Source organism: Topomyia yanbarensis, chromosome 1 (genome assembly GCF_030247195.1).
Source record: "Topomyia yanbarensis strain Yona2022 chromosome 1, ASM3024719v1, whole genome shotgun sequence".
NCBI lineage: Eukaryota > Metazoa > Arthropoda > Insecta > Diptera > Culicidae > Topomyia > Topomyia yanbarensis.
This window is the reverse complement of record NC_080670.1, coordinates 181,362,231-181,585,583: the sequence shown is the minus strand read 5'-3', so window position 1 is coordinate 181,585,583 and position 223,353 is coordinate 181,362,231. Positions and strand designations below refer to the sequence as shown.

The 223,353-nt window shown below is 40.3% G+C and overlaps 2 protein-coding genes across 2 annotated transcripts; one reads left to right on the top strand and one right to left on the bottom strand.

Moving 5' to 3' along the window:
* The first annotated feature begins 94,226 nt into the window (after window positions 1-94,226).
* On the top strand, window positions 94,227-219,242 carry LOC131683603 (odorant receptor 67d-like). Its single transcript, XM_058965720.1, has 3 exons — window positions 94,227-94,247; window positions 218,802-219,047; window positions 219,106-219,242. The coding sequence occupies exons 2-3, from the start codon at window positions 218,811-218,813 to the stop codon at window positions 219,157-219,159; spliced, it is 291 nt and encodes a 96-aa protein (XP_058821703.1). The 5' UTR covers window positions 94,227-94,247; window positions 218,802-218,810; the 3' UTR covers window positions 219,160-219,242.
* LOC131676114 (putative odorant receptor 83c) lies at window positions 192,710-194,152 on the bottom strand. The gene is made up of 2 exons (XM_058955239.1): window positions 193,292-194,152; window positions 192,710-192,976 (listed from the first exon to the last, which is right to left on the bottom strand). Exons 1-2 carry the CDS (start codon window positions 194,150-194,152, stop codon window positions 192,710-192,712), a joined length of 1,128 nt encoding a protein of 375 aa, XP_058811222.1.
* Window positions 219,243-223,353: the final 4,111 nt, after the last annotated feature.

Genomic DNA, 223,353 nt, shown 5'->3' with positions numbered 1-223,353 from the left:
TTGTTCGGTTGGTTCACCATATTGACGGCTCTGTGCGGGATGGGCTGAAAATTTTCACTTTTCAGAGTCGTTTTTGAAAGATTTTTCAAAACACAATTTTTTGTTATTAGTGCATGTTATACATACTTCAAATTTTAATACAGCATAGAGGAACACATTTTCAACAAATTGGCCTAAAAATCAAATCATTCTGTTAAGTATGATAAAAGTTATTAACGTTCAAAATCTGACGCGGCGCCGCAGCCGATATTTTGAAACGGGACCCCTATATTGAAAGCTTAAATGTATTCTACATTAAAAAAATCCTTCGAAACGTAAACGTGATCTTCGCACAGCTAAGCAACCATGTGAGCCGAAGTGCATAACTTCAATTCCACACTGTGGCGACGACGAGGACGCCGAAGAAGTCATTGGTAAGTACAAAACCAGACGCAACTGCTGATAAACCATGTTTTATCTGCATTTCCTTCCTATTTTACCGTGCATAAAATCATTATTGCCAAAACGTTGCCAGATGTATAACCATTACAACGAGCGCTTGATTGTCAAAATCAGTGTAAAAATACCATCGCACGAGCTCGCAAAAAAAATCTGAACTACTTGTCCCCACTCTACTCTAGTACTTATATTTATACATTTTTGCCCTAAACTTTTCTCTTTTATTCCAGATTCCATTTTCTGCTCGTTAGTTTTTATTTTTGCTATTTTATCCATTTTACTCATCTTCCATCTGTGGGCCTAGAGTTGACACTCGAAACCAAATGGTAGCTCAAGGATACATTCACTGCTCGAAAACTGTTAAAAACTGCTACTGATTCAGCACGTTTGTTTTATTTTGCTTGTGCACAAAGAACTACAAAAGAATCATATTATTGTCATTGATCCTTTTACTTGTAAGTAGGGGTTTGCCCACTACTCGGGTTCTTGTTTGCCCGGCGTACCCTTTTTTTCAGGGCGGCCTAGGTGCTTCTACAGAATTTCGGATTTTCGTTTCACAAAAAAAAAAGATAAACCAACAAAATAAACTAAATTTATCGTGTTTATTTCAATCCTACTCTCCACTGCAGCTGATGCGGGATCCCAATGCTGCTGGCGAAGGGAAGGCGGGCGGTTTCCTTCCGGCAGGCCGGGACAACATCGGCCGCGTACTTGCCCGGGTTTTGTTGGCTGCTCCGGCAACGGTCCTTGGCTTTTAGCTAGGGAGGTGAGCTTGGCTCCTTTTTTGGAACCTCCCTAGCAACGTTGGCGACGAATCGCCGGATCGTCTACTCGCCGTAAACGACCCCGGAAGTTACCGCAGTAAACTTCCCAGGGGGAACCTTTGTCCGCCCTGCTTCGTTCTCCTTGGCAATTAACTGTGGAGGAGAGCTTGGCTCATTTGACAGATCCTCCACAGTGAGAACAGATGATGCTTCGGATCTTTAACAATTAGCCGGGAACGCGAGTGGCTCCTTCACGATTAGCGTTCCACTACGGCGATCCTGCACCACACTTGTACGTGTGCCCGAACCACGGGCCGGCACTCTTCGACGGATTTAATGACCGTCACACGCGCGCACTTTACTTCACTGCAACAGTGGCGGTAAACTGTCCCGAAAAAGTAAACGGACGTCTGTCTATTACCGTGGTTCGTCACAAACTAACTATTTTACGATGGCCGCCTTCCTCACGACACGAAAAAACAAACACCAACACCAAAAGAACCGTACCACCGCATAGCTGTCATCGCTATGTGTAGCATATCCAGCACACTTATTGCAGCAAGATGAGAGCGGTGGCCTATCTAAGCCCTATGTTTCTTGTATACAAACATAAACAAAAATTACAAGACCGTTCACAAACGCGAAACTATATAAAAACTAAATGTGAACGGTATCGAACAGCGGTGAGCATAACTTTAACGTAAACAATACACTCTACGGAGTGTATACGCAAAAAAGGATATATTTCCACCCAGTGCTAAATTGTTACCCTGACGGGTTACATACTTTACTTATCTTACTTATGATTTTAATCGCACTATTTTTCACTGATTATGGTTTTTGCGACTTTTTAATACTCGTCGCACAAAGCACAAAAAGGTTACGCTGAGCTAAAATGTTATGAAATTCTTATGACGTCTTAACATATCTACAAACTTGTTATAATTTTTGGAGCTTGGTGCTTGGAGTATTTATGAGCTAGATTAAAAGATCGAGAGCGATTGCGAGGAAGAGGGAGAGAGATACAGAAAGCACAAGAGAAAGAGAGCTAGCAAGAGAGAGAGAGAAATATAGAGGGAAAAAGCAAATAAGGATCCTCTTTCTCTAGCTCTTTTTCTCTAATCTTCTATCTCATCCTCCTCTCTTTCTCTGCTTTTTTTTATTTGTTCTCTCTCGCTCTCTTTCACTTGCGTTTGCACTCAAAGTTTGTGTTCAAGTATGCGTTTCAAACTCGCGTACAAGTTTACTCGCAAGCACAGATAACAGACGTCCAACTACAGCGTTAAAGTAGTGCAAAAATCGACGTTTTCGAATCTAGTTGGGATATCATCAACCAGCTGTGTTACTATCGTCTTTTCGTTTGGTGGGTGAGTTCGAGTGAATTGATGGCGGCTCACATAGACATTTCAAAATGGCCGACATAATTATGTATATTATTACCCAGTGTTACCATTCCAGAACCGGTTCGGAATTCTTAGTGGGTTCAGCATGGCTTTCCGCTCAAATACATCAACCGATTGAGTTATAATCGGTTGTTTTATTTGAGCTGGAATCCTTACTGAATCCATTCAGGAACCGGTTCCGAAATGTGTTTGACGGGTAGTTGGAATAAACTGGTGTGGCGGCGCTAATGTTTTAACGTATATTAATTCAAATATTTACACAAGTTATATTGATATATTTGTTCGATCGATTTGAATGTCTGTTCTCTGTTGTATAAGATTACGTACATACTCAATTCGGCTCCGTAATTTCCCAACAGCTGTGTACTCAGCAAATTTAGAAACTGATACATCTCAGTAAAGTGAGATTAGTTTGCTTCGTTGAAATATTTTCCTAGTCACAGCACTCAATCGTCACTTTTAATGAAATCTTAGCAAAAAATAATGTTTACTGAAGCTGTTGACATTTCGGTAAAAGATGCAAAAAAAGCTGAGATTCGGCAGAAAAAATTAAGTGTGTAACAGTTTGCAAACAAGTTTACAAATAATTTTGCACAAAAGTTTTCGCGGTGTTTTATCTTTCAATCTTTCTAGTCCAGTCTACGTTGAAATTTATGTTCATTCAAGTTTACGCGTACAAGTTTGCAAGTTTGTGTTTCGTACAAGCCTTCGCTTTAATTTGCATACAAGTTTGTACACAAGTATGCATATAAGTTTAAGTACCAGTGTGCGTTCAAGTGTACGTACAAACTTACTTTATGTACAAGTTGCTGTACAAACGACAATGAAAACGACCAAGAAAACAATTTCGGTTTTGGAGCGGATTAGGATAAGGAGGCAAAAAGTAAACAATTTTGTGTTGAAATTGAAGGTACTTTTGAAAAATAATCTTACCAATAAGGGGCAGGCTGACTTCCTAGAATGAATCATTTCTCAGAAAGAAAATATTATGAACGTTGAAAATAGCGGTATGTATCATATTTTATAGTTAAGTAAACTTATTTTCCGTCTTACATTTAAATTTGAGCGATGTGTATAATTGAGATTTTACTTTCTTTTGAATATAAAAACCGGTAATGTTCAGGAATAGAGAGCATTTTGAATATGTTGTTTTGCATTACTATTATTTGATTTCTATTGGAATTAATGCATTTTATAAGCGATTTTACCTTCTTTTAAGCATGAGCTGTTAGTTGGGATGTTTTTTTTAAATCGTATATTGGTTGTTAACGACTGTAAATGTAGTGCAGTATTAGTATTGATGGCTCTAGCCATGGCTGCCACAGCTTGAATGAAGACGATAAAATCTACATTTTCGCTATTCTCGGCAATCTTCATCTCGGCAGTCGATACACCACCAATGTGTAATGTCGGCAATAATAAGGTAATGCTGCATTATTGGAGATAGCGAACAGTAACGTCGAAAAGCCGCTGAGGTTACCTAGGACGAGGGGACCTACGTCGAGTAAACCGGAGATTCACCAAGTTGCTCATTTATTTATTTATTTTCCATTTGACCTAGTTGGTACTAATAAATGTGGGAGGATGGGGAAAAGCCAACCCATGTTGCTTGATACGGACACCATATTACGGAGTTAGATTCCAATATCGACCGTACCAATGCGCAGTACAGGGAGCGCAGGCAGAGAGTGTCATTAAATTCATTAGAAACTTTAACCATGAATCCCATCTGGCGGTTTGCCTTGTTAATAATATAGTCTAAATGAAGTCGGAAAATGAAAGCAGAATCCAAAGTGACTCCAAGGTCACACACTTGTAGTACACACTCAAGATTCTGATACCCAAAACAGTAGACGTATGCGATTGGCTTGTGCTTGCTATGATACGATATTACACTGCATTTGTGAATACTAATTATAAGCGAGTTTAAGGAGCACCAGTCACTGAAAGTGTCCAAGAGCTGTTGTAAAGCTAAGCAATCCCTGATGCAGTTGACAATCATGTATAATTTATCGTCATCAGCGTAGAATATACGAAATCCCGGCGGTAATACTGTAGCTAGATCATTGATGAAGAGTGTGCATAAGAGTGGGCCCAATTACTTCCTTGAGGAACACCCGAGTTGTTCGAAAACGGGGCAGAGAACACACATCAAATTTTTAATACAAGCTCCGACCAAGTGTCTTTGGACAGAGTCTTATCGCTGTATGATTTGCTAACGCCAACTTTGAAGATGATGAAGCTTAGAGATGAGAGATCCTTGTCCTTAGGAATTAGACGAACTAGTCTCGGTTGCAGACTCTCTCCAAGACAATCTTTCACCAGGGTAGGAATTTCAACATCTGTCGTGCTGGGATCGAATGCAGACAGGTAAACCCATAACAGCTCCTCAGGTGGTGAAATTGTTTTAATTGTTTCAAACGCAGCTTTGGATCCACGAATATTAGGGATTTTTGTTTTGAGCGAATCATCTTCGCGTTTGCGCTTAGGCGTGTTTGAAACTGGATTATATTCAGCAATTCGTTTCAACACAACCAGATATAATAACAATATAAACAGATAAAACAAAAATAAAATGAATCGCGCTTGCAAGCACTAAAAATTTGAAAAGAAAACTTTCAGATCTATTCACGACAGGAATATAGCAAACAGTGACGCCAGAAAATGCTCATTCATAGAAGTTATCCTTTAGTTAACCAAATGACCCCAAAAACTCTTAATTCGTTCTATTTACGAATTTATTTTATCAGTGATCGTACTCTATCATTGCTCAGGATTATCGACGGCCAACTCTCCAACAGATTGAAAACTAAGGCCCGATTTCTCTATATCACCATAGTGATTGGGCATCGGAAACAGCGATTATATCAAGAACGCATTTTAGGCATCGCTAGACTATCGGAAACCTTAATGCTCAGATTGATCGGAATAACTCAGACCAACTTTTGGAAGATTCATTTCACACGAGAAAACCCATCAGGACCGTAGCGGAGAACTTCCGAGTGTTTGTGGGAGAAAGTCGACGAAATAATTGTTCCTCGACTTTAATTGACACCGTCGCTTTCCAATTTTTTATACAGTTTGCTTCCGACCAGATTTTTTTCAAATTTGCGACCACAGATTTAACAAAATCTGATAAAATGATAACTTGAGACACCTAACCTCGATGCGGAATCTCGGCGTTCGATTTCGAGCAATTGAAGTCAGACTCGAAAATTCGTTGATTCTTAAACTCCTGACCTGACACAGACCCGGAAAATTTTTAAATTTAAAGACTCTACAAGGGATCTGGTCAGGTTTAGTGTTTTGAAATCAAGTCTCGATCATCCGTACTGTACAGGATGGCTCCAAGAAACGATCCCGTAATGATCATTTAATTTTTATTTCTTTTTATAAAAAAAATCGGAAATTTGCGAAATATTTCTTGCATTATTCAGATTTATTTACTTTAAACTTATTCGAAATGGCCTAAGTATTTGCGATATTGTTCTAGGGACACTAGAATATCTGACTCGCACAATTTCTTCTGGAATATTTTTCCACGCTTCTTCAATTGCGGTCATTAGAACATCGTTATTACGTTTTGGTTTAGCGTTGGTGACTCTCTCAACAATACTCCACATTGTAACGTAGAGTGAGTTGATACCCGGAGATGAAGATGCTCAAAAATTATGGTGGTACCACTAGGGGCAGATCACTCTAGAAATGTATATCAATTTTTTTTTTTTCGAGAGTTGTCCTACTGGAGCTGTAGAGCTAGGTTCTCGGAAGGGCTCCCCGTCAGAATCACATACTACAATTTGCAGACGAGACAGGCAATGTCGCCCAATAAAACACTGCATTAGGCCAATTGTAGCGGGCCGTGATTCTGAATGTGATATTCATTGTACGGTTCAGGTATGTTCGGACGTAGGGACTCGCGATCGCATGTATCATCGCAAAGGGTTCGAGCATTTGTACGTTAACGTGTTCGATCGCGTGTGCGTTTGTATGTCGCGTGTGCGTTTGTATGTCGTGTGCGCGTTTGTATGTCGCGTGTGCTAACGTGTATGAACTTCGCGTGTATACATTCTATTTCATAACCGTGTGCCTTTCGCATATTCGCGTGTGTTCTAGAATGATCGCGCGCGGACCGTGAATCTGATACTTAATTTTTGATTTTTGGTGTACGGTTCAGATTTCAAAAGAAGGTGGGTTCTTACATATCATTAGAATTCCCATTCATGTCGCCGTAGAACGCGTGATCTAGTGGATATGAGCTTTTTTTGATTGGTCCAACTGAATGTATGGACCTAAATTGCTAGAATGAATGCTAAAGATTTCCGGACGTGACCGATTCATGATCGCGCGCGTTTGCGGGTTCGCGTTTGAGACCGCGTTTGTAACGTCGTAAGTACTAAAACGTTCACACAATTGCCGGAGTGTTATCAAGTTTACGCGATCTCGGGCATAGGTGTGCGTAGATGATCGCGAAGGGCTTAAGCGTTCGTATGTTGACGTGTTCGTCGCGTGTACTCGCGTGTATGTGACTTCGCGTGTATAAATTCGATTTTGAAACCCTGCGGCCATTCATATATTCGCGGACCGTCATTCTGATCTTTAGCTTTCGGTGTACGGATCACATTCTGACAGGGAGAGAGTTACCCCATATCATTAGAGTTTCCAGACATGTCGCCATGGAACGTTTTGTCTAGTGGATATGGGAGTTATTTTTCAATTTTTTTTTATTAATTAACAAGGACCTAGATTGTTTGTACCGAGGATAGATACTTCCGGACGATCCCGATTCATGATGGTGCGAGCGCGGGAGTTTGTAGGTTGACACTTGAGATCGTGTTGGTAAGTTTATGAGTGCTGAGATTTTCACCTTATCACCGGGGTGTAATCATGTTTGCGAGTTCGTAGGCTGCTTGGAAAATCGCGAGGGGCTCTAACGTTTGTGCGCTGACGTGATTTTGTAACGTGTGTTCTTGAATGGTCGCGCGAACCGTGAGTCTGATATTAAATTTTCAGTGCGCGGTTAGAATTCTGGCAGAGAGTGGGATCGTTTATATCGATAGGGTTCCCGGTCATGTCGCCATGAGACGTGTTGTCTAATAGGTATGGGCGTATTTTCTTAATTGGTCCAGCTGAAGGCATGGACCTAGTCTTCTAGGATCAAGGATAGACTTTCGGACGGGACCGATTCGTAATCTCGTGTACGATGGCATTTTTGTAGGTTCCCGCTGAGACCGCGTTTGAGAATGTGTGAGTGTTAAGACGTTCACTATCACCATCTTTGTTGACCCAGCTGAAGGCGGGTGTATAATGGCAGTATAGGACTCGAAAAGAAGAAATAAAAGACAATATATGAGAGACGTAATAGATTAGATAGGTACAAGATACAGCTGAAGTTATGATCATCACATGAGACATACATTAGTATTTCAAACACTACTAATACTTGAATAGCCAATCACCACACATAGCACATCCTTTCTCAATTATCTATTTGTTACTGGTTGATTGTTGGTTATGAGCTGGTGAATAGAGGAAAGGTATAGAACAGACAAAAGGCTCATATCAGCCCTCCCGGCCTCCTCGACACACCACTATCGAGGCGTATTGTAATCAACATCTTGAAGCGGGCTTCTTATGTAAATCAAATCCTCAGTAGTCATAATGTTTGGTGGATTATTAACATGAGAACTAATTAACCTCTAGTAGTAGAACTTGGTGCAAATAAAAACTAAAAAGAGCGAAGGTCCTTATATTTAGATAACTCTATTGAATCTATTGTGGCTTGATGATGTTTACAATACCGTCAATCCCATCAACCTGCGAGAGGGACTCTAGAAATGTATAACAAATTTGCATCAATTAGAAAAAATGCATTTAATTTCCATTTTTGCATCAACTTTGCACTCCCTCGCAGAAAAGTTTGTTTAACAAATGTCCTACGCCGATTTACTTTGTTCGACGTTTTGTTGAATGTAGGGCTAATTTTTTGTAGGGTTTAGACGTCTTACACGCAACGCAAAATACATTACGAATTTCTATTTTGATGGATGGAAAGAAAGGTATTTAATTTAGCTGATTTTTAAAAATGCATCACAAGTGATCTGCCCCTAGTGGGACCATCATAGATTCGAAAAGCAGAAGATTATTTGTTACGGAACAAATTATAACCGAATCCGATTTTTGGGTCTTAAATACACATTAATATAATTAAAAATTTTACTTCGAATTGGCGGCTTGCATCGAATAATTTCTCATCCGAATAGTTTTTGATAATGTCAGGATTTGTGAACAATTTTTTAGTAATTTGCTTTATTCCAGTCCCCTTACTTTTCGTTGCCTTAGAAAGAACTGGTGTTGTCGGAGTTTGTATGTAAACAAACCAAGGTCTTTTTTCACCACAGTTTGGATCGTCTTGCGTGACATTTGGTTCATAGATCTGGCCGGATTGCGACGTATTTTGTTGGCCTTAATTCCTTTGTCCTTACAGAACGAGGCCATCTTGCAATCGCTTCTTGCATCGCCAGACAAATTTTCGATTCACTCCGAGCAGCTTCGTTTCAAACCTTCACAGCGCTTGGATTTCCACTTCGTAGTTCTGAAATTTCACAAAATCACTAAACAAATATAACATTAATTTTATCCCATAGAAAAATGTTTTCGCATACACTCGACTTTGATTTGTTCCCAGCGGTTTGCAATTGAATTACAGGGTGGCCAGATAGAATTCCTTAATATCAATAGGGTCACTAAAAGTTTATCGGGTTGTTGTCCCACAAACGTAGTATTGACATAGAATTGTAAAATACTGACAACACAGATCTCTGACCAAATCCAACCCAAAAATGAATGTTGAGTAGGATGTGTCTAAAATCAATAAAAATGGATGGTTTTCGGTAGGAATAACAAAATATCGGTAGTTTTGCCCTGGTCGTTTGTGAATCGATAGGGAAGCCAAAATCGGTAGAACTACCGATAAATCGGTAGGTCTAGCCACCCTGATTATGACAGATCAAAACAATGGGCCCGTTTAAAAAAGCCACCCTGTACTGCTGACAACACCAATTGCATTCAATCAAATATATCACATCACCCCGCGACCCTTCGAAACCAGACCGCTCAAAAGGCAATGAAATCACAATAAAACTAACGACCACCTAAATACAAGTGTCTTTTAATTGGACCCACGCTTGATCCACTGCAGACTGTCCGGTTAGTTCCGCTGCTGCGCTGCTTCGATAAAGCAGGGTATCATCACCGACGATAGTGAACTACATAAGTGGTGGAAAGTGGCGGTGGATTGATGACTCCGTTTTCAACCCGAGCTAATTTACAGCCACGCACAGCGCGTCGTTTTGTAGCCGAATCACTTTGTAAACAAACAGCTGTCAAAAAGCGGGCAGCTCGCATCGCCAACTTGAGCTGAGTGGCTAATCAAAATAAACTCTCAAAGTAAACCTATGTAGCTGTAGCTGTAGGTATAATGTTTAACACGAGCAGCATTTGCAATTGAAGTCGGCTTTTGGTCCGCCGCCGCTGCTCTCACCGGGGGCGATTATTTTCATTTCATCAAATCACTTTGCGGTACATCCGCGAAACGCTGCTGCGCGTTGCGAATGATGGCACTCTTCCGCCCACACTCTTCTATCGACGCCTGCTGCTGCCTAACTAACTGCCTACAATAACATTAACAGAAGATCGGTCTGTCCGTCTGTCTGGGAGTGCCAAAAAGAAACACATTTGCTGGAATATTTACCCGGGGGAGAGATACTTACGGATTGTTGTTCTAGTTGGTCAGTTAGTGCACGTATGCAAGGGAGACCCGGTTGGGGGCGAGGAGGAGATCATATAAACGCCGCCGCCTTTGTTGGTTTTGGGGTCGAAATTAGATCGGAAATCGCATTTCAGGAGGTGATTCAGAGTTGGATTTCGGGTGTGGAATGTTATCGACTGGGAATGAATTGGGGCTTGGACATGTGAATGAGCTGTGTTGGATATATTGGATTTAATCCGGATTCTTGGGTTGATGAGTGGCTTTCTGATATAGGATTTCGATTCCATAGTTTGTTGGTTCCGTGGTAAGGTATCTGTTTTGCAGGACAGCCGAGCCCCGATTGTTTTGATTTTCAAAAAACTGTCAGAGACACATAAAGCGCTATCTGGTGACGAATAGGTGTGCAAATGCGTCCACAACAAAGCAGATAACAGTACTAAAGACGCTGAATCCCTCTGGATAAAGACTCGCCATCTCTATCTTATTCTTATTATTTATCTGTAAGTGTCATTCCAATCGAGCACGAGACTAGTCAAAAGCAATCAATCCGAAGAAAATCGTTTCGAATCCTTTTGGAACGAGGGCCATTGACTGGTCTCGTACTCGATTGGAATGACACTGACAGATGAATGGTAAACAAACGATAGACGTGTCGAGTCTTTATCCAGAGGGATTCAGCGTCGTTAAATAGTACCTGCTCTTTTCACCTGAGCATAGTATTGATAAATTCGTGCGGTTTGATGAATCTAGTATTCACCCAAGAGGGTGAATGTTTTGACATTGTTTTGCAAAATGAGTGATGTCAACATAAGCTGGCTTCTTGGCCAAAAATGACAGTGAATGTGCTTTAAGGGATATTGCCACAATCCTACTGACTCTGAGAATCTTTGCTGATCAAATATCGAGCATATACCTAGCTTTTAAATCTGCAGGTAAGCCTAATGCTACATTCAACTTACTTAGCCGCTTACCTAATCGAACTACAATTACCACCCGTTGCCACTGGGCGTCGCGTCATCTGAAAAGTCCTAAATTAGTCTGTAATACCGCATACACCTCTATCATAACGCGTGATAAAATAATTAAAGCCCAGCCAGCTCGTGTCCGTCTGTTCAAAGTGGTGCAAATTTGTAGCTCTCACCGCAGTAACCCCGCAAGATGCCAGATAACACTACCCCGTGGGCCACCGCCAACCATCCTCCCGCCGGTCCGGTTCAGTCACCATCTCACTACATGCACCGAGCTCCGGCTAGATGGCAAATGCTCAGGATCCCGATAAAGCCCACGCCAACACTACCGCGGCGTTCGGAGAAGGTGTCGACCGTCTGCAGCCTGCTTGATTCCTTTCAATAAATAACAACTCATTCTCGCAGCCAGGCGTCTCGCCTAAGCGTGCGCAATTTTTTTTCTATCGCTGAATTGCCATCTCGAAACAGGCCCACCCCCATAACTCCAGCGGGTGCGAATCACCCGCTTTCGGAAGCTTACAAAAGAGCCTTTTTGCTGTTTCGATGCTTCACACCACAGCGGCCGTGCCAGCAGCAGGGAACGACACGACATACCGACGGAGTGCTAGAGCTAGAGCTATGGAGCTAAAACATCGCGCTGCCCAAGCAAGCAGTCAGTGTGACAGGACAGAACGCGTCGATAAGAATCTTCTACCGAAACGCCAAAAGCAGCACGAAAGGGTCGCCGAATGTTTGAAATTTGTATAATTACAATGTCATTACTTATGAACACATTTTTAAGCTACTCGGGCTGCCGAGGGGTCCGCTTGCAGTTGAGTGTTTTGCACTTTTCACATTTAATGAAAAATGATTCTGAACTGCGGAGAACTGCCGAAAACTTCGTTCAATTCTAGATGTCGGATGACTTCACGACAATACTCTGTCTAATTTGTTTCCATTTTTTTATTAACGGCTAAGAGTGGGCTGGATGTTGTTGGCTGGAATCAAAACTTGTCGAAAGTAAACAAAGTTCATTCCATAGCGTTAAACTTGCTCCAAGGTGGCGAAATCGTTGGAGTTCAACAGGGTGCTGGAGCGCTGCCAGAAAATTTTTATTTCTAGATTCAATTTTAGGAAACTTCCCAGTTAAGCTAAGTCGGAATTCTGGCTGGATCTAATTAGTATTCCGGCTCCAGTGACAAAACCGATTCTAGTTAAAATCGCTTTTATCACTGCAGCCGGAATGTTAATTAGAACCAACCAGAATTCCGGCTCATTTCCGGTTGAACTTTACTGGTAACCATCCCCCTTCAGGAACATCTGTTAAAGGGGTACTATTTCGATGCGGCTTAGCCCCATCACCGACGCCTAGAAACCGAAGCGGCACAAAGCCGCTGAGAATCCGCCTGGCGAGGTTGTCGCCGACCGCTGCCGGAAGCAAGCGAACCTGTGATCCACTCGTTTGCCCGGCTTACTCAAACGTAGGGGTTATACCTAGTTTAAGTCCATGAACAGCACGCGCAAAAGCGGTGTGGCGTGCGGTGGTGGAAACAAACTTAAATTGGCAACGCTAGCAAATTGTAAACACAAATGAACACTCCGGATGAACCTATCGTCAATTGACATTTCGACGAGCTTTGATTCGAGCCAATAAAATGGGCCCCGCTCGTCCAGGATATGCCCCTGACTTAGGTGATTCGCATTTCAAATGTGAAAATTTGTTGACTCATGCGGTAGCAAACAAAAGGTTAGGTCGCCGGGAAATTCTAAGCTTGCTCATATGACCCTACTCCACGCTTTTCTAAACATTCATCCTTCAACTCCTTGCTCTCCCTTGAGTACTATGGCTTTTACTATTGAAAAATATTTCACACCTTCCAGCCACTTGCTAATTAAATGTCATTAAAACATAAAAAACAATGACAAATTGTAAGATACGGCAACACTGTTTTGTTGTGATTAAGTTTATTTTTGTGCTCGTAATTTTTAATCGATTTTAGATGTAAAATCGGTGTTTTTGGTCAGAATACAGTTTGTTTCGTCGACATTATTATTAGCGAATCTATATTGAATCATGTCTTGCAGATTTTCGGTCGAGCGGTGTTGTTCGGTAGCGAAATGTTTCGTTTTGACTAAAGACGCTGAATCCCTCTGGATAAATACTCGCCATCTATATCTTATTCTTCATTCAGTGTCATTCCAATCCAGGGATGCCAGGTATATTTTTCAAATGTCTTCACATTTCATAAAAAATTTCTTCATTTGTCTTCAACGGTCAACTGCTGAATCGGTTATTGATTTTGAGCCAGAATTCTGCCAGAAATCAGTCAAGCATCCGAAAAATATTGTCTTCAAAGAGAAAAACACGTTTTCACAACATTTCAAATGTCTTCAAAATGAAAACACATCTTCAAATCTGGCGTCTCTGTTCCAATCAAGCACGAGACTTGTCAATTTCAGGATTTCGAACCGGTTCCGGAATGGATTTGACGGATAGTTGGGATAGGTTGGTGTGGCGGCGCTAGTGTTTATCGTATATTAATTCAAATGTTTACACACGTTTTCTAAATATTTTTGTTCGATCATGGATGTCTGTTCTCTGTGCCCATATCGTTGTCGCTAGAATAGTCTGATTGCAGAGCTGGCGCATGGGCGTATGCCCAGCGCATGTGCATAGCGTCCTTTGAATGTGATACGTTGAGCAGATTTGCATTCGAACATCAAATATGAAGGAATAGGTTGATTCAGCTGCACGAATCCCGCTGACAAAAGTTTCTCCAGGTGTCATTCGTAACGGATTCCACTTCTCCGTACTACAACATGAAGCTTTTTAATATACTTGGAGCTGATGCGCGATACCAAATAATGTAGACTGATTTCAGTCATATCTTTATCCATATATACGGGGATCTTGGTTTGTAATGTTGTTGTATTCGACATCGAGTTGCATATTTCTTGTCCAATTCATTTATATGACACGGCTCACAGTGGTAGCTTAACGTAACCGTGATTCCCTAATATGTTTTTAATATATTAAAAAAAAACTATAAATAAATGTTATTGATTATCCGCTGGATCTCGTACACGCAACTTTCTATTGCGCGTGGAGACCTTCTTTCGCAGCGTTTGTCTGCACGTGTTTCTCGTGTTGTTCATATCAAGATCATCATCGTTATCAGATGTCCATACCCACTTCTTGCATTTACAGGTGACCAGTGAAAATCGTGTCGTCATTGTTAATAACTACCTTGCCAATGTCGCTTTTAGTCAATTTTGGGACTGCTTTTGCAGTTGATTTGACAAACTTGACCACCATTTGTGGTTCAGGTATTGGTATTGAAAGCTCTGTTTAAAATTGATTTACCGTAGATCAGGTAGTAATTGGTAAAGATGCAATCTCAATGATGATGATTTTTCGCGAACAAGCCCTAATCCATTATATCTTGTTCATCATAGTAAATGTTCTTATTGTATTGAATACTTTTATAGACGGCGCCGCTGGTTGAGTGGTAAGCGTGACCGCCACTCATTCCAGTTGGCCTGGGTTCAATTCCAGCCGAGATCGTTGAGATTTTTCTGAGGTGAAAAAATTTGTGGTCACATCTTCCTCCTGAAGGGAAGTAAAGACGTTGGTCCCCGGTCCATGAAATCGGCGGATCGTTATCTAGTCCAGGTAGTGAAATCACCTCTCTGACGTCGGTAAAGAAGAAGTAGATCCAACTTCTATACTCTTACTAACAAAAATATCCTCCTCCCATGATACTCGTGGAGTGCGCAGTAGTATATAAGGCCTCTAGCAAAAGCAAGTATCGGACTAACATTCCTTCACTTTCCTTCCGTGATCTACGTTCGGGTCTGGCCGGCGCCGATATTGATCAAAAACACTAGGATTACCAGGAGTTGCACATTGAAAGATGTTTCGCTACTCCCAAGCATAATTATCTACTGATTCCCTGTGCAACTTCAGCTAGTCCCGATCGATAACGGAGTAGCAGCCAGGGGTGGTCGCACAAGCTCAACCTCAAGATCATTCTACTGAGTACTTTTATATACATTTTAGTAGTATATACCATACACTACAATGAGTTGGTGAATATGTGATTCACTGGTTTCTTTGTGAAATCGTGATTTTTTCATGTCTTTATAAATTTATGTCCTAGGAAGAAATTGAAGAGATGTTACATACAAGTAAAGTTTGCAATATGTGTAAGAAATAAAACAGTCCTTTTGAAATGCCACTAGGAAGTAGCAACTTGCCATTAGCCGGCGCTACGATCGGCAAGCAAACGCTATACGGGCGTTGCGTGCAATCTTGGACACAATGGTGATCCATTCATGCGAACTTGTATGCGATGGTGATTTTCGACGTATTTTCATTTAAATATTTACACAAGTTTTTCAGAAAAAAATTGTTCTAGCTTATATGTCTGTTCTCTGTGATGAAATTTTTTTCTTTCTAATTAACTATTTGAAAAGACTACATGCGCCAGCTTCAGAGAGCCTTGAATCATTTCATTACAATGTCTGCTTGTCGCTGCATGTGATGATCTACTTTCTCGATGAAAAATCGTTTTCTAATTTACCCACTGCGGCTAGTTATTCGTGCTGTCTCGCTTCGCTCTTGTGTTCGACGTCCATGTTGTCTTTGCTGTACCCGTTTTGGTTTTAATCGGTGTATATTTTCCGTTGCTTTTCGTGTTTCTGAGTCACTATAATTTAGTTGTCATTTTTGTTTACTACTTCGCGAAACAGTAGATGCTGGTAGTTGGTTTGGAGATGCTTGATGTTATTATTGTTTGGACAGCTTGATAACGTCGATTGTAGTAGAAAGGTAGTATGCCGTCTACCTAAAGAACTGTCATGGGATGATGACTGGGATATGTGTACAGCGTTACTTGCTTTGAGGCAGTGCTCAGCTATATCACGGTACCAAAGATGCAAAATGCCTACCTTTTCTACGGCTGTAATATTGCTGGCTACATTCTCCTTTCTCATACGACGCTGCTGTCGTTCGCTAGCGCAGGATGCCCAGCGCTGTACGGCAATATGTGTGCAAAGCAGTAACATAACAAAAACATAATGCTCCCAGTACAGCCACCAGACGCGAGCGGTACCGCTTCTCTTTCTTTAGTTTACAGTTTTTAATATTTTTAATCTATTTAATATTTTTAACCACAAACGACGACAATGAATGCGGTTCATTTACGTCACGACCGGCATCAACGATTTCGTGTGCGGGCCTCTCCCTTTGACTATGCAGAGAAAAGTGTACAAAGCGATAGGGCAAACTTTACTACGCCACACTCTCACCGAGCAGTCGGAATACAGCAGCAAAACAAAAATGTATTTCATTATTGTACGGAAAAGTGTACTCGGTTTGACTACCGTTCTGGCAAGAGTAGTAGTAATTCGTCGCTGTAGCGGGGGCTGTACGGCTTGTGCAAATGTAAATGTACCGGTGAAAATGTAGTTTACCGGTACCGTTCGCATCCCTGCTCGGTACTGATGGCAAACATGCTAGACAAAAAGGGAATGAAACGGTTAGCAGTTAAAACAGTAAGCGATGCTTATTGAGTTACGGTTCTCACTCCAATGAATTGGAAACAGTACGACGGTTCTCCCACGAATCTCTCACTCATTGGAATCATCACTGAAATTTCCCACATAGAACAGAAAGGTGCAGAAAAGAAAAAAGATTTTGAATGTAAGATTTTTGAACGGTTTCCGGTTTCTCTTAAAGTGGATGTGGCTAACATTGAAGTGTTGTTCAGGTGCATCGGCGAGTCAGTGAATCTAGGAAGTTTCAGTGATGCAGAAGTTGCCAGTGTCCGCGGATTTCGAGAAGAATTGCCATGAATGAGAGTAGCGTTCGTCAGTCGACAGCTCTTCAGGTTCGCGGGAGTCCTGGTAGTAATTAGAGGAACTGTATTTTTTGGCCAATACTAGATAAGTATACGGATTGATGTGTCAACATCAATTAACATTTCAAGATATACTAAATACGCGTCAGTTCCATGCGCACTTATTCGTGGCAAGGAATCGAAAGTTTGATTACAATACTGGTATAAATTTGATACTCGTATTATAATTGAACGGGGCTTGCCGACGGGAAAATGACCTCGGAATGTCTCTATCATTCTGAAATGAAACAATGGAAAATCGGCAGAGCTAACACCTATTAAATCTCGAAATTAAGTTGTTTGCATGGTGTAACCAGACCTTCTGCAGAATTTTTTTTTCTTAATGCCGCTGTGGGATTTAGAAAGTTAACACACACACAGAACAAAAAATGCAGAAAAAACTACCAATTCGTAACGGATTTTACTGCTCTTCATTTCAAAAGGATATTTTCCATGAATTATTGCGCTGGGCTAAATCGTGTAAACGTACTTCGATTTCATCGTCATCCATATGCATGAACCTTACCACATTACGCGTTTGATGAAGTTGGATATGGAATATTTTCGTAAGCTTACAACCTAATTTTGTGCTGAACCTGAACTATTTTTGCATACCATGTTTTTGCTAAGATCTCAGTAAAAGTGACGTTTGATAGTTGAGTCACAGAAAATGGTTCACCGAAAACGAGTGATCACTAGCTTCGCTTAGTTATAAGTTTATAAATTTGCTGACTTCACCATTGTTTAAAATTTGCCGTGGTGAGTTCGAGTTTGCGTGAAGTGAATCGCCTTTGTATTTTCCACTTCTGTGGCTCACTAATTCTATCTTTAAAATAGGGGAGTAGTTGGACAGTGTCTAAGTAACAAAGCGGTGCGGGGCAATTTGTTCGTTTACTTTGCTATTAACAAGAGAAGCGTTTCTTTAGTTTCTGGTCTATAAGAGATGAGAAGAAGGTAGACGGAAATTAAAAAGTTTGATAAATTCCACTGGGCTTATTGCGCACAAAAATAGAAATAACCACGATGCTATATTTATCCTTAGTGGAGAATAATTTTGGTTAAAACTATTTTTCTGCATTAAGGGGAAAATTGTTTAAAATCAGCTTCATGCGTGAAGAGCACAACACGTATAACTAAATTAGTTAACTAAATTAAATACAATAACAACACGCGTAATGATGATGATGGTCCCACCTCATACCCCCACAAAGGTGTGAGCTGAACGATTTATCTAGAAGATAATTAATATTTTAAATCATGACAAGACCAGTTAACAAAAAAACGTAATCATAAGATCTACGGTTTTAGTGACCAACCGGTAGGTATCATTGGCTGCAATTATAAGGGACCATTCATAAATTACGTAACGCAAAAATTGCCAAAAATTTACTCCCCCCTTCCCCCATGTAACAAATTGTCACAAATTTCTCTATACCCCCCTCCCCTATTACGTTTCAAATTCCTCGAAAATTTTTTTTTGCTCAGTAAAAACATGTTACGTAACGTCTAGCTTACTCCCCCTCCCCCATATGTCACAACTTCTCGTACCCCCTCCCCTCCACTAAACGCGTTACGTAATTCATGAATGCTCCGAGTGGCGTAGCCAGGGGGGGGGGGGGGTTTGGGGGTTAAACCCCCCCCCCCCCCAAACCAAAATTAATTGGATTGAAAAAAAAGATACTGACGAATTTAATTTAATATTCCACAAAATATTTTTGGAAAAATATTCTCTGATCACTACATTGAGAACTGTGTTCAAAGCGTCATGAGAACATTTGGAAAATTGTGGGAAGGGGATCTTGTAACTTATCTCTTAGCCAAAATCCCATAGTCGTCAATTTGCTTCAAAGTAAAATAAAATAACTGTCTGAATTATTATGAGCTCATTTTTGGAAAGATGCTTCAAAATATGGATTAGAGACAATTTTTCGAATGGGAATCTAAATTTGAATAGGTTGATTGCATATAAAACATAAGCTTGTTTTAATGAAAACTTGCATACATTTCAACATTTGCTGAAAATGTATTTTTTAGATTGTGTAGAGTTTAGACAACAATTCAATATGGTTAACAACAAGAATAACATTTCAGAAACTAGTTGAAAGCTGGTGTAATTTTGTCTTTAGCAGGTCAGAATCGGTTTTATGAGCATTGGATTTTTGTTGTATTATCAACTATATGAATAGCCTCTTAGCAGGATGCAATGAATGGCGTACTAAAATTTTGTGTGCTACATACTTCAAGTTGTGAGGTTGACTAATGAAGAAAAGTAAAATTAATGCTCGATAAATTTTTAACGGTCACGATCACATTCATTCGAAACTGCCAAATTTCGATGTTAAGTAACATTGAAGAATTTCAAAACGTAAAACTGTTCATCTGCTGATAGAATAATTTTGACGGTTAATCCTCCTAGAAGTAATTATAGAGAAGAATTACTCTTCAAGCAAATTTAGGTCGAGACTTAATGTCTTCAGCAAAGTTTTCGAAAGTGCTATTTCAAACAACTTCGTCAAAGACATAAATATCCCACATATTCAGAGTATCGAAATATAGTAGTAGAAAACCTTTACAACAAGCTATTCTGAAATTACTGTATTTGATAAATCTCTTCTGCGGTAATTAAATAATAAATTCACATTGCGTTTAAGGTGCCTTTGAAGCTTACAAAAAAAATAAGGGAACTGGATTTAAAACAAATAATTCCCAGATATTAAAAGGACTCAAAAACACAAAGAGTGATTCCATTTTCAGAAGCTAGCATTAATTCGGCGCTAGCTTACTCCGCCCACCAAGTTAGTGTCGGATTCTGATGAGATGAAGTCGAAACGCAAGTTTCAGTTCCATCCATCCATAATTTAGTTATACGTTTTGTGTTCTCAACTCGCAATGATTGTTTTTAACAATTTTATCCGTAGCGCAGAAAAAAATAGTTTTCACCTAAATTTTTCTTCACTAAGGAGAAATATAGCATGCCCAGTCCATTTAAATCCCTATATGTTGAATTCATCTAACCTTCATATTTTCAACAAAATTATTTGAAATGACATAATCAAAAACTTTGCTGAAGGCACCATGTCTCTTAATATTTTTGAAAAATTAATTCACCATAATTACCTCTATGAGAATTAATCACTAAAATTTCTATATCAAAGCAGGCGCTGTTTTATGTTGATAACTTCCCGAAGTTGTCAAACCTTCAAAGTCAAGGATTATTATATTAGGTGATCTTGAACGTTGAAAATTTTTTAGATCATTTATCCCACTTTAAAAAATCGCAATTTTTGACATCATTGACATATTATACAAGAAAATAATCTATAGAGGTTTGAAAACTGTTCCATGTTGATCCTTCTTGTTTGTAGACTGGAATGACGTCTGTTAGACTACTTATGTTTTTGAGTTTTCAATAATTTATCAAACTCATATTAAATTATAAGATATTTTCAAAAAATTTGCGATTTTCATCAAAACCCCCTCCAAACCAAATTTCTGGCTACGCCACTGAATGGTCCCTAATATCCATACACAGTCTTCAACGTATTCTTCAGATCTTCAAATGGTTACCCAACCATTAATTATTGCTCTCGCACAGAAAATTGTATTTTCACTTTAACTAGATAAAAAACGCCAAAGAAGACGGAAGCACAATCGCAACCTGCAAAACTAAAGAGCTAACAAGAACATACTGTCTTGAGTACCAACACAACAACAGCAATAACACTGAACGATAGCTTGAGAAACGGCAACTTTCAAGCAGCTGTATGCTATGCAGTAAATGGTTCCCCGCGAAGAAAAAGGATCCACACGCGCAGTGGCAAACTGCGTGAACTGGATTCGGCGATTTCGTCGGTAGCTGGCGACAATATTAGTGTTCCTTCTCAACACAACGACCACAGTTTTCCCTGAAGTTTGACCGGAACCTGCATTCGTTATAGGACAAATTTTAATTATTAAAATTTAATTCCACGAAATCAAGTGATTTAGACATGAACGACAAAGTATCCCCTCGTTCGCCATTTTCGTTGGCCCAGCGCCAGCAGGGAATCTAAATTTCAACACAGAGCGACTGTCTGTCGGTCGGTCGTTACGGGAATGTCCACAATCGCGCATACCTACCGACAGAAGAGGGAGAAAAAAAAGCGGAGATCGTGTCCAGCGCGCTCAGCAATAACAATCAAATATGGAAACTGAATGAAATGAATCTCGCAAGGGCTAGGTCTTCACCACCCGCCGCTAGGAAGTGTGGGGGGGGGGGAGGAGGGGGCACACTACACTTCACTAGACACCGGCGGTTGCTGATAGAGCGCGCGAGATTGTGACCTAGAAAGGGCAGACAATGAGTTTTTGTGTGACATCGAAAGCATAATATGCACCGGCAGAGACGCCATATTTGGACTGATGCTCGATCGTGTTCCGTTGTTGCCGCCGCCGTCGCCGCCTCCTTTGGCACCATCACCCAGTTTGACTTCAATGGAATGTTAAACGATCGATCGAATTTAAATGCTGCTATCAAGACAGGCGAATTGGAGTTTTATCGTTTGGGTGACTTTTCGGTCGTGCCTTCGTTTCGGAACGGAAGAAAGTTGGCCTTCGGATTGCGCATCAGAAACAGGAATTGATAATAAGTATTTGCCAACAGTGCATGATGGCTTGGAAGACCGGCTATCTAAAAAGCAGACAAAATATGCTTTTTCTTTGTTTAAAAATAATGATAAAATTAGGTAGACTGTTTACCATGCTCTTTTGGCTGCAAAAAATGTAAGTTCTTTACTGACACAGTTTTTAACCTCACTTTTTTATAGTTCACTAGTTCTGTTTACATGGACGACTAGATTCGCTCAAAGGAAATCGTAAAGAATTTTTCTATTGAATACTTTACGGTGACGTCACAAATGAACTGGATGTTCATTTTTGACAGTTCGCTTGTACTGTTTACATGAACTTAGAAATTTTTTTTGCGATTTGCTTCGAGCGAATGTAGTCGTCCACAAATTTTTCTAAGTCCATGTAAACAGTACAAGCGAACTGTCAAGAAAAGTGAGGTTAACTGTGTCTGTAAAGAACCTAATGGAAACTGTTTACAAGCGAATTGTCAAAAATGAACACTCAAGTTCATTTGTGACGTCAACGCAAAGTATTCAATTGAATTGAATTAGGCAATTCATTAGACGTTTGTTTGACAATTCACCGGTGGGTTCTGTCAACAAGTCTACTCCTGCGAACAGAAAAACTCGTCCGACAAACAACTTTCGTTACTCCGATGCGTTTGATGTTGGATCGAATCAACGATATTGTCGGACGTCGTACCCCTCGGACAAACGTCAGAATAAGTAAACAAGAAATAATCAGCTGATCAGAAACGTCTCATGGATTGCCTAATACTTTACACTGACGTCACAAATTAACTCTATTGTTCATTTTTGACAGTTCGCCTGTACGGTTTACATGGATATAGCATTATTATTTGCGATTTGCTTCGAGCGAATCTAGTCGATCACAAAAATTTTCTAAGTCCCTGTAAACAGTACTAGTGAACTGTCAAGAAAAGTGAGGTTAACTGTGTCAGTAACGAGCCTAATAGCATAGCATGCGTTGTACAAAAAGCGTATTGCGAATAAATATTGCACAAACAGAAAAAAACCGGAGGCAATCGTAGCAATCCATCGATTATTAATTGTCAGCCATTTAACAATTTCTACTCGCGCGTAAACCACCAACGCCGGTTTCGCTCCCAGAGGTGAGTTATTATTGAAATGAACGAATTTAATTAATTACCCCTCCCTCTATTTTTCTTCTTAACCGCTCATTTCAAATGCACGCTCGTGTGTTTCTACATTCATGGAACCATGTATAGAGCTGTCGTATGTGTATAGGATCGGCGGCTGGTCAGGGCCTAATATTTCCGCCCGACCATCCCGGGGTAGAAGTGGGCAATAACTAATGGTGCCACACCCCGGGGCAACTTGGATTTAGACATTAATCAGAGCACAAACAAATAAGGTGGAATGAGTAAACATCAGAGCCCAGCAGAGCGGAGCAAAAAAAAAACAAATCCGACGTGTCGGTAAATTACCATTGCTATTGTAATTCTAATTCAACTTTAAACGCGTCCAATTGGCGCATTTGCAACTGGCTCTAGGGGTTGGCACAGAAAAAAACACCCTGAATCCGACTGACTGACTGACTGATATGCAAATGTGCAGGTGCAGTTGGGCATTTATCAATATTCTTGCGGTCATCCGTCGACGTGACAGCTAAAGACTGTCGAGGTGACAAAGTGATTGTTGCCTGGTCGAAGCAGACAGAATTTATAACCCTACCAGACAATACGGTTCCTGATTGGCTGGCATCGACTGGGTGGGGGCTGCATGGGTTTCATGGTGTTTCTCAGTTTATTGCGTTAGTAATCCGAATAAATTTTCTCAATTGGCTCATTAGGTGATGAGTAAGGTTTTTCTTTTAAAGCTCATCTATCACAATATGCAAAAAAAATGAAAATCCCAATTTTTTTCACCAAATCTTTATTCCGGCAGCACTGTTCTGCAGATCTCCAGATACAAAATTAGGTTTTACACCAATCGACATTAGGTTCTTTACAGACACATTTAACCTCACTTTTCTTGGCAGTTTACTAGTACTTTTTGCATGGACTCACGTATATGGCACCCCTATCCCATTTGTATTGAACTGACATAAGTCAACATCTCAGCGGGCACACAAATTATGGGCCCCACTGACAGTTCAAATTGTTCGGCTTGTTTTGCTCGAAGCTCGATTTTCACTAGACAGATACCGTACGGCATGACTCAATTTTTAGACATTTGTTAAACAGTGAAAATATTGGATAGCTAATTGAAGAAATGTGTTGCTTTGGGCATGTCGGTGAATAAAAAAAACTACACCATGGTGCACCAACAAATTAAACGAACTCGACTATCACAAAATTGTGTCGAATGAAATTGATTCTGTTTATTGTGGATCGACCCTAACGCGACGTTTTAGATGTTGGCATAGAAATCATGGCGGCGTAGCAGATACCTGCATGGACTTCTAAAAGTGTTAAGGACGACTTGATCACAAAGAATTTTCTTACTCCACGTGAACAGTACAAGCGAACTGTCAAAAATGAAAACTCGAGTTCATTTACGACGTCAGCGTAAACTATTCAATAACCCCACAAATTGAGGCGGGTGAACTTCGTTTGACAATTTTTGGTGATTTGGTTACATTAGAGTTACGTGACTTAGAATTGTCTTATTTGACGTCTAGGACACCAACACAGTTGCAATGTGTATAGACATATATGTATACGCGATGAACATCCGTTGCACCCGAAGTCACGCAACTGACGATCTAAACAAACTACCGAGAATTGTCAAACATGAACTTCATTCAGCATAAGTTCATTCGTGCCGTCATCTTGTAGAACTCAATACAAATGGTGAAACGAATCGCGATACTAGTGAATACTTTACGCTGACGTCACAAATGAACTCGTGTGTTCATTTTTGACAGTTCGCTTGAACTGTTTACGTGGACTTTGTAACTGGCCAGGGTAACAATTTAGCACTGGGTGGAAATATGTCTATTCATGCGTACTCTCTCCGTGGTGTGTATTGTTTACGTAAAATTATGCTTACCGCTGTTTAGTACCGTTCACGTTAAATTTGTTATTTTTTATATAGTTTCCCGTTTATGAACGGATTTGTTTGTACAAATAGGTGTAGTAATTTTTGTTTTACAATTGTAAATAATTAACATAGGGTTTAGATAGGTTACTATTCTCATCTTGCCGTCAAAAGTGTGCTAATTATGCAGCGCATCGGTGATGACAGCTATGCGGCGATGCAGTTGGTGGTTTGTTTTGAACGAGTTGGAAGGCGGCCATCGTGAGGAGAATATGACGAACCACGGTTGAAGACAGACGTCGTTTTTCGGAAAAGTTCACCGCCACAATAGCTTGTGAGTGAAGTGCGCGTGAGTGACGGAAGAGATTGCCGTCGAATGTGCCGGCTCGTGATTCGGTCAAAAGTTCCAGTGGTTCAGGATCGCCGTCTCGGGGGAAGCTAATTGTAAAAGAGTTTTCGCTTCCCCGGCTAATCGCAAAGCATCCTAAGCACCCGCTCCTCTCGCTGTAGAGGATAAGCCGAACGAGCATTGCTCTCCTCTACAGCTAAAAGCCAAAGAGAAGGAAGCAGGTAGAGCAACAGCTTCGCCTGGGAAGAACACTGCGGTGTCTTCCGGAATTCTTTGCGAGGAGTAAAAAATCCGGTGATTCGTCACCAACGTCACTAGGGATGTTTCGACAAAGGAGCAAAGCTCACCTCACTGGCTAATTGTTAAGGACCGCTGCCGGAGCAGCCAACGACCAAAGGAAAACGCGGCAGTTGTAGTCCCGGCCGATCGGAAGAAACTATCTGCCTTTCCGCCATAGCCAGCAGCAAGAGATTAACGCAGCGTAGTGTGCAGTGAAGGGGGAGTTGGTGAAAATAATAGTCGGTAATTTTTTTAATTTATTTTGTTTGTGTTGCGAAAATCCGAAATTTTGATAGAAGCACCTAGGCCGCCCTGAAAAGAAGGGTCAGCTGAGCAAACAAGAACCCTTACTTACAACTTACATTATTTGCAATGTGCTTCGAATCTAGTCGACCACAAAAAAAATTTAAGTTCATGTAAACAGTACTAGTGAACTGTCATAAAAAATGTGTCAGTTAAGAACCTAATAGTCATTTACAACTTAAGTTTGAGCTTGTGCGACCACCCCTGGCTGCTACTCCGTTATCAATCTGGACTAGCTGAAGTTGCACAGGGAATCAGTAGATAATTATGCTTGGGAACAACGGAACATCTTTCAATGTGCAACTCTTGGTAATCCTAAAGTTTGATCAATAACGGCCAGGCCCGAACGTAGATCGCGAAAGTAAAGCAAAGGAATGTTAGTCCGATACTTGCTTTTGCTAGAGGCTGTCTCTACTACTACGCACTCCACAAGTATCACGGAAAGAGAATATTTATTAGTGAGTATAGAAGTTGGATTTTTACATCTTCTTTACCGACGCCAGAGAGGTGACTCCACCATCTGGACTAGATATCGATCCATCAACTCATCGACCGGAGACCAACGACTTTACTGCCCTTTCGAAGGAAGACCTGATCACAGATTTTTTTCACCTCAGAAAATCTCAACGACCTCGGCTGGGATTGAACCCAGACCAACTGGAATGAGTGGAGTTTTGAAATCTCGCGTTGGAAAACTGCCAGATTTGTCATCGTTCGATTTTTTACCGCGTCTCATTTAATCGTACTAGTTTTGCACAATGATTTATCGCATGATTTTTGAATGGCACTATATTTTGTCGCGCGAATTGTATCGAATGATTTTATCGCACCGTTGTACCATATTGTATGATTTTTGTCGCGCGAATATTATATTTTACTTACGATATGAATCTTGCGATAAAATCATACAATGTAAATCATACGATTTAATGCGAAATAATGCGATTTAAAATCGCAAGATTTAGTCAGCGTTTTTCATTTTATTTTTGAGTTGGGACTTTTTTAAATAGCACGTTTAAATTCGATTTGAAACGTACGATTTGTGTCGCACAATTTCTGTCAAATTATATATATCGCACGATTTTAATCACTCGATCTATATCGTTCGATTTTAAACGCACGAATTTTATCGTACGATATTTATCGCACAATCTTTGTCTTTATTCTACTATTTTTTTTATCGATTTTAGATCAATTGCGGTAGGCCGCTCCATTTGTTTCATTCTATTTTTCGAACGTTTTTACCGTTTTTTTTTAATGATACGATTTTAATCGAATGATTTTCATCATCCGATTTTTATCGCGTGATTTTTATTGTACGATTTTTGTCATACAATTTTCATCGCACGATTTTTATTACACATTTTTTTCCGTATGACTTCTATCGCACGCACTTTTATCGCCCTTTTTTATCATCCGATTTTATAGGACGATTTTTATCAAGAGATTTTCATAGCACGACTATAATCGTGACATTTATATCGTACGAATTTCGTCGCACGATTTCTATCGAAAGATCCTTATCGCACGATTTTCATCGCATGATTTTTGTACTGTTCTTATTTTAACCTACGATTTTTATCGCACGTTTTATCGTACGACTTTTATCTTATGATTTCTGTCGCACAATTTTTACTGTACGATATTTATGGTGCGATTTTATCACACGATCTTTATTCTACTATTTTTATCGTCCGATTTGTATCGTTCTGTTTTTAACGTGCGATTTTTAGAGTACAATTTATGTCGTACGTTTCTACTGTTTTTGAATTGAACGATTTTCATTGTATGGTTTCTAAATGCAAGATTATTATTGTACAATTTTTATCGTTCGATTTTTATCGCGCGATTTCCATCCTACGATTTTTATCATCATTTTTGGAGCACGATTCCTATTGCATGTTTTATAGTACTAGTTTTTAGCAGACGGTTTTTATCGTACGATTTTTATCGCATGATTTTTATCGCACGAATTTTTTTCCTACGATTTATAATGAGCTATTTTTTTTATTTCGTGCGATAGTTGTCGCACGATTTTTATCGTACGTTTTTCATTGCGTGATTTTCATAGCACGATTTGTATTTTATGATTTTTATTACAAGATTTTTGCCGAATTATTTATATCGTTTTCTTATTAACGCATTTGCTTTTGCTCGCATGATTTTCAGCCTACGATTTTCATCGCGTGATTTTTAATGCACGACTTGATGGTACGATAATTATCGCAGATTTTCGTCGTCCGATTTTTATCGTACGTTTTATATCGTACGTAGGAGTGCCAACAATCCAGACATATCTCAATTCTTACAGATCTTGTGGCGTCGTCCAGACATAGGGATTTATTTTTACCAGATCTAGATTTCAGAGAATTTATCCAGATTAATCAAGAACAAATGAAAAATAAATTAGGTCACAAGAATGCTTCGCAGATTCTTAAGCCACTATTTCAGAATAGCAGAAGACGCCAACATATCAAAGTCAACCAAACTTGACGACTGTTCATCAGCTGGAAATTCCTTCAATCTAAAACGTTGAAAATCCAGAGATTCAAATATAATCGATTTGACAGATTCTCTATGCTAAAAATTAAGCATTGGTATTCTGAATTTGTTAATAGCCAAGCATATTCCATTAGTAGAATGTACAAATATAGCCAATAGATGCAGCTTTTTATAAAAATTAGGCAATCCTGACAAATCCAGACTGTTTAACGGGTGTTCAATGGAAAATGAGGTTTTTTCAGTCATGTAGTTAAAAAAGCAAAAAACAAATCAGTTTTTTTTTAAAAAATCATAACGTCAATGAATATTGGTAAAGAGGCCCTGGTCAGCCATACGACGCAACTTAGTCGCGATGCTCTCACAAGAGCGCTGGACAGTACTGACGTCCATCTTCTGGATACAATTCCGGATCCTGGTGGTCAACTGCTTCGTATCCTTGGCCCTCCAATCATTTTTGTACACTATGACACTGAGGAAGCCGAAAAAATCCTCAATGGAACGGCACTGTGGCAAGTTGTTCGGGTTCCTTTTTTTCGGCACGGGTCTTCGAGAGCGGAAAGTAACATTCGTTGTCCAGCACGAGTGACGTCGCGCGGTATTTCTACGTCATCCACAGGCACTGTAATTTCACGATCACTTTCTGCTCATTCGTGTACTCGGAGGACCGAGTCCTCTTCCGAAAGATGATGTCCTTTATCTTGACGGTTCGGTGAAACAAGGTATGGGAGCAGTGATATATTCGGCCGGCGTCACGCAAACTCGTTCCGTCCTTGTTGTCGAACAGCTTTTGCAATGCTTTCTTCTTCTTCTTCGTCAGTATCTTCGCCAGACGGCCGCTACTGGTTTTCGGCTCCACGCTTAGAGATGCCAGGATCCGGGTGTACCATAAACTTCTTTTCCAAAGTTGTCTACCGTAAACTTTTTTTCCACGATGACCATGCGTTTCGTAAAACCGTACAACACGCTCGCAGAATGCTTGCTGTTTTGACGCTATCTTCGATTGAACTGTCAGCACCCGAGCGAAAAGAAACATGCCACCCATTTCTAGGGAACCCAGAGAGCATTTATCTTGGAAAGAAAAAAAATTTACGCTCTTTACTTTAATTGCAGAAAGGTATTGAAATCATTCTCATTTTTTATTGAACACCCGTTAGAAAAATATTTCAGATTTAAAAAAAAACACTTGGAATCTCTGACCGTACGATATTTGAAGGAACAATTTTAATTGCACAATTTGTCTCGCGCGATTTTTATATCGTTCCAATGTTAACGTACAATTTTTATCGCCCGTCTTTTGCGTATTATTTTTAATGCACGAATTTTATTATTCGATTATTAGCGCACAATTTGTATCGAACGATTTTATTGCACGATTTTTTTCGCATGATTTTATTGCATGAATTTTATTATTTTTTCGCCCCTTTTTATAGCACAAATTTTATAGCGCAAATTTATCTTACGATTTTTATCTCACAATTTTTTTCAGGTGATTTTTATCACCCGATTTTTATTGTACAATTTTTATTGTACGGTTTTCATTGCACGATTTTTATCGTATGGTTTTTATCGCATGATTTTTGTCGCACATTTTTAATCGTTCGATTTTTATCGGACAATTTTTATCTCTCGTTTTTCTCGTATAAATTTTCTCGCACCATTTTTATTGTAGAATTTTTATCGCACGATTTAATTCACCACTCGTTTTTTCGTTCTACTTTTATTGCACAACTATTTTGTACGATTTTTATCGCGCGATTATTTTCTTCTTTTTCTAATTTGATCGTACGATTTTTATCGAAAGAATTTGATCGCGTAATTTTTATCGCACGATTTATGTCGTACAATTTTTATCACACGTTCTTTATCATTCTCTTTTTAACGCGCTATTTTTATCGTACGTTTTATATCGTACGTTATCTATCGCACAATTTTTATCACATGACTTTTACCGCGCATTTTTTTCTGTCCGATTTTTATCGTGCGATTTCCTCCGATAAAAATCGTACAATAAAAGTCGTGCGATAAAAATCGAATGGTATTAATCGTACGCTTTATATCGTAGGGGGACCCGTTGCTATTAAGACAGTGGGGGTAATTCGGACCCCCTCGATTTCTCAGAAAATAGCAAGACTTTCTGACTGTCGTACATATTCGTGAAAGCGCTATTCTGAAACATTAACTTTGAGAGCTGAATTTGATTTTTTGTTCTTTGTAGAAGGGAGCTGCAACGTGTTTCGTTTTTTTGCCATTCTCAAAACAAAAATAGTTATAATGGAAAACCCGTGATTAAATCAGTAAATTAAAGTAAAAAAAAATAAATAAACGGTAAATGTTTTGGAAAGCTGGAGGCTCCTATTTTGTAGAATGATTTTTGTTTGGGTGAAAACACAGATATTTTCGAGACACTCACCACTTTTGTGCGAAATACGGGGCTATTCGGACCCTCTACTCCGTCAACCACCGTTGAGCGGCTTGCGGCTGCACACACCATTGCGCACGCCACAGCAAAGAAAATACATGGGCCGCCAATCGACAGCTGTGACTTACCAGATTAAGTTTTTGTAAAGCAATTTTTTTTTGCTTTTTAACCCATTCATGCCCATGTTGTTTGTGGACAACAACGTTTTTAAACAGGTATAACTTTTAATTGAGGCAAAATTTTCTCACAAAGACAAGTAAGGCTAATACATGTGACTATTACCTTTCATTTGAGTATTAACAGTTACAAGGATCAGCTCTAGAACAGAAGTTATTGCATTAAGTCTGATTGGATTCTGATGGAGCAGTGCTGCTAGGGACAGTTTCCGTTGACGACGGAAAATGAATTTTTCATATATCTTCGTTATGTTGCAATATTATTGAAAACTGATGAAACTTATCAATTTAGACTGTCTTTGGCTACGTTTTCCACGCATTTGGACTATTGTAAATATTCTAAGGGAATTGTATTGAGCATTGGAAGGTAAAAATTGAGCAGCTTCTAGCACTGCAGAGGAAATACCGACCATTATGAGAAAAGGCTTTTTGTGTTTCTTGACCGCACCGTTTTCAAGGAAAAATATTTTTTAAACCCTCCATGCACTAGAAAAAAGGTGGGCATGATAGGGTTAAGGGGTGTCTCTTATAAATATTTCACAGGTTAGCATAATTCCATTGTTAAAAAAAATTAAAGACAAATGTCGGTCCGAATTACCCCTACATTGTAAAAGGTTGGAAAAACGTAGAGGTTTGCAAATCGTTGTCTAGCGCTGCCATTGAGTGGTGAAAATGAACCTTTTAGGGCACCAAAATGTGGCTGTGGTTTCAAACTAACAATTAGGACCTTTGACCGGTAATTTTTTTCACATCTATCCACCTAAAAGGGCGATTTGCTTAAGTAGGTCCGAATAGCCCCGGGATCCCCTATATATTTATATAGTTCTATCTTTAGCGCGATATTTTTATCGAACGACTTGTATGGCGCGTTTTTACCGCGCAATTTACTGTCAAATGACTTTTAAATTTCATTTCTGTATTTCGAATACATCTCATCAGTAACCGGCACCAACTTGGGACCATGTATGACGATGTGTCAAATGCCCATATTACGAATTTTCAATTATTGTTATGCTATACAAATCATCATTATTATGATAACTATGAGTTTGAAGACAAGTGCAGAAATTGAAAAATATCACTTGGTACCGCTGGCCATACGCCATGTTACCACAGACTAACAGACATAACACTATGAGGGAATTCCCACAAAAAACATCGATCCGGCAAATTTTCCCAGAACTCTAACTCCACCTTTCATTCACGGTCCTAAACACTCATTTGCTGATGGGTTACCCCTCATGTTTGGGGACAATTTTTTACTAGTGCTCTATCCCCCATATGCTTGTTCATATGTCAGTGGCGCCATAATTTCAAATGTGGCCACAGTCCCAACTACAAATATATTTAAAATGACCGTTAAAGCGGGCGAAGCATGGTTTTCGAGTGTTATGTCTGTTAGTCTGTGATGTTACACCCATTTGAGCATTAAGGATACGATGCCTGCACCGAATCGATACAGAATGGGGTTGTGGATCCGCACCGACCATTAATTAGAATCGTGGACAATAAATTAGCAACGCATCGAAACGTCACTGCTGATGCGGCGGCTACGACGCAAAAAAATAAACGACTTTAGCTAATTGCTTGTTGGGCACAGCTTTCCGCAACGCTGCCTGATTCAACCGAAGATGGTGTTTATTTCATTTATTGACTCGGAAAAAGATTCATAGCCTGTCGGTTGGCCGCGGACTCGCAGCAAAGCAGCTGCGAAAGGATTAGCAGATTATTTATTTTCCGAGTAAATAAGACTTTGAATTCTGCTCGTTTCGGAAATTTTATAAACAAATTCGCAAATTGAATCGAGAACTTCGAGTGTGTGTGTGTGTGTGTCTGTGAATCCAGCAAATCCGTTATTTAAACGACGTGATAAACATCTTCGACGTTGAGGTTGAAGTCGGACGCCGCCGATTAGTTGTTTATTTGGACGCTTTCATTGCGGAAAGAGTATTTATTGCCAAGAGCAGGTCCCTGACCGTGCGTCGGTACTCAACTTCGCAATGGGTATGCGGAGCGCGTCTTTCCCGTGGCCAAGTCGGTCCACCAGATACTGATGAGATTAAGTTGAAACGTAAATTCATGATTCATTAAAAATTACAGATAAGTCTGATTCGCAGCGCACTGACACGTCGTAGGCCATAACCCACCCACTTTTTCGCAACTAATACGCGATCTATTCAAATCGAGTATTCATTTTTTTTCACAATGACAACAGTTGTTCATAACCTATGCATAACTTAAGAACAGGTTTAAATGATATGTAGCTCTCCGGTCAATCCAATTAGGCCTAGACACCTTCAATCAATTAAACTAAATTAGTTTATGCTTTATTTATGTTGCATTGTCCGTTAGAAAGGCATTCACACCATACAATAATCAGACACGCAGACTCAACTGCCAATAAAAAACGGTTCGGTCTGAACGAAATAGCCCGGCATGGGTCTACACCGACACCGACGAACGGAAAGCTTTGATTAGACACAGGCTGATGCTGGCGTTGTCACACTCCGCCTCCTGTGAGACCGCAACCATATCTCGCCTCGCCTCCAAATTGTGTGGTATTAATTTCCTTTAAAATATAACCGAAATTAAAGTAGCACCAAATTGCTGCCGATAGCACCACCGCCACCACCACCGGGGAAACCGTTCGATTTCGTGGCCAGCCTCGGGGTTGCTTGCCCATTCCAAATCACCACCCCGGGGCACTGACTGACTGACTGACTTGACTGGTGCAATGTTTGTGGGAACGTGATCCTTCAAACCGGGCCGCCGCGACTGGCGGGATAGAGAAATCAACTGCAGCATGATTGACACCCCGCCGTCGGAATCCACACACAGGCGGTTCAGTTCTCCGTGTGTATGTTTCGGATCGGTCAGATAACACCGGAGTGCTAAAAGTTGGAACAATACGATAAGCGATCGGCAGCAGCAGCAGCAGCAGAAAACCGGCAGCAGCCTGCCAGCAGCGCTCTGATTGATATTAATTTGATAGAAAGGTGTAAAAGCGAACCGTGTGAGCTTTTTATCCGCATATCTATGGTTGCAGGCGGGCCGGTGAGTGTTCGGTCTCGTGGATATTTGAATTGCGGTTGGAGCGGATTGGTCGAGATAGATCCATTAATGGGATCACTTTAAGCTGAACGACTTTGACTGTTTTAAGGTTTTAAGATTTTGTATCAATGCGGTGAAATTTAATAGTGGTTTCCTTTTCGAAGGTTCACGTGTGCAGGAATGATAATTGAAGCTTGCAAGAGACACGGTCGAAAAACTCGACCCAAAATATTGAATGACAAAACATTTAGTTTGACTGTAGGGAATTTTTCGCCGGTGTAACTTTTGCTTCAGTAGTCTAGTGGTTAGGCACTACTTTCATATGCCAACTCGGCATGAGTTCGACCAGTAAGAATTCTTGTGAACATCCAAGAAATGCACGCACGCTCGCAGTCTCTTGACATAGAAGATCAAGTTCCACGCCGGAAGATAATACCAAGCTCTGTTTCCACTGGGGCTTATTTTATGTAAATTTAAGTAACCGTACACACAAATTGTTCCGCGAAAAAAAGACATTGCGATCGGTTTGACACACAATGGCCGCATACATTTATGAGCGAGCAACAAGCTATGTTGCAAAACGAAATGGAAAACAACAGTTCGAGTGAATAGCAGTCTCAGTCACATGTGCATGAATAAAACGTGAAATAGAATGAGTACAAATCGAAGGACAAAACTCGAAGCATAATTTCAGCATATTTTTGCATCGCGATTTCAATTGTTCAAACCGGGAATGGTTTTAACTGTCTCCAGGGTAAAGCGGAGTACAGAACATTTCAGTTTTAGCACAGAGCCGAAGCTTGTATATTAATTTGGTGTGGTTGAGAAAATTCCCAGTTTCAGATTCCCAGTTTCAGATAGTAGGGTAAAACAACAACGAAGTTAAACCACACAATAAAGTTCGCCCATTACGGGAGAACACAATAACAATTAACTTTTCGCAGACCCGTCTCAGTCCTTCAGTGCGCGAGGTGGAACAGTTGATCTAGGTAAAAATGGAACTTGTTCTTACAGAAATTTCACACATCCAGCTACACCATACGAGACAAGTAGCATTGATAACGTTCAACTCATTAGGCCGAGGCAGAACAATCTTCCAAGGCAAAGAACAACGTGCAACATCACGTCGAATATGAAAACGTCAAAATCAAGATCCCGTGTATAAAGATCTTGATCTAACGGAAAATACGTCTCTACGATCTGGCATCGCGTGCTACCACGGATTATATTACAAGATTTATGTCAAAGTATGAAGAAGTAGAATCCGTCACAAACAACACTTGGAGACTTTTTCCAGTTCGGGTGCTGCGAATGCGGCTGAACCAACCTATACCGCCTAGGGACCATTCATAAATTGCGGAACGCAAAAATTGCCCAAAATTGGCTTCCCCCTCCCCCCATGTAACAAATTGTCACAAAATGCTCCATCCCCCCCTCCCCTATTACGTAACAAATTCCTAGAAAATTTATTTTTTCTTCGGTGAAAACATGTTACGTAACGATCTAACTAACTCCCCTCCACCCCTTTCTTTTTTTACAATGGAGAAGACTGTTTACGTACTAACCCAGTACACGTGCTATTGGTAGGTGTCCAAGCTACCACACGGGGTGTACTGGGGGCGAGTCGGGCTCGAATGGTGACGCTGCCGTTAATACCGACTAAACTCCATTGGGCTCCGCTATCGTTCCTCCCAGGAACTACCTCTCGGTATTACTTCTGGGGGGATGGCTGTACTTAATGTACTCATTCAATCTCACTCACGCGTTCATACGTCCTGTATGAGGCTTACTTGGGTGCTCTCTCTATCGCACCTTGATTCACTCTCAAACACTCCACATGAGGCTGACTTTTGTGCTCACCTTACTCATTCCTTGTTAGGCTTACTTTTGTGCTAGCCTCTACCATACCATGTGAGGCTGACTTTTGTGCTCACCCTTAACATGCCGTGTGAGACTGACTTGGATGCTCACCCTTTCACTCCTCTGCCACGCTATGAGGCATCGATAGCGTAGTCCCAACATACTACGCTACGACCCCCCCGTCTTGGCATGAGGCAGTCCACTTATACGCCTATACACTCACTCTTCTGTCTTGCTTCGGGGTGGCTGGGTTTACCCCTTACGCGGTTGCCAGTCGCTGCGCCAAACCTGCCTCAGCATGAACAGACCATTCACTCACTTATCTACGGTCGGCCTTTTTCGCTCCAACTAACCAATCACTAGTTAACCGTGCCCGTCGTCTGTTGCTCTGTTCGCCAAATTAACTGTAGCCTACGGGCAATCTGGGTGGTAGCAGCCGAGACTGCGTTCCACTCCGATTGACACATCCGCTGAATAAGGGTATCAGGGGTTGTGTCCCAGCCACAGACGTCAAGCATTGCTCTTCTTTCGACGTCGATGCGAGGACATACGAACAGTATGCGCTCGGCAGTTTTGTCGACACCTGGGCAGTCAGGGCAGGCTGAGACCTCCGCGTGTTTGAACCTGTGGAGGTAGTGTCGGAAGCAGCCATGGTCTGACAGAAATTGTGTCAGATGGAAGTGAACTTCCCCATGGGGTCTTCCCACCCAGCTCGATATGCTAGGTATCAGCCGGTGGGTCCACCTACCTTTCGAGGAGTTATTCCACTCACGCTGCCATCTGGCGACCGAGACCACCCTGGTGCGCTCGCGAGCTCCTCTATTTCCACGTAGCTCGAAGCACTCCTCATCTTCCCGAATGACCAGCCCGACGGGCATCATGCTCGCTATCATGCAGGATGCATCGTGTGATACCGTGCAGTAGACAGATATCACTCTGAGGAACATCACGCGGTAGGTGCTCTCCAGTTTCTGTAGGTAACTGGTTACCCTCAGTGCTCTTGACCATGACGGGCCGCCGTACCTGAGGATAGATACGGCAACGCCCGCCAGTAAACTACGTCTGCTGGCGCACACCTTTGAGCTGTTGGACATCATCCTCGATAGTGCCGCAACAGCAGTCGACGCTCTCTTGCATGTATAGTCGACATGGCTGCCGAAGGTCGTCTATAATGACTCCGAGAGACTTCAGGCTCCGCTGTGAGGTGATCACGACTTCTCCCACATGGATAACTGCATGTTGTGCCGACTTGCGGTTGTTGACGATAACTACCTCCGTCTTTTGATGAACGAGCTCCAGGCCTCTCGCACTCATCCATTCCTTCACCGTGTTTATCGCGTGTTCTGTAGTTAGTTCTACCTCGAGGATTGACTCCCCGTAGACCTCCAAGGTTACGTCGTCGGCAAAGCTGACGATCTTAACCCCCGGAGGGAACTTCAGTCTCAGAACCCCGTCGTACATGAGGTTCCATAGCACCAGGCCTAGGATCGAGCCCTGCGGGACTCCGGCGGTGATCGGAACCCTTTTCTGACCGGCATCGGTCTCGTATAGCAGTACGCGGTTCTGGAAGTAACTTTCCAGGATCCGGTACAGACCCACCGGTAGGCTAAGCCGGTGTAACGATAGCGCGATGGCATCCCAGCTTGCGCTGTTGAATGCGTTCTTCGCGTCAAGTGTCACTAACGCACGGTATCGAATGCCTCGCCTTTTTCGTTGAATCGCTATCTCGGCAGTCTTTATCACTGAGTTGAGAGCGTCCACTGTGGACTTACCCTTCCGAAAGCCAAACTGGTTGCTTGACAGACCGTCCGTACTTTCTGCGTACGGGGTTAGCCTGTTGAGGATAATCCTCTCAAGCAATTTGCCAGTCGTGTCGATCAGACAGATTGGTCTGTACGCCGATGGGTCGCCTGGGGGCTTCCCGGGCTTCGGCAACAGCACCAGTTTCTGCCTTTTCCATCTATCGGGGAAACGGCACTCGTCAAGGCATCTCTGCATAGCTAGCCTGAACATGTTCGGGTTCGCTATGATCGCTGCCTTGAGAGCGCTGTTTGGAACTCCATCCGGCCCTGGAGCTTTGTTCATTGCTAGGGATTTAGCCACTGCGAGTAGTTCTTCATTCGTTACCGGAGCCACCGTTTTGGCCGTGCCCACACTATCTCGCAGTGCAGGTGGCCAGGGGCTTGTGGCTCGAGACGGGAAGAGTACTTTGATAATCGTCGCCAACCGGTCCGGAGACCGTTCTGGGGGTGAACAGCCCCCTTTCGGTCTTGGCCATCACGATCCTGTAGGCGTCACCCCACGGATTCGCGTTGGCACTCTCCCCCCTGTGACAACTGGTCATACCCCCTCTCTAAAAGCGTTACGTAATTTATTAATGGTCCCCTATATCTTCTTACTTGGCTTTTGGGGACAGATCATCGCAAGGTATTAACTTCATACAAAGAACGCTATGCACATACCCTGGGCAGCATACCACGTGCCAGTTCTTTGACCAGACGGCAAACTACGGTTAGTCAAACGGTCAAATGGTCAGCAAGCGGCAGAGAGTAAACCTGACCATTGCTCACCACGGAGAAATTATATTAATACAAGAAGCGGAAAGCAGTGCGCCCAGAACAGACTGCAGCACCAATACATGACTTCTTTCTACTATTTTTGATGAACTGGAATTTATTATTTCCTGATTTGTAAATTATTCCCAGACAAAGCGAATGACTCTTGGGGTTATAACGTTAATAAATAAACAAACAAGATCGTGGAGGTAGGATAACTAAGCAAGCCGAGCTGTCAAAGTCGGTGGCTGTGGTTTGAGACCTAGGGTGGACCATCATGGTGTTGTTCGTTACTCGTAGGAAGAATTCTTATCGCTCAGCATTGTGCACTAGAGAGCATTAGAGCAACCAAACACCAAAAATCGTTGGCACTCAATATAACCAATATGGTTGTAATACTGCCCTTGGGGAAATTTGCGGATTCGGGTTATATGGAAATTCCGTAATTGACCAGTTCATTATTCCGGAATAAGTCTGATGCGTATGAAATCCAACTGCAATCTATGGTGATGATATGGTACGATATGAGTTTAATTCTGCGATATGGCCATTTCCACCGTAACTTGTCGATATTCGATAGGTGTTCATTTTAATTGTTTTTTTTTGCCAATTAGTTATCATGATGACATTCGATTATATGACAAATGTCTATATGTGACTTCGTAATCAAAAATGAGTTCGGAATGGCACCTAATAGCAATTTTATGGTAATATTGTATCTTTTATTTGAAATCAAGTTTGGGAAAATCGGTCCTAAATTCCCTAAGCAATAAGTGCGACATTAACTCGAGTATTTGGACACAAATCCTTGGATTCACCTGGTTAGAAGTTCTTGAAAGTTTCTTATATTTTTTTCAGTGTACTGATTTTGGTTTTAAAATACACCTGTAATGTATTGTAGAAAGTATTCATAAAACATTTGAGTCGTGGTACCTAGTTTCCGAATAACGCGAGGAACGTGCACATTGAGCCAATTCAGTGGCGTAACCAGAAATTTGGTTGGAGGGGGTAATGGCGTAGCCAGAAATTTGGTACGACGTGTTTGATGAACATCGCAGATTTTTTGAAAATGCTGAAATTTATTATGAATTTGATTAATTATAAAAAAATCAGAAACATCAGTAGTCTAATAGATGCCATTCCAGTCTATAAACAAGCAGAATCAATATGGAACAATTGTAAACTTCTGCGGATTATTTTCTTGTAAAATATGTGACGTTTTAAAGGGGGATAAATGTTCGAAAACTTCAACGGTCAAGATCACATAATTTCGAAATCCTTAACATTGAAGGTTCAACAACTTCGAAGAAGTTTTCTACCATAAAACAGCGCATGATTTTGGGTGAATAATTCTCCTAGAAGTAAATATGGATAATTAATTCTTCAAAAATATAAATACTAGATACCATATCTTCAAAAACAATAAAAGACTTGATGCCTTCAGCAAAGTTGTTGATAATGTCGATTTGAACAATTTTGTTGAAAATATGAAGGTAACATAAATGCAGCATGTCGAAATATAAAACAATGCTTGGAAATTTAATTTTAAGTTTGTTCTCCTCAATATAAATATTTTTTGTAAGCTTCAGAGATTCGTACCTTAAATGCAATGCGGTATTATTTTTTTATAAACTGCAGAAGAAATTTATCAAATACAGTAATATCAGAATAACTTGCTTGGAAGGGTTTCTTTCATATATAGTCTACCATATTTTGCTCTGAATATATGGAGCTTTCATGTCTTCAACAAAATTATTTAAAATAGCATTTCCGAAAACTTTGCTGAAGACATTAAATCTCGAGCTAAATTTGCTTGAAGAGTAAATTCTCTCTAATTACTTCTAGGAGAATTAACCACCAAAATTATTTTATCAGAAGATGTGCTGTTTTACTTTGTAAAATTCTTCAATGATACTTTACATCGAAATTTGACAGTTTCGAATGAATGTGATCGTGACAGTAAAAAAAAAGTTATCAAGAATTTATTTTACTTTGCTTGACTATTCAAGCTCACAACTTGACGAGTCCTAGTACCTAGTACACGAAATGTTATTTCGTCATTCAATTCAGCACTCAAATATATACCGCTATTAACCACTAACATGAAATATATTGAATTTTTCATTAATTCCAATATTCATACAATTGCTCATAAAAACCGATCCTGACCTGCTAGAGACAAACTGGCATATTTGGCAGCATTTCCATCAACAAGCAACTTGCGGTTTGATTTTAGAGTGTCAAAACGGGTGGTGTTCCCATGGCCCGAGGGGTGCTTCAATTGGCACAAAAAATTGGATTTTGATATATTGGCTCTAGATGAATAATTTCTCCAAAATTGGTTCAAATCCGTGAAGGCCGATTACATGTGCTTTGCTCACTTCACGCGGAATGACCCATATCCAGACCAGTATACTGAGGAGACAATTTGTAAGAGCGGTGAACTACCCATGATCGCATAGTTGTCCCGTTTTATATGGGTTTCTATAACTATGATATGCGATGCGATATGTTGATTACGGTGCATTTTATTTGATTTTAATTAATAGGAATTAGTATCTAGTCATACATCGAGTAAAAATAAACGATCACATTTTTGATTTATGATTCCATGACCTATCTTTCCATTTCTTATATCTCCCGTATTTTCTGTCTCTCCATTCGTATTCTTCAAGTTTTCACTTGTGGCCGGGCTCTATGCCTGCTTAGAAATGAATTGTCATGAAAAAAGACCAAGCGGGTGCAATGGATATCTAACAACTCCGATTGCCATTCAAAATCAGACGCATTGAACTAGGTCGGACCATATCTGATCCACTTTCGGTTCAAAGATTTCGATGGAACTGAAGTACAAATATCAGTCGTTCCAGATATCACGAAAGTTCTCACAGATATGCTCAGAACTATGATCTCCTGTGTAATGCAAGTAAATGGCATTACTGGCGATGAGTCCTTTATACAGAACTACTGCGTCTACGTGTCCGTTCACATAGTTTAGATCGACGGGGTGGTTACTGATTTGATTTGATTTGGCGTGCGGTGAATGGGCTTGGCTGTTTCAAGGGTCCCTTTCTTCAGTGAGAAGGATTTGAAAGTATTCGCACAGAATGGAGCATATTCGTATCGCGTGTCATGTTTTATACTAGATACAAACAAATAGGTGCAGAGAATTATGAGGATGAAATCCTTTAACAGACGGTCTAATAACTCTTTTGTGTGTGTGTTAACCATCCTATCTCCCACTAGCTGGTAGTGATTTGCAGAAATCAAATCGAATCCTCTATTTCCGTCAGAACTCATATATGAGACGTTCAAGGGGTTGTACAAGCTCGAATGTCACCTACCTGAAGCAAAAATAATATATAATATAAATAATTTTATAAAAAATCCCTAAGACTGGCCGACGATTCTAATGCAGAAGCTAATGATGTGACCATCAAGAATACGCCAGACAACCTTAATTGACCCCCCTCGACACCAGTCTGACCTTACCAAGCCGTAACGTGGTTGGCGTTGTGAGAGCTGTCGAATAGGAGTTGAGAACAGTTTGAAACCACATCTGATGTGGTTTCTAAATGTATATGATCGAGACACTATGTGTTGGATCCGCCATCGAGCCTAGTTTGCATACCGTACATAACTAGACTCACTGTTCTCCGTTCACCCACAGACGCTCTAAGAACTCTTTTTTCAGGAAAACTAAACTTGTAAAGGCAACAATTTTTCTCATGAGAGGACACCAAATATGACAGTTTCAGGAAGCGCTGACACAAAGCCGAAGCAAACAGCTCTTGGTGTTGGAAATTTGAGATAAGACAAGAAGCTTTAAACATTTCCAGAAACAACAAAAATCTTAAGTGGCTCAACATTTCAACCAGAAATGTAACTTGCGGCACTCCTTCTGGCACCGAAGAGACTTCAAATCTACGGAAACGAGTTGTGTTTCTGACGGTATCCGATCACAGCTTCTCCTCGATCTTTGCTACAGATTTAAGGAGGTGAAATCCTCTATTGATATGAGCAAATTTTTGTGCAATTTTTTATTTCAATTCTTATTCATAGTGTCATTCATGCCGTGCCGTCATGCACCAGGTTGGGATTCGAACCCAGGTGAACTGAGTACAAGACAATCTACTTATCAACTACACTATGCTCGCCCCTTTTCTGTTCAGATAGGTATTTTCTATCATCAGTTTCTTTGCGTGTATTCCGAGTAGTAGCGGCAACAGCAGCGCGTCGTCATTTTGACACCGGATACCGTCGGGAATTTTCAGAAAAAATCCGGCTACGGCACAGAAAAACATCGTGCAAGGAGAGAAGAAGAAACGAAAATAACGCCTCAAATTGAGCATCTACATCAACAAAGTGTTGAAGCAAGTCCATCCGGACACCGGAATCTCTTCGAAGGCGATGAGCATCATGAACAGCTTCGTGAAGGACATCCTGGAGCGCTACACTAACATTGGCCCTGCCGAAAATCCATAGTAGATGTCAGTGACTCGCACACAGTTAATCCGTGTAAGACTTGCACCCGTTCCTTTGTTGTGTGCAAAGTTTACCGTGTGCTCTTCTTCACGCTGAATGCGATTTGAAACTTTCCATGTACACGAATGATTATACCGTCCGGTTGATATGGCCATGATGTTGCTCGTTTAATGTTCGAGCGACGAATGATTAAAACAAACATGCGGCACCTCAATTTGAAAACTACACATTTTTGCTTGTGGTGCGTGCGTGTGCATTAGAGTGGGACATGGTTATATGAAAAAAATAAAATTTGGCTCCGAGTAACTTTTTGGGCTCAAATTAGCTCCCAGAACAACTCTGCAAATTTTTAACTCGATCGGTGAACCTATATTTTCGCGCCCACGGTTTAAAGTTTACATGGGATTTCGTATGGGAAAATTGTCTTTTGCAAATTAATTCTTCCAAGAGTCGCCCGTTATCTCCTAAAAATAAGTAGATGGCTGATTTTTATAGGAAATTTGTCAAGGAAACACAGTCTAGAAAATTGCAAAACGATCTGATGATTTTGGAAAAAGTTATTAAGCAAAAACTGATTGATGCCCTGAAGATTGATGAAAATTTCATTTTTCTTAGCATCACTGCTTCTGACGGTCTAATTATATACAAAATTTTTAACATCCTCTTAATATGTACAAAAGAATCCTCAATTTATCCCTCAAAACCTTGAGAAGTGGCCAAATAGTATAGATAAACGATTTAGACACATTAAGAGAGGATTAAATCGAAATTGCGTATAATTGGATAACCAACAGCAGTGGTGCTAGAAAAAATGAATATTTTATGAATCATCAGAGCATCAATCGGTTTCTGCTTAATAACTTTTTTCTCAAGCGTCAGATCGTTTCGTGGTTTTCGAGACTTTGTTTATTTGTTAAATTTTCTATAAAAGCCAAATAATGATTTATTTTTAGGAAGTAATGGGCGACTCCTGGAGGAATTATTTTGTAAAAGTTAATTTTCCCATACAAAATCCCATGTAAACTTTAAACAGTGGGCGCAAAAATATAGTTTCACCGATCGGTGCTAAGAATTTGCACAGTTGTTCTAGGACCCAAATGGTACCTAAAAAGTTGCTCGGAGCTGGAATCTAATTTTTGTCCCACCCTAGTGTGCATATGCCAACATTGCCGCAAATAAATAACGTCTTCCGATTCTAGTACTGTCCGGACATTATAATCAACATGTTGCTCGTTTGGCAAGCGACTGATACCGACTGAGCACCTTCTCGTATGTTATGAACCGTTTAGATGCTCTCTTTTGATGGCTCTGCCTGAAGTAGGCTTACAAATTTTGCATCCTCCTCGTCGTTTTCGAAAGATTTTCTGAAAATTCGTTATCGCTTTATTTATAGTAGTCCTGCACTGTGCGAAACTGAATACAAAATACATTACAATTTCGTTATGTACAACGGAAGCTATTCGCATTTAAAAACTGGGAAACGTTAGAAGTATTCTTCAAAATAAGTTATTTGATGTCTTTGCTGTATAAATTGTTGTGTCTGTAAATCTAACACGTTAGATATTTATTACTCTATCCACTTTAGATTTGACACCAAGATTGTAAATAAATCTGAATGCCCGAAGCGTGCTCTTCTGACCCTGTTGGATGAGTTTCAGTTTTACACCCCTTCGGTACAACAACGACTTTTTTTTTCAGTTCGACTTGCGAACAATATTTTATTTTATGATTTATCTTCACTCGTTTTATAAAGCAGTTCAAAATTTCAGTGCCCTTGGCTGAGGCCAACCCCACGTTACGGGCCTGCAGTGAGCTGGTCACATAGTGCGAATTTCGGAAGCGAGACCAGCTAAAGTTATGCTCAGTAGAGAGCCTGATAAACTAACAAAAACTGAATCATTGCAGCTGAATAACGAACTACCTAGAAAACGTCAATACATTTGGTTGGGATACGAAACAACCGGCTTATACAGTCACGAACAGAATTTCGAATACTATTTTTTAAGTTTGAAGAATTTTTAAACGATTCGTCATTCGGACTAAATGTCTTCCTCTAGTAAAAAAAAATCTCTTTGGCGTGAACTACTTTCACTAAATCAGCTTGAAATGTTGTGACACCAACCGGCCCATAAAATACGTTATGGCTATTGGCTGTCATAATATTAGCCGTTTGTAGTTTGATTTCGGCTGCAGTTACCTACCTAGCTTCGATCTGTCGCCTACTACGATTTATCCGATTCAAGCTCAATCTATTTGGCGATAATAGTACGTCGTCCGGTGGAAAACGGGGGCTTCAAACAAGTATCAGTAATAGAATAATTCACTTATTACCTCCCACGGAATAGGTACCACACAGAAACCACCTAGAAGCAGTCTTTAACTGTCAATAATCACCACCGTCGGAATCTGTACAGGGCGGCCGACCGGCGAAAATTTATAACTGTCCCTAAACTGGATCATTATGCGGCGGTCTTCGCCACGGTCGGTCGCCCGCCTGGCTGACACCGAGAGGCATTTTTCGCGAGAAGCCCCAAACAACCGATCGACTCGGAACGGAAAGCCGCTGGCCTGGAATTATGTTAACATTCAAAATAGCGGCTCGCTGCGCATAAATAAATACATACATGCGTCGGACAAATGTAAATTGAGACATAAATCAGCGACTCGTATAATTTTGTTATTAGTGTGATCATGTGGCATTGCGTGTAGCCTGTAGGCTGGGCGTGTGTCGCGACACGGAGGAAATCAGCGGGAGATTTTCATCTGAGAGGGTCTCTTGCAGAACTAGTAGTGTTTTGAAATCCTAAACCGATTTAGCAATAGTTTTAAGTTTTCTTGCCACAAAAGTTTCTAGTATGAAATTAGTGTAGACGTCAGTCTAGTCAGTGCAGATCATTTGTCATTTTTAATGTGTTGGTTTTTATTCACGAAATTAAGCTGTATGCACACGAGGCGACAGGGCACACACAACAAAAAATATTCACTATGGATTTTGTTCTAGCTATTCCAACGCGGCAATAGCAACAGCGTTGCAATAGGTAGAACAAAATCCATGGTGAATATTTTTTGCGACGTGTGTCCTGTCGCCTCGTGTGCGAACAACTTAAGCAAAACAAACCAATGGGTTTGAAGCTATAGTACGCCGTGCAGGGAAAGGTCACCGAAACAAAAAGGTCCTTCTTTCCCTTCCTGGTGGTCACTCATAATTTAATTTCTTCGGATCCGCAAAATAATTACAATTACCCTTTTGTTTGTTTCCTCTCACGCCTCCCTGGGATGCACTGATGGGCGTTTGGAGTGCCGATCGAAAAAAAATAAACTACCAAAAGTCGACCACCCCGAGAGACCGACCCCGTTGCGGATCGCATTTGTGAAACATGTTACGGCTTATTGAAGATTGTAGTGCAATAACTGCGCATCGCTGTCCTGCAAGTCAGTTTGGCGATGTGCGCGATCCGGAACGAGAAAGATCATGAAACAATACCATCCATCGCTAAGGGTAAAGGTTTTATTTTCGCGCGGCAGCAAAACTGGTTTCAGGCGGGCTCTCGAGATGCAAACTTTTCCTTTTAGTCCCTCTTAATCGGGCTCTTCCAACCCGCAAACATTAAACCGGTTGCGACTGCCGTGTCGAATTAATATCTATATCGATACACATCGCTTAAATTTTGACATTAATAATTTCACGCGCAAAGCGAAGGCTCTGCTCCACGCTGGCTGCTGGCTGCTGGCGAACCGGTGATAGCGCGGCGATGGCGTTCGTGTTGAACTGCCGCGATAGACATACAGTTCAACAATGCCGCACTGCACTTGCGACTTGCGATTTGCGAGTGGGTAGACCGCAAGATCAACGTCACACTTCTCGTAAGCCGCCGTGGCAATGTAAAATTAGTATCGGTGCACTGAATGCGATTCGATATGTCGACCGCCGCCGAACAGATTGAAGCTGCCGATGAGCGAAAGTGTGAAATTCCTAGCAATTGTTGTCACCTATACGATACGAGACAGGTCAAACAGTGTCATGTTCGTTTCTTTTTCTGTATCGCTTGTCACTGGTAAGGTTTTATTGCACGATCTGGTGTATAGATAAGATAATACCGAGATTATTGGTAGGCGGCTAACAGCTGAAATACTTTCACTTATGTCAAGTTTTCATTATAAGTTAGATTTCTCGACAAACATATGATTACGGCCTAAAAGCCAACTGTCAAAATCCACTTTGAATGGAAATTCCGAACAAACCGTTACTAGCTGAACACAGTTCACAACAGTTTATGAAAGAGAAAACTTTTCTCTTTCGTTTACTACCAACATCTGTGATTGGCATGTAACGGTTTGTCCGGAATTTCCATTCAAAGTGGATTTTGACAGTTGGCTTTTAGGCCGTAATCATATGTTTGTCGAGATTTTTGGTATAGAGTTTTTCACTTAAAGTAATTATGCTTTGACTTCGAAATTTACGTTGTTTTATATATTTCCTAAATTTGAATTCGCAAAATATGATGTACAAATTCGTATACTCATAAAAAGGCGGAATTTTTCGGGATTTTTTTTAAATGAGTAAAAAACCCCTTAATTAAAAAAATACCTCAAAAACTCAACGTAGGGGTTAGGTATTTTTTACATAGAATGTGTATGCAAAGTTTGAAATTAATCGGTTAATTAGTTTTTGAATGGTAGCAACACCGCAAATCATGTTTTTCCCGAGATACATTATACAAAAAGCTTCGTCACCGAGTCGTTTGCCGATATTTTTGCATAGATAAATTACGGCATATTAAATGATACACTATAATGTATAAAAGTTTTGATCAATTCGCTTCACGCAAAGTTCCAAAAAAATCTTAAAAAAAAAATTTTTTTCCCACAATAAAACCCTTACCCCCCCCCCCCCCCCCCCCCTTAAGGGAAGTTCCCTTGGCATGATACTGTACCTTGACGTGGTCCGGGAGCTTTTCCGCCAAAGCACTATTACAGTGATTATCAGTGGCGTAGCCAGAAATTTTGTTTGGGGGGAATTTGATTAAAATCGGATTTTTTTTGGAATATGCTAAAATTTAATATGAGTTTGATAAATTATTGAAAATTCAGAAACATAAGCAGTCTAATAGATGTTGTTCGTGGTTACAAAAAAGGAGAATCAACATGGAACAGTCTTAAAACTTCTATAGATTGTTTTCTTGCATAATGTGTCAATGATGTCAAAGAATGCGATCTTTTAAAGTGGGATAAATGTTCGAAAAAAATTTCAACGTTCAAGATCACCTAATTTGAAAATCCTTAACAAAGTTTGACACGTGAGAGAAGGGTTCCAACATAAAATAACGCATACTTTGATGTAAACATTTTAGTGATTCATTCGCATAGAGGTAATTATGGAGAATAGGGCATTGCAAAAAAAATTTTTTTTTGTATTCTCAAAGGCCCCCCCTCTCATATTGTGACAAATGTCAAAGTAAGCTCAGATGCCAAATTTCACATCATTAGACAATTCTAGACCCCGCACACTTCGATTGAAATTTTTGAAATTGGTGCTATGGGAAAATGTGGAGGAAAAATATATTAAATGCTATAACTTTTGAACTAGCAATCAGAAAATTACAATTCATATTTTTTTTAAAGGAAATAACCTTAGTATTGGAATGAAGATATTCCTGTTTCAATAGAAATACGGGAAATTGGAGTTCTCGGTCATTTTAGCCCCAAAACCCCCTATTTTTTGAATTTTTCTGCTCCGTTATGCAAACCATACATATTTTGCAGTTTTTTCGAGAAGTTGGGGTTATAGGGCCTTTTGTCATTTATATTAAATTTTATCATTTTTTCGTGCATATATCTCTATTATTCTTTATTCAATTTTCATAAATTGTACCTTGTTCAGTGTGGAAAATCGTTAGGAACAAAATAAAAATAGATTCGTTATCGATAAAATTCAGAAACATCAAATTATCTGACATATAGTCTCGAATTCACATTTTTATCATAAAATCGCACATATTAACTCCATTTAACAACAGAATTCTTATTTAATTTACTATTTATAGTGAAAAATGCACTTAGGAATCACATGAGAAAAGTTTCATACCTGGAAAAATAGGTGAAGTTGAGGTATTAGGACATTTAATGAAAAAAATGTGGTTTGTACGGTTAATGCAAAAAAATGTGATGTTTTTGAACTTTAACGCATTTTGTTGCATTTCTAAGAATTTTCCACGTTCAACAAGGTACAATTTATGAAAATTGAATGAAGAATAATAGAGATATATGCACGAGAAAATGATAAAATTTGATAAAGATGACAAAAGGCCCTATAACCCCAACTTCTCGTATTCGGACAAAGGTATAAAAGGTTCCGTTCGATTTCTGAGATTTTTTCACATTAGAAAAACTGCAAAATATGTATGGTTTGCATAACGGAGCAGAAAAATTAAAAAAATATGGGATTTTGGGGCTAAAATGACCCAGAACCCCGATTTCCCGTATTTCTATTGAAACAGGAATATCTTCATTCCAATGCTAAGGTTATTTCCTTTAAAAAGAGATATAAATTGTAATTTTCTGATTGGTACTCCAAAAGTTATAGCATTCAATATATTTTTCCTCCACATTTTCCCATAGCACCGATTTCAAAAATTTCAAGCGAAGTGGAGGGGGGGGGGTCTAGAATTGTCCAAATGATGTGAAATTTGGCATCGGAGCTAACTTTGACATTTGTCACAATATGAGAGGGGGGGCCTTTGAGAATTATTTTTTTTTTTTGCAATGCCCTAATGGAGAAGTAACTCTTCAAAAATAGCACGAGACTTGGCGCCTTCAGTAAAGTTATTGATAATGTCATTTTAAACAATTTTGTTCAATATATGAAGGCTACATGAATACAGCATATCGAGATATAAAACAACATGCTATATTTCTACTTAGTTGAGAACAATTTAGGCAAAACTATTTTTTCTGAACTTAGAAGAAATTTGTTTAAAACCGTCATTGCGGGTTGAGAACTAAATTAGTTATGGAATTTGCGATTCGACACACTTCTCATCAAAATCCGATACTAACTTAGTGCTACGACCAAGCTAGCGCCGAATTGATGCTATCTCCAAAAAACGGAAATACTCTTTGTGTTTCTGGGCAAACTCAACTCCTAATCCTTTTAAAATAAGGGATTTCTTTAAAGCTATTTCTCTTAAATATATCATTTTTGTAAGCTTCAGAGACACATAAAACATTTTTCAAATACAGTAATATCAGAATAACTTGTTGTAAAGGTTTTCTACCAATATATTTCGATATTCTGAATGTATGGGATATTCATGTCTTCAACAACGTTGTTTGAAATAGCATTTTTGAAAACTTTACTGGTTGCATTAAAACTCGACCTAAATTTGCTTGAAGAATACATTCTCTTTAGTTACTTCTAGCAGGAAAGCCCGCCAAAATTATTTTATTAGAAAATGAGCAGTTTTACGGTTTGAAGTTCTTCAATGTAACTTAACATCGAAATTTGACAGTTTCGAATGAATGTGATCGTGACCATTAAAAATTTATCGAGCATTTTTTTTATTTTGATTATAGAGGTTTTAACCTTAAGGTCATTCGCCTCTTCAGGTTAGAAAAATCTCTTATGAAAAATTTCTAACCCTATGTGCGGGGTTGGGACTCGAACCCAGGTGCGCAGCGTACAAGGCAATCGATTTACCAACTACGCTACGCCTACCCCCTTATTTATCGAGCATTTATATTACTTTTCTTCATTATTCAAGCTCACAACTTGACAACGAGTCCCAGTACCTAATACACGAAATTTTTAGTACGCCATTCAATTCAGCACTCAAATATACACCACTAATACACCAAGCCTACTTAGAGGCTATTCATATAATTGGGAATACAACAAAAATCAAATGCTCATAAAAACCGAGCCTAACCTAGTAAAGACAAAAATATTTTGTAGAATATTTAATTAAATTAATCAGCATAAATAATTGGCCACTGGTGATTATATCACATAAACTTGGGATACGATTATTTTCTTTTTAGTTACATTGGGATCAATTTTAGTACTTAACTTTATTATCCACTGCCATGGTCAAATAATATACAATGTGGGTTTATGGCCCAATTCTCTCTGGAGGCACCCTTCTTTTATTGCTATATTTTAAATTAGATCCATGCTAACACTCACTAACACAAATTGCTTATTATCTCATATATACTCACAATCTTTTATTCCAAACGTACAAACGTGGCCTTCAAGATAACACAAACCTAGTCAAAACTGCGAACGCCCACGATCTCGCCAACACTCAAACACCCCGGTAATTAAGTCAACAAAAGATGATGCTCATATCCACTAAACTACACGTTCCATGGCGACATAAAAATCTAATTTATACACACGAAGTCACATACACGCGACAATCAAACACACAAATGCTTGAGCCGTTCGCGATCATCCACGCAGCCTACACGTCCGCGTTCTCGCAGACATGATAACATCCCGGTGATAATATAAACGTCTCAGCACTTATAAACATTCAAACGCGGTCTCAAGCGTGAACCTACAGTCCCCCGCGCTCGCGCGATCATTAATCGATCACGTCCGGAAGTCTCTATTATCGATTCCAAAAGTCTAGGTCCATGCCTTGAATTAAATCAATCAAAAAGAAAGCTCTCGTATCCACTGGACAACGCGTTCCATGACCACATGACCGGGAACTCTAGTGATACGGAGTAACTCACTCCCTGTCAGAATGTGATATGTACACCGAAAAATAAATATCAGAATGACGGTCCGTGTGGCCATCTAAGAACTCACGCGAATATGTGAATGGTCACAGGGTTACAAAATCGAATTTATTCACGTTCACGCGTAATCACATACACGCGAGCACATGCGACAAACACGTCAACATACGAAGTCTTAAGCTCTTCGCGATCATCTACGCACACCTTCGTTCGCGATCGCGAAAACTTGATAACACTCCGGTAAAATGTGAACATTTTAGTACCTACGAAGTTACAAACGCGGTCTCAAACGCGAACCTGCTAACGCGCGCGATCATGAGTCGGTCACGTCCGGAAATCTTCATTCTAGCAATTTAGGTCCATACATTCAGTTAGACCAATCAAAAAATAAAGCTCATATCCACTAGACCACACGTTCTACGGCGACATGACTGGGAACTCTAGTGATATGGAAGAACCCACTTTCTTCTAGAATCTGAACCGTACACGAAAAATTAAGTATCAAATTCACGGCCCGCGCGCGATTATTCCAGAACACACGCGAATCACTCACACATTCTCAAACGCGATCTCAAGCGGGAATCTACAAAAATTCCCTCGCGCACGCGATTAGCGTATCGGTCACGTCCGGAAGTCTATCCTTAATCCTAGAAGCCTAGGTCCACGCCTTCAGCTGGACCAATTAAGAAAATACACTCACATCTATTAGACAACACGTCTCATGGCGAAATGAGCGGGAACCAATATAAGGTATCCCACTCTCAGCCAGAATTCTAAAGGCAAACCGAAAATTTAATATCAGACTCACGGTTCGCGCGACCATTCAAGAACACGCAAATATATTACAAAATAACGTCAGCGTACAAACGTTAGAGCCCCTCGCGATTTTCCAAGCAACCTACGCCCACGAACTCGCAAAAATGATTATACCCCGGTGATAAGGTGAACGTCTCAGTACTCATAAACTTACCAACGCGATCTCAAGCGTCAATCTACAAACTCCCGCGCTCGCGCCGTCATGAATCGGGATCGTCCGGAAGTCTCTATCCTCGGTACCAACAGTCTAGGTCCATGTTAATTAATAAAATAAAACAAAATTGAGAAATTAAGAAAAAAACAACTCCCATATCCACTAGACAAAACGTTCCATGGCGACATGACCGGGAACTCTAGTGATATGGGGCAACTCACTCCCTGTCAGAATGTGATCCGTACACCGAAAACTAAATATCAGAATGACGGTCCGCGAATATATGAATGGCCGCAGGGTTTCAAAAGCGAATTTATACACGTGGAGTCACATATACGCGACAAACACGTCAACATACGAACGCTTAAGCCCTTCGCGATCATCTACGCACACCTATGCCAGCAATCGCGCAAACTTGATAACATTCCGGTAATTATGTGAACGCTTTAGTACTTACGAAGTTACAAACGCGGTCTCAAAACGCGAACCCGCAAACGCGCGCGATCATGAATCGGTCACGTCCGGAAATCTTTAGCCTTCATTCTAGCAATTTAGGTCCATCCATTCAGTTGGACCAATCAAAAAAATAAAGCTCATATCCACTAGACCAAACGCTCTAAATGACTGGGAACTCTAATGATATGGAAGAACCCACTTTCTTCTGGAATCTGAACCGTACACGAGAAATTATGTATCAGATTAACGGTCAGCGCGCGATCATTCTAGAACACACGCGAATATGCGAAAGGCACACGGTTATAAAATAGAATTTATTTATGTTTTGGATGATCGCCCATATTTTTTAAGCGGGAATTTCGGTGAACCGGAAGTAGCCATCTTGAATTTTAAAATGACATCAAACATCGTTATTTGTCTCCTACTCGTCAAAACCATTCCGAAAATACTCATATTGATTGAGTTGTAGAGAATCTCGCTAAGCCGAAAGTCACAATCTTGGATTCCAAAATGGCGCCAAAAATTAATTTTTCATGGACAACCTTGCGCGGAAGATGCAGATTTATTTAATCACCACAAAATTCGCTTATGAGTTCAATACATGGCAGCTGTCAAGTTGTCCCCGGGCTGATTGCAATCGAGAGTGTAGATATGAGGTTTAGCATTGGAAAAAGTTGCTGACTACAGTCGACTTGGTAAAACATCACAATGCAAAACATCACAATCTTTGGTGCACTATATGTGACATTTCGACTTAAGATTAAATTAACATGTAAAGAATCATTATTTTTTCCTACTATTTGTAGAGGATAAAGAGTGTATGCTTAGCTTATATTAGGCATAATAAACTCTGTTTACATTTGTTAGATATGCCGTTTTGAATAAATGGTATAGATTTCATGTCTTAGGGGCAGTGGATGGATTCGAGTGTGTGTCGTCGCGTGCGGTTGACTCTCGTAGAGTTCCCTTCGAGTCGGTTAATTTTCATCATTTTCGGCACAGTTTACTGCCTCCCGGTTATCGAAAGTGTGAATAACGGTGCAATTTAACGACTATACAAAGTGAAGTGGCATATAAAAGCATTTTTCGGCATATTTTCGACAGACGCGAGTGGTGACAGTTTGTGAAAATCGAATTCCGGCAAATGAAAAAATATCTTTTCCTCGCATTACGGGCCGTCGATTCCCGATGCAAGGACAATAAAAGTACACAGAAAATGTCTAGAAACACAGTGTACATTGTAAAAATAGTGAAAATGGTTTTTCAGAGAAAAAAAATTCGATCCGAAAAGTGAAAAAATATGGCTATAAGAAAAATTGACATTCAAATACTTGGCGTTTCACCAGCGTCTAGCGACTACCAGGTGTCGCCCCAAAATTCTTCGCCCGAAAAATAGGTGGCAAACCAGCCGGTCGGTGCTCAGCTAATTTCGTCCGCGTCCCTTGTCACCTATTTTTATTTAGTGATTCATCGGCGGTGCTATCTTTGAAAATGAGCCGCCTTGGATATTCAACTGTTTTTTTTACTTTCATATTTTATTGCAAATGAGTAGAGGTTTTGAATCTTTTATATTCGGGATTGCAGATATTTTGTCGCATGTAAATTTTGGGTGTCTGTTGATGTGATGGCGCTGTGACGGAACCAGAGTTACCACATATACAGATTATTCTGTATTTTACAGATTTTTCTCGATAATTTACGACCAAGATTCTGTATGTACAGATTACCGATTTTTGGCTAAAATACAGATTTTCAGTGTAGATGTGTAGTACCCAGCCTATCAGAAGTTCAGATAACACTTAAAGGCACCCTATATAGTTCAGATCTTAAGAAACTACACTCAAAAAAAAGTAAACGTTATGCCTATTGATTTTACACATAGATTTTTGCAATTAACGGAGGCATATAGACACTATTTGCTGGCATATAAACCTAATGTGTGTATTTGCAAGTAATATTAATCTTACATTCACATTCCATAACTATTAGGCACATAAAACCTCATTCTATAACAATATGCACATATAACTTATGTGTGTGCATACATAGTTTATACAGTTGACACATATAAAGTATGTGTGCGCGTGATAACAATAGCATTTCTTCTTCATATGAATTTTAAGCGGTTTGAAGCAAATAGAATTAACGTTTGGATTTTTTTCAGTGTACTAAGCCGTGCAACAAAAGTGCCAAATTTTGATATCATTTGTTCTTCAGACAAAGATTAACTAATTTTTCATTGTCAAAATATTATTTTTTGGGAAGCTGCTAGTTAATTTTCGAATACAGATTTTCGATACAGAATTTTTCTCCCGCGAAGCAGATTTCCAGATTTTTTCTCGAAAAAATACAGATTTCAATGTGACAACCCTCAACGGAACACGTATCTGCCGGTCGGCAAACTAATTTCTATGTTTGTTTAGGGTTTGTTTTACCAACGGGGGAACTGACCCACAGAGCATTCAATATACTTAAAGAAAACACATGACCTTATTTGAGTGGAATGATGACTTCAATCATGTATAAGGTTTGAGAATTGACAATTCGCGAGAGGGATCGGGGACCGGTTGGCAATTACCTTCAGTTATGTTAGCACGAAGAATAAGTGTTTTGCTGTCATTTTCATTGGTTAGCTTTCAATTCTATCTCATGCCTCCACGCGAATCTAAGTCTATTGATGACATTTGGTCCTTAGACCGGCGACGACTGGGAGGGGAGCTATTCGTCTTCTGTCGATAGTAGCAGAATGAGGGTGTGCGAACAGATCTAGCCGAGAAAGCAATACCGTAAAAGTTGTTCGGAAATCAGCTCCAATAAGACTTTAATTTGACTAGTATCAATGATCGCGGATCAATACGTACTGAAAATTCGCCGCGTCTGTTTTAATGAATCTAATTTCATGTTCCATTATTGGTAACAAGCACGTCCATCAGGTTAACGATCCTCTGTATTTCCCTTCAATGTTCCATATAATCGTTCGTATACGTGTTTTTCACAAACGATCCGATATTAGAAATAGGAAACACTTTCGTTGATTTATAACATCTAGAGCTATCATAACTCTTTGTCTGTATAACGTGTTATTACTCGGTAGTTTGCAACCCAAAAAATATATCGTAGAGAAGGAATAGCGAAGTTAGTCTAAATAATGTCGCAATAAATAGTGATCCGGCCCATTAAGCAGATAAGATTAGTTTTTCTGGGCAATACTCCCACGATCGGCTGTTTGGAGTTGAAATTGCTTTTGTTTAGAAAACAGGATACTCTCGGTAGCCGGCTACCCAGATTTTAAAAGAACAAAAAACTAAACAAGATCTTATTTTTCGAGCAATCGTGTTCTCGAAAACTAACTGAACTACAAACTAATAAACTATGCTTTACAGGTCGCATCGCTTGCTTGGAGCGAATCCTAGACCCTATTTCCTTCCAAACCACCAACTCCGCGACACCTATGGAAGAGTCTGATGAACCTTCTGTATAAGGTTCCTCATTTTATTCTAACGATCGCCGGGTAAAATCAGTACCGACACGATAGAAACCACGAAAAAATTCGTCACGCGATTGAATATTATTAAAAAATATAAGCCTCCTTATAGCCGGCTATCCGGAGTTCAAGTTGCTTATTTTGCTAATCGTATTAATACAACAAATGATAAATTTCCCAAATTCTCGGCAGCCGGCTGCCCAGAGCAATTATTACATGATAATGCTATTGGCACACTTACTAATAACTCTCCCCTTCCCGTGATACATGTGGAGATGCAGAGGATTCCTCGGTCTCTAGTAGCAACATGGATCGGACTAACATTTCTTCCTTTCCCAGAAGATCTGCATTCGGACGTGGCCGGCGTCGGTATTGATCAGCATGCAGGGCCAGTTTCTTCACCCTCGCTTAACTTTTAAACCAGGTTCACCAGTACGTTTAAATCTGGCTTAAGCGTTAAGCGAGGGTGAAGAAATCGGCCCTTCGACAAAGTCTGATTATTGTTCGGACGGCGCCGATGGTTGGGTGGAAAGCGTGACAGCCACTCACCCCAGTTGGTCTGGGTTCAATTCCAGTCGAGGTCGTTGAGATTTTTCTGAAGCGAGAAAAATCTGAGGTCACGCCTTCCTTCGGAAGTGAAGTAAAGCCGTTGGTCCTCAGTCTGTGAGTTGATGGGTCGATGTCTAGTGCAGATAGTGGAAGTCGTCACTTGTTTGGCGTCGGTGTTTGGTCTCGTAGCGGAAATAGGCCGACGGAAACTAACCAGAACTAAGAAGAAGATTATTGTTCGAGCACGAGATCAGCCAACAGCACTCAATCCGATGAAAATCTCTTCCAATCCTTCTTGAACGAAAGCCATTGACAGGTCTCGTGGTCGATTGAAATGTGACACTGACAGGTAGGTGCTAAACAAACGATAGAGATGGCGAGTTTTTATATCAGAAAGATTCACCGTCTTTAGTTGGGATAATATGAGCTCCTTCGCGAAACACGTGTTACAAACGACCGGACGGGTCCAGCAGAACAAGCTATTGTTTAAGCATAAATCGATCGCTGAGTTAGCGCCCATCAGCACCGATTATGAGTTATGATGAATAAGACGCATTCAAAATATATTTCTAATATATCATAAATTCTAATGTCATCTGCTCATTAGCTTCAGAAGGCCCAGTGCGAACCGACAAACGATGTTGGTATCAAATTTCCTCCCAACGCGAATTGGAGGTAAACATATGTGCTGTGGATTGGTGACATCATGTCATATCTACGAGAACGTTTTCCTTCAATGATATGGATGTTGATGAGCCGGATGTATCAAAAAGTGGTCGTTTCCAAAACCTGGCATGAATTATAATCTCCGAATAATAAGAGAATCTTGCAATAGCTACTGATAATATAATAAATAATAATCTACTGATAATTATTGTATTGTTTATTGGGGCTTTAACCTCGATGGGTCATTCGACCTAGGATCTACTGATAATGTAATCAATAATAAATCTTGCTCTAGTATGTTATGTATGGACGGAATGCCATATTCACAAGTTTGTGGGACAGCCATCATAAGAGCGGCCTCGCCAGGGGCGCGAAATTACTAATCAATAGGCTCTAAATTATCTTTCAAAATTCACACTTGCTTTTTTTTTGCTGCAAGCTCTGCCGTGACTAGTTTTATCGCCTACCCCGATTCGAAGTTTTATCGGAATTTTTGAGCCGTTAGCAAGGGTTTCTGCGTTTTACGGCGGAGGCCATCAGGTATGTGGTTTTTTTTCTTCGGCAGCGCGGCTTTGATTTTTAGCATGTTTGGACAATTTTATTGCCCCTCGTTTTGTTGCGCATTATATTTGGCTAAAGTGATTTCTGGGTGGTCATTAATGCGCTAAACGAGTTTCTGTTTATTTTTTTCTTTGTTTGGCAATTACTTCCAATTACCGACATCCGAATCGCCACTGGGCGTAAGTGTCGAGTTTAAGGGTGAGATGCTAACCTTTACAACAGGCGCTTTAGGGACAGGTGCCGCTGAGTAATTATTTGTGGGACCGCACCTAACTTATATATCCTGCAGAATAAATCTTCATGGACCTTGTATTAATCGACCATCGAAATTCAAGTCTGGGCAAACAGAAAAATATCAATTATGTCATAATTGTTATTATTTTAACTACCACACTGATGATTCGCTGGAAATGAACAATTACATACGAGTCAATCGTCGCACTCAATCGATCGCAGGGTACTGCCCTCTGATTATCCTCCAATTTCCCGACTGCAATCTCGTGTAAATGTCAATATTTGTTTGCAGGTTGTTGGTGCCAGGGATGCCCTCGCGGCATCGTCGACCGACGCGATGGTACGGCGCGCGGGCGTACCGGTAGACCAACCATAATAGCTATGCAACGATATTGGCGGTAATGGCCGTCATTACTGACAATTTATTGTAATTTCTTAGTGTGCTGTAATAAGGTGAACTCCGAGAGCAAGCTTGTATTATAGAGCTGACTGCACTGCAAGTCTCGGCCGGCACGGTACAGCGAGTTTAGTGAGAGCACGAGTCACCTTTCGCCTGTGGGGGTGGCTGGCTGGCTGACGGTGGACGTAGTTCTGATGCGGCTGTGGCTGCGGCGGCCCAGCCAGGAACTTGAAGTTTAGTGCAAAAGCAAACAAATAAACTGGTGGAAAAGTTCATGATAGCCGGAAGTTATAAAGTATCGTCGCGGGCACCGGCATTGAGGTGAAGGCAATGCCTATAACCGAGCGTAGGGTGTAACGATCGTTTCGAGGCTAAATAACTGGTGCGGCCTTCAAATTGATGTTCATTCGCTATTTGTATCTAGTATATGAGAAAGGTTATCAAGTGAAATGAGAATCTGAATGTGTAATTTTTATTGTAATCAGACGAATATTTAGACTCCAACTGCTTTTAAAATGATGTTTCACAAATAAATCAATTGATTTGATGTGCTCCTTAAGAATAGGGATCTTTAATTTGGAAAAATTGCCTCAGTTTTTCATATGTATTGATAGCAGGTGTCCTTACGAGTACACTCATATCATTCTCAAACCTTAATTATTCTTTTCTGATATTTAAATGTAAAAAAAAACCAAATTAAATTCAACCAACAAACTGACAGTTGTCCTACTAAATGACGTATCTGCAAATATCTCGTTCGCCTCATTGTTAACCGGGACATCACCCCACACAGCATGATCTGGTACTTTTGCAATCCGCTAGCAGCCTCCCAGTCAAAAAGGGCAAGTTACTGGCTAGCGGGGGGCTATTTGCCAACTCGGATGCGCTAATTGCCCTTCAATTTGCTAGCAATTTGCTGGCAATTAGGGGGCTATTTTATATGCAACATTTGGGCGATTTGCCGCCGTCATTTTTTGGCGCTCTACCCGCCCTTTAATCGCTCCTAAATAGCCCAGGGAACGCGCCATTTAATCGCCCTTAATTGCCTAATATGAAAATTAAAAATAATAATTTTCGGATTCATTATCTACTCACATAAATTTATCAGTACACTAGGTAATCACCACCACACTATAGGAAGAATCGATGGTGAAATTTGTATTGCACACCAAAACTTACCACAATCTGACTTTCATTTAGACTTTAGGTCAGAGATCTTGTTCCACTATACTTCCACACGATTTCACAATTTTCCACATTCGTTGGCTAAATTAAGTGCACTAAACAAACAAAATACAAAAAAAAAACAATTTTAAACTTAAGCCAAACATGAACCGCCATGTTTGAAAAACGCAAAAAACAACCAAGTCCATTTCAGCCGCCAGAAAATTTGTCTAAGTATTGAAATTGCCTTTAAATCGCATTCGCAAATTGCATTCGTTCCTAGGGGCAATTAGCACAGGCTCAACTCGTCAAACGTCAAACTTTTTAAATCGCCTGACCATGTTCGTCCGCTTTTTTTGACAGGGTTGCCATCCCAAGTTTCATCTGCAAACTATGGTAGATCTGATAAGGCAACCTATAGAGTCGTGCAAGTCGCATGGGTTTGGATGTGTTATTGTCCTAAAAGAAAACAAACTGAAAATGTTTTTTTTTCAATAGTTTCGGGCCTAAAAATTGAAAAAGGACTGAGATATTAACTCACGGTACTAATCTGCATCAGAATATGCCTTAACCCGCACACCCCTAAAGATCCCTATTGTACTAGTGTCGGTAAATCTATCAAATAAAACAAATAAATCTTAGATTTAAGCAAGACTAATACATTACATGCGAGTTTTGTATTTCTTTCGGGTCAGATGCGCCAAATTTATTTTTAAGAGTTAGATTATTTAAAAAAATAAATTTTTGTGAAACTAGTTGGCAATTTTAACAAATTATTTGAAGCTAACATTCGTAGTATTTTTTTACATTCAATACTCCAACGTGTTAAAATGGATAAAACTTTTTGTACATTGATAAACCACTGAAATAAAACAAATTTAGCTGTTCAATAAGTTTTCAGATTATTTTATTCTATTTGGACTCAAATTATACGAATTTGGGAATTTTACAGTATATTGAAAAACTTTGTGCAATATCAATTAACATCAATTTAATAATGAACTTTTCAGAATTAGTTCAAACAAACATTTGATTGAAAAACAATTGACATGTGGGTGAACATGCAACTTATTGAAGTCAGCCCAGAATACGGAAACGGATTTCAAATCGAAATAATTTTTGGAAAAAAATTGTAATTAGACAATTTCAGGTAAAACCATCCTCTCTTGTTTTTCATACAGCAGTACGTGGTTTAAAAAAAAATTAAACTTGAAAAATATGTTGTGTCTACAAATATGTAATGATTACCCCGAAAAGTGATCAATCTCATCCCGGTTTACGGTATTTATATTCATTTACCTCATTGAAAAAAATTTGTGACAGAAACGAATAAAATTGGAACTAATGTTGTGAATACCTTTAACTGAGAATCATTTCTGAACAAATAACGGCTAATTTATGGGAATTGTATCAACAGACCATGGTAATTGATTGATCAAATCGACATAGATCTTTCATTAGTGCCTAAATAGCAAATGTAAACAGACTGAGTTCTTGCTATTACGGCATTGTGGGACTAAAATACTACCAAGACATAGGTAAAAATTAGTTAAAATACATTTTAATGCGATTTATAATCAAAGAAAACAAAACGGCGAAATATTCATTTTTCTTCTAGAATTTTACTTAACTTCTTTTCAAATGAAATAATAAAGGCGAAACTAACAGTTTCGGACAGAGCCATTGTGAATAGTTATTATTCTCAAAATTATTCTGTAAACAGTTGTTAGGTTATATAAATGATAAATAATTAAATAATATCTGCTGTGATCCTGTGTACTCGGTGGTTTTTGCACACAAATACAGTGAAGACCCGTTTTTATCAGCACCTTGGTGAATTTTAGGCTGATAAAACGAGGACATTGACAAAATTAGGACATATTGAGAGATTCACTGTAACGTACACGCCGCACCAACTGATTCCTAAATGCCGCTGTAAGGTTGCCAGTAAATTTTTGGTGTAACTAGCACTTGTATTTGCTATTTGCGCTTGAAATTAAGTATGTAGCGGTAGTAATAAGCTTCCCATTTTGGTTTAAACGCAACAACAGTTTTTAAAATAGAATTTGATCGTTAAGTTTAACTCATTTAACCAATTTGATCAATTCTGTAATCTAAAAAGTATTTGAATTATACTAAGCGCGATGAATTTGGCACCACTTGCACCTGCTATAAACAACCTTCAAAAAAACGTTGCACAACGCAGGGCTCTTTTTGGAACAACATGTGTTATCATTCAGCCCTTCGTTATGCAATATCGCGATTTAGATCAGGAATTTTGGGGAAATGCGCTAATATATTTTCCTTTCTTTTTAAGAAACCGAAGCTACAATAAAAGTTACATTTAAAAAAGCATCGTCGAATGTTCAAACTAATTTTTCTCCATTGGAATACATTGCGAATCCAACCAGCGACAATCGTTTTTTTTCTTGTTTAGTGCTAATCCACAATGTCGGAAGTAGTGCGCTGTATAGTGCACCATTTTACAAATACAGCGCACTACTTCCGACGTGATTCCATTGTTTAGTACCAGAGAAAATACGATTATAGCTGGTTGGATTTTCCTGTTTTCAACTGCAACCAGAATATCAGAAAGGTCAGATCACACTATTCAGTTAACTATTTGAGTTTCTTTGTTTATGTAATTCAGAAAATCATCAGAAAAGTTCTTTCGAATATTTCAAATACTCTTTACTGTGAAATTTAGGGTTGAAATGTAGCTGTTATGTGTACATTTGCAGTGTTGACAGCAACAATAAATCATATTAGTATATAGTTATAGTATTAGTTATATAAAAAAGTCCTAGCTAATTACTGGCAAAGTTACTCTGGATTATATGTCCATTACAGAAAAGCACGTTCAGACACCGCTAAGAAAAACTCACTCAAGTCATAATGACCGCAAAAGCCGCATCCAGCATCTCAAAATCAACAGTACGCATCATAAACGAGAGATGTGAAACTCGACGGGCTCACACTCGTAACCTGTAAGGGTAAGAAACGATTAAGATCATCTGATCGCAAATATCAAGGCAGCAATAATGATGACGACATGAACGTGTATATGATACGGCGCAAGAAGATCTTCAATAGCAACGGGAAGTCACACGGTTTAAAGGACAGCATATAAAAATGGGTTTAGATTGATAGCTATTAAAATGAAACCAAAGTTTTAGAGTAGTTCAGTAGATATTTATTTCAGTTTCTATGCGTCGGAATGAGTAGAATGCTCGACATTTGTAATTCACGCCCTGCATCAGAGTCTGTACAGTCGTTTTCGGTACGCTCTTTTCAGTTTTTTCCCCTTTCCTTATCATTTCCTTTTCGTCTTTCGCCATTGTTTGGTCTTTCGAAGTTCGCGGCTAATCATGGCCAATAGGTTTCGATCGGACGGAGTTCAGGACAATTTGGTGGATGCATGGCTCAAAATCTACCGAATTATCCGAATACCACTCCTGTACGGTTTTGGTATAGTGGCATGCCGACAAATTAGGCCAACTGTTAATGATCGTGCTGCCTGTAAATATTTGTAAATATCGTATTTCATAGAACTCTTCGTCACGAAAAGTTCTTTACGTTTTCCGCAAGTGCATACGGCCTGCCAAATCAGCGCCTTTCAACTGCTTCTTCCGTTGGAAACGGTCTTCCACAGCAGTCCTTACCCGTGAAATATTCCTGTCACGGCAATTGCTTGATATCCGATTTGATGTTCGTCTCACCATTAATGACGCAGCACTAGAGTAGAATTTTTAGTCAGTTTTCTCAGAGATGGCTGAATCGATTTTGACAAATTTTAGTCTCAAATGAAAGGTATATCGATCCCATCGGCTGCTTATGAAGCCGATTTCCGGTTCCGGAATTACAGGGAGATGAGTACGATTACACAGCAATCATTTGGAAGGGGGTGGTCAGTAGACATCAGAAATTGATGATTAATGCCATTTGGAAATCCAAGATGGTGATTTCTGGTTAGTTCTGCACTCACCTGTATCCAGTTTTATCGTGTAATAAATATAATATTGATTTGATTAAGAACGTTGGATTACCGCAGAAATTCTTATTTGCAGAAAAAAGTTGAAACTGACCTAGAAGGCGTTCAAATCTATTCGATTTTACACTTTGGTGTGTCGATGCAGAGGGTAAGGCGCTGGTCTGTTTCGCCAGTCACCGTATGTTCGATCCCCACCCAGGTAGGATTCTCAGTGTAGTAATACTATCCCTACGATTGTCCAATACGTCCAGTGTGTAACCGCACTTTGCGGCAGAGCCTCCCGTATCTCGACCGTCCAACAAACAGATAAACGATCTTTAGAGCAAAAATAATCATAACAGTGCCATGTCTATCCTATCATATCAAGGCAATTTTTATTTGTCGATTGCTCTACTTGCTTATAGCATTGTTGTTTCCACTTCCAGGTTGCTGTTTGACCTGAAACACATATATCGATATGGTAACATGTGCAATGGAACGGAACAAATGAATGAAAACCATTTGACAATGATACGTATTTTGAGCTGATTTTCTATTACGATTCATCACAAAATTAATGTTGAACGGATTTACAACTATATAACGTTGGGTATAATTTTCATATGTTATTATTCTTTGGCAAAGACATAGAACCGATCATTAACAAGCACAAAGGTAAATCAAGTTAATAGAAGTATTTTTCTTATTCAATTCATTTCCATTCTGTGTTCGTCCTAATAAGCACGGTTTGCTGGTAGCTAGGTCTTGTGTTTCGGGTCGAGTGTCCCATGAAAGAATGGAACCTTGCCGGCGCGGCTCATACGCACGGTATAAATCAGCAATTCGACATCTCGCTATCTGTTGTGCAATCCACGCTTGAACCTAAGAACAGCGAAATACTACCAGAACGCATCAACGAACTTTCCCCTTTGGCACCGCATGTCAAATGAGCACGTTTGAAACACAGCAACCTCTTTTATCAACTTTGCGAAGCAGATGGAAGAACCTTCTTTTGTACAACCAACGAATATATTTCCTCATCCTTTTCGGAGTTGCTTTAATATTTTCGAGAATTACGTGTTTGTAGATTATAACTTTCAACAATATATGGGATGTTTGCTTTTCACATTATTAATCACTGCTAAAGGCGCAGAATTGAGCATTAACAAGCGCAAAAGTAAACCAAGTCAATGGAAGTATTTTTCTAATTCAACTCTTTTCCATTATGTATTCGTGGGACAGTTTGCTGGTGAATATGTCTTGTGCTTCTGGTCGGGTATCCCATGAAACCGCCAGTACGGCTCATACGCACGGTATGAGCTAGCTATTCATCATCTCGTTATCTGTTGTGTAATCATCACTTGGGCCTGCGAACGGCAACATCCGTCCAGGACACGTCGACGAATGTTGCCCTTCCACAGCTCACATTGCGTGAGAGATGAAACAATTGTAATTCAATATTTCTACGATTAGATGGAACGAATATAAACTTTTCAATGAAAAGAGACCTATTAAAAACACCTGCTTTCCAGTGCTACAATTCTTCCAAACAAATTATTCAGCTAAATTCAATTATTTGTTCACTAAAAAAATCATGGTATTCATCACCAGTCACTGTTAGGCTCCATGCAAAACTGGTTCTTGTTTTTACTTGCCCGGCTGACCTTTTTTGTCAGGGCAACCTAGGTACTGCTACCAAGAGTTTCAGATTTTTTGTAAACACAACAAACAAAGACGTTTCTCTTAGCTAGTGAGTTAGTTTCGTCCTAAATACGTGCATAAAATGGAAGCAAATGTAAGAAATTAAGAAGGGACTCCAGGTTTAGTCCACTTTCACGCCGATAATGAAGCTATAATATTTTTTTACTCATGCAGGAATGACACTTAACAATATAGTTCATGTTCTACTCAAAAGTATATGAAAGTAGGGGATCCCGGGGCTATTAAGACAGCGGGGGTAATTTGGACCCCCTCGATTTCTCAGAAAATAGCAAGAGTTTCTGACTATCGTACATATTCGTGGAACCGCTATTCTGAAACATTAATTTTGAGAGCTGAAGTTGATTCTTTGTTCTTTGTAGAAAGGAGATACAACGTGTTTCGTTGTTTTGACATTCTCAAAACAAAAATCATTATAATGGAAAAACAGTGATAAAAGCAACAAAAAAGGGGAAAAAATAACAGGTGAATGTTTTGGAAACATTGAGGCTTCTATTTTATGGAATGATTTTTGTTTGGGTTAAAAAAACACAGATATTTTCGAGACGCTCACCAGTTTTGTGCGATATGAGCGTACGGGGCTATTCGGACCCTCGATTCCGTCAACCACCGTTCAGTAGCTTGCGGCTGCGCACACCATTGCACACACACCACAGCAAAGAAAATAAATGGGCTGCCAATCGACAGCTGTGGCATGCCAGATTAATTTTTTGCAAGGTAATTTTTTTTGCTTCTTAAGGAATGTCTCTTATAAATATTTCATAGGTAAACATAATTCCATTGTAAAAAATTAAAGGAAAATGACGGTCTGAATTGCCCCTACATTGTAAAAGGATGAAAAAACGTAGAGGTTTGCAAATCATCGCCTAGCGCTGCCATTGAGTGGTGTGAATGAACATTTTATGGCACCAAAATGTAGCTGAGGTTTCAAACTAATAATTAGGACTTTTAACCGGTAACTTTTTTCACATCTATCCACCTAAAACGGCGATTTACTTAAGTAGGTCCGAATAGCCCCGGGTTCCCCTACTCAATACAATGCGAACAATTATTATAATTGATTGATGATTTAATGTACTAAAATAAACGATACATTTATTCATCATGCTGATATGATTGCCGCAAATTGGTAACTGGTTTTCGATTCTTCTCGCGAATTGTCAATTCACAATCCTCATATATGATTAAACAGACATTATTCCACTCAGACAAGACCATGCGTATCCCCCACGCACATTTAATGCCCAGTGGATTAGTTCTCTAGTTGGTCAAATAAACATTAAACAAACAAAGAAATTAGATTGCTCAGTCCAACGAAATGTCAGCTCGATTGCCATCAACCGGTGGATACGTGTTCCCTTGCAATGCCATAAAATCAATGAACATTTAAAATTACATATGACAAAATATGTACAATTTTGAAGATATGCATACTGTGAAAGAAATAGTTGCATAATCAAGGTGGTTCATTTTCAAAGATAGCACGGTTGATTAATCATCTAATAAAAATAGATGGTAAGGGACAAGGAGTTTTTATTCTCAGGTGATACAATCTTCAAAAACACCGATCAGTCATGTTGGTTTTAGAAACGACAGCTAATAACATTGTTTACTAGTTCTCTCCATATGTTTGCTTGGATTTCAGTGGGTAAACAAAGTTGTTCGCTGTCATTTTTCTTCCCCGCAGTCTGCTGCACGCTTACCTTCACTCCTCACCTAGTTACTGCCAAAGACGAATTACCTTAGAACTCTAAACACCTTGGTAAGGGACGTGGAAAAAAATAACTTATCATCGCCATAAAACAAACTTTAATAGCAATGAAACAAAAAAGTATCAAAGAATGAACTTTTGTTAAAGTGTTGTATTGAACGCCGGCAAACTTATTAGCTCAATTTCGAGCTGAATCTAATAAATTCTATTTATCCGGAGGACTATTATATGTGATAATGACTTGTAACACTGTAATTTTGAATTTTCGCAGTCAGAAATTTATCCGGATTCATATGAGTAAAAATGCAATGTCTGGGGGCGACATCTCCAGCATAATTTAAGCGACTCTGTAGCAACAACTACCAAGCAGATATAATTCAAATAAGTTTTTTTATTGGAAAGTTGTCACGTCTCAGCCTCGCATTAGGAATCAATTTGCGATTTGTAGTAATCCAATTTACAGCTACTACTGCAGTCAGTGAACGAGCGTGTTTCACAGCTTACACTCGACTCGCAGCAGTGATTGGCAGCCGGAGGCACCTTTCCGAACAGCACAAGCCTGTTGACAATGTTGGATCAGGCCAGCAGGGAGCCAAAATGACCGACCAAACAGCAGCCGATGAGTATTTATTTTATTATAGTAATGAGGTAACACCATGCCACATGCAGTGCATGCACATCGTAACACACAGTTTGCAGGAAGTCTGCAGCTCTGTCTGTCCGTCGGTCGGTCGGTATGATGGCAGGTTCCACAGCCAGTTCCAACAGCACAATTTGTACCCTCAGGCAGAGGCTCGTGGTAATCAACCCGCAAAACAGATAAGGATAATTACAATAATTAAAGTTCGATTAACGCCGGCGGCCAGGCAAATTGTCCTCACTCAACCGGACCTGTATGTAGTGCAGTAGCTGTCCTATGGAGATGCCTAACGCCGAGAACAGATGTGATACACCGATCAGATTTTGTCTGATGAAGTTGGTCTTCGTTGGAAGCTGTTCGGTTGAATAGACCGTACGTATTCTAGCTTCCTATGGAACATAACCAAATTTGTTACAGCACAATTCCCATCAAAGTAGGTTACGCGATTTCCCCCATCAGAAACCATAAATTTCAACTTGATTGAGTACTTCATTAGAATTCTGCGAAAGTTCCGACCGCCAAAGTCGCTTCCTTGGGCCAAACAATACAGCAGCGTCTCGTATCAAACGGTCGCAATCATTTTCAAACTAGGTTGTTTTATTTTCAGTTAACTAGAAAATATTGCGAACTTTCGGGGTTTTATCTGAGTCGTAAATCGCTTCGCTATTCAGTTGTGGCATTCGCGTTTCTTTCTTGTTGGTGCAAATTAGCGTGCGCGCGCGGTCACAAAGAACTAGGAGAATCCCATAATCGTTATTTTGAATATTTAATGGACCATTGGCCGCCGCCGGTCGCCATATGATCGAGCTCAATAGATAAAGATATTTGAAACCGGCTCGTTTCTTTTTTTTGCCTCTATATGTCTTACCGAGATCATATTATACTAATACGAATGGGCTGCAGGCTTAATTAACCACAGGCTAGTGAAACTGTTTCTATTTATGATTCTTTTTTTTGTATTTTATTGCCCATCATGCCTTGCTGTGCCAAGAGCGCAGATTAAGTGATAAAGATGTCTATCGGACTGCCCTGGAGGCCCACCGAAGGGTGCTTTATTAATTTGATAGCATATTCAAACCAGTCTGCGGTGGAAGCAGCCACGACGAAATGGTGTCATTATCACTTTTTGTCATGACTTTGAATGTGTTGTTATGTGCTGAAAGTTGCAAACACTGAGGACACTGTGACAATGGGATTGTCCAAATAAAACTATGACTAATGTTTAATCGACATAATTCAGGGGCGGCATAACCTCGTACATAGCCGAGCGGGGTTTGATTCTTATAACTGTTAGATTTTTTATCGAGCGGGAAGGAGTCACGATCAATTGAAAAGAAAAAAACAAAGAAAGCAGTTCTTTCGCTGTCGTGTGCTGACTCATTGGGAAAATTATTCGACAGTAATCTAAGAATGCTTTTGTAAGTAATTAGACTGTACACGCTAACGAAGTCGATATAAAATTGACTTTTACTGTGAGCCGTGTTTACAAACATTGCTTCACAGCTTCATGGCAATGTTGGTAAACACGGCTCACAGTAAAAGTCAATTTTATGTCGACTTCGTCAGCGTGCACAGGCTAATTTTATATTGATGTCTCTGTTAGGGAAGTTCATACTCGAGTAAGCAAATTTCCGGTACGGTGGAGAAAGATGTTTTTTGGGATACATTCTCTCGAAAACCAAAAGTTTTACATCCTCGTTTTCATCGTAATTGTTATTTGATCGCTGGTTATATCGATTACAAACAAGGAATATTAAATATTCATGCTCGCGAATGGTAAGGTAGTTCCTTGATGAATATATTTTTCCCATCACCAACAGGTCGCTACGTAGTTTACACTCGATACCATACAATTAGTTAATCTTAATTAAAATCTGCACAACATCACTCCTGCCCGGCTAATAACAGTAATTATTTAATTAAGTGTGGGAGTATCCGACAGCCAGTATATGGCGACCGGGTGTTAAGCGACCAATTTGATCCGGTCCCCGCCGCGATTTTGTAAACCAGCCACCGATTAGTGATAAAGCAATATTAAATTTATTACTTTCACCAGGCGAGCTCAGTTCCATAGGCCACCTCCTGGGAGGCCGCCCGTTTTATTTTCCATACAGAGGAAATCAGCAAACAAGGTATAAAATTAGCGAAAAATATCGCATGCATTTGTTGAGCCCCGGGTGGTTCGGATTGCGGCTTCGTGATATCTCTGTCTTCCGCGTGGTGGGACACCAGCCAGCCAGCAGATGGCGTCAACCAACGGTGTGTAAAACGAAACACACAGTAGTCGCCAAACAAGGTGCTTTCTACTCGACGAAAAAAAAAACTGAAGAAAAGATTTAACCGCCGCCGCAGATTACGATCGGACTATCACGACTACTGTTTGGTGGTGGTTGGCTGTCGAGTAGAAATATAAAAATTAACTTTCTCACCCATGCACACTGCATGTAGGATGGTTGGCTGGTGAACCTGGCCTGATGTGTACCTAACCTATGACCCTCGCGCGATGGCAGCTCTTTCAACGGTCGCCATTCAACAGATCTCGGCACCGCTCATCGATATGTTTGCAGAAGAATTATCGATTCCGTTCGAAGGAAAATTTTTTCCCATCAAGCGGAGTTATTCTTTTGAGCGATTCGGTGCGGTGGTGTAGCTGGTGATTGTGTTATGAGGATAGAGGTGAGATTAAGAAATAACCAAGTGGAACGACAAGTCTTTTTAAATATTGGTTCTAGGATATCAATTTTCCAAAATCCAAAGGGCTAAAAACTCTGCTAAAATTTGCGAATGCAACCTAAAATTTTCCCGCTCCCCCTGCTAAGCTCCCGGCTACGTCACGGTATGACCATAAATGCTATTGTGTCTCCTGTGTAAAATTGAAATTCTACCGCGACAAGTTCCCAGGAGACCTCAGAACATTCGTGTTGTTTTGTCCCCCTGCCTTTTGAACACGCGGGTCACAATTGAAAACAGATTGAATGACTGATTTATCTTCTTCAGTCTGTCTACGGCTCTCGGCTCGGCACAAACTATAGGGTCATGAGACCAAGTATGTAAAGACTGTGCCGGTAAGATTGAGAGAACTAGGTACAGTACACGGCCCCCCCCGACCGATGCGACCGAGGAGAAAAGCATTCCGGGACTGCATCAGATGCAAATCTGCTGATGGTCGTAGCGAAGAGAACAGAACACAAAGCTGACGTTCTGCAGCATTGCCAGCCCTGTTGAATATGGATTAGTCACTATTGTTTAACGTTTCGATAGATATTTGTTTTATTGTCATCATAGAATGATGGTTTTTGAATAGCTTGTCGATTCCAGGAAAGCTTGTGTTGAAATTACATACATATACACATAATAATCCAATCCGATGCACGCATCCGGCGATTCGATGCGATCCAACTTGTGAAATAATAATCGCGTCAGTCAGGACATTTACCAGCTGTCGGATTAATTTTACCCAATCGGCAGAAGTATTTCGCAACTGATTTCGAAGTTCTGCATAATAAATCTCTATTAGTTCGTTTGACGACCTCCGAATAATTCTTAATTAGTTGTGGAATTTGCGTTTCGACTTTGTTTCATCAGTATCTGACAATAACTTAGTGACAAGACTAAGCTAGCGCCTGCAACCTAGACCGATCTAGAATAATTACGTCATCAATTTATTTTGACACCTATTCACTAGAAGGGGATTTCAATAATGAATATGAAAAAAAAGATCATTGTCTTTCCAAAAGTGCAGAACAAACAAAAACAACAAACATCGGGAAAAAAAATCAACCCCGATACAAATATGTTAATCCATGTTGAAAACCGAACCGAGCCGTACCGCTGCTGCTGCTGCAGCAGTACTTAAGTGAAATTAATGATCATCACAAACCCAGTGCACATTTCTGCCGAATTAAATAATCCACTACATTACACACACGCACACTCACATATTTTCAATAAAGAACACTCAGCTGGCGTGGCAAGGTTGTATGTACGATGCATCGTCGGGAATATTTTAATCCCCAAACCGCACACTGCACCGGGTGGAAAAATCCCAGTGAAAAGAAGTAACTCGAAAATAATTACAATTTAATCCGACTTCCTGGCCATCAGCATGCTGTGTGAGCTGTTGGCGGGGATTTTCCAAAGGTTGCTTGTTTATATTTGTACGTTTGCTAGGAGGCTGTTGTTGGCAGCTTAATATTTCCCAATATTAATGGGACGAAAAAAAATAGTTTTTTTTTTAATAAATATGAAAATGTACTTGGTAGTGCGTGATTCGGTGGCAAGACATTGAATCTGTCGTATGCAAATGCAAGGGAGCTCTAAATGAGACCAGAGTCTCTACCGGAATGTTTGGATTAAAACAGGGTCATTGTCAGTCGTAATCTTCCGGTGCCAGTCGTATCCAATGTATAAACTTATTTTTCAAGAATTTTCTCGACTGTCGTTGATGCATATGCAACTAGCCTTGTTCGCTATAAAAGAATCATGAAGGCAGCAAGAATGTCACGGAGATGTTAGATCCAAAATCATTTTATATAGTATACAAGATTGTTCAAATAATCACGGATGGTTTAAATACTTTGCTATGTTCATCACCGCAAAAAAAAAACGAAAACACCCTTTGTTGGCAACCAACTTTTCACCTTCTTTATGAATCGCTTCCGTAGTAAGCCTAATGATGTGTCCAATTTCAAGCGACAATGTATAGTCCAACCGAAGTGAAGATGTTGGTTAAACGATCAAACGCCAAATCAAAAATCTGTTTTAATCCACCTAGCGGTGCAATTGTGCCTTTCTCATTACTCTAAACTATGGCTCGGAGGATGTTTATGTTCAACATAATTGTGGAAATGTCCATTACAATCTTAGTACACTTTGCACTTATATACAATGGCATGCCAGCCACGAACTTGATGAGCTACGTGTCGACGGTGAAACACTTGAATCAAAAAATATCATACTTAATTAGCCTAATCAGCATTAGATCAATGTTATTTGTTTGCTAACTCATTTTGTCATGCGGGGTGGGTGTGTGAGGAGGGTGAAAGTCTCATGAACGAACGACTCCCCAGCTTAATTTGGTATGCTTTGTGATATAGTGGTGATTTAAAGATGATGGGGTTGAGAGGGAGGGGTATGAGGGCTGCGGGGGGTGGTGGTCTGAGCGGTGATTTAGGAGGATTTTAAAGGGAGGGGAGTGAACAGTAGAGGGGCTGGGGTGGGAGGGGGGTGGTAACCCCTCTCCGTAAACCATCAACTACTCCCTGTTAAAATTCAGAAACCTTACGCCAGCCAAAAAACACCGGGATTACGCTGGCGTTATTCAGAGTGATTGCATAACCTTTCTATATGAGAAAGGCAAAAGTAACGAATCATAAACGATCCGATAGTGTACGACTATAACCTCATTATATTTTGGTTGGATAAACTTTTTTACTACAATGTTCAATTGTAATTACTCTAAATTGCGTCAACGTTCACATAACTGTAACGAGATTACCATCGGTCGTACGACTATAACGAGGAAGAAATAATCTACTTCCATCATAGAATCACAGAGAACAGACGTCCATCTTCTGCATTCAACTTGTGTAAAAATCTCTAACGTTTTTTTAAGGTAGTTGGGATATCTTCACCAGGTTTAGTGGCTGAGTTCGACTGAATTGACAGCACCTATACCTCTACCCAGTCAAACTATTCCGAAACCGGTTCGGAATTCTGAGTGAATTTAGTATCAACCGATTGAGTCTGAATCGGTTGTTTTCTTTGATCCAGATTCCATACTGAATCCATTCAAGATTTCGAACCGGTTCCGGCATGGATTGGACGGATAGTTGGGATAAGTCACAGTTTATAAAGAACAGTTGCGCAAAGACTGAAGCAAATCTACCTATCGAACACTCAAAATGTCTACCTATCGGACACGAAGAATAACAATGCTCGAATGCGTGGGGACCCACTGAGACGTCCAAAAAATTGTTTCAAAATCGTTCAACACGGGTCCAACGATGGGCGCTTGTTGAACGGTTATTTGGACGTTGCCCAAATTGGTCCAACGAATGTCCTTCATTGGACGATTTTAAAACCAACCGTTCTTAGAGGGGAGTATCGTTATTAAGTGATTATAATTATGAGAAAAAATTCAATGACATTATTTCAAATCAGGAATATTTTACTTAAAGATATAATTATAAAAAATATGTGTATTCAAATTTGGCACTATTTCAAACACCGGAACAGCTCTGAGTAGTGTTAATAATTTTCTATCGACAGTGGAAATATGAATGTGCAGCTAAAATTTTGACAAATTTGTGTATGCATTCCACTTATATATATATGTACTTATTTAAATTCATCTTACGCTGCAAATTTGACTGTTTTCTGTCACTCCCCAATCAGACGGCAAGTGGCAAAAATCAATCCATTTCGTTCTTAGTTGCGGATAAGTTGGGAACCGGAAAAAGCTTAAATTCTTTATACGATGTTATTTATCGCACTGATTTTTACAAAACAAAACAATGTTGCCATTCCTCTTTACGCAACTCTACCATTAAAAACTCTGGGATAAGTAAGTCCTAAGTCAAGACGTGACAATCAGCTTCTTATTTTTCCTTCGGAATTCTTCTTTTCGCGCATTTTCACCCTGCCGAAATCTTCCGAACAGTGTTGCTATATTTATTAATGAAAATGGAGTCTTGTTAATTTATTTTATGCCGGTAATATTTTGTATCTTGAATCCACTGTATTGATGAAGGGCACCGTTTTTACATGTTATGGGTGTTTAGTGAAGAAGCCATTTTCTGAAAAATTTAGATTAAAGTGTGGTTTCTGTCTTATTTATGTTAAAGTTGATTAACTTTAACATAAATAAGACAGAAACCACACTTTAATCCACGTATACGGTAAATACACAATAAATACTTATTTCACTTTACCGCTCAATTTCAGTTCAATTTAGTCATTTTTACTTTTTTTCCGATAGTAATTTTATTTGTCAAAGGAAATGACAATGTTTTCCTATAAATATAGCAACACTGCAAAACATCATTCTGATATCCCTGTAGTAACATTGCGTACGGTGCAAAAAGTCTGAATCAAGCAATCAGGAGCTGGACCATTCTGACGTAAAATTGGAACAAAAACGCCCCCCCCCCCCTATTGTCATGTCTTGTCTTAGAGTAAGAGTAAGTTGGCGGCACTAGTGTTTTATAGTATATTAATTCAAACGTTTTATTAATATATTTATTCGATCATGGATGTCTGTTCTCTGTGGTAGAATGTTTGATAGCCGGTAGTATGGTGAAATTTATAGTAGCTAGTATCACAGAGAACGGACATACAGGGTGTTTGGTTCATGGTTAAGAACCTCTCGGGGGGTGATAGACTGTGATATTTGGAGAAAAAAATTGTTCTACACATATCATCAAATCTCAACCGTTAGAGTTATTGAACTTTTTGTGTAAAAAAACTTATTTGTCTTAAAATACCTCTTGCTTTAAAAGTATACTTTGTATTTTAAATCTTTTAGTTCCATTCGAAAGGTGAGAAAATTTCCTATTGAATGGTGTTCTTATATCGTTTAGTTAATTAGTTTTAATTATCTTTTAGCTGTAAAGTAGTTAAAAGTTAGTGTTTTTGAGGAGGTTTTTGCTAATTTTCTCGAAATAATGAAGTATGATTATGGCAATATTCTTTATCCAAAAGTTGGGATTGAGAATGAATCATGATTTGTTCTTAGACGTCATATTCCTATCTCTTCTCATTTCTTTGTAATTTCATTACTATACTTTTCCTGTAACCGACTTGCAAGTGCTTAAAAGACTCTAATCTAAAAAAATTACTTTATATCGTTATTTACAAGATTTCATTGGAAAGCTGAAAAAATGTCCTATCAGTGTGTGTACAAATATCTTTTAGTTAAGTGTACTAAATGATTTTTTGCTAACGAAATAGCTCAAAATTTGTGTTTTTTGGAGATTTTTTTAATTATTCTAATTATTAATCAACAAAATTTATCGTTACTCTTGTTCATTTGATGCCCCTTAATGTTCTCTGTAACTTTTTATTTGACACTTTGTCTATATCTCTTTTCATTTTGCTGCTATTTAGTAGTTAACACAGCATGACCTCACCACAAATGTAGTGGGCTCGAAATCGTTATTTTTGCATATGAAACGATGTGATAAAAACGATTTTGCGTCGATTTTCTCAGTAAAATTTTCCTGGCTTTCGAGTAAAACGAAAAAAAGTACAATAAGTGCCATACTTTTTCAATTAGAGCTGGAATTAGTGAAAATGAGATAAAAATATCCAAGTTGAATAACCCAAATTCATGAAAATAAGAAAAGGTAAGTGTATCATGTCAAAGAATGAATTATGCAGCTCTTCAACACTAACAATCTGGATTATTAAAATGATGAGGTTAACTATTAGGATTTCCAAGAAATGAACGAAAAATCGATTAAAATTGTTTAATTTTTTATAGACTACTTTGAAAAGGCTACTTAAACTTTCGAGCTGAAGCATGTGAGGGCATCACTCAATTCGAAATTTTCTCATCTTCCCAGTGGACCTAAATACAAAGTATACTTTTTGAGTTAGAGATATTTTAAGACAAATAAGTTTTTAACACAAAACGTTCAATAACTTTGTAATGGTTGAGATTTGATGGTATGTGTAGAACGATTTTTTTCTTCAAATATGACAGTCAATCACCCGTCGAGAGGTTCTTAACCATGAACAAAACACCCTGTATAAGCTAGGACAAACGTTCTCGAAAAACCTGTGTAAACATTAAACATTTGTAAACATTTAAATATAAATACGTTGAAAGTCACCTTCGCATACAGGTTCGCATGCATGAATCACCATTGTATCCAAGTTTGAACGCACCCCTAGTAACAATTATGGATTTATGGCACTCTTGAAGCCCTCCTTAAAACCTAGATTTCACCTGTAGTATGCAATAAAACTAGAAATGCTACTTGGGAACGCCCATATAGCGTTTGCTGGTCGATCGTAGTACCAAATAGTGGAAAATTGCTACTTGCTGGTGGTATTTCAAAATGACGGTTTCATTTCTTACAAACATTGAAAGCTCTACTTGTAGGGAAACTGGGGGTAAGACGGACACATTAAGGAAATACTGAAATATAACGTAGTAAGCGCATTTTTTATTCAACATACTCTAGGTTGTAGCTACATATGTTGGCTTTCGAGTACCCAGAGAGATTAGGTTACAAAAATAAATAAGTATCATTTTTAAAGAATTAGAAAACGAAGAACTTTTCCAGACTGCGGGTCAAACGGGGTTTCAGAAAGGATGGTAACAACACAAAATATAAAAGTTTACTATTTCTAACGGATGTTTTAAATAGATTGTGGTTCTTTTTAATGTATATGTTAAATTCGAGGTGAAAAATAACGTTTTGGGGTTCGGTTTGGTCGGTGTTAAGTCAGACCGGACTAAGTGATAATGTATTGATTTCGAGAAAAACGAGCTTAAAGTTGGAATCGCAGCATCCTTTACGTTATAATTAGAAATTATTTTTTGCCATAATTCTTGTTTATTGTTACGCATTTCAAATCTGGCAAAAGTCGAATATAGCTGAAGAATTTCTTTATCGTTATCTCATTTTTTGATGTTTTGCGACTTAGTCCGGTCTGATTTAGCACCGACCATTTAGAGTCCTGCAGTCTACTGCATGTGAGACTTCAGCTGGTTCTTCTAAAATGACTGTTAGAATTTCGTTTCTATACACGAGACCAGTGATGGCATTTCACCCTAGTGATGCACTGGCGCGTAAGTGTGATGCCTACACAGAGGATACAATGATCACACAACACAGCAAAAAGCAGAACGCTCTTTCTTTCGGAGCTGTATAGACCGATTTCAAGTGTGCGCTGGTGTTGAGGTAGTTGGGTGCGAGATAACCGTGCTCTCTTGCTCTTTCAATTCTCTGTGGCGCGCTCAGATAAAGTCACCACCGCGCGCACCCCAGAGTCGCTGTGGTGTATTCACTGGCGTGGTTTCACTGGCGTGTGATCTTTGGTTTGTTTTCGTCTTACAAGCGGCATTGCGAGTGAGATTGATTTGATTTGCATTTGTTGTGTGGATGGTGGTAGCTTATTTCAAGCTTATATTATTTTCTACTGAACATTTCATACAAGTTGCTTGGTAAAGCGAACGAGTTTATAAAGTATTGTTACATTACCTGCAAAACTAAAAGTACTCGGTCCTCGGAGCAAATTGGGAAAACTTTTTACGTATCATCGTATAGAGAGTTTTATAATGACCAGAGGCACCTGATATGCAAACTCGTGTTATAAGTATTGATAGTTTTATTATAACTTAATCCTACAAGTTTAAAACGAAATCTTAGATTTCGTCGACAGGCTTGACATATTCAGTAAAATTAGGTATACGCTTGTGACGATAATTAATTTACATACAACATCACAATTGAGCGTACACCCGTTATTCATTTGTTTATTTGTCTATTATTTTGCGTGGAAATCGTTTAAACAGCAGGCGAAAGCGAATGTTTCAAGAGCATAGGAGCTAGGACCGGGAGTCTGCGCGTCAATGAGCGAAATAAATTGGCTCAGTTTCGGGGTCAAGAAAAAAGGCCACTAGTGTTCACGCTTATTTTAAATGAACAATGAATCTTGTGTTCCATAAAAGGATGTTATAAATGGGTCAGCAGCAACAATGTTTATTATACGTATTCTAGATTTTTGCGTCAGTTAGTATTTTAGACCGTAATTATAATGCACGGATTCATTGCACGTAATATCAACAGCAAAACAAAGTATTAGGTATCTGGTAGTATCTGTCGGAATCTCTGTCAATCTCTATGAAATTTTCGTATTTTCAAGTAACAAGTAAGGTGTTTCCTCAAGTTTAAACAAGCGATTTTTGTGTGATAAATTATTCCTCATTATAACTTTCTTGAATGAGATGTTTTATCAAAAAGGTAGTGTTGGGAAAATATCAAAATATCAATGTTCACAACAGAATCTTTTCCTCGCCGATTTTCTAATAAAAAGTTCACTGATATAAAATATCGCTACGGAAAAAATCGTCAGTGAACTTCAAGAGTGCCGATGTTTGGGAACATTATTCGGTTCAAGCAAATATCGGAAGAAGAAAAGATCGCTTGTGAACTTTTATATCAACGAAAATATAGAAAAAAGTTCGCCTTATGAAAACATCTTGCACGATCTTCGAACAGGGGATTTCCGAGATTCCAAAAACCTGTAGATTAACATGATATAAAAAACTACGTTCTACAATATTACGGCGATAGATAGGATAAAGCGTCAGGCTACTTCAGTGTCAACGAAACTTTCTTCAGAAGCCATCGTGTAAAAAAAATTCAGCAATCGACAGAATTAAAATGGAAAAGAATTAAAATGGTGCTTGAATGGTATGTTGTCAAAATATATATATGGATAAAAGCAAATTCTGGTATGGTGGTTGTTTGTATGACCGAGTATGAAAGTTATATATAGTTGAGCTAATGTATCTATAGTTGCATGTCGCATAGGACCCGTAATTAGCAATGGCTATATTAATGATACATGGTAGTGGTAATGGTACAAGAAGTTTCACATACATAAATTGGTTAATAAACAATCTTAACATTTGTTATCATTTTTGGGATTAAATGCTTTCGTTTAATATATTGACATCGCCCATAGAACTTTTCATCGATTTATTAGCAGAATTTTCACTCAAATATTCTAGTTCTTTGCACACATACCAAAGATACGTTGAATGATTTCCCATATTTGCAATTAAAATTCTAGGGCAGTTCATAAGACACGTAGAACAACTTTCAACATTCTGCTTTTATTGCACTATATTATTAGTCTAATTAATGCTATCGTTGTAATGCAGTACAAGTGTAGATTTTCAAAAAAATTATATTAGAATTAGAACGAAAATTTTTTTTGTATCGGTACGTCGCTCGAGAACAGGGTTATTAATACGATACATTTTTCACGATAATTTTTCGGCGTTACTCGTTAACGATAATGTATCGTCATCGGAAACTCCGTTAACGATAATGTATCGTCGCCTTCATCGTCATCGTCGATAATTGTATCGTCGTTTTCATCGTCATCGTCGGTTCATCGGTTATCGCGATACATTTTGCGTTACTTTCCCATTTATTGGAGTTGAAGTTGATCCGGATTTTCAATTGTTTAGAAATAAATACCTATTGAAGGACATGTTGTTGGAAGTTGAAAATCAATAGTTTTGGACATTTTCTATGCACAGGGGGGTCCAACGATGCGTCAAAATGAAATAATTTAAACTTTTCGGGAAAGTGTATTATATTGAAGGGAAAGTTGTTGTCAATTGAAAATCAATAATTTTGGACATTTCAATACACAGAAGGGTCCGACGATGTGTCAAAATTGAATTTTTCAACTTTTCGAGTAAGTTTGTGCACAGAAGAGTCCCAGGTGCACAGTGTTTTGACCATGAAGAAAACAAATTTTGAGCTATTGTGTAATTAGTAATTTATAGCACGCAAAATTGTAGTGTATTGAAAAAAACTTGTAAACCACTATTATTAGGCCATTCATAAATTACACTACACATTTTAGTGGTGTGGTGATTAACAGATTTTAATATAATTTTAATTTAAACTAGAAGATTCCGGATTTTAAAAAAGAGAATATACATACACATTTCCAATGTTTGATTACATTTTCTAGTTAGGAAGCTTTTAACCCCTTCCTCCGTTTCTCCTCTACACTATGTAACAAGATGCTTCATTCTTCCTTCTTTTACCCTTAAATATGTAGTGTAATTTATGAACGGCCTCATAGTAGAGTTTTAGTCGGTTTTTTGAATAGAGTGAAGACCCGTTTTTATCAGCACCTTGGCGAATTTTAGGCTGATAAAACGATGACATTGGCAAAATCGGCACATATTTTTCTGAAGAGATGAAGTCGAAACGCAAACACCTGGACTAACATATTTTTTCTTTCTTTTTAATAAATCGGAGCGGTTAAAATATTCTTCTTTAGTCCCTCGACAAAGCCTCATAACCCGCTCTGATCATTTAGTAAAAATTTCCCTTAAGGAGGTCTTACAGTACAGTATTATTATTTTTGTATATTTTGCATCTCTAAGATAAGAAAATATGCTAAAGAAGGAATTTTCTCGAATTTGACTTGAACGTAGGTTGGAGCCCACCAAACGATTTTGATAGTGTTTGTTTTGCTTTTTGGACACAACATTCGATAACTTCTAAGTTGAAAGGGATACAAATAAACTTATATTACAAAAATTCTGTATTTTCTTATGCTGAACAAAATCTTGGAACATTTTGAAATTCTACAAAATTACCAGGAAAAGTATTTTTAAAAAAGCAATTTTCAGGGATATATCAAAGAAATCTCCACAAATGTAATTTAAAATCGACAGATAGACACATAGTCTCTTCAGCGAAGTTAATACTTAAGATATTCTCAACAACTTTGCCAAAGAAAGTTTTTTTTTATTTTCATAAATGACCAAACAAAAGCTTGCTGCTCAGCTTTAGAGGGATTAATCACCCAACTAATACTTTTTAAATGCAAAAAAATATAAATAAACTTTGCTGAAGACACTATAGCTAAAAAATGTTTTTCGTGGTTCAAAGAATTTATTTCACCTTTTTGCCACTTTGGAAACACTGTGCACTGGTGGATCCTCCTGTGAATTGAAAATGTCCAAAACTATCGATTTTCAACTGCCAACAACCTGCCCTTCAATATAAAAAGTTCGCGAAAAGTTGAAAAAATTTCTATTTTGACGCACCGACGGTACATTGAAAATGCCCAAAACTATTGATTTTCACTTACCAATAATCTTCAATATAATAAACTTTCCCTAAAAGTTGAAAAAAATCCATTTTGACACATCGTCGAACCCCCTGTGTATTGAAAATGTCCAAAACTATTGATTGTCAACTGCCAATAACTTTCCTTTCAATATAAAACTCTCCCGAAAAGTTGACAAAAAATTCCATTTTGACTCATCGTCGCACCCCCCTGTGCATAGAAAATGTCCAAAACTATTGATTTTCAACTGCCAACAACATGTCTTCCAATAGTTATTTATTTCAAAACAATTGAAAGTTGACCGCATCAACATCAACTCCAATAAACGGGAAAGTAACGCAAAATGTATCGCGATAACCACCGATGAATTATCGACGATGACGATGAATCCGACGATAAATTATCGTTAACGGAGTTTCCGATGACGTTGACGGGTGGTTAACGTTATCGACGATGACGATTAATTATCGATTAACAACCCTGCTCGAGAATAGCCAAAAAAGCGTAAAATATTTGGCTTTTACTGACCCAAGCATGACTAAAATGCGACTCACACCTTAAGTGCGGAACTATTGAACTATTATGTATTTACTTTGTTAGCATTACTAGAGCATTCGAAATTGATAAATTTTGAGAAGAAAATGGAATATGTTGAGGATAATTAGTATTGTCTGATATAATATTACTAAATATCCATAAAAACTTATTTCATCAGGAATCAAATCATATATTTCTTTTTATCAGAAAATTTGAATCACCTAATTGGACTAAGAATAAAAATCACGGAAATGTACTCGATTCGAAGTGTATGCATGAATACTTACAGGTGAATTGATTAATATATGTATAGAATACGAAGTTTACGTTAATTTTTGGGATAAACGTAGATCGTATTCCTTTTTCGGATCGAAATGAAAACAAAAGCACATCCTCGCGTCACGAAATCAACTATAGGTTCAAGGTTTACACAAGAAGATTTTTATTCGGTGAGGTCATAAACATCCTCTGATACATAAACTTAATATTATAAGTTTTACAAATTATAAAAACACGGTAAACAGATAAACGTTCTTTGGAACAATTTAGTATGTACTGCAAAGACGGTGGATTTGCCATTTTGAACTTCTTTGCCCGAACATGTTAGGTTTTAATTTTAATTCTCTCTCTTATTATTCCATCGCATGGAAATTCGAGAGAAAACCAGCTAATTTATGTAAATGATGGCACAGAAGAAAAATGTCTTCAAAAGATTCCAGAACTAATTATTGAGGGGTTACACCACTATAGAGCACGAAAAATAGGCATATTTCGGGAATTTTTCTTGACGCAATAATGAGATGAATCGAGATCTTGTTTAACTTTCCGGCAGTGCTCTGAAAATCTCGCGAACCCGTCTTAGAGCATCAGCAGCTGCTCGTTCAGTGGGCCATAAGCGCGACTTCCAGAGGGTTAATGAGATATATAACATTACTTTATTGCAAAAAAATGATTTATTCGAGTAATTTCGTCACAAGATGGCGGCTGTGCAGCACTTTCCGGTCGGGGAATTCAGAGCCAAAAACCAAAGCTTTTTAAACTTCTTAGAACGACAGCAAGCAGCATACGTAAGATTTTTTCTATGTCTTGATTTTTCGCGAAAAGGCACATTTGTTAGTCGAAAAACGCTGAAAATGTCTTAAAAATCGACACAAAATTTGCTTATCAAAAAATTATGCAATGAAAAAATTATCCCACGTACATCGCTGGAGAAAGTAATCTTGAACATGCTGTAAAAATTTTAGGCTCATCAAAAATCATTTGTTCGAGTTACATTTCCGGCCAGATCAAAAAAAAATTATTTCGACAAAAACACGGTTAACGTTTTCAGTATACTCGAGGTATACATAAGAGGTGTTGCGAAAAATTTTGAATATTTATTTATTGTTTTCGCGATTCATTTTTTGGAATATCATTTTCAGCATCCTAAAGCACCAGTAAACAAAATTCAACCAATAAATAAAAATTAAATGTTTAAAAAAATCTACAGTGTTGTAACCCCTTGAAAGCACTGTACCGGCAAAAAGAAGCGCTTCTAAATTGGCACGTCATTATTTTTAATAACGCGCTACAGAAAAAAACAAGTAACAATGTGAATTCTCGTGAACGTTATCTTGTTTTATGTGGACTTTATCTCGGAAAAGTTGGACATCGGATAAGCCTCTTCTCGCGTGAGTGAGAGAGAATTACAATATGATAATAATCGAAAACGTGTGTAATACCAGGACATTACTTGTAATGGATCAATTTAATTTTTGGCGTCGTCAAATTCGCAATCAAATTAAGTTAAATTACCATTGAGTTATTCAGTCGAACAAAAAATAGGCCGTACCTAATGTGGATGTACAAATCCCGTCTTACATCTGTTATACGATTAATCTGCTACTGCAGATCATTATAAAAATTTGTTTATACCAGCCGATACCTCGATACGTAGAATGTTTTCCTTGTTTGCCCCTAGGCTCGAATACTTCAGGTTTCCCACGGTAGTGTAACAACACTCTATAAACTCGCAAGCTTTACCAAGCAACTATGAAATCTTCAGTAGAAAATATATAAGCTTGAAATAAGCCACCGCCATCCACACAACACAACGCAACAAACTGTGCAAATTAAATCAATCTCGCCCGCACTGCCGCTTCTAAGACGAAAACAAACCAAAGATCACACGCCAGTGAAACCACGCCAGTGAATACACCACAGCGACTCTGGGGCGCGCGCGGTGGCGAATTTATCTGAGCGCGCCACAGAGAATTTTAAGAGCTCTTCTCCACACTCTAGATCGTTCCAGTGTTGGGTGTATGAAAATTTACCTCTGCCATCAACGTGCGCTTACACATATCAAATACGGTGGTGTATATGAGCGAAAGAGAAGCGCTCTCGTTTTGCTTGCCAGAGTGTGGGGAGTAATTTCAATTTCTCTTTACTGCACAGAGGATAGGGACATCACTGCACGAGACATTCATTAAAGGATGAATCAATAGATTTAATCAAGACTGTCCGTCTTGCCCCGCCTGTACACATATTTTTTAAACGTTTACACTTATTCCCGCCTAAATCAACTTGCATGCTATTTTCCACGAAGATGTCATTTAAGAGTTACTTTATCGAAATAAAGGAAAAATCCAGGAAAAAATTGTTTTTTTTCTTCAATAAGCCTTAAATTTGGAAACTTGAAAATTACATCAGTACGAAGCTGCACTACTGATTATTTGCTTAAAATTCACACGTTTAACAGTATTCAAGGCCTGTTAAGTGTTTCATAATACATGGTTACCCAAAATGATAGGGTACACATACAATACAATTGAAGTTTTAATGTTGTATTCCTAAAATAACCATGTGTCCGCCTTACCCCGCCTGTCCATCTTACCCAAAGTTCCTCTATGTCAGTTCTCAGCGCAAATATTTAGTGCTTCCTCACTTAGCTTTAATCACAGCCTGCAAACATCGGCCATACTTTCGACGAGGTTTTGTAGGTACTACTCCAAGCTTCTTCAAGGGCTGTAAACAGTTTTGCTTTATTTGTGACATCTCCATTGTCAACTTGTTGATCCAAAATAGACCACAAGTTTTCAATAGGATTGAGGTCTGGACTCTGAGGTGGTCATTCTAGCAACTTAATTCTGTTGGCACGAAACAAAGCAGTAGTTTTTCGGGCGGTATGCTTGAGATCGTTATCTTGCGGGAAGAGAGATTAATTTTCCAGTCCAGTTTTCAACAAAGATTCCTCCAAATTTTCATTTAGAATGAAATACACGAATCTGCCGTCATTATCCAATCAATATTGAACAGATTTCCCACACCAGACCAAGCGAAGCAGCCTCACACCATAATGCTGCCTCCTCCGAGCTTAACAGGAGTTCATCGTATTGAAAATACCCACGCATTTGAAATATAATTAAAGTAAATAATGAAAGTATTTAAAAATACTTCTGTTGTACTTAATAATGTACTTAACGTAATTAAAGTCGATGTGTGAGTACTTAAAGTATTTAAAGTACATATTGGCGGTATTTAAAATATTTTGTATATTTAAAGTACAAAGGCGTTCTTAAAATCTTTATAATGATTTTGATACGTACTTTTTTAAATATTTGTGGTACTTAATGTACTTTATCGTACTTAATCCAAATTTAAAGTCACGTAAATAAAAAAGATAAAAAAGTACTTAATCGCACTTAAAGTAAATAATTAAGTACTACTTTTGGCACTGCGTTGTCTTGAAGATCTAATACTTGCCCCTCGATTTTCTTATCGAAGTTTACAGAAAATATATCCACTATGACAGAAAACGATGAAATCAGCAATACTTTACTTCCGGCACTATTTGAGAGTGTTTTCAACGTAGAATCACCAAATGATGTTCAATTGTATATGTTTTTAGTGTGTCAATTATTTTCAGTGTATGGATTTTCAGTAGTGGTGCCTAGCCCACTGAGACGCCCAAAAAATTGATTCAATATCGTTCAACACGGGTCCAACAATGGACGTTTGTTGAACGGTTATTTGGACGTTGTCCAAATTGGTCCAACGAACGTCCTTCATTGGACGATTTTGGAATCAATCGTTCTTAGAGGGATGTTATAAAGTCTTGCACAGAGCAGCAATGCCAGATGTGAAGACATGTCGACGTATTGAAGACATTTGAAAGGGTCTCAGTAAAGTTCAGCCGGAAATGAACTGGAATTCTGGCTGGTTCCAGATCGTCCACGGGCTCCAGTGACACAACCGATTCTAACTAGAATCGGTTGTGTCACTGGAGCCGGAATACGAACTGGAACCAGCCAGAATTCCGGTTCATTTCCGGCTGAGCTTAACTGGAGTGGGAAGACAGGTTTTTCATTTTTTTATGTCTGACTGATTTTTCCAGAAAGCGCGTACGAAGCCGAATTCACTCAAGTTAAGCCAACCCGCCAGGATGCGCAAAGAAACCCAGTTAAACCGATTCCGAAACCGGTTCGGAACACTTAATGGAGTCAGTATGGATTTCAACTCTAATGCAACAACCGATTCCGACTCAATCGGTTTTGGAACCGGTTGTTGCATTTGAGCTGGAATTCGAACCAAATTTCGAATGGTTTGAACAGGAAATCGATTTCGCACGCACTTTCTGACAAGACGCTTACAGAAACTGAACAAAGACACTGGCGACCCCGGCCTGGAACCAGCCAGATAGGGATGTCCGATTTTTTCAATTAATCGATTAGTAGCTAATCGATTATTTTTTACATCGCTAATAATCGTAATCGATTAATGCCAAGAAATAATCGATTAATTGAAGTAATCGATTAGTTGAAAAGTTTTTCTGAGAGTTGTTTTTAGTTAGGAAACATAAAACAAACGTTCATCTCGAGCGTTAAAGTTGTGTAAAAATTAACGGTTTATTTGAAAGTGATTGGAATATCACTGCCAGGTAGGCGAATCGCTGAATGTTGGCCTCATAATCTTCTACCAAGTTTAACTTCTTTTTTGCATTTTAGCGACATTCAATTAGCTAGAGACAACTGGGTAGGAAAAGTTTTGAAAATTTAGAGCCATAGTACGCAGGAGAGAGCAAGGATTTAAAGTATACAGAGCGGAAAAATAAAAGTAGCAGGGTCTTTGGAACAGGCTTAATACCTTACGGGCTTAACTTTTGTCTTCTGTTGATGGGGGTCGAGATTAGGCAGCATAACTACGAATCACTCAAGTCCACCAACATATCTCTTGGTAACCACCGTGAGAACCGACGGTGAAGAGGGACAAGTCTGTCTTTACCAAAAGACATGTTAGTGGCCTTGAGTGATTAGTAGTTATGCTGCCTAAGCTCGACCCCCATCAACAGAAGACACAAGTTAAGCCCGTATGGTATTAAGTCTGTTCTAATGACCCTGCCACTTCTAATTTTCCGATCTGTATACTTCACATCCTTGGTCTCCCTTGAGTACTATGGCTCTAAATTTTCATAACTTACCCTACCCAGTAATCTCTAGCTAATTGAATGTCGTTAAAAAGTAAAATAGAAAATATGACTGCTATTAATCGAAATAAAAAAAGAAAAACAAGTTTAATTTCACAAAGAATCACAAGTGGATAAATTTCTTTGATGTCTTCGGAATACAGGAACCAGAATTTACCAGAATTCATAGCACTTCCTCTGCTGGAGAGACACATATAGTGTACCTGAACCTCTGCTTCACTTCATGCCGTTTGCTGCCGGAACTGTTTTAAGCCTTTCCTCGCTTGAACTCAAGACATCGTAAAAGTATTTATATAGCGAATCCGGTGCGAATGACAACGTGCAATTCGTAATCCCGCGATTGATCTAAACTTTCTAACGGAAATGTTCAACATATTCAAAGATATGATCGTGAATGTAAGACTTAAGTTTATAGTGTTTCAAAACACTCTATAGAAGTGAATTTAAAAGCAATTTAGCAACACAATTTGGATATTTTGCAGGCTTTCAAAAAAAAAGTAATCGACCAATAATCGACGCTAACTAATCGATTATCAGATAATCGTCAAATGCGGTAATCGATTAAAAATTAATCGATTAGCTTCCATAATAATCGATTTGTTCGATTAATCGAGAACTAATCGGACATCCCTACAGCCAGATTTCCGGTTAATTTCCAGCTGAGCTCAACTGGGTGTTAGTTTCACCGTTTCCGGTATAATTTTCGTAAAATACGCATAGAATGCCGAGGGGCATCCATATATCACGTGGACAATTTAGGGGAGGGTAGGGGTCGCAAGAAAGTCCACGTTTGTCCATTGGGTGGAGAGTGGCGATATAAATAAATATAAACTTATAAAAAACGGAAACAAATTTGTATCGTCATTGGTGTGAGCGCTTACCTTCAATTTTTTTCAAGTTTTAAAAATAGTCAAAATTCTTATAACAGCATAGTATGTGAGTATGCATGAATGTGTGAAAATTGAAAACGTCGATGGCAACCATCTTAAAAATAGGAAGTCACACAAAAAAAATCTGCCAAAAAAATTTCTATCTAAATTACTTGATGCAATCTACTGTAACTTAGCTAAAGGGCGAACACGAAATTATTGCGACACATTCAACAGGGCATAACTTTTTTACCATTCGGTAAAAATCAACCAAATTCTGCACACTTTCTCATTGATGTGTATTGTTTACATGCTGTCAAACTCGAAGTCGTGTTTTTCGATTCAACGAAAATGGAGGTGAACCAACGCGAGGCGAGAGCACAAATTCTTTCCAAACACCTGGAATTTCCTGACCTGTCGCACCGGCAGTTGGGAAAAATGTTGAACATTCACCATTCAACCGTCTCCAGAGTGTTGAAGCGGTTCCAGGAGCGGTTGACGTTGGACCACGGCAAAGGAGCTGGAAGAAAACCGGGACCGGAGAACAAAAAGACGGAGGGAAAGGTGAAGTGGATGATTAAAGCAAATCCCAATGTCTCAAGCCGTAATCTGGCTAAAAAGATCGGCATGTCGCAGAGCTACGTCCAGAATGCAAAGAAGAGAGCTGGACTACATACATACAAGGTACAAAACTTCCCAAACCACGATGAGCGGCAACAATCGACGGCTAAAACTCGGACACGGAAGCTCTACGAGAAGATGCTGACAAAATATGGCTGCTGTGTGATGGACGACGAAACGTATATAAAAGCCGATTTTAAGCAAATTCCGGGGTTGGAGTCTTTCACCGGCAAGAGCAAGTTCTATGTGGACGACAAATTTAAGAAGAAAATGTCGAAGTTCGCCTCCAAATATTTCATTTGGCAGGCCATCTGCTCTTGCAGACTGAGGAATGAGCCTTTCGTGACAAAGGGCATAGTAAATGGCGAGATCTACAAATCTGTGTGCCTCGAGAAGCGCCTTTTGCCGTTCTTGCAGCAGCACGACGAAGCTCCGCTATTTTGGCCAGATTTGGCATCATGCCACTATTCTAAAAGTGTCCTGGAGTGGAATGATGCCATTTTGTTTTGTTTCTGTCCATTTTGTTCCAAAGGACATGAATCCGCCAAACTGTCCGGAGCTGCGCCCGGTGGAGCAGTACTGGGCAATGGTGAAGCGGGAACTTCGAAAGAGCAAGAAGACAGTCAAAGACGAGAAGGACATGTTAAGAAAATGGAAAAAAAAACTGAGAAACTGGTACCGGATGACACTGTAAAGACTTTGATTGAGGGCATCAAGCGAAAATGCGTTCAATTTTACACTCAAGGCTACATCGATTAACTTTTCTTTTGATTTTTGAAGTGAATATATGTATAAAACTACCCTAAAATTTTGGTTTGATTTTAAACATTATAAGAAAATTGGCATGACATTTTCAGTGACGCAATAATTTTGTGTTCGCCCTTTAGAAGGACGACATAAGTCTCCTAGAATCCATTTCGATTTGCTCAACTTCCACTGACGTTCGCCCTAGGCACGGTGATTGGAAACCATTCATAGATCGCTTCTGAATCCTGGAGTCCATTCATGATTCCGAATCAATTTACGAATCGTTTGACTGGAACCTATTCGGATTCCGATCCAAAATGCTGAATGATTTCTGTCTGAAGTGAAGATGAAATGAAACTACCAATTCCGACTCAGTTTCGGAATCAGTTGTTGCATTTGAGCTGCAACTCTGAAGGAAGTCCCGACTCAGATTTTCGAATCGAGTTCCGAATGGTTTGACTGGGAAATACGACAGTAGAAACAAAATCTCTGCAAACAATGAGATTGAGTTGACCTCTAACCTACAGAAAACAAATCATTCTCCACGTTAAACTCCGTACTCTGCCCAATCCGTTATCCACCCCGTTGGTTGACCAGCAGCCAGTGGCTTCACAACATGGTACGCGTTTAATGAGCCCGCATAAAAGTGCTCCATAAACACTTCCCACACGGCGGCGGCGGCGACGGCCGCTAATGCCCATACGACGATGATCTTCAGACGGAGCCGTTACACTTTGTCATCGGATCCAGAAGAGCGCAGCCCAGCGAGACGAGCGCGCTCGTAAATCTAATAGGGTAGGTACCATTTGGCTCGTGCATTATGGTCGTAAAATCAGATCCAGCACCACCCAGCGACCGCGACTGAACCGTAAAAGGACTGCGGGAATGTTATTTCGATCGACGCTGAGCCGTGCTGACGCGGTCGCACTTTGCGCCGGGTGAGATGAGATTTGTTCAAACACGGGGAATGATCGGAATCTGCAGCAAACAAAGCGTAACTGACACTTGTACTTTAATGGACGTGAAAATGGACTATCAATTACGTGCTTCCAAGCAGTGCAGCATCCAGAGTTCTGGTCGGGGCACGAAACTGCTTGTCAGTTGAAAGTTGAGCTAGTTCCGATTTATTCGTTATTTGAAATGAATTTCTCGTCTGCAATGCACAGAGGTCCAAATCCAGAATTGAGGGTGATAACAATATTTATCAACAAATCATTGGTTTCATGTCAACAGACCAAATATTGCGATGAATGAGTTTCATTTAATCTGTCAGCATTCAGGAAGGGCAAAATTACATCGAGTTACAGCTACACGCCAAAAGATAGGGCTAGTGTACAGTCGGAATTTTCCGCTGGATCGTTTTCGAAATCATCTTCGAAATTTTTCGAACTTGATTTCTGTTTGATTGTTCCGGCTGTCGGAAATGAACTGACTGGGATAGTTCTCTTGTGAACTAAAGATACTAAAACACCTTACCGCAACACGAATTCGAGAAGCAATTTGTTTCAAGTTAACAATCTATTGCAATACAAACGAAATATATCATACCAATGCCTTTATTAAATTTGCTTCACAGTCAACGTGGTCTCGACAATGGTATCTCCCATAGCCGATAGGTTGGGCTCGTTTCGAATCTGTGCTCCCTCCCGCAGGCTCCAAACCAATGAATCATTAGGTCGGCGTTGGAAAAGCAATAAATGGAAGCGATTAAGTGTTTGTTTACCTTTGCGTTTGAAGCTTATGGTGCTCACCAGTTGCCGGCAGCCTCCCACCATCTGCGGGTGATGTGATGCGGGAGGGGGAAAGAAATCTCATTGATCGGCTCAAACAGCAGTGACGGATGGCGCTGGCGGTCTCCTTTGTATGTTCTGCCCGGTCCAGCTGCTACCGTTCGTTCGCGTTATTAGCTGTGTTGGTTGAGGGGGGTGGGGGTCACTATCCATCAACCAAACGGGGATTACGTGGTGGTCTAATTTACTTAAATTGGCTCATGCCACCGCTGGCGGAGACAAAAGTGAAGAGAATGGACCACCGCCGAACCGTTATTAAGTAGGTACATATTAATAGTGAGTTTTGGAATACGATGTTGACGAAGTCGGGGGCTACATGAAAAGTCCATTCAGGTATTAATGAACAGTCAGGGCTACCGGACGGCGGAGAATTGGAACTAACAGCATTTGTAGAGTGCTGTCGCGGTAGTAGGACTCAGTTGTAGCCGTCAAAAAGTTCAAAGCTCATCAATTCGAGGTCCGCCGAACCGATATGGGCTTGTGTAGAGGCCTGTTCGCTGAGATGCCACTTGACCTACCAAACCATCAACAGCGGGGGTAAACAATCGTTCAATTGGAAGTGACGCTGTCAATGTTCGTGTGCGCATGTTGTGTACGAGATAACTGACAGTTTATGGGTACTATTTACCTTTAACAGTGTTAGCTTTGTTATTATGAAGGGAAAAAACCGTTAATAACCGTAAGGCTGCCAGAAACGGTTGTTGTATTGCTGCCGACGTTCTGACAGAATTGTGCCAGCCAGATTCCCAAAAATTCAGTTTTCTTTTGCAGCCTCTTAGTCACCGTGCCCTAGAAGAAAGTTATCACAAGTTGAGCAAAGCGAAATTGATTCTGTCAGAGTTTCTGCCAGCATTTTGCGCGATTTGTACGAGAATTCTGGCAGAGAATTTTCTAAAATGCAACAACCGTTTCAAACAGAAGCAGTTAAACTAACCGATGCTGCTCGCATTTAGCCATAATCCAGCCAGAAATGTACGGCCAGGATTTCTGTACACTTCCTGCCATGACTTTGTCAGATGTTTTGCTCGATTCGTGCTAAAACTCTACACGGTTAAATAAAACAACCTGCAGAATAAGTTCTTTTAACTTACTTTTGAGTTGTGCGTCGCTTTCGCACTTATTAGTGTTGTCAAAAACAAAACGAGAGATTCGACTCAGTCGAGGTCTTCCGTGGAGGAACGTACTTTTGAGTTGTTTGGGGTATACTCAAAATTAGGTAAATTCAACTTAAATTTGAGTATAAAAACCTATCAATGAGTTGTAATTTTTGCCGTGGTTAAATGGAAACTTCCTTCAACACGGTTTACCTAATTTTAAGTTCCCCCACGATACCACGAGATTGAGTCAAAGGAACTCAATTTTAGGTAGTTTTTCGTTTCCGTGTACCAGGTAGGAATTGCCCGAATCACGGTTTATTTCCGATTTGTGCCAGGGTTTTGCTCGCTTCCTGTTAGAATCTGCCAGAAAACGCAAGCGAAACCGAGCTCGCCCTAGTTCAGCTAACCCGACAGGATACGCGCAGAAATCTGACAAGGCTGACAGAAATCTGGCAGAACAGTATCTGCCTGAAAATTTTGGTCACTGGGCGAGATTTCAAAACATGATACACACCAAAATTTTGGGATGAAAACTCAGCAAATGAAAGTGCTGAAAACTCAGCAATTTAATTTCAACCATTTGACAGATACTTTTTGCTGAAAAATCTGCAATTTGATTGTCAAATAGACAGCACAATCACCGACTTTTCAATAATCCAGCCCAGATTACTGAAAATTCGGTCACTGTCACTGTCATTTTGAGAACCCAATTGCTGAATTTTCAGCAAAAAGAATCTGTCAAATGGTTGAAATAAAATTGCTGAGTTTTCATCCAAACATTTTGGGGTGTAAACAATTGTTCAACATAAGTTTGCCTCTCTAAAATGTTTATTTTAAAATCCTTCTAAGGCTATATAAAGTATGTGCAACAATGTTTCCTGCTTCTTCATTTCGTCTGCGGAACACCGTATAGAATCAATATCACGTTCCCTGCAAAACTTTTAACCAGAACATTCTCGTATTTTTTCTCCATTCCTTTAGTATCCCCTGAAGCAACTGCACACAGGAAAGTAGAATAACAACAAAAATACATAAATGAAAGACAAATGAAAACAACAACATAACATAGAGGAGTAGAGCAATACCAACCATTCAAGTGCTTCAGCCTCAAGTGGATGTTGGAAGCTTTGCGCTATGCGAGGGCGGAAGATCACGGCAAACTTTCTAGAGCACTCACTCGTGTGGTAAGTTTTGTACATGTTTCTAATTTTAACGTATAGCTCTTTCAGCACAAATTTGTTCTACGTATTTTAACTTTATGTTTCAAGTTATTCAAGTATGAAACGCTGACAGTTATTGACCAAATATGGACTCAAGTCCATTGAAGCAATAAACTTTTGCTGGATAGTCTAAAACTGTGATTTTATGCTTTAGGCTCCAAATAGGGTCATTTACTTTAACGACAGGGAACTTACTACTGCCTATGGCACAGGGTCGAACTGCAAGGCTCCATTAGGTAATGTTTACATTGCGCTCTCTCTGGAGCAGCGCACACCCGCTGCTGGAATGCAAGTCAGGAAAAGCATCTTCCAACGTGCCATAAGGTACAGGTAGTGTAGCTCAATTCAATATTCAAGCCCAGGTTACGTTCTGTCTAGGCTCTCTATCGTTTGTTTACCAGTTATCTGCGAGTATCAATCCAATCGAGCACAATAGCCCTCGTTCGTAGGATTCTAAAAGATTTTTTCGTAGAGTGCTTTTGATAAGTCTCGTGCTCGATTGGAATGGTACTGACAGATCAAACGATAATCAAATCATTAATCAAACGATAGATATAGCGAGTCTTTATACCGGGGATGATGTATATAAAGAGATGCGCAAAAACTAAAACCAAAAGATCCAATCGAACCCAGAAGAGCACTGCCAGTCGAGCAATGTAAACAAATATGGCGGCTCAGTAACGTAGGTTAAGGCATTTTCGAGTTTTATAATTGTATATTTTGCGAAATTAGGCAATCCATGAGACGTTTCTGATCAGCTGATTATTTCTTGTTTACTTATTCTGACGTTACTCCGAGGGGTGCGACGTCCGACAATACCGTTGACTCGATCCAACATCAAACGAATCGGACTAACAAAGTTGTCTGTCGGACGAGTTTTTCTGTTCGCAGGAGTAGACTTGTTGACAGAACCCACCGCTGAATTGTCAAACAAACGTCTTTTTTTCAATTTGTTTATTGGATAAGGCACGTATGCGTTAGCTGAAAGGTGCCATTTAAACAAACGTCTAATGGATTGCCTAATACTTCAAAAAAGGAATTTATCATGCATTCATTCAAACTGCAAGTCATTCGATGTTTACACAAAACTTCTGGTTGTTAAAACTAGTAAACAAAAAAACTTAGTAAACCGTGCAGCGGGCCTTGATTGCAGCCTGACTATCGGAGCAAAAGTGTATAACTCTGCTGGACAAACTCATTCGAGGGGCCGATTGCACCCCGCACATAATCGCAAAGATTTCTGCTTGGAATACAGTACAGTATCTACCTAGTGAGTGAGATTGTTCCAATCTCATTTCACGACAGTAGACACCAGGACCAGCACGTCCCTCCATCAGAGAACCGTCAGTGTAACAGACCACTTGCGATTGTTGTTGTCTTTCCATAAAGCCAGACAACCACTCCTCTCGAGAGGGAATCTTCACATGGAATGTCCTGTAAGGAAAACTACAAGTGAGTGTAATATCGCTGGGAGCAAGAATATCTTCACCCCATGTAACCATTTGTGACCACAATCGTGTTTGACTGGTAGCAAGATCAACATGATTACTGTTCCAAGTCCCAGTAACCTGCAGTCTGTATGCACATGATAGTGCTTCTTGTTTGAGGTGTATGTGTAATGGTTTGATATTTAGAAGTGCCTCAAGAGCAGCAGTCGGAATCGTGGTGAAAGCACCAGTCAACGCCATGAGCGCCATTCTTTGCAGATGGTTTAGTTTTGACTGGACTGTCACCACCTCTCCCCTCTGCCACCACACAAGCCATCCGTATGACAGTATTGGACGTACAATTGTCGTGTAAATCCAATAGATATATTTAGGTTTGAAACCCCAGGTCTTTCCAAAAGTTCATCTGCACTGCCCGAAGGCCATGCACGCTTTTTTGACTCTGAACTCAATGTGAGCAGACCAACTCAGTTTGGAATCCAATATGACTCCAACGTATTTGATTTGATCTGCACACAGTAGCTCAGAATCAAAGAACTGCAAGGGATGAACCCCGGTTGTTATTCGCTTCTTCGTGAAAAGAACCATTGAAGTTTTGCTTGGGTTAACTGATAGTTAAACTTATCGACACCACTGTTCGACAGCTCTTAATGCCTGTTGCATTAAGTCAAAGATTGTTCCGATGCAAAATCCAGTAATTAGTATTTGGTAATCGTCAGCAAACCCGTAGGTTGGAAATTCAAACTCATTGAGTTTCTTCAACAAGCCGTCAGCTACTAAGTTCCATAACTAAGGTGACAGAACGCCGCCCTGAGGACAACCGCAAATACTCAACTTCCGTATCTCAGCCTGTCGCAGTGACGAGCAAAGTATGCGGTTACTAAGCATTGCGTTTATCCAACCTGAGATACATGCAGGTATCCCACGACCGCGCGTCGCTTCCAGAATAGACTGGAAGGACACATTGTCAAAAGCACCCTCAATATCTAGGAATACACCCAAGCTTGCTTGAGTGAGAAGGCTTTCTCAATGTTGTAAACAACATCGTGAAGCAAAGTGATCGTGGATTTCCCACACTGATAAGCATGTTGCATTTTGTGCAGTGGATATTCAACTAAACTAAAAAGAACTTAGCTGATAGGCCTAAAACTCTGGGCTTCTTCATAGCTTGAGCGGCCCCCTTTGGGAATAAATCCAACAATTATTTCTCGCCATGCTTTCGAGATATACCCGGTAGCAAGACTGGAAAGCAAAATCTTTTTCAAGACATGTTTAAGAATACCAAATCCCTTGATTGAAGGTGACATCAAAATGATTGAAAAATATATATTTATGATCGGATAGAGACGGTTCAGTTTCATTTGGAACCTGCCAATTTCCCAGCTCATGCAAAATTCAATCAGAGCAAAGTGTTATGTCTAACACCTCCGCCATCCCAGATGGCTCGCAAAAGTTGGTCGGTTTCCCACATTCAGAATATGGAGATTTGTACTACTTATGTACTCCATCAGTTCAGAGCCTCTCGGATTGATGTCTGAGGTGCACCAAATGATGTGATGAGCATTCGCATCACTGCCGATAATGAGCGGAAGCCCATTTCTGCTACAATATGATACAACGCTTTTGAAATCATCAGAAGGAGATGACTCGTTATGCGGTGGGTATGCTGAACAATATATATTTTTTGTCTACGTCAGTGTAACTGTGACAACACAGATATCGCGAGTTGTGAGCTCCGATATGAGACACGCGTCAATAGCCTTATTTGCAAGAATGCAAGCACGAGGCATTTCACGTGGGTTAGTCATGCCTGTCTTGTTGTAAGCAATGAAGGCAGTGTTAAGTAACTTTCCAAAATGGAAGTTCGCTTTATGGAAATACGGTTCTTGAACCAATGCTATGGAAGCTTTACCTTCCTGCATGAGTCGAGATAAATTCATAGTTGCTGTACGTTTATGTTGGAGATAGACAGTAAAAAGACGCATAACTGAGACTTTACCAAAGGCGCCAGTATTTTTTAGTATTTTTTTCCGCCAAAATCGTGAGATCTATTAATTACGCATAAATCGTGTAACCCGTCAGGGTAACAATTTAGCACTGGGTGGAAATATACCCTTTTTGCCTTTCTCATATAGAAAGGTTATGCAATCACTCTGAAAAACGTCAACCTAATCCCGGCCCGGAGGGCCGAGTGTCATATCCCATTCGACTCAGTTCGTCGAGATCGGAAAAAGTCTGTATGTGTGTGTGTATGTATGTATGTGTGTGTGTATGTGTGTGTGTATGTGTGTGTGTATGTATGTGCGTATGTGTCAAATAATGTCACTCATTTTTCTCAGAGATGGCTGGACCGATTTGCCCAAACTTAGTCTCAAATGAAAGGTGCAACCTTCCCATCGGCTGCTATTGAATTTTGGATCGATCGGAATACTGGTTCCGGAATTACGGGTTTCAGAGTGCGGCCACACAGAAATTTCTCATATAAACTATAGGAAAAATTAAAAATAAAATTTTTATTTTTGATGTTAAATGTGTTCAAGGTGCATGAAACGTCGAGATTTGATGCAAACTCGAAAAAAAATTTGACGACGATTCACTTTTTTGGATTTTGGCACATTTTTGCCTTTCTCATATAGAAAGGTTATGCAATCACTCTGAAAAACGTCAACCTAATCCCTAATTTTTTTTCGACTCTCATAAGGTTTCTGGATTTTATCAGGGGCGTAGTTGATTGTTTACGGAGAGGGGTTACACCCCCCCCCTCTACTGTTCACTTCCCTCCTTTAAAAATCCTTTAAAAATCTCCTTAAATCACCCCTCAGACCACCACCCCATCCAGCCCTCATACCCCTCCCTTTCAACCCCATCATCTTTAAACCACCACTATATCACAAAGCATACCAATTTAAGCTGTCGTTCGTTCATGGGACTTTCGCCCTCCTCACATACCCACCCCCGCATGACAAAATGAGTTAGCAAGCAGATAACATTGATCTAATACTGATTAGGCTAATGGAGTATGATATTTTTTTGTTTCAAGTGTTTCACTGTCGACACGTAGCTCATCAAGTTCGTGGCTGGCATGCCATTGTGTATAAGTGCAAAGTGTACTAAGAATGTAATGGACATTTCCACAATTATGTTGAACATAAAAAGCCTCCGTGCCATAGTTTAGAGAAATGAGAAAGGCACATTTGCACCGCTAGGTGGATTAAAACAGGTTTTTGCGTATACACTCCGTAGAGTGTATTGTTTACGTAAAATTATGCTCACCGCTGTTCGGTACCGTTCACATTTAGTTGTAAATTTTTGTTCATTTTCGCGTTTGTGAACGGTTTTATTCGTACAGATAGGTTAGATAATTTTTGTTTTATGTTTCTGAATTAGTAACATAGGGCTTAGGTAGGCTACCGCTCTCCTCTTGCAAAAATTCGTGTGTACTGGTTATGCTGCTCATCGTTGACAGCTGTGCGACAAGGCGCTTGGCGGTTTGTGATAGTCGAGTGCTGAAGGCGGCCATCGTGTTAGAGTGGACAGATAGTGACGGACCACTGCATCGATCAGACGCCCGATCAGTTTTTGTTTTGTTTTCGGGACAGTTTCCCGCCACTAGGAGATTATCTCAGAGCGCGCGTGCGACGGCAAGCTAAAACCGTCAAAAGTGCCGGCCCGTCGTTCGGGCATTAGTGAAGTGTACGGTGTCGGTTCGCCAATAGGGGTAAGCTTAGTGTAAAGGAGTGCTTTCGCTTCCCCGGCTAAACAATAAGGAACCACGACATCGGCCGTTCTCGCTATAGAGGATAAGTCAAACGAGCCAAGCTCTCCTCTATAGCTAATTGTCAAGGAGAACGAAGCAGGGCGGACAAAGGTTACCCCTGGGAAGTTTACTGCGGTAACTTCCGGGATCGTTTACGGCGAGTAGACGATCCGGCGATTCGTCGCCAACGTCGCTAGGGAGGTTCCAACAAAGGAGCCAAGCTCACCTCCCTAGCTAAACGCCAAGGACCGCTGCCGGAGCAGCCAACGCAATTCCGGGAGAACTCGGCCGTTGTAGTCCCGGCCGGTCGGAAGAAACCGCCCGTCTTCCCGCCAACGGTAGCAGCAGATCGACGAGATCCAGCAGCGCACAGTATAGGAAGTGGAGGAATAAAAGTGGTAAACTTATTTATTTATTTTGTTTGTTTATTTTTTTTCTTGTGAAACGAAAATCCGAAATTCTGTAGAAGCACCTAGGCCGCCCTGAAAAGAAAGGTACGCCGGGCAAACAAGAACCCGAGTAGCGGGCAAACCCCTACTTACAATCGTTAAATTTGGATCAATGACATCTTCGGAGGAATTTGTCGACACTATAAGCCCTTTCATATGGTGTTGTTATTTTAATGATTATTCTCCCTACAAGTGGGATATATTTACCAACTTTCTTGCACGTGCCTATATCAAAACTATGTCTTCAGCAAAGTTATAGAGCAAGCTTTTGCTAACAACTTTACTGAAGACATTAAGTCTTTATCTTTAACATCTTCGACATTATTTCTGGTTGTTAGTAAATGATCCCTTTAAAGCCAATTCAATAATATAACTTTTAAATATTTGACAAGTTCGAGATGTTCAGTGAAAAGCTTTAAATTATCAAAATAAAAAACTATAATACAACAATGGCTTATCTTGTGTATTTTCAATGATTTTTGTAATTTTTTTGAATAATAAAGTGTTTCAAATGGTGATTGGTTATTAACGGGAAAACGGCTGAGTTTACGTCAATAGTGTTTTCCGTTCGCTCATCAAAAATAGCAAGGTTTTTCATTTGCTGCTTCGATTTTCGTGAATCCTCCTATAAGTGAGATTTTTCATTAATTTTTTGAAGTAGAATCCTTCTAACGTTTCAATATTGGGGCCCTGTTTCAAAATTTTCCGCCGGTTTTTTACCCGATTTTTGTAACGTGAATATCTGCCGTTGTACTGAATTAAAAATTAAGATTATTACGCTATCTGATTGGAAATATGCGCAACAATTTTGTATCCTATTCCGTAGGAATTACAATTACTAAAAAGAACGGATATAATGGATTTTATGAAAGCAGTAATTATCTGCTCGGTACAATTCGATCATGCAGCGAGCGTTGTTAGGACTGCCCATTTGTCATCGAGGGAACAGCGACACGTATAAAAAGGGAACATAAGAAAAAAATCGTTAATTTGTGTTCTGACGTTGTAAGCGTAGCAGGTGCTGCGTTTCATGTCAAATATATGTGGTGTCAGGTGCGTGTATAGATAAATTCACCACGGCGTCGCATTCCAGAGCAGCGATGCCAGATTCTCGCGACATTAAATCCGTAGATTTGCTCTGCACTCAACAAAGAAACAAAAGTATTCCAAATTAGGTTTTACACCAACCGGCATAACCCCACAAAATGATGAACTTCGTTTGACAACACTCGGTGGTTTGTTTACATAGGAGTTACGTGAGTTCGAATGTGACAGATGAGCACCCATTGCACTCGAACTCACGCAACTGACAAAGTAAACAAACCACCGAGAATTGTCAAACGTGAACTTCATTCAGCAAGAGTTCATTCGTGTCGTCATCTTACAGAACTCAATAGTGTTTTTCACCCCATTTAGGGAGTGTGTGCCCAAACTCAATTCCAAGTTAAAGTTATATTCATTAATGAATTGATATTTAGTACTCTACAAATGCTTCTTACTAGTAGGCAGCATTTTCAATACACAACAGCAGTAAAAAGCATTTTAAAATAGCAATCCAACCGACTTATTCAAGACGCACTGTTAAGGCCTATTTGTAACCTAAAAATTAGCAATGCTGAAAAATTTCTTAAAATTATATTACACAATGGATGAAAAGTATTTTTTTAGTCCACATTGTCCTTGTAAAGCTTCAAATTTTATATGACAATATCTATAGAATTGTTCAGTCTAGTCGAGGGTTCTAACGTCGCTCATGTTGTTCGTTCAGGAACCATTCTTGTTAGTTCTACAGTAAGAATACAAATTTTCGAAATATTTTTTATGCCAGTAATTGTGAGATATCGTGATATTAGTTCCGTTCCTTTGCACAACAAATTCGTATCGCACCTTCGAGCGTTATATGGAACAACAAATTTGAAATCCCATCGCTTGGTTTCAACCGATTTAACGTGAGATATCTCTCTGGTTATTCTTTTTTAACCATCGTTATCTGCCCTTTTCGTTTCGTTTCACTTAATCGTACGCTGCCTGGAAATTCACAATCGGATGGTGAGTCCGCTTGTAGTATTTTCGAAATTTGTCCAAAATATATCGCAGAGTAAACGTCTGGTCCGTCGTAAATCGTCTGTTTTGGTATTGACGGTCACCCGATTCAGCCAACGGGCGCAGTCTTTTAAGCAGAACAGGGTATTCATAGGCGATATTGAGGATTGTTATGCGATATTGAGGATCATACAGTGGATTGCTTCGTCCTGCTTGTCACTCCCGACTTTTAGATGTTCGAACGGGATTCTGTTATTGCCATCTGGCCACTTATTCTCAATACTTATTGGTGATTGTGCTATCCCAAATTTTTGTTATATTGTTCGTTTATATGACGCTATTCAATGCGGAGCCATAGCCTTTTATATATTTACAACAAATAAAGATAACGATTTTTTCAATAGGCTAGTAGTATTTCCCTCGCGCGCAATTAACTATTGCGCGCGGAGCTTTTTTGTGGGGGATATTTGTAGCAATGCCTGACGGTCATTCAGTCTGCTTTTTTGGTCGTCACTTCGTCCATGCTAACAACGCAGCAGTTGCCTTGAATTTAACGGTCGGTTGGCTTTGTATGCTTCTTCGATTTGCTGACTACGGTCGTGAAACCTTCCGAAATGTCCCACATCAAATTGCACCACGGAAAAAACGCTGTAAAAATTACCAAGTTTGTCCGATTCTTTTCAAACTATCAGACAATGCAATATAACCCATTAGTAAGTTTTTGGCATATTTATTTTATTCAACTACAACACCACAACCTTACGCTCGCACATTACTCTTAGCTCCCCTCATTAGTTTCTGTACAACATCTAGCTTCAGCTTCTCCTGTACGGAAACCCATTTTTTCTTCATGTCTTCCTCAGATTTGACCTCCTTGGGATGCTTCCGTAGGTCCTGCTGAATTTTTTGATGTGCCTTAGTTCCGGTTCATTTCCTTGGGTACGAAAGTAGCCCCGTTGGCTTCGTACCATTCCAGGACAACATTTGAATAGTGGCTAGAAGCTAGATCCGGCCAGAAGATCCTATTACCCTCGGGTTATTTCAACAGAGGAAACAGTGGCTTCTGAAGACACTCCTCGAGATAGATCTCCCCGTTTACAGTCTCGGTAGTCAGGAAAGGCTTACTCCGTTTGCCACTAGAGCAAATCGCTTGACAAATCATGTATTTATTGGCAAACTTTGAAAGTTTCTGCTTCCTTACTTCCTCCGGAACATCAAATTTGTGCTGGGTGGTGAAGAATAGTTGCCCCGGAAGCTACAGAATGTCCGCCTTGGCGCAAGTCTTATTATACATGATGAGATAATGAGGCTTCGTCAGCATCTGGGTGTACAGCTTTCACGTCCGTGACTTTCCCACCATATTTTTCCGTTCGTCACGATTTGGAGCCTTCTGCACTTTGTACTTTGTTCCTCCCGGCCTTTGTCTCTCTGAACCAAAGACTTGGACAGATTCAACTTTTTAGGCACACCCCTGACCGAAGCATTGGATTACGCTTAAACTCTTTTACTACACGCTTGTGATCCTGACCACTAATAGAACATCCATTCTGTCTGCATTTCTCCTTCTATTCGATGCTCACAGTATAGTAGTACCTTTTAATTATACGACTCACGGTTATATTGTTTTCCGATGTCGCGATAAGTGTCGCAAAATGAATTCGCGACGTTACTTTTTGTTCCAATTTTCGAAAAACTGACAGCTAAAGACGCTGAATTACTGAATAAAGCCTCGCCATCTTATCCCAACTAAATAAAATGGTTTTCTGCAAACTAGCACCATTGTCACAGCGTTAGCTTTAGTTGACTCATATACTACAGTTACCGCAAAGTTGCAACGTCGATAATTTAAAAATATTGGCTTTTTTTCACTTCCCGGTAAACTACAACCTTCATGCGGAATGGGTTCGGTTCTGTGGTTTACCAGAAAATTACAACATAACGGATAGCTGCAATAGTTAAAGCAGCTTTTAGTAGGCACCGTAATGATAAAAGTTATTTTATCTTGCCTTAGAGATTCGATTCAGAATTTTATTCCAAATACTTTAACTCACTATCACAATAGATTCCAAAATTCATTAATCAGATTGCAACATTTGACAAGTCTTCTGCTCGATTGGAATGACACTGACAGATTTCGTGCTCGATTGGAATGACACTGACAGATAAATGGTAAACAAACGTTTGACGTGACGAGTCTTTATCCAGAGGGATTCAGCGTCGTTCTGACAGCGATAAAAACACAATGTAATAAATACTTTCTAAACTACTTCTTCCCACATTTTCAAGAGAAAACATCCCGATGTGTTGTTTTGTGCAGCGTTTTTTTCATGATGCAATTTCAACGCTTTTTCTTGAAAAGGGCGATTTTAGCAGTGATACCATTCAAAGAAAATCAACAGTGAATATTTCCAGACTTGGTTTTATTTCCTATTTAAGAACTATTGTGTTTTTTACATCCTAGATTGCATGATTCAGTGATCGAAACCCAAAACTTCATAAAGTATTTGAAATTATTAATTTGAAATTTATTTTTGCTATTGAAATTGACAAAATGATAGTATCGCCCCTTTGGCGATTGTTTACTTTTTCGGTCCCACCTATCAGCATTGAAGTATCGCCCTTACGTTTTTTTACAATAACTGCCGTTCTACACCACCGATTTCGTCCGTGTTTTTTCAATAGCGATCATTGTTACTATTTACAGCTGCTATCAGCTTGATAATCCTAAAAAAATACGAAAATAACAGTTTCGCCTCTAAACTGCTAGCAAAAAAAGTATCGCCCTGTTTGTTTGCATGGAGCGTGGAGGGCGAAACTTTAAATAAACAAACAAAAATACAGTTTCGCCCGTTGTATTTTTTGCTGTAGTTTAAGAAAGCAATATCGTAGAATCCAAATTTTTAGGTTAATTTGTTGCGTTTCAAAGCCCTCATTCGCATGTATGAAAAAAAACCTTATGTTTACATTTGTAAGTATCGCCCTTTTCACAAAAAGCGTTGATTTGATGAATCTTTATCTACTATTTGCATCTTGTTTGGGGGTGCTATTTGTTGCTATAAAAGTACTGGATGTAATCGTTGATGATTCAATATAAGATTCTGGTTTAGCTGTCGTTGCTGGTTGGACCACTGCTTGCGTTTTAGCTTTCGGCGTTGAAGTCGAGATTTTTTTTGGTAATGGCAAAATTCAATGTATGCCAGCCGCGCTGGAGGGAATATTGCAGTTGTTTGCCTCGTCCTTAGTTGGTTTGAGGCAGCGCGTTCATTCAGTTATTTTCGCTTCTAATTCAACTTCATAGATTACACAATTCACTTTTTCTCGAAACAGATGCCACCTTCTGCTTTTAATTCCACAGAGCTCATATATAACATATGAATGTTTTGGTGGGTGAATGCATTAATATTGCCTCCGAGCTGAAGGCTTTAGACTCTGCTTTAAACTTCAGTCAAGATGCAGATTAAAGAATGAATAAGGCGTTGAAACTGAATCCTGGTTGCGGTTAATGCAGCAGAAATGGGCAACAAAAGAGAGATTTTATACCACTGTTTTCCATAGTTGTTCGTAGAATTGAAACGTAACAGTTTGTTGGTTATATGGTCGGTGTTAAGTCAGACCGGACTAAGTCGCAAAACATAAAAAAATGAGATAATGATGTCACTGGATAGGAAATTTCGTCAGTTGCATTCGACTTTTGCCAGATTTGGAATATGTAACAATAATCAAGAATTATGACAAAAATTAATTTTCAATTTTAATGTAAAGGATGCTACGATTCAAACTTTAAACTCGTTTTTCTCGAAATCAATATTTTGTCACTTAGTCCGGTCTGACTTAACACCGACCATATGTGCCAGTTGGTTACATTTTCCAGGGTCACGAAGAAAGGAATGGAGTGTTCTATCCGCATTCTCACAACCCAGACAACGTAGGAAATGGGGAACAAATTCCTGAACACGTCTTTATCGGCGACAACATCGTCGTCTTCCGACATGAATCTACGGATAACGCCATCAGGTTACCAGGAGACAAATCATGTAGTCTTCCGTCGATCGCACCACCCTCCTTGTAGACGGGGACCTTAATCTTAACTTAATCCTGCTCATAAAGATGTGTCATGCTGTTACTGTAGATAAATTGATCTAGTGAGGAACGAGCTATGCATACCAGAGCCAAATTTCGAACATGTTGAAGCTGAATGAGATTAATGTTATATCTGGCAATACACATATTCCCTTTTAACATGACGTTGGTTGCTGGACAGATTTAGATAACTCTAATTGTTTTAGTAATAAAAGTATTTCCTTCTCGTATTGTTGATCGCTTTTACGTGTCATTCATGGCAAAGTTTTCCTCATTTTTTTTGTACCCTCATTCGTACGATGTGGACGACCATATCGCTCCTTTTTGACATATAACCGCTGTAAGCATTCGCCTTCTAGTTTGGTCAAGTACAAATCCCACACACCACCAGAACATGGTCAGAGGCGACGTTCGTTTCTCAGAAGGTCCTGACATCAATGACATCGGAGAAATACCCAGCTGATTTTGGATCGCGTTTTGCCATTCGGGATTTCCAGTTGTGCTTCTGAATAGCATTTCGTCTTAAAAAGTGCTACAGATATTCATATTTATATCGGGCCGCGCCGAGGTTGGTCAACCAATATTTCCAACTATCAAAGACAACTGTCACGATACTCAGTGTCCTTTTCGCTTTTACCTGAACCAGCGCCAATCGATCGATAAATCAGCTGTCAGGCTACGTGCACGAATCAAATATACGAATTAAAACAGTTATAATAATTAAAACAGGATCCAAGATATCGATTCATCAACAGAGAGAAGAAAACATTGCTTGAATTCTATGAAATAAACAATTCATCATTTGCAGATGAGACAATAAATTAAATTCTATTCAATACGACTTTTACTGGATTTATTGATTTGAACTACATATAATTTCCTCGACTCATTATCGCCGAAATGCGGTATAACTTTTGGAAGGCGTTTTATAAAGCAGGGTCTATATTCTCGAGTTGAATTTTCGATCGCTGGTATTTATTATCGCACAACGTGGTTTTGCGGATTCTCCGGATTTGTTAAGATGATTTTCCAATATAAAAAATAACTGTCGATCATTGGCAACCTTCTTCAAAAGTACACTGAGATAAATCCGTAGATTTCCGTAGAAAAAATTGCATTTCCGTATATTTTACCTACGGATCCGTAGATCCGTAGAAAACCTCCAAATCCGTAGATCTACGGAGATTTCCGTAGATCTGACATCGCTGTCCAGAGTGCACTGCGGTTTATACTAATCCAGCTGCGTTGGTATTGTGCCGTTTTGACGTTTGAATTGGAAGGAAAACAAACCGCTTCTGGACTTAAGGGGAGAGTGATAGTATAAAAATGGGACATCTCAGCGCGTGTATTTTAAACGTCAGACATCTCAATATATTGAAGTGTGAACTGGCGTGTGCTGTTTGGTTGGTTTTCCACTGGCAAGCGGTAGGTGGGAGATGGTGTTGGCTTAATGGATGCTGATATTATGATTTTCAGTTGATGATTTCATACGAGTTAGGGGAACATGGGAAGACTTGACCAAGCGAAAGATTCTATTGTTGGCTATGACGTGTTCTATTAGGTTCGTAAAATTTGCTCAAAAATATTTTTATACTTGTTTCGACCCTTTAAGGTAATTTTAAAAGTTTGGAATGAAAAATCACTTCCTTATAGAAAATATGCCGCAATTAAAAATTTGCGTTAAATGAGTGTAATTTTTTATCAAACTTTGTAAGAACCTACTTGACTAAAAAATAATCATCTTATCCCGTTTGAAGTGGTGATATGATTTTACATCAATCGGAACATTGAAATGGTTATTTCTAAAATTTGCATCATATTGAACGCAATACCTAATGTTGGGGAGACTTCACCAAGTGGCAATAAGCTGAAGGAAAAAAAAAATTCTACTGGTAATGTAATTCTCGTCACAAATAAATCCTACCTCAATCATCAGTCTATATCTTTTAGTGCTAGTAAACAAAGTTAGCAGTAATTGGCTGATTGCGTGACGTGTGAAAATGCAATGTAAGCAGTGCAGTTAATACTTAAAAAGAAATGCATTAAACTTATGAAATGCAACCCTTTTATATTTTTTACTGCTACCTAATGACCTCGTCAATGAGGAAAAAAATGTTCCTATGAACTCAGAAACCGTCGTAAGTGGCCAATGTCAAAGCGACATTAGGGTATCATTAGTGACCTAGACAGGAAAATTCAAAAAATTTGGAAAAGTTTGTATCATTTTGGTGTCATAGTGGTATCAGAGTGTATGGGAAAATTTCGGTGTGGTCGCACTCTTAAACCCGTAACACCGGAACCGTAAATCGGATCAGAATGAAATTTAATAGCAGTTTACGGGGTAGTAAAAGCTTTCATTTAAGTTTGATCCAAACGGTCAGCCATCTCCTAGAAACCGATTTAATTGTTATTCTAAGTTTGGATACTTCCGTCTGGACCGCCGGATCCTGTGATGGTGGCCAATGTGGCCAAAGAGACTTTGAATGACTGTTAGTGACCTAGACTATAAATCCTAGCAGTTGTGGTCGCATTTTTGAAAAAAAAATCATCTTTATACATTCATCGCAGTATTCGTTGAAATCGCGATTTTCTACGTAATCTTACTCATCATCGTGTAATTCAGGAACTAGAAGTCTTTGTGTTGGGTTGACTTCTAGTTCCTGAATTACACGATGATGAGTAAGATTACGTAGAAATTCAATAGCAGCCGATTTCATTTGCGACTAAGTTTGTGAAAACCAGTTCAGCCATCTCCAAGAAACCGATGTGGACATTTTGTTAACACGTCTGCACATACACACACAGACATTTTCCGATCTCGACGAACTGAGTCGAATAGTATATGATACTCGGCTCTCTGGGCCTCGATTAGAAAGTCGGTTTTTGGAGCAATTGCATAACTTTTCTAGATGTGTTGGTGGCAACCCCACTGGGCAGTTCAGTACAGTTTGAGCAAAGCGATGCTTTTGGCAACACGACATCGAACTGGCGGAAGGAAAATGAAATGTCAAAAGTAGAAGCAGAGATAGAAGAACAAGTATTCACTTAGGAGGTGTTTTTATAAACTAGCAGAAAAGTAAGGTTGATTGAAATTGTTTAAAGGAGTTAAATTTGGAGAAAAGTAGGAGAATAGAGTTTTAGGTGGACGAGGAAGTGAAAATAGTACGGTTAAAGGGATGTGAGTATATAAAATGAATCAGGTTGAGAAAAATATTATAACTAAAACATAACCTATTATCACAGTTCGGTATCACAGATCTTAAGTCGCGTGGAATTAGACGAACGCGCTTTCCCTAAATTAAATAAAACAGCCAACAGTAAGTGAAATAAATATTAACATGACATTATTGATTATAACACGAAAATTATAACTAGGTACAGAACAGTCGGGAGTTGTGAGAATCTGCAGGAGGAAAAATTTATTGAACACCGTAAAATGTAAGCCATTCTTCACTTAATCTAACCTTAAATGCTAATAAATATAATTCTAGCCTTGATCTGCACATAACAGCTGATCCAAAGAGTGCTCTTTAACTGTACCGAACAATATGAGAAAGGCAAAAGGTGACAAGTTACAATTTTTTCTTTAATGTCAATAAAATTGGTCGTTTTTATCAAAATTTATTGAAATTAGGGATGAGTCTTAGGAAAATTTATCTATTTTAATAAATTATATCCATTACTCATGTCAGTTAGCTACGAGAGGCCCTGCACGTGACAAAGCAGGACGATGCTTCGCGCGCAGAAGCCGACGAGTTCCGCCATTTTGAATTTTCGAAAAAAGAAATAATTTTCTAATTATCGATAAATAACGAATATTTCGAAGTTCGATTTTTTAAGATGTCGACTTGACTCCATGAAAAGATTCATTTTACTCATAGTGCGTAATTTCTATTTTGCAGTTCTTAAAAACATTATAATGAAGCCAGTTACAAAGTAACTTCCTCAAAAATAAAATTCATATTTATGTGTTATCCTTTGGAAAACCCTTCCAAACAGACTCATTATGCCTGAAAAATTGCAGACATTACACAAAACATCACATATCTAATGCAATTGATGGATGATGGAACTTGGAACGACCAAATATTAAACAAATGTGTTAACAACTTTCCTAGCACGTGTAAGTGTTTCTATTTTCACTCCTCATTTCCTATTCGTTTTCATGCTCACTTCGCTCGAAGAAGCTTTAGTATTTATCGCATCTAAATGTGTGCAGATCAAACGAAGATAATAACCAAACCATGCATGATAATTTTCACATTTCCTCTCTGTATGTCCCCGCAGACGCAGATTAATTAGATCCTTTTTCCTCTCGTTGACACATCCTTTGGAATCTCGGGGAACACATACACACCCACCGGTTTTGCAATCTAATGCTTCAAGTTCACACGTAAACCGCAATCGTCATCGAGTCTTTGGAGCGGTGGGGGGAAGCTGAATCTCGAAGCAGGAAAGATCCGACGATGCATCCCCGACGTACCGATAGGAACCAAGGAACCAACCAGCCATGGGAGAGATAATAAATGTGCTCTAGATTGAGTTTCCGATTTCGCTTTCCCTTGTGCTGGAATTCATGCCGGATTCTGGATGCGGGGCTAAGAAGACGTGAAACAAAGTGGGAACCATTCCCGAGAATTCCATCTGTCTGTCTGTTTGTCTGTCTGTCGGTTTGACTGTACGTCTCTTTGGCAGCCAGTCTGTCTTCCACAGGTTGGTGAGTCGGAATCGGAACACTAAATCTTATCACAATCCGTTTGAATTCCCATTCATTTCTTCCAACTGCGCACATGAGTTGTCAGTTCGCCCAGGTTGTGTTCAGACCGTTCGGCTCGTCTGAAAGTTCCAACCTGAGCGGTTTGAATAGGAACGGCACACTTGCTGTGAAAGCTTTTATGGTGCCGTATGAGATGTGATTTGAATATGCACTTGGGTTGAACAACTATATCAAGGTTTGGGTGGTGCGGAACGGGTTTTCTCGAATTGTTACTTCCACCATTGACTAAAGGTGGAAGAGAAGGTATTTTGATATGCTAACGTTATCCACCCTCCGCTCTCTTGCTTTTGTACGGTCCAAAGGGCACGGAAGGTTAGCGCAAAATGTTGACTAACCCACTTCAGACAATCTGTCTCCACTGAACTCGTTCCGGGCCGGGTCGGGCACGCAGTCAGGATACATAAATCGTGCTCCAATTATTTATGCGTGCCACGGGTTTGTTGGTTTTTCGCGACCGTCCAATCGGAATGGTCGTACATTTTCATGCAGACGAGAACCAGTCGAGCAGCGAGGCTTTTGGAACATTATCTCCACAATTCACATATATACGAAGACATTTTCTGTCCATTACGATGAGCGCAGATATTTATGTCTTTTGGGAGGGATCGATTTATGGGCCGTTTGTCTGCGGATTTCTGACTAAATGGTCTCGAGTTCGTAAGGAGAGATTTCTGAAGCAAAATTTTCCATGTATGCTGTTGTGGGCAAATTATGGTTAAACTAATGAGAAAAATTTTAAGCAGTTGAGTTTTCGTTTCAATCAAAAATTTTGGTGCCCCCGAACAATACAGACACCTTACATCTAATCGGAAAAATTATTTTGTGGCATTAAATTAGAGATGATCGGGTTCGTGTTTTCAAATATCCTATTCTTTAAATTTGAAATTCTCGGGTTCGGATCGGATTCCGGTTTTTCAAATTTGAAATTGTCGGACTCGGGTTCGGGTTTTGGAAATTATAAATTTTCGTGTTCGGTTTTTGACGTAGGACTACGTCTTTGTTTTCGATATGGGGGTGCACTCTGCAAATTCTACAAAAATGGTATGTAACGAAAAGTGGTCCAATTTTAAACGCATATAATTCAGCCATCTCACGATAAATTTTCAAATTTTTTGCACAAATCGCTCCGAAATACTTCTAAGAATAGATTCCAATAGATAAACCCAAAGATTTTTGATATCAAAGCATTAAAAAATTAAATAATATACAACCTTGTCAAAATATCGCGCATTAACACACAGAAGATAGCGCTTCCCAAGCCCTGTACGACAGATTGATGTACCTAGCGCGCCACGCTTCTATGAATGACGTCATCATCGACTATTTAAAGAACGGACTTGGCCAGACACGCTCAGTGCCCTGTTGAACGGCTGGCGAAGCAGATCACTGCGCTGTTTTTTACAGCCAGTGTAGCTTCCTAAATGCCGCTGTAATGTTGCCAGTAAATTTTTAATTAGCACATGTATTTGCTATTTGCGCTTGAAATTAAGTAATGTAGTGGTAGTAATAAGCTTCCCATTTTGGTTTAAACGCGAGGACAGTTTGATAGGATTTGATTAATTAGTTTAGCTCATCTAAGCAATTTTATCAATTCTGTAATTTAAAAGGAATTTCACGGAACTTGATGAATTTGGCCCCACTTGCAACTGGTATAATCAACCTGCACAAAGTGTTGCATAACGCAGGGCTGTTTTTTGGAAAAAAAATGTGTTATCATTCAGCCCTTCGCTATGCAAAATCACGATTTTATGACAGATGGGCTAAGCGCGGCCGTTCCTTTCAATCGGGAAAGGCCGCGTGGAATTTTGGTGAAATGCGCTAATAGTGTCGTGGTGGTACTAGTTGTCTCTTTCGCTCTACCCATCATCATCAGCGTTGACTCATTTTGCATTATACGCTTGGCTTCAATGTTTTTTTTTTCAATTTGTTTATTTGATAAGGCACGTATGCGTTAGCTTAAAGGTGCCATTTTTTCATTGTTTTACATTTTGAATTTCTTAAAACTAGGGGGATACACATTTCAATATTATTTTGTTTTATATAATAAAACTAAAAAAAAACTACAGCTAACTTATACATATAAAAGAGGGTATAATATAATATTCGTAAGATTTGGGGGACGGGTCATTTGTGTGTTCTTTGTATAGTAATTCACTTTATGATTTTTAGAAGGGAGATTGTAGAAAAAATAATTATTAACTAAGCGGAACATTTTACAAGCTTATTAACAAGAGATAACTAGAAAGAGTGGTTCAAGATTAAGGGGAATTAATTAGGACTATTTTAAAGTAGTGGTACTGTTGCGCATTTCTTAACGAGATTAAATATTGTTCAACTAAAACTAGAAGATAGGGGGGCACATAAATTTTGGGAAGATATTCAAGGGGAGAAGGGGGTGAAGTCATACATCTGTGTATCAGAGATATGGGAGGGTGGGTGGACAAGGCTGAAGGGGGGGGGGGGGGGGGGTGAGATATAAATTTTCAGTTTCCGGCATCAGGAATTAACGGCCAGGATTACAGATTCGAATGGATTGATCAACTAACACTAGAAGAATGGGGGGCACATAAGTTTTGGGAAGATATTCAAGGGGAGAAGGGGGTGAAGACATACATCTGTGTATCAGAGACATGGGAAAGAGGGTGGACAAGACTGAACGGGGGGGGGGGGATATAAACTTCAGTTTCCGGCATCAGGAATCAACGGCCAGGATTACAGATTCGAACGGATGTATCAAGTATTGGGACGCCGGGCGGTTTTCCTCGAGCCGGCAGGGGTTCCTCCAGACGATTTCGTAGTACGGCTCAGATACGGATCGGGAACACACCGCGCTGCGCGTGTGATGTTGTACTGTAGATCTCGTGTTGTTGGTTCATTCGACAGATGTTTTGTCTCGTCTTGGAGTCGTATCAAACCATCGTTGGGGTACGGTAGGCGGAAGAGGGCACTTCTGGGAATGATAAGAGAAAAGATAGGGGCATTTAAATTTGGATATTGATGGTTTTGAGGAACGTGTATATAAGGGACATGTAGAGAATATCGCGGCTTGCTAGTACATCTCGAACCGGGACATTGGGTGATCTTCCTCGGGCCCGAAGGGAATCGAATAGTTGAGATCTGGCAGAACAGTACTCGGCACATGCCCAGACAACATGTTCGATTTCGTGATAACCGTTGCCACAAGCGCAGATACCGCTATCCACGAGCCCAATACGCCGGAGATGTGCGTCCAGCGTGTAGTGATTGGACATGAGCCGAGACATCACGCGAATGAAATCCCGACCCACATCCATCCCTCTGAACCAAGGTTTCGTCGATACCTTAGGGATTATCGAATGTAGCCACCTTCCCAGTTCACCATTGCTCCATGATGCTTGCCAACTTTCGAGGGTTCTCTGATGAGTAATACTGAAAAATTCGCTGAAGCTAATTGGTCTTTCATATATGTCACCTTGCAAAGCGCCCGCCTTAGCTAAAGAGTCCGCTTCTTCATTACCTGGAATGGAGCAATGCGAGGGAACCCAAACTAAGGTAATCTTGTACGATCTTGCAGACAAAGCACGCAGGCGCTCCCAGATTTTCCCCAGAAAATATGGAATGTGCTTTCTAGGTTTCATTGAACGGAGAGCCTCGATTGAGCTGAGGCTATCCGAAACAATAAAGTAATGATCGGTGGGCAAAGTATCAATGATCCCAAGGGTATACTGAATAGCAGCAAGTTCTGCGACGTAAACTGAAGCAGGATCATTGAGTTTGAATGAGGCGGTGAGGTTTTGATTGAATATACCGAAGCCAGTGGAGCCGTCGAGGCTTGACCCGTCGGTGTAAAACATCTTGTTGCAGTCGACTTCTCGAAATTTACTATGAAAGATGCTTGGGATCACTTGCGGGCGTATGTGATCCGGGATTCCACGAATCTCGTCTTTCATGGATGTGTCAAAGAAAACAGTTGAATCAGAAGCATGAAAGAGATTGACACGGTTGGGATAGTATGAAGAAGGATTGATATTTTGTGCCATGTAATCGAAGTACAAGGACATAAATCGGGTTTGAGAATTGAGCTCGATAAGCCTTTCGAAATTTGCAATTACTAACGGGTTCAAAATATCGCATCGGATGAGCAATCGATAGGAGAGTTCCCAAAATCGATTTTTCAGCGGAAGGACGCCCGCCAGCACTTCTAAACTCATCGTATGTGTCGAGTGCATACAACCCAAAGCAATACGCAAACAACAATATTGGATTCGCTCTAGTTTGATGAAATGTATGTTCGCAGCGGAACGGAAACAGAAACTCCCGTACTCCATCACCGACAATATTGTTGTTTGGTACAGCCTGATCAGGTCTCCTGGGTGGGCACCCCACCATGTTCCGGTTATTGTACGGAGAAAGTTGATCCTTTGCTGGCACTTCTGTTTCAGATACCTAATGTGACATCCCCAGGTTCCTTTAGAGTCGAACCAGACCCCGAGATATTTGAAAGTTGAAACCTGAGCAATAGTTTGACCCATTAATTGAAGCTGTAGTTGCGCTGGTTCACGCTTCCTTGAAAATACGACTAGCTCAGTTTTCTCCGTGGAGAACTCGATACCTAGCTGGAGGGCCTAGCTTCAATGTTTGGTAGGTATGTATGCGAATGTGTTGGTAGGTAGGGGAACTGGCGGTAAAATGAACTCGTTAAGCAAAGTCATTTTCTAATTAATAAGAGAATGAGATATTACAATCACCTTTTGTTTCTTGTTAGACATGTTTTGTACATATCTGGTAAAAATACTTCGTCATAAACACATTTTTTCAAACATGATTCTTGATTTCTAAACATGTCCAAAAATGAGACATGTTTATAGCGAGTGGGTAAAATGAACATGTGGTGGTGGTAAAACGAACAACTTCTGGTGACCTGCAAAATATCCTGTATGTATGCAATGCGCAGCGTTGGAAATCATTTTCCGATCAATGCTTATATCCCAAAAATCATGAGCTTTGCATACACACAGGGCATTTTGCAGGCAAAGAAAATTGTCACGGAAGAATTGAATTTTCATGACGTAATATTAACCATTTTACAATCCTGTGGCATCGAAACACATCTACAAACTTGGGGTTATCCATGGGTGTTTGAACTTTTAGGATCTGTTTGAGAGCAACTAGAAAGCTTGGTCTATACATGAGATGTGATTATATTGTCTAAAATTTGATTTTTCTTCACCGGTCCGGGTGTTTTTTCCCACACACTAAGTACTAAGAAAATAACTATTTTACATTAAGTAGTATAGTCCTACGTCTACAGTTCGTGCGACCCCATAGGGCTGCCCCTTGTAGTTTTTCAAATCTGGAATTCTCGAGTTCAGATTTGGTTCGGGTTTTGAGCAAATCAAATCCAACAGCCTTTTTGTAGAAGGGCGCATGAACGTTACTTCGTAATACGAATTGATGATATATCCAACCGCACTGATTTTTTCCACGCTTAAATTCGTGGTGCAAATATTTTTGCTTTCATGAATAAAGTTTTTTACGTTTAGATTCTGCTCAAGTTATTTTATTGTTGTAGCGAACGCTCATGAGAGGGTAGTCAGCAATAAGTTCTCTACAATTTCCGATTATTTAGGGCTAATCATTGTTGAAGTTTAATAAACTACGTCAAAAGAAATGCAATCTTCCTATTATTCTAGTACAGATCAGAAGCTTAAAAGCGCAACGCTTGCTTAACAGCAAACATACGAATAAATACATATACATTATAGAATCATCCAATTCCTGTCGCTGCTCTACTGTGAGTGAAATAAGGGAACGCGATTGACTTTCTACATATCCACCTTAAACCTAAAGTACGCGAGGTGAGACAGTTGATAAAGATGAAAAGGGAGTTAGAGCTTACGGAAGTGTCGCACATACAACTACATCATACACGTAATGTTGTACTAATAATGTTCAATAGATTGACCGAGGCAAAAGCATCGTGGTGAAGCACAACATGCAACACGACGTCGAATATGACAACAATAAAACGTAGATCTCCGTGGATACGAAATGACAGAAATTCTTATGTAGTCTTAATGGTGGTTTTAAAATCATCCTCAACATTTTCTCATTGATTTGTTCGAGCCGAACAAGATATACATAACAAATCGTCTGATTATTATCCTATTTATTTGTTGTATCTTCACCAACAGACCCCTTGGCCCCAATGATGGTAGCTTATACATTTCAGAATAGGCAATATTGTAGCTTTTATTCCTCAGGGCAGGTTGAAGCTAAAAACCGTCGCCAAACTGTTAAAAATACGCTAAAGTCCGGTAACAGTGCTCTGGCGACCATAGTTGGTTCTCCTGAACAGTACTCGCAGACGAGAGTAATTCTCGACAAACATGTCAAATGGTCCTAAGTGCAAATGAGAGCCTCTCTTTGTTTACTTTCTCTTTCGATTATTACGGCGTCATCTTAAAACTTTTCAATATTGTTTCAGGATATATCGAAAAACGCTGATTTCGACTAGCATATTCTGCTAAGAGTTGAATAACAATCGTATAAACTTCCGAGTTATTAGCGAAAGAGAAAGTAAACAAAGAGAAACTGTCATTTGCACTTAGGACCATTTGACATGTTTGGCTAGAATTGCACACAGCTCGAACGCTGGCTTGAAGATCCAGGTGTCCACCCTGGCAGACAGTAAGTCCGAGACGAACATGGTTCGAGAGCAGTCCCTCCGGGTGCCTAGACTGTCGTTCTGTATTAACGGACATCGGTTTTCGTAGCTCGACAGCTGAATTCTGTTTTGCCAGGGAAGATGTCGGAGCACAAACCGTATGAACTGGCGTTGGACACCCTTGATTATGTAAACGCTGTTCTGGTTGTAAGTATTCCATGCAACATAACAGTATTCTAGTGTTGCACGAACCAGCGCGCAATAGTGATTTTGAACATTATACGTTCCCATTTTCACTATTCCGAAGATGAACCCATGCTGTCTTGGTGCCGTATCAACGATATATGAAGTATGTGGTTTGAACGTTAGTATCGAATCCTTGGTGATTCCGAGATTCTTTAATGGTAGCTAAGCTGAATCGGATGGCGTTTCCGCGTGAACGTAACGATTGAGTATGTACTCGGATTTAAAACCGTTCTGTTTAGATCCGACCACATGCTAAAGCTCTGCAGTTCACTCTGAAGCAACTCGGCATCGGTTTTATCCCGTATTTGTTATTAAAGCAGAGAAAGAATATCACTGGACCGAGATGGCTTCCTTGGGGGATGCCGGACGTAGCGAAGAATGGTGCAGATAGATAGTCTTTAACACTGATTTGGAGTTACCTAGCATCGAGTTTGGAACGAAACCAGAGCAGAAGTTGTCCATGAATATCGAGATTGTCTAGCTTCGCTATTGCGAAATCATGGTTAATCCGTCAGCGAATCCATCGAGTATATATGTTGTGAACGAGAGCAGGTTGGTCGTTTTCGACCATTTAGGCATAAAACCATGTCGTCTACTTACATCGAAAGAAAATAGGGTCCAAAACAACCAGCTCGAATAATTTGAATACATTACTTTGTAAGTAGGGGTTATGCCCACTACTCGCGTTCTGTTTGCCCGGTGGACTCCTCTTATCAGGGCGGCCTAGGTGCCTCTACTGAATTTCGGATTTTCGAGACAACAAAAAAAAAGTAAACAAATAAACTAAATTTACCGACTTTTATTTCCTTCACTTCTCCAATTCACTACTGCTGCTGCTGGTGAGTCACTGTTGCGAGCGGAAAGGCGGGCGGTTTCTTCCGACCGGCCGGGACAACAACGGCCGAGTTCTCCCTATTTACGTTGGCTGCTCCGGCAGCGGTCCTTTTCGATTAGCTAGGGAGGTGAGCAAGGCTTTTTTGTTGGAACCTCCCTAGCGACAGGGCGAATAATCGCCCCGTGAATGGCCCAGGTTGAAACCGCAGTAAACTACCTCAGGTACCGTTGTCCTATCTTCTTCGCCTTCTTAACAGTGGAGGAGAGCTATGCTCGTTCGGCTGATCCTCCACAGTGAGGGCGGAGTGGTATCACTAGGTCCTTTGTGTTTAACCGGGGAAGCGAGTAGCTCCTTTACGTTTAGTTTCCCGTTTCGGCGACCCAATACCACAGCACACGAGTACCCGAACCACGACCGACACTTATCGACGGGAATACTTGCCGTCGCACGTGCGCACTTAACTCTCTGTCCAGTGGCGGGTAACTGTCCCGAAAAAAAAACACTATTTACGGACGTTTATTCCACGCTGTGATTCGTCACTTTCTACCGTTTTCACGATGGCCGCCTTCCGTACTCGACCATAACAAACTGCCTTGTCACATAGCCGTCGACGATTAAACCCTATGCTAATTATACACAAATGTTCTTCAAAAATTACTACACCTATCTGCCCAAAAATAACCGTTCACAAACGAGAAAATGAACAAAAAATTATAACTAAACTTAAACGATACAAAACAGCGGTATCATAATTTACGTAAACAAATACACTCTACGGAGTGTATAACCAAAAATAGGTATACATCCATCCAGTGCTAAATTGTCACCCTGGCGGGTTATAACTTAAGCATGAAATTACTCGATAATTATCGATGTTCAATAGACTGGTTCAATTTTTGACTTTAAGCTCCACCAGGTTCTACTGATTCGTTTTATGGCCTTTAGTAATCGTGCAAATTTTGGTACCGATAGCACAGACTAACAGACATAACACTATGAGGGAATTCCCTCAAAAAACATCGATCCGACAATTTTCCCAGAACACTAGCTCCACCTGTTATTCACGGTCCCAAACACTCATTTACTGGTGGGTTACCCCTCAGGTTTGGGGACAAATTTTTCACCAGTGATCTATCCCCAATATGCTGCTTCATATGACAGTGGCGCCATAATTTCAAATGTGGCCACAGTCCCAACTATAAATATATTTAAAATGACCGTTAAAGCATACGAAGCTTGGTTTTCAAGTGTTATGTCTGCTAGTTTGTGCCGATAGGTTGCGTCTACCGACCCTCCAAACATTTCAAAGTTTATATGGAAATTAGTATGCAAAATCGGTTAAAATTGAAAATAAATTCCTAAAAAATCACCTCATCAATCAATTCATGAGAACTCTATATACGTCTAAAGGTATCCACTGAACACATTCGTGGAACATTGTAAGTTTGTCAAAATTCGCTGAGAAAAGTTATTAACTAAAGAAGCAGCATGCCTTCAAAAATAGTATATTTTATTAGTAATCATAGCAACCTTGTTTGAATAGCTGCATGTGCCATACGGGAGCGGTGAGTGGTAAGCCTAGTTTACACTTGTATAACGATGGAGCTATTCAAACAGGGTTGCTCTAAATATCCCCCCTGGAAATTACGTAGCTTGACGGTAACTCTTCTCTCCTTCGCAACGCTATTTTTTTAAATAAAAACGATGTTAGTTATTACCCTTTAAAAAGCTACGTAGCATGACATGATCCCCTGTCGTCACACATCATCTCAAAATACAAAACTTCCCCCTCCCCCATATAATGCTACGTCATTTATGGATTGTCCCTATCAGGTGGAAAATACACGATACACAGAAACAGATATCAACGCTCGGGCTTTTACACCATGGCGAACGGTGATAAGCACACCACCACCTGATGTCTTGTGGCTGTTGAGGGCATTGCGGTCGCATCGAATGTTGTACCAAATACCATACTGAATCCATTCAGGATTTCGAACCGGTTCCGGAATGGATTTGACGGATAGTTGGGATAGGTTGGTGTGGCGGCGCTAGTGTTTATCGTATATTAATTCAAATGTTTACACACGTTTTTTAAATATTTTTGTTCGATCATGGATGTCTGTTCTCTGTGGCCTAGATGTGTTGAGAATTGTGATATTTTGTCTAAAGCAAACAAATGACGTTACTGGCATTAAAACTTTCATGAATAACTAACGCGTTTACATGCCCGCTCACAAAGTTAAGATCAATGGTGTAGTTATCGATTCTAACTTGACATGCGTGGACCTAGTGAAGAACGGGATTGTCTGTTCCAATGACCTCTTGCTTCAGTAAGCGAAGATTTTGAGTGACAATTGAGCACTGGACGGGACAAAATGGGGTGTCCCTTCAAACTAGTGTCGGGTGACCCTTTGCGAAACTGCTTTGCATCTTCTTCGACAAGGATCGTCTGCATGGCCGGTTGTTTATGACATTGTGTCATGCATGCAGTATTACACTAATTACATGCAAATGAGCCTTGGAAGAGTAAATTTTCTCTCTCTCTCTTGAAAGGTCGCTAAATATACCAGCAAGAAAAACCTCTGCCACAAATCCGAAGAAAACAGCACCTGGTCTTAGACAATTTACAAGAAACAAAGTGTTTCCAAAGCTTCCAGGAACATACAAAATCTCATGTGATATTTCAACCGGAGATTCTAATTAGTGCAGGATTGGTTGGACCTAGGTTGGGAACCGGCAACTTTGGCATATTGCGGAACTCCTCCCGGCATCGAGGAGTCTTCAATTTTCATGGTACGGCTTGGGGTTATCTTTTTGATGTTAATTGATCTGGCTTACGATCTACGATCTACATCTACAGCTTTATAAAGGCGGTGTGCTTTACTGTCCACGACCACATTTCCGTTCCCCTTGTTCCTATGAAACTGAAAAAAAACCGGCAGAAAAAGTTTGCAATAATTTTCACTATTTTTGTTGAAATTTTAAGTGTTTCTCTTGTTCGTTGTTTATTCTGGACTAACAGGACCCTAGCGTAGTCTTCTGGCGCCTTTGGTAGATTCTCGGTTATGCGCCTTTTTACTGTTTGCTTTGGCTTTCTTTTTCAGTTCGAATTTCAAACAATAATTTTGTGTGTACCTGGGAATGATACTCCTTTTCTGACTGATTTTATGACTTAACCTCACTTACTTTATAAAGCAGATTAAGATTATAGCGACCCCCCTCCCAGAGGTTAGCGCCCTTGGCGGAGGCCAAACGCACGCTACGGCCCTACATATGCGGCGTTATGTCTGGTATGTTTTGTCAACCTTGTGTTGATAGTTCTTGCAGTAGTAAGATTCTTGTGTGTAGAAGTAGTATTTGTTAAGCAGGGTTTTTTGAAGTCTTTGAATAGCATTGTCAAACTTTTTGCAGAATTAACTTCGCCTTGTCAAGAGCTCGTATTTGCATTCTAACCCGAATTGGATGTGTGGAAAGAATACTCCGTTTTTTTCTGCATTTGACAAGGAAAATCTTTTTGTTTATGATGTTTATTACTTGTAATATGTAATATGGAACTGTTTTCCTTTCCACAAAAAATTAGACCTTGAAGAAGATCCAACCCCGGGTCGAAACATCGGCGAAGATAAGTTAGAAACTACGTAATGTTTACGTGACTGCGCTGCCGAAATTATTTCGCATTCTTAAAACATCACCAATCTTGTTCCAAAATTAAAAAATAGCTAGACAAATTAATGTAAACAACTAATCGGTAAGAATACACTGAACCAAAAAAAAGGATATCGGACCATTTTAATAACTTGGCAAATAACGATCTGCAAAAAAGTTGATCTAAACCGTAACACATGTTTGCATGAGAAGCTATTGCATAAATTTATCGTTGTATTTTACGATAACTCCATCTTCGACACTTGCAAGCGTGTCAGGTTCCCTCGAATATATACAGCATGACTCTATCCTCCATAGCAAACCGCACCCGTTCATTTTTCTCCATTCATCACACACTCATCATCCTTCGAGGCACAAAAGATACATCATCCTTTCTGCTGGTGAAGGCGTTAGTTGCAACATCTTTGCTTCTATATTATTATTCCTCTCTTTGTACCGTTTCACTCCCGAGTTCTTCGGTCCAAACCAGCATGCATCATCAGCAGCATCATCAGCAGCAGCGCCAAGAGTTAGGTGTTATTTATCATACGTTCATTAATTTATCACATCACTATTTACGCTGAAGTAATTTCGCATATTAAGGAGATTTATCACGCCCCCGCCTCCGAAGAAGATGACGTTCATCCATGTGATCCAGCAAACCGGACCGGCGGTGCGCGAGATGACGATGCTGATGATCGCAAACCTCAAGCAGCAGCAGCAGTGGAAGCAGCAATGCACACATGTTGCACCGTTGCCCGTTTGCACTATTTCTTTGCGAGAAGGAAAAAAAACATGTGATGGTATAACACCCAAGGCTGCTACTGCCACTTGACCACACCGCGGTATGCATGGATATTCCGACTAGTTGGAGCAGAGCGAATAAACTGCTGTTTTCATTTAAAAATGCCAGGCCATTCGAAATGTTACTGAGTGAGGTATGTTGCAGCGGCGACGACATCAGGAGCTGGAGAATACTTTCTTGCGCTGAGGTTCCTTGAGGTACCGCCACAATCTGAGGGGTCGGCTATGGGCACACTGGGAAATAAGTTGTAAATTATTTTTGACGTAGGTTTATTATAAATTGATAGTATTTTTGCCATGGTGATTTTAATAAAGAACGCATTAGGCTTGCTCTGATTTGCAAGAAAAAATCATTACCATCTTTCAGCCAACATGGTTTCGCCTACTTAATGTTAATTTTCTAACATTCTGGGTTAACAGGTCTCCACTGACTATTTTGCACATTAGACCACACGATCACTAAAAACAAATGCTCCGTTTACTCACTGTGCTTATATCCTCTATTATATATGCAGATCGATTTTGCATTACACTACATACTACACCCAGAATTACTGGCCATGCACCGCCGGCCGGCCACGGAGGCGTCAAGTAACAGCAGTAACAACAAGCAAAACATGCACACACCATCGCTGATCGATTACCGGATTGGAGTCGGGGGGGTGGGGAAGCTTTGCAAGCTCATGCACCCAGCCTCATTTAAATTTTAATGAATGAAACATGTTTCGTATTAATTTAATGTGCTAAACTGTTACTTAAATGGGTTTAATTAAAAGGTCATCGGATGCCGTTGCTGCCTGTTGCCGTGTTGTTGTTGTTCTTGTTATCATTATTATTATTATTACTATTATTGTTAGCGTTACACACTATATTGTTGATTGACTAAGCAGAACAACGACGCTGAATTCATTTGCATGCCGAAAGAGGGTGCTTGAAAGGGGAAACCTGATTGCTGGTGAAAGAAAATTGATGCCGGAGCGTCAATCAGCGCGATTTTTCTTGTCTGGCTGACGGGTGCTTGTTAGGCTTGATGATAAGTGAGTTCGGTTTTGTTGGAGCTTAATTGCTTGTCGAACGCGCAACATTATGGCAACGAAGTGAGATAACGTTGTTCGATTTATTTTACACCTATAACTAACCTGGTAAAAACTAATTGATAATATCAAAGACATAACCGGAGTGAAGTAGAATATACTTTAACCAGTGATTCTTAACCTTTTTCGTATCTGGGAACCCTTCGAAATTTCCCATGGTTGTTGCGGACCCCCACGGGTTCACAGTGACTTTTATCTTATTTTTTGTTTTATTTAACACGATTCAATTCGTTAGCTTAACTGAGCCGTGGAGTTTTGATGATTTTACATTATGTAAAAATAAAAGAATAACACATAGTTACTGTTAACAGGATAGCCTTTTGGATGCGGCTTGCTGCAGCATGTTGAAAGCCTTTTACTTGACGGCAGACTTCCCATTAACAGCGACAAGTTTGAACCTGTGTACAAAATGTCGTGCACGCGTTTAACTTCAAACATGCTTCGTCTCGATGTACAGGTTCGCCTCGAACATCGAACCCAAGCGAACGATGTACAAACTCTAGTTCAAACATCCGTGTACGTACACCGATTCGCACAAGGCAAAAAGAGCCAACGCTAGTGATGATGAGAGTGAGTGTGTACGCACACCATGTAGGTACGTGGGGTTCGGTTGTGCAGGCGAACATGTGCACATGTTTTGGTACGAAATAGCGTGCTTGAGTTCGTACACGAAGTGTGGGTTTAATATGAGCACAGAACCAGAGCAAACATTGTGTACGATGTTCATTTTGGAAGACTGCTTGGCGGTGATGCATTAACTGTGCTGTCCGCCACAATTTGGGATTCAGCCTCTTCGTCTTCTCTCGCGTTATCGTGTACGTCCACGTCTTAATAGGTGGAGCTTTTATTTGAAAACTGGTTTTTTGGTATTGGTTGCAGTAGATCGATTTTCCTTAGTGACTTCAGAGCATTGTATTCCGTTATGTTCCATCTGGTTACCAAACTGGCACACAGGAATCTGACAAGGATATATGCACAGCGTTATTTGCCAACCGCATTTTAATAACACGAACGCCGTTGAAAATGCCACTGAAACTTTTTCTTCATGTATGGTTTATAATGGATACCACTTCTCCGTATTTTGATATGGATCGTTTAATGTGTTCTGGTCTAATCCGCTGCGTTAGGTCGTGTAGGCGCACTTCAATTTTATCGCCACACATATATTTAGGATTTTGGATTTAACATTGTCATGTTCGACGCCGTTTTACAAGTTGTTCATCACAATAAGGTTTTCTACCCGGGCTAAACATTCAAACGTTATCTATACACAGTTTCTCACGTGGTGTACCTGTATGTATGTCACTTTCTTGAGATTAAGAACCACTAATAACAGTTCAACGTCTACTATAGGTCGAACAGGGTTTTGTTTAAAGTCAATCGAATTAATATTTCACTGCGCAGCTGGAGACGACGATAAAATACTGTTTGTGAAGATCGATTTTCATTGCCAACAATATATTACTTACTGTCTGTCGCGAAAAAGCTTTAAATTTAAGAAACCAACCATAAAAAATATTCATCTTCGCTGACCCCCAGAAACCAATTCACGACCACCCCAAGGAGTCCACGGACCCCAGGTTGAGAATCACTGGTCTGGACAACACTGAAATCTTCCCTTTCTCCACATTTTATAATCCTTGATTTTAAAGCTGTATGCACACGAGGCGACAGGACACACGCTAGAAAAAATATTTACCCTGGGCCTCGTGTTCGAATAGCTTAACTGTACTGCTGAAGTAGCTTGCCATCCATTTTTATACACAAAATAAGACAGATTTGTCCAAAATTGTTGGTGGAGCTTTTAGTACATTATGTAAATGCTCTTAACGAATAAATTTTTCAAAGACTGACTACACGGAAAAAATCTTACCCAATTTCGTGAAAAAAGTGGCTTCAATTCTGAAATAATGTTTTTACGTAACGAAAACAGGACCATGAACAAAAAGCACGTGTTTTATAATTATATTCAATTTCCACTAAGTAACGCCTACATAACGCTTTTTTTAGTGCAAATATTTGCTTTTGTTTTCAATATTTCAGTCACAGTTTCCGCGGTTTACCAAATTGATTTTCTGTACGTGAACTAGTTCACGACTTAATGAAAGTTATTCATAAAATAAACACGGACGAAATCTGTTCATAAATTCATGAAAAACCACTATTTTAAAAATCGTGTCCAAGTTTCTGAAATTGAATAATAAAACTCGAATTTATTAAACTATTTTTGTTTCCAAAAAACTTGCTCGCATAAAAAACAAATCGTTACAATTGAATTGAATTACTGTGGTTGTTCCCTGGAAATGTTTAGTTTTTGTTAAGAATCCTGTTCATGATTTAGGGTTACACTGGTTTGTAAAAACTATGTCAACTAAAAGAGTCGACAATTAAACGATGTTCATGATTTCAGGAGCATAGTCGCGATTTTCATTACTCGTTACCGTGATATTTTATTCATCAGTTTACTATCGGATGGCAAAATAGCGCAATTTGTGTTCATGATTTCAGGACCTCAGCTACAATTTTCGTAAATCCTTTTCACGTTTTCATAATATTTTATTCAAGAGTTACATTTTAACGATATTCAATTAGCTAGAGATTACTGGGTAGGGAAAGTTATGAAAATTTGAGCCATAGTACTCAAGTGAGAGCAAGGATGTGATATTCAAGAGATTCGTATCAAATTTTTATTGCGGAGAAACGTAATTTATATTCATGATTTCAAGACATTAGTCCCAATATTAGCAATTTATAGGCATTTATCGTGATATTTTAGTTTTGAGTTTACCATCAAATATGACACATGAAGTAATGTGACTTATGTTTATGATATCAGCAGTTTTTCTATCAGATTTTGTACGCCGAATAACTTGACAATATAAGCTAAAAAATGTGACTGATTCAATGATTGCAAGGATTTAAGAATAGTATACCGAGGCTCGTGAAATAGTTCACCACAAAATATCCAGGCTACTTTAATTTTGTGAACTAAGGGCCGATTTCTTCATCTTCGCTTAGTTTTTAAACCAGGTTCACCAGTACGTTTAAACCTGGCTTAAGCGCTAAGCGAGGGTGAAGAAATCGGCCCTAAATCTATCCAAAAAAAAATTCTAATCATCGTTTGGTCTATGAAGAAAGTTCATAGAATTGTGAGTTAGTTCACAAACAGACAATCGATTTCGCAATGACATGGCAGAAACCATGACTGAAGGTCTCGAAACAAATACAAATATTTCCACTAATAAAAGTGTTATGTAGGCCTTACTTCATAATTCCTCATATTTATTGAAAAACGTTAACAGAAAATACTGGTAGGCATTACAAAAGCGTAACATTTTTTTCCAATAAATCAATCTTAAAAGCGCTTTGAGCAAATGTTGAATCATGTAAAAATAATCAACTGTAATTCTGTTTATTTTGCACTTACCTAGGATAACAGCTGGCAATCGAGTCGGCTCCATCAAATACCTGGCATAATTTATACAAGAAAAAACAACAGGGACCACGAGCTAAAAAATTACAGCTACAATAACAAAAACGCTTTCTCATATACCTATTCCTTATTCCAATAGAACTTATTCCGTGTTTGATAAAACAACACATTCAATTTTTTCTTTGACATTTTTCTAACACGAAATAGGAATTTGCTACAGTCAAACGCCACAGCCCACTGCGATGAAACCTATCGCCGATGATTCACTCGAGTACTGAATGGAATCTCGTCGCACTTTTCCCTTTCTTTTTGTTCCATGACTCGGTAAACCATCTGCTGCATTCACACCCTACACACATGATCGCTATGAAACACGTCGTACGTAAAAAATGGCTCTCGCAATATCAGCGTTAACTCTTTGCAAGTTACGCTTGCATTAAACCATTACACTTAACGCTTCTTTTTCATTTTTCGATTATTTTTTTTATCGGAGAACAAGGTTGATATTTTTCCAGCAATCGCACTTTTCCAACTTCACTACGACAAACAACTGTTACTGCCACTAGTAACACACACTAATCGAGCAGATCTCGTAATACAGCGAATACCTACCGCAATCCAATTCGCTATTTGACCGATGAAAACTTCATGAAAATAAAACACCTTAGTTTCAATATCTTATAACTTTCCAACTGTGATAAGTTTGCTACAGAACAATTTAGAAACCGGGCGGACGAGCACAAACTTCACCGTGACGTGATCGGATCGGCGATGAACTGATCTGAGCTGGGCGGAAAAGTGAGATTTTGCGGTGCTCTCTATGTGTGCGTGATGATGGTGATGATGATGATGCAAAATTGAGAACGGGCTAACGGAGTGAGAGCGAATTGAGTGACCGGCGAATGTGAAGCAATGTGGTATATACACAAGACGGATACAGGTGTGCACATTTTTTTCTATGTGTGAGTGCGGTTGTCATTTTTCTTTGATGAATCAAGAAAAAAACAAGAGGATATGAAGAAGAAAAGCACAAACAAATGACGTAGTGGGCCTTTCTGTTGCCATAAGTTTTCTTTCGGTTCGGTCATAGTTAATTTAATCGTCTTTTTTTTAGTAAAAAGTGTCCCTAAGTGTTCTAATAGGTAGATCCGAGGTGAAACTCGACCTTTTCTCACTTTTCATCGTGCGTCAAAGAATCAGGATGCTTGTTCGTTCACTTCAAGGTCCCCGCCCGCCATGCTTAATTTTGCAAGTATTAAACTAATACACTCAAAAGTGTCAAATGTTCCTTTCTCCATCTTGGTATATACAGATCTGGGACGGGACCTGCGGACTCGTGTTTTCTTATTCTTTCTTTTTGTTTGTTATATCTTACTTCTTCGATTCACACACACTAATACTTGGTGTAGTTCAAGAAATGACATGACTTTTTTAAATTACAAACAAGAATTGAACTTTCATTTTTTTTCGTGAATCCATTATCATGAAGTGCAAGGTAGAAAATTGCGGTCGTAGTAAAGCGAAAAATCCGGATATAACTTTGCACCATTTTCCGGTGAATCCCGATTTGAGAGAACAGTGGGAGAAGTTCACAAGAATTGACGATCTCGAAATTAATGAAAGCACTACCATCTCCACTATCATTACTGATCTAATGATTAATTTATAGATATTTGAAAAAAAAGTTAGCATTTTCTCAATTTCAAATAAAATACTCCCCATATTAATCACTCTGAGGACAGCCGGTTCAATCTGACATTTGCGTGCTGGATCAATTTGACACGCGTTTTTTTTCTTTCCGCAGGTCCCGTCCCAGATACAGATATTGCAAAGATGCCACTTCCCAGTCAAAAAGGGCAAGTTGCTGGCTAACGGGGGGCTATTTGCCAAATCGGATGCGCTAATTTCCCTACAATTTGCTAGCAATTTTCTGGCAATTTGGGGGCTATTTCAAATGCAACATTTGGGCGATTTGCCGCCGTCATGTTTATGCCACTCTACCCGCCCATAAATTGCCCCCAAATCGCCCAGGGAACGCGCCATTTAATCACCCATAATTGCCTAATATGAAAATTACAAATAATACTTATTTTCGGATTCATTATCTACTCACATAAACTTATCAGTACACTAGGTAATCACCACCAAACTATAGGAAGAATCGATGGTTAAATTGGTATTACACACTAAAACTTATCACAATTTGACTTTCATTAAGTCTTTAAGTCAGAGATCTTGTTCTACTATACTTACACACGATTCCACAATTTTCTACATTCGTTGTCTAAATGAAGTGTACTAGACAAACAAAATACAAGCGAGAGCACGCCAATTGTTTTAAAAAAAAACAATTTTAAGCTTAAGCCAAACATGAACCGCCATGTTAGAAAAACGCAAAAAACAATCAAGTCCATTTCAGCCGCCAGAAAATTTGTCTAAGTATTGAAATTGCTTTTAAATCGCATTCCCTAGGGGCAATTAGCACAGGCGAGTTGAGTCAAACGTCAAACTTTTTAAATCGCCTGACCATGTTCGTCCGCATTTTTTTTGACAGGGAAGTTTACAGTTTACCACCCCCCCTGCAAGCAGAAAGTTAGCAGAACTTGAGCGAAATTGATTCTGGCTGAGTTTCAGCCAGCATTTTGCGCGATTTCTGCGAGAATTCTGGCTGAGACTTCACTCAAATGCAACAACCGTTTCTGACAGAACCGATGCTGCTCACTTTTATCCAGAATCCAGTCAAGAAAGTATGGCCAGGATTTCTGTACGCTTCCTGCCACAACTTGGTGAGATGCTTTGCTCGATTCGTGCTAATATTCTACCAGGTAGGAATTGCCGGGATCTTTGCACGATTTATTTCCTAGTTGTGCCAGAGTTTTGCTCGGTTCCTATCAAAATTTGCCAGAAAACGCGAGCGAAACCGAGTTCGCCCTAGCTCAGCTAACCCGACAGGATGCGCGCAGAAATCTGACAGGGCTGCCAAATCAAGACTGACAGAAATCTAGCAGAACGGCCTCTGCCAGAAAATTTGTTGACTGGGAACCACTCCACCACAACTGTTGAGGTTATGTTTTAAAACTCTGGCATAACAACAATACCATACCAACAAAAGTTAATCAAACCATGCCCTACATCCCATAATCGTTCGCCCGGTCCAGGGCAATCCAGTGCTAAAGGCCAATTCCCTCATTATTTCGATTGTCATTTCAATCTCGACGGAATCTGCCCATTATCATCCCACTTTCCTGGCGAGTACCTACCTCTCTCTATGTACAGGGATGTACGCACAAGACCATAGCCGATGATCAAGCAATTTTGGGTCCCGTTTCTTCGTCACTTTTCCTTCCCATCCATCGGTTCCGCGCTGTTGACCAAACCAAAGCCCGAGCTGTCCTCACCTGGACCATTGTCAACTGGCAGGCTGCTGTTGTCCGTGGCATGGACGCAGCAACCAAAAGGGGGTCCATCTGGTCTGGTCTGGGGCCGTGGAGTGATCTGAGCAGCAGAAAAGAATTTATTGATGTTGAAGATATTCTGATAATTGGTATAATTTATCACCGGTTGGTGCGCCCACCCTTTTGGCATTTTTTGTTTCTGTTGTTCGTTCAGAGCAAGCAAGATGGCTTTACCTCACAACAACGCACTCCATAATAATGATGGTGGGTAATAAAAAACGAAATGAAATATATGTTATCGCTATCGCGCCGCCGAGATTATCGTCCCAAAATGCAGCCAGGAACATGCGCTTATTCGGATCTTGCACTTTTCCAGGTGTGAATGGGGATGGAATGGGAGGGACGAAGGGCAGCATAGCTAGAGACATACGAGTATGATGTGTGAAACATGATGCTGCTGCTGCTGTTGGATGGCGCACGAAGCTGAAACCGTAGCCAGGTAGGACCGAGATTTTTTTTTGTTAAGTAAGTCCTAGCCATGGCGGGAAACCGTAACTCATGTGTTTATATTTTCATTTTCAGAGGGCTCCGACCGAAAGTGAAGAAAACACGCTTTATTTAGATTTATGACCCCGCTAATGGTGTGAGCGGCCACCGGCAGAAAACGTGGTGCTGGTGATGGCGGTGGCGGTCATGTACGACGGCGGTGGTAAGTGCCTCGTGAACTCGCTTAGGTTTATGGGCCAGGAATGAGAGCGTGTGTGTGGTTTATGGTGCTAAATTGAAACTTTATAAGGTTAATTGAAATTGGACTCACTCGGTGCTGGTAGATGACGTGAAACGAAAATGCATGTTCTTTGTTCAATGATAATGCGTGTGGTAGTGTGGATTTACGTCGGAATCTCAGCTGAAACCATGGGTGGAGATAGACTAAAACTAACTGCGGTATCAATTTCAATGAACTTCGCAACTGATTCTACTGAATCCAACCTGGGTTCTACTCAAATCTAGATCGAAGATTATTTCGAACACGATTAACCAGAAGTTTCCGACTGGAATTGAAATAAATTTCGGTTTTAGACTATCACCACCTGCCGGGAAATAGTGGGAATTCGATTAAATTTCGACGTGGCATCTGAATTTAGCATGTATGCAGGCGTAATCGGTTTAAGGCGAAGTTCAAGCAGAATCAGTTGTTGCATTTGAGCCGGAGTTTGGATACTGGCGGAAAATGTTTCGCCCATCTGGAATCCCGTTCTATTCCAGCCGGATTGACTTGAGTAGGTACCCGGTCATATCAGAGTCTAGACACTATGGCAAAATCCATTTGAGTTCAGCTAGACTTCTGCAGGTGGTGCTAGTGTACAACCTGAAGCTATTTTTTATCATTTTCGATTTAGATTTGAGTAAGAACAAACCGAAAGTCGCAAAATACACTGATTGCTTTGCGTTGATCCAATATTTATGAGACTAAACAATTTCACCAAGGGAATTTCTAAAAATTGATCTCCGATACTGTTTGAAAGTCTTCCGGTGAACCGCTTTCAAGCGCTTCACACGATCCGCGGGGGCAATCAAATTCCGCTCGTACTCTGCATTTTTCCACAATCAAGTTAAAAATCATAAATTTGCCGTAAATATTTGCTCACTTGCTGAGTTGATCGCGCCACACGTTCCGTCTAAACAAACATTGCTTCTTTCCGCAATCAGCGAGTGGAACCGAAAGACATCACACAGTTTCACGGTCGGTGGATGGAAAAGTCGAAGGCGCTAGAAAACAATTTTATTTGCCATCACACCTCGTAAACTTGCAGCCAAGCGGCAATATTCGATCGATATTGCGGTGAGTGGGGTATGTGAAATTCCTCGAACGTCTTTTTTCCAGATGCGGTGGCAGTTTTGCCTCAAATTTCGCACGTATTTACTACATTCTATAGGTATGGTGTATAGAGTTACTAGCTATCGCCAAGGTTGCAACAATTTTTGCGCTTACTTTGCCTAGTCATGTCGCCCGGTCCCGGGGTAAGGACGACGGTGAACATAGATTGCGATGCCGGTGCGTCGTGTCTCGTTCTTTCGCCCGTGCCGTAGTGGGGATTAGATTCAGGAATGGAGAAAATTCCGCGCAAGAATCGTAGCTACGGGGGGAGGGGTGTCGGTGTTTGGGTAAATTGCTCGCATGCCAAATTTAATTCAATCCACCGCACGAACGACGCGCCGGGCAAGCGGACTGGAATTCGAGTCATAATTTATATTGGCCTTTCAATATCGGCTTCCGGGGCAGTGCATGATTGGCAATTTATTCTCAGCTGGTGAAAGTTGATTGCGAATTTGTAGGTGAGCATCCGACCTGGCAAACGTTGTGTGCTTTTTTCTGTTCTTCGATTCTACTAAATCAGCGAATCGGGAAAGTAATTCTACAGACAATTCAATTTAATAACTTAAACATGATAATTACTTTCTGGTTGTAAAACGATTAATCTGATTTTTTATGAGCTTTCCATCATAATGTGTCATTGTTTTCCAAAGTAAAGAGATTAACAACAACTTGATTTGCATAACTCCAAAATACTGCTACTTCATTTTTTCGGAATGTCTCCGACGATATATCATTCCTACCCCGACGGAGAAATCCGTAGTGGCTCATTTTCTGCAGAAACCGATATCTAGTTTTATCAAGAGCTATTCAGCTCCCTTCACAAGTATTGAAAACTATCCTTTGGTTCCAAAACAACAGCCTTTCTTTTCTTATAGTAAGGTTTTAAAAGCTTCAAAAGTCTAGCCTATAGTGTGTTTGCCCTGTGTGGGATTCACTTTTACTGCCTATTCCTAAATAAGAACACTCTCTACTCTTCTTCCAGCAAATTCCCCACGGACTGTACCAAAGTATCACTTCTTAGAAAGACTACCCTACTATGGCTGAGAGTTTCCTAGCGGCGGAATTTCTTCCGATGCCGATACCCGTATCTGTGAGCCATTTAGCTCACAGCTTTGTCGCAATTCCAGATGATACACAGCTTCTGGTTCGCTAGCGCCCCGACGGGCCGCTCCTGACGCTTGGACGTGACCTACTTGATCCAGTCCCCGACGGTGAATCTAGCATTCTGCCCGGGGTAACCGGCAGGGTGCGTTTATTCGAACTGACAGCTCTGGTGATTCTTTCGTTGATCTCTTCTACATATTTCCTTTTGCAGTTCCACTAGTTCCACTCAGCGCGACTGCTTTATTGACGGCACTTCACGGTTTTTGTCTATGTATAGAAACGACTTCTTCTACGACATTATCTGTGCCTAGAGCGGGCAATACAGTTCGGGCGGTAGCCAGCTATTTTCGTCCTTATCACCTATTACTATAAGGCGATTCATCAAGACAGCGCATTTTTGTTGTCTTTGTTAAGCTACATTTTTTTCTTATCTTTTTTATTACAAATAAGTATTACTTTCAAAATTGCACATATTCTGTCGTACGTAATTTTAAATGTTCGTTGATTTGATGACATTGTAAGAGAACACGTATTTGCCGGGTGATGCCAATCGAGCTGGCATTTCTTTGGGCTGAACTAGTTTCTTTGTTTGGTTAGTGTTTATTCGACCAACTAGAGATCTAAGCCACAGGAAATTAAATCTGCGTGGTGAATACGCATGGTCTTATCAGAGTGGAATGATGACGATTGAATCATGAGGGTTGACAATTGACAATTCGCGAGAAGGCTCGACAACCAGTCACAAATTTGCGACATGTTAAATCATGTTCATTTTGAGAATTGTCTTCATTGTATTGAGTACTTTCATGTACTTTTGAGCTATACATACACTATATTATAAATTGCAACAAAACCATGAGACTCTTCTTCAATTCTTGCATCTTCTGAAATTAACATTTAAAACCGCGTGCAGCTATCATCAGAGGCTGGTGTCTACTAGTAGGTTGATATCATTATTATGTTACTCCGAACAAATCCAGCCTAGAGGTCGTGAGGCACCCGGCAGCAGAACCAAGAATTGATACAATGGGTTCCTGTTTCCATGTCGGTATAAATAGGAATCTGCATACTTTTTACTGTATCTTTTAGTCCTTCTACTTTTTGTTCTAATTTAGTAAGCTAATTCATAACATTCTTCTCATCTATTCGCGATAAACCTGGTTGTTTCTCTTTCTAGTAGTTAGGTTAACAATAAGGTGAAATTTCCAGCATGTCCGCCGTACAAAGTAAATTTTCAGTTCAGTTAATACTTGTTTTCGGCCGCTCAAAATTATTTCATATTCTCGTCGCAATAACTTTCGATAAATTTTTAATTGTGACCCCAGGTGGTTTTCAACCTTTACTTATTCTTTTAACGAAGGTTGGCAAAGCTGTATTATTGTGCAACATGAGGTCACACTGTGTCGCCGTTCACCTCTGATACAGAACTCCTATCCCTTACCTCTCCGTGGTGTCAACTGGGGTACAGACCACATTCGCTTAATCTCGGGACTGGGTCGGGTACTATCACCATCCGGTGTCAGTTTATTCACTTAATCACGTAAATAAAAATAAAGTAAAAAAAAAAATCACTTCGAAAGGTTGACGGATTGGTGCCTGTTTCAGTTTCGTTTCGAGCGGGGGTGGCATTAGTGAAGATCGGTTAGAATCTGTGGTCGTATGTTGACACAAAAGGGGGACAAACGACGCGCGTGTGAAACTGATAGTTTATCCGTCATGCAGAGTTAATGTTTCGGTACAGTTAATGGTTATTTTGGGCAGCTGAAAATTATTTCTTGGCTTTCTTTTGTAGGTTCAGTTTGCATATAACCCTTGATTAATATTTTTTCTCTTTTGCTAGTTTTCCTTCAGTAAGAAAATCGATAAAAGAAATTTCAATTGAGGCATTTCATCACTAGTTACCGGGTCGGCTTCAGTAATATCAGTAAGTCCAGATCACCAACGAAATTGCAACCAAGGGCGGTCGCACGGGCTAAGTATAAAGTAAAAACAACGCTCCCATTATGAATAAGAAGCAAACACTCCCGATAACCCCGTGCATTACGAAGATAACGCAATCGAGGTAAGACTACCGGATCTGCCTCCGCATATGCTCGAGAGCTCTATTCGCCAGTTCATGTCGCAATACGGAGAAGTCCATATAGATAGATAGATTTTCTGTAAATATTTAAGAGACACGGGCTCCGTTAAGCTCACTCACCGAGCCGTGTCAAATAAATGAACTATTAAATAAGAACAGAAAAACCAGTATCAGATGTCATAAAGGGCGAACACGAAATTATTGCGACACATTCAACAGGGCATAACTTTTTTACCATTGGGTAAAAATCAACCAAATTTTGCACACTTTCTCATTGATGTGTATTGTTTACATGCTGTCAAACTCAAAGTCGTGTTTTTCGAGTCAACGAAAATGGAGGTGAACCAACGCGAGTCGAGAGAACAAATTCTTTCCAAACACCTGGAATTTCCTGACCTGTCGCACCGGCAGTTGGGAAAAATGTTGAACATTCACCATACAACCGTCTCCAGAGTGTTGAAGCGGTTGACGTTGGACCACGGCAAAGGAGCTGGAAGAAAACCGGGACCGGAGAACAAAAAGACGGAGGGAAAGGTGAAGCGGGTGATTAAAGCAAATCCCAACATCTCAAGCAGTGATTTGGCTAAAAAGATCGGCATGTCGCAGACCTACGTCCAGAATGCTAAGAAGAGAGCTGGACTACATACATACAAGGTACAGAACTTCCCAAACCGCGATGAGCGGCAACAATCGACGGCTAAAACTCGGGCACGGAAGCTCTACGAGAAGATGCTGACAAAATATGGCTGCTGTGTGATGGACGACGAAACGTATAAGGCCGATTTTAAGCAAATTCCGGGGTTGGAGTTTTTCACCGGCAAGAGCAAGTTCTATGTGGACGACAAATTTAAGAAGAAGAAAATGTCGAAGTTCGCCTCCAAATATCTCATTTGGCAGGCCATCTGCTCTTGCGGACTGAGGAGTGAGCCTTTCGTGACAAAGGGCACAATAAATGGCGAGATCTACAAATCTGAGTGCCTCGAGAAGCGCCTTTTGCCGTTTTTGCAGCAGCACGACGAAGCTCCGCTATTTTGGCCAGATTTGGCATCATGCCACTATTCTAAAAGTGTCCTAGAGTGGTATGAGGCCAATTCTGTCCATTTTGTTACAAAGGACATGAATCCGCCAAACTGTCCGGAGCTTCGCCCGGTGTAGCAGTACTGGGCAATGATGAAGCGGGAATTTCGGAAGAGCAAGAAGGCAGTCAAAGACGAGAAGGACATGTAAAGAAAATGGAGAAAAACTGGTACCGGATGACACTGTAAAGACTTTGATGGAGGGCATCAAGCGAAAATGCGTTCAATTTTACACTCAAGGCTCCATCGATTAACTTTTCTTTTGATTTTAAACATTATAAGAAAATTGGCATGACATTTTCGGTGTCGCAACAATTTCGTGTTCGCCCTTTATATCGATAGAATTTGTAATAAATTGCAAATTTAGAAATGCGGTTACCAGAATAGAAAAAGCGACATTTGTAAGGATCTCGAGGGGGACGATACTCCGTGATTTGTTGATGAAATGAATATTGTTTGAAAAAATGAATTGCTCGAAATTCACGACAGAGAACAGACGTCCATCTTCAGCATTCAACTTGTGTAAAATCTCTAACGGTTTCGAAGGTAGTTGGGATATCCAAACCAGGTGCGCTACTGTCGTCATGTTTTTTTGTAGCTGAGTTCGACAGAATTGACAGCTGTTATTCCTCTACCCAGTCAAACTAGTCCGGAACCGGTTCGGACTTCCAGCAGGAATTCCAGCTCAAATGCATCTACCGATAGATTCGGAATCGGTTGTTTTCTTTGAGCAAGATTCCACACTGAATCTATTCAGGATTTCGAGCCGGTTCCGGAATGGATTTTACGGATAGTTGGGATAGGTTGGTGTGGCGGCGCTAGTGTTTATCGTATATTAATTCAAATGTTTACACACGTTTTTTAAATATTTCTGTTGGATCATGGATGTCTGTTCTCTGTGAATTCACACTCTGGCAGTTTCAGAGCTTGATGAAATTAGTTATCCATCGGGGAGAGATATGTGGAGACGCCATCTTGAGCCAGCGAAACTGTCACATTCTTGAGCCAAGCGGGCCAATCTATTTCTTTTTGGGAGCGCTGCTAGATTTTAACAATGGAATTGAAGGTTGCCATTTTGTCTGCATTTCTCTTCACATATCTCTCTTTTACACGCAGAAAAATATCAGTAAGAATAACGAAATTTTTGTTTAAATTAACAATTGTCCTGTTTGATATAGTGATAAACAAGATTCAGGTTTGATTCAATCAATACGGTTGCTTGAAATTATCAACAAATTCATTTGTTGGCTTTTCAATAGTTTCAACAAATATTTCATATGAAACAACAAAATCATAATAAGATCGAAGAAACAAAAAAATTTTTTTAGTATTAACCAAAGAAAAGAACAACTCAAATATAGTTGAATTGTAGATACAGAACACTAGATTAGGATTGTCGCTGGCATCAGTGGTAGGAACATCATTGTTTTGATTCCGGGATATACCTGTCAAATGGCCCAAATAAAAAAAAAGCAAAGAAATAATCCTCTATCGTCGTTTCATAGCGACTATTCATTTTTGTTTCTTTTAGCCAGCAAAACAATGGCCATTCTTGGCTAATGTGTTTTCACTAATTAGAATGCACAAATTGTATAAATCGGTACTGTATTTTGATAAATTTCCATTTCCTTGTGCGGTATATACAAACTCTTTCATTTCATAACAATAACAGTGGAAAATTTACACCGAGAAAATTCGTTATATTGAATATATTGATTTCACACATAATTTTTTGCAATTTGTAGTAGCACATAAAAATTACCTGTCACGCATAGCTATCATGTGAAAATTAATGAAATTATAATAGTATGCCACATAGAAATTGGTTTCATAGCAGATATCACATCATTTTTCTGTTTGCCTCTCGCATTCTGCTGCAAATTTTATGCATTGGACGTTTTCGGTCTTGAATGCATAAAAATCACAGCAGAATAAACGAGACTGAAATGAAAAATAGGCAAACTCTGCATTTTACTAATTTGAAGTTCAACTAAACGGTTTGTGGTTACAAACAGGCCATATTTCCCTGCGTGTACCAAAAGTGCGGACCAAAGACTTTTACTAGAGAGACTTTGACAGATATATATATATATATATATATATATATATATATATATATATATATATATATATATATATATATATATATATATATATATATATATATATATATATATATATATATATATATATATATATATATATATATATATATATATATATATATATATATATATATATATATATATATATATATATATATATATATATATATATATATATATATATATATATATATATATATATATATATATATATATATATACCGGAAGCAAAACAAACATGTTCCGAGGCGAAAACAATGGGAACACCAGCGACAATCCTAATCTAGTATTCTGTATCTACTAGTTGAATTAATCAAACGAAGAATCTGTTGGTTTTTAACAAAGGGATCAGTTCGATATAACAAATTTTATTTTGTTTCTGTTGAACTAAGCCAAAAAATGCTTTTAAGAAGCACCCATTTTAGCTTGAAACAGTCGTTTTGTTGTTTTAAAAAGACTTTCTCTTTTATTACATAAACCGATAGAGCTCGTCTTTGCAAATATAATAATATACATGCTAAACCCTTAAAACTTCAGAATAATTTTTAATTGATTGTCTAAGAAAATATAACCACATCCTCGTTTGACACTATTAGTCAACGGTGATAGCGAATTTAGCCACATGGGTTAGCATTTTAAACACTTATCCAAGGGGTGAGTCGCTTAGAACAATGTGCTATGCACACTGTATCACCTACGATAACACGATATAAGATTACGATTCACAGTAATACACGATCATTTCACTCGTTACCACAATGTGTGGCAGACTGAGGCACACTTCTGACAACTCGAAAACTGTCAACAAAGTGTAGTTGAATAATCATAGCAACCATTGCTTTTGGTTTACTGAGCACCATGGCACATCGTGGCACACCGTGGCACATCTTGGTACATTGCGGCACGAGCTACCACGCTGTTTGTTTGTGAGCACAATTCGATTTGTGCTAAGCGACTCACCCCTTGCACTTATCCCACACGCAGAAAAATGTATTGTAGATATAACAATATTCTGGTTCAAACTCAATAATAATTTTTATTATCTCAGCGCTAAAAATATTCAATAACTGATTTAATCCATAATATTGTTATTTTTACAATAAATTCTGGTTTTGACGTTTCTAGATTTAAATCACATTGTCGGTTGAATCAATAATAAATTTTTTGAAACAATTGACATTGTGTTATTGATCGAATGATGTAAGCATGAATAGTTCAATAATATTCTGATTTTGAAGCAACAAATAATGTGGTAAACAATTCCTATTTAAATGTTTATTCATTTTCAATAAAAATAAAACAACAATTTTTATTCATAATAAATTGTTCCAATATTTTACCGGTTCGTTTGTCAGACAAGTTTCATCATTTCCGATTTGTTCTGAAAGTTAGAAAGATAATATGACTCAATATATTTAACATATTTTAATATTGACACTTACCCAGAGAGTATCCTTTACGTCAGTATATACTAGCCCGGAACTGCCCTGTATGCTGCAACTGGATTGGGAAGTCTGTGAAAACAGAAATTTTACATGTAGTAAAGAAATAGTTATGATACCGCCGTTTTGCTTTGGTTTTCTTACTTACATGTATGAAGAAAAATACCTACGATGCACAGGATACACACAAAATTACACAATACACGCTGATTTGCTACTATGCAAGACCAAGATAAAACAAAATTTAGTTGAAGTAAAAATAATATTGTTAGTTTAACAATAAAACAATGTATACTTAACAATAAATGAGTTTTGAATCAATAATAGAGTGAAGATTTAAATCAAAAATGAATATTGTTGGTTTAAGCATTTGAAATTTCGCTGCGTGCAGCAAAATAATAGGGATTAACGAAGGTGGGTTCGTAATAATCCAATTTTATAATTTATAAAATATTTTTCATTTGTTATTTGGCTTACAATAAAGCTAAAAAAGTTCGATTACATATCTTCAACTTCAGTTGCATCAGAAAAAATCAAAAACAGCATATGACTTAATGAACCAATTATTCTAAAATGACACTTCCCTTGAAGAATCTACTTTTTTCAATCACTTTGATACCGTCGATAAAGTAGTTTTGCACACTGCAACAAAATTGACCACATTTACCAAAACACGTGTTCACAATAATTGTTATCGTTGTAAAATGGTAAACTATGGTTAAATCACAAGTTTTCTCATGAGATAGAAAGTTTAATTCCACCAACAAACTATATAAAACTTTATAAGCAACATTGATTGCATAGTAGAATTCGAAAGCTAATTAAAATTGCAATCAAGAAGCCTTTCGTTTGCTCTTTTCGTGGGACGAACCAGAAGGAATGAAAAAAAAACAATTCCCTATACCTTGCTTTGTTTGATCAGTCCATTGAAGACGAGCACACGCAGCTGTCCATTTAACGGAGGTATGTTCAAACATAAAGTTGAAGAGCATTATTTGCTACCGCCTGGCAAACTGTGGAATGGATTTTTTTTTTCGTTTGTAGTTATGATTTATTTGTAGACAGATATTTGAGCTATTGATTTGTCAAAACAAAAACAAAGAAGAAAAAAACATCTTCAACGTCAGGGTACATCTGTAATTGAGGTTATGTCATAATTATCGCAAATGACTTTGAAAACATAGAAGAAAATGACTTTGGAATGATTTTCTCGTAATAGACACCTTAAATTTGGTTAAATCTCATAGTTTATCACATGCATTGATAATGGGTATCCTTGTGGGCAGCCATTTTGTGTCAAAGCTATTGTGATTTTTGTTTCTTAACTAAAAACATATAAAATGACAAGCAGTTCACAAAGTTTTTTTGTTATCTGCTAAAATTTGCAAGCTTATTTTAAACGAGAAAAATGACACTTTCACCCACATACATGATCCGGTACATTTGCAATCCGCTGTCTGCTTGCGTATTATTTACTCGATTCTGTTTGCAATTTCAACTGATACTTGCAAATTAGGTAAAGTGGCAACAGACAAAAATAGGATTATCTATCATCCTTACAATTGGATGATAAAATTGATGTTTCCTTAACACAAAGTTTTCAACTTAAAGTAAGTGTAAGTTCTGCAACTACTCTGAACTCCGGTATGCTAAATCCGGCACTGGCATGCAACCCACTCTGTCCATTCACGACTCCCATCTAGAGGCTTCACAATTCGGTAGGTCCAATAAGCGGTGTTTTCTTCCAGGGTTTTTTTTGCCCTTCTTCATTTCCCCCGCGTTCATTGTATTGACGGAGCGCGGCGTGCGCTTTCAGGGATTCTGTTTACATTTCCTCTTGTTTCCAATTCTCGAAAAGTTCACCGGAGTTTTCTGTTTGTTATCTCTGCTGCTTCCAGCGGGTACCTGCGAGTGCGCCTCGGTCCCCCCCCGCCATCTGTTGTACTGTGTTCGTATGTACCTTCTCTCTGGTACCTGGTACCAAGTCGTTTGGATAACTCTCCTCCCATTCAGAGCGATTGTGGCGATTTCCGTTCCGTACCTCGTTGGTCCGTTGCACGTCCGAGAAGATCATCGCCCGGAATCTGTAGACAAAGGGCGGCATTTGCTCTATTGTGCTAGCCAGCCCGCCGTTCGCCACCCGTCCGCCACCGTCACCATGTTGATCTGGTATGCAAAGTTAAACTCTTTGTGCTATCAGCAGTCGATTATGACGACGACGACGACGCCCGTCCACGATGACGTTATGGTAATGGTGAGACGATACCTTCACTGCTTATGCGCTGGACTATGCTACATTATGTTATTTATTTATGTTTCATGTCGCGCAAAAGTAGCGATGCTCTTGTCGGGATTGTATAGTTCAATGAAAGTTGCTTTTCTTGTTTCTCAACTATGAAGGGCAGGGCGGAATTCAGGGGGATCAAATCAGTATTTTTCTGCAGTACTTTCCTTTTCATGTTTGCAACTGATTCTCTGAATGTGCATTTTGTTTCTTTTTATTCATCGCCCTTTTACAAATTTACTGATGAAATACAGCGTTTCTAATTCAGTCGCCGACTCCGAATCAGACGCTGTCTTGCATTGTGCTCAGTGACAGTTTGAGTTTTTTTTAAATTGTGTCGTTTTTTTATTCTATCAGTTCATTCATTTTGTTTGCAGCTGAGGTTAGAACCTGACTCAGTTTGCAGCTGACGTCCTTGTGCTGCGTTAACTGTCAAAGATACTAACCCGTTTGGCCAAAATCATTATCAAGTAAGACCAATAGTGTCGAACAAGAATGTGTTTATATTTTCGTGGTAAATTAATTAAAAATCGTCCAGAAGTTTTAAAAGTTGGGCATATTCGCGACATTTAGAAAGTTGTACTCTATCGATGCAAGTATCAAGAGAAAGTTTTTATTATTCATTTAACGACATAATTGTTTCAAATTTTCCTGCAAATTAAAAATTTTGACTTCATTTATGATCCAACTCGCCACATTATTTATGGTTAGTAGTTGCACCCTCTAATCAAATTCTTTCATCTTCACCCTTTCCACCGCCAGCGACTGGCGAGTTCGTCCATACCTGGTCGGTACCCAAACCCACCTCCGAGGTGAGCATCTTTATTTTCCGGGTATTTCTTTTGTTTTTATCCAATCAAGAAAATGAAAATAATCGTTTTCTAGATAAGATTCCGTTTCGGTGTGTTTCTTTTCTAATCAAAGGAAAAGGGTGTTGCTTGTTAATGTTTGTTGGTTTTACCCGCGGTGAAATTATTAATGAGGGTTCCGATTGTCCACCTTATATTCAAGACAGTTGCTTGGTTTTGGTCGGTTGCGAGGGAAAATAATTAAAATGTTTCAAACCGTTGAATTTATCAGATGCGGCAATTGATCAAAGAAACTTTTCCCGTGCCACCGAATTGATTTAATGCTACGATGCTACTTGAATTAAGGATATTACATTGAAAAGTTTTGTAGCCTCTTCGAAACGAAGCAACCAATCCTAATCAGTAATCACGTAAATCCACTCGTGATCGGTGCTTTAAACCTTAATTGGGTCAAACTGCTTGTACCCATTGCTGCTCACTGATCAACTAACTAGGTACATAGGCAGCCAAAATCAAACCTATCAGCAAACAACCTTTCAATGCGTGTGTTGTGTTTCGTCCGATTCTTTTGGGACCCGCATTCACTGGAAATCCTCGGACGTAGGTATTCCAATCAAGTGCCGCCGCCATACAAGCAAATAAACAAACAAATCGAAAACAACGAGAATCACGACTCATGACAGCATTGATGCTGCGTTAGGGTGGTCTGCGTGTGGAACACGTTGGTATCTAGGTTATAGCACGTTATAGGAAATAAAACAAAACCGGCGTTTGTTATAAATGAGAACGTCGAGGAGCGTAAAAAACCGGCAGATCATCTAAATTTCGTTCGATCGGGATTTCAGTAGGCACAATCCAGCAACCGGAACTAAATTGACTGAGAAAAAAATAAATCATTCAACACGGGTCCAACAATGCCCAGCTAAGTTCAACCGGAAAATGAACCACAATGCTGGCCGGTTCTAATTCGTATTCCGGCTCCAGTGACACAACTGGTTCTAGTTAGAATCGATTGTTTCACTGGGGCTGGAATACTAACTAGAACCAGCCAGAATGCAGGCTCATTTCCGGCTGAACTTTACTGGATGAACGTCTGTTGAACGGTTGTTTGGACATCGTCCAACGTTGGTCTATCGAATGTCCTTCATTCGAGGACCCTCTGAGAGCGGTGGGTTTCAAAATTGTCCAATGAAGGACGTTCGTTGGATTAACGTTGAACGACGTCCAAATAATCACTCCACAGACGTCCATCGTAGGACCCATGCTGATCGATTTTGAAATAATGTTTGGGCTTCTCAGTGGGTAAAATCGTTTCTCCATTGTTACTAACAGGAACAGTTTTTATAACCCTTCATTTTGTTTTTTTTTTGTAATTTGCAATACCCTAGGGCAGTAATGTAGTATCACAGAGAACAGACATCCATGATCGAACAAAAATATTTAAAAAACGTGTGTAAACATTTGAATTAATATACGATAAACACTAGCGCCGCCACACCAACCTATCCCAACTATCGGTCAAATCCATTCCGGAACCGGTTCGAAATCCTGAATGGATTCAGTATGGAATCCTGCTCAAAGAAAACAACCGATTCCGACTCTATCGGTTGATGCATTTGAGCTGGAATTCATGTTGGAAGTCCGAACCGGTTCCGGACTAGTTTGACTGGGTAGATGAATAACCGCTGTCAATTCTGTCGAACTCAGCCACAAAAAAAAACATAACGACAGTAGCGCACCTGGTTTGGATATCCCAACTACCTTCGAAACCGTTAGAGATTTTACACAGTAAATGAAAATGCGGCTAGGCGGGTTAAACTGGCGATCTGTATAGGCTATCAAAACATTGTTCTTCGCTACCTGCCGTAACTTGCCGTTTACTGTAAAAGTAGTGTGCACACCAGACCTTTCCACATTTTGAAAAAGTTTTGAAATATACATCGGTCAGCTCAAATTCTTGTTCTAGGTGTGAATTTAAGAACTTTCTCCAAAAATGGCTTAATTTGGACATGATTTAGAGGTGTCTCCAATCAAAAATCGTATTTTTGATATGTTTCCATAGGAAGACCACTTACACTCTGATTTAATAGGCCTTACAAGCCCACATGTCGTCAAAGGTTGTTCCTTAGGCATATCTTAGCATGTTTTAACAGGTGAACATAGCCCTAATCGCAATAGAAAATTTGTTAATTGGATTTTCCACTCAAAGTGAATTTTGACAGTTGGCTTTTAGGCCGTAATCATATATTTGTCGAGAAATGCATTTAATTTAGCTGGTTTTTAAAAATGCATCACAAGTGATCTGCCCCTAGGTCGTGATTCGCTGGTTGGACATTTTTTAACTGGACCGCTTTTTAGTTGGACCTCCGCTAGTTGGACCATTGTCCAACTAAAAAGCACCTGAATGTCAAAATCTCATGTCAAATTTACTTTGACAATCAATCTGACAATTATTAGAGAGATGAATAGATGCAATTAAACTACTAACGTCTCCTTTGGAGAGTTTTTGACATCTGTCAGTCGATCCAACTAACGTATCAAATTCGTTAGATGGACAGAGGTGTGGCCCAACCAGCGAATCACGACTGTAGAATAAAAGAATGTTAAACTGGCATCACCCAATAATGTGCAAGCTCGAACGTGCTCGACTACATTCGATCATTTGTTTATATCAAAATAAGTTTTCGTGAGGATCAGTATATGAATCAAAAGAAAAGTTTTACGTTTGATACCGAGCAACAAGAAATAAAGAAAACAAAAAAAATCCAATTGCTTCAAAAACACAAAATTGATGGAAAAGAGCATAAGTAAAATGCTTTTTATGCAGTTAGGTTGAACACAATAAACATATTTCTGAATAATATCGTAAAATAGTAATACGGACATGCAAAGTACAGGCTACTGTGAATAACAAAATAGATTTTTTAAATAAAATCGCAATACTTGTTTTGCTTGTTTGCATTGTATGACGGCATGCTCGTTTGGCTCCGGATTTTGACAGTTTGTTTGGCTCGATAAAAGTACCTTCGCTGGTCTATTACTATGAGTGTCTATAGTTCAATGCGGGTCCAAAGATCAACCCTCCCGCAACATGACATTTAGCCTAAGTTGCTTGAAACCACCGTGTTTGGGACGATGTCGCCACAACAGAGTGCCGTCCAATAAATTTCTATGCGAGAAAATAATTTCGTGACGTTTTTTACGAACATTTTTTTCTTTATTTACATTCGGACGCGATAATTGTACCAGATAAGGTATAGGCATACGTAAAGCAAGAGTTTTGGTTTTACGATTGGCATGATCGACATTGCGTAAATACTGATTCACTTCTCAAAAAAAGAGGCTGATGAAAACGAAATTAATTAAAACAATGTTTTGAATATAGAAACTAGTGCTTTCAGCCTCTGAAAGCATTTGCCACCAAAAATATTATTGTACACACATGCACATGTCATATCTTGAATCTGTTTTGCGTTTGTCAAATCTGCCACTCTTCTTATTCTTATCCGGACACGCTCTTTTTCCCTTTGGGGTAGACCATCGTTGAAAACAGCGTAATAATTTATTGTAAATATAAACAAGTTAATCCGTCATTTTGGTGCTTCATAAAATAATTACGAATAGTGCCGAATGTAAAATGCAGAATGCATGATTTGATTTGAGTGCGCTTCTAGTGTGACATCTTTCACATATTACAATTCTGTTGTCGTTCATCCTTAAATACATTTAGTTTTGTGATTGTCATTTTATACTTCGCAGTTGACAAAAGCGGAATTGACGTAGTTTGTTTATTTCTGACAGCATAGCATCTAACTGATAGGCGCTGTCAGAGTGTATGTAAGGAGAGTGAAGACAACTCGTCGCTGTTGTGCTATCTTATGACAAGCGCCATTTAGCACTTTTCGAGAAAAACGATTTTTAAAGTTTGAGATTGAATATCTTAAAATTTATGTATGTTAGAAGCTTTTCGGAGAAGGCATTCGATGCTTCTATCTTTTCTGAAGAAAACTCTCGATTTGTGCGAAGATCGGTTGACTATATTTACAGTTTTTGCTTAAAATGTAAACCAAAGTCGCTCACATACGTGTCATAAGTGTGTATTGATGGTAAAATATGTATGACGTGTCACAAATGTGTACAGAAGATTTCATATAAAAATGAATTATAACTGATTCGTAAAATTATGCGCTATAGATCACTATGTTCAATATCATACTTTTCCATGTGATAGCAGCAATATCAGGTTACAAAATGATGGTATTAGAACACAAAGTTTTTCCAATTTTCCTCCTTTATTCAAGAAAAACAATGAACAAAAATTGGTTTCTTTAACAATTTAGAGACAATGTATACCAAACAATGTTATTGTTGACAGGTGACTAGACGAAACAAATGTTCTTCTTGCATAATCCATCACTACATTTCGGTATACTTTCCAAAACAAGTGGAAATCTTAAAAGGAAATTTGTTCAATAATCATTATTATATAAGCCAACCATTCCCAGAAAAAAAACTATGGTAGGAAAAGTTTTGCTCCCGAGACAAGAACCTAGCTAATGCTTATGGTTGATCTGCATAAGAATTACCTATGTCATCAGAGTAGATACAGAACACTAGATTAGGATTGTCGCTGGTGTTCCCATTGTTTTCGCCTCGGAACATGTTTGTTTTGCTTCCGGTATATATCTGTCAAAGTATCGAAAGTCTCTCTAGTAAAAGTCTTTGGTCCGCGCTTTTGGTACACGCAGAAAAATATGGCCTGCTTTTAACCACAAACCGTTTAGTTGAACTTCAAATTGAGTTTGCCTATTTTTCATTTCAGTCTCGTTTATTCTGCTGTGATTTTTATGCATTCAAGACCGAAAACGTCCAATGCATAAAATTTGCAACAGAATAAACGAGATGCAAACAGAAAAATGATGTGATATCTGCTATGTAACAAATTTCTATGTGGCATACTATTATAATTTCATTAATTTTCACATGATATCTATGCGTGACAGGTAATTTTTATCTGCCACTACAAATTGCAAAAAAATATGTGTGAAATCAATATATTCAATATAACGAATTTTCTCGGTGTAAATTTTCGACTGTTATTGTTATGAAATGAAAGAGTTTGTATATACCGCACAAGGAAATGAAAATTTATCAAAATTCAGTACAAGTTTAGACAATTTGTGCATTCTAATTAGTGAAAACACATTAGCCAAGAATGGCCATTGTTTTGCTGGCTAAAAGAAACAAAAATGATTAGTCGCAATGAAGCGACGATAGAGGATTATTTTTTTGCTTTTTTTATTTGGCCCATTTGACAGGTATATCCTGGAATCAAAACAATGATGTTCCTACCACTGATGCCAGCGACAATCCTAATCTAGTGTTCTGTATCTACTTTCCAAATAAATGATCGGAGTACAGTTGCATTACTTTTGTAACAAAACAACACCAAACCCCCAAAAAGCCAATCATCGAAAGTAAAACAAATCTGATCGAGAAAATAAATAATTTGAGCATGAGTTTACGCTTTTTTTTAGAAATTGATCTTGAATAAAGTATGATCCGCCATTTTAGGCCCACAGACCGAAAAAAGTGGTTTCAACGATTTGTATGGGAGCTGTCCAGTTGTTCCCCCTCTGCCAAAGATGGACCTCTTTTGAAGGGTTACTTGAACGTCGTCCAACGTTGGTCCAACGAACGTCCTTCATTGGACCGTTTTTAGAGGGCTATAAAATGATTCCCAGTGAAATGCAACCGAAAAATGAGCCGGATTACTAACTAGAACCAGCCAATATTCCGGCTTATAAGATTTTATGGTCACCGCAACATGTTTATTTCGTGGAATTGTCGATTTTTTTTATGAAAATGAAAACAGAAAATTTTACCATTACTACATGCAACGTTTCGGCTTACTGTACTGCAGCTATCATAGGACCCCTACAAACATTTATTTACATTAACATTAACAAATTGTTCACAAAAAAATACAAAGCTAGCATTCACAAACCAATGACAAATTATATAACACATCCTTCATTCACTCGTACCCTGTCAAAAAAATGCGGACGAACACGGTCAGGCGATTTAAAAAGTTTGACGTTTGACTCAACTCGCCTGTGCTAATTGCCCCTCGGAACAAATGCAATTTACGAATGCGATTTAAAGGCAATTTCAATACTTAGACAAATTTTCTGGCGGCTGAAATGGACTTGGTTGATTGTCGCGTTTTTCAAACATGGCGGTTCATGTTTGGTTTAAGCTTAAAACTATTTTTTGAACAATTGGTGTGTTTTCACTTGTACTTTGTTTGTCTAGTGCACTTCATTTAGCCAACGAATGTGGTAAATTGTGGAATCGTGTGTACGTATAGTAGAACAAGATCTCTGACCTAAAGCCTTAATGAACGTCAGATTGTGATAAGTTTTGAAGTGCAATACCAATTTCACCTTGATTCTTCCTATAATTCGGTGGTGATTACCTAGTATACTGGTAAGCAGGCATTGCATTTATCGCTCATATGAGTAAATGCGCCCGGGTAGTTTGCTATTGCGACAATAAAAACTCACATTTTCACACGAAAAGTTATTGGCACTCACACAACTTTTCCGGATAAATACAACGTGTTATTCCTCCGGATAAATAAAACAGCCGGAGAATGAGTGAATGAGTTTATCACGGTATCTTTTTTGCGTTCGCTGCTTTGATGTCGTTATTCCAAAACCCGAAAAAACAAGTCTATCTTACTTCTTTGCCGCCTTTCTTTGTAATTAAATGTAAATTGTAAATGTATTTTTTAAAGTTTTAATTGATTTCCACGAAATTAAAATTTTATCACCTTCTCCGGTAAGAAGGAAAGTCAAATAAATTTTATCCGGAAAATCATTCTCACGCTATTTGTGGAGACGGAGAATTTTACGATTCATCTTATCTCGGAAAAGTTGGACATCGGATAAGCTACTTCTCGCGTGACTGAGAGAGCATTACAATGCCTGCTGGTAAGTATATGTGAGTAGATAATGAATCCGAAAATATACATTATTTTTCCATTTTCATATTAGGGAATTAAGGGCGATTAAATGGCGCGTTCCGTGGGCGATTTGGGGGCGATAAAAGGGCGGGTTGGGCGGCAAAAAATGACGGCGGCAAATCGCCCAAATGTTGCATTTGAAATAGCCCCCTAATTGCCAGCAATTTGCTGGCAAATTGAAGGGCAATTAGTGCATCCGAGTTGGCAAATAGTCCCCCGTTAGCCAGCAACTTGCCCTTTTAGACTGGGTACTCTCGTTCACTCTCCACCGCTAGGCGGGCGATCACTCCTCGACTGTCTGCGTTCCTCGCTATTCCAACACTGCCGAAGCTTGGTGACCATGATGGTCAACAATATCCACAGTAAACTCCAGTTCTCCATTGAAGAGGAGGACAACGGAAAATTGAGATTTCTTGACATGATGCTAACCAGAAATCATGATCGCATCGAAAGAGCTTGGCTCTCTGAACGAAAGACTTGAACAGAATTCAACTTTTTGGCCACATCCCTGACCGAAGCATTGGGATTCCGCTTATACGCTTACACTACACGCTTGTGATCCGGATCACTAATAGAACATCCATTCTAACCGCATTTCTCCTTCCGTTCGATGCTTAGAGTTTGGTAGCAACGTTTAATCACACGACTCACGGTTGACTGCACGATTTCGAGCTGCTTTCCGATGTTCCGACGAGAGAGTTGAGGATTTTCCAGTTGCTTGCGCAAAATCAATTCACGACGTTGCTTTTCTTGTTACGCCATGTTTTCCATTTTTCGAAAAACTGACAGCGATAAACATACAGTGTAAATAATACACTCTAAACTACTGCTACTCAAATTTTCAAGAGAAATTACTCAACGGGTTTATACATCGTTTTTTTCGTGATGCAATTTGATGTGGGACATTCAGACGTAGTTTTGACAGATGTAGTTAAGTGTCGTTGGTTAAGTGTTAAGTATAAGTGCAATAAACTGTATTTTTTAACCAGATTTAGATTATGCAATTTATTAGCTCAACAACTAGCGCAAGTGCCCTGTTGCACTGACGGGTCTCTGATGAATAGACATGTTGATGCTGGTGTTAATTGTTGTGAAATGAGCTGCAATCTCAATCGCCTTGACCTTGTATGCAAAAGTAACGTAAACACTACACAAATTTGCATTTTCTAGTGCATTTGTTTCTGAAAAATGTTACAATTGACCTTTTAAAACGCAAAAAAACAAAATGACGTAATCGCCATTGCTTTACGAAAGTGACAAAATGATGCAATATAGTCTGAAAAGCGTATTGTCGCGATCGAACAAAAGATCCACCCTAGCAGACCCGGATAGCTACGGCTTCGGTCACCGGAAAGTGCAACTCGACAGAAATAATAACAGAAAATATTAATTTTGATTTAGCATACAGCCTCAGAAAAACCAATAACTACCAAAAAAATTCCAATCTCATCTATTTATTTGACCTAGTACAATCAAGATAAATCATCGTCATCGTCACCGCACCATCAACTAGTTTGTGCGTGTGGTTCTCTTTCTTGTCAGTCAGTCAGTCCATTTAGGGAGGGTAGCGAAAAAAAAATATCAAACCCACTTACTTCACCACATCCGAACTGCTTACCGATTTCAAAATAATGAATGGCCTTTGGAGAAGTCTTCCGAACCAAAAACGGCAACCTAATGCTGTGGTGGAACAGAGAAGGAACCAAACGGAAAAAGCGCAGAAGAAATCGCCGCACTTCTAATTAAATATATTATTCCGTTGATTGTGTGTTTAATCAACCGGTCCGGAGGCGCTACGCGGGAGGAAGCTGACGGTCCGACAGATCCGTTTGGATCAGTTTAGAGAAAAAAGAGCAACGAAATGGTTTGCCAAACGGTACATATCATAGTGACATCTGTTCGACGTGGGAATGAGTCAGTGGGTTGGTAGCTCCAAAAAGTGGTCAGCAGAAGCGGTTTTTTTTCTAAACGGACAGAGCTTATCAAAGAGATTATACGGCGCATTTCGGGGTCCGGGTGGGGAACTGGTGGGGCCGAAAGGTAAAGCTAGCCTTACGTTACACCCAAAAAAGGAAACATCTGCCTGAAACGAACACTGAGGTATCTTCCTCGATTCCATGCGGGAAGCGAAGGAATCCGGTGCTCGTCACCAACGTAGCTAGTGAAGTTTTAGCAAATTTTGTAGTGATTTGGTGATGTCGTGGCGGCTCGAATGGAGCAAAATTTGAAAAAGGCGCATCCCATTTACTATTTTCCATATCTAAAAACTAAACAATTTAAGCATTTCTATCATCAAATTTATTTCGCTGTTCATATTAGAAACTGTCCTTATTCCCCCATACTTAAACAGAAACATAGATTCCATTTGGAGTTTGAAAAATCCAAAAGAAAATAAATCGATTTTCGGAATTACAACAAGATGACTTTCAAAATCAAGCCACAACCACTTATATTGGAATTTCCGAAAATCTTCCGAAACTAACCAAGTCATGAAATCCTCCGGTATACCTTGAACCTATCAAAAACTAAATATATGCTGTTTCGTTCATCTAGAAGAGCTATAGGCGTGCATCCAGACCCAAGAATGGGACAGTCTGTAATTCAGGAAACTAACTGCTTCAAATATTTAGGACTTCACTTAGACCCCACACTCTCCTGGATTGAGCATATAACATCTATAGAGAGAAAAGTTGCATCGTTATGTGGGGCTATGCGTAAAGTATGCTCTTTTGTTCCCCAGCATGTACTTCTAAAATTTTATTATGCACACATCCACTCATTGCTGAACTACCTTGTATCTGTGTGGGGCCGTGCCAGTATTTCGAATCTGAAAAAGCTACAAACGCTTCAAAACAGATGTCTTAAAATTATTTATAAAAAACCATTTATGTACCCTACTATTTTGTTATACAATAATAATGCCCATAACATTTTACCTTTGCTTGGGTTGACTAACTACCAAACAATAATATACATCCACAATGCTTTGCATAATACTATTGCTCATAATAATCTAGAATTTACGACAGGAATTCGAGCTCACAGCACCAGACAAGCCAATCATTTATTATACTCCAGAGTATCCACGAACCTTGGTCAAAGACGCATTTCTTTCATCGGACCTAAGTTATTCAACCAGCTTCCTACTGATTTAAAGCAAATAACATGTCGCACTCGTTTCCAAGCAAAATTGAAACTAATTTTAAAAAATAAAATAGGAGAATTTTTAATATAAACTTCGTTCACCACCAATCGAGCTTAATCCTTTAGCTATAATTGGTTAACATTTTTTAAATAAAAACAATTGATAAATGCATTTTTTATAGCAATAAGTAATAAATAAATTTAAATTATTATGAGCTTCCTGTAAAGCTACGATGGGACCCTTAAAAGGATTCTTTTCCGCTGGGTACTCGGCGTAGCTTCTTGTCAAATTTTGTGTTTTGTCGGTCTCGTATTGTTTTTTTTTGTTCTCAGCGTTTCCGCGATTCGTAACTTTGTTTTGTTGTGCTGACCTTTTTTTGTACGCTGAGAACTGATGTGTCCACTACCAGGGGGCTCCGTTTGTGAGCTTTTTGGTGTGGGGGTAAGAGGCGGGCTATTAAAAAAAAAAATGACCAAGCTCATCTTCCTAGTTAATAAAGGCCACTACAGTAGCAGTCAACGAAACCCAGAAAAACTCAGCCTGTGTTGTCCCTGTTGGTCGTAAGAAACCGACACCAGTTTCGCCAGCAGAGAAACTGCAGTAACAGCAAGAAGAGTTTGACACAGAGAAATGTACGGTAAAATTTAATTATTCGTTTATTTACATTCCTTGTTTGAATACGAGAAACCGAAATTCTGGTAGAAGCATCTTGGTCGCCCTGTCAGTTAGGGTCAGGCAAATAACTTAGAACCCAAGTGATAAGTAAAACCGTACTTACAAGGAGATGATAATGGCAAAAGAGACGTAATGGATAATGGCAAAAGATCCGTAAAAATTTATTTCTATTTTGCAAAGAACACCGTGTCGGCGCTTCACAAAATTTAATCCCCATTTTGTTGCAAAAGATCACCTCAAACCTTCTTAATATTTACCCGCAAACTTCATCAACACTGCGAAAGCAGCACCCAAAACGCCAAAGTCACGTCCTCTTCTCATGCAAGAGCAATCCCAACACGTCGCATCGGACGCGGGGTTTTGCTGCGGTAAATTGACAAATTGAATTTTTCACCACAGCTTCCGAAATGTGTCGTGCATGTCAAATTATGAATCTATTATTTTGGGTGGGTTGGATCACGCGGATCGACGGCAGCAAGTAAATACAGATACCTAGCTACCTACCGAGCGACCGACCGATGGCGATGGCGAATGATGATGAGTTGATGACATGACACGTACGGATTGAGAGCAACCGTGGTAAAGAAAAAAAGGGGAATTTATCAAATACCGATGCTGTCGCCTCGCATGGGAATCCGTCGATCGCACACAGGAAATTAATTAATTGTATTAACATTTCCCTCAGCAGATTGACAATCGCCCGGTGTCGGTGTTGCTGGCAGCCGTCTGTCGGAAATTCACCGATGAAGTTTCGAGGTTGGAATGCTCAAACGGCGTTATCTTCACACGCCCTTTCGGCAGCCTAGCCCAGGGGGAGCTCGTTGGAAGGTGCAATGTTTGACGATGTTTGGGTTTGGTGAATGAAATTTCGTGATTTTGGAGGGTGGAGTCACGGCAAATGCAACAGATAATTGTTGGACGCGTGGCTGGTTTAGAAGGTGACAAGACAAATCGTGGGAGTAGTATTGTGTAACTATGGTTAAACAATTTGATCATTGAGTCATACGCTGATTTTGGCCTTTTGTAATGCAGCTGACGTAGGAGTCGAACTTGATCTTCATTTTTGGTACGTAAAATAATATATTTTAAAAAATAAAGTAAATAGTGCGACAGCTTCTATTCAACCACCTTGATCTTGCAAGATTTCATCCGGTTACTGAATACGAGTGCTGAAACGAATTCATTGAATTAAATTCGATTCCGACTTATCCAAACGAGTCTTGAATTTGTTAATAAGAGCTTCTTGTGGAACGTTTTCAAAGTAGGCTAGAGAAATTTCAGTTGTGAAAAAACTACCGACGTGATTAAATATATCCTTTGGTCAGAATCGTTCACGATGAAAAAATATTCCAATCATGTGGCCCAATCTCCGAACGACGTACTGTTACGGAAAAACTCAATAGAGGCTGGTATTGTATGCGCCATATAAAGGAACTATAAAGGGCGAACACGAAATTGTTGCGACACCGAAAATGTCATGCCAATTTTCTTATAATGTTTAAAATCAAACCAAAATTTTAGGGTAGCTTTATACATATATTTACTTCAAAAATCAAAAGAAAAGTTAATCGATGGAGCCTTGAGTGTAAAATTGAACGCATTTTCGCTTGATGCCCTTCATTAAAGTGTTTACAGTGTCAACCGGTACCAGGCACAAATCCCCGACTATGTACGGGGAACGTGCCATTTGAGCCAATATATTCTGATTCTTGATAACACGTCCTTCTCGTCTTTGACTGCCTTCTTGCTCTTCCGAAGATCCCGCTTCATCATTGCCCAGTACTGCTCCACCGGGCGCAGCTCCGGACAGTTTGGCGGATTCATGTCCTTTGGAACAAAATGGACAGAATTGGCCTCATACCGCTCCATGACACTTTTAGAACAGTGGCATGATGCCAAATCTGGCCAAAATAGCGGAGCTTCGTCGTGCTGCTGCAATAACGGCGAAAGGCATTTCTCGAGGCACTCAGATTTGTAGATCTCGCCATTTACTGTGCCCTTTGTCACGAAAGGCTCACTCCTCAGTTCGCAAGAGCAGAAGGCCTGCCAAATGATATATTTGGAGGCGAACTTCGACATTTTCTTCTTAAATTTGTCGTCCACATAGAACTTGCTCTTGCCGGTGAAAAACTCCAACCCCGGAATTTGCTTAAAATCGCTTTGCTTTTATATACGTTTCGTCGTCCATCACACAGCAGCCATATTTTGTCAGCATCTTCTCGTAGAGCTTCCGTGCCCGAGTTTTAGCCGTCGATTGTTGCCGCTCATCGCGGTTTGGGAAGTTCTGTACCTTGTATGTAGTCCAGCACTCTTCTTTGCATTATGGACGTAGCTCTGCGACATGCCGATCTTTTTAGCCAAATCACGGCTTGAGACGTTGGGATTTGCTTTAATCATCCGCTTCACCTTTCTCTCCGTCTTTTTGTTCTCCGGTCCCGGTTTTCTTCCAGCTCCTTTGCCGTGGTCCAACGTCAACCGCTCCTGGAACCGCTTGAACACTCTGGAGACGGTTGAATGGTGAATGTTCAACATTTTTCCCAACTGCCGGTGCGACAGGTCAGGAATTTCCAGGTGTTTGGATAGAATTTGTTCTCTCGACTCGCGCTGGTTCACCTCCATTTTCGTTGAATCGAAAAACACGACTTCGAGTTTGACAGCATGTAAACAATACACATCAATGAGAAAGTATGCAAAATTTGGTTGATTTTACCCAATGGTAAAAAAGTTATGCCCTGTTGAATGTGTCGCAATAATTTCGTGTTCGCCCTTTAAATTAACACAAATTAAAAACTACACCCATAGAATGACAAAAGAATTATTTAAAATAAAAATCACTCAGCGCAGTAGTGGCTTTCGATCACTAGCTCGTTAGCTGAAGGACCCCTAAAATTTTCAATCACACGATCACGGATTCGTTACTCGCCTCCAGCGCTCCACAGGAAAACAGCTACCTGAACACGAAAGATCACAAAAAAGAATTAGAATCTTGATAAAAAAAATATTTCGTTGAAATAAAACAATTATTTTTGTAAAATGTTATATAAAATCAACTTAGGCGCAAAACTGGCACCATTGCCACTATCGAACAGTCCTTCACACACGCCCGGTCAGCGTGGTAAGCAGAAAGTTAGCAAAAGTTTAGCAAAGCGAAATTGAGTTTCTGCGAGCATTTTGCGCGATTTGTGCGAGAATTCTGGCAACGAATTCGCTCAAATGCAACAACCGTTTCTGACAGAAGCGGTTAAACCAACCGATGCTGCTCACTTTTATCCAGAATCTAGCTAGAAATGTACGGTTAAAATCTCTGCACGCTTCCTGCCACATCTTTGCCAGATATTTTGCTCGATTCGTGCTAAATTCTACCAGGTAGGAATTGCCAGGATCTTTGCACAGTTTATGTCCGAGTTATGTCAGGGTTTAGCTCGGTTCCTGTCAAAATTTGCCAGAAAACGCGAGCGAAACCGAGTTCGCCCTAGCTCAACTAACCCGACAGGATACGCGCAGAAATCTGACAGGGTTGCCAAACCAAGACTTACAGAAATCTAGCAGAGCGGTCTCTGCCAGAAAATTTGCTCACTGGCCGTATGAGGAAAAATGACGTGATGCTAAAATCAAGCACAAAGGAATTTCACTATTTCTTCTGTTCTAGTCTCAATTACTTACGATTTTCCTGCGCTCAAATGGCCACGTTCTAAAAGCGGCGCTTTGAAATATCCGGATGACCGGGATTGCCATCAAGCAGCGTTCCAGGTTGTCCTCGTCGCCAGTTGTTACATCCGGAGATAGTAGACCAAGCGAAGTTGGTTCTGGAGAGTATTAAAAAAAAAGCTTCTGAGGAGACAGGAACCACACTTTCTTATGACACTCCGAAATATACTATTTCTTTAAGCGGACCACGAAAAGGAATTCTTTTAATGAATTTTTAAAACACTTGTTAGGGCATTTTCAGCAGCGTTTTATTTTATACTAGCTAATACCCATCGCGCGTTGCTGCGATTTTCAACTAAATAGAAGGAAAATACAATTTATTCCGTCGCGCCATCTGGCGAGCAGATAATCCCCAACCAATAGCACACAAACACGCTCCATAACAAATGCCTACCGTGCCTAAATTTTTACGGAAATCGGTTAATCCGTTTGGGAGTCTATAAATCATATACATACAAACTTTGACTTTTATATAGATAGATAGATAGATAGATAGATAGGAGTTTCAAAGTAGAACTGGAACTGAAACATTCACATCCCCAGCAGAGCGTTTTGTTTTATTATTTCGAACAGTTTTGTTTCAAAATTTAAAACTGTTATACGACGCCGTTCTATTTTTTGCTGATTTTAAAACACGTTTAGGGCATGTTCAGGAGTGTTTCAGTTATAGATGCATAATTTTGACAGTTCTATAATATAAAACTGAAAATTTTAAAACTAGAACTTGCTGTCCCCAGCAGCAGTTTTAGCGGGTGTTCTATTCAGTTTAAAATTCATGTCCCGCCATGCCTTCAGCGTTACTGCATTCAAATTTATTTTTCCCCAGTCTATCGGGTCTACGTGTCTGTGCTGAGTATTCTTCATGTATTTAAAACACAGTTCTAAATGTGTTTTAAAATCAGCAACAAATAGAACGGCATCGTATAGCAGTTTTGAATTTTAAAACAAAACTGTTCGAAATTATAAAACAAAACGCTCTGCTGGGGATGTGATTGTTTCAGTTCCAGTTCTACTTTGAAACTCCTATACAAAATAAAACGCTCCTGAACATGCCCTTAGAACTGTGTTTTAAATACTTGCAAAGTTTTCAGCAGAGACATTTAGAACCGATAGACTGGGGAAAAATAAATTTGAATGCAGTAACGCTGAAGGCACGGCGAGACATGAATTTTAAACTGAATAGAACACCCGCTAAAACTGCTGCTGGGGACAGAAAGTTCCAGTTTTAAAATTTCCAGTTTTATATTATAGAACTGTCAAAATTATGAATCTAAAACTGAAACTCTCCTGAACATGCTCTTATTGACTTGATTTGTTCGCGCACTGGAATAAGAAACTGACATCTCGTTTCCGTTTCTTTTTATTTACCTTTCTGCAAAGGTACGCTAAACAAGCGTAACCTTATTTTGGGTATAATTTAGTGCTGTACAAAATTATACCCGATACTGGGTACACAACAGTAACCTTTTATGCAACGGCGGCGGTAGTGTGGTGTCTTTTATGAAATGCAAAAGTGGACTTTATTTGATTTGTTCCAGTACCAGAAGAAACTGGAAGTACTCCGGAGCACACAGTATTCTGTGTTCTATTCTACTCTTTTTTCTTTTTCGGGTAGCAAACCGTTCTCTCTGGAGCAACTTCCGTATACTGGAACAAACCAATTGTTACTTTAATAATGTTTGGTTACATTTAGACAGTTGAGCTCTATCACTGGATGCAATAAACGAAGAAAACTTTTCACGTAATTCCGTGTCAATACGGACGAGGTGCAATCTACGATTCAGATGAATCTTGGCAAATGCGATGTAGGAATCTCCATCGATCTCGCTTTGACACAGCAGTAATTTTAAAAGGTCGATTTATTCCACACAGCTATACAAATTCACCTATCATATATCACCGTTTTCTCATTCATCATTCAGAATTTGTGCAAAATACGTTCCATATTTGCATTCTGATCTCAAACATATTTTCAATAACAATTGCAATCTGTATGATCTAGCAACGAGAATACGAATCTGAATATGCAAACAAATAGATAATCGTGTAAAAATAGCGACATTAGAACAAAGTATGACATTGGACAGGATAAGCTTGTTACAACAGATTCCTAACGCCAAGCTTAAATACTACAGTTCATTTAGGAACATTCCAGTTAAGCCACAATCTCTTTAAAACACACGTCTATTAATAAACAGTCACCCCTCGGCTTGCCCGCAGCGGGCTATCGCCCGCCTGTCGGCTCAGCTTAGCGAGAGAGTTTGAAAGATTTATATCCCTGCCTCCTTTGTACTGTACCGTATGCGGAGTCGATTTATCCGCGTGAAACGGGAAAAATTTGCATAGGAACAAATCAATCCGTGAGAGTAAGTATAAATTTATTGGATTTTTTCCCGTAACTGTCACCCTTCATTTGTACGGCATTTGGATGGGAACAAAAAAATGCTCACATTAATTACGCGCCATTGACTCGGCACACCGGAGGAATAACATCGTGGCTAATAAATTATCTGTGTGTTTACAGGCCCCTCTAGTCATGCGAAGGTGCAAGAATCGTGCCCACAGATCGATAGAGCTCGTGTCTTTGCTAATTGAATTTAGTGTAAATGCGTTGCGCTTGGGACATTTAGTTTCTAGCTACTTACGCTGTCCTCACAACGTCCGTGTAAAATTAATTATCAATAATCCGATTGAACTTCATTAAATAAAAAGGTATTGTGATAATCAATTGAAAGGTATAGAGGTCTCCTTCCTATTATTGCATACATTGAAAAAATGAGGTATTAACCCTAGAACGTTGCACTGGGGTACAAATGTACCCTATGCCTGCTTTGGAGCCGGATGAAGACGAGAAGTCGGCATTTACTGACCTGGGACCCTAACCATAATTCAAGTTAGAGCTCCTAGTAAGAGTGGGAAAAGGTGGTATAGCCAGTTTGCTTATAGCCTTCGTGGTGGAAGCAGGTGTCAAAGTTGGCGTGGGGTACATTTGTACCCCAGTGTACCGTTGCTGTTAACGTTTCGTCAGGTTTGATGCTGTCAGTGAAAATTTAATGTAGTAACAATTAGTGTTATATAATCGTTTTTAATCATTAATTTAATTTAATTTTGAAGTAGAAAAAATCGTTCTAATTTTTGCTGATTTTTATTGTTTTATTATGCTATATTTCACCCTAAAGAGGAAAATTTGGTAAAAACCAAAATTTCTCACTAGGGTGAAAATTTGTTGGTAAAAACCAGTCTTTGTACAGGAGGGCACAAATCCTTATTTCATACTATGTTGCGTTTCGGCTTCGCCTCTTCAGAAACCGACACTAACGTATTGTCGGAATAGATTAGCGCCGGCTTGACGCAAATCCCTTAAAACTAAAACACACTATGTGTTTCAATTAAACGACTGATCAAACGTGATGTCCCGTTCGAGCAGAAGTTCTGTTTATGCCGATGAGACACAAGTGAAGCCGAAACTTGTCTTGGCTTAGCAGGCCTATGCGAAAGCACTATGCTATATTTCACCCTAAGGAGGAAAATTTGGTAAAAACCACTTGTGTCTCATCGGCATAAACAGAACTTCTGCTCGAACGGGACATCACGTTTGATCAGTCGTTTGATTGAAACACATAGTGTGTTTTAGTTTTAAGGGATTTGCGTCAAGCCGGCGCTAATCTATTCCGACAATACGTTAGTGTCGGTTTCTGAAGAGGCGAAGCCGAAACGCAACATAGTATGATTGTTTTATTGTTTTATTGTTTAGTTTTTCAGAACAATGGCTTACAAGTATAATTTGTGCATTGTACCTGCTGTAACAGTAACGTTGCGTGTTACCAATGTGCTACCGGTCAGAAATGTTTTTTTTTTCATTTCAATTTCCATCCCATTTCGTGGTATTTTCCAAAACCCGATGTTTTAACTTTCACTCTTCCAAATAATTGCACTTTTTTCAAAAATATCGAAATTTTATTTTATTTCGTTTCTAGGCCATTCTTTCAACATTTAGAATCATTTGATTTTTTTTCTAATAGGTTGAAAGTTCGCATAGTTACAGTAATTTGTGAAAAAAGCCAATGCCGCGATTTTTTCTTTTTTTTTTTTGTTTAAAACCAATTTATGTATCATTGATTCAATAAATTCCGTATTTTTATTTAGACAGCTGTTTTGCAATTTAAAAACGAAGAAAATAAATAACTATACATTTCTTTTGTTTGCATTTTTACCTGCGAAAATTGCGATCAAATGCGTTGGGTACGTTTGTACCCCAGTGCAACGTTCTAGGGTGGAAAACGCAAGTGCAACGTTCTAGGGTGAACGTTTCAATTACAGTCGTGATTCGCTGGTTGGACACTTTTTAACTGGACCGCATCTGAACATCAAAATCTCGTATCAAATTTACTTTGACAATCAATCTGACAATATTTAGAGATGTGAACAGATGTATTTACACTGCCAACATCTCCTTTGGAGAGTTTTTGACATTTGTCAGTCGGTCCAACTAGCGAATCAAATTCGTTAGTTGGACAAGGCTGGGGCCCAACCAGCGAATCTCGACTGTATTTAAATAATTCTCGCACCTAGAAAAAACAGTAGAAAACACGGCCAATGTCATAAAAATAGACGGTAGTGAATACAATTAGATTCGTTTTGCCAGCTAAACCCGGATCCAAACCGTCCGAAATGGAGCCTCCGCAGTTCTCTTTGTACAGTTTTTCTACGCATACTTTTGTAAGAAAAACTAGGGAAATAGGAGAAATAAATTAGGGACAAAACCGTGAGATTGACGTAGGATTACTCGTTTGCGTATATGCTCTATGTCTTTCAAACTGCCAAACACATTAAATAATTCCCCGGGTCTAATAAAATTTTCATCGGGATTTGAACAAAAATCAGTTTGATAATCATTTCAGTAAACAATTTACAGTTAAGAAATCTCGACAAACATATGATTACGGCTTAAAAGCCAACTTTCAAAATTCTCTTTGAAAGGAAATTCCAGACAAATCGTTACTGGCTAAGTACAGTTTGTAGCAATGAATGAAAGAGATAATTTTTCTCTTTTGTTTACTACCAATATCTGCGATTGACGAGAAATGGTTTGTCAGTAAGAAAAGAGAATTTTGACAGTTGGCTTTTAAGCCGTAATCATATGTTTGTCGAGAAATGCTGATCTGTCTAGGAATTGTAAAATGAAATTTAACGAATTACCAGTAAAAGGAATTTATATGTGTCAGCTCTCCTCGACTTATCATCAGTGGGCAAAGCAACCCAGCGTCTATTTAAATGTAGTCCTCCCGGAGATTATTAAAATTATTGTCCAGCAGATCATAGATCGAAATGAAGAATCCTACGATTACCCATGCACTCCAGAATATTTATGGCGATTTCGCTTGAACCTGAAACTGAGTCAGGTTCTAACCCCAACCGCTGTCAGTTCATACATTTTGACAGCAGTTGGGGTTAGGAACTGACTCAGTTTCGCCTCAAACGAAAACCACATTAGTTGAGTCTAATTCATTTTCTGTCTAAGAACAGAAAAGATGAGATCTCGCGTGTTTGTTTGATATCGACCAACATGCATACTGTCAAAATTCATTTTAAGATAAAATTCCAATTAAACCGGCTCACCGAGAACCCTTGTTAACATTTTATGAAAGCGAGAAGTGCTGCAGTGACCCACAATCGGCAAGTAATGGTTTTCTCGGAATTTCCCCGTAAAGTGAATATTGACAGTGTGCTAATTGGCCTTTCCCAAAAACATTCGAGAGATGAGCGCAAGGTAATTGCGTTTTAACGGATTGACTAACTTATTATGCACAGAGTGAAGACGCAAAGGGTTAAACGTAAATGTGAAGAGAGGGTAAACAAAACTAATTTTTCAATTACAAACTATAAAGTTCTATGCAAACGATTTCACTCACACTACTTGGGGGTTTGTTTTCCTCCAGCTGCCATATATAAAACTGTCAGCCATATTAAACATTTGAATTAGCTCTTGTAAAGTATTTATAATGGTGTTGAAATGCTTTATGTCGCTGTAAAACTTATTCTGGGGACGTACAATTCCGGTTGGTCATATTCCATCATGAAAATAATCCGACCGAAAAGTTATTTTCGATTTGTTTTCCTCCATCTATGACAGGTGGAGGAAAACAAACCGTTGAACACACTAATACAGTTACAGATTGTCAAGTACTCTATGTACACACAGATTAGCGAAGTGTCGAAAATTGCAGCCAAATTAACTGCCAAAAAGTATAGCCCAACGAACTTTGTGAAAGGGCGTATAGGGGGAAGCCCACACACAGCGTATGGGATCTTCCATGATGTAGAATAGGACCAAAGTTCCTTGAGAGTACAGTACAATGAACTATGGTCCTATTGAAAACATTCCGTAGCTGATATACACACGTTCTTCATTCAACATAAAAGTCAAAACAAGGTGTTTTGAGAGATTTTATTGAATTCGTTTTGTTACACAACATATGGACGCGTTTCTGTTACCAATTTACCCGCAACGGGATCAGTCGCCGCTGATGCAAGCGGGACAGCAGAAAGCTGTCAAACGAGTGGTGGAAAAATATAAACACGAAAAAGCAAGAAAATTAGTTCGCAGCAGGTTTTGAGCAGTTTGAAAACGAATTTAATCAAAAGTACAATAAATAAAAAGCTGTGTTGTAAATCCTTATAACTAGTAGTACGGCAATGTGAAAAAAAATTATTAGAAATAAGTGCCATAAAGATAACATAAATATGAATTTAATCTTGAGTTTCTCACAGTATTATCACAGCTAGTTCGTGCTATCATTAGCAGTGCCGATAATTGAGCTTATAACGACAAGGTAAATCAAAACTTTATAAAATTTGAACCTAAATGAGAGATAAAAATACATTGGACTATACCTACGAGACCGCTTAAAGGAAATCACTCAAATAAGTACAAACACTAAACGTAAGTCGAACCAAGCAACCGATGAATTTAGTTTTATTATATATTTGTGTCTAATCACAGAAAAATTAGCTGACCCAATAAAATTAATTACAGTTCTGTGTTAAGTTAGTTCAAGCTTTCGGAAATTTATTTGCGTATTACAGTCAGGATTCGATGGTTGGGCCACAGTTTCTGTCCAACTAACGAATTTGATTCACTGGATGGACTATCAAATGTTACTATGTTTTAATTGCCGCAAGATTCTACTGGATCGATTTTGGTTATTTTCGGCAAATTTAAGACCAAGAGAAATGAAAGCTATAAAACTGAAAGACAGATAGGTATTCTAGAATGACACAGTTATAAACTTAGAACTGGGAAAACTAGGACTAGGCCGGCTCATATGGACATGTTCGAAACGAAATGTGAAGAATCCTTTACCTTCTGCTAAGTAGGAGTTTTGAGCCAATATATTCTGATTTCTGAAGTAGGAGTTGGGCGTTGCACCCAAGTCTATAACTGATTTACTATTTATAACTGACGCACTCTACAATACCTATCCGTCTTTCAATTTCATTGCTTTCATTTCTCTTAGTCTTAAATTTGTCGAAAATAGCCAGCAAAATCGATACAGCGGACTAACAAATGTCCAAAACTCTCGAAAGGAGATATTAGTGGTTTAAGTACACCGGTTCGCATCTTTAACTATCGTCAGATTGACTGTCAAAGTAAATTTGACATGAAATTTTGACGTTCAGATGCTTTTTAGTTACACAACGGTCCAACTAGCGGAGGTCCAACTAGAAAGCGGTCCAGTTAAAAGTGACCAACAAGTGTCGTAGCAGGAACATATAAAATTTTCTGTTTACTCTAGGATGTCAAGCGGTAATGTAGCAAGTGCGGAGAAAAGGGGCAACAAAAAGAACGTTTCTCCTGCTGATGAAGGTGCCGAATGTGCTACGTGTCAATAGCCGAATGGTTCAGCTCGACGAGGGTGACGTGTGCTTTCACTGATAGTGCGTTTGCAGGACCGAGCTTCAAACAGCAGCAAAGGCAATGAAAACAGATGCAGCAAAAACGTCTAGAATACCACCATAAACTACTTGATAAGCGACAAAAACAGAATTTGCAGCTGCAAAAGCAGGGATAGCTCGACCAGGCACTGAAGAGGGAGATGCAGTGGACGCAGCATAGTTCGTTGTCGAGAATAGCTACAGTCAAATCTGAATATAGTCTGGGACCCTGGTACCCAGACAACAGAAGTAAACAGTTGCAGAACCGTCACATGTAGCAAGCCAAATTTAAAAGCATCACAGTGTTCCACAAAACGCCGTGGAACACTGATGCTCTTGGAGAGAAGCAAGAGCTGGAGAAGAAACAACTGGATGAGCGGCTGGCTCTAGAAATATTGGAGATTAGTGTCTTTAAATCAGGGACGATCGAAGGCAGCGGCAAGGTTGAAGATTGCCTTTGTAGAACAGGGACCATGGCGAAGGAAGGTCTCAAAACAGCGGATGACACGTCTCTATACGAGGGTATACGACGAACTGTTACGAAAATCGGTAGTGATGTTGGCTCAGAATCGCTTGCTTAGCAGTTATGTCACGTCAATGCTATCTGGTGCCTGTCGAAAATTCTGCCCCTTTTGGGAAGAGGATTACGCTGCAGCCTCGTAACAACTATCTGCCAGTTGTTGGATATGCCGATCCAACTTTCCTCAGAAGCACTCTACCGAAAACCACTTCTGGCCAACAGTCGTATGGCATCTATCCAACACCAGCAGCGTCTAATCTACCATCTGTTCCGGCTTACACCTTTGCATCACAGCAACCACTTCCGGCGATAACGTTTGCGACAGCGTGCTATCCACATCCAGTAGTTCCGAGATTCCGGTTTCCTATACCATCCTATCAAGGTGCTGGACTACCTCCGATGGTAACACTTACCCTGCAACCAGATCAAAAAAGGCCGAACTACGATACAGTGCTAATGAGGAGAGATCAGACGCAATAGACAGTGAAAGATCTGCCAAAATTTGACGGCGATCCTAATGATTAGCCACGTTCAGGCATTGCATTTATCGCTCATATGAGTAAATGCGCCCGGATAGTTTGCTACTGCGACAATAAAAACTCACATTTTCACACGAAAAGTTATTGGCACTCACACAACTTCTCCGGATAAATACAACGTGTTATTTCTCCGGATAAATAAAACAGCCGGAGAATGAGTTTATCACGGTATCCTTCTTGCGTTCCCTGCTTTGCTGTCGTTATTCCAAAACACGATAAAACAAGTCTATCATACTTCTTTGCCGCTTTTCTTTGTAATTAAGTGTATTTTTTGCAGTTTTAATTGATTTCCACGAAATAAAAATTTTATCACCTTCTCCGGTGAGAAGGAAAAAGTCAAATAAATTTTATCCGGAAAATCATTCTCACGCTATTTGCGGAGACGGAGAATTTTGCGACTTATCTTATCTCGGAAAATTTGGACATCGGATAAGCTACTTCTCGCGTGAGTGAGAGAGAATTACAATGCCTGGCCACGTTTCATCGCATCGACAGAGCTAGTAGTTATCACATCTGTCAAAGAAGACGAACGACCTGCTGCAATCAGGCCCGAGAAAATGGAGAAAGGATACGGGACTGCTCTCTTGTGGCGGTATGACGATGTTCTACTACCGGACCGTAAAAATATGGCCTTGAAGCGCTGGCAGTGTCGGTACAAGAGCCTTGCTCGGGAGCCTGAATTGGAAAAATTCTCGACTATGAGATAAAGGGATACATTCGCAAACTTTCGTCGCAGGAAGAAGTTATGCGAAAAGAACGTTCGTGGTATCTGCTGTTCTTTCTAGTTACCAATCCTAACAAACCTGGGAAGCTTCGAATTATGTGGGGTGCGGCAGGCGGATTTCATTGAGTTCGTTCCTACTGAAAGGACCTGATCAAGTAACGGAACTTCCGGATATATTAGCGAAAAGTGTCACCAAGCTCGGATCATAGTGAAGACCAGCACTGCGAAAGGTTTGCGGAAGCTGTAAGGTATGCTGTGTAGCGTGGGATCAGAAGGTGAGGCGGCAAAGCTCGTGTAGGATGTATGATTCCGAGATCCTAGGATAGGTGGTCGACTCCAAGAAGATTGTAGAAGCTATTCACAGAAGGATTTGAACGAGCCGAGCAGGCGACTGAGAAACTAAAGGGTATGTGATGAGATAGAGTTACTTTCTAATGAGTCCACGAAACGTGAAGTGATGTGAATCCTCATATCGGTGTACAACAAGCCTTTCTTGCTGAAAAAATACATGTAACACCTCTCAAGTTCGTTTTCATTCCTCAGCTGGAACTCCAAGCGGTTTCCTGGACTTTCCTGGATTGATTCGAGAGAGGTTCTTTGATGGTTATGTTCAAACCATAGAATGTACAGCAAATTTGTCGGCGCCAAGGTTGGAGAAATTGTGGTAAACAGCGACCCATCCTAGTGGTTCCGGATTACGACAGAACTGAATGTAGCCGAAGATGGGACGAAATGGCAAAGAAATGCCGACCTTTTATCATCGAGCCGATAGTTTCGAGAATCAATGTTATTGTGGCATCAGCGACGTGCGCGGCCAGTTAAGACGAGAGCTTTTGTTTTTTCAACTAATTGATAGTAGTAGATTATCCGAATGATTTGTCGGTGGAATTACACTGATATATTTAATAGCAAAAGTGCTAGTTGATAAGATGCCTGATTTTCAGAAGTTTGTTTAATATTCGTGACATTTTTCAACATGTAATGAAAATACATCCATCAAAAATGATTGACAGATGAAAGAAATGAAAGGTAATAAACATCAATTGAGTTGAACATGGCCAAACATTTCCCATGGGACCGCGCCAACGGAAGTCATCGCAGAGGTGTGACAAAGTGGACCTCTTGAACGGCACACCACGCAAACCGATCAGCAATAATAATTAGCACGATTTAATGTCAACAAAAGTCCGCGCAGTGACTCCCACGGTTTCTCGCAGAAGAAAATAAACAAACCGTCCCGCTGTGCAGCGGCAGCCGGCGGCGGCTTCTTGTCCATCGGAAATGCATTCTGAGCTGTTATTCTCTCCGCCCATTGACGACCGAGTGCCAAACAGATGACGGCGATGACAATGGTAATGCAGCCCCGAAGCTCGTTGAGAGCCTGTAAACTTATTTAAAGAATCAATTTGTAAATTTATCTTTATCGTCTCAAGTTGCGCTGGTCCCTGTAACTAAGCTGGGGACACCGAGCGGCCTGTTTCAAACTTGCCCATGTCCGACGACAACGACGATGACGACGCGTCAGCTGAAAGCGATATTTACATTAATAGCAATTAGCACTTCCTTACCTTTGGAGCTTGGCCTCAACCAGTCTACGTTTATGATGTGATCTTCGAACGAAGGTGTTCAGTGAAGAGGTTCACCGTGCAGAATTGTGTCGGAAAATTTGCATTTCCCGTGCAGAGCGACGACGACGACGACGACGTTGCATTGGGTTCGCTTCCCCAAGTTGGGGCCAGCTGTGGCTTGGCGCAATTAAAGACATTGATATATTACCGCAAATCTGTAAGGATTCGAGCGGCTAGACTGTTGCTGTAAGCCTCTTTATGGGGTCAGTGACATTATCAAGATGATTTAAACTGCACGAGGCATGCTTTAATGCAATCAGTTAACGATAGGAGAATGGTTTTGGTGATAAGTCTGAGCCTAAAGTTCTTACTAGTTTCGACAAACATATGATTATGGCGTAAAAGCCAACTGTCAAAATTCAGTGAAAAGAGGGAAAAGTTTTCTCTTTTGTTTTCTTCCAACATCTGTGATTGTCGAGTAAAGGTTTGCCCGGATTTTCCCCTCAAAGCGAATTTTGACAGTTGGCTTTTACGCCCTAATCATATGTTTGTCGAAATTTCAAAGGGCTGGATGTTGTTGGCTCCAAAAGCCTTAGTGTAAAGGTATGCAGAGTGTGCAGAAAGTGAAGCCGAAAAAAAGTACCTATCGAGCAAAATTAGAATCCAGCTTTGCTGCAGAGGTGTCGGAGATGGATTCCAATTGTACTCGGTAGGCAGGCTTTTTTTTTACTTTTCTCTCTATAGACTGTGGTAGGCTCGAATCAAAACTCGTCGAAAGTAAACAAAGCTCATTCCGTAGCGTCAAACTGGCGCCCAGGTGGCGAAATCGTTGGAGTTGAACGGGGTGCTGGACCGTTGCCAGAAAATTTTTATTTCCCAGATTAAATTTTAGAAAACTTCCCAGTTAAGCTCAGCCAGAATGCTGGCTGCTTCTATTCGTATTCCGTCTCCAGTAACAAAATCGACAGCGGACTCGCTGTCGGAAGCAAGCGAACCTGTGATCCACTCGTTTGCCCGGATTACTCAAACATAGAAGCTATCCCTAGTTTAAATCCGACTGAGCGGTAGCAAAGTCGGACAGCACACGCAAAAGCGTTGTGGCGTAGCCACATTTGGTGGTGGAATCAAAATAAAATTGGCAACATTAGAAAAATGTAAACACAAATAAACACTCCGGATAAACCTAGGCTAGATGTTGTTGGCACGAAACAAAACTTGTTGAAAGTAAACAAAGTTCATTTCATATCGTCAACCTGGCGCCCAGGTGGTGAAATCGTTAGAATTCAACGGGGTGCTGGAGCGTTGCCAGAAAGTTTTAATTTCCAGATTAAATTTTACTAAACTCCCCAGTGAAGCTCAGCGGGAACACTGGCTGGTTCTAATTCGCATTCCGGCTCCGGTGGCACAACCGATTCTACTTAGAATGTTTAAGGGGTACCATTTCGATGCGACTTAACCGCATAATCGAGGCCTAGAAACCAAAGCGGCGCAAAGCCGCTGAGGATCCGCCGGGCGAGGTGGCCACCGACCAGCCGTCGGGAGCAAGCGAACCTGTGATCCACTCGTTTGCTCGGCTTACTCAAAGATAGGGGCTATCCCTAGTTGAAGTCCGACTGAGCGGTTGCGAAGTCGGACAGCACGCGCAAAGCCACATTGCCACATTGGGTGGTGGACACAAAATAAAATTGGCAACGCTAGCAAAATGTAAACACAAATGAACACTCCGGATGAACCTATCGTCAATTGACATTTCGACGAGTTTTGATTCGAGCCAATAATATGGGCCCATTTCAAAGAGTGTTGAGGATTTGAGTTCTGACCGTTACCCGCTAGACTCTGGGCATCAATTTTAAACTACATACTCTTGTTTGGTTTGGCATCGCATCTCGCAAATGTTTTTACGACCACCGCAGAATTGCGTTGTTTATTTTTTCTGAAATTGATGTGACTATTTAACCTCACAAAGACCGAGCAAACAATGCTAATTTGTTTGACCTTTTGGGTCAGATTTACGATTCTTTGCTGGTTTACTGGATGGGTCACAGGGTGCCATAAAATGTGTCACTTTTTTCGGTTGGGTTGCTCCGACTCGTTTCGAGCAATTTAGGAAAGATTTGTTAAACGTAAGATAAAACCTGAAAACTCAGTCAGTACAGCAAAAGCTTAGGATGCAAGGATTTTTTTTTCTTCACGATCTTGGACACAATGATTATCCAGCACAGTTTGTTTAGGATCACGACTAAACACAGCCCTGTACCCTATTTCTGTTTTAGCGCAAGTTTTATGTAAACAAACGTGTTTGTAGTATGACACAAATATGGCAAACGCACTTTTATTCATCGCATCTGCATTCGTCTCATTTCGTAATGCACCAACTTTGAACAAATAATAAAATGACCCGAATTAACTGATTCAACCGTTTTAATAGTTTAATATATTCCAATGACTTCCATTGTTTTAGTTAGTCATGGAATTGTGTTTAGACTTCGTCTCATTAGTATCTGGCAGACCGATTAGACCACACAGATATGCGCTGGATCCAAAATAGATCACGACTTGTTTGTTTGGGAACACAAGCCACGCTCGGTTTAAGGTTTAGTGTCTATCTGTGTGATCAAGTTGATCTACTATATACTGATGAGACGAAATCGAAGCGCAAATCCATAACTTATCAAAGTTTTAGGTTCACGCACAATTCTTTCTTAAATCTACTTCATGAAAACTCTCGAAGCATTAATAGGACATCTTTGTTGAACAGTAAACAAAATCAATTTTCTGTTTTGAAGAGTATTTAAATCTCAAAAGCCTGCATTAACCACTTAACAACAATATCGAACCGAAACGCTGTGAACACTTCGTTCGGACACGTTATTCCGATAATGGTTCGAACTTTCGCTCCAAAACAAATATTTCGTTCGTTCACCAATGTTTACCTCGGACCAAAGTTCATGACCATGTCAAATCATAAACGATTTTCTCGATTGGCCGTCCCACGCAGAAATGTTGTTTTTACTTTTAGGATACTATGCTGACTTTCAGCTTCGTTCGTTACAACTTCTGAAGAAAAATACGGAGGGAAGCACGATTCTCGCCGGAGCACCGGAACGAGGTACGTGTCATTACATTAATTTGCCTAATTAATTTTCCATTTATTGCTTGATGGGAACGCTGAAAGAGCGAAGGTATCGTTGGATGACTTGACAACGTCAATGGTGCATCCACAACAGGCCCCTTGGATTTAATGTATGGTACAGTATCTACAAAGGGAAATATTTCAAACGGAGTCGTACAAATCATCTATTGACCGTTGCTCTTATTGCATTTTGAGTTAGCAATGAGCTACTGTATTAACTAAACATACTCATGATCTCGGCTATGGGCAGAAGCCAACCGTACAAAAGCCCTAGAAACGTTCGAACGAGATTGAAACTGGAATAACTTCACGTTTCTTTGTTGTTTTGTTTATGTTGGCTGCAGTTGCTGCTGCCCCTTGAGCATAATGGGTGTTGGAAGTCGCAACGGAAACGTGGTACCTAAGCTTATGTAAGCAGGTCTTTTTCGTCAGACTTTTGATGTGCGTCTCTGGTTCTCTTTCTCTTCCTCTTCAAATAATTGAAAAGTTTTTTCCTACCGTATTTACTCTGTGAACCGTTTGGCGAAAATTTTATTTTTTGGTTAAAATCTGTCACTTCGAAAGTTATATGCAAAATAACCTATGCAAAATTTGACAGCTCGTTAGTTAAAATGTTTGCCCATGATGCAGAATAAAAAGGTGGGAACATTTTTTGAACTTAATTGAGTTTGTCAATATTTTTCAATAGAAAATGAAGGAAGAAAATTGGAAACGAAAACATTTTGTGTCTAGATTTGTTTGGGTTTTTTCATGGTGCGGATGTTAACGTTTCGACACTATAACCATTATTCTACTTTACGACAAATGCGAGATTCGTTCGAAAGTGGTTTGTATTCCCGTTTACGACAGCAAAATCAAATGGGCTTACTATTCATTCTCCAGGAAGGAGATTAGCCGGCTCAAAAATAATAAAGCCGCTGGGGTTGACCAAATACCAAGCGAGCTACTAAAACACGGTGGCGAGCCACTGGCACTGCACTGGGTGATTACCAAGATTTGGGAGGAGGAGATTTTACCGGAGGAGTGGATGGAAGGTGTCGTGTGTCCTATCTACAAAAAGGGCGACAAGCTGGATTGCTGTAATTACCGAGCAATCACCCTGCTGAACGCCGCCTACAAGGTACTCTCCCAAATACTATGCCGTCGACTATCACCAATTGCAAGAGAGTTCGTGGGGCAGTACCAGGCGGGTTTCATGAGCGAACGATCTACCACGGATCAGGTGTTCGCTCTTCGTCAAGTACTGCAGAAATGCCGCGAGTACAATGTGCCCACACATCATTTGTTCATCGACTTCAAAGCCGCATACGACACTATCGATCGAGATCAGCTATGGCAGATTATGCACGAGTACGGATTCCCGGACAAACTGACGCGATTAGTGAAACCGACGATGGATCGGGTGATGTGCGTAGTACGTGTCTCAGGGACGCTCTCGAGTCCCTTCGAATCACGCAGAGGGTTACGGCAAGGTGATGGTCTCTCGTGTCTGTTATTCAACATCGCGCTGGAAGGTGTAATAAGAAGAGCAGGTATCGAAACGAGTGGTACGATTTTCACAAAGTCCGTTCAGCTACTTGGCTTCGCCGATGACGTTGATATTATTGCACGAAACTTTGAGAAGATGGAGGAAGCCTACATCAGACTGAAAAGAGAAGCCAAGCGCGTCGGACTTGCCATCAACACGTCGAAGACAAAGTACATGATAGGAAGAGGTTCACGAGAAGAGAATGAGAACCGCCCGCTTCGAGTCTGCATCGGTGGCGACGAAATCGGGGTGGTTGAAGAGTTCGTGTACTTGGGCTCACTGGTGACCGCCGACAATGATACCAGCAGAGAGATTCGTAGACGCATCGTGGCAGGAAATCGTGCTTACTTTGGCCTCCGCAAGACACTTCGGTCGAACAGAGTTCGCCGTCGTACGAAGTTGGTGTCTTCGAACGGAAAGTGCGGCGTACCATCTACGGTGGAGTGCAGATGGAAGACGGCACATGGAGACGGCGAATGAACCATGAGTTGCATCAGCTGTTGGGGGAGCCGCCCATCTGTCATTCCGCGAAAATCGGACGACTACGGTGGGCCGGGCACGTAGCCAGAATGTCGGACAATAGCCCGGTGAAAACGGTTCTCAATTGCAATCCGACCGGTACAAGAAGACGTGGCGCGCAGCGAGCACGATGGATCGACCAGGTGGAAGACGATTTGCGGACCCTTCACAGACTGCGTGGCTGGCGACGCGCGGCCATGGACCGAGTGGAATGGAGGAATCTTTTGTATACGGCACAGGCCACATCGGCCTTAATCTGTTAATAAATTAAAAAATACTATTCATTCTCATTTTCGTCGTAAACAAGAATAAGGGTGTATGACTGTCATGCTCAATGTAGAAAGCAAAAAACTAACATTGAAATATCGACAAATGTTCACACCTCTACATAATCATAGTTTTCGCAGCTAATTAATTCGAAATAACTACCCTAATGTCAACATTCGAAATGGGTCACTCTTTCGGAAAAAATATACCATTCGAGAGAAAACAATTTTAGAACTGTCACACAGTTAAAAGTTAAAAAAAAATCGTCAAATGGTTCACAGCCTTAATATATTTGCTCTTTCGAAGATTGCAACTAGCCAGCAAATTTACAAATTTAGCTGCTTTTAAAAAATCAGAAAGTGAGTAAAGAGAATCTTTCGATTTATAGATACGTTATGCACAAAAAATCATGATATGATTTCCCTTTGAACGGAAATTACTCAATTCAGATAGATAGGCTTTAAGAAAATTTACCTAGCAAAACTATGAAAACCGCGGCTAATCTACTCTAAGCCTTTGCACAGCCCATGATAGAAATCAACACGACCAACCCGTATCACTGACCGATAAGACTCTCTAGATCCGACTTTCAACCTCATCCTTTCCATTTCGGTCCAGTACGGAAACATCATGTCAAAACCACACAGACTCAAGTTGAATCACCGGGAGCATGGTGGTACTAGTTTGATAGCTACTACCGGTGGCCAACTCCACTCCACCAGACATCTAGATGGGACGTTACGCATCCACATACAAATTCGAAAGCCGTACGCTAGCCACTATGCGGTAAGCCTTCCGGGTGCCAGCAGATATTGCAAGCCACCACCACCACCACCGATAGTTGGAAAATAACCGAACGGAATGCAATATAAACGAGGATGAATTAAAATTAAAATTGTTCGGAGACCTCAGGCGGGAGCAGTAGCAGCAGTCTATATGCTGGCGTGCTAAATTTGGTGCGTTTAGTAGATTTTTTTTGCGATGTTCTATCAACCAAACTTATCGAATGGACTTCGTAGAGTTGATTATAATGAAAACAATATTTATTCTATGTGTTCTATAGTTGATGTTGTAACTAACGACAAGCCTTTCAAAATAAGGTCACATTTTCCTCGAATGCATTCAGTGAACGAGTGCAGGATATGTAGAAATATAGTCTATTTCGGCATTTGCGCTACATGTCCAGTCTGCTACAGTCTGTCGTGCTTAACCAGCCTTCCGATGGCAGCATGTTTGTATACATACTTGGTACAGCTGGTGGTTCGTGCGTCTGTGCCATTCTCCATTTTCCAACTTGCTCACAGGTGGCGAAATTGTTCAACGGGGTGCTGGAGCGTTGCCAGAAATTTTTTATTTCCCAGTTGAAGTTTTAGGAAACTTTCCAGTATCGCTCAGCCGAAATGCTGGCTGGTTCTAATTCGTATTCCGACTCCAGTGACGAAACCGATTCTAGTTAAAATCGATTGTATTGATTTCTATGACAGAGCTCTCGCGTTCGTTTCACTGGCCAAGGGTTTAGCAACGAGCTCGCGGTAGACCGAGCTCTTCACAGAAGAATCCTTCTTCAGCTCGGCGATCATTTCGTCTTTCTGAGTGCGCCTTGTTTTAACGACGTTCTCTCTCAACTCCTTCAGCTCCTCACTCACTTCAGAAGAGCTACGAACGATGTTTTATCGTTCGCTTTGATGATTAGTGCATCGCTTTTGTACCCGAGTTTCTTCTTCGTAGTTTGGGGGGGGGGGGGGACCGTCGCACCACGGATTTGAATTGGCGTTGCGGTAAAGCTCCTCTCGGCAAGCTTTCTTGCTGAGCTTGATTTCGTTGTTAACGACGTTGTGGGCTCTCTGAATTTTCCTCCGGGCTCGGTGGCAAAATGCAAGTAGGTCGGCAATCGCGGCCGCATTTAACCAGTAGACTGGGAGGCGGCTGTATCTTGGTTTACCTTCTCTTGGCATGGTTGCAACGCACGGTCACTGAATACAGGTGATTACACTCATGCCTCGACGCTTCAACGAAACTCTCTTGCCGAGCTTTGTTGTTTTTCACCTCCGCTCGTTTGATTGGGTCACACGCGCTTCCGTCTTTCTTGTCTTTCTTCGCTTGGTGGTCGCAAATTTCCTACCAGCCCGGGGCGACAGAAGGTAACGCCAATAACTGATTCTCGACCTTCCCGCCTGTATGTGCTTGTCGTAGCATCTCTTGCAAGATCTACGTTCAGCTTTGCAAAGGCCTCGATGATGATGACGGTCCCACCTCATACCCCCACAAAGGTGTGAGCTGAACGATTTATCTAAAAGATAATTAATATTTTGATCCATAACAAAACCAGTTAACAAAAAGAAACGGACTGGTTCAATTTGCAGACATAGCTTTCCGTCAAAAGAACGTAACCAGATACATTTCGAATATTCCGCCAACAACTAGGGTCCATCAAGAAAATTTCCATTCCGGGAAGATACTTGATAGAATCGGGAATTGAACCCAATAGCTTCCATTTCCGATAATTCTCTGTAAGACTCCTCCCGCCTGACCAAGACATCGGTACTACCACCTGGTAAGGTGAGCAGTGACGAGCCTAGTGGCAGTGCAGAGTCCGGTCGAGTTATATCATCCACATCAGACCCCTTTATTGAAAGTTTCCTACCATTAACCCAAGGCAATCAAGGGATACTCCTATCCGAGAACATCCTTGATTGATCAGGAATTGAACCCGATATCTAGTAGTTATCAGAAGGAGTCATCAAGCCCCATACTCAACGAGCTAACTCCGTTATTACCACTATCGCAGCAATAACCGAACTTAACTCTATTGTCGAGCAAAGTCTACACAACTCCATCATCAAATCAGGCCCTGATCATAACAAAAGTCTAAAAGCTTCGATTCAACCCGATGAGCTTTTAGTGCTGGTCACCATGTTCGATTTCAAGTTAGTCTCTATCTGCTTAGCGCGCGCGTGGCTCAGACTTTTGTAGACATCTCATTATTTTTTAATAACTTTAATAAACAAGTAACAAAAATCCATCATCATCATAGCGAATATAATAACTTAGTGTGACTAAATGCAAATAATAGAAGAGAAAAAAAATACAATCTTCGTGGTATTACATAGTTATTCAAATAACTCAAAAATATAAAAATTCAAAAAATCTGTCTACAAAGCAGATTTTACGTGTGAAATACATAGTGTTTTGAACTCCGCTAATGTTGCTGCACGTTTAATATGCCTAGGCATCGAATTGAAAAAACTTATTCCCTTGTACAACAAGGAGTTCTGTGATCTACTAAATAAAAAGTTTGGTGTTCTTGGATCCGACGCGTTTCTAGTGTTGTACCTATGCACATCACTTCCTCTTTCAATTCGATCACACAAATATCGAGGCAGCATTCCATTAATAATTTTAAAAATGAACACCATTGTTAAGTAATAAATTCTTTGCTTCACAGAGAGCCATTGTAATGCGCTTAGCATGAAACTAGAGGAAGTGTATCTGTTACATTTTAAAATTAATCGCATGATTCTATTTTGCAATCGCTGTAACCTCAATATTTGTGTTTGATTGGCAAGAAACAAAATGGATGGGCAGAAGTCAATATGTGGTGAAACAATAGATTTATATAATAAAATTTTACTATTAATTGTTAAATCATTTTTCAGACGACACAATATACCATACTTTTTAGCAATCTTTTTGATGACATTGTCGATGTGAGACTTAAAGGTTAACTTGTCATCAATGATTATTCCAAGATATTTTAATTCACTAACGCGATCAATAGTCTCACCATTTATTTCAACGTTAACGTCAGGCCTAGTATTAGCCGAAGAGATGATCATATATTTAGTTTTAGCAACATTTAACTTTAATTGTTTAAATTTTAACCAACGAGCAAGGGAATGCAAATCTTCGTTCAAATGCGCCACGGCTTCATCTATATCCTTAGCTGCAATGAACAGAACAGTGTCGTCAGCAAACAAATTTAAGTCACAAAATCGTAAAACTCGCCTCATGTCATTTATATACATAATAAATAAAATAGGACCTAAGACACTACCTTGCGGCACTCCAAGAGGATTGCCGAGAGGACTAGATACAAAATCGTTAAAACTAGTTTTCTGAGTTCTATCACATAAATAGTTTTCAAACCACTTATGCGCTATCCCTCCGATACCAAATCGCTCTAAAGTTTTCAAAAGTAATGGTCTCGAAATTGTCTCAAAAGCGCGTTTCAGATCCAAAAATACAGCAAAAATAGTCTCTTTAACCTCGATTTTCTCTTTCCATTTTGCTAACACTAGATTCAAAGCGGTTTCGCAAGAGTGTCCCTCTCGGTATCCCGATTGCTCCGGAATTAGCAAATTATTATTATTCAAATAACTCATCAGCTGGCCCTTAACAACAAGTTCTAAAATTTTCTCTAATGTGTGCAACATGTTAATGGGGCGGTACTCTTCGGCTTTATCCGTTCCAGTAACTTTGGGAATAGGAATCACAAGTGATTCCTTCCAAACTGTCGGCACGTGCCCCGTTTGTAGCGATTCATTTACAAGGTCCAGCAGATCGTGTCCGATGACATGAAAGCAATCCTGTATCACTTTTGCATTGACATTATCGATACCAGCCGATTTTCCCAAAGAAAAACAAATATCTTTCAATTGTTCAAAAGTGATTGGGTGAAATCCATCAAATCTACAGTTAATATTAATCGGCTGTGTTATTTCCGCAGGTTCACTGACCAGCTCAATACTTTGATTGATCAGTTGCACACTGTTAACGAAATAACTGTTCAATTTTTCAGCTATTATTTGCTCAGATTGTTCTTCTACCCCGTTAAAAGTTATGGACTGCGAGGAACTAGGTTTAGGTTTAATTAAATTCTTTAGGATTTTCCATAACTCTTTGCTGTTGTTTTGATGTTGATCGATCTTCCTTTGAATGTACTCACATTTGGTCTTTTTCAAAGCTCGTGAATAAATATTTCGCGCGTGTGTGTACCGATTCCAAAGACGTTCACTATTAGTTCTGCAAAATTTCTTGTACTTTTTATCCCTTTTACGTTTCAGGCGCAAAAGATCTAAAGAGTACCAGCTGTTCGAGTTATTTAAATTAATATACTTTTGAGAAACTAAACTATTTGTACACTCTTTTAACACATTAGTTAGAACAGCTGCCTTGTTATCCAAATTTCCATTTAATTCCGTAAAATCCAGGCTTCTCGAAACCAGTTGAGACATGGCTTGTTTCGAATATCTTTTCCAGCACTTAATTTTAACTTTATCCTCCTCACGGTTTGGTTCACTCTCCAGCAAAATTGAAATTGTCTCATGATCTGAAATTTTACAATCGGCCTCTACATACGAATGAACCCCATCAAAATTGGAATACACGTGATCTATCAATGTTCTACTGTGTCTGGAAATTCTTGTAAACTCACTAACCGTTTGCTTGAAATTGAAAAACTCAGCCAACTGCTTCAACTGATTCGAATTTTGATCGTTGAGCCAATCAATATTGAAATCGCCCGAAATTACATTAAGTTTGCTTAAATCAACGAAATTCTCCCACCAGTTTTCTAAAATTTCTAAAAATCGTCGATCGCTAGAACTAGGAGAATGGTATACTACTGCAAAGTTTCCCATCTGCATGCCTCTTTCAACTGATATACCCAAGAACCAATTATTATCAACTGCTTCGTTTAACCGAACGTTGAATTTAATCGATTCTTTGGCGTAAATAGCAACTCCACCGGTATGTCTGGAATGAGATAGGCAAAAAGCAACTTTATAACCCGGAATGCTATACTGATCAAATGCATCAGCATTAACAATATGTGTTTCTGATACAAAAACCAACAATGGACGTTTGTTTTCTACAAGATGTCGCATTGCAACAAAGTTTGTAGACAACCCAGCTATATTTAAGCATAATATTTCAGACAGCCTCCCGTTTGTTAGTTGCTATTCACTCAACAAAACGTTGCTTTTTTTCGATTCTAGCAGTCTCCGATATACTGAACACTGCTTACTAAATGCCGCATGGTTTACGTCCAAATTCATTTTGCGTTCACTATTCTTTTTTATACAATTTACACATTTAAAATCAGTTGACGAGCATTCAGATGTTCTATGTGCTCCATTACATCTGGAGCATGTTTCTTTATTAACGCATCCCGTACTCTTATGACCAAATTCTCCACAGTTGAAGCAGCGCAGCACGTTAAAGGCCTCTAAAACAGAACACCTATCCCAACCAATGTTCACCGTACGGGCTGACATCAGGCCGCTATAAGTGTTCTTATCAACTTCAATTATAACATTGTATTTGTTATACTTGAAGCGTGGATTTCCAAAATTGGCAACAACTTTAACATAATCGACCGGAATGCCCTCATTCTGATTCTTTAATAAGTCAACGAAAACTTCCTCAGAGTATCGATCACTCATCCCCATTATTTTCAACTTCGGTTTACCGGGTATCGGTATAACAGCATTATACTTTTCACCCAGATTGCTTACAATGTTTTCTTTCACCGATTCAATATTATCCCGTGTTGCACACTCCACAATAATCGAGCCATCTTTACCGTTTTTAAAGTTGCTAATTTTGTGCACCTTTGGATCTAATTTATTTTTTAATTCATTCCTCGTGTCGTCACTCGATTGCAACGGCTCGACTGGTTTAATCACAATGACCGGGCGAGCCTTACGTTTCGTTTGACTTCTAGTTCTAATTTTATTCGTCCCAGTAGCTCCCGACAAAACATTCGCGTAAGTAATTCTACTATTTTTATCAAAAACCTCGTCATTATTTCCATCATCGTCTATTTCAATTAACATCGGTTCATCTTCTTTATTCGTCAAAATTTTTCGTTTTCTACTGGGATTCCCGTCAGATTCAGAATGAACCTTCCTATTACTGAAATTCCTCTTTCTGTTCATTCCAACTAGTTCAATTTCACGCTTAACATTTTCATTTAAACAACTTTTCAAATCTTCCAACTTTTTGGCAACACTGTTTTCCAAGCTAGCCAATTTACTCTCGAGAGAGTTGTTGAAAGACCTGATCAGTTTTTCTATTCCGTTTTCTACTGCGATGTTTATCTGTGCATCGATGTTTTTTCGGGCATCAGTGAGAGACTCAAAAATGGAAGCGAATTGTTCCATCTTCTTATTCAACTCAATGGATATCGAACTAACATCCTGCACACCAGAAGACTGATCTGATAAACACTTCGCACACTTGTAGCAAAGACTTGCATTATCAGCCACCCAATTTACCATGGCCTTTGTTAGCCCGGAACATTTTTGATGATATTTATCACCGCAAAAAAGACATACAACCAGGCCTTCGGCGAGACTGACCGTGCTCGTACACTTTGCACACAGGCCGCTCATTATAGGCAAATTAAACTACAGCTGGAGAAGCGGGACAATACCAAAGAACAATATAACACTGCGTCTTCCACTGCGGGCAAGCTTATAAAGCCAGCCGCAGCGAAATGAAATCTGAAAATCACAGAGCAATAATAGTCTGTATGACTACACACTATACTTATCTGAATGATATTTCGATTAGCAATAGGCGCCCACAAAGTTTTCAACGAAAAGTAGAGTATTTCACACGATTTAACCGATTGATGTTTACGCACTCTTTCACACAAGTTACCATATTCACTTTCACAAAAGCAAGTAGTAGACTACTCCCCCTTGAGTTAGTGAAGCGGCTACCCGCAGCTGATCTCCGATCGATAAGCTCTTCCGTCAGCTTATCGAGCACCGCGGAGGTACGTAGCAGCTGCAGAAGAAGCCTCCATTGATTTTGGCGATTACAAAGCTTTCATCTGCGCGGTAAACCACTTCCTGAAATGGATATCTACCCGTCGTCCAAATCGCCGATGATCTTGCCTTATCTGATATCCAATTTCCATCGCTGGCCGGGATACGGGTTGGCTCCGAGATGATAGTCATCGAAGACATCGAAATTAAACTCCGCTACAGATTCCCGCAGCAAGTGTTGTGCTGTGTCGCAGTGGTTTAGGTTGATTTGCGTTACCTCTACTGTGACTTCGTTGCAGTCATCTGTTTGAAGGCCGTACAGCGTGGGCCTCCTGTAACGTGATTGTTTGTACATATCAGACATCTCGGAGCATGTCGCCAGTATTTTGCTTTGTGGCCTTCTTTTCTGCACCTTCTGCATAATTTGCTCCTGTCAGGTCCACTGCAGTTTCTCGCCAGGTGAGCGAACTCTTGACACTTGAAGCACACTTCCGGTTGCTGAGAGACACTCAATGGACATACCGACCAGCCAATTTTGATCCTCCCAATTTTGAGTGCCTTGTTTGCTGCTTCGACTTGAAGCCTAACCGAAGCCGCTTGCGTACCGAAAGCTTCTCTTAGCTCTTCCGAGAATATTTCACCCCGGTCCTTACTATGGATGGTTTCCTCCGAGCGCAAGGCTCTCACTTTCATCGCTTCGCCCATAGCTTTATCGGTGAGCTGTTTATATGTAGAGCTGTTTGACTTCGGATCATTTTTCAGTACCAGGATCATCTCACCAGTGCGGAGGTACCTGATTTTCTTAACGCCTGAACCCAGCTTCTCTGACTATGAGTGCTTCATCTTTGTTTCGTCCCTTGAAGAGCTTTCGCTTTTTCGACATATTCTTGTTGTTCTCCTTCAGTTTTGTGCTGCCAACGACTTCCCATTTGGTATTTCTATCCACGTTGGTGGCTGCTTCGTTCTCCTCGCGTACCACTATGCCGGGAGCCTACATGTTTTTCTTGGAATCTACTGGCCTCGCATCATCTTGGGAAGGGCTTGGCCTCTTCGGTTTAGGGAGGGGCACGGTTTCCGTCCCCCGGGGTTTGTCGTTTGTCGCCTCGTAAGTTTCCCTCATTTTCGGTGGTGCCACTGTTTGCCTTATTTCCAAGGACTTCTTGGCTATCATTAGCTTCTTCCCGTTTATCTGCGCTTTCTGCTCCAAGATTCTCCATTCCATGAGGGCCAATCCGAGGTTTCCTTGTATCTTCAGCACCAGTGTCGTGATGTCCTTGTGCACAAAGTTGTGCAGTTCGTCCACCAGTTTTTTAGCTACTGCTATACTCGGAAATCTTGGTATTTTCAACCTCTCCTGTTTTTGCTGCATCTGTTGAAACTGCGGCTGCTGGTTCCTTGTGCAACTTCAGCTAGTCCCGATCGATAACGGAGTAGCAGCCAGGGGTGGTCGCACAAGCTCAAGCTCATCTGTTGAAGCTGCGGCTGCTGGTGCTGTTGAGGTTGCTCCCGGTGTTGAAACTGTGGCTGCTGTTTCTCGTGGTCGGACTGGTTGGCTTTGTGGAGGTGGTGACCTCGTTAACCCACTTTTGGCGATCCTTGCTCTTTCTCCGTTTTGTTGAGTCCCAACTCCGGGCCGCTTTCTCCACTCATTGTACATAGTCGCCTCTCGTGATCCCACGATTGTCCATACAAGCAGCACGGAAGTCATGCTAGGGTTAACACTATCCTTCATGGGGAGTAGTGTTCGGAGCCGGATCGACATAATATCGGGAATTCTCCAAACGAACCTAGTACCACCAACTAAATGATGACGAGTTTTGAACGTACCCGTAGATCTCCCAGGGTTTTGTCGAATCGGAGGCAGCCGTGCTGTTAGTCCACTTGCCATTTCAAGACGGTGTCATCCTTCCTTACTCAGGGCGTAGAACAGCACACCTGTCAGTCCAAAGTCGTCGTCCAATTCGTAATCCAAGTCCTGTCCGTTGACGTTCGCCGTAGCCAGTATGCCATGTTACTGGTGTCGATCCTGATGTGCCGGTTGGCACTCCGGTAGGGCTAGAATGCTTTTATAGTTAAGATATTAGATTATTGGAATCTTAAGATCTTAGCAGAAGCGGCACAGGCTCACTTTGTCGGAGCTGTTTTCGGAGTTATGGCTTTTTTAGAGGTTTAGCAGAGCCCAATCGAAACCCTACAGGTGCGGTTTGACAGATCCGGGTTATCTGCCTCTTGCTGACAGTTTATCCAAAGAATAGTGTTCCTCAAACATGGTTACTATGGGTATTATACTCGCGTGTTGAATTCCAATGCGCTTCACCAAAGTTCGTATAGTTACACCCTTTTTAATTAGCCTTGAGTCCAATACTTTAATTTTCACTTCCTTGGAATCGAAAAATTTACACTGCTCAAAAAAGTAAACGAACAAAAGATGACAGTCAAATCCGGGCCCCTATTATTGGTTCGAATCCAAACTCGTCGAAAGGCAGGATGTTGTTGGCCCGAATCAAAACTTGTCGAAAGTAAACAAAGTTCATTCCATAGCGTCAAACTTGCTCCCAGGTGGCGAAATCGTTAGAGTTCAACGGGGTACTGGAGCGTTGCCAGAAAATTTTTATTTCCCAGGTTAAATTTTGGGAAGCTTCCCAGTTAAGCTAAGCCGGAATGCTGGCTGTTTCTAATTCGTATTCCGGCTCCAGTGACAACTGGGCCGACTCGCCGTCGGAAGCAAACGAACCTGTGATGCACTCGTTTGCCCGGCTTACTCAAATATAGGGGCTATCCCTAGTTTAAAAGCGCTATCCCGCGTAAAAAGCGATGTAGCGTAGCCACATTGGGTGGTGGAAACAAAATAAAATTGGCAACACTAGCAAAATGTAAACACAAATGAACACTCCGGATGAACCGATCGTCGATTGACATTTCAACGAGTTTTGATTCGAGCCAATAATATGGGCCCCTCGTGGAAATGTCAATTGACAATAGGTTCATCCGGAGTGTTCATTTCTGTTTGTATTTTGCTAGAGTAGCAAATTTTATTTTTATCTCACCATCCAATATGGCTACGCTACATCGCTTTTTACGCGCTTTTAAACTAGGGATAGTCCCTATATTTGAGTAAGCCGGGCAAACGGGTGGATCATAGGTACGCTTGCTTCCGACGGCGGCATGATGACCTCCTCGCACGGCGGATCCTAAGCGACTTTGCGCCGCTTCGGATCCTAGACCTTGGTTATGCGGCTAAGCCGCATCGTACTGGTACACCTTAAACAGATGTTCCTGAAGGGTATCGTTTAGTTACCGGAAGTTTCCGAAAAATTTAAACCTGGGGAACAAAAATTTCTGGCAACGCTGAATTTGAACGATTTCGCCACCTGGGAGTCTACAGAATGAACTTTGTTTACATTCGACGAGCTTGAATTCGAGCCAGCAACATCCAGCCCAACATTCTGTGATGAGTACGTTAAGGTTGGACAGAGAAAGGGTAAAATTCGCAAACGAAAAAAGCAGTTTTTTCCACACCGTATGTCAGATCTTCATAAAAACCAATCAGCAGTACTGTAACAACATTCTACATACGCTGATTGATTTTTATGAAGATCTGACATACGGTGTGAAAAAAACTGCTTTTTTCGTTTGCGAATTTTGCGCATTCTCTGTCCAACCTTAAACCCATCACGAATACGTGCGCAAAACGCACATGTTTATTTCCGATACATTCCTTTTGCGCAAGAAAAAAAAGTTGAGCGTTAATAATTTACAATGTCCTGAACCATATAATCCGTAATAGCGAAGCTTCTATCCTATGCATAGAAACAGATTGAATCTAACCGACGACTGCTAAACGCACCGGTTAAGTTCCCTTAACCGGAGCGTGCTGCACTTGTGGCTCGAAATTCATTTCGTTCAATCAACCTTGTGGCTGTTTGATTGCAGCATCAGCAGCAATCGGTTGTTATGTTTGGAACATAGTATAAATTGCTACTCCCGGTTCGGTCCATCTTGCCCTGCCAGCAAAATGGGTAACGGCGAGTCGTAAACAGGAACTCGTGTGAGCAGGTGGGCTCCATGGATGGTTTTCACAATTGCTAGTGCTGAGGCAAACAACCGGACGCAAAATTCGAATAGACACCGGGTTGGTAGTAGATAGTGGATACATCCTCACGGGAGTGCTTTAAATTAACTGCCGGCTTCAATCTCATTGTTGCTGGTATCCGCAGTATTTTCGAAATGGTAACTCGAAATTGGCAATCGAATGTCCAAATATGTGTGGTGTTGGATCGATTGATTAAATGCGGTGAACGGAACGGTGTTCCGAACGTCTGTGTGAGTATGAAACTGATTAACCTTACTTTTCTTGACAGTTCAGAGTGCTTGTTTACATTGACTTCGAAAATTTTCGATTCTTCGTCGGAAAATGTGTTCGAATCGCTGTTAAATTCTAACACCTTGTAAAGAAGCTCGCAGAACTGTATTTTTTTTCTTTGATGTCGTCATCTTGCATGTTCTACAGGTTTAAAAGCAAACCTAAGTAGCTCCATGATTACTGTGTGTTACCTTGACGATCACAATCTTTCCCACGTATATCCGACCATCTTTCGGGAAGGATTTCGTAATGAACCCAGTGAAACCGATGTTAACGGAACGAGTAACCCGATCCGTGGGACATTTTGCTCTGTCGCCAGATTTTATGATGTCAAACGGATGGCGTGCTCAAATTTCATTCGGGACACACCGAACGGTTACAAATCGGTGATTTCCTGCGAATTTGCAAAAAAAACACGAGCTGTGGTCAAATAATATGTATCGTCTTTTGCTGTGTATTTATTTTAGAATGTTGGAAGTGGAAACTTCCCGATTAGATGGATGGTATCAACGCCGTTTTTCGCCAGTCCGGGCAATTACAGTCCGAACGGACCAAAAACCGTGACTGCTAATTGATTTGAGATAGGGTGCGATTCGAGTCCAGCGCTAAATGGGGAAGACACAAGGTTGCATGCAGCACGAATTGGGTCTAAATCAGTCGTAACGGTAAATTAGCCATTTCCTGCTGGAATATTCGAAGCGGCGTTCGTTTCCAAACCAGACTGTTAAGTAGCACATTTTGACTGTTGTACAAATTGGAATGCCAGCAACGTCTTCTGTAATTCGATCTTTATTTTGGATAATTTTACGATCCATTCGACACCCACTAAAAGTTGGCATCATCCGCCAGATCAGACGCTTAAGCTGACGCAATCTTCGACGTTTCCAATCTGTTCGATCACTTTAACGACGATTTAAAATCGCATCATTCCGAAATATGTGTTCCCCGCGATCAATTCCGTTCAGTTCGTTTATCGCAAACCAGCAGCCAAGCAACAGCGACAAACACACCCACGCTCTGCCCGAGTTCAAACCCCCTAAATAGCAGGATAATCCCCCTACTGCAATTCTTTTGCAAACTACTTTCAACACATTGCCTTCTGCAGCAGCGCCTGGCAAAACACTCAATTACAGTCTCAAGGATCGAATTAATTCGGAAATTAGTGTTGCGTGCAAAATTGGAAATGTGCTCCTTCCTTTCCTTTGAAACGGTAGCTACCCGACATTGTCGCATAGCTCGAGGTACAATAAGTGCGACTGTTATTAGTTCCCCTTCGTTTGTCGCCGTGTACCTATACTACGTGGCAGGAAGAAAGAGGAAGGTGACGGCCAGTAGACCCCCTTGGTGCGATTCGTGCACATATTTTCCGGCTTACCTTCCTCCCCCGAAGAGCAGAATTTTGTGTGCTATTTTCAGGAAAAGTGAGCAGCATATGCTGAAGTTGTTGCCGATGCGAATTTTATCTAAAGATTGATGTTTTTAATTAAATTAGGATTAGACCGAAATTTGTACGCCTACGTATGCTGACCGACAATAGTCGAGTGTACGACGAGATTTCGGTCCCCTGGTTTTGGCGAGGTAATGAAAGTATTCGGAGCTTAATGTTAGAATCATCGTTTCTCATATTCGGATGGTGTGAGGAAGAATAATATTACGTTAAAGGAAAAGTGGTACGATATTGAATCCGAATACAATAAAGTAGTTTCTTTTTTAGAATCAAAAAAACATTAGCAACGCTAGCAAAATGGACACTCGGGATGAACCTATCGTCAATTGACATTTCGACGAGTTTTAATTCGAGCCAATAATAGGGGCCCTTGCCCAGTGAGCAAATTTTCTGGCAGAGACCGCTCTGCTAGATTTCTGTCTTGGTTTGGCAGCCCTGTCAGATTTCTGCGCGTATCTTGTCGGGTTAGTTGAGCTAGGGCGAATTCGGTTTCGCTCGCGTTTTCTGGCAAATTTTGACAGGAACCGAGCAAAACCCTGGCATAACTCGGACATAAACTGTGCAAAGATCCTGGCAATTCCTAGCTGATAGAATTTAGCACGAATCGAGCAAAACTTATGACAAAGATGTGGCTGGAAGCGTTCATACATCTTGGTCCTTACATTTCTGGCTCGATTCTGGATAAAGGTGAGCAGCATCGGTTGGTTTAACCGCTTCTGTCAGAAACGGTTGTTGCATTTGAGCGAATTCGTTGCCAGAATTATCGCACAAATCGCGCAAAATGCTCGCAGAAACTCTGCCAGCATCAATTTCGCTTTGCTAAACTTTTGCTAACTTTCTGCTTGCCACGCTGACCGGGCGGAAGCAAGCGAACCTGTGATCCACTCGTTTGTCCGGCTTACTCAAACATAGTGGCTATCCCTAGTTTAAGTCCGATTGAGCGGTAGCAAAGTCGGACAGCACGCGCAAAAGCGATGTGGCGTAGCCACATTGGGTGGTGGACACAAAATAAAATTGGCAACGCTATCAAAATGTAAACACAAATGAACACTCCGGATGAACCTATCGTCAATTGACATTTCGACGAGTTTTGATTCGAGCCAATCCAGCTTTTTACGTGCCATAATGACGGTCTAAATTGTTCAGTTCGTAATTAAATACTTTACGGTGACGTCACAAATGAACTGAGTGTTCATTTTTGACAGGTCGCTTGTACTGTTACATTGAATACTTTACGCTGACGTCACAAATGAACCGAGTGTTCATTTTTGACAGTTCGCTTGTACTGTTTACATGGACTTAGAAAAATTCTTTGCGATTTTCTTTGAGCGAATCTAGTCGTCCACAAATTTTCAAAGTCCATGTAAACAGTACAAGCGAACTGTCAAGAAAAGTGAGGTTAACTGTGCCAGTAAAGAACCTGATACGGGTTCTGGACTATTTGTGCAGCGTTTTGAAAAGTTACTTTCAGAATTGAGTACTAGTCTACGAAACGAAAATGGCGCAGTGGGTGATTAGGCTAAAGGCGGAAGTACCTCAGGGCTACATACTAGGCTCAACGCTCTGGAATATAATGTACAACGGAGTGTTAACACTGCAACTGCTCAGGGGAGTCGAGATCAGCGGTTTTGCGGATGACGCTGTCCTCACGGCTTAACCCTCGAGAAAGTGGAGTTGTTAACGGCAGAGACAATTGGCATCGTGTAAACTGGGATGGCTGATGTCAGGTTGCAGCTGGGTCACCACAAGACGGAGGTAGTGCTGGTCAGCATCCAAAAAAAAAAATCCTTTGTCGCGATCAGCGTCAGCGAACACTCATTGCCATCAATGCGTGTACTGAAGCGCATGGATGTGATGGTCGACGATCGGTTAAATTACAACCGCTGTGTCGACTTTGTATGCGAGAACTCAGAACTCAAAGCGGCTCTGTGCGAAGTTGACAAGCACGTTTCGCCTAGTGGCTATTCGTGTCGGGTGCGCGTACAGAACGATATCGTCGGAGGCGGTATGCGTCATTGCCAGCATGATTCCCATCTGCACCACTCTGATTGAGATGCTACTAGCGCAGGAATACACGAAATAAAAGGAAACTGGTCCTAGCGGACTCATTGGCTAAGTGGCAGCAAGAGTGGAACAACGCGGAGAAAGAAGGAAGCATGGCGAAGTGAACTTCCATTTGACGAGTTTTTGTCCGGGTACGGATGCTTCCGAAAGTACCTGCATTGGTTTAGACGCCAAAACACGTGGTCTTCGAATGTCCTAGATTCGAAGAAGTTCGAAGGAGTATGCCCGCCGTAACAGTGGACAATATCGTCGAAGAGATGAGCATATTTGGGGTGCGGTGAACAGCGTAACGACGAGTATGCTCTCCGAGCTGCAAAGAAAGGGACAAAGAGACCAACAAAGTAGCGCCGCCGAATCGGAAAAAAAAATCCGCTCACGGAGGACTCTCCTTCCAAGTACACTAGATCCACCGCTGGGGATTAGTTGAGTAGTGGGCGACGCAGCGCCTGGTTCGGGTGCCAGCGAAACGAAAGGCAATCGTTGGACCGACATCGACACCTACTGGCTGGCTCATCTGGTAGGCTAGGTCTTCCGCTGGGAACTACATCGAGTAGATCGGGGAGCTAAATGGCTCACGAAAACAAGCATCGGAATCGGGATGGAGCCTCTACCGAGGAATTCACAGTAGGGCGGATTATATTTGAGTTAGGAGCTAATAGCTCACATAACGGACATCGGTGCCGAGAGAAATTCCGCCGCCAGTGAACTCTCAGTCGGAGTAGTGTAGTTTCTCCGCCGGATAATATCCGAGTAGATCTCGAAAAAGCTGGGAGCTAATTGGCTCAAGAATGCGGGTGTCGGCGTCGGGAGATATTTCTCCGTCTAGGAACTCTCAGTCGGAGAATGGTGAGTTCACCGCTGGGGACTATCCGAGTAGATCGTGATAAGGCTGGGCGCTGAATGACTCACGAAAAACAGACGAAAACTAAATAGTGACGTAATAGATGGAAACGAAAAGTAAGAGTCGAGAGTTAGTTGATTCAAAGGTCAAACCATTTCATGGAACAAGTGAAGCTCCGAGAGTTTCGAAAAACTCGTGAGCAAAAGAAATGTGAAGAAAGCACATCGACCTCCCCCCCCCCCTCTCCCCACGAAGCAATACCTTGATGTAGTTCCGTGGAAAAGAAGATCAAAAAACAGTGTTTTAGTGGTTAGGCTCGAAAGTGAGTCGTGAGTCCCACACAGTGCCAATCCAGTTTTTTACGTGCCATCATGGCGGTCTAAATTGTTCAGGTCGTAATACGTTTAATTGCCCTTTTTGGCAATAATCGTTTACGCCAGCTTGAAAGCAACGCCCAGTTCAAAATGTCGGGCGTTCATTAAATAAACATCCGACGCATTGGACTAACGTAGGATGACTTAATCTCACTGGGTGGTTGACGTAAACAATTATTGTCAAAAAAGGGCTATTAAACAATTATTACAAACCGAACAATTTAGACCGCCATTATGGCACGTACAAAGCTGGATAATAGGGGCCCCTCGACCAATAGACTTTTATACGGCTCATGTACGTACACGTCACATGACACAAACTTTACATCACTAGCTGGTGGAAAATAATAAACAAAGACGGCAAAATCAAATGCGATTGTTTTCCGGGTGACAAGAACTCAATAGGAGCCCCTATCATTGGCTCGAACCAAAACTCGTCGAAATGTCAATTAACAATACACCCAAAACATAACTCTCTTGCAATAATTGCAAGTGACAATCATTGGCAAATAATGTTAGCGTGGGTTGCAATTTTGCAGTTATATAAAATCTCGTCACAAAACTGTCAACGGATTGTTACCACTACAGCGATGCCAAGTGTTTTTCTAAGAAGTCTGTAATAATATTCGAAAAAGCCAAACCCACAAGGAACCAAACGCAACAATTCTGCACGATCTTAGGAGACTATTTGTTGAAATTTCTAGATTTATTTGTTATATTGTAAAATTGATGTTGGTTTGTCGTGTTCCACAATTTTTACATTGTATTCTGGAGCAACATGAAGATAGAGTATATTTTCTTGTACACCTGAAATTTAACAATATAAATTCAAAAGAAACACCACTACATACGATTTCCAGCTACCGACAAAAACAGGTTCATATTTATCGGGATCATCCCTCCGTAAGTGAGTCGTTGGGAGCGTTGCGAACTTTCCAGCATGAATCGAATCATCTTCTGCTCCGAATTGCGCATTTTATGCCAGGGAATGTTGTACACCCGTTCCGAGAACTGATCACTCTTGATATCGATCATCGTGCCCAGAATACAAACCAAAAATAGCTGAAAAGTCGACACAAGCAGCAACAGATAGCCGGGCATCCAGATTTCCTTGAAGTTTAGAAAAGAACACGTAAGGAAACTATTGCTGGATTGAGTTTCGAAAAAATGAACCAGTTGGACAATTTCTGCTTTCAGTCTTTACTGATGCAGCTAACGATTGACATACGCAGTCGAACATTTTTGGTGATTTTTGTACAAAAACAGGGCATCTCCTTCCGACCAGTCACTTTGACCCCTATTCTTTTGTTGGCTTAAATGTCAAAGTGGCTAACCCTTGTGACGGAAAACATTGTCACATAAGACCGATAGTGTCAAACAAGGACCTGTTTACGAGTTCGTAGAAAAAAGACGAAAAATACTTACCACATTCATAACGAACAGTGTAACAACAATTTGCAGTGCATTGCTGCTAACTTCCACAAATATCTGCACCGAGAACAAATTCTCTATTTGGGCTATAAAATTCGACAGCCGTTGCTGGCTGTTAACTATCTGCTTCAGTTTGCCACGTATTTCCTGCTCCAGTGCTCCGTCGCGATTAGCCTCAATCAAACGATCCGCATCTCCCAAGTTCACCATCAACAGATCGTACTGAATGCAGATATTGAACAGAAGTGCCAGGTACATGTTCTGGGAAGCAGTTAGCCCAACTGGAGCCCACAACATACAGCTGATCTGGTACATGTACGTTAGCTGGTAACCATCTGGCGTCGTGGGGTCAACCAACGGTACCATGGTTCCGAAAGGGAAAATCTTTTCACCGTTCCACAGATAAATGGCTAGAGGAATAAAGGCTGCCAGCAGGCAGCCACCAATGAAGATGATAGAATAGCTGATAGTGCTTTGTTTTAGTAGTTTGGTTGTCCGCCACAGAACCTGCTGCTCCTGGTCACTGTCCGATGCATATTGGTATGTTAGCTTTGCCTCTTGGATCATTTTAGCACAGAATTTAGTTTTGCTTAAACCGACAATAATTCGAGTGGTGCCAACTACTCCGTAGAAGAATGTCACTAGCACGAAGGTGAAATTGAATATGTCACTCCGGAAAAGGTACAGATCTATTAAAGATACTCCCATGAAAACGACGACCAAAATTAGTACGAAAATTGTCAACGGAGTGTACTGAAAATCCGAGCTGTAATAGTCTAGGCCAATTGATTTAAGGATCAGTTGTTGCCAGAAGAGTATTTTCTCGAAGTCCAGAAGGCAGCTTTTACCAGCCATTCTGGATGCGTAATGATTACTGCTTTGAAAAGCGAGTGAAGCGTGTAGTTAAACGCCACGTCCCAACACTAGGCGTGATTCCGGAGTCAAATGGAATGCTCTAGACCAATGAACCTAATTAATGTATAATTACAACTGAAAGGTTCATTTTTTATTCTGATTGAACGGATCAATGTGATTTCTCGCAAATTCTAAACTGTGTACTTAGCAGAATTCAAGGTCGGGATAGAGCAGCTGCATTTTTTCCTGGGTATCTGTGTCTAATTGAAATAGTTGGAGTGGCACTAACGCAGAATCGCTAGGTCGTGTATTGCTGGTCGCATAAAAGCTTTTCGGTTGCCTATAGTGTATTTAACTGGAAATTGAAACGAAATAGTTCGCCAGGTCCAAAATGCTTAAGATTGTTACTTACTAAAAATAACGCGAGAGAATCGCAATTTTCTATATTTATATTATTAACACTTCAAATTAGTGTAACTACATAAAAGCTGACCCGATGGTTATTGATTTGCGCTATTCGATAATTGAAATTTGTGTATTTTTCATATTTAACCGTAATAAACCACATTTAGCCCAATTTCTCTTTAGAGTGTATTGTTTGCTCAGCTGATGGATATTGTTTGTTCAAATCCAAACTCATCGAAGGTAAACAAAGTTCAAACTGGTGTTGTCACATCGAGCGGTGGAGTCAAAATAAAACTGGCACCGCTAGAAAAATATAAACACAAACTCCGGAGGGCCCATATTATTGGCTCGAATCAAAACTCGTCGAAATGTCAATTGACGATAGGTTCATCCGGAGTGTTCATTTGTGTTTACATTTTGCCAGCGTTGCCAATTTTATTTTGTGTCCACCACCCAATGTGGCTACGCCACATCGCTTTTGCGCGTGCTGTCCGACTTCGCTACCACTCAGTCGGACTTAAACTAGGGATAGCCCCTATGTTTGAGTAAACCGGGCAAACATGTGGATCACAGGTTCGCTTGCTTCCGACGGCGGGTCGGTGGCCACCTCGCCTAGGCTTCGGTTATGCGGCTAAGCCGCATCGAAATGGTACCCCTTAAACATTCTAATTTGAATCGGTTGTGTCACCGGAGCCGGAATACGAATTAGAACCAGCCAGCATTCCGGCTGAGTTAAACTGGGAAGTTTAGTAAAATTTGATCTGGAAATAAAAATCTTCTGGCAACGCTCCAGCACCCCGTTGAATTCTAAAAATTTCACCACCTGGGCGCCAGGTTGACGGTATGAAATGAACTTTGTTTACTTTCGACCAGTTTTGATTCGAGCCAACAACATCTAGCCCTTCAAACTGGCGTTGTCACATCGAGCGGTGGAGTCAAAATAAAATTGGCAACGCTAGAAAAATATAATCACAAACTCCGGAGGGCCCATATTATTGGCTCGAATCAAAACTCGTCGAAATGTCAATTGACGATAGGTTCATCCGGAGTGTTCATTTGTGTTTACATTTTGCCAGCGTTGCCAATTTTATTTTGTGTCCAGCACCCAATGTGGCTACGCCACATCGCTTTTGCACGTGCTGTCCGACTTCGCTACCGCTCAGTCGGACTTAAACTAAAGATAGCCCCTATGTTTGAGTAAGCCGGGCAAACGAGTGGATCACAGGTTTGCATGCTTCCGACGGCGGGTCGGGGGCCACCTCGCCCGGCGGATCCTCGGCGGCTTTGCGCCGCTTCGGTTCCTAGGCCTCGGTTATGCGGCTAAGCTGCATCGAAATGGTACCCCTTAAACATTCTAACTTGAATCGGTTGTGACACTGGAGCCGGAATACGAATTAGAACCAGCCAGCATTCCGGTTGAGTTAAACTGGGAAGTTTAGTAAAATTAATCTGGAAATAATTTTTTTTTTGGCAACGCTCTAGCACCCCGTTGATTTCACCACCTGGGCACCAGGTTGACGATATGAAATGAACTTTGTTTACTTTCGACAAGTTTTGATTCGAGCTAACAACATCCAGCCAACTCCGGAGGAATCTATTGTCAATTGACATTTCGACGAGTTTTGATTCGTCCCCCGCCCCTATTATTGGCCCGAATCAAAACTCGTCGAAATGTCAATTGACAATACACGCTTATTAATAATAACTCAAATTTGAGTTGCCAGCCATAAAAAGTGCACGTAGTCAAAAATTGTGTTTTCCTCGTTTACTTAGTTTTGAGTTTGGAATAAAAATGTCAAATTTGAGCATTTTAAATAAAACCACAAAGATATTCATTGGTATTTCAAATGTCATTTACCTGATCCACCTAGCCATTGTCAAGGCGAGTGCAACGTCCGGAAATTTAATCCGAGGGTCTTTCTCTACATCTATTTCATACCGATCGGCATCTTGTACAAACTGCAGAAACTATGAAAACACAACTGAATGTTAGATTTGTTAGAAAACAATCAAAAATCAATGAAACTTACCTTCTAGTTTGATGAACGATCAGCGTCTTCAACTACAAGCTCTTTTTTAAGTTGAAGTCGACGCCTAACTCCGCACACTTATTTGGGAATAAGTAATTTTTTCACTCAGAACTTTGAAAATTTAATGATTACTGAAGAGATGAGTTAGTTCTTCTAAAAAATAAAAAGCGTTTTCGACATGTTGTCTCAAATGCAGCTAATTCGTCTAAAATATGTGAGTTAGAATGGGAGGATATGCGAGACAAAAGATAAAACCATTACATTTTTTCCCACGGCTGGATGATCCTGAATCATTGATGATCTATTAATATCTTTACCTTTCATGTTTCGCCTTATCATCCTATCGAAGGAAACAGTACTTCCATCCACTTAACATCAATTATAGGAATGTCGAGTAATCGTTTTACTCATTCCAGTGTTATTGGTCCGACAAGATGGCCACTCGGAGGCCCCTGCAGGAGTTTGAACAAATTCTCCGCTGGCAGAACATAATCCTGAAACTGATCGGCTGTGACGTTTATAGTAGTGGTTTTAAATTTACCGCCTTGACGTTCTTCATCGTATTCTTAGCGCTGTTCTTCATGGCGGTTTCCTTCATCGATCTGTACATTTTTCGAAACGATGTTTTCAACCTTACCTTCGTCATGGTTACCATCTTTTTCGGCGTGATTGGCTGTACCCGACTTGGAGTTGGACTAACAAATCCAAACAAGACCTCGTATCTGGTGGAAGTTGCAGTTCAGACCTACTGGCAATCTTCGGCGGATCGTCGTGAGCAGGAGATTTTGCAAAAATACACCAAAGTGCAGTGCGGTAAAATATCAATTTCAAACGAAAATAATCGTTTCAAGTGAAACTTCGAGCCTTTCACTGTAAACATACCACCACTATATCAGTTGAGTTCGGCTGCCGTCTTCGTTTGAGTCACTCAAAGTTCACTGTCAATTGAATAACAGGTTCTGGTCATTTGACGTTTTTGCCTGTTTAGTTTCTATTGAGCACCAACCTCACATTAGCACGGTCTCAGCTAATGGAAGTGAACCATTCCAATGAACCACTCACAAATGAATATGAAGGAACACTCACTGACAAAAATAACTCCGACCAAGATAATAAATAATATAGGGTAAAGGCTATGATAAGACGAGGCAACTCAAGACGGATACAGGTACGAGCATTTTTTCTCTGTATGAGTGAGGTTGTATGTTTTTTCGATGAAGCTGATGAATCAGGAGGATATGAAAAAGAAAAGAATAAAACAAATGACGTAGTGGGCTTTTTTGCTTATTTTTACAGATATAAAACAAATTCACTCAAAAATGACAAAATTTGTTTAATTAATGTTCCGAACCATTCTTTCTCTTCTTCTTGAAGAGTTTTCTTTCCTTTCTTGTGCCCTGCTGAATAATTGTTGACAGATGACTGTATGGAACTAGCGAGGTTGGCAGTGCAGCCAATTTCTTTGTCATATTTAGATATGTTGCTATAATACACATAATAATGACTGTTTTATTAACTCACATTTCGCCAAAATATATCTGGAACTAATCAATCCAACATCTTTATCATATACTACATGTTTCTAGCAAATTTGGCCGCATAACAGTCTATTCATCAGAATCAAATTTGCCACAAACATTGAAATAGAGATGGACGTACTACCAAAATACAGAAATATACAGAAATCGTATTACTAGTTGCCTTATCTTGACTTAGGTGTAAACGGGCGAACTCGTTAAAGGTCCAAGATGATAAGCGGACCTTACACGTTCAATATTTTTGTCAATACTTGAGTGTATTGACAAAAGTATTGTACGTGTAATGGAAAAAAAATTATTGACGATGTGGATTTCAAACGGGACTGAAATATTGTAACAATATCGTCAATACTGGTATTGACGAAAATATTGAACGTGTAAGGGCCGCTATAGATGACGGAAATCGATGGTTTAAGTCATTTTAAATGAAGGCGTAGTTGGTTGAGTGGTAAGCGTGACAGCCACCCATCCCAGTTAGTCTGGGTGCAATCCCAGCCGAGCTCGCTGAGATTTTTCTGAGGTGCAAAATCTTCCCTCGGAAGGGAAGTAAAGCCGTTGGTTCCCGGTCCATGAGTTGATGAGTCGATATCTAGTTACTATCAAATATCGTCCTCCCGTGATACTTGTGGAGTGCGCAGTAGTAGTACTAACGTTCCTTCCGCGATCTACGTTTGGGCCAGGCTGGCGCCGGTTTTGATCAATAAACACTTTAGGATTACAGGAGTTGCACATTGAAAGATGTTTCCCTAATCCCAAGCATAACTATCTGCTGATTCCCTGTGCAACTTCAGCTAGTCTAGATCGATAACGGAGTAGCAGCTAGGGGTGGTCGAACAAGGTCAAGCTCGAGCTCAAGTTCGATGGTTAAAGTCATTTTTAAATCAGAGATGAGGGCAACATGGATACCATTTGAAAGGAGGTTAGGCCATTTTGAAATCCAAGATTGCGGCCTATAGTGACCAAGAAACTGTGAAAACAACTATCAATATGGGTATCATTTAAAATAATCATAAAATACCGTAATCTATAAATTTAGGCCATTTTGAAAACAAAGATGGCGGTTTCGGGTAACCACCACAGTAAAAACCATGATCATTATATATCTATATCGCTTTGCAATGATGGTCACTAGATGATGGAAACTGATGATTGAGGACATTTTGCAATCAATCAATCCAATATGGCGCCTTTTGGTTACCTCAAATCAATAAACCCACCTTCGATACGATCTATTTATAGCATCCATATCGAGCAAAACCTTTTCGAATTCTTTCTGAAAAAGAAAAGATTCTCATATCTGTAGACTATGCTCGTAATGTGTTCCTATAGAACCAGTGTGGAAGGGTTTTACCTTTTCACCATGTCATCGGAATTGTACACAGGAAACTATTGGTAGAGGTGCAAAAAATAGCTGAATTACATATTTGATTTTAGCAATGAATTTGACAGCTTCGTACAATTATGACACTGATTATCATACTGCGGCTATCATATTTCTTTTTCAAAATTTCTTACATTCGCAGAGTTCAGACGAAAATAATGACAGCTTATTGAAACTGGTTGCAATGAAAAACGTTATTTGGTAGTACGTTCATCTCTATAATATTTTTGTTGCAAATTTGTTTCTGATGAATAGGCTGTTATGCTGACCAAATTTTCTAAAAACATGTAGTATGTGATAAAAATGTTGGATTGATTAGTACCAGAGAAATGTTGGCGAAATGTGTGTCAATAAAACAGTCATTATTATGTGTATTATAGCAACATATCTAAATATGACAAATAAATTGGCTGCACTGCCAACCTCGCTAGCTGCATACACTCATCTGTCATCTGGCACAAGAAAGGCATGATAACCAAAAATACGAAGCCAGTTGTCTCTTTTTGTCTTAGGTTTACCCGGATCTCATTTGACTGGTGCTCACTGGGTAAATTGAAAGCGGATCTATTCATTTGAGAGGATCAAACGAAGGAGGTTGAATATGAATTGCGACTCATTTGAAAGCAGCGGTGAGTGAAGTGCCATGAACCCAGCTTCAGATCAACAGCAACTGATGCGTTAAATGAATGTGAATGCTACCGTAGACGACTGATTGACTGCGTTCATTCAGTTTCGATTGAATGAAATGAAATTTTACTGCACTGCCAAAGTGTTGAAGAATGCTGTGGTACTTTATGGTTTATTGTTTACCGGAGCTTGTCTTATGGCGTCTTTTTTACCACTCGCTGTTTACTTATGGAACGGCGAGAAGATTCTACCGTTTGGAGTCGTTCTACCTTTCATTGATCCTAACACGGTTGATGGATACCAGATAAACTATATGTACCAAGTCAGCTGTATTCTGTGGACTCCTCCCGGACTTACTGCGTCTCAGAATATTTTCTTTGTGTTTATGTTCAATATCTGCATTCAATACGAAATTTTGATTTTAAAACTAGAGGATCTGGATCAGTTGATTTTAAGTAATAGAAAGAAAAATGTGAATCCGGATGTTCTCAGGAAATTAGTGGAGATCATTCATTATCATCAACGTTTAAATCAATTCATTGCGGATATTGAGAGTTTGTATGCCCTGCAGATCTTTGTTGAAGTCAGTTCGAATGCGTTGCAGATCGTGATGACTTTGTTTGTGTTGAACACGGTACTAAATATCAGTTAGCCAGCGACAGCCAGTTCTTCAAAATATTTTCTTTTTATTAGGACAACTGGATACCAGGTTATTTCATTTTCCTTGTTTCGACATTTCAATTATTACTTCTGTGCATGCTGGGAACACTGATCGATATGCGAAGTGCATTGTACATGGAGCGACTTTATAGCGTCTCTTGGCATGAAATGCCCAAAGTACAGCAGAAACTTTTTCAATTTATGCTTGCCAAGTCCCAGCATTCGATGCTGCTGACGTACGCGAGGATGACACCGTTGAATATGAATTTGTTTCTTTCGGTAATCGGTTGGTAGGTTCTGGGTGGAAAAATTCCTAATTAAGCCGTAATCTTGTTACAGGTATACCGGATGATCTACTCAATTCTTATGATGCTACAGAACATGAAAGAGTAAGGAGTTACGGGTCACACAAAAGGCAGTCAGGATTATGAAGGCTACAAATTTCAGCACATGCAGTGTTCTTTATTTACCACTATATGAACTTGTCGATTAAAATGATAAATATACGTAGATCTATTTACTTCAATTATTTTCAGTTTCTTTTCAAGTCCTTCCCTGTCACCGTGACAAGCAGAAAGTTGAGCAAAGCGAAATTGATTCTGGCAGAGTTTCTGCGAGCATTTTGCGCGATTTATGCGAGAATTCTGGCAAAGGATTCGCTCAAATACAACAACCGTTTCGGACAGCAGCGGTTAAACTAACCGATACTGCTCACTTTTAGCCAGAATCCAGCCAGGTATGTACGGCCAGGATTTCTGTAAGCTACCTGCCACATCTTTGTCAGATGTTTTGCTCGATTTGTGCTAAATTCTATTGAGGGAATGGTTCGGACTTCGAAATAAAAACGTAATAAACGATTACTTAGCGAAAAAGAACATTTGGTTATTAACCGTGTGTTTCTTTGATAAGAGTTTTCTACTAACTGATTGTTGTTGTTGTTGATGACAGGTGCGCGCGAAGGGGTTTTGCCGCATTGATCGAATGACTACGGCACTGTCCACCTCAACACCCCCGCTCAATTCCCGGAGCCCATTAACCCAAGGCTGGCCCGATGTCTCTGGAATGCTCCCGGCGGTAATCCCTTGGTCAGGATATCAGCGAGCTGCCCGTCGGTCGGCTTGTAGCGTAAAGCAACTTATCCTCGCTGGATCAGCTCTCTTACGAAACAATACTTCACGTCCACATGCTTCATGCGACCGGCGTCCCTTTCGTTTTCTGCTACCCTTATTGTCGATTGATTGCGTTCATAGTATGGCATAGGCCCTTTAGGCTCCCTGCCCAAATCCTGCAATAGTCGCTTCATCCATATACCGTGGCATACGGTCACGCTGAGTGCAACCAGTTCGGCTTCGGTCGATGACAAGGATACGGTCGGTTGCTTTCTTGTCAGCCAGCCAACTGTACAGCCATTAACCCGGAACACATATCCGGTGAGTGATCGCCGGTCCACCGGATTATTGGCCCAGTCGGCATCACAAAACGCTTCCATAACCGGTGCCTCGTTGTTTCCTCGAAATTCCAATCCAAAGTCCAACGTGCCACGGATGTACCGCAGCACCCGCTTCAGGTTTACCCAGTGCTACTCCGTTGGGCAGCTCTGGAATTGGCTGAAGGAATGACGGCCGCACACAGATTGGGCCGTGACATCAGGGAAACGTACATGAAACGGCTTCTCTGATCGTTTGAACTCTTCTCCTTTCGGCAACCGCAAACGACACTCAATCGGCGTGTAGACCTTCCAGACAAACACGCTGACTGATTCGTAGGTATCTTTCCTCGACGACACTTTTAATCCGCATTCCGAGGAAACTCTTCACTTCCCTCAGGTCCTTCATCTCGAATTCGCTGACCAAGGACCTTTTTATCGCCTCGATCTCCTTTAGATATGAACCGATGATCAAAATATCGTCTACATAAATCACCAGAAACAGCAAAACGGTTTTGGTTCGCTTCATGTACAGGCACTGATCACTCGCTCCTCTCTTGAATCCCAGCTTCTCGGCGAAAACGTGGAACCGCTCGTTCCAGGCCCTCGACGCCTTTTTCAGGCCGTACAGTGAACGGTTCAAGCGACATACCAAACCCTTACCTTTCTCGAATCCTTCAGGCTGGATCATATACATCTCCTCAGCGATCATGCCGTTCAAGAAGGCGGTCTATACGTCCATTTGATGGACCGCCATCTTCTCGTGGTTTGCGACCGCTAGCACCGCTCGAAGTGTGTCTAGCTTCGCAACTGGGGAATAAGTCTCGGAGTAATCAAAACCATACCTTTGGGTGAATCCGCGTGCTACGAGCTTAGCTTTGTAGCGATTCTCGTCGCCGTCGTCGTCCCGCTTCAGTCGGAACACCCACTTGCAGGTAATCGGGACACGACCTTCGGGAATCTTCGTCAAGGACCAAGTGTTGTTCTTCTCCAACGCTTCCATCTCCTCCTGAACGGCTACTTCCCACTGAGGCCAGTCGGATCGCTTCTTCATCTGCATCAGCGAACTCGGAAGATTTTCCACGAAGCTAGCTGTACTGAGAGCGAATCCACTGTAGTCCATCTCGAGGTCCCGTTGCCTTTCCGCACGCTGTGACATTCGGCCGGCTATGACGGCACTCTTTCCGCCATTCATCATCTTGCTGGTTTTCCGCCGTGGCTTCTTCACCATTTTCCCGAATCGTTTCCTCAACGCAACTATCGAAGTTTTCCTCGTCCACAAATTCTTGCTCAGCTACCTCGTTCTCGACATCACTTTCGGCATCAGCTTCGTGCTCGATGTCCGGCATACGCACATAGTCTTGACTTGTCTTCCTCTCCGGAACCAGAGAAACTCCACTTCTACCGTTCTCGACGAAAACTACGTCACGCACGACCGCAACGGTCTTTCTTTGCGGATCCTATACACGATAGCCATTGTGGGAATAGCCAATGAACACTCCTCGCCATGATTTCGAATCCAGCTTCCTCCTGTGCTCCTTTGGAATGTGCACATAGACATCCACTCCGAATGCACGCAGCTTGTGCACATCTGGCTCGCGTCCTTCCCACACTTCGAACGGAGTTTGCTTACTGTTGAGAGCGCTCGCTGAACTGCGGTTGGACAAGAACGCCGCAGTCTGGATCGCCGGACTCCAGAACTTCTTGTCGATTCCGGAATTCTCCAGCATAGAGCGCGCCTTCTCCACCAGCGTCCTATTCATGCGTTCGCTGACGCCGTTCTGTTCCGGCGTGTAAGGGATGGTCCATTCGATTTGAAATCCTTTCTTCTTGCAGATTTTTCGGAACGCGCCCGCTCTATATTCGCCGCCATTGTCACAGCGGAACCGCGAGATCTTGCTTTCGAACTTTGCCGACACGTAGTCTTCGTATTCCTTGAACTTGCTGGTGACTTGGCCCTTGGAGCTCATCAAATAGACAACGGTGAACCAACTCCAATCATTGATAAATGAAATGAAGTAGATCACACCATCAATACCCACGGGCGACACCGGACCACACAAGTCCAAGTGAACCAGCTCCAAAACTCGCGACGATTTTCTACCCTCACGCACGGAGAAAGGCATTCGAGTTTGCTTCCCGGCGATGCACGAGTCACAAACGATTTCGTCGCTGCCCTTCGTTCCGGGCTTCACATCAAGTCGAACGACCATCTTGTCACGCACTAATGTCTCCCAATTTTTCGCGCTCAGGTGGCCGTACCGGCGGTGCCATTGTTCGAACTCTTTTGCTACACGACCGCACGAGTAGAATGACGCCGCGATGCTTCGCGACGATCGACTGCCCCTGCTTGGCAATAGCGATCTCCATCGGCTTTTTCATCGGAATCAACTCATTAAAAAGTTCACTGTCGTTTGCGATATGATCCGACGAGCCGGAATCGATCATCCACGTCACTTCTTGCTTCTTTGGGATCGTGTCCGCCACGCCACACCTTTTTCTTCAGAACCGTAGTGCGCACTCTTTTTCTTCTGCGAACATTTAGCGACTCTGTGTCCCTCTCGGCCGCAACCAAAACACTTCCATACTTTCTTCTGTTTCTGCTGAGGCTTCCGAGCTCGTGATCCGGAGAAAGCTGCTGCATCCTGTTTCATCGAAATGGATTCGACATCTGCACTCTTCCTCTCTGTTTCCTCGTCAAGCAATCGACACTTCACGAATTCCAGCGTCAATGTGTCTTCCGGCATCGAATCGATGGTTGTCACGATCGTCGCATACGTTGAATCGAGCGTCAACAGCAGGTGACAGACGATATCGAGGTCACCAATGCCAGCTCTGGTGGATTTGTACTCACGAACGATCCAGCTGCTTCTTAAGATGCAGATGACTCGCGATGGCTGGATGTTGTTGGCTCGAATCAAAACTTGTCGAAAGTAAACAAAGTTCATTTCATATCGTCAACCTGGTTCCCAGGTGGTGAAATCAACGGGGTGCTGGAGCGTTGCCAAAAAAAAATTATTTCCTGATTAAATTTTACTAAACTTCCCAGTTTAACTCAACCGGAATGCTGGCTGGTTCTAATTCGTATTCCGGCTCCGGTGTCACAACCGATTCAAGTTAGAATGTTTAAGGGGTACCATTTCGATGCGGCTTAGCCGCATAACCGAGGCCTAGGAACCGAAGCGGCGCAAAGCCGCTGAGGATCCGCCGGGCGAGGTGGCCACCGACCCGCCGTCGAAAGCAAGCGAACCTGTGATCCACTCGTTTGCCCGGCTTACTCAAACATAGGGGCTATCCCTAGTTTAAGTCCGACTGAGCGGTAGCGAAGTCGGACAGCACGCGCAAAAGCGATGTGGCATAGCCCCATTGGGTGCTGGACACAAAATAAAATTGGCAACCCTGGCAAAATGTAAACACAAATGAACACTCCGGATGAACCTATCGTCAATTGACATTTCGACGAGTTTTGATTCGAGCCAATAATATGGGCCCACTCGCGATGCTTCGCCTTAGGGGTTCATTTGTCATGGATGTATTCGAGCTGACCGTCGTGGATGCAGGAAACCAACAATCATCGGCATCGCTTGTCCTTCTTCCTTTTCTCCACGGCTTTTGTCTTCTGCTGGCGCTCCTCAGCCATATCCTCCGCCTTGATCTCAAGCTCCTCTACTTCCGCCACCTCTTGTTCCATGCAGTCCATCTGCTTGTGCTCGTCGAGCAAGGCCTGCATTCGAAACTTCCATGCCGGGTAATTCAGTGGCACACGCGCAGAATCGCCCTCTCGCTCCATGTCCGTACTGTGCCGTACCGCGCAAAATTTTTACTTCCGACCGAACTTTCGTTACTCGCGACTACTGGAACCCATAACCTTTTGAGGGAATGGTTCGGACATCGGAATAAAAACGTAATAAACGATTACGTAGCGAAAAAGAACATTTGTTTATTAACCGCGTGTTTCTTTGATAAGAGTTTTCTACTAACTGATTGTTGTTGTTGTTGTTTTTGATGACAGGTGCGCGCGAAGGGGTTTTGCCGCATAGGTCGAATGACTACGGGATCGTCCACCTCAACTAGTTGATAATGAAACGAGTTATTATAATACCTGAATAATAACAAAACCTTTTCAACCTTCCAATGACAAAATTCGCTGTATGGAGGTATTCAATAAGGTATTGATTTGGTATTTGTAAAAATCATTGGAATACATATATAATACTAAAATAAGGTATTATACCTCATTGAGGTATTAGGCAAGTATTGAAGAATGTTTCTTCAATACCTGCTTAATACCTCAATGAGGTATTAATAATCAATTAATACCAGGTTTTGGTATGATACCAGAAAATAGTATGCTCAGGTTATTGGCCAGTTATTTTCTCCTGGTCGGGGAGAGTCTGTGGTCGGAACTGCAAGTTTCCAATCGTTCGCACACTGGATAGGTCATACCTTTTGATCGGGTTCGTTACGCTGGAGATTTGAAGACTAACGTTTTGTGATTTGTTTTCGATCTTGGAGGTTTCGCCTGTCCACTTCAGGCAAAGTGGATTCTTTGGTCCCTTCAACCCGAGCTCGTCTGCTAAACTCTGTTCTAGAAGCGTGAGTTCTGAGCCGTCGTCCAGGAATGCGTAGGTTCGAATTGCCTTCGATGGACCGTATAAAGTGACCGGAACTACTCTGAACAAGATCTCCGACTGCACTTGGTGCACGTTGCAGCTTTTCTCGTAAACGGCGGCTGCTGTAGGAGATTCACCAGATCGAGGGTTTTCGTAACCGTGAAGCAGAGGATGGTGCACATATGTACAGCCGTTCGTTCCGCATGGTTTTTCTTGTTTACATGACCCGTTGTGCTTACGCTGGCATTTGCGACAAAGTTTGTAAGTTCTTATTGTCGCCCACTTCGAATCGTAGCTTAAGGCCATGAACTGTTTGCATTTGGCCAGCATCGTACAATCCCCTTTGCACGCCACGAACTTCTTGATGTCAACGATGGTTGGTTTCTGTGGAGAGTTGACTGTTTTCGAATCCTTAGAGTCTATTTCCGAGTGAACATTCAAGAAAACATCCTGCTTAGTACCGCGAAACCGTTGATCGCTGTATACGGTATCTACGACCGCACTTGCATCCTCTGCTGTCTCGTACAGCAACGTACTGAAATCCAATAGGTTCGGTGTAGGGTTATTCCTTGAGAATCTGGCCCAGCTCAGCTTCAACGTTGGTGGCAACCTCCCTACTAACTCGTATCGGAGCGATGCATTGTAGACGAAGTCGCTAACCTCACATGCTTGAATGGTAGCGACCAAATTCTCAACTGTCAGCGCAAAGTTCACCACTGTCTCCAATTTCTCGATGCTCGGCGACGGCAATGATCGTATCTTCTTGATAACCGCCTGCACGATTGCTTCTGGTCGTCCATAGAGCATCTTGAGAGTTGACTCCCGCAACGTTCGATGGGTGGAGCAGGTGACATCTTACTGCTTCCAATGCTCTTCCTTTCAAGCACTTACGCAACCGTAACATATTTTCCTCATTGGAGAATCCGCACATCTGAGTAGACGAGGTAAACATCGAGAAGAACAGCGACCAATCTTCCGGATTACCGCTGAAGTCCGGCAGATCCTTCGAAACTGCCTGGCGTGCGGCGATTTGACTTCGATTCAACAAACAAGCCGTGTCGTCACTAAGCCCATGCGCTGGGAGGGATGGTCGCCCAACGGGGGTGGAACGTTGACCTGGTACAAACGCATTCGCTTCGGCCCATGATCCAGCCTCCGGTGCGAGAGCGACTGATTGTCGTATATGGGAGCTGCCGAAGATTGGCCGAGTCTCTTGTTGGCCGGAAACACGTTGTGGGGGTCGTCGGAGTTGCATATTAACTTGGGTCGCACGCTGCTGATCTGGAACCGGAGCCTGGTGCTCTATAGACGCAGCCGAGTTCCTCGGTGGATGTTTCTCTGGTTCCTCGGCTTCAGATCCGCAGTCAACCTTCTCGCCGTATCCATCCGTATCGTCTATCCACTTCTTCACCTTCGGCATTGATACTGATTGGGGTTCACTAACAATCGATGAGCAGTCGCTACCGCCCTCTAACAGAATCTTGTACTTGAGTTCTAAATATCGTCGTTACAACTCCTTTTCCTCCTCTAACCATTGTAGTTCCAAAGCTTGTCTCCGTTTGGCCTGACTTCCGATGCTGCTTGCCTTGCTCTTTGACTGTACAGTGGATGTGGTACTGCTTACGTTGGGGGTATGCAGAGGGGAAGGGGTTAGATCCTTTGCGTGTTCGCAGTTCATGCAGATCCAGCTCACGTCAGCAATCCCTTCTGACACTTCTACACACGAGAAACACACGTTTTGTTTTTCTCGGCGGTATCCTTTTCCTTAGGATTTACTCCCGGCCGGTTGGATTCATTGGTAACTTGATCATTTACCTGTTCGCTAGGGGGAGGATGGACAAACACTTTAATCGCCGAATCCTTAGCGTTCGTTTCGTCCTTCTGCAGCTCAGTCGTAGTCGCTTGGACGTTGTGACCGTCAACTGCCACGTCACCACCTGGGGTGACCTTATCGGCCGTCTTCTTGCTGGATCCGGATTTGGCTTTCCTGGATGACATCCTTCCTCCGTGAAGCAATTCTCGTAACAGCATTTATAAGATGTTGCCGGACAGCAGTGAAAACTAGCAAATCTATGAATCTTCTTTATTCGTTGTGAATCAAGGTTGGATTATAAATTCCTGCATGGGGGATAATCTTGTGTTAGGATTAAGTTTTAGGGTATAAATACAAATTCTTACTGTTAATGTTTTCGCTGCCGTACAGAGCTGTCTAAATCTTACCCGTACAGTAATCAGTCCAATCAGTGTCCTAGCATTTAAGTATAATAGTATTAGAGATTCACGGTAATCAAATAAGCTAGGTTGGACTACTAACCTTAATGACCTGTTCGGTTTCGAAGTCTATTTAAATTGTAATTTAAATGTGCTCCTAATGGTATTGTTCGCACTGTCTTCGATCTGTACTGTTTCTCCGTATCAATTGTATCCGTACTGTTTCCTACCCGCACTAACTCTGTCCGTACCGTAGCTTTAGATCCTGTTAGGTTCAATTTTAGGTATTTAAAAACATATAATATGATTAAACTTACCACAGTACAGTTAGGGTAGATTTAGTTAGAAATGGGAACAATTATTTAACTTGAGAATTGGTTTAATTTATAACAATTGTGAAAATGAGTTCTAGCTCACGCTACTTTTTACCGAATGATTTGACTTTTTTTCTTTCTTCCTATCTGACTGTCTTGTCCGTGACCGATATTCGTGTCAATCCCTCGAGAAAGCGAAGGGCGCGGTTTGTTGATGTTGATTTGCTGTATGGGCGCCGAGGGGCTCGCTGAACTGTATGGCGCTATTAACAATAAGTGAATGCGACTAAAGCAGAACAGCATAAAACACTAGGGAAATATTACTCAAGTTAGTGAGGTAAGCAAGTGAATTTAATTTTAGTCATCACACTCTTTATGGGAACGAATGTTCAATGTCCAAAAGCTTTCGCAAACATTGCAGTATTGCTTGTTTATTTTGACAGCAGTTTTTGGAAATTTGATGGCAAGTTTTCTTTTCAGGTTCGAAAGAAATAACTCCTTGTTTGTATTTGATCTAGCAGGAGATTTTTATTTTAGATCAATTGCAAACAGAATCCGCTGGATATATGACTATAAGTATTTAGGCAGGATCCTTTCTACTCAATACTTGTATGTTTTTCCACTGGCTGTAGTCCACTTTGTTCAACAATTAGCAGGTCATTTTTGGTATTCTTACTTCATCCATAATAGACGCAGTTGTTTCCAACTTTACATAAGTTTTGGGACGACTACAAATATATTGTATCTCTGCTTTTAGTACATTTCAGTAAATGTTTATACTGATATCTCGAAAAAGTGTATTTTTTTTGCTGATTTTCAGCGAAATATTTTTCGAATCTCAGCCAACAAATGAGCTTTTACTAGGAGCACTCGGCTGTTCAAATTTCGGCAAAAGTTGCAAAAAAACATTGAAATTCGGCAAATAAAACGTGTGTATGCATTTCGAATTCATTTGCATAAATCCCGATCCCAATGAGCTGTTTCGAACGCAGGAATTGAGCAATAACGCCGAAATCAAAATTGTATTCCCTTGATCGGTTCTACCTGTACAAACTATGAAGATCGCCAAAAAGACGTGACCGAATGCGCTGAGGCCGAATAATTAAGTTTAGCCGGGACCGGGCAAAGAAAACCACCGATTCCAGGAAACCTTTTTGATCGTGCCGAATCGAAAACCCATCACGCGGTTTGGCGGCTGGCAAGAGTGCAACCACTCAATTGAGACGACGAAATGTGCAATAAAGACAGAACATGACGTTGCATCAGACCGATTCAAACGAAGTTAGAATTAGCCCCTTGCTGTTGTTCGCAACTTTCGGGTTTTCGCAAAGAAGAAACGCATTGCTGCCAATTACGTAATCTTCCAAATTCGAGATAAATCATGCGTACCGAATCGGAAATTGACGCACGATACATCGGCAGATTGGACTGAATCATATCCTACATCTGGATGAAATTATAAGGGAGCCATATCTGCTGGCCGCGCCGAAGCTTTGATCCATGTTCGGAATCGCTCACATTCCGAACCGTCTATCCAGCAACAGCAACAGTCGTCGTTAATCCACTCGATAAATCAAAACACATGTTCCCGCCGTCATTCGGCCCATATTTGTACCTCTGCTGACTACTATGTGAGCAGCTGCGTCGTAAATTCGCTCCCAGCCAGAAACCGAATAGCCAAAGGGCGCAAAAAAGAAAAATACCGCAGCGCAAAATTATCGACACTATTATAATTCAAATTTTTAATCCGCTGCTCGATTTCACCGCCATCCCAGCACCACAATAGCTTCGGTTCGGCAGCCGGCGACGGTCAAACAGACAGACGCTAAATCGCCACAGGCTACTTGGATAATCGCAAATCGATTTGTACTGGCTGCAGCCTCCCTCATCGACGCCGCCGCCACCACCGCCGCCGGCGGCTTCAGGAGTCAGCGAATTGTCATTTGCAGAAAATCAATTTTTACCCCCAATCGAAAGCCGATTGAGAATGACAGAAATATGGGCAATAAATTAGTGCGGTCTGATGGACGAAAAAAAAACAGCATATGCTAATCGCCACCGTGCAGCTTACATACTCATATGCACTTCAGCCGCCGCTCCTTCGGCTAATGCGGATTTACTATTCCTTCATCTATTCTAGTACGGGGACGGGATTTATAGCTCGTAGAATATTTATGCCTTCTCATGTAACAGAGTCTCACTGCTAAATCTTCTCGCAAGTGTAATCGGCGCTTTTCAACTATTCCGGATAAATTCCGTTTTTGGGAATGTCCCCAAACACCACCGGATGCCGTAACCATCGCCATTGTACATAGATGTGGGTACGGAACATAGATTTAGCTACAGCGCTAGAGAAGTGAATGGGTGGCGAACCGAAAATTCGTACTAAATAACTTATTATCTACAAATATTTAATGACACACGTGTCAGTACGCTGGCGTCTTGCTGTAATGCCGAGAGGGAGTATAGCTAATGACATAAGTTCGGGGCTAGACTTGAGAAATTGCTGCATAAATCTGTGCGGGTATACAGACATCAAGCCATTGTTAAATATTTACTGCAAAGTGTAAACTTTGAACAAAATGCCAATGTTGAGCTTGACTATATTTAACCGAAATAACAACGGATAGTAGTGAGGCTATGGTTTTGGGATTCATAATTTATTTCGCTGGTTGGTGGAGGTCCTACCCTCAACGGCGAAAGAGAAAACCTAAGCCGGCCAGCACAGGCTTTGTGGTAATAATAATAATTTATTTATATTTTAATTACTGACTTAAAATGTGTTCTCAGCAGGAATGAAACATTGAAATCTGTTTCGATCAAAACATGTTTTTATCATCTGTGATACCTAAAACAGAAGAAAAATCTGTGAATACCTGCGTGAAATTTACAAAAAAATCTGTGAAAAATAGTAGTCATTATCTATGAAATTTTTTACAATTTATTAGAAAAAGTACTATTGCCAAGAATCTATCATCTGTGAAAATTGTTTGAAAAATCTGTGAATGTGGCAACCCTGGATGAGCATTGAATTAGTCCAATTAAGCTCAGTCGGAATGCTGGCTTGTTCTAATTCGTATTCCGGCTCCAGTGACACAACCGATTCTAGTTAGAATTGGTTTTGTCCCTGGAGCCAGAATACGAATTAGAACCAGCCAGAAATCCGGCTCATTTCGTTTGAACTTTACTGGATTCCGGTAACCATCCGATACCCTTCAGGAACCTCTGTATAAGGTGTACCAGTACGATGCACCGAGGCCTAGGAACCGAAGCGGCGCAAAGCTACTGAGAATCCACTGGGTGAAGTGGCCGCCAACCCACCGTCGGAAGCAAGCGAACCTGTGATCCACTCGTTTGCCCAGCTTACTCAAACATAGAGGCTATCCCTAGTTTAAGGGCCGATTTTTTCACCCTCGCTTAACGCTTAAGTCTGGTTTAAACGTACTGAGCGGTAGCGAAGTCGGATAGCACGCGCAAAAGCGACGGTGCATAGCCACATTGGGTGGGGGCATCACAATAAAATTAGCAAAGAGTAAATAAAAATGAACAATCCGGATGAACCTATCGTCAACTGACATTTCGACGAGTTTTGTTTCGATCCAATAATAGGGGCCCCATGGCTGTGCGGGCCCATATTATTGGCTCGAATCAAAACTCGTCGAAATGTCAATTGACGATAGGTTCATCCGGAGTGTTCATTTGTGTTTACATTTTGCTAGCGTTGCCAATTTTATTTTGTGTCCAGCACCCAATGTGGCTATGCCACATCGCTTTTGCGCGTGCTGTCCGACTTCGCTATCGCTCAGTCGGACTTAAACTAGGGATAGCCCCTATGCTTGAGTAAGCCGGGCAAACAAGTGGATCACAGGTTCGCTTGCGGGTCGGTGGCCACCTCGCCCTTTGCGCCGCTTCGGTTCCTAGGCCTCGGTTATGCGGCTAAGCCGCATCGAAATGGTACCCCTTAAACATTCTAACTTGAATCGGTTGTGTTACCGGAGAGAACATTCCGGCTGAGCTTAACTGGGAAGTTTAGTAAAATTTAATCTGGAAACAAAAATTTTCTGGCAACGCTCCAGCACCCCGTTGAATTCTAACGATTTCACCACCTGGGCGCCATGTTGACGATATGAAATGAACTTTGTTTACTTCCCACTGAGACGTCCAAAAAATTGTTTCAAAATCGTTCAACATGGGTCCAACATTGGACGTTCGTTGAACGGTTATTTGGACGTTGTCCAAATTGGTCCAACGAACGTCCTTCATTGGACGATTTTGAAACCAACCGTTCTTAGAGGGTTTCGACAAGTTTTGATTCGAGCCAACAACATCCAGCCACATGGACTTAAAAAATTCTTGGCGAATTATTTCGAGCGAATCTAGTCGCCCACAAAAATTTGGCGTTGAGATGACAAGCGTAATCAACGTTTTGCGAGTTGTTGTCGTAAGAATGGCGCCGTATACGCCGGAACACAACGGTGTGGCCGAGCGGATGAACCGAATGCTGGTGGAAAGAGCGCGGGCGATTCTCTTTGGTTCCAAGGTGGACAAAAAGCTCTAGTGCGAAGCCGCATATCTAGTTAACAGAAGTCCAGTAAGTGTTCGTCAATGCGGAAAGACTCCCACTAAGCTGTTGGTAGACCGCAAATTTAATATATCTTAAACTTGCTTCTGGGATAGTGCGGCGTACTACCATGTACCGAAAGAGCAGCATCGTAAGAAACTGGACAGTAAGCTGGATATAACAGTCGACTAGCTGAATTTTGATTCAGTAGAGGCATTCGAAGGTCTAACCGATTCTAAGACAGAACCAACGGAAGTTTATCTGCGAGTGGTCATACAAGCTGATCACAACCGTCGGAAATGTGTAGCACCGATATGGCACAATGATTACGGTATGAGTTGTGCTTATGCCTTGAGTGTAATGAATTTCGTAGAGAGCTTTCCGGACACATTGAATGACGTGAAGAAACGCGAAAACTGGCCGCATTGGAGAGGAGATGAAGTCTCAGAAGAATAAAACGCGGTCGTTATGTGAGCTACCAGAAACGCGTTAAACGCGGTAAGGACGGCGGCGTTGATCGCTATAGGGCCAGGTGGTTTTATACAACGATTCCGGTATGATTATATCGATACTTTGTCTCCGGTAGTCAGGTTCGACACAGTTCGGTCAGTTTTGGTCGCAGCAAACCAGGAACGTCTAGAGGTTTACCAGATCGACAATAAACCGGCGTTGCTCAATGGAAATACTCTATGGTTTGGAACGAGAGATTCCACGAATTAACGACTGGGGGTTTCAATCGTAGCGAGAATGATCGATGTCTATATATGCAAGGAGAGAATGAGTAGAAGTTGTTCCTGCTACTGTACGTAGACGATATTTTGGTCACTGGCTGGAGTCTGACGAACATCGTGAACGTAACGAAACGTCTTTCAGTTGAGTTCGAAATGTTTGACCTAGGACAGATCGGGAGCTTCCTAAGTATATGCCAAAAGGAGGATGTACAGAGTCGAAATTTTCGGATCATTCTGCGTGCGTACCTGAAGTCTTTCTCATAAGTTCGTTGTGTATTCCGGTTCTGATTGTAGAAATTACGTAGATGACAGGCGATCAATTACTGACTGAGTATTACGGGTATTCGTCGACACAGGGATGTCGCTGATACGTAAGCAATGGAAGGTTGCTTTATTGCCAACAGAGGCCCTGTGTTCAGAGGCAGGCGAGGGAATTTTGCTGTGCCTATTGTTGTTCAACCAGGGTGTCATCGTGAGTGACCTATTTCGAGGTTAATCAACCTTTCATAAGAGGGACTGAAGAACCGAAGGATAGTCAACGCCTGAAACATATTGACATTGAATTTAATTCTACCAGAGAGGTGGTACAAAAACGAATTTCGATTTCCTACATTCCGACGGATCTGCAGTTGTCTGATATGATGTCAAAAGTATTGACAGCAGGAGTGTTAGTACGCTTTAGGGTTGCAGAAATTGAACAGTGTTGAGGATCAATATCGCCAACGAGGTGCAGTGAAAGAATGGCAGCTCCCACGTCCCAGTGAACCTTTATAATAAGACGATATTCTTTTCATGAATAAACACGTTCTTTATATTTGCTCTATTAACACGCGGTATACGTTTCTCGCGTCCAAATTCCCAAATGCTAATGACTGGATGTTGTTGGCTCGAGGAAAAACTCGTCGAATGTAATTAAAGTTCGTTCTATATCGTCAACCTGGTGCCCAGCTGGCTGAATTATTAGAGTTCAACGGAGAGCTAGAGCGTTGCCGGAAAATTTTTATATCCCAGGTTGTTCTCAGAAACTTCCGGCCGATACCCTTCAGGAAATTCAGTTTAAAGTGCACCTGTACAATGCGGCTTAGTCGCATAACCGAACCTTGGAACCGAAGCGGTACAAAGCCGCTAAGGATCCGCCAGACGCAAATTGCTGCCGACACGCCGTCGGAAACAAGCAATCCTGTTATCCATTCGTATGCCTGGCTTACTAAAACATTGGGGCTATCCTTAGGTTTAGTCCGAAGTCGGACAGCACGCCTAAAAAGCGAGGTGGCGTAGCCACATTTGGTGATAGAATTGAAATACGACGCGAGCAAAATGTAAACACAAATGAGCACCCCGGATGAACCTATTGTCAATTGACATTTCGACGAGTTTTGATTCGAGCCAATAATAGGGGGCCACCCCAATTCAGTTCCACAAGATGACGACACGAATGAACAAGGAATGAATTAAGTTCATGTTTGACAATTCTCGGTGGTTTGTTGACATTGTCAGTTGCGTCAGTTGCTCTCATGTAAACAAACCACCGAGAATTTTCAAATGAAGTTCATGCGGCCATTTTGTAGGGTTATATCGATTATTACAGTGAAGATAGTCGTATGGAGGTGCATCAGTTGCATACAGACAGTCAACCGGAATGGATGCCAGGAATCTTTAACAACAGAAACAGTAAGATTTCTAACAGCTCATTGACAACCGCAGTAAAGCCAAAGAAATTTGGTTGTTTTCATCACGAAATATCAAACCTCAGCCGATTTTTGCAATTTGAAACTTTTTGTTTTCTTCACGACATAATTATGCACAATCCCGTTTTTCAACGGGAAAAGAAGGGCCTCTCTAACTTAGACAACAACGTCTACAATTTTATTGTATTTAAAAGCAGTATGCAAACCTGGGGGAATCTTTCATTCTATTATGAAAAAACTAGCAGTGTACCTGAAAAAACTCAAGAATTCGACAGTGACACTAGCGCATTATGGCGGATCAATTCACATATATTTCCCTGTGAGGATAACTACAGTCGTGTCCAGCGGGTTGGTCACTTTTTCACGGGACAGCTAAAAAGACCTCTAATTGAACCATTGTTGCATTCGGAGTTAAATATATTCAAATTCATTGAATGAAAATTGATCATATTCAGCCGCATTCATTTCCAATATTCAGTGACGCTGCTGAAAACGTCAAACGAACAAACCGCCCATTCATCCATGCAGATTTTCATTCGTCTCCGATTATTACACGAAGCGACCGTGCAGCAACGAATCAAACGCATCAAAGTAGGCCCTGGCACAATGTAAGCGATATGATGATTGTTGTTTCATATGCTTTATCGGGATTTGAAAACATTTTCCTAGATAATGTTGTACGATATTCAACTGAATGAATAAGATGGATAGTTGAATGAATATTTTTTCTATTCATCGCGAGTCGCGTCAGGTTCATTTTCAGCCGTCAAAAAAGAGCTTCGATTATTTTCAACTCTGGTTGCATTAGTTACGGCGACGGCGTGTTGTTTTGCGAAAACACAAGAGATTTTCGCGTGAATTAACAAAGATAATAATTTAAGGTCCTGTTGAACTATATAATCGTAAAAACATGATCGAAAAGAGAAGGAAAAGAAGCCGAAAAAATGTTCCGAAGCGCAAACCTGATCATTGCACAGCTAAGCGTCCACGTGAGCCGGAATGCACAACTTCAATTCCACATTCTGGCGACAATATTATTTGGGTTATTAATTTTCAAATAATCTGCAGTATTCATACTCCTCAATTAAAAGTTGAACCGATGACTTTCTAGGCGTGTACATTGTTTTATTTAACCTCGTTTATAGTGAACTATTGTAAAATAATCGAAAAAAATAAAATATTGGATATAGCTTGAAAAATATTTCGCCAGGCATAAAATCATTAAAAAATCAAAACATTGATATATAACCTTTCCAACGAATGCTTGTTTTTCAAAATCAATGCAAAAATACCAATAGTAATCGCATGCAATTTTAACTATTTTTCAAGCTAAATCCCGAGAATCCCTTTGTTGCTTATTAATAAGCAACTGCCATGGCGGCATAATACTTGATGCGAATGACTAATTAGAAACACGTGGAAGCCTTCAAGGTCCGCTACCCCATAGTTCCCAACACACCGTCTCACCCAGCTATCACATCCTTTCAACCCTTCGACAGCCATCACGATAGCTCATTCCCGTGTCATTTATACGTTCGATAGGATGGCCAATCGCAGATCTCTGGTGGAGTTTGAAAAGATTATTCACTGGCAGCATATATTGCTGAAGCTGATCGGCTGTGACATGTACAGTAGTGATTTTTCCGTGTCCCCTCTGACATGCTTGATCCTATTCTTGGCTACATTCTGTATGGTGATATCCTTCATCGATCTGTACATTTTTCGGAACGATATTTTCAACTTTATCTTCGTTTTGGTTACCATCTTCTACGGAGTGATTGGCTGTACCCGGCTTGGGGTTGGTTTGACAGATTCAAAAAAGACCTCGAATATGTTGGAAGTTGCCGTTCAAACCTACCGCCAGGCTTCGTCCGATTATCGTGAACAGGAGATCTTGGAAAAATACACCAAAGTATTGAAGAACGCTGTGGTACTCTACGGTATACTTTTTATAGGTCTTTGCCTTCTGACGGCATTTTTACCACTCGCTGTCTACCTATGGAACGGCGAGAAGATTCTGCCATTTGGTTTAATATTACCTTTTGTAAACCCAGACACGGAAGACGGATACCAACTGAACTATATGTACCAGATAAGCTGTGTTTTGTGGGTTCCTCCCGGGCTTACCGGATCTCAGAACATCTTCTTTGTATTCATGCTCAATATCTGCATACAGTATGAGATTCTGATTTTAAATCTGGGAGATCTGGATCGGTTGATCTTAAGTAATAAAGAGGGAAATGCGAGTTCTCAAATAAACAAGAAGCTAGTGGAGATAATTCGCTATCACCAACGGCTGAATCGATTCGTGGCGGATCTGGAAAGTTTGTATACCATGCAGATATTTGCAGAAGTTAGTTCGAATGCATTGCAGATCGTGGTGACTATGTTCGTGTTGAACAATGTAAGCAATATTATCTATTTTAACATCCGTTCACTCCTTTCAAACATTGCCTTTCCGCAGGACTTCTGGATGCCAGGATATTTTGTAGTCTCCGTCTCTACATTCCAGTTATTCCTTCCCTGCGTCCTGGGTACATTGATCGACATGAAGAGTGAGTTATTCGTGGAACGAATCTACAGCGTCTCCTGGCATGAAATGCCTAAAGCGCAGCAAAAATTGGTTCAAATTATGCTTGATAAATCCCAGCATTCGAAGCTGTTGACTTACGGGGGAATGACACCAATGAATATGAATTTGTTTCTATCGGTAATCTCGCACAATAGTTTGGCATACGATAACTCACTAAATGTTTGTCATTTTGTAGGTGTACCGGAAGATCTACTCCATTTTGATGATGCTACTTAACATGAAGGAATAGTTTGGTAATCATACGAAATACTCGAACTATCACTAGGAAAGTGTATAATTTAAACAACTAAACACACAGCTCCTAATATTTATACTAGTAGATGTATGAGTTATATTTTTTTAAATGCGTACTAAATTAAGGCAACCTAACACGATTACATAGACGCGTGAAAATGTTTTTAATAGCAAAGTTAAATTGTCTATTTTTGGAAGCTTTTTCAAAGGTTCAACAACATTTTATTGGCTTCAACTAATGAGCAAAAGAGATATGCTCGATAACTGCTTCACAGTTACTGGTCGTGTGAATATGACTGGTTTATAAAATAATCACAAACGGTTGCAAAGTACTATTTTGCCACTTTTTATATTGCACCTGGTGGTTCCCTAAGACCTCTGATTTTTCTGATTTATTTCCGAACTATCTCTGGGACCATATCTTGCAAATTTATTGAAGTAGTTAAATGCAAAAGTGTGGCGCTTTTTGTCTACTTTCTCTTTCGATTAATACACCGCAATGAAAGAATTTCAATAATTTAAAAATACCTATTGGAAGATTGTGATTTCCACTAGCATGTTATGCAAAAAGTTAAGTAAATGCGGTCGAGGTACTAGTGGAAGTGAATGTAAACAAAAAGGGCCTCTTTTTGACATTTAGGATCATTTTGATAAGTTGGTTGTATAGTTTACACTACACGGTAAAAAAACTTTACCCATTTTATGTATTCAAATTGCCTATTTCGGAAGTTATTCGAGCTGTCAAAAAATGGGTATTTTTTTGTTTCTAACAATGAGTACTTTTTATCCATTTCACAACTACTCGATGAGGTAATGTCAATGGGTATATTGATCTTGATAATGGGTGAAAAATTCTTAAGCATTATTTCAAGCGAGTTAACCTGCAAACTAAGGATCGTAGTGGAACCTGCAAATTATCGTCCTGCATCGGAGTCCGTGGTGGAAACGGAACATTTCAGCAATACTCCGAAAACAACGTCTGTTTAGACTACTGAGGATGTTGAAAATATGCGCCAGTTCGGTATTTTTAGAGCAGCCAAAAGATCCAGCCATCAAAAATATATTATCCAGTTGGCGGTTTTATTTTGTTAAGTAGTTTTAGAATAGGATTTCTATCTAGATTCTCATACTTTTATGTGGACACAATAATGTGAAATGAATGTTATTTTTTTTTAATTCAGAAATAATTCTATTTGACAGTATTTTTCATCCTGGCGCGAATTTCATGAATGGGTATTTTTTACGCATTTTGTTGTAACAGTTCTGCGAAAAATAATGGGTGAAACATACCCAGGTCGACGTACAAGGTCTGTAGTCATTTATGGGTACAAACGCTTTATCCATTTAATGGGTTATTCCACTTTTATTGAAAATTAGTAGTTTTCTACGCATTAATGGGTACTTGATTTTATCAGTGTATCATAACCTTGGCGAAATTTCACTTGCAAAGCCACGTGAACACATTTACTGGAACAGGTGCTGCAACGATTATTTCCACAGGATAGTCACTTATTGAGTAATTATGCAGACATCAAGGATTCCGACACTATACCGGTCAACATCGGTTGCATTTAATTACTTTGCTGCATTTCATTGGTTTATTTCAAGCTCAGCAGTACAATAGCGTAGCTATGTGTTTGCATAACGAACGTCGATTGAAGAACAAAAAGAATAATCAAAATGCTGATTAACACTTAATATGAAATCGTTTATTTTTATCGTTTTTTCTTCGAGCGAAACTGAGTCAGGTTCCAAACCCCAAATGCTGTCAAAATGTATGAACTGACAGCGGTTGGGGTTAGAACCTGACTCAGTTTCGGAGTCAAGCAATTTTTGTTTCCGAGATTATGTTTAGCAAACTTCTGGCAGTCATCTGATTTCCTTCAGGAACCTCTGTTTGCGGCTTGACCGCATAACCGATGCCTAGGAACCGACGTGGTGCAAAGCCGCTGAGGATCCGCAGTCGGAAGCAAGCAAACCTGTGATCCACACATTTGCCCGATTTTCTCAAACATAGGGGCTATCCCTAGTTTAAATCCAACTAAGGCCCGATTTCTTCACCCCCGCTTAACGCTTAAGCAAGGTTTATACGTACTGGTGAACGAAAATGTAAATGAGAATGAACACCCCGGATGAACTTTTTGTCAACTGTCATTTCGACGAGTTTTGATTCGAGTTAATTTTCCATCGTTGGGTACAATTCAATCTGGCTGCTTGAAATGAAGAGCAGTGTAAATGCGTTTGAGTGATCCATTTTGCTTCACTTATAAACTTAAGGAAGTTAATTGAGAACATGTTCTGGTTTGATTAGAAGACATACCCATCACATTAAAATAATTGGTTTATTAAGGGAACTAAAAACCAACAAATTCCTCATTATTGCATCATTAACCATACCCAGGTAACCAACAAGCATTAGTGTATGCAGTAAAGTAGCGTAAAATTTGCATTTCGGATGCTTCTTGCAGTACGATAGCATTCGTTACGCATAACTGTTGTTAATCAGCATTCAAAAAACTAGTTAAAAACTTCTTGCCAGTAAGCAGCATTCTGAATGCACAACAGCAGTAAAAAGCATTTTCATGGCACAGCAGTAATGTAGCCGTATATTTCGCCAAAAGCGACTTTTAAATAGCATTTAAAAAGACTTAAGTGCATATCAAGTAGCCGTTAAGACGCATTCAGCATGCTTATTGGTTACCTGTGTATGCTATTTTTGATTTTTTCGTATGCAGCTGGCGTTAAAAATACGTAGTCGAATATTTTTCCAGTTTTTTGTACGCAAAACAAACTATTTCATGAAATTTAATTATTAAGACCACACCTCCCTCTGAACTACCTCGATCACTAACCGTTTCCTGGAATAACTGTCAAACATGCTTACCCACGTGGCTAAAATCTGTTGAGAGTAGAATGGTAGGAGAATGTCGAACAGTCTAGAAGAATTCCCTCTCAGACCTCTACGACCAACTTACCAGAACGCCGAAGTGAAGATAAATTCTAGTGAAAACACACTAAATACTCTCCCGCAACCCAATTGTGCCCATTTCTTTTTCTACAGTATGATTCATAAGGCGAAAAGATACAGATAACATCTTAGGGAGAGAAGGAGGCAGAAGCATGGGTAAGTAGTGGTTTACCCCTGCTTGGGTTCTAATATATATATTTGCCCGGATGACCCTAGATGACAGGGCGGCCTGGATTCTATCAAGAATTTCGCATTTTTGTAATCACAACAAACATACAAATTCGTTTCACAGTATATTCATCTAAAATTATCTCAATAGTGCTGCTGCTGAATCGTCACTTATTTGCTGCTACTAGCGGCGAAAAAGGCGAATGGTTTTTCAGCTTCCGATCTACCGGGTCCGAATTCACTCGTTTGGTTGCTATACATTTAAGTGACATTTTTTAAAGATAAGTTCCGGGGTTTTCAGCTCGATCTCTCGCATAATATTCGAAAGGAAAATTCTATTCTGACCTAAATTACGAACGTTTGTATGTGCAAGCACTTTTATGAATGCAGCTATATTGTAGTTTAACCTCATTGCGGTCATGTACATACATATATATAAGTCGTTTATAGATTCGATAGTTGATGGTTAACCTTCTTTACTCTATAAGTTACTTGTTACAAGTGGTATCAATGTCTTGAGTTCAGATTAATCGTCGATTGAACGCAGCGTACCTCAAGGTTCAACATCGCATGATAACACCATATTCCAGCAGTCATTTTCCTGCATCTCGATAAAGATGTCAAGTCATGCAAAGAAAAATCAATACAGTTACAAAGAGGCTTACGGATAAATATTCCATATTCTGAGACGATTGTTGGTTCTTTTCAAAGGAATAGTCATCTTATTTACTCCCGTCTAGATCCGGACAGTGTCCGGAGATGCTGATACTTTCTAGAAGTAGTTGGGTGCAAGGTTCTCTAGTCACGTCGCATCGTATAAAAGACCTCTTGTTGAGTAGGATATAAATCGCTTCGGAATATTAAATTGTCAGCTGAATTATTTATTTAATATCAATTGGCTGTCTGAGAGCGATGCCATGAAGGAAGAGATACTGTCTACTTTAGTCGTTAGTTTAGTATCGATGCTGAGCTGATTTATGGGTAGCTTCTGTAGCTTGAATGCACCTTGTTATCAAGTCAGAACCATGCTGGTGCATAAACAAATATACAATT

What these genes read in the sequence shown, in the direction of transcription:
- LOC131683603 (XM_058965720.1), top strand. Translation starts at nt 218,811, where the DNA reads ATGCCAGGATATTTTGTAGTCTCCGTCTCTACATTCCAGTTATTCCTT. An exon ending in ATATGAATTTGTTTCTATCG is followed by an intron (nt 219,048 to 219,105) that starts GTAATCTCGCAC and finishes GTCATTTTGTAG; the next exon opens with GTGTACCGGAAGATCTACTC.
- LOC131676114 (XM_058955239.1), bottom strand. Translation starts at nt 194,152, where the DNA reads ATGGCTGGTAAAAGCTGCCTTCTGGACTTCGAGAAAATACTCTTCTGG. An exon ending in CACTGTTCGTTATGAATGTG is followed by an intron (nt 192,977 to 193,291) that starts GTAAGTATTTTT and finishes CTAAACTTCAAG; the next exon opens with GAAATCTGGATGCCCGGCTA.